The sequence below is a fragment of the Gopherus evgoodei genome, chromosome 5 (genome assembly GCF_007399415.2).
Source record: "Gopherus evgoodei ecotype Sinaloan lineage chromosome 5, rGopEvg1_v1.p, whole genome shotgun sequence".
NCBI classification, from domain to species: domain Eukaryota; kingdom Metazoa; phylum Chordata; order Testudines; family Testudinidae; genus Gopherus; species Gopherus evgoodei.
Window position 1 is genome coordinate 75,299,986 of NC_044326.1, and position 247,079 is coordinate 75,547,064.

The 247,079-nt window shown below is 40.0% G+C and overlaps 1 protein-coding gene across 2 annotated transcripts; it reads right to left on the reverse strand.

The window, feature by feature from the left end:
• Positions 1–134,901: 134,901 nt before the first annotated feature.
• Positions 134,902–241,458, reverse strand: TLL1 (tolloid like 1). 2 transcript variants are annotated; one of them, XM_030564889.1, is made up of 19 exons: positions 241,382–241,458; positions 236,958–237,110; positions 234,751–234,868; positions 217,410–217,588; positions 211,657–211,762; positions 207,264–207,388; positions 196,938–197,053; positions 189,750–189,852; positions 187,948–188,064; positions 186,517–186,662; positions 180,020–180,215; positions 175,953–176,078; positions 171,612–171,772; positions 168,307–168,487; positions 158,676–158,801; positions 157,603–157,730; positions 148,194–148,407; positions 140,766–141,016; positions 134,902–136,882 (listed from the first exon to the last, which is right to left on the reverse strand). In XM_030564889.1, the coding sequence occupies exons 3-19, from the start codon at positions 234,852–234,854 to the stop codon at positions 136,748–136,750; spliced, it is 2,514 nt and encodes an 837-aa protein (XP_030420749.1). In that variant the 5' UTR covers positions 234,855–234,868; positions 236,958–237,110; positions 241,382–241,458; the 3' UTR covers positions 134,902–136,747. The 2 variants fall into 2 exon arrangements, with proteins under 2 accessions (XP_030420749.1, XP_030420748.1); XM_030564888.1 differs by lacking the exons at positions 217,410–217,588; positions 234,751–234,868; positions 236,958–237,110; positions 241,382–241,458 and having other exon boundaries at positions 211,644–211,729.
• Positions 241,459–247,079: the final 5,621 nt, after the last annotated feature.

The window sequence follows — 247,079 nt, forward strand, 5'->3', positions numbered from 1 at the left end:
TAAAAAAGCCCATATTATGTACAGTATTGCTTTAAGCCTATTACTGTATATTTCACAAAAGCTCATTGTTATAAATGTTTTCCTATATGTTGTCTCTTGTGTTAAGAATATAAGAACATAAGAATGGCCATACTGGGTCAGACCAAAGGTCCATCCAGCCTAGTATCCTATCTGCCAACAGTGCCAATGCCAGGTGCACCAGAGGGAGTGAACCTCAAGGTAATGATCAAGTGATCATTATTTATTTATTTTATTTTATTTTATTTTATTTTTATTTATCTCTCTCCTGCCATCCATCTCCACTCTCTGACAACATTCTTTACCCATCCTGGCTAATAGCCATTAATGGACTTAACCTCCATGAATTTATCTAGTTCTCTTTTAAACCCTGTTATATTCCTAGTCTTCACAACCTCCTCAGGCAAGGAGTTCCACAGGTTGACTGTGCACTGTGTGAAGAAGAACTTCCTTTTATTTGTTTTAAGCCTGCTTCCCAGTATTTCATTTGGTGATCCCTAGTTCTTATATTATGTGAACAAGTAAATAATTTTGTCTTATTCACTTTCTCCACACCACTCATGATTTTATATACCTCTATCATAACCCCCCTTAGTCTCCTCTTTTCCAAGCTGAAAAGTCCTAGCCTCTGTTGCAGTTGAAAATCATCTAACATCAGTCATCTTGGAATAGTTCCCAGATCTGTTATCTGAGATACATGGTAATAGTTTTAAATGTTTTAGCCCTGTTATACCACTGGATGTGAAATAAATTCTGTACTTGAGTCCTACTTCTTGGAGGTCAGAACCTTTGCTCTCCTCTTTATATGCTTGGAGACCTCCATTCTTCATGACATAATGAAAGTTTCTCTTCCTACTGACTAGATTATCCGCCCCCCCCCCCGAGTAATTATATCTTTCTGGTGAAACTGACTCTCCGGAGTAATCAGGAATACAGAATTTTGCTGAGATTGGTGTGGGTGTGCAGAATCCAACTAACACAGAGACTTTTTTGCACTGTCTGTGCAGAAATTCTAGTTAACTGAATCTGCTTAAGTATGGATCCAGCAATATTGCTGAATGGAGGTTGACAATTGTGTTTCATGGCAATGTAAGAGGTTTTGAAATTTGGTTTAATAGAATCATAGAAATGTAAAACTGAAAGGGATCTTGAGAGGTCATCTTAATCCAGCCCTTTGTGCTGAAGCAGTACCAAGTATACTTAGACCATACCTGACACGTGTTTCTCCAACCTGTTCTTAAAAATCTCCAGTGAAAGAGATTCCACTACCTCCCTGGGTAGCCTATTCCATTGCTTAATAATCCTTATAGTTAGAAAGGTTTTTATAACATCTAATCTAAATTTCTCTTGATGCAGATTAAGTCTATTACTTTTGGTCCTATCTTCAGTGGACATGGAAAACAATTGATCACATTGTCTTTACAGTTGCTCTTAACATGTTTGAAGACTTATCAGGTTGCCCCAACACTTAGTTTCTCAAGATTAAATATACCCAGTTTTTTTAACCTTCACTCATAGGTCAGGTTTTCTAAACCTTTGATCATTTTTGTTGCTCTCCTCTGGACTCTTTCCAATTTGTCCACATCTTTTTTAACGACTGGCTCCCAAAACAGGCCACAGTACTCCAGTGGAAGCCTCACCAGTGGTGAGTACAGCAGGACAATTATATCCAATGTCTTACATGTGGCACTTTTGTTAATATACCCACCAATGATAGCCTTTTTTGCAACAGCATCATATTTTTGTCTCATGTTCAATTTATGATCCACTATAACCCACAGATCCTTTCAGCAGTACTACCACCTAGGCAGTTATTCTCCATTTTGTAGCTGTGCATTTGATTTTTAATTTTCTATGTGAAGTACTTTGCACTTGTCTTTATTGAATTTCATCTTGCTGAATTCAGATCAATTCTCCAATTTACCATTTGATTTTGATTTCTAATCCTAAATGCTTGCAACCCCTCCCAGCTTGGTGTCATATACATATTTTGTACTCACACTCTCCAATCCATTATCCAAGTCATTCGTGAGAATATTGAATAGTACCTGACTTGGGAAAGACAAAAGATAGTATATAGGAAACTAAGAGGACCCCCTACAGGACTTTAAACTCCATGTTCCAATTAAGTGATGCAGAAGGTCTTGCACGTATACTCTCTATCAGAGTGAATTTCACTCTGACAGCCAAATTAACTTTCAATGGCTGCTTATGTTATCATTGCCTTTTGTAAGATCCTTTGTTAAAATTTTGTAGAATCTGGAGCAGAGTAACACAATGACCTATGACATGTGCTAAATGTTATTATGTGTCAGACCACAGAAATGAGACAGGTATGCTCTGCCATGACCTTCTTTTATCAATTTTCTAATCCTTTCATTTCAGGATCACTTCAGCTTTCTGACAGTGTGAATGAATGGATTTTGTGGGATGTCTAAATGAGTCTGTCTGACATGGTCCTGCTATTTGATTTCATATCAAGCTGTCTCATTTTAGCTTTTTTTTTTTTTTTAATCTGCAGTATGCAAACGTAACTGAAAATGTTGCTTTCTAATGGGTACAGGCTTTCAGTCACTAAGGTTTAAAATCTTTTACCGCTGAGTGGATGAGTCAGGCAACTTGATGCCAACTCTGCCCACATATCTACACCAGCAACGCCATCACAGGACCTACCCAGATCAGCCACACCATCACCGGTTCATTCACCTGCATGTCCATCAATGTAATTTACGCCATCATATGCCACTAATGCCCCTCTGCTATGTACATCGGCCAAACTGGACAGTCTCTACGGAAAAGGATAAATGGACACAAATCAGATATTAGAAATGGCAATATACAAAAACCTGTAGGAGAACACTTCAACCTCCCTGGCTACACTATAGCAGATCTTAAGGTGGCCATCCTGCAGCCAAAAACCTTCAGGACCAGACTTCAAAGAGAAACTGCTGAGCTTCAGTTCATCTGCAAATTTGACACCATCAGCTGAGGATTAAACAAAGACTGTGAATGGCTTGCCAACTACAAAACCAGTTTCTCCTCCCTTGGTTTTCACATCTCAACTGCTAGAACAGGGCCTCATCCTCCCTGATTGAACTAACCTCATTATCTCTTGCTTGCTTGCATATATATACACCTGCCCCCCCGGAAATTTCCACTACATGCATCTGATGAAGTGGGTATTCACCCACGAAAGCTCATGCTCCAAAACATCTGTTAGGTGCCACAGGATTCTTTGCTGCTTTTACAGATCCAGACTACCCCTCTGATATTTGTTTATAGAGAAATACCACAAATTATAGCCGAGGAAATGAACATAGTTAACAGTAAAATATTATTGCTTAAGACCTTCCATCATTTCCTCTTTCTTATCACTTTGTGCTGAAATTGATTGATCTTTCTCCCTGTGTTAAAAATCAGCTTCTCGGTTAGCACTTTCTTTTATCACCATTGAATACTGCCAGCATCTGACTAATGTCATTACACCTGATGCAGAGGGTGATTAAAATACAGTGTTTTATGAGGATCCCTGGAAAAATAACCCACACTACATTCCAACTTGTACTAGTTAGATTCTGATAGAATTGTAACTCACATAAAACAGATTCAATAGATTCTTCCATCCTGAGAATATTAAACTCCAGCATCCTGTTAATATTGAACTGATTTTAAAATTACTTTAATGATGTTTAAAGAAGTCAAGTTGGGAACAGTGTCTGAGCTGTTTTATGGAATCACAGAGTCAGATGTATTACATAGCTCATCTAGTTCAGGGTTGTTCCCTGCAATACAGTTTCTATTGTGTGCGTATCCTAATAATTGATTAGGAACGTCCAAGGCCAGTCTAAACTATAAACTAAAGGTCAGATTATAAACTGAAGCACCATGTGTCAACTCAGGTGGAGAACCAATAGGCCCAAGCAGCCAGTTTTGGCGCCTGGCTCAGAGGTGGCTGTACCATGCCTCCTTCCCACAACTTTTGGGGGTGGCAGTTGCCTCTCAGATTGCTAACAGGAAGCCATCCTTATGCTCATGACATTGCAGGACCAGCATCTGTGCCTGGCTCCCATTCACAGATTGCTCCTTGCAACCTTCTGCTCACTATTTTATGTATCCCCTTGATGACTGGGTATAATTTGGCCCTAAAAAAAGCCAGGTATTTATTTTAAGTGTTGATCAAAACTTTTACTAACTTTTATTTGAAATAAACCTCTCACCACAACTTCAGTTTAAGGTACTTTGGATTTATACTGTTATAAGTGATGTCAGAATTTACATGCAGTGACAGGCCTTCCTTTGGTTAATGGGTGGCTTCACATTGTGGCAGTAGCTCTTCTCTCCATGACACAGATAATTTGGTGGACCTCGATCTTGGTCTTTTTCAGGGACAGTCACACAGTAGTCAGCTTCCCCTGAAATACTGCTTCAATTTTCCTCTCTCCTTAGGGGTGAACAAAATGTCCACACCAGTGTGATCTTCTCTATGATCCCTTTGTTTTAAAATGGAAAAGGCAATCTGAGGCATTGTATACCAAGGGCACCAAAATCACAGAGAACTCAAGGCCCTTCCCACGAGGCGAGTCAGCAGTGTGTATTTTTCTTGGCGATTTCCCATCCAAATATGAAACTGGCTTGACCCTAGACTGATCAAATACTGACCACACTCCAACCTGCCTCTGTTAGCACATCTGATCACATCACAGCCCAATAGGGAATGGGTGCAATTTTTGATGATAGTAGCTCTGATTAAAAAACAATTTGGTTTTCAGATATACCATTTCAGGTTTAGCTTTCTTCATTTTCTCTGTAATAATCTGTGAAACAGCTCAATAAACATGCTTCACTTAGGCACAGAACAGAGAATGTGGAAAGATCAAGCAGAAGAGAGAATGTTGCTGAAGATTCTCTGTGCAACAGGAGTGATAGTTTTTGACTCTTAATGGCTGGAAGCTCACACACATTAGAAGTAATGTATCATCAGTTTGATTTGCATATTGTAAATTAAAAATCACAAGCTAAAATGAACCAGCCAGATATAAAAACAACTAGCAGGAGTACACAGTCATATGTATGTGGATAATTTCACAAAGACATATTAGTAATAGAAATCAGCCTTCCTGCTGCATATTTCCTTAGTGCAGCCTCATAGCAAATACCTTCAGTAAATGTACCCCTGCTGTGTAATGTTTCCCAGAGGTTTAAGGAATAAGAGGCAATCTTAATTGTGCTCTTTACTGTGACAAATCATCTTTAATCTATCAATAATTCAGGCTGGATAAAATAAGAGAGAGAGGCAGAGTGTGAGCTGGATTCAGGCTGACACATCCACCAGGACTGAAATTTTCAAACCATGAAACAGCAAGAAAAGAGCTCTTGGAGTGAGGAACAACTGCTGTGAGGTTATACCATATATATATATATATATATATATATATATATATATATATATATATATATATATATATATATATATGAAAAGGGAACAGGAAAATCACAAAAGCAATATCTAGAACAGGAAAATAGGTTATATTTAAAAACAGTAGCTAGCACATTTTAACAAACATGCTTCTAAAAACTAGTATAGACAGGGTTTAGCATCTTAAAACTTGTGAATTGGTTATGATTACTGGTTAGACTCCTGCTTAAAGACTCACATTATAAATGTGCTAGCCCTGGTCTAAGCTAGTGTTTCAAGATATGGTGATTAACGTGTTATTTTACACATCTTTACACACAATTTATTTTTCTAGTCTAAACATGTTCAAATTGTTTTTACAAAAGAGTGATTATAACCTCTAATGGATTTGGGAAAATATTCAATAGATGCTTCATAAGCAGCTATTAGAGAGAACACTTGTCTTAATAGCTTTGTGGGGTATGCCTGGGATTGTAATGAACAAATTAACACCTTTGCTATCTAAAGGTTTACAGACAATAACAGGGACAAACACAAGTGATTGGAAGAGGGAGGAAGAGAGAAAATGTCTCTTCAGATCATATAAATCAATCACCTTTTACTAAAGATTTCTGTGGAGAGGAACATTTATGAGTTTCTACCCAATTTTGTCTTTCTGACAGGCAGAATGGCCACAGGAACAGAGGATACAGGAACAAAATAGGAAAAAAGGTTGTTTTCTGGAAAAGATACAGACCAGACCTATCTGAATTAGTTTATGCAGCATTTAAAACTAGATACCTTATGCACACATTTTATTTTGTTTAATCTGAGTTTTTCTCTTTGTGGTCTGAATAAATCTTGTTTTATTATAACTGCTGTGATATTAGACTGTTCCTAAGGCATTCAACAAACACTGTCACAGGAAGTAGTAAAACTTTAATCTTTTTGGAAGGGATAGAACTGCCTAGCATCTACTCTACCCTACTCAGGAACCCCAGTCTAAAATGAATCTTCTGCCACAATGCGTCCAGATCAATGAGAATGCCTAATAACCAAGGGGAAAAAACAGGGTCTTAAGATGGCACCCTTAGAGGTGGAAGGAATTTTTTGCATGAAACTTTCTTTGTGTTGTAATTAATGCAGATTTATTGATACAAACATTTCACAAATTTGGATTTTGTTGCGAAATTCTGTTTGTGTCAATGCGTCCTCCCTCCCAAAAAAAACAAACAAAAATCAAGTCAAAACAGTTCATTTAGACATTTTCTGAACAAAATGTTTCTTTTTTCATTTTTAAACTTTTGTTTAAAAATTCCTTTGATTTTGTTTATAGAAAACAATTCTACATCAGTTTAAAAAAAAAAACACTTGAAAGTTTACAAAACATGTCACATAACTCAATCCAAAATGAACATTTTTCCACCTTTTCAGTTTGTAAAATAATTTGAAACATTTCCATTTTAGTTTGACCCAAAATAATTTTTTCCCTTTTTTTAATTCGCCAGTGAACTTGGAGCTTGGCTACACTGGAGAGATGCAGCGCTGCTGGTGGGTTTACAGAGCTGCAACTTACTCACCGTCCACACTTGCAGGGCACATACAGCGCTGCATCTCCCTGGCTGCAGCGCTGGCTGTACTCCTGCTCTGCCTGGGGTATAAGGATTGCAGCGCTGGTGATGCAGCACTACTCCGCCAGTGTGGCCACCAAAAGCACTGTAATTGGCCCCCGAGGTATTCGGAGGTATCCCAGAATGCCTGTTCAGTCACTCTGCTGTTTTGTTGTGAACTCCAGGCTCCCGGAGCTACTTATCTAAAGAACAAACAAAGCTCGTTTGTTCGAGCAGAGGCAGGCAGGGGGATATCTTTGGAAAGTTCATAGTTTGCTTGAGGAGAGAAGCAACATGGTGGGGGGGAGGGGGGAGTCCATTTTGGAGCAGCTGCTTACCTGGTCTGAAGGCTATTTGCATTTAGTGAATAAGAGAGGGGTGGGGAAAGGGGTCGAAACTTTTAAAATGATTGACGGCTGGTGCTGTATATCTTCCAGTCCTTAGAACTTGCAAGGCAGGGAGCTGACACAGTGTCAGCTCCAAAAATCCACTCTCTCTGTCTCCCCCACACTCCCTGTCACACTCCACCCCACCTCCCTCTTTTGAAAAGCATGTTGCAGCCACTTGAATGCTGAGATAGCTGTCCATAAGGCACTACTCCCAACACCGCTGCAAATGCTGCAAATGCGGCCACACTGCAGCGCTGGTAGCTGTCAGTGTGGCCACACTGCAGTGCTTTCCCTACACAGCTGCGCGAAGACAACTGTAACTCCCAGCGCTGTACAGCTGTAAGTGTAGCCATACCCTGAAAAATCTGTAGTCACACAGCTCTAGGCACTCTCCCTTCTTTAATGTGAAACCATCCAAGTTCACTGGCACTTTACAGCGCTGCAACTTTCTCACTCAGGGTATGGCTACATTTGGAATTTCAAAGCGCTGCCGCAGCAGCGCTTTGAAGTGTGAGTGTAGTCAGAGCGGCAGCGCTGGGAGAGAGCTCTCCCAGCGCTGCATGTAAACCACATCCTTTACGGGTGTAGCGTGCAGCGCTGGGAGCCGCGCTCCCAGCGCTGCTGCACTGATTACACTGACGCTTTACAGCGCTGTATCTTGCAGCACTCAGGGGGGTGTTTTTTCACACTCCAGTTGCAGCGCTGTAAAGTGTGAGTGTAGCCAAGGCCTCAGGGGTGTGAAAAAACACCCCCCTGAGCGCAGCAAGTTACAGCGCTGCAAAGGGCCAGTGTAAACAGTGCCGCGGCGCTCTCAGCACTGCAAGCTAATCCCCATGGGGAGGTGGAGTACATGAAGCGCTGGGAGAGCTCTCTTCCAGCGCTGGCGCTGCAAGCACACTCGCACGTCAAAGCGCTGCTGCGAGAGCGTCTTGCGGCAGCGCTTTGGAGTTTTGAGTGTAGCCAAGCCCAAAAAGCTGGAGATCAGGCTAGGCAAAGATTGTTCCGAGGCTTTCAGTTATGGGAATGCAAATACAGAGAAACTTGGGGTTATGTTTAGACAGCTTCCTTGCTTCCAGGAGTGACCTTTCTGTAAAGAAATAACTTCTACAAAATATAACATTGTGTACCTCCCAGCACCTGATGTGGGCAAATCCTTTGGGGTAGGGAACATTCAAAGTAAATTCTCCAAGAGGATATTTCCTGGGAAATGGAGTACTTCATTATTAAATAGTTGTCATGGCAGGACTGGAAAGTGAATTGTGTTGTTTAGTATTAGATCACTGTAATTTGCTTTAGAATTTCTAACTCTACCCAGGACAAGGTTCTGGAAAGCACATGAAGGCGCGTCTATCTAGCTAATGTGACACTCCCACTTTCTCATACAAGGTGAGAAGAGAGGCAATCTGAAGAACATTAGCAGCCTGAGGGCAGACAGAGTATGAAATAGTACAGCAATTGTTTTGAAATGTAGGGTGGAAAGGGTTATGACATTACAAAAAGCTGTTAATTCTAAAATATCTGTGACTACTTTAACGTGAATGTGGGTGCGTTCAAGCTTGCACATCTGCATCATAAACTTCTGAAAATGGTTCATAACAGCAATAATCTCAGAGAGATTTACCATTACTGCAGTTCCTGCCTGCTTTATAAGAATGTTCTCTACTCTCATTCTTGCCTCAGGCCATTAGATAATAAACCAATAATTACCAGCACATTCCTCAGGAACTGTTGCTTTATTATTGAAGTGGGATCGGGTAAAGCAAGGGATTTTCAAGAATGTCCTCACATACAGACAAGCAGAAGTGGACTGCTTTCCAACACAAATTTTGTGTTTGCAACTCCATTCATGCACAGCAAAGATCAAATTACCTAAGCTTTAATAGGTAATTTTAAAGCAGTTTTGGATGCTAATAGAAAACTGGCAAGGAATCAGCTTTTTAAATAAGTTAGCAGATACAAAATGGATATAGAGTACAGTGTGTACCTGACAGCTGGAGTGGTCCTATTATCAAACAAAAAGTTTTAGCTAATACATTTTAGCACAGTTTCTCTTCAATTGTTCCTTCAGCTCCTCTTTTACTTGCTGTTGCCTCCAGTGGTCTCAAGATGCTTTTCATGAAAAGAGAAGGAGATTGTACCTGCACTCCTTACTGAGGCAAAAGGCTCAAAAAGCAGAGGAGCTTTGATTTTTTTCAAGAGCAACTCAGCTTTGGACTAGTTATATTCTCATTGACGCCACAGTAAAACTCAAACCGACTTCAACAGGAACAGTTAGGCCAATACTGATTGCTCTTGGAAACCCTATCCATTATCTTTTTTTTTCTCCTTGAAGAGCATTTTCCAGTCATAGTTCTGACCAGTCCACCTTATTTACCTTTACCAGCTTTCAGTTTCTCAGAATGAATACACACTTTGTATCTTCATCTCCATTAACTTTACTAATCTGCAATGATCTCGTGCACTTGCAACTATTGTCTCCAACAGGCTTCCCTTCAAATTCAAAGGCACTGAAGAGGGGTGAGATAGGGCTAATCCAAAGATGCTGATACTCAACAGGTAACTTGCAGTGCACAACTTGATCCACTAACTTGCCTGTTCTATTTTCAGTTTGCATCATCCTAACACATGGTGTTAGTTTACTGCAAAATGAGGACAAAGTGTTCTCCATGGGACCTTTGCTTCACTGCTGAGCAGCATGCATTCTGGAATTGTGTCACTGTGAATTTTGGGAAGCTAGGTGGGTTCAAAAAAAATTTTTTAAAAATCCCATAGTTCAGCTGTGTCTATCCTGTACTTCCTTTCTGGGCAGGCACATGCCATTTTCAGCTTGTCTGCCAGCATGGACCAACAATGTCTGTACTGCTATGATGGCAAGTGCAAATACACAGAGGCTTCTTGGGCTGTATGACAGCAGTTAAACCTGGATGAATTCAGCACTGGACTTCTCTCATCACACTGCCAAGCGGCAGCAGCTCCTCTGGCAGCAGGAAGATACTTTGCAGCAGTGGGAGCAAGATGAGGAAACCATCGTGGGTTGGTAGGAAAGGATTGTTCTGCAAACCTGGGATGACCAGCAATGGCAAGAGAACTTCAAGAGAGGGAGAGCTACCTTTTTTTAAGATTGTGCAGAACTGAGCTGCAGCAACAACATACTAAAATGTGGTGCCCTATACCTGTGGATAAATGAGTCACCATGTGGAAACTGGCAACCCCAGAATGTTAGCCAACCAATTTAGTGTGAGGAGATCAACAGCTGGGGCAATTCTCCTGCAGGTGTGCTGTACCATTGATAAGGTGCTGTCTAGCTGAATCATAAAGCTGTAATGGGGCAACCGATGGAACCCCTGTGCTGCTCTTTTGACACCCCTGCTCCCTGCCACCAGAGCACTGATTTTATACACAGAATGGGGTATTTCTCCATGATGTTGCAAGTGCTGGTTGGTCACCATGGCAGATTTAGAGACATAAATGCAGGGTGGTCTGGTAGGATTCACAAAACTAGGATCTTTTGAAATTTGGTACTATTTAGATGAATGGAGACAGGACTGTTTGCCTTACAGGAGCACCCTGGACACTAGTGGGGTGGAGGTTGGTATGGTTATTCTCGGAGACTTGCATATTCCCTGATGCCCTGACTAATGAAGCTATACACAAGCCACTTAGTTAAAATGTTCCTTCCTTTTGTCCATTGCCCAAATAGCTGCAGAATGGCCGTCAAGTGTGCGTTTGGCCATTTGAAAGGCAAATTATTAGATAGATAAATAGATTCTGTCTATAACTTTTCTTTCTTGAGACTCTTCCCTTCTTGGGAGACGCTGAGATTATAAGTGGTCTGCGTGTTAGGAGTGTGCTGATGCACTGAGATTTCTATATGCTGTATATTGGTTCAGGTGGGGTGGGGTGGTTGATATGATGTTCTTGTTTTGATTTTGAAGTTCTGTTTTTGCACTGACTGGAGCTGCTTCTGTGGTGCCAAGAGAGGTTATGGGGGGCATTGGGGATGAGCTGTATAGCAATCATCTCCGTATCCCTTTTAGGCTGTCCTGACTCTCAGTGATGTTATGCTGAAGTATGTGATTAGGAGATAGAAAATGATTTTATTCAGAAAGGCAAAGGACAGATCAGTAAAATACTCTGTGATGTTATTCACCAAGATGGTTCCCTCAGAAATACTGCAGGGTTGGAAGGGGTTTGCAAGCTGTTGTGGGGAAAAGGACATGCAGCTATTCCCTATAATGTGCAAAACTGAGCAATTTCTCAGTCTTAAGTTCTGTGATAGCTCCCCTGCAAAGATAGAGACAGTGTAGAGAAAAAATAGATATGGCCCTGCAGTGAATACCAGCTAGAATGCATGTTACAGGTAATTTGTACCTCAGCTCAGAGCAGTATTGTCCATGCCTTCATTGGGCAGGCAGTGCCAATTTATACCTCATATCAACTATGAACACACAATTTTTTTTCCTATAACCAGTGGCTCAATAAACTGTTGCATTTTGCACAACTGAATGCTTTAATTATTCAAATATGCCATGTGGAGGGGCACAGGCTGTGGCTATGCCATGATTGCAATCACAATGTTCAGGCAGCAAAAAGGGGGGTGGAGGGGTGATGACATTAGCAAACTAGCTAACTGGTGTATGACCCATCACAACTTAGCAAGAGGCACTGCAGTTGTAATCAAGAAAATCCATCAAAGAAATGTTAATTAGGCTAGCAGTCCCCAACTCATTTCCTTTGTATTGTTAAGAATCAAAGAATAGTTGCTAAGTGTATTTGTCTGTGTTTATCTATATCAGGGGTAAGCAAACCATGGCTCAGGAGTCACATGTGGCTTTTTTACCGTTAAAGTGTAGTTTGTGGAGCCCCCCACATCCTGCCCCCATTTGTCAGACTGGAGGCAGGGAGTTTGGGGGCTTTTGCGCTGTGGCAGGGTGGTTGGGCTAGGGGCTTCAGCCCCATGGGGCATGTCTGCCTGGACTCGGAGCTTCAACAGAAGCAGGGCTGAAGCCCAGAGACCGGGCAAGCACACCCCATCTCTCGAACTTCTGAAGATTATCATATGCGGCTTGGAGGGTCAGTAAGTTTGGCCACCTGACCTGTACCATGCATCTGATGAAGTGGGTATTCACCCATGAAAGCTTATGCTCCAATACATCTGTACTCTCTGTTGCTTTTTACGACCTATATCTTGTTAGATGTTTACCAATGTAACTCAATTAGCTTTTAGTTGGTAAATCATTTTCTTGTCTTAATCGCCTCACATTATGTATATGACTATGTTCAGTTAACCTTAAGATCAAAGATGAGATATACAGCAGAAAACTAATAATATTGGCTACATTGTCTTCAGCTTAACTATCTCTGTTATAATGGAGGACTGGCTAATTGCCTTATGTAAATTAGAGTAACTAGTTTATTTGTGTATGCATAGGACATAGAAGATTAACTTCAAAGCAAAGGTCCACAAACTATCTGCATTGCCTATTCTTTCTCAGAAAGCCTTGCTCTTGTGATTTCTGTGAGGAGGCTAGAGAGCTAAAAATACTGGACCTTGGTCATGATCCTTTCATCTTTAGTCTGCTGAACATTGAACAGGGAAAATTTAAATTGCGGGACTGAGATCTTCCAAAAAGTTATTTGGCATACCCTGAAAAATGCAAGGAAAGACTCTAACAGACTTTACATTTAAGCTGCCTTTGGAGTCTGACCTTTTGGGATATTTCCAGCGAGACCTTTACAAGCCAGCAGATGTACCATCACTGCTATTATCCTGATCTATGAACATTGAAAAATCACGTGAATGTACATGAGTCCTTGACCATTCAATACCTCTCTTCTTTTCTTTTATTAATAAATCTTTAGTTAGTTTTCGAAGGATTGGCTGACAGCTTGATATTTGGGTAAGATCTGAAATATATATTGACCTGAGGGTAAGTGTTTGATCCTTTGGGAGTGGTAGAACTTTAACTATGCTGAATAGGGTTTTCAATAACCTATCACTATATAAGACCTATTTGCCTAGATGGGAGTCAAGGACTGGGATGCCTACAGAGGTCTATGTTTGGATTCTTGATAACCAGCATGGTGCTACAGCAGCTCTTTTGTTACTGATTTGGTGAATCTATTTATTGAATAAATCACCAGTTTGGGGGGTTTCCTACCCTATTTCTTCCAGTCTACCCCGAGTGTGGCATTCTCAGTGTGGCCCATCCAGGCACTTGACCACATAGAGTGTGGGGGAAGTTTTGCTGGTCAGATCAGATGTGAAAAAGGGAAAGGAACCAAGGTAGATGGGCAAATGCCCTCAATGCTGTGGTGCTATAAATGGTCAGTAGGCATGGCTTTGGCTGGGAAAAGCTGCATTTTGGAAACATGTATGGTGGGAGGGCAGAATGGACAAATGGGCCAATGGAGGGAGGCGAGGATTGAATCCTCAGAAGGGTGTTTTGCTTACTTCTGTGTACAGTGCTATGGCCATGAGACACCCAGAACCAAAGCCAGAATGGCAGCGTAGCAAAATAATAAATGGGAAAGATAGGTACTTGCATGCCGAAGTTCCCTTCAGGGGTCTGTCATTTTGGTCTCAGCCTGGGTTTCTGGGCCTTAGACTTAGCTGATGCAGGGTAGGTATCAGGGCCTGTGAATCAGGACTAGGGCTGGCTTTCCAGCTGGCTCTCATCAGGGTCTTGAGTCCCCAAAAGATCCTGGCTCTCAGGGGACAGCTTCTCTCTGCATCCTCATACTCATCCTCCAATGGGTTTGCCAGTGAGCCTTGCTTGTAGGCAAGTGTGTGTAGCGACATCTGATTGGTGTCTGGGTTGTCTGATGGGTTGTGCTTTAAATGTGTAGAATCTTGTCCAGTTTATTAAAAGAAAGGGACAAGTCACATGTCCCCTGATGGATTGTCTCCTTTTGTCTCCCATTTCAATGTACATTTTCCTGAGCAGCTTGCTCTTTATCTTTATGCACTGATCAGCATCCCAGTCATGATCCTGCACAGACTTCTGCTTTGCAATGTCCACAGAAATCCTTATTTCCGTGGCTGGTCTCAAGAGCTTCCTGACCTGATGCTTCTTTCCAGATGGCAATAAGAGCTAGGGTCTCGGTATGGCTCTAAGACAGGGGTTCTCAAACTGAGGGTCGTGAGGTTATTACATGGAGGGTCATGAGCTGTCAGCCTTCACCCCAAACTCCGCTTTGCCTCCTGCATTTATAATGGTGTTAAATATATTTAAAAGTGTTTTTAATTTATAAACGGGGAGGTCACACTCAGAGGCTTGCTGTGTGAAAGGGATCACCAGTACAAAAGTTTGAGAACCACTTCTCTAAGAGGCTATGTGAGGCATGCTCCGTTCTGGAGTGCTATTGGGTTGTATTGCAAAACACACTGGAATCCTGGAATGAATGGGCAAAATCTGGCTCCACACCAGCTTTTAAAGAAGGGAATGGTTGTCCTGGGAACTTGACACCAGACCAGGGAGGACACACAGGTAAATGGACAGGTGGTTGACCTGCAAAGCACTGTTAGAAAGCCATTGGAAGCACGCAAAAAGTGATATGCAGCAATTGCATCCACATGAATAATAGTTTGAACTAATTCAATTAGAAACAAACCTAGTCCACAAGAGTTCAATACGAATGCAGAGTTATTGCACAAGGATGCATAATCCTGGCGTGGCTGGAAGTGTAAGAGGCCAGCTGTGTGGCACAGTGTGGGAGAGCCTGCAATGGAGGACAATGCTTGGCCTGTTCTCTATTGGCCCTGAGAGGAGCCGGCGCCGAGCTGTTCCCAATCCCCAGGTATGGACGACGACTGGCCCGGAGTACCCGCTGCAGTTTACCCTGAAGAGCCGTAAGAGGCCTGGAGGACTCTGGGCTGGGACCCAGTGGAGTAGGGTGCGGATGCATCCCTCTGCCACCCCACCCCATGTGGCTGACTCCCTACACAGTGCAAGGAAGCTCTAGCCCAGGACAGGAGCTGCCTCACCACTCACCTTTAGTGTGTTTGCTGGCTGCCAAAGCCAGCCCCAAAAGACTGTCTGTTTGCTGGCTGCCTGAGCTCCGCCCAGGCCTTAGCCAGCCCGGAGAGACTGTAGTTAAGGGCTGAGTGCTTGAGCTACCCCAGGCCAGGCTAAAACCTCGTATTGACTGTTAACTGCGCAACCCTAGCAGGGCTTTTGCCTGTCTTACAAACTCTAGTCCTGACCCCACAGGACTAGCCTGAATGGCCTCCCTCTGACTGGGAGAGCTAGGGAGCATTAGAGACCCACATATATATATAAGCCTCAACTGCCTACGTGCTGTATTTAAAATTAATCTAGAAGGTCCTTGTGGGTTTCCTACTGATAAGTATATTTGATTTAAAGGGATGACTAAGGAAAGCAGAGACATATCCATACTATTGCTGTGCGTGGAATCTTCAAATATGAACTTTATTAGCACTCTCGAACTACATGCACAATACTTGCAGACCCCTGGAATTAGAATCATCATCCTCTATTAAATGGGATCTGAACAACATAATTAACTATATAGCATAGGCCTTATATTACTAAGAGACAGTCTTTGTAAAGGTAGTTATGAATTTTATCCCCATTGCTATCACGAAGTTCTTAGTGGCCAGAATGCAAACCATGTTGACATGATGAAGTTCTACAGGGTCACAGATTTATTATAATATTAATTTAACATGCTACAATTTACTAACCATTTACAAGGGTGCTATACCCAGAATACTGTCTATTCATGCCTAGATGTCAACCACAAGTACGAGAAAATTCCTCATTTATACATATACATTTCTTTTGACATCACAGAGGGCATACAGTGCAGTAGCTACAGAAGCATGGGAGGAACAAACTCTTTCTAGACAGATTGTTCTATAAAACCACCACCACTGCAGGGGGAAAAAAGGAGTTACCTGGGTCTGTGTAAAAGTAATTTTTTTTAAATACTCTCATTTTTATAAATGTTACTTTTTTTTTTGCTTTTGTACACTATATGCCAGAAAAATTGAGAAGGAATATACTAAAGATTGCCTAGAAATTACTTATAAAACAATATATCTTATCATTTATTTGTTCATCAATCCTAAAATATTATAGATTGTTCAAACAGACTTTTCTTTGTAATGTAGCTTACGAATGAACTGTAAATAGCTTTGCATTACATAACTAAAGTTACTCATTGCAAAATGCAGGAAAATGCATATGATATAGCATTGTATTCAGGTGTAACTACATACTTTCATAACTCAGGCAAATTGTAGATTTTGGTAAATATGTGAAACTTTTCAATCTGTTCAAGTAGAACCAAAGTGGAAAATGCATTATTGTTGAGGCTTTGTATATGAAATTACTGAATGGAGAAATGCATTTTGTTAATACTCTGATTTATTTTTACTGAGAAAACAGCATTGAGTACTATCAAAGAGAAACCAGAATTACATCAATATGTTTGTTTTCCCATGACGGAGGGAACTTGAAATGAAAGATCAGAAGATTTCAACTAGTTAAGCTAATCAACAGTAGACTGAATAACTTACAAACCACTTAACTGAAAAAGTTGATAATACTGTACAATTATTTACATTTTTATTACTTTTGAAAGTTGCCTTTTTGATATTCCTATATTTGGGATACACTGTGTTGAGAATTGAATATTCAACACAAAATACAAGCCTGAACTTTTAAATTGCTTTTGTAATATTTACTGTATCTTTCCAATTTAAAGGCAGGTTGTCTAGGAATATGTAAAAGATATATCTTCATTCAAAAAACAAAGACATATTTAATAAGTTGGTAATATCTTGGTCATTCTAGTATTGTGGTGTAAGACTGTGCATATTATTATAGGGATTGGTGGTAGAAACCCCTATAATTTAGGATGAGTAACACTATTATTAGAAAAGATACTTGTAAATTTTTTATTAAAAACTATAAAGCCTCCATCGTTTACAGTAAGATTTTGAAAATCAACACTGGGAAAACCTTCAGGCTAAAAAAATATCTTTTTTTTTTCCTGTTATTGTTCCATGAAATTCTGTTCAGGTCTTCCTGGACCTATAAAGTGTTGAAAATCACTCTTTTCTTCACTCAGTTGCATTTCTCAGGAAAATGTTGGTAGTCTGGCAAAATAGAAACTGAACATGAACATTCTACAGAGCTGGCTCTACCCATCCTGCTGCTACAGCATTGCACTGTGCACTGGGAATGTCTGAGATCTTCCTGAGTAGCTGCAGTAGGGGCATAGGATTTGTGGGGAGAAAGCCAGACTGAGCCTGACCACCTCCCAAAACTAGCACCTGGCTCTAGCATCCCATCCACCCCTCCAGTGTCACTACATTGAACAGGACAGGAAGTTTTTGACCTGTTACATTTTTGCATATTCACAGAAATACAAACTCGATTCAGTTGCCTAAATTTGGTACCTTTTTTTGAACTAAAAGTCTCTGTCTCAAGTGATGCTGGCAAATGTATGCAAAATTTTCCAAATTTAGCTCTCAATTTAGACATCTAAATCTATATTTGACTTCAGCAGGAGCTGTGGATGCTCATCACTTTTGAATATCCGGCAATGTCTTTAGCTGACTAAATATGGCTTTAGGATCCGTACTTGAGATGCCTCTGCCAGAAAATTTGAGCCTATAATCTCTCTTAGGAGGAATCTAATAAAATAGGAAGACTGAATGCTGAGAAGTTCCTAGTAGTGCCTAAACATTTTTGTTAGGGGTACTGAGCACCTATTTTATTTATATTATTATTACTATTTTATATGACTAGCATTCTCATTAGTGGAGTTGTCCACGTTCTGCAACAAGCTGCTGTCTGCCATAGGCTATGTCTACATTTACACTGCTACTGCATCTGAACTCCTGTAGTGCTTCAGTGTAGACACTATGCCAACAGTAGGGTTCTCCCATCAGAGTAGGTAAGTCACCTTCCCAAGAGATGGTAGCTAGGTTGACAGAAGAATTCTTCCATCAATCTAATGCTGTCTACACCAGGGTTTATGTCTGTATAGTTAAGTCTCTCAGGGGGTGTGGATTTTCACATCCGTGAGAGATGTTGCTATGCCAATGTAAATTCCCAGCATAGACCAGACCTCAGCCTATACTCACATATGAAAACACAACATGGGGATCACTGGTTGGATACAGGGAGTATGCGTTCAAAAAAGGTTGCCCTTCCGTAATCATAGCGTAATTAACTCTTTGTGCTATGTGACTGGAGAAAGATTAGGGAGTTACATAGGCAAATACAACCAAGTATGGAGGGTTCAGATTAGCATAACATACTTTATGGTCCTAAAAATAAAAGCTGCATACAGAATATGAGTGTTTGCAAATGAGCAAGCAGTATAATGCTCCTAAATGCATGTTACAGTATATCATAGTGAAAAATGATAGATACAAAATATCAAGCCAGACTTTAGAGTTGAACACATGGGTTTCCCAAAATATTAGGCTTTATTTATTTAATTGATGTGCTCAGTGTAGTAATCCATTGCTGAACCACACAATAAATGTGAATTACAGATCATATTAATTGTGATAGTATTACACTGTTAACCATATAGAGAACAGTACCGTGTTTGTACTTGTGGATGTTTCTTAAGCATGTATATTGTAGACCAGTGGTTCTCAAACTTTAGTATGATGACCCCTTTCACATAGCAAGCCTCAGAGTGCAACTTCCCCTCCCCACACACACACATTAAAACACATTTTTATATATTTAACACCATTATAAATGCTGGAGGCAAAGCGGGGTTTAGGGTGGAGGCTGACAGTTTGCGACCACCCATGTAATAACCTCATGACCCCCTGAGGGGTCCTGACCCCCAGTTTGAGAACCCCTGTTGCTGCTAGTGCAAAGTTTTCTAATAGATGTGAATCCTGTGGCTTCAACATATTAGTCAAAGAGATTCTTTGCCTTAGGATGAATCCTGACTGATATCAGTGGAGTACAGCAACTTTCACCAGAGGCTCAGGTTTGCTCTTATGAAGAGATTTTGGTTACAGCTGTAATCTCAGCAGCACTCTCCCAGGGACAGAAGTCATAGATCCCCTTATGGGTTTTTTCAAAATACTTAACATAATAGAATTGGAATACAAAAAATTAACAACAGGACAAGAAGAGATTTAATTTTCTGCATAAAATTCTATTTAACAACCATGAAGTCCCAATGTCTTAATCTCTCTCCAGACCCTTCAATTATCTTTGTTTCTGCTACTGTCATCTTTAATTGTTGTGGCAAAAAGTGCTAATGTCATACATAGTACTAATGTTTCAACATTCAGGATATATGCAACTCACTACAAAAAGAGTTAAAGTTACCAAATGCGGAAGCCACACCTAATCATAAGTGCATTGAGTGGGTTAAAGCATTCTCCCTTCTCTGCATGAGGACGCAAACCTAAGGTTCTTTTGTTCTGCGGAGTAAGCTCTCCAGCAAAGTTTTTGATACCATGAAGAATAAGGCAAGCAACCGTATATCTTCCCTAGGTAGATAGCTGCTTAAGTGGGAAAAGGGAATAGTGTGTTAATCAAGAAAGTCCAGAAAAGAAACTAAAAAAGAGAGATGCTTCTTCCTGAGAGAGCAGTGATACTTCAGCAGAGGTTTCGGCAAAACACGGTGGCCTGAATGCAGTTCATTACCACCTCTGTTCACCACTTGTGCAGATTCTGTACAGCACCAAATTATACTAGCAAATACCTTGACATTTCTCTTCCCCTGGGAAATTGAAATGCTGCTAAAGACCCAAACCCTGCTTCTGCCTCAGAAAAGGGCAACAACAGAATCTGATTACTTCAGATTTCATAATTAGGTAATTCTGTTTATTTCAAGGAAATGATGGCACTTTTTTCACAAATGGCTGTTCACCTGTCCTTCTAAGTAAGGACATCAAGTGAAGACTTAACATTTCCACACATAAGCAATTGTGGGCTGTCTGCTTACAAATAGAGCTTCCCAGCTTTTGAAACATACTTAAACATAAAATAAGACTAAGACACCAATAAAACATAAGACTTTCATACCCCCTACAAGGGAGTAAATTTTTAAAGAAACATGGTAAAAGGCAGTAAACAGAATTTGCAATAATAGAACCAGAAATTGTGAAGGAAGAAAACAAGTCTTCTGCAGTACTAAAGTATAAACCAATAAAATTACATATTTCCCAGGAACTTGGGAAATTAGGTAATATAGAATAAATGTGCATGTTCCAAGAAAGTATCATGTTAAACAAATCCACAGAAGAGACATTTGGTTGGTTCACTAGAAGTACAAAGGACATTTCCCTTATCTTTCAGTTTCTGATCTGGGACCTGGGTTCTTGCTAGAAGAGAAAAGGAAAGGTTTCTACTTACCTTCACCTGGACAAATGTATTATTGTCTTTTACAGATGGGAATGACAGTTTTCTATGTATTGGGACCTGCAGCTGTTATGTTGCACACATCCACATCTTAAGGTTTGCCACCATGTTTGTCAAAAGTTCTATCAGCAGTCAAGTGAGCTATAGGTAGCATCATGCAGCTCTCACATCCCTTACAGACTGTTGTGGCTATGGCTGTCCTTCATAGTAAGTGGGCCCCATCTGGGATACATCCAAAACTGCAGTGTTTACGTGTGACATTATTATTAAGCACTGACTCTGTGCTCCTTGCTGTACAAGACAACACATGAAAACTGTCCTGGATATAAAAACATTATAATCTAAATATCTGAATGCAATCCAAATACAGAATCAAACTGCATTGGATGTGACAGACATCCAGAGACCTGCAGCCATTATAGGGAGTTTAAAGTGTGTTCTGAAGAATGCATTTATAGGTGATGTGGCTAGAAAGGTCATTATAGACCCTGACCTTTCTGTAAGAATATATTCTTCTAGACAGAAGGGGATAACAGACTCTTAGATCTTGTTCACGTGTGACAAGATAGAGCAGAATATGGTAGGACAGGGTGATTGTGGCCTTAGCATTTAGGGCAGAGTAGAATAGGGAGGGATGAGTTGCTGGAAAGTCAGTGAGGGAAGTTATAGTAAAGGTGAGATGACAAAAGCACAGACCAGGATTTTAACTATAGGAACAGAGGAAAATTGTTGGCAATATTGTGTAGGAAGAAGCAACAGCCTTAATTGAAAAGAAGGGATGAAAGAGAAATTCCTAGGGCTCACTTATTTTCAGACTCATTTTAATGTTGGCTGGGTATGTGCTGTGTCAAATCTGGAATCTAAGACAATCTATAAATGTATTATTAATGTCCCACTTTTGTGGCTATGGTTAATACTCATTTCACATCAGTTTTATTTTTAACATTTCCTTAATACTTACAGTGTGTCATAAAAACAAAACAAAAACAAAAAACAAACAAAAAAAACCTCTGCACTCTGGTGCTTAATGGGGTTGCAATGTGTATACGTCTAATGAATAAACTGAATATAACCCACAGAGAGATGAACATCTGAAGCTAATGTACTTGAAAGTGATAAACAGCATGGAAAACAGAACTGTGTCACCTTCCAGGACATCAAATAGTAACCTCCCAAATGAAATGCAAATAAACTATTATTATAAATGCATTTTATACAAATGAAGCAAAGATTCAAGTTAATTGCTAAAAGCCTGGAAACAGCTATCAGGACAAAGTTTGTCATATAAATGACAAGTCCTGCAATTTCTCTTTATCAAGACATAATGAGTTTATATTTGGAAGTTCCTCTGGGAATAGAAAAATCATTCTGTTTGTGAATTAAGTCTGGTATTTTAAATCTGATGAATCCCCAGTCACATCCCCCAAAAGTGAACTTTTGACTGTACACCAATACTTGATTCCTTTTCTTTTCCTTGCATAACTGGAAAGCAAAGTTCAAAGCTGCAACATGGGTATTCATAAAAAATGAGTATTTTCACTGGACATGTTCACACATTCATCAAATTGTAGAATGAAATAATATCAGACAAATCACAGCTATCCAGCACAGCTCAAATACTGACTACTCAGAGAAACCTCTTCATGTTTAATCCACAGTGTTTAAAAAGTTTGTCATATACTTTAGAATAGCAAATCATGATGAAATCTTACAGAATATTCACAGGCAGAAAAAGAAAAGATGGTATAACTTCGCAAATGTGTTGACCTGAATTTGATGGGTTAGTTGTTATGGCTCGCCACTGAGCGCATCCGACCAGAAGATTTATAGGTTCTTGTCCAATTCAGTCTACAGATTTCAAGAACTCAGAGAGTTCTATATCAGGAGAGGACTCTCAGGATGCTTGGCAAGAACATATACCCTGAGGACAATACCAAATGGATAAAACCTTTATTGAAATTAACATAAAAATAAGAAATGCAATGAAACTTATAACTGCAAAGCAGTAAAAGAATGCCAAAACTCTTGGTGGTAACATTTCTATGATAAGTACCTTAACCTGACATACCCACACGCTTCCTTGAGGATCCAGTAATAGGAAGTGAAGGACCAGCCTCAATCTTACCATGCCCAATTACATGATGGTGCTGGCTTCTCCAATGGTTAGGAATGTTGAGTAGTTATACTATACTGCACAAACTAAGCTAATAGTGTGATAGATGAAAGGATAGACTCTAGAGTATAAAAGCACTCCAAGAAACTGAAGCTTCAGGAGTTAGAAGAGCCTAGAACCCAGAAGAGCTCTCTTACAAGGTATTTTATAGGATCCTGACCTATGTAATTCTCACTCAACCTACCATACACAAATTATATTTCAGAAATGTACCCTTCTTCTATAGGTTAGTGGATTATGACACTTACTTTCTAAATATATTAATAAGTAATTAATAAGAAATGCTAAGGGAAATTAGAAAGGCTATCAAAATTAAGAACCCAATAATAGTGGGGGATTGACTGAGAACATTTCACTTCAGGATGAAATGCAGAGATAAAATTTCTCGATACTTTAAATGACTGCTTCATGGAGCAGCTCGTACAGGAACCCACAATGTGAGAGGCAACTCTAGATTTAATCCTGAGTGGAGCGCAGGAGCTGGTCCAAGAGGTAACTATTGCAGGACCGCTTGCAAATAGTGACCATAATATAATAACATTTAACATCCCTGTGGTGGGAAGAACATCTCAACAGCCCAACACTGTGGCATTTAATTTCAAAAGGGGGAACTATACAAAAATGAGGAGGCTAGTTAAACAAAAGTTAAAAGGTACAGTGACTAAAGTGAAATCCCTGCAAGCTGCATCGGCCCTTTTTAAAGACACCATAATAGAGGCCCAACTTCAATGTATACCCCAAATTAAGAAACACAGTAAAAAATCTAAAAAAGAGCCACTGTGGCTTAACAACCATGTAAAAGAAGCAGTGAGAGATAAAAAGACTTCCTTTAAAAAGTAGAAGTCAAATCCTAGTGAGGCAAAAAGAAAGGCGCATAAACAGTGCCAAAATAAGTGCAAAAGTGTAATAAGAAAAGCCAAAGAGGAGTTTGAAGAATGGCTAACCAAAATCTCCAAAGGTAATAATAAAATGTTTTTTAAGTACATCAGAAGCAGGAAGCCTGCTAAACAACCAGTGGGACCCCTTGACGATCGAAATACAAAAGGAACGCTAAAAGACGATAAAGTCATTGAGGAGAAACCAAGTGGATTCTTTGCTTCAGTCTTCATGGCTGAGGATGTTAGGGAGATTCCCAAACCTGAGCTGGCTTTTGTAGGTGACAAATCTGAAGAATTGTCACAGATTGAAGTGTCACTAGAAGAGGTTTGGAATTAATAGATAAACTCAACATTAACGAGTCACCGGGTCCCGATGGCATTCACCCAAGAGTTCTGAAAGAACTCAAATGTGAAGTTGCAGAGCTATTAACTAAGGTTTGTAACCTGTCCTTTAAATCAGCTTCGGTACCCAGTGGCTGGAAGTTAGCTAATGTAACGCCAATATTTAAAAAAGGCTCTAGAGGTGATCCCAGAAATTACAGACCGGTAAGTCTAACATCGGTACCGGGCAAATTAGTTGAAACAATAGTTAAGAATAAAATTGTCAGACACATAGAAAAACATAAACTGTTGAGCAATAATCAACATGGTTTCTGTAAAGGGAAATCATGTCTTACTAATCTATTAGAGTTCTTTGAAGGGGTCAACAAACATGTGGACAAGGGGGATCCAGTGGACATAGTGTACTTAGATTTCCAGAAAGCCTTTGACAAGGTCCCTCACAAAAGACTCTTACATAAATTAAGCTGTCATGGTATAAAAGGGAAGGTCCTTTCATGGACTGAGAACTGGTTAAAAGACAGGGAACAAAGGGTAGGAATTAATGGTAAATTCTCAGAATGGAGAGGGGTAACTAGTGGTGTTCCCCAAGGGTCAGTCCTAGGACCAATTCTATTCAATTTATTCATAAATGATCTGGAGAAAGGGGTAAACAGTGAGGTGGCAAAGTTTGCAGATGATACTAAACTACACATGATAGTTAAGACCAAAGCAGATTGTGAAGAACTTCAAAAAGATCTCACAAAACTAAGTGATTGGGCAATAAAATGGCAAATGAAATTTAATGTGGATAAATGTAAAGTAATGCACATTGGAAAAAATAACCCCAACTATACATACAATATGATGGGGGCTAATTTAGCTACAATGAGTCAGGAAAAAGATCTTGGAGTCATCGTGGATAGTTCTCTGAAGATGTCCACACAGTGTACAGAGGCAGTCAAAAAAGCAAACAGGATGTTAGGAATCATTAAACGGGATAGAGAATAAGACTGAGAATATATTATTGCCCTTATATAAATCCATGGTACGCCCACATCTTGAATACTGTGTAGAGATGTTGTCTCCTCACCTCAAAAAAGATATTCTAGCACTAGAAAAGGTTCAGAAAAGGGCAACTAAAATGAGTAGGGGTTTGGAGAGGGTCCCATATGAGGAAAGATTAAATAGGCTAGGTATCTTCAGCTTGGAAAAGAGGAGACTAAGAGGGGATATAAAATCATGAATGATGTTGAGAAAGTGGATAAGGAAAAGTTATTTACTTATTCCCATAATACAAGAACTAGGGGTCAGCAAATGAAATTAATAGGCAGTCAGTTTAAAACAAATAAAAGGAAGTTCTTCTTCACACAGCACACAGTCAACTTGTGGAACTCCTTATTTAAGGAGGTTGTGAAGGCTAGGACTATAACAGTGTTTAAAAGAGAACTGGATAAATTCATGATGGTGAAGTCCATAATTGGCTATTAGCCAGGATGGGTAAGAATGGCGTCCCTAGCCTCTGTTCGTCAAAGGATGAAGACAGATGGCAGGAGAGAGATCACTTGATCATTACCTGTTAGGTTCACTCCCTCTGGGGCACCTGGCATTGGCCACTGTTGGTAGACAGATACTGGACTAGATGGACCTTTGGTCTGACCTGGTACAGTTGTTCTTATGTTCTTAAGTATTATCTCACTCCAAACTGCCAACCTAGGCTCTCTTGATGACCTCCAAGTTGTGGTGTACCCTGCGGTTAACAAGCGGTTGTAGATGCTGGATAAACCTGTAATGTCATGTGGATAATTCCTCTCTTTGGTTCCTCAAAGTTCAGGGACCCTTCTTATCTGTGCCAAAGGTTGCCAGCTTTTATGCTGACATATTCATAACTGATTATACTTTTTGCTATATAGCAGATTTTACCAGATCTTACAGGCCAGTAAGCTTCCTGCATTTCAGAAGAACTTAATAGGAAACATGCCTCAAAACATCCTAAATTCCAAGGAATTTTAAAACTTATTAAATATAAGAATAAAATGGATTAATTTCAGGAAAAGAAACATATTAATTGATACTGCTGGCTGGATTAGTAGGATATAATAGCTAGCAAAAATAATCCTATGGTCTACAAATGCAGGGGTCTAAATTTAGGCACCTAAGCCCATATTTGACTTCTAGAAGAGAAGAGGATGAACCTTTGAAATACAGTCTGCCTATCTGCACTAAGATTTTGGCATACATTCATTGAAATCCCTAGGAATCACTCACATGTCACCACTAATAAACCTGAGATTATTAAAGTAAGAGTGTGTGTGTGTGTGTGTGTGTGTGTGTGTGTGTGTGTGTGTGTACACTTGTATGCATGTATATTTTTCTTATATGACAAAAGCTAAGATGACCAAAAATTACATGCACTATTAAGGTAAAAATTCGATACATACAAAATCACATTATGGCTCCCAGTAGCAACTGTAACATAGCCTCTTGATTACATGTGGTATTTTGTATACAGCGCTAATTGTAATGTTTATAGATATAGTATGTGCAATCTGACTGTTATGGTTGTTCTGAGAACCCTGGACTAAATTCTCTCTAAAACACACTATCTACTTGAATGTCAATTATACATGCATATCAGCAAGCAGAATTTGACCATTCACGAAAATGAAGGATATGACCAAATATTGTGATCTGCAGTTTTTCTGTATTTCTCACTATTATTTGCATTCTGGTAGTGCCCGTGATGTGCTAGGTGGTGCTCACATACACAATGTGAAAACAGCATCCTGCCCCCAAAAGTTCACAATCAACATAGGAAGGGCCAGACAGAAAGCTAAAACACATAACCAAAGTATATGCATTTATTGCGTGCATCTGTGCTATGGCAACAGAAGAATGCAACTAAATGATGGTTATAATAATTTACTGATGAAGACCCAGAGCACATTTCAAATATTGACCACTTGCCATCTATGTGCAAAGTGTGAAAGGATATCTATGTGGGGGGTAACAGGACACAACTCAGGCTTTTCATGTCTCTGAAATATTCTGTTAAACAGATAATTCACCCAGGGAAACAAAGAAGGACTTTCCATTGGCTTTGGATCAGGCCTTTTTTTTCCTCAAAGGGGTTTTTGCTTAAATGGCAGTAGAGAATGGGGTAGGAGATGGCAAAAACTAGGGAAATGTTCCCTTCAAAACGACCCATTCATTAACTCCCAAAGTCTTGTTCCTCACCTACCTCACTGTTTTTCAGTGTTTTGCCTTATAATTTGCTAGCTGAACATATTCCAACCCCCTATTTTTACCAGGGCACAACTTTGAAACCTTTACTTATTTATTGTAAATGATGAGATTTTAAAAAGGCACTCATCTGCTATGCTGGAAACCTTTAAAATTATTTAAAATGACAATTCAACCAAAACAAAAACATAAAGCAATCACCACCACAACCCCAGAAAAGCTGCAGCTAAAGTCCACCTGAGTACAATCAAATCGGTGGGATTTTCCTAATCAAATCATCATCACCATTGAATTTCATCAAAAAGTCACAATGTAGCTATAATTATTTTCTCAAATATTGTAAAGTAAATTTTATTGAAGAGAAGTAGAATATCAACCACACTCTAAACTTGTTTATTGGACAATTTTGTGGCCCAAACCCTGGATCTGAACATCTCCAGATCTTGAGGTATGACAGCAATAGAACTTAGCACTGGAACCCAGAGCCAGGTCCAGCACCATCTCTATAATGGACCAACTAAAATCCTAGATACAAAGACCTTCCCCTCAAATTATGGAAGATATTTTTTCTCCCCCCAAAATTCTAGTTCAACATTTTGAGGCATTGGCCCATCTACAGTCATAACATTTTCTGTGTTTCATCACTTCTCCTATTGGTCTGCCTCTTCTCTTTTTCCTTCTTCAGAGATGTCTGTTTTCCAAAACATGAGTGCATACGCAGCTGCTGCTGACAAGCTAGCAAATTCACTGCCAGATTTTCAAATGTAAAAGTCTGCCAGTGACAACTGACATGCCACTTGTTCAGTAGCAAATGTCACTTGGAAGTCTTTCCTCTGGGAACTCACCCTGTTCAATCATGTCCATTTTATGAGCTGTGGCGATATAGAAAATCACTGTCTCTTCATTTATAATTTTTAGTGCAACTGTTGGTGTTGAAATTGAGCACGGCTTCTGGAAGGCAGCAGACTCCTTTCACTCTCACACCAACAAGCTGTGCCACCAGAGAGGAAGTTATTGGAATACATTTTCTAGAGCAGTTGTTGTGGAAGCATGGCTATGTTGAAAACCAAAGTATCCTTTGGCATAAGGCCATAAAAATCAAAAGTGTTCTCACTCACAGTGGCAAACCAATCTGATATGCAGCTTCAGGCTTTGCACTGTGTTGTGGCCTAATATAATGGGAACTGTGCAAATTGGAACTAAGGCCAAATTCATTTCTGGTGCAATTCCTTTTGGCAACAGGAATGAATTTGGCCCCTTGTTTTCAGAGCTGATACTGAGTAAGCATTTTATAACATATGGAACAAAGTAGGCAACCACCATCAGTTATTCCTTTTCTTGATGAAAATGAGGATCTTTATTTTCATATTTTCAAGCAATCTTTACATTGTGTTCCAAAACTTCTACCACATAAACACTTGTGTTTCCCATACTATGTTATACATTTCAACCCATTACAAAAATTGACTTATTTCACTTATCGACATTGCTAAGCTTCATCCCATGCCAGTGACATCGTTTCCATAGTAACTAATGTACTTCAGATGGAAAATAGCAAAGAGAAACTAAAGAAAGGACAACAGTTGAAAAAATAAGTGGCATATACTAAATATGGCCATTATGGTATGCTTCTGCTAACTTTATTCTGCCCCTGGTTCAGGAAAATCTGCATAACTCATCTGAGGTTCTCTCAGTCAAGAGCAAAGAAAACATCCAAAGTTGTTTGAAGTAAAGTCTTCTGAGCATACCACTCTATCATGTGGAGAGAAAACATGTTATATAGAGGGAAAAACTACAGGAGTAGGGATGTCAGTGGAGCTGGGTTATTTTTCTGGCTGTGCTCCTGAATGATTGCATGGATTTGGATTCCCCATCTGTAAAATTAGGATAACACTCTCCTACCTCTCGGGGGTTTGTGATCCTTAACTCATTAATGCTTATAAAGTGTTTTGAGTCTCTTAGATGGAAAATACTAATGAAATGCATGATATTATATTCTTTATGTATATGGGATAGAAAAGCTGGAAAGAAAATTTTGTTTGGATAAACATTCACAAACTCAGATGCTTATCTAAAACTTATGAAAAACTTTTAAATCCTTCATACTTTTCTACTTTAAATCTTCCAATAACTTTTTGGCTCCACTTCTCTTTCCTCAATTCAAAACATTTCAGTAGGCTTCTCTGTTGATCCTGGAACTCTCATTCCATGCTGTAAAATGGCTGCCCTTCTCCTTGCAACCTTACCACTGAAAATACTGTTGCCATTAACTTCAGATTTCACATGTCATGATTCTGTGCCCACTGAGCAATACTTTAATATCGTAGCAACTGGAGACCAGCAAAGAGGCCAGTGGAGTTTTTGGTCCTTGTAATAATAACTTCAAATGTAAGGGATTTGAGGGAATAGGAATATATTGGAAAGGAAAAGGCTGAGGAAAGGAACAAGGGCTTATTGGAGGGTTATTGGTTGGAGTGAAATAACTAGAGGGTAAAGTTTTCAAAAGCAATGAAAGTCATTTATAGCTGGTCTTAATGTCCATAATAAACTACATTGGTATAACGCCTTTATACTGGCATAACTGCCTCCACATAATATGGCTGTACTGCTTTAATTATATCAGTTTCTAAACCATGTAGTTAGCATTACAAAAACGATGTGTATCCAGCCTGTAGGCACTTTAATAAAATTATTCAGGATCTTTTAAAGATTTGTGGGGAAGCCAGGACAATTAAAAGGCTATTGGAGGGTTGCAGTGAGAAGGAAAAGAGAAATATAAAGCCACACTGGGAGAAAGGGGAAGAGACTTACCCAAACTGGAAAAAATATTTAGGTTTGGCTTGATTCAGAGGTTGGGAAAAACTCTGAGCTGCTTACTTTCTGGAACAGATTCATCCATCCTTAATCACTTAGTATAGAAAACTCCGATTATATTTAATAGGTTTTGAAATGAGACCTGCTAAGAAGAGTTGACAAGTGTAGGTGTTACAGAAGAACTGTACAGACCTTATTCCCTACTAAATAATTCCCCATAAACTGTGTCAACTTTCATTAGCTAAAATAAACACCACAACTGCTGTAGAGCTTAGATTTCCAGCACAACAAACCAGAGGATCAATTGCTTCTGCTCTTATATTCCAGAAAGCTCAAACTGTAAATAGCAGCCGATTTACATTTTCATTAGTGTCTTTCAGCAATAACCCTTCAAAAAGAAAAAAAAAGTGTTGTGTTCACTGAGCTAAAAATAAACGTAAATGAAGTAAATGATTCTAGGATTCTATTATTCTAGATTAAAGAGAAAAAGCAAACAATTAGAAAGTGCTGGGCATTGATATGCAACATTAACCCCTCTTGTGGATCCTGACAAGATTCCAACTATGATTTAACAGTAGCACTGCCCTTTGAGTGACATTCTACTCACTATCGAGCTACAGTTTCAGTGAATATAACTTCTTGCCTGGAAAGCGAGGTCTGCTGAAAACTGTAATTCTGGAAATGGCATCAGAAAACATGACAGTGCTGATGCTCACATACAAATAATACTAATAATAAGAGGATGTGGTATTTTGGTCTGTTTGCAGTCAGCAGAAACACATATTTGGAGGTACATAACATTCTGCAAAGCTACCTGGGTCTAGTCCTGTGTAATTCATCTTCTTCCAGTTAATTCAATAATTTGATCAAAACCTCTAGAACCAAGTCATTTTAGTTTTTTTTAAAAACACACACAAACATACACACATGCACACACTCATTCTTTATTTTGATCATTTGGGGATGAAATACTCCCCAGGGCAGAAAACCTGCACAAGGCAATCTACAATTTTTAAGCCCTCTGTCTCCAATTCTTTGCTGGATTTTTGCCAAGAAATTTTCCATAAACATGTTTACCTGATAGGTAATTACAAAAGGAACATTAATTTCAGGTTTATTTTCTGCCATCTCAGAGATTATCTATTTACATGTGGGCAGCTGTACATTGTACTAGGGCGCGTTCAATCATAGGCTCATGATAGATTGTTAATTGCATAACATCTGTATAAACAGAATGACCTCCCCCCAGACACTGATATATCCCAGACACTGATATTTCCTCTGTTAAAAATAATAAGGCTAAATAATATCTATAAATATAACTTATTTAAAAAAGTTAGAGCTTGCCAAAAATGAGCACAGGCACTGCAGGCACAAATTGATTGCCTTGTCCACCTAACTGGCAACCTGCTAGCAAGTAATAAGGTTTGCAAAGCTATTTATGTATTTCATTCTAGCTAGCTAGAGTGAATTGATGTAATCAGACAGACTATTTGACAATATTCACCTAAACTGGAATAAGCAGCAAGTCATTCTTCTATTAGGAACTAATTATCAGGAGAAACATAGATACATGATACAACTAGTTTTCAAGTTGAATGAGTATGATGCTGTATGATTGACTATGGCCATTTATATCATTGCTATTACCACTGCTATGCAATTGCAACAAATCTTGTACAAAGTATGTCATGTGAGGTGTTAATGGGAAAGTTATGATTTGCTCGGTATGATTATCCTGTGTATACGCATGTATCATCTTTGTACCTAAGATTATGAATATTGGCCATGGATTTGCATTTTATATATATGTTGTATTCCTGGGTAACTCCTACCAGATAAGATTTACATCAAAGCCAGATGGCTACCCATGTCCTTGATGGCCCATTAGGGACACTTCACTCTCACAATGAACCATAGAAGAAACTCCTCCTGCCCAGATAGCTGTTCCTGTGGACCCCTCAGAATTCCAGGGGCCAATGGCCACCCCCTGTGAGTCATCAAAGCATGTAAAGACATTTGATATGCTCAGGTGACCCTGGAATTCATCTTGGGCCAGTAACTTTCCACAAACAGAAGCTGTGAGCTTTGTTTCAAACAGTAATATTTCATGCACATGGTAGTGGATATAAAAGACACCTGAAACATCTCCATCTGCTCTTCATTTTCTGCTTCTTTTCTCTGGACTGTATTTCTAACAAAGAAGCTTTGAACAAGGAGTCATGACCCCAATATGCTAGGGTAATTTTCAGAGTGACTTTTGCAAGTGAGCAGTTTATTCCATCACTGATATGATCTTGATCTGTGAACACTGAAAAATCATTTCTACGTATATGAGCTATTAACCATTAATATCGCTCTTCTTCTTTTCTTTTATTATTAAACCTTTAGTTTTTAGTTACTAAAGGATTGGCATCTGCGTATTTATTGGGTAAGAGCCAGGTCAATGTATGACCCAGATAAGTGGCTGATCCCTTGGGATTGGAAGGACCCTGTATCTGGTGAAATTGGTTTTCAGTAATCACTCATTATCAAGTCCGGTGGCTGGGTGGTGAGCCAAGGGCTGGAATGCCTGAGGAGACTGCAGTTTTCACTTTTTGTTGACCAGTGTGGTGAGACAGAAGCTCACTTTTGTTACTGGCTAGGTACAATCTAATGATCGAATAACCATCAGTTTGGGGGTGAGTCTGTCCCATTTTTCATCAGTTTGTCCTGAATTTGGCATTCTCTGCTGTGACCCACTGATGCAAGGTGACAGTGAGCCCCACCAGAAGGAGGTTTTATGGATCTCAGTGACAAGAGTGTATTTATGTAAATAAAATTACTGTGGATTTACACCAGTGTAGCTGAATCAGGATCTGGCCCCCTATATCTGTCTGGCTGGCTGAGGTATTTCTGAGGTGCCTATCATCATGTGTTTAAGTGCCACTGGATCATAAAATGGAAAACTTCCCAATTAGTTGTGCTGCTGAAGATGATCTTCTCTATTAATGTTCTGTCTGTTAGTTCACTAAACAACACTTGCCATGTACACTTGCCTTATACAATTTCTGAAGCTGTCTGTCTTAATGCACACAAATTTGAATTAAATTAGCCCTAAAGATTATGATCTAACATGATTTAATGGCAGTGATAGATGCCTCCTTCATAAAATCAGATTGGAAATGAAAGGATGGGTGTTATAATTTTTATGCTTCAACTGTTATAACTAGTTTCAGTGCTTCAACAACTTCACAACTTACGTATGCCCTGCAAAAAAATAATTTTGGCAGATGATATTGGCTATTAGCTTTATATTCTGTCCATTATATATTTTGAATGTGAGCAGTTACTTAAATCATGGCCATTATCAGGAAACTAGAAAAAAATATATATGCTTTGCCTGCTTGTGCTCTAAAAGCTCAATAAATGAAGACAAAGCACATAAGTAAGGTAATCAAAATAAAAACATGCAAATCTCTCAGAAGGTCTGTTCTTCATCAAATGCATGTGCAAATTGACACTAAAGTACTTTTTAGTTTTGATTATTTTCTATTCTCCACTCTAATGCTCTCTTGGAAGCTTTGAAACATAAAGGTCATGATAATGAAAAGTCTTGTTCAGTTTTGTGGGTGCTATTTTGTGCCTGAAGCTACTTGTTGGAGTAAATGTCACCATTTTTTATGTGAGCATCTGATTTCAAAACAGAAGTCTTAGGGACAGATTATAAAAGATAATTCCCATTTTGCAATTGTTATTTCTTCTGGGCTTAAACTCAATGAAGTTGGAAAGGGTTCACGTCACTGATATATATATAATAATACTTACATAATTACAATAATAATACATATTACATAAATACATAATTTACTCTCCATTCTTAGAAACCAATCATTTCTTGTTATGCTAATTTTGTCCTTTCTATGAAATAGACAGCAGTTACTTTACTTATTATCTGAATTGCAAGTCATTGTGCTGGTCTCTTGTTTGCTTCCTTCTTTCTGCAGCAAAGCACAGATCTAGGCTTTATTTTCTACTTCCTCTCACAGTCCTAGCCCTGTTCCAGCAAGCATAAAGCAATGGATTGGATGAACTAGTGATACAAAATACTGCTAATTACACCTTCTTGCCCCAGGATGACCCTTTGCACTCTAGGGAGGATTCATCCCAAAGAAAAGTAGCTTTAATTTTCTTCCAGAAACCAATAGAAACCTCACTAGGAACCTGATCTAAGACAATGGGATTTTTTCCATTAATTTCATTAGTAGCTGTAAAAACAACGAGGAGTCCTTGTGGCACCTTAGAGACTAACAAATTTATAAGGGCATAAGCTTTCTTGGGCTAAAACCCACTTCATTAGATGCATGGAGTTAAAAATACAGTAAGCAGTGTATATATTACAGCACATGAAAAGATGGGAGTTTCCTTACCAAGTGTAGGGAGGGTCAGTGCTAATGAGGTCAATTCAATCAAAGTGGAAGTGTCCTGTTCTCAACAATTGACAAGAAGGGGTGAATATCAACAGAGGGAAAATTACTTTTTGTAGTGCTAATGAGGCCAATTCAAGTAGCTGTGTCTGCCATAACAGAGGCTGGTGAAAGAAAGCACTCAGGCCTTGGCTACGCTTGCAGCTGTACAGCGCTGGGAGTTACAGCTGTCTTAGTACAGCTGTGTAGGGAAAGTGCTGCAGTGTGGCCACACTGATAGCTACCAGCACTGCAGTGTGGCCACATTTGCAGCATTTACAGCGCTGTTGGGAGTGGTGCATTGTGGGCAGCTATCCCACAGAGCACCTCGTCCCATTTTGGCGCCGTGGGTTGTGGGAAGGGGACGGAAGGGTGCGGGTCATTCTGCTTCCTGTCCCAATGCCCCGTGGTGCACTTCACATCCCAGCAGTCACTGTTTTTCCTTCCACGTTTGGCACCATTGTGAGTCTCCCAACGGTTTCTGTGCAGGGAGATTTCTGTGGGAAATGGAGCCCGAGCTGCTGAGGACTTTGCTGATGAGTGCCGCCAGCACATCACGTTTGGCAGTTGAGCTATTCCTTCAGCTCCAAAGTGACAGTGAGAAGTCCAACGATGATATCGGGTTGCCTGCCGTGTATGACACTGTCATAAACAGATAGCTAAGGGTTAATGTCTCTTTCACCTGAAACACCTGACCAGAGAACCAATCAGGAAACCGGATTTTTTCAACTTTGGGTGGAGGGAATTGTGTGTCTGAGTCTTTTGTTTCTGTCTGCCTGCTGTCTCTGAGCTTTGGAGAAGTAGTTCTATTTTCTAGTCTTCTGTTTCTAAGTGTAAGGACAAAGAGATCAGATAGTAAGTTCTATGGTTTCTTTTCTTTGGTATTTGCATGAATATAAGTGCTGGAGTGCTTTGATTTGTATTCTTTTTGAATAAGGCTGTTTATTCAATATTCTTTTAAGCAATTGACCCTGTGTTGTATCATCTTAATACAGAGAGAACATTTGTATTTTTTCTTTCTTTTTTATATAAAGCTTTCTTTTAAGACCTGTTGGAGTTTTTCTTTACTTCAGGGAAATTGAGTCTGTACTCACCAGGGAATTGGTGGGAGGAAGAAATCAAGGGGAGAGCTGTGTGTTGGATTGCTAGCCTGATTTTGCATTTCCTCTGGGTGAAGAGGAAAGTGTTTTTGTTCCCGGATTGGGAACGGAGAGGGGGAATCTCTCTGTGTAGTTTCACAGAGCTTGTGTCTGTGTATCTCTCCAGGAGCACCTGGAGGGGGGAAGGGAATCAGGATTATTTCCCTTTGTTGTGAGACTCAAGGGATTTGGGTCTTGGGGTCCCCAGGGAAGGTTTTTCAGGGAGACCAGAGTGCCCCAAAACACTCTAATTTTTTGGGTGGTGGCAGCAAGTACCAGGTCCAAGCTGGTAACTAAGCTTGGAGGCTTTCATGCTAACCCCCATATTTTGGACGCTAAGGTCCAAATCTGGGACTAAGGTTATAACAGACACTACATTGCTTGTGGCATTCACGGAAATGCTCAGCACCGTGGAATGCCGCTTTTGGGCTCAGCAAACGAGCACTGAGTGGTGGGATCACATCATCATGGAAGTCTGGGATGACCATCAGTGGCTGCAGAACTTTCGGATGAGAAAAGCCACTTTCATGGGACTGTGTGAGGAACTTGCCCCCACCCTGCGGCTCAAGGACATGAAATTGAGAGCTGCCCTGACGGTGGAGAAGCGGGTGGCTATTGCAATCTGGAAGCTGGCAACTCCAGACAGCTACCAATCAGTCAGGAATCAGTTTGGAGTGGCAAAGTCGACCGTTGGAATCGTGTTGATGCAAGTTTGCAGGGCCATTAATCGCATCCTGCTAAGAAGAAACGTGACTCTGGGGAACGTGCAGGACATTCTGGATGGCTTTGCACAAATGAGTTTCCATAACTGTGGAGGCGCGATAGATGGGATGCATATTCCTATTCTGGCACCACCCCCACCTAGCATCTGAGTACATTAATGAGAAGGGGTATTTCTTTATGGTTCTCCAGGCGCTTGTGGAGCACCATGGGCGTTTCATTGACATTAACACAGGCTGGCCTGGAAAGGTGCATGATGCACGCATCTTTCGGAACAGTGGCCTGTTCAGGAAGCTACAGGCAGGGACTTATTTCCCAGACCGCAAGATCACAGTAAAGGACTTTGAAATGCCCATTGTGATCTTTGGAGATCCCGCTTACCCGTTAATGCCTTGGCTCATGAAACCGTATACAGGGAAGCTTGACAGGAGCAAGGACTGGTTCAACTACAGGCTGAGCCAGTGCAGAATGACTGTGGAGTGTGCTTTTGGTCATTTAAAAGGGCGCTGGAGATCTCTGTATGGGAAGCTAGACTTGGGGGAAAGCAGCATCCCTGCGGTTATATCTGCGTGCTGTACCCTCCATAATATTTGTGAAGGGAAGGGTGAAACATTCAGTCAGGAATGGACCTCCGAGGTTCAACGCCTGGAGTCTGAATTTGCACAGCCAGAGAGCAGGGCTACTAGAGAGGCCCAGCACAGGGCTACAAGGATTAGGGATACCTTGAGGGAGGAATTTGAGGCTGAAAACCAACAGTAATGTTTGGTGCCTTGCATGGGAGTGAAGTGCAGTGGTTACAATGTTAGTAGGAATCTGTTTTTCCTAAAATGATTTGCAGTGCCTGTTTCTTTCCTGGGCTATGTTATCTTTCACTTTCTGCAATAATAAAGACTGTTTTCAAAGCCAAGAATTCATTTATTGAAAAGAAAATAACTTTCTTGACAGACACACAATCTTTTAGGAACCTAAAAGGGCAGGGGGAGTGGGATGGGGTGAACTGTACAGTCACAGCTTTGAATATGTCCTGTCTGGAGTGCTGTGCTTCAGGATGAAAATACTGCATGGTGATGGAAGTTGAGTGCAGAGGGTAAGGGTCTTAGTTCTCAGGGCTGGTTGGTGAAAGTACAGGTGTTTGGGGCAGCTGGTGGTGGTAAGAACCTGGATGCTGTGGAAGGGGGTTTGGATCTGACATTGGGGCACAAGGGAAAGAGCTTTGGGATGGGGCGGGGATGGCACGGTAATGCTCTGCCTGCATGGCTACGAGTGACTGGATACAGTCTGTTTGGCGAGCCAGGATGCTTATCAGCTGCTTTGTGCTTTTCTTCTTAGCTCCTGCATTTCTCTGGCGGAGCCTGCTTTCACTTTCTCTCCAGTCCTGCAGTTTTTTACTCTCTCTGGCAAACTGATCCATAACTGCTTTCAGCATGTCTTCTTTGCTTTTTCGCGGCTTTTTCCTGAGGTTTTGTAGCCTCTGGCCAATGGATGATAGAAGCAGTCCAGTAGTCAAGGACACTGTTCGAAAGATAAAAATGGCAATAGTTAACACAAGCTGCCATTGTTTATACTCTCACCCAGACAGTTATTCCCATACAGTGAAGGAGTTTACAGTCTTCACTTTAGCATACTTTTCCCATACCAAACAGAGCGCACCTAACCCACAGGAGGCAGGAAATGGTGAGTAAGGGGGAATGATTGCTTCAGGGATGTGCAGGGTTTCTGTGCATTGGGGGAAAGCAAACTGCTGCAGAGGGCATGTACACTGAACAGTCTCCCAACATTTTCCACAGGAGTTAATCCTGGAAGCTATCTCGCTGCTGCGGGTCACCTGGGAAGGGGGATCTGCAGGGGTTTCTGTGCGTTAGGGAAAGCAAACTGCTGCAGGGGGGCATCTACACTGAACACTCTCCCAACATTTTCCACAGGAGTTAATCCTGGAAGATATCTTGCTGCTGCGGGTCAGCTGGGAAGAGCGGGAGGGTCTTCTACAGCAATGCGGATTCCGCCCTGGCCTCTATGCAGCTAGCCTGTGTGCAGCAATGGTCCCCCCACCCCTCGCGGTACAGTGGCGCGGACGCATTTACCTGACTGGGACAAGGACCACAGTGGCTCTCCCTATAAACTTGCGCAAGCGCATTGCCCACGCTCTGGCTGAAACCTTTGAAGAGATTACCGAGGCCAATTACCGCGACGTGATAGACCACACCAATGGGCTATTCCACATTTAGGCATGCATGCACGCAGCCCTAACGCCCCCCCTAGCCCCTCCCGAAACATTCCATCCTGAAAATAAAAGCTGCTTACCAGGAACCCGCTCCTCTGCCTGTCCTTCACCAAGTTCCAGCTGCTGCGACTGGCTACCTTCCTCCTGGCTTGAGAAGAGCTCCTGGCTGCATGCCTCCTGGAACTCCGAGGTGTCTCTCCCCACCTCAGTACCCTCACTCTCTGTTTCCTCCCCCCTTCCCCCCCCCCCCGCTCTGAAGTGTCCATTATGGTCGTCAGATTGGCAGTGGGGTTACCCCCAAGTATCGCGTCCAGCTCCTTGTAAAAATGGCAGGTTGTGGGGGCAGCACCAGAGCGGCGGTTTCCCTAGAGGGCTTTGAAATAGGTACTCCACAGCTCCTTTACTTTAACCCTGCACTGCACTGCGTCCCGGTCATGGCCCCTTTCCAGCATAGCCCTTGAGATCTGCCCATAGGTATCATAATTTCTACGGCTGGAGCGCAGCTGTGACTGCACAGCTTCCTCACCCCAAACACTGATGAGGCCCAGCAACTCGCCATTGCTCCATGCTGGGTCTCGTTTGGCCCGTGGAGGCATGGTCACCTGGAAAGATTCACTGATTGATTGCACTCCACATCTGGTTGAGCAAACAGGAAGGGGATTTTTAAAATTCCCGGGGCATTTAAAGGGCTGGTCACCTGAGACCAGGGCAGTAGAGTGCGAACTGATGAGCAGAGTGGCTGAACAGGCATTCTGGGATGCCTCCGAATACCTCGGAGGCCATTTATAGCTCTTTTGGTGGCCACACTTGCGGAGCAGCGCTGCATCACCAGCGCTGCAATCCTTATGCCCCAGGCAGAGCGGGAGTACAGCCAGTGCTGCAGCCAGGGAGATGCAGCGCTGTATGTGCCTTGCAAGTGTGGACGGTGAGTAAGTTGCAGTGCTGTAAACCTACCACCGGTGCTGCAACTCTCCAGTGTAGCCAAGGCCTGAGTCAGTACATCCCCATAGCTGCTCTGCCTATAAATCCTTACTGGCCAGTGTAGATTAGCTTCCCATGGCTCACCTGAAGAGAAGATTGCAGTTGCTTTTGAATCCTGTAATTTCCTTCCATGGACTTTTCCCTGCTAGGATCCTGCACTAATGTTATTCACCAAGAAAAATAAACCCACTGTAAACCCTGCACTAGTGTCAACTCAGGCTGAGTGTGATTCAATATTAAGTGCCACAGAAAACAACAGCTGCAAGATGTAATTTGTCTGTAGTTTCCATGAAAATGTTCAATAGATTCTTTTCTCATAAAAGATATACTGGAGCTTCAAATAATTTCAAAGTATGTCAGATTGTGGCTCAGACCTGTTTTTATTATTTTTATTCATAATTTGTATTGCAGTAGCAACTAGAGGCCAGATAAATATAACCTTTAAAAACAGTTAGACATATCTATAGGGAAGACAGGATTGGCCAATGAGTTGGAGGTGGATATGCATTGGGTTTAGGCTAAGGTTTGAGTTTGATGCCAAACCAGGACTAAGGATTGCATTCATATTTGATGAAGACAAAATCTGAAAATTGCAGTTATATGAAATCAGCTGTTTTAAGTGAGATTTCTGACTTATTGTTCTCACCTCTTGTAATAATGAGCATTCTCAAGAAATGGTGGTTACCTGTACACCAGAACTTGGAAATAGCCCTCCTACTGTTTGGGATCTGTTTTGAAACAAAAACCATTGGGGTCCATTTAGATCCAGACACTCTCATAAATTCTGAGGAACTCAGATTCACGAGCCCAATCTTGTTTCAGCTCTAGAAGAGCTTTACAGCATGTGACAGCTAACAATCTTGGATGGCTTCATTCAGTTGCCCTTAAAGGAGAGTAAAAGGTGCTTCATTCAAGCTTTCTAAAGCTTGTAATTTATATATGTTGTACACGTTATTCAAAATCTCAATACATGATGTAGTGCAGAGAGGATAAATATTGCACTTTAGCATTTCCCTGGTAAGATCTTGACCATAGAAACAGAACACAAAAAGAAGAACATTTCCTTTTTCCTGCAGATAACTGAACATAAGAACATAAAACCATAAGAATGACAGTACTGGGTCAGACCAATGGTCCATCTAGCCCAGTATCCTGTCTACCAACAGTGGCCAATGCCAGGTGCCCCAGAGTGAGTGAACCTAACAGGCAATGATCAAGTGTTCTCTCTCCTGCCATCCATCTCCACCCTCTGACAAACAGAGGCTAGGGACACCATTCCTTACCCATCCTGACTAATAGCCATTAATGGACTTAACCTCCATGAATTTATCCAGTTCTCTTTTAAATGCTGTTATAGTCCTAGCCTTCACAACCTCCTCAGGCAAGGAGTTCCACAAGTTGACTGTGCTTTGTGTGAAGAAGAACTTCCTCTTATTTGTTTTAAACCTGCTGCCCATGAATTTCATTTGTTAGCTCCAGTTCTTGTATTAAGGGAATAAGTAAATAACATTTCCTTATCTACTTTCTCCGCATCACTCATGATTTTATACACCTCTATCATATCCCCCCTTAGTCTTCTCTTTTCCAAGCTGAAAAGTCCTAGCCTCTTTAATTTCTCCTCATATGAGACCTGTTTCAAACCCCTAATCATTTTAGTTGCCCTTCTCTGAATCTTTTCTAGTGCCAGTATATCTTTTTTGAGATGAAGAGACCACATCTGTACGCAGTATTCGAGATGTGAGCGTAACATCGATTTATATAAGGGCAATAATATATTCTCTGTCTTATTCTCTATCCCCTTTTTAATGATTCCTAACATCCCTCTTGTCTTTTTGACCGACTGGATGCATTTTTTTTGTAAAGGCCAGGAAACATATTTGCAATTTGTTGTGTAAAATGTCCAACATGGATCACAGATTATGGAATCCTACTAAACACCTCAAGTATTCTAATAATTTGTCATGGATATCTGTATTTCCATCCGGTTAATATAGAGTTCTTCTTATAGGATGATTTTGTGGCAACAGTCAGTGATTCTTGGCTACACAGATCTTTTTTTTAAGGATGAAACAATAGGTACTGTACTGAGCTATGGTTCTGCATAACAGATTCTAAAGCTTTGTATTAGTGTTATAATCTACTAGTTCTTTAGGCTATTTTCTGTGAATTTAGCGGCTCATATACTATGTTAAAATGTCTCTAACTACCCTTGTTATTTGAATCATTTGTGTGAGCACTACACAGAATTCAGAATTCACTGCATTCTGCACAATTACTACCTAGATTGTCTTCATTGCTGAACTATTCAACTGAACAAGGGCATTTAAGTATGTTCAATTTTTTCAGCTCTAATTACATGATCCACTAGCTTTTATAGTTTGTCTGTTTTACAGTAAGGTGCAATGGTCTGGCACAAACACTGAAATAAAGGGTCATCATTTATTTTCCTATATTAGGAATTGTATTTTCATTGTTCATATAGTTAACTATGCAAGTGTCAGAATTCAATGGCTTTGTGATATTATAGACAGAAGCCGCTGAAGAAACTGGATGTGTACTGTTTTCTAGCTTGTCCATCTGAACAGGTGAATGACAAAATGTACTCGGTAAGTCACCACTAATAAGGGCATGGATGCAAACAAATAAATATGTGGATGTAAAATTGTGTTTGTGTAACTTCTGCTTATTGTTGTAAAGCTGAGGTTTAATGTTAGTTACTGTCACTTCAGATAGTAATGACTTAATCTGACAATTTATGCCCTGCATTAGGTCAATTGTACCATGAATAATCATGATTAATTTGTGTTCAAGGTGACAGTGAAAAGATCACAGATGATCAATCATGTGTTCTTATTGTTTGGCTGACTTATTCATTATTTGGCTTCAGACGTGATATGGCACATAGCTGACTCACTGACAATCTAAATTATGGGCATGTGAGTAGGTCATGCTGCCAGTGGGTCACACACTATAGTTCTGGCTGCCTTGTCTAATTATCATTTGAAAAATCCCTGTTAAAATGGAATAAATATCCCTAGTGATTTTACAAAGAGGGCCATTTCAATAGATACCTCCTACAGTAGAACTCTCACCACATAATATAACAACAAAAACAAGCCTTTTGCTATATGAATTTAGTGCATTCTATCCTTGATGAAATAGGGACAACACAATTGCAAGGAGGCCGCATGTCACCCCAGTCTTTCTAACATGGACAGTAATTTATGGTGCTTATCTAAAGCATTACTCTCAAATTTCCATAAACTAGTTTTTACCATGCACTTGACTGCGCCTTGAATACCTGTGGCTGATCCTGTGTGCCTTGATTTCAACTGATATAGTATCAGGACCCTGATGTCTTGCCTCAGAAAAGTAAAGAAACCTCCTGTATGGAGAAGAAACCTTTTTAATGTTGTGAATATTAGCTTTGTAAGAAACCTAGAGCCTGGAATAGGCAACTCAGTATTAAAATGAACAATAAATAATCATGAATCCCTCGGCACCGTGTTCAGATAGGCTGCCCAGGGAATCCCAGCAAAAACAACAGTCATTTACCATTAGCAGTGTTTCAGTTCTGATATGTGTCATATGACAATGGTAGAGAATTACAGTCACTTTCTTCTAACACTGAACAGTGAAGTTTATTGGAATAAGAAAAGCAACCTGAGAACATCTGTCTCTCTCTCACACACTCTCTCTCTCACTCGGTGAGGCTTCAGCCTAGGAATTTACCCAATAACTACTTCCTGGTTTACTGCTACAGATTGAAAGAAATAATACACATATTTTTACACAGTTGCACAGATGAGATGTGAGTAAATGCTTGGCAAAAGCTTGGAAAAATAATAAAAAGACTTACAAGTCTGAAATATTTGTTAGAAAGATATACTTGTGTCACATCTATACTTCTTTCAGTACTTAATCTTCCAGTATTAAAGCTGAGAAATTATGCAGAAATGATCTGTCTGTATTAATTATATGGAACTGCTACATTATGTCCAGAACAATTATGGTAATGGTGTCCCTCTAAATTATTTCCAGAGTCAGTTAGTCCTTGGTCATGGTCATCATTTGTGAAATAATCATGGACTGGAAAAACTGCTCACTCTGTGACTTTGTCATGTTTTACTACTGGAACCAGGAATCAAACCCTGTGAAAATCTCACTTCTGTTATTTAAACAATAAATCATTTCTACTCATTAGCTGGTGCTTTCAATAAGAGAAACATTTTCAGTCAGTCTCCTTAATTGTATCTGCAATGTTTGGGTTCATTGTGTATGCAAAACTTCACTTTTGTGTAAGCAAGCTACCACTTCCATGTGAACCCTGAGTGAGCACCTTTAGCCCAAGGTACCTGATATATACACATGTATATGTGGTACATTTCATGCACAAACACACATACATTCAATATTGTGGACAGAGTTAAGTATGTATTGTGACAAAGTTCCTCCTGTACCTTGGTGGGTCCTGCGCTTATTGACAGATTTGCTCGCCTCACAGATTCACCCTGTGGGTCGGGATACAGCCCAGAGACCTTCCCCTCTGACTGAAGCCACAGTCCAGGTCAATTCCTCCTGTGTTTGATCAGGAGTTGGGAGATTTGAGGGGAACCTGGGCCCACCCTCTACTCCGGGTTCCAGCCCAGGGCCCTGTGGACTGCAGCTGTCTAGAATGTCTCCTGGTACAGTTGCGTGACAGCTACAACTCCCTGGGCTACTTCCCCATGGCCTCTTCCCAACATCTTCTTTGTCCTCACCACCGGACCTTCCTCTTGATGTCTATCTGATAATGCTTGTACTTCTCAGTCCTCCAGCAGTATGGCTACTCACTCTCAGCTTCTTGCATGCCTCTTGCTCCCAGTTCCTCTCTTGCACGCACACATTTCCTCTCCTCTGGCTCCCTCACTTCCTTTGGCCTGACTGGAGTGAACCTTTTTATAGCATCAGAGGGGCCTTAATTAGAGTCAGGTGCTTAACAGCCTCACCTGACTCATAGCAGGTTAATTGGAGTCAGGTGTTCTCATTAGCCTGGAGCAGCTCCTGCTCTGGTCGCTCAGGGAACAGAAAACTGCTTATCCAGTGACCAGTATATCTCTGTCATAAACAGATGGTTAAGGGTTAATGTCTCTTTTACCTGTAAAGGGTTAAGAAGCTCAGTGAACCTGGCTGACACCTGACCAGAGGACCAATGGGGGGACAAGATACTTTCAAATCTTGGTGGAAGGAAGTCTTTGTTTGTGTTGTTTGTTTTGTTCATTGTTCGCTCTTGGGACAAAGAGGGACCAGACGTACAACCAAACTCTCCAAATCTTCCTGAATCAGTCTTTCATGTTTCAAAATTGTAAGTATAGCCAGGCAAGGCGGATTAGTCTAATGTTTGTTTTCTGTCAACTTGTGAATGCTTTTCCTTTTGCTGGAAGGATTTTTACCTCTGTTTGCTGTAACTTTGAATCTAAGGCTGTGGGGGGAGGTCCCTCTAGTCTATATTTTTGGCTGGTGGCAGAACAGAAGTGTGCCAAACACTATATTTTTGGCTGATGGCAGCGTTACAGATCTAAGCTAGGAATTAAGCTTAGAAGGGTCCATGCAGGTCCCCACTTTTTGGACGCTAAAGTTCAAAGTGGAGGAAAAAACCTTAACAAAAACTGCTTATCCAGTGGCCAGTATATCTCCCTTCGACTACTCTGCTGTTCCCAACAGGGCCAGCACCAGGCACCAGCCGACAAAGCACGTGCTTGGGGCGGCACCTTCGGGCGGGACGGTACTCGGTTTTGAGGGTTTTTTTTGGTTCGTCAGGGCGGCACTGGAGGTTTTTTTTATTTCAGCGGTGTGGTGCTTGGGGGGGTAGGGGGCTTCTGGCAGCGCCATGCTCGGGGAGTGGGGGCTTCGGGCAGTGCGGCTCTCAGAGGGGCAGGGGCTTGCATGGCACAGTGCTCAGAGGGAGGCAAGTGCTTTGGGCAGTGTGGCACTTGGAAGGGCGGGGCTTCAGGCAGCACTGCGCTGGTGGGGGGACTTGCATGGTACGGCACTCGGGGGGGCGGTGGCTTGCATGGCATGGCTCTCGGAGGGGAGCGGGGGCTTGCGCGGCGCTTGGGGGGTGGGGTTTCGGGTGGCGTGGTTCTGGGGGGCAGGAGTTTTGGCGGCACGGCACTCTTCTTTTTTGCTTGAGGTGGCAAAAAAGTTAGAGCCAGCCCTGGTTCCCAACTGGCCTAGGTCTATCACAGAGTATAAATTAGGTTGTAAAAGTGGAGCTGAAGAAAGTATCAAGCTGAAAGTATCAAGTATCTATTTACTGAAATAGAACAGAAGGTATTGGTATGGTGAAAAGGCTAGTTTGTGATGTGATTAGAGCTGGTCAAATTATTATTTGCAAATAATATTAATCATGAATGCTATTTGTTGTAATCTCAGTTATTTTCCATTCACAAACACATCCCAATTTCTGTGAATATTACATTTTGTTTGTTATCCCCAAGGAGTCATCAACTAGTTTATGTTAACAAGTTTCAGATTCTCCTTTGTTCACCAAGGATTTGATCCTGCACTCTCTGAATTGATAGGAATACTACCATGGAAGTCAATGAGAATGCAAGAACAGACCCCAACAATACACTTCAGCTATTTGCGGTGTTTAATTTGTAATGAAAGAGGAGCCAGGGCTCAAGCAATTAGATGCCAGGGCTCAAGCTATTTTTTTACATTCATTAACTGATGCAGCAAGTGTAGAGGTGCTGGGGCTATGAATTGCCAAGCCTAGCCTGGCAAGACATGCCATAAATTAAGCACTGGCTATTTGGTATTTGTAATTAATTATATGTGTATGATCGACTAAATTTCACAATATTTGTTTCTGGTCTCTACCAAATAGCAAACAATGCATTTCTGGTATGAATTTCTCTACATATATGTAGCAGCAGCTAAATACGAAAATATGATCCCACAAATAGGAGTGAAGCAAAATTTTGCTTCTATTTATGAAAATATTTTAAATCACTTTTTTATTATTCTGCCAGAGCTATACAATTTGTCATGTGTTCCTGTAGTTTTCTTCCCCACATCATCATTCTGAGAAGGAAAAAACTGTACTATGTAAACGTCCATTTTGTGTAGATTGTATTACATCATATACACTCTGTGTTCTTTAATCCACTTACTAAACCATGGATGATGGTCCTTACTGAATATTTCCTAGTGCTATTTCTAGCCTTCAGATGTAAAAATACTTAGCTACTAATCCCTTCCCCACTCCCCAACCCACACACGCTTCAGCAATACATTCTTTTCAGGAAAACACGTGTCTGAAGATAAGCACCTGCATAAGTGTTTTGCATCATAGGGATGGAATTCAGCATGTGCTTAAATTGCTTTATTACAGCATAGATTAAAGATACAGGAGAAAGACAGAAAGAAATACCTTGTGAAACTATTCACCGACTCTTTCCCTGGTCATAACCTAGATGTGAAAGACATTTTCACAGCTATTTGAAAAGAATAGATAATTCAAGGAAACAACTTTTCTAAAAGTTCCTAATAAAGAATTCCTCTGGCCAAAATAGTTCTAGGTCATATAATGAAACAAATATGCACAATATAGCAAAGAGAAAATAAGGGATTGATTTTTTTTAAATAGTGATAGATGCCAAAAAGTCTTTGTATCTTATGTTTCCTTTCATTTCTGCATGATTTGACAGCAGACATTTGTTTCTCATCTGGCAGAAGAATGTCCAATGAATGCCAAGTCACTTAACAATTGGAAACTATCCCCTACCATCCACCTCCCAATAAAGCTACCCTGCAGAATTTTAAACTGGAGACTTCACATCATGAAGAGCCATTGTTCAGATTAGATTACCACATCAAAGCATGCCCCTCTAATTTATTTGTCATGCTACTTTAGCCTACACAAGTTCCATCCTGGATGATATTAAGCACCCTGGCTCCATTATGTCTGCATTTTTTAAAAAACATTTTCAAGAAAAATGGAGTCATTTAATGTAAAGGTTTGCTCATGTAGCACAGGGCAATCCATTAATGTAAATGATTTGTTACTGCACTCCCAGTGTGCCATCATTAACATTGATGATTTGTTACCACAGTACAGTATTCCAACACCTCTGGCAAAGTGATGGTAACCTTGGGCATACAGTGCTGTATGGGAGGAGACCATATCATGAAACAGGCACTGTGAAGACTTTTTAAAATGCAAAACAGATTCAGGAAGGCAGAGTGTTTCATCATCCTAAAATTAATCATTGTATGGCCTACATCCTGCTGCATGCTATTGGCACAATTAGACATAAATGGGGAATATCATACCACCTCACCACATATGCAGGAAGTGTTATTGTGAAATGTAAAGGGGACATTAATCTAAGACATATTATGTTGTACTTTCAAGATACAGATCCCTATTTCAAGTATAATTATTATGCTAACCAAATTCCTGCACAAACGTTAACTGAAAAAAGAAAGACCTTGATATCCTCTGGCCCACTTCATCCTTCCACAGCAAAAGGAGATGAGAGGAAAGGGATGTGGCAGCTAGTGGAATGTCCATTAGGAACTGCTGTCTGCTGGTACAATAGACTTGGAGCTTCTCGATCCTTCTCCAGGACAGAGCTTAGGTAGAGAATAAACAATGTAAACAGTTCCCTAATATTTCTCCCCCGCACCCCCGTCTGTGCTCAATTAAGTGCAGCAGAAAATCTAGCCTTAAATCCAGAGTGAGGGTAACTAACGAAAGATTCTAGCATGCAAAAGCTCTTACAATTCTAAATGTTACAAAAAAAATCCATTGTTACACTAATCTCTTTTGTTCATAGTACAACAGCAGCTAGTACTGAGTGACACAGACCCCATAGTACCAGATGTCAGTGCAAATATGAACATTCCTGTCTCACCCACAAAAGAACATCTCTCTATACGATGAACACACTAAGTTTCAGATGAGGACACTTTAACTTCCTGATCTGATTGCTCAAAAAACACTGTTGGAATGTTGCCTTTCGCCCTTACTACACTCCCACCATAACCTGCTTAGTGAAAATGGCTAATTATACAGGTGGATAAAATGTGCCCCTATTGTTTTCACCTCTGTTTCCCAGCTACTTCCCTCCATTGAATTCAACAGCTATCTGTAGCATTTTTTCTCTAGCTAGGTAGTGATCCAACTCCCACTGATACAAATGAATCTTCGCACTGACAACCAAGATAACTGGATTAGGCCCTTAGATTGTACGCTCCTGTGGGTTGGAGGTGTCTTTGATATTGAATAGAGACTTTGGTTGCTACCGTAATAGTGATATAAACAAAGAACTTAATTCAAATCCTGTTTCTGATATCACACAAATGTAAATCAGGAGTAATTTGCACAAAGTCTGTAGATTGACACTGATGTCCAACTGGTCTGAGGTCAGAATTCATTTCTCATCCTTTGTATTTTCTATTAGAGGGTCCTGCAGATGTTTTCCCAAAAGACTCTTAGAGATTTTTCTACACTTTGTAAAGTGTCTTTGTTCTGGGTCCCCTAGCTGCATCAAGTCATGATGAGACACATTTCCTTATGGAGAAGCACAGCTACCTGGTCATCTAGCCATAGAAATTCACTACTTGAGTCAAAAGCAGCAAAGAATTCTGTGGCACCTTATAGACTAACAGACGTTTTGGAGCATGAGCTTTCGTGGGTGAATACCCACTTCATCAGATGCATGTAGTAGAAATTTCCAGGGGCAGGTATATATATGCAAGCAAGCTAGAGATAATGAGGTTAGTTCAATCAGGGAGGATGAAGCCCTGTTCTAGCAGCTGAGGTGTGAAAATCAAGGGAGGAGAAACTGGTTCTGTAGTTGGCAAGCCATTCACAGTCTTTGTTTAATCCTCAGCTGATGGTGTCAAATTTGCAGATGAACTGAAGCTCAGCAGTTTCTCTTTGAAGTCTGGTCCTGAAGTTTTTTTGCTGCAGGATGGCCATCTTAAGGTCTGCTATAGTGTGGCCAGGGAGGCTGAAGTGTTCTCCTATAGGTTTCTGTATATTGCCATTCCTAATATCTGATTTGTGTCCATTTATCCTTTTCCGTGGAGACTGTCCAGTTTGGCCAATGTACATAGCAGAGGGGCATTGTTGGCATATGATGGCGTATATTACATTGGTGGACATGCAGGTGAATGAACCGGTGATGATGTGGCTGATCTGGTTAGGTCCTGTGATGGTGTCGCTGGTGTAGATATGTGGGCAGAGTTGGCATCGAGGTTTGTTGCATGGATTGGTTCCTGAGCTAGAGTTCCTATGGTGCGGTGTGCAGTTACTCGTGAAAATATGTTTCAGGTTGCCAGGTTGTCTGTGGGCGAGGACTGGCCTGCCACCCAAGGCCTGTGAAAGTGTGGGATCATTGTCCAGGATGGGTTGTAGATCCCTGATGATGCGTTGGAGGGGTTTTAGCTGGGGACTGTATGTGATGGCCCGTGGAGTCCTGTTGGTTTCTTTCTTGAGTTTGTCTTGCGGTAGGAGGCTTCGGGGTACACGTCGGGCTCTGTTGATCTGTTTCCTTATTTCCTCGTGCGGGCATTGCAGTTTTGAGAATGCTTGGTGGAGTTTTTGTAGGTGTTGGTCTCTGTCTGAGGGGTTAGAGCAGATGCGGTTGTACCTCAGTGCTTGGTTGTAGACAATGGATCATGTGATGTGCCCAGGATGGAAGCTGGAGGCATGAAGGTAGGCATAGCGGTCGGTAGGTTTTCGGTATAGGGTGGTGTTAATGTGACCATCACTTATTTGCACCCTGGTGTCTAGGAAGTGGACATGCTGTGTAGATTGGTCCAGGCTGAGGTTGATGGTGGGATGGAAGCTGTTGAAATCGTGGTGGAATATTTCCAGAGTCTCCTTCCCATGGGTCCAGATGATGAAGATGTCATCAATGAGTGTAGGTAGAGAAGGGGCGTGAGTGGACGAGAGCTGAGGAAGCGTTGTGCCAGGTCGGCCATAAAAATATTGGCATCTCCAAAACGTCTGTTAGTCTATAAGGTGCCACAGGATTCTTCGCTGCTTTTACAGATCCAGACTAACAAGGCTACCCATCTGATACTTGCCACCATGCAAGGCACTGAATTTAGCCGTATGGAGTGGAAATCCATCAACCTCATGAAGAAACTTGCACAAATACAGACAGATATCATCTTCCTTTCCAAATGCAAACAGATGGACATCATATCAAATGGACTAAAGGTAAAAATTCCAATGCTATCTACATACTACACAGACCACAGTGAGAGATTATGCCATACTCTATCAAAGAAACTGAGGAACCACCTGATCAGCATCATATACAGAAAACAGGAAAACATCAAAAAAGAGCTCTCCAACTTGGAGACTCTCATTAATAACCAAACTTCCATACAAACAGACTTCACTAAAATAAGACAGGAGATGTACATTGCTCACTTCACCTCTCTACAAAGGAAAAAGGACTGTAAGCTGTCTAAACTCCTACGTGCCACATGGGGCCACAACTGTGGTACCCCCAACCCACCCAGCAATATCGTCAATCTATCCAACTACACACTCAGCCCAGAAGAAAAGTCTGTCCTATCTCGGGGACTCTCTTTCTGCCCTGCCACTCCCACTGCCACCCCCACCAACATGATACAGTTCTGCGGCGATCTGGAAGCCTACTTTCACCGTCTCCGACTCACAGAATACTTTCAGAACAACACTGAACAACTCACTGATACACAGGTACCCTCCCACCAACAGCACAAGAAGAAGAACTCCACATGGACTCCTCCTGAGGGTCGAAATGACAGTCTGGACCTATACATTGAAAGCTGCTGCTGACGTGCACAGGCAGAAATTGTGGAAAAACAACATCGCTTGCCTCATAACCCAAGTCGTGCAGAACGCAATGCCATCCACAGCCTCAGAAACCACCCAGACATTATCATCAAAGAGGCTGATAAAGGAGGTGCTGTTGCCATCATGAACAGGTCTGACTACCAAAAGGAGGCTGTCAGACAACTCTCCAATACCAAATTCTACAGGCCACTTCCCTCAGATCCCACTGAGGAATACACTAAGAAACTGCACCAACTACTCAGGACACTCCCTACACTAACACTGGAACAAATCAACATACCCTTAGAGCCCTGACCAGGGTTATTCTATCTACTACCCAAGATTCACAAACCCAGAAATCCTGGAGGCCCCTTCATCTCGGGCATTGGCATTCTTACTGAAGGACTGTCTAGATATGTGGACTCTCTACTCAGACCCTATGCCACCAGCACTCCCAGCTATCTCTGTGACACCACTCATTTCCTGAGGAAACTACAATGCACTGGTGACCTTCCAGAAAACACCATCCTAGCCACCATAGATGTAGAGGCTCTCTACACAAACGTCCCACACACAGATGGAATACAAGCTGTCAGGAACAGTATCCCTGATGATGCCACAGCACAACTGGCTGCTGAGCTCTGTGCCTTTATCCTCACACACAACTATTTCAAATTTGATGACAACATATATCTCCAGATCTGTGGCACCGCTATGGGCACCCACGTGGCCCCACAATATGCCAATATTTTTATGGCCGACTTGGCACAACGCTTCCTCAGCTCTCGTCCACTCACGCCCCTTCTCTACCTACGCTACATTGTTGACATCTTCATCATCTGGACCCATGGGAAGGAGACTCTGGAAATATTTCACCACGATTTCAACAGCTTCCATCCCACCATCAACCTCAGCCTGGACCAATCTACACAGCACGTCCACTTCCTAGACACCAGGGTGCAACTAAATGATGATCACATTAACACCACCCTATACCGAAAACCTACCGACCGCTATGCCTACCTTCATGCCTCCAGCTTCCATCCCGGGCACATCACATGATCCATTGTCTACAACCAAGCACTGAGGTACAACCACATCTGCTCTAACCCCTCAGACAGAGACCAACACCTACAAAAACTCCACCAAGCATTCTCAAAACTGCAATGCCCGCACGAGGAAATAAGGAAACAGATCAACAGAGCCCGACGTGTACCCCGAAGCCTCCTACCGCAAGACAAACTCAAGAAAGAAACCAACAGGACTCCACTGGCCATCACATACAGTCCCCAGCTAAAACCCCTCCAACGCATCATCAGGGATCTACAACCCATCCTGGACAATGATCCCACACTTTCACAGGCCTTGGGTGGCAGGCCAGTCCTCGCCCACAGACAACCTGGCAACCTGAAACATATTATCACGAGTAACTGCACACCGCACCATAGGAACTCTAGCTCAGGAACCAATCCATGCAATAAATCTCGATGCCAACTCTGCCCACATATCTACACCAGCGACACCATCACAGGACCTAACCAGATCAGCCACATCATCACCGGTTCATTCACCTGCACGTCCCACCAATGTAATATACGCCATCATATGCCAACAATGCCCCTCTGCTATGTACATTGGCCAAACTGGACAGTCTCCACGGAAAAGGATAAATGGACACAAATCAGATATTAGGAATGGCAATATACAGAAACCTATAGGAGAACACTTCAGCCTCCCTGGCCACACTATAGCAGACCTTAAGATGGCCATCCTGCAGCAAAAAAACTTCAGGACCAGACTTCAAAGAGAAACTGCTGAGCTTCAGTTCATCTGCAAATTTGACACCATCAGCTGAGGATTAAACAAAGACTGTGAATGGCTTGCCAACTACAGAACCAGTTTCTCCTCCCTTGGTTTTCACACCTCAGCTGCTAGAACAGGGCCTCATCCTCCCTGATTGAACTAACCTCATTATCTCTAGCTTGCTTACATATATATACCTGCCTCTGGAAATTTCCACTACATGCATCTGATGAAGTGGGTATTCACCCACGAAAGCTCATGCTCCAAAACGTCTGTTAGTCTATAAGGTACCACAGGATTCTTCGATGCTTTTACGGATCCAGACTAACACAGGTACCCCTCTGATACTTGAGTTAAACTATTTCTATTTTTCTCTCACCTTTTACCCAATCTTTGGGAAAGTTATTCTTGGGGAGAAAACTACCTTTGCAGAAATGAACAGATATGAATATTTTTATTGCAGTCATCAGGGCTGTTTATCACTAAGTTGTCCCTAAAAGCAAACAGTAATTGTAAACTACATAAACTCACCCCCTAACATCCTGACCTATAAAGCTGAATTAAACATCACTTCTAAGCCCATATTACAAAACAGTCATGAAAGAGAATGCATTGTTCATCATTCCACAGCTGTTTTAGTCTATTATCCTAGGAATTTATCAATTTTAATAAATTTTAATTAAGTAGTTTTATCCTAGGTCTAGGGAGTATCCATTAAGAAATGCCCCTTTTATTTTATTTCTTTTTTTAATGACCTGATTAAATTACTATCTTCAAATGCATGTCAGATGGGTGAGATAGAGATTTACCATAATTGCAGAGAAAATACTATTATTAATTTCAAAATAAGAATAAAGGAAACTCTCCATCTCAGATCATAATATGACGTGACATTTGACCGCCTTAAATAATCATGTGTATTTAACAGTGTGTGGGAAAATATTCTAGGGTTAAAAAATATTCTAGGGGAAAAAATAGCTAAATTATAAAGTGAACACTGGTAAGTGAGAGTAATAGTGACACTAGTCATGTTGAAAAATAATGTTAAACATAATGTTTAATTCATAACAAAACTGCTTTCAGGAACCCAGCATGGCCAAGATATCATAATGGAATATGCCTTATATACTGTAACTCCTTTCATAGCAAAGTATCTCAAAGTACTCTGCTGTATTAAGTAATGAGGAAGGTAAAGACTGTACAGTGGCATATGTAGGCAAATGCAACCCCTGTTAGGTACTATCACATAGCCTTGGACATTAATAATTTTAATGAGAGAGGGAATGTTGACTGTGATTCAAGAGTTATCTGTTTCTGATCGGCCACAGGAATTCCTGACCTCTCCTCCCAGAGACAGCCACAAATGAGGGACAGAAGGAACCAAAGTTTAACATCTTGTTCATAGGACATTCTTTTTAACAGTGATAAGTATTTCTAGCAGGACCTCTTGCACACAGTGTAGCTGGAAGGGTGTATAAAGTTAACAGACAATACCAAGCTAGAAGGGCTACAAAAGTGCTTTGAAAGATAGGATTAAAATTCAGTGGTCTGAAGTAAACAGGATGAAATTCAATAAGGACAAAGTACTCCACTTAGGAAGGAACAATCAGTTGCACACAGACAAAATGGGGAATGACTATCTAGAAGGAGTATTGCAGAAAGGGATCATTGTGGATCACAAGATAAATATGAGTCAACAGTGTATCACTGTTGCAAAAAAAGCAAACATCATTCTGGGATGTATTAGCAGGAATGTTGTAAGCAAGACCTGAGAAGTAATTCTTCCATTCTACTCTGCACTGATTAGGCCTCAACTGGAGTACTGTGTCAAGTTTTGGGTGCCGCTTTTCAAGAAAGGTGTGGACAAATTGAGGAAAGTCCAGCGAAGAGCAACGAAAATGATTAAAGATCTAGCAAACATGACCTTTGAGGGAAGATTGAAAAACTGGGTTTGTTTAGTGTGCAGAAGAGAAGACTGAGAGGGGATATGATAACAGCTTTCACATACATATAATGTTACAAGGAGGAGGGAGAAAAAATGCTTTTTGTTAACCTCTGCAGATAGGTAAAGAAGCAATAGGCTTAAATTGCAGAAAAGGCAGTTTACGTTGACATTAGGAAAAACTTCCTGTCAGGGTGATTAAGCACTGGAATAAATTGACTAGGGAGGTTGTGGAATCTCCATCGATGGAGATTTTTAAGATTTTAAACAAACACCTGTCAGGAACGGCCTAGATAATACTTAGTCCTGCCATTAGTGTAGATGACCTCTCAAGGTTCCTTCCAGTTCTATGATTCTATGAATATTGCTTAAACACTTTACCCCAGTGTTTAAGATAACGAGCGCAACCACTATACGGTAACAGAAACCATGAGTCACAGGCAAGTCTTCACCACCTGTATTCCTCTGTGAACCAAATGTTGTGCACTAGTCAGTATGTTTATGTACTGTTGCTCTCTAGTGGGTGGAATATCAGGCTTCTTCAGATTTGCATTACAGGTAGATTTGGGCAAAATATTCACAACAACCTAATACCCAGTCAAAATTACTATTATTATTATTATTATTATTATTATTATTATTGCTATTTATTATTTATATGACAGTTGCACATACCTAGGGCCAATCAAGGATCCATGCATTACAGGCCATATTCATGGAAGTTTGATGAACATAAAATGTATTTTTTTCTGACTGATGGGCAGCTTCCTCCCTTCCCCTACTATGTCCATCAAGCCGCAGGATACTCTCTTTAATGACATCCAATGTAAGAGATAGGCCCCTTTGAAAACCTTCAGCGGTTTAAGTTTGCATTTGAACTTGCACAGGTTAGTTTATTTGCAGCCCCAGCTAACCCAATTGCAGGGCTTACATAGCCATAGTCTTAAACCCTAATTGTGCTGCAGCTAGAAGAGACTTCTCGTGAGCTTTTCCAAGAAAAATCACCCACGTTCTCTTACGGAGGTCTCAGATGATCAGTGAATAATTTCACCCCCTCTAAGGGCTGGACTATATAGAAGGCTTACACTAAAATAACTAATTCAGTTTTAATTCCCATCTTTTGTTATTTTTGTTCAAGTCAATGTGTGGATTTTCTTATATCAGAAGTAAAGTGTCCTACTTTGATTTTTATTAAATCGGTATCAAGTCTATTATAAAAATTCTAACATAAAGAGCCATTTCACTACTTGATATAAGCACATTCAAACATTCATTCTTTCACAACCAATAGGATTGTACTTCCTCAAATCTCAGGGGAAACATGCTGGCAAATATCCACACAAATAAGGGTTTGTTCCCCCGCTAATTTCTCCTGACCTGAGTAAAAATTGAAATAGCTGAAGTCTATTCTGCAAACTACTAAAGCTGATACAGGCCAAACGAAGTTTGTTACACATTTGATTCAGGCAGTGCTGCAGCCTCCTGGGAAACCTGCTGCAAAATTGAACTCTTAGAAGAAGGCAATGTCCTCCTTCCTCTCTATCTGTATAAAAGTTCACTTTGAGCTTTGTATTAACTTTGACAGAGAGAGCATTCATGAATAATCAAGTAGTTACTTAATTACTCTTTCATTAACCTTTACTGTCAGTTTCCTTCTTCTGGTGTATCTAGAATAATGGATTTTGTGGTCAATTCTGTATAATAATGAAGGCATCCTTTACTGTATTCATACCAGGATTCTACAATGACTGCAGAATATGGATGGGTAATACTAAATGTCTGATGTTCATGACATTCTAGTTCAGATGACTGCACAAAATGTCACATGAGGAAACGAATATTCAAGTTTGCTGCTATTAATCTACAGAAAACCCCAGGGTGAAGAGCTGTTCATGACTCCTATTTCTCTGAATATCCAACAGGTCTACAGGCATAGCTAAAACAGCCTCATACCATCAACTAAGCTGGTGACATATGTGTCCTCTCATCCAAATTAAAGAACACAAGTAATAAATAAATTTTGGAATTATTTAATCAAGATAACATCCTAATAATCCAACTGCCCCATCCCCCAAGGAAATTTTTGGAAATGTTTTGAATAGACATGTTCAGTAGTCAGAAACAGCCTATATAAATTATCTGCCACACAGAACTGTTGGGAGGATTAATTAGTTATTGTTTCTAAATCACTTTGAAGGAAGAGGACTAAATTCTGTTCTTAGTTACACCAGTCAATTCCACCAAATTTAGTGGATTTAAACTGACATAACAGGGCAAAATTGCATCCTGTAAGCACTAGGTGTTTTGGCACACAATATGAGTGCATGTCCAAACATTATTTGATCTGCATATGTCTTTTTAGTATTACTAGGAATGTGTTTGTGGTCCAAATAACAAATTAATTATACAAATATCGATTTATCTTACTGTCATATATACATAAATATAAAACTGAGAAGTATAGCAGTTTCCTTTAGCAATCATCATAGTCAGTGTTGTGGTGTGTGACAGAATACACTGCTATACTCACTCCCTACACACTAATATAATAATAATTGTACAAGATACGCATTGTAAGGTATCATTTGAAAACTAATAACTCACTGGTCAGTAATATCAGGGTGAAATGTATGTAGCCATATTATAAGTAAACTTATAAACATAAGCTGAAATAATGACTGAAGTGTGTTTACCAGACAACTCTGGGAATTGGGTAAGCCTGTTTCTCCAAGACAAAGGCCATGTTGATGCCGAGCCAATGCCATCAAAGCTGAGTGGAAATTCTTTGGCAAGGAAGGGGGACAGGAACAAACAGATTTGATCTTAGCAAATAACAGTATGAAACCCCATCTGTCTCCCTGCTCTCAGCTGGAAAGAACTTCATCTAGGGCTCACTCTCAGGAAAATGCATTTTAAAGGGGGACTGAACTTTAAAAGTGAGGGGCAAAAGCACTCTAAGTGGGATCTCCCTAACAATCTCTCTTTTCCATTTCAGGCCTTGTCTACACTACCAAGTTTTGTTGATAAAACTTATGTCGACACCCAAAAGTTGACAAAACAAAAATCGCCAAAGGGTGTTCACACTTGCCCTCTGTCAATATATCATGGCCACAATGGGGACACCACATCAACAGGGTGAGCCATGCACTGTGGGTATATATCCTATGGTGCAGTGTTGTGGGAAGGAAGAGCTGATTGCTGCTTGATTGTGGAAGATTCTCTCTGAGTTCTTCCACAGCCCCCTCAGCTGCCGAGAGTAGCTTCATGAGTAGCTCTGTGAGCTCTCCATCTTGAGGAATGGCAAAGCAGCACAGCAGTCTGTCCCCCTCCCTCTACAGCAGCAATCTGCCTGCTGCTGTGTTCCTAGCACAGGGCAGAACAGGAGCATTTCAATTATTTGCTTTCTGTTTGTTCTCCAAATGGAGCAGCACACAGATACCTCCAGGAGCTTTGAAAGGAGACGGGTGCATGCCTGCAGGGCAGCAGAGATCAAAACACTGAGCATAGCAGTCAGGACAGGCATTGTGGGATACTGGTGGAAGCCAGTTCTGTTGACAAAATAATCAGCAGTGTCTACACTGGCTCTTTGTGGACAATAAAGGGAGGGGAAAAGACAAAAGTTTCTCATAGGGGTGGAAGTTTTTTGTCACCAAAACTGAGCATTTGGTGTGACAAAAGTCCCATTGTAGCATGTACGCTCTTGCTGTTTTGTCACCAAAGGCAGTTTTTGGCCAAAGCCCTCAGACAACAAAAGAAACAATCTATGGATTTTGGGGGCAGATCCTGACCTGAAACTTGGTGAGAAATTCTACTAGGAACCTATGGTAAGAACTTCACCTTAAACCAAGTCTAGTCTGTTACGTTTAATACTAGAAATTGTTTTATCTTTATTTTTCTTATAACTATTTCTGAATTTAAAGTCTTAATATTTGTACAGTGCTCACTTAAAATATCTCTCTTTGTAGTTAATTTTATTTTTGTTCTTTAATGAAAATTAAGCTAGTGTTATGAACTTTGTGGGTAACTGTCTAGGAAAGAGTATGGCAGAAAGAGATCTAGGGGTCATGGTGGAACACAAGCTAAATATGAGTCAACAGTGTGATACTGTTGCAAAAAAAGCAAACGTGATTCTGGGATGCATTAATGGGTCTGTTGTAAACAAAACACGAGAAGTCATTCTTCTGCTCTACTCTGCTCTGGTTAGGCCTCAACTGGAGTATAATGTCCAGTTCGGGGCACCACATTTCAAGAAAGACATGGAGAAATTGGAGAGGGTCCAGAGATGAGCAACAAGAATGATTAAAGGTCTTGAGAACATGACCTATGAAAGAACTGGGGTTGTTTAGTTTGGAAAAGAGAAGACTGAGAGGGGACATGATAGCAGTTTTCAGGTATCTAAAAGAGTGTCATCAGGAGGAGGGAGAAAACTTGTTCATCTTAGCCTTTAAGGATAGAACAAGCAGCAATGGGCTTAAACTGCAGCAAGGGAGGTTTAGGTTGGACATTAGGAAAAAGTTCATAACTGTCAAGGTGGTTAAACACTGGAATAAATTGCCTAGGGAGGTTGTGGAATCTCCATCTCTGGAGATATTTAAGGATAGGTCAGATAAATGTCTATCAGGGATGGTCTAGACAGTATTTGGTCCTGCCATGAGGGCAGGGACTGGACTCGATGACCTCTCGAGGTCCCTTCCAGTCCTAGAGTCTATGAGTCCATTTAAGGTGGCAAGTTGTTCTATATTGTTCTCTTACAAGGACAATGAAGCTTTGTTATCTGAACTGTCCAAGAGAGGGTTGGACAGTGCAGTACAGAATATGCATTTGGTGCAGGAAATCCAGAACTGGGAGTGTATTTGGGTCATGCTGAATGTGGTAACCAAGGCTGCTGCGCATCAGAGTATGGCTGACTGGCTGCTGGGGTCAAAATTACTGGTTCAGGACTGTGGCTATCTACAGACACTCAGGGTTTGACCTGCATGCCGTTTGGTTATTTGTGAGGAACCCAGGTTGGGATCCACAACAGCGAAGCACTGGGAGGCACTCACGACTGCAGAGCAGGGGTAACAGGGCCCCTCAGTGGTCTGGGTTGCACCCTGAAATGTCATTGTGGCACAGTCATCAGGATTTATACACAGCTTGCTGTTTTAAATGAGATTTACCCTTTAGATACTGAGGCAAGTTTTAAGTGAGTCTCAGGTGTGGTGGATGGGAATATTCAAAGTAGGGTTGGGGGGAAAGGGATAGCTCAGTGGTTTGCACATTGGCCTGCTAAACCCAGCATTGTGAGTTCAGTCCTTGAGGGGACCACTTAAGGATTTGGGGGAAAAATCAGTACTTGGTTGTTAGTGAAGGCAAGGGGCTGGACTCAATGACCCTTCAGGGTCCCTTCCAGTTCTATGAGATAGATAAGGGTTACAGTTTTTTGTTAGCTTATTTCAGGTAAAGGAAATAAAAACAGTAAAGCACAAATATGAGGACTAGTGAAGCATCTATAAAGCCAGAGCTGGCCAGGCTGCAGAAAGAACAGAGAGACAAAGAGAATGAACACCAAAAGTGGCAAAGCAGACATGAAAGCCCAGGAGAGGGGAGCAGAAAGGCAGCAACAGGAAGATGCACAGTGGCAAGGCCTGGAGCTGAAAGACAAGGAAACCCTAGAAAAGGAGAAGGAGGGACAGTATAATCTGGACATGATGGCAAAGCATGGGCAGATCCAACAGTCTCTGGTCACTCCCTTCATCCAAGCACCCAAAATGTCATAGTGTGCAATTCTAGCATACAATTCATTCTAAAGAAACTTTTGGCTTGTCTACTCATGGAATTATCTAGGAACAGCCGTTCCTGATTAACTTCATGTGGATACACTCTTATTCTGGAATAAGAGTGACTTGTTCTTGTTTAGCTTAATCCACTTGGGATATATAGTTATTCCTGAATAACTCCATATGAAGACAAGGCCTCAGAGTTATATAAGAGCACTTATTATTTTGAAAGTGCTGCACAAACAATTAATTATTTCTCGCAATGCCTCTATGAGTTAGTTTTCTTATTTCCATTTTACAGATGGATAATTCAAGGCAAAGTGACTTTTGAAAGCCACATAACAAATCAGCGGGAGAGCCAGGATCACAACTCAGGAGTTCTTGGCTCCTAGTGCTCACTAGACCTTGCTTCCCCACTCTAATGCATTTGCCTATAAAATGGTGATTATAATGGAGGAAGAAATAGCATGCATCAACTTTCAGGAATCCTGAATGTTACAGATGATAAAGTTGTGCTTGAATTGCTAATACAAGCCTAAATACTCGGATTCAATCAAACAATGTGCTTATTCTATGTATTCTGTGAATGAATGTTGTATTGTAACAACAGAGACAAGTCGGTAGACAATAAACATGGACTCTGAAGGATTCAGACTTGCTTTTAAAACTTCAGAGATCATTAAGAAACCCATTATTTTTTTAAATACAGAATGACAGAAGTGCAGAGATGACAGATTCAGAGATTCCCAATGGTTTCCTGGTGTTTGAGCAGATAAAACCATCATTCATTTTTGTGTTTGATAATGAACGAATCATTTTACCAATAGTGAAAGAAACCGATGATCACGTAGACAAACCCTATGCAACAATCATCATTTTGTGGGCCAACTGTTCTTAGTTATCCTTACACCTGTTCTTATAAAAATAGTATCTTAAATACACAGATTAGCTGGATCACCAACATCAACTTATTCTTACTGGTCCTAACCAAGTTACCATGATTCTGCTGTGGCTACCTTGATGGCTATCTGTCATTAAGGGCCCTATCCAACTCAAATTGAAATCAGTGGGAAGATTTCTGCAGGCCTCAGTGGGAATGTTATTGGGCCCCTCAAGCTCATATTGGTGATGATTGGTTAAAGTGTAGAAATGGCGCTAGAGAAATTTATTACTACAGAATACAGAGAAAAGAAGACAAGAAAGGAGTAAGGAAGAAAATAGAAATAAGACTTTGCATAACTTCTGTTATTTCTCATTTTCTATATTTCTAAGCAACATTATAATAACTAAAATATACAATACCAAACCAAAATTGATAGTACATATTAAGCTACCCATACAATATCACAATAACACCCACCATAATAATAATGTTATCATCATCACATCTGACCACTCAACAGGCCTCAACCTACTCCAATGCCTGAGAAAAAAAGATAAGATTTGAAGTATTCCAGGAAGATCTAGGTTGTAGCAAATTCCAAAACTGAGGACACTAATTATAACTATGGCAATGTTCCACAGGCACAAAGAAGGAGAGAGGAGGAGGAGATTCAGGTAATGATTTCAAAATAGGGCTCACTTAAAACTCTACCCAGGAATGTATACAGTGTTCAAGCTCAAGTTCCACATGCAGTGTATTACAGCAGTCTAGTACTGGGATGACAAAGGCAGAGATGACTGCAGCAAGGTTTACATCTGAAAAAAGAGTTGCACTATTCTATGAATCTCTCTTACAATAGCAGGTGCACTCTCTCAGTTAGGTAAGCCAACATAATCTTTGTGAGCTTTTTGGATTGTTCCTCCAACCCCACCAACATTATTCACATCTCAAGCAGTTAAATCTCATCCAAGTTCCAGCCTCATTCAGCAGGGCCAGCTCCAGGCACCAGCCTATCAAGCAGGTGCTTGGGGCGGCAACTCCGGAGTGGGGCAGCACTTTCAGGTATTCAACGGCAATTCGGCGGAGGGTCCCTCACTCCCGCTTGGAGCGAAGGACCTCCCGCTGAATTGCCGCAGATCGCAATCGCAATCAAGGCTTTTTTTTTTTTTTCGGCTGCTTGGGGCGGCAAAACCCCTGGAGCCGGCCCTGTCATACAGACACTTGACCATTCATTTGCCAAACTCACCCAATGCCAGTTAGTAATTTCAACCTCATTGAATAGAAGGGGAAGCAAACAGTTGCTTAAAACCACCCTCCTAGACATCTCTAAAAGACAAGAGTGGAACAATTCAATAGTGACTCCATCTACACCTGGTAGCACTACACATATGTCAACAACATTGCATGATCAACAGCACCAAAGGCTGTTGACAAATCCAAAAGAGTATATTCAGTTTGAACAAACACATGGAAATATATTTCTCTTGGCCCATCAACATCCATTAAGTTACAAAAACAATCCCAGCTTTATTATTAATTATTGTTGTTGTTGGTATTGTTTGTTTTAAGTAGAATCTTAAGGTCCTAAATGGGATCAGCGCCCCATTTTGCTAGGCACTGTACAGACAGAGTGAGAAACCATCTCTGCCTTGAAGAACTTATAATGTGATGGTTGGCAAATGTGATGGTTGGCAAATGTTTAGTTAGTTCTATGATTTTTTTTGGTGGGGGAAGTTTAATTCATTTCTGTCATTGATGGGGATTTGTCAGGCCAGGGGAATCAGCTGAATGGAAAGACAAAAGGAAGGGAGCAGGACAACAAAGGAATGGACATAAGAGGGATAGTGAGGGGAGAAGAGAGAAAGAAGAGAAAAGCAGAGGACTAAGGGCATAAGAAGTTAGGTTGAGCTGAAGAGAATGCAAAGGGTAGATGTTTGAAACAAACCACCAATCAGCATATGGGAAAGAATATTTGGTGCAAACTTTATCCATCCATGCTGGAGATAATGAGGCCCTAAACAACAGTTGTAGTTATTAAAACATTAAAGGACACTTGGATTTTCGATGTTTTGTGGAGAAAGAATCAGCAGGTTGGTGACATCCTAATAATGGAGAAGAGTAGTTCTGTCATCACTAACAGGAGAAAGAGAAGAGAGCTTAGGGGAGGAAATGATGAAGTCAATTTTTGTCATGTTAGGCTTGAGTGAATGATGGGCCTTTGAGGCTGGAGCAGTGATATATGCAGGACTTGTAGGAGGGCAGGTTAGATGTGCAGAAGCAGATTTGTGAGACATAAGCACAGCACAGAGATGATAGTTGAATCCTTGTGAGCAGTTGAAGCCATACAGAGATAAAGTGTAAAGTGAAGAAAGGGAGACTGACAGTCCAAGGATAGCGAAGGAGGAAGCACACATACTATAGTTTTGTTGTCATGTGACCAGGCAATTAATAAAGTGCACGGTGTATGCCTGTTGTGCTGAAAAAGGTAAGATTACATCTGGTTGGAAAATGGGGATAGTTTAACAAAAACTAAACAAAATAATTCATTTTCAGGAGAATTCCAGCTTTTTGTTATTAAACCCCCAAACTGAAATTTTGAGGGGTTTTCTTGTTCAATGTAAAGTCATATTTCTTTACATAATGCAGACACTCCAGCCAAAAAATTTGTTTGGCCAAAACAAAATTTTCTAACAAAACTCAATTTTTACATAAAATTTTTGACCAATGCTATGTAAGATAAACAGCTGACCAGAAGAAATGTTGTCTAATGGACAGAGCAGGAGACTGAGTTATTACTCCTGCTTTCTGTTCCTGGATCTTCCACCAAGCAGCTGCATAACCTTGGACAAGTCAGATAACACTGGTCTACAATTTTTGAGAAGTCGTCTGCTTCAGAGATAAAATGTGATATTTATTATGTATTTTGATGTGCTGAATTCAAATATGACAATTAAAACAACTGATTGGCTACTGTTTCTAAGATACTTAAGATTTTACATTTTATGTCTATGTATATTGTGTAGATAGTAGAGTATTAATCATAAATTTTAAACCTAGGTCTTTTCATGTGTTTATGGTTGCTTTACATGATAATATTTCACCTCTCCTGTTTATGTAACACTTTAAAAATCAGCAAAAGGGTTATATAAACAAAATTTATTATGAAACAAAAGGCAAAAAACTTTTATGTACATTGTTTAGTCCTATTCAGTGTCTACTCGGCGCTTCTTGGCTTGTCTCTTGTATTCATTAAATGGAGCATCTCTTGTCACTGTCCAGCAATAGTCTGCAAGCATTGATGGGATCCATTTGCCCTGATAGCCTGCCAGGAGATTCCACTGCTGTAGTCTGGAGCCCAACAGCTCTGCCTTACTCTTGGGTAGTTCCAAATCCCTGACAAGGTCATTCAGTTCACCTTGTGTTATGAGGTGTGGTTCAGAGGAGGAGGATGGGAGAAAATGTGGGTCCTGTGACATTGATGGTTCAGGACCAGAAGTTTCATCCTCTTCCTCTTCCTCATCTGACTCAAGTGAGAATTATTCTGGTGCATCAGGAACCGGCAGTCCTTCTCCGTGGGGTACTGGGCATATAGCTGATGGAATGTTTGCCTAATGCACAGTCCACTTTTTCTTCTTTGACATACCTTTCCCAACTGGAGGCACCATGCAGAAGTAACAATTGCTGGTATGATCTGTTGGCTCTCTCCAAATCATTGGCACTGCAAAAGGTATAGATTTCCTTTTCCTGTTCAACCACTGGCGAAGATTTGTTGCACAAGTGTTGCAGCATATGTGTGGGGCCCACATCTTGTCCTGATCTCCAATTTTGCAGCCAAAAGAAAGGTGATAGGCTTTCTTAACCATAGTGGTTATACTGCGCTTTTGTGATGCAAAAGTCATTTCACCACAAACATAGAAGTTATCTGCACTGTTCACACAAGTACGAGGCATCTCTGCTCACTTTGGCTAAACAGAAATGTGTCCCTTTGAAAATCAAACACTGACAAATAAGAGAGCACGACACTGTAGGATTTCTAGAGCTGATATAGGGCAATTTGTTCAGCAGAGTGATGTAAGCTTTGTTATGATTGCTTCATCCATGACTTCTAGGAATAACATGATGCAATTCATATCATGTATGACGCAATACCAGCTTCAGATTGCATTATTCATTGTTTTGCCTAAAAAGCAAGTACTGTCCAAACCCAGTCATAGATTTATTCATAGATCCAGTCAAAGATGTATTTTAGTCATTTCTGGTTTAAATTGAGATCCCTTCCCTTTATAACTCACTTATCCTCCGCCATTCCCAAGTCAAGGGTCGTATATACTGACCCAATAGCATATCTTGAAAACTAGAGCCAATCAACAATTTTAAGCATCATTTTCATTCTCAGTGACCCAGAATTAGCAAAGCTGGATTACATTTATTTCAGAAGCATTTTGGCTGTAGAGCAGTGTAACCTCTGTGTATCTCAGGTGACCTATCTATCATATATTATTAGGTTATTTGTAAAGCACTCAGATCCTCATATAAAAGCATGATGGGCAAATCTTTAAATTCCTACTTTGACAAAAGTATCAAAGAGAGCTTTTCCTTAAAGGTTCTCAGTGAAAACTGAATAAGAACTTCATAATTTGGCCTTATAATTCTAAATTACCACCTTTTTTGGATTCAGGCTGCCATTAGAATTTTTCTGGTGAAATAAATTACATAAATAAAGGCCAAAGAGGAATATCATGTATGGTTAGATTTATACATTGCTGTTCAAAAAGGATGATCTTCCAGCAATCAATTTTGAAACATCACAGAAACATGGTTTTCATTTTACCTTTTAAATAAGGATCAAATGGCAGCACAAAGAAATTTGACATTTCAGGTATTGGAGCATCTAGATGTAACCACAGAAGCAACGGTGCTTCTTCTGCTATTATTTCTGCAGCAAGATTTCTCATTTGCTTTCAGTTCCACATTAGTTTCAACCCTCTCCCCACTTCTTCTCTCTGCCTGACAAGAAGTAAAGATATCTGATAAGTGATAATACCTGGTTAAAAGATGTGTCACTCATTTCAGAGTGACTAGCTGAAGGTGATAATGATTCATAGATTCATAGATTCTAGGACTGGAAGGGACCTCGAGAGGTCATCGACTCCAGTCCCCTGCCCTCATGGCAGGACCAAATATTGTCTAGACCATCCCTGATAGACATTTATCTGACCTATCCTTAAATATCTCCAGAGATGGAGATTCCACAGCCTCCCTAGGCAATTTATTCCAGTGTTTAACCACCCTGACAATTAGGAACTTTTTCCTAATGTCCAACCTAAACCTCCCTTGCTGCAGTTTAAGCCCATTGCTGCTTGTTCTATCCTTAGAGGCTAAGATGAACAAGTTTTCTCCCTGCTCCTGATGACACCCTTTTAGATACCTGAAAACTGCTATCTTGTCCCCTCTCAGTCTTCTCTTTCCCAAACTAAACAACCCCAATTCTTTCAGCCTTCCTTCATAGGTCGTGCTCTCTAGACCTTTAATCATTCTTGTTGCTCTTCTCTGGACCCTCTCCAATTTCTCCACATCTTTCTTAAAATGTGGTGCCCAGAACTGGACACAATACTCCAGCTGAGGCCTAACCAGCGCAGAGTAGAGTGGAAGAAATGACTTCTCGTGTCTTGCTCGCAACACACCTGTTAATGCATCTCAGAGTCATGTTTGCTTTTTTGGCAACAGCATCCCACTGTTGACTCATATTTAGCTTGTGGTCCACTATAACCCCTAGATCCCTTGTGAACAAACTGACTATCAGATTTCCCATAAGTGAAGGTCAGGCCAGCATCCTTCTGTACCTAGTTTGTTGTGCAAACTTAGTGACAGTTTGAACTGGGATGCTGTTTAAAAATAAACCAGCCTAATAGATTAACTAATGTAAATATTTTGAATAAACTGGTCTGAGCCAAGAGAAGCAACTTTGATCAAAAGGATGTTTTAGTGTGGAGGGGAAATATTCATTCTCCCCAATTAAACATTTTATATATATTTTTCTAGTATCCGTCCATTTTTGCCAAAGTCCTTCTATCTTTTCTTAAAATATAGTGAAAGACTACACAACAAGGAAGATTGCTTTCCTGTTCTGAGCCAAAACCATATTTATTTTACTCTGAGGCAGTAATGCAAGACAGAAACCTTGTAGCATGCTCAAATCCATACTGCTGTTAGGGCTTCATGTGCAGCTGCTTCTTTCAGTTTTAATTTAATTTAATTTTGGTTAGAACAGACACCCCACAGATATAACCCCAAAATGCCATCTTTATTTATTCTCGATTTAACCTTTTTCATCTGTGGATGTTCAGTTTAAAATCAGCACCTTTCGCATATTTGGAAGAGTCATGAATTTTCCTCCCCTTTTTCCTCTCTCTGTTCTTCCTCCATTCCCAGAATCCCTGGTAAGAGCTGACACACTGAAAATTAATTATCTTTCAGACATAGTCTGCATGAGGAATTAAGACGTCAGTTGTGGGCTGGAAATTCAACACTTACCAAACCATCAATTTGTGCCCAAGCTCTTGAACTAGCTGTAGTGCATTGTGATGGGGCAAGGCCAGATGGCTACAGTAAAGTACTGAGAAACAGGTATGTTAGCCCCAGGCTAAACAAATCCGTAGGACCCTGGTAACCAAATGGCAGTTGCTCCAGGTTAATCAAGGCACCTGGGGCCAATTAAGATCTTTCTAGAAGGCAGTAGAGATAGCTACTTTAATTAGAACACCTGCAGCCAATCAAGGCAGGCTAATCAGGGCACTTGGGTTTAAAAAGGAGCTCACTCCAGTCAGGCAGGGAGGAGCCAGAGGAGAAGGAGTATGTGTGAGAAGCTGGGAGCAAGAAGCTGAGAGTGAACTGCTGGAGGATGGAGGAGGACAAGTGTTATCAGACACCAGGAGGAAGGTCCTGTGGTGAGGATAAAGAAGGTGTTTGGAGGAGGTCATGGGGAAGTAGCCCAGGGAGCTGTAGCTGTCATGCAGCTGGTACAGGAGGCACTAAAGACAGCTGTGATCCCCAGGGCCCTGGGCTGGAACCTGGAGTAGAGGGTGGGCCTGGGTTCCCCCCAAACTTCCCAACTCCTGATCAGACACAGGAGGAGCTGACCCAGACTGTGGGTTCCACAAGAGGGGAAGATCACTGAGGTGAACAAATCTGCCAATAAGCGCAGGACCCCACTAAAGTAGAGGAGGAACTTTGTCCCAGCGTAAAGATTAGACATGATATTTGTTAGAGTTTTAGTCACACTGATTGACAGCTATGACTTTTGCACATGAATTGGTATTTGGATACTTGTACATACAGAACAATTACTTTCACATTCTCATTAACTGGTTTAATTTTAAAATGTTGCTTTGCTTAAAAAAAAACACAACCTCTTGTGTATTGTAATTTCTCTTTTCTGTCACTCAGAGTGTCAAATGTATTTTTTTCCTCCCTAAGCACTGTATTCTCTCCAACTGCATGCTTAAGCTTCTTTCAGGGAATTAAGACTTTTGCTTTACTGCACTTAACTCTACTGGCTCATGGTGGCTGCTGACAACAGTCATTCCTGAGACTATAAAGAGACATAGCCCCAAGACATCTTATAACAAGACAAAACAAATGGGACACCACAGATAGCAGAAAGTACACTTTCCACTCATAAAACTGAACACGATGGACAGGAGTCATGCTTAGCTGTTGCAGCAGAGGAAGGATTATATATATATATATGAGATATTGAAGAGGTGTGATGTACTTAGTTTTAACAGCCTCCCACTTGACACACGCTAAAATTGTTCCAGTGCTAACATGACCTGATGATTACTCCTGGCCCGATTAATCCCTGGGCAACACTATAATCTGAAATCCAAATTCAATTTTATCCCATAGTTCAAGTATCCCATTTCCTCTCACTCAACAAAAGAAGGCACAAGCAAGATTTTTTTAAGCTAAGTATTGAATGACATAGATTCCCAAGAGCGGAACACCATGGTACAATGAGAATCATTAAAAAAAAAAAATGGAGGGCAACCCCCTTTAGATGAAATTCTGGCTCCAATTAAATCAGTGGAAGTTTTATCATTGATTTCAATGGTGCCACAATTTCAGCCTGGATATCTCACCATCGGGGAATAGTGCAAGAAGTTACAAAACAACTTTACAAATATAGGTTGATCCTAGTAGCTGGTAAGTGGGCAGAAACACACATTGCTTGAAACACAGAAAAAAGGACGACATAACAATGTTCCATCATGTCTGTGTGCTGAACACCCCCATAGGTACAAATAGCTGGTTTGGTTGTGACAAATGTGGTTGACATACACTCTGTGTGAAATTTACTCCTGTATAGAAAGCCAACACAAAGCCTATTAAATGAGATTTTAATTGTCTCATAAGCCTCTTTCAATCTCTCTATATGGGGTGAATTTCACCCTTTCAGTCTAATGATGATGGGCACATTCTAGAATACAGCATGGCTGCATATCGACTTTGCAATGTTCTTTGGCAGATACATGGGACTCAGAACCTTATATCTATGTACACACCATTTGCTACAACTCTGCTGTCAGCCATAGCTGCTTATATGTCTCTGTACAGTGTAGCTTCTGGTGATTATGATGAGATAGTGTACACTTCTGTGCACAAAGCTTGTTATCCTGCTGCTGGTTTCTTCACATATAATGCTGCAGATATTTAGCTTGCTTGCTATTCCTCATGTATTAGCATCATAAAACCCTGACTTAGTATTAAAAGGATGTTTTCTTAGGATTGTTCTTATTCAGCCTGATTTTGAAATAAAAGTAGTTGATGCAGAAGCTTATTTTTTTCACTATCCAGAGATATTTGGCTTTTTAGCTATTATATTACAAGTGTCATTATAAAAAAAATCATATCATCTACTCAGCTGTCACACAGCTATGGGGAAGCATTAACACAGTGACCAGTGCCTCCTATACCTAGCAAAACCACAAAATACAGTAGGGCTACCATGAAGCATTTGCTAACAAGCTTGTTCTCAGGCTTTTGAGGTTTATGATACAGAGTGAATCCAGTAATGAAAATGAAAAAGCTCATATTACAGCAGTCGTGGAAGAAAATGAAATCCTGAAGAAACTCAATGCATCATTAGCTGTTTCTTTAAAAGTAATATGTAGAGGATACTTATGTATAGAAAAGATTCAATACATATTTCTCACAAAGTCAGTGTTCAGCAAAAGCTGATTCCCAATAAGACCTGTTTCTGTAGGGTCTGTAAAAGTTATGTGACTGCCTGTTAGGGAAATCCTTAATCAAATTTATGACATATAATAAATAATTCAGAGCTCTTTCTGTAAGATTTTCGAAAAAGGGATGCTACAGTAAATTTATGGTTGCGGTTCTGCAGTGTAGTCAATTCTCCCTTCTGTAACTGCTGAGTCCAGGCCAGGACTTCTGCTGAAGGATTTGCGGTGGGACACTAGGCAGCATAGGTTGTGTTTTATTAGTCAGGAAGATAGTAAAAGCCAGAAAGAACTATGGGTCTGGCCATACTCTGAGTAAACAAGACCCTCTATTCCTCTAATAAACTGAAATCTTCAAAAGTGATTTTGTGTTATCCTGGTAATATTTGCTAAGGAAATCCTACAGGTCCTGGGCACTCTTATGTGTGTGGGTGCGGGTGAGGGGTACCCGTATACTACAGTAATGAAGATCATATAAGTACCTGCATAGATAGAGAAACTTATTACATTTCCTACATGTCTTGCTGCTCAGGATCTTTGTACGTTAGCTCTCAGACTAACCCAATCAAAGAAATTTTAATTAAATGTTTTAACACTTTGTACCCTAGCTAACAATAAGATCAATACTACCGAGCAACTGGTTAATGCCTAGAGGCTGGACGATAACATTGAGGGGGATGTTGTGGCAGGGAGGAAACCTAACTTCAGGCCTCTAGGGCAAGGTGGGATTTCTGAGAGAGCTTCCCCTCTCATGGATATCTCCCCAATTCTACAACCTGTGTGCTCTCATCATAACTTGCCTTTCCCTTCTATTGCTTCCTGTTGCCTCCCTCAGGCTGGGAACCAGAATGGGGAAAGTGGTGCACAACAGAAACCGAAACTGGGATTTACGAGCTACTGGTATGGATCTCAGAGCAGTCCAGTGGACAAAGGTCAGCTAGCAGATCAGGTTAAAATTTCCTGCCTGTAGGAGAAGGGCCTTTTCCATTGCTCATGTCATGAAGGCGTGTGAGTGGCTAGCAAGAGGACTGCATTTCATGATAATGCAATATGGAGCCTTTCATTTTAGGTCACTGATTCATATCCAGCCCTGTTTGACAGTGGGCTATAGTCATTACCAGCTAGTAGCTAAATGAATTGGTCCTCTGTCTAATTCCTAGTGAAAACTAGTGCTTTTTACAGATAAATTCAGCATCCCACATTGTATGAGGTGACACCCTCAGCAGACTGGCCAAGGACTAAGTGGACATTGATGATAATTTACCATCTCTCCTGTAGAGGTGGTCCCTGCAGTAGGAATTTGAAGCATGATAGTGGGGAAGCTTGCCCTGCTGCTTTTCACATTATATCTGTTGTGCAGGTAAATAGAGACTTCCAGTCTCCAAAGAGCTGCCAGTTTGGCACCTTTTATAGATTTTAAGTCCAGAAGGGACCATTATGATTATCTAGTCTGATCTCCTGCATAACACAGGTCAATAGATCATCCAATAAATTCTGCATCAGTGTGACAGCTGCTGTTTGAACTCTAGAATCTTTTATAAAGACAGACCATCTAAAAGACTGAAAGCGATGGAGAATCCACCACATCCCTGGTAAACTGTCCCAATTCTTAATTATGCTCGTTGTTAACAATCTGCACCACACTTCTAGTCTGAATTTGACTAGTTTCAGCCCTAACCACTGGATATCATTATGCCTTTTTCTGCTAGATTAAAGAGCCATTTACTATCAGAAATCTCTTCCTCACATAGCTATGTGTAGACTGTGATCAAGCCTCTACTTAGTCTTAAACTAAATAGATTGAGTTCCTAATGTCTCATATTATAAGGCAAGTTTTCTAGATCTCATCATTCTTACTGCTCTTTTCCAACCCTTTCCAATTTTTCAACATCCATTTTGAAGTGTGGACACTGGAACAAGACCCAGTATTCCAGCAGTGGTGTCACTAATGCCATATACAGAGGTGATACAAACTTCCTTACTACTACTTGATATTTCTTGTGTATGCATCCAAGGATTGCATGTCCTCTTCAGCTGCAGCGTTGCACAGAGAGCTCATATACAGATGGTTAGCTACCATGATCCTAAACTCCTTTTTAGTATCCTTGCATTCCAGGATACTGTATCCCATCTTGTATGACCTACACTTTGTTCCTAAATGTATTACCTGGCATTTAGATTAATTAAAACACATATTGCTAAACGAGCACCCCCCTACAAACAATCCAGATTGTTCTATGTAAATTACCTTATTATTACTGATCATTATTTGCCAATCCACAAATTTGTCATCTGCAAAATTTACCAGTAATTATTTTATATTTTCTTCCAGATCATTGATAAAGATATTAAATAGCGTTGAGACAAGAATAGAACCCTGTGAGACCCCACTAGAAACACTCCAGTATGGTGATGATTCTCCATTTACAATTATTTTTGAGATATATTGATCAACCAGTTTTTAATCCTTTTAACATGGGTTACATTGATTTTTATATGGTGTTAACTTTTAAAAAAAAAAAAATCAATGTAATAGAAGATCAGGTTTGGAAGAGACCTCAGGAGGTCATCTAGTCGAAACCCTCTGCTGAAAGCAAGACCAACACCAACTATGGTAAATCATCCCAGTCAAGGTTTTGTCAAGCCGGGCCTGTCATAAACAGATAGCTAAGGGTTAATGTCTTTCACCTGAAAAAAAGTAACCTGAAGCATCTGACCAGAGGACCAATCAGGAAACCAGACCTTTTCAGGTCTGGGTGGAGGAAAGTTTGTGTCTGAGTTCTTTGTCTTGAAGTTCTCGGCTATGGGAAGGATTTTTCTATTTCCTGCTTTCTAATCTTCTGTTTCCCAGTTGTAAGTACAAAAGATCAGATAGTGATTTATATGTTTTTTTTGTATTTTACATGTGTGTAGTTGCTGGAGTGTTTTGAATTGTATTCTTTTTGAATAAGGCTGTTTGTTCATATTTCTTTTAAGCAATTGACCCTGTATTTGTCACCTTAATACAGAGAGACCATTTTTATGTATTTTTCTTTCTTTTTACATAAAGCTTTTTACATAAAGCTTTCTTTTTAAGACCTATTGGAGTTTTTCTTTAGTGGGGAACTCCAGGGAATTGAGTCTGTGCTCATCAGGGAATTGGTGGGAGGAAGAAGTCAGGGGGAAATCTGTGTGTGTTAGATTTACTAGCCTGACTTTGCATTCCCTCTGGGTGAGGGGGGAAGAGAGATTAGCTCTCGGTACTTCTGTTTTCCAAGGCTGGAAACGGGGGAGGGTGGAATCCCTCTGTTTAGATTCAGGGAGTTTGCTTCTGTTTATCTCTCCAGGAACCCAGGGAGGAATACCTGGAAGGGAGAAGGGAAGGGAAATGGTTTATTCCCCTTTGTTGTGAGACTCAAGGAATTTGGGTCTTGGGGTCCCCAGGGAAGGTTTTTTGGGGGGACCAGAGTGCCCCAAAACACTCTAATTTTTTGGGTGGTGGCAGCTTTACCAGGTCCAAGCTGGTAACTAAGCTTGAAGGTTTTCATGCTAACCCCCATATTTTGATGCTAAGGTCCAAATCTGGGACTAGGTTATGATAGGGCCATAAAAACCTCTAAGGATGGAAATTCCATCACCTCCCTAAGTAACCCATTCCAGTGCTTCACCACCCTCCTAGTGAAATAGTGTTTCCTAATATCCAATCTAGACCTTCCCCACTGCAACTTGAGACCATTGTTCCTTGTTCTGTCATCTGCCACCACTGAGAACAGCCTAGCTCCACCCTCTTTTGAACCCACCAGAAGGTAGTTGAAGGCTGCTATCAAATCCCCCCTCACTCTTCTCTTCCACAGACTAAATAAGCCCATTTCCCTGAGCCTCTCCTCGTAAGTCATGTGCCCCAGACCCCTAATCATTTTCGTTGCCCTCTGCTGGACTTTCTCCAATTTGTCTACATCCTTTCTGCAGTGTGGCCCCAAACTGGACACAATGCTCCAGATGTGTCCTCACCAGTGCCAAATAGAGAGAAATAATCACTTCCCTCAATCTGCTGGAAATGCTTCTCCTAGTGCAGCCCAACATGCCGTCAAACTTCTTGGCAAGAAGGAGATACTATTGACTCATATCCAGCTTCTCATCCACTGTAATCCTCAGGTCCGTTTCTGCAGAACTGCCGCTTAGCCAGTTGGTCCTCAGCCTGTAGCAGTGCATGAGATTCTTCCGTCCTAAGTGCAGGATTCTGTACTTGTCCTTGTTAAACCCCATAAGATTTCTTTTCACCCAATCCTCCAATTTGTCTAGGTCACTCTGGACCCTATCCCTCTCCTCCCGCAAACTTGCTGAGGGTGCAATCCATGCCATCATCCAGATCATTAATGAAGACATTGAACAAAACCAGCCCCAGGACCGACCCCAAAGCACTCCGCTTGATACTGGCTGCCAACTAGACTTTGAGCCATTGATCGTTACCCGTTGAGCCCCCACGATCTAGCCAGCTTTCTATCTACCTTATAATCCTTTCACCCAATCCATACTACTTTAACTTGCTAGCAAGAATACTGTGGGAGACCATATCAAAAGCTTTGCTAAAGTCAAGGTATATCATCACATCCACTGCTTTCTCCATATCCACAGAGTTAGTGATCTCATCATAGAAGGCAGTCAGGTTTGTCAGGCATGACTTGCCCTTAGTGGATCCATGTTAACTTTTCCTGATCACCTTCCTCTCCTCCAAGTGCTTCAAAATGGATTCCTTGAGGACCTGCTCCATGATTTTTCTGGGGACTGAGGTGAGGCTGACCGGTCTGTAGTTCCCCAGATCTTCCTCCTTCCCTTTTTAAAAGATTGGCACTATATTTGCTTTTTCCAGTCATCCAGGATTTCCTCTGATCACCATGTTTTTTTCAAAGATATTAGCCAATGGCTCTGCAATCACATCAGCCAACTCCCTCATCATCCTCAGATCCATTGCTTCCAGTCCCATGCAGGACTAAGTCAAATACCTTACAGAAGCCTAAGTATATTATAGCAACACAGTTATCTTCATCAAACTGGAATCTCACTGAAAAACAATATAAAGTTTGTTTGAAAGGACCCATTTCTCCATAAATCTGTGTTGACTAGTATTAATTATGCTACCATCCTTCAATCTTTTACACATTCTGTCCCATATCAGCCTATGATTTTCTTTTAATACTCTTGTGTGTACATTATCTGGTTCTCATGATTTTAAAATGTTTAATAGTTGCTGTTTAGCATTCTCCCATTGTTACTGATGGAAAAGAAAGTATTTCATAATCACTGGATGATCTGAATACACCATCCTGATTCTTTCCAAATACAGAATAGAAATATTTATTGATTTCTTGTCCATTTTCTGCATTGTAATTGACAACTTTACCATCCTTATCTAGTATCAAATCTACAAGATTTTTATAGTAGATTGGTATCTCTTTAGTTCCCAGTATATTAAAATAATTCATTCTCATTGTCTGTAATCTTACTGGCCAGCTACTTCCATTGATGCCTTTAGTTTATCAGTTATCTGCATTTCCGAATTGGCAATTTGTACTCATCACTATCAACAATGCCATTTTTACATTTGTTATATATGTGTTTTTTTTTTTAAATAATGGCTATATTCACTTCCCCTCTTAGCCAAAATATTCTATTTATTTTAAATAGACAACTTATTATATGATTGCTGAATTGTGTTTTTAATTTCCCTTGGAATCTAATAAAACACTCTTCATCAATTTCTAATTATCTCTCACATTTTTGTTTAAATATTTCCTCCTATTTAGTTTTATTAATTGTTTTCAGATTTGGGAAATTGGACCTCTAAACATATCTAGTATCACTATTATGGGCTGGAGTATGTTCTGTTTGCTCGTAAGAAATGAAACTAGGTCATGACTAAGGCTATGATTTAGTCAAGGGTATTTTTAGTAAAAGTCATGGACAGGTCACATGCAAAAATAAAAAATCACGGTCCATGACCTGTCCATGACTTTTACTAAAAATGCCCGTGTTTAAATGGGAGGGAGCAGTGTGTGTGTGGGGGGGTGGGGGGCTTCTGCTGGAGGATGTCAGGGGGGCAATGCTGCGGGGGATGGTGCCTGAGGCCAGCAGCTCCAGCTGATGGGGCCCACAAACTGCAGCTGCTCTAGCTGTCTGGCTGGGGACCACTGCCCGGAGCCATGGATGCTCTGACCAGGCAGCTGGGAACTGCTGCCCCGCCTCCCCTCCCTTTATTTTCAGAATATTTTGTCCACTCTTCTGAATGTCACAAGCTCTAAATTCACACACAAAAAATAAGAAAACATGAATTCAGTTGCAGAGAGTTGTTAGTATGCTTTCTTTCATATTAGCCTGGACATAACATTACTTTGGGGGATTTTAAGGAGTCTGGGATTTTAGCTTGACCAATTATTGAGATTTGGCATCAGCATGCTAATCAGGACCAGCTCCGCATTCTGAAAACTGCCAAAATTTGGAGTGTTTGGATGTGTAGGGTTTGTTGGAGCCAACATTTGATGAAGACTTGGTATTTTCTACAGAAACATTCCCAACTGGAGGTAATCAGATACCAGCATGAATACTCCACAGTATATACTAAGTCAGAGTGATTTACAGGATACAAGGCCTGAAATTAGGCTTTCAGTTTTTGCACTGAACTAAAGGAGAAGCTCCTGTAGTTGACATCAAGAAACACTTGTCTCTTTTGCACTCAGCTCCTCATAAAATGATAAGGTATAAAAACAAGGATGAATCTTTCAGGAAGATTTTTTAGTGCATCTGACGAAGACATGCATCTGGCAAAGTGGGTATTCACCCACGAAAGCTCATGCTCCAAAATGTCTGTTAGTCTATAAGGATTCTTTGTTGCTGTAACTAAACAGTTCAGGATTCCAGTGTGACCCTGATAAAATGTCACGAAAATAATTAATGGTGCAATATGTGTCTTAAAATTAAACTATCATGTTTAATTCCTGTGTAATCCTGGTATTTAGACATTAATGAGTGAAATTCTCTTTAGAAACACAAATACAGATTTTCATTACAAATTATCTTACTACATATAGTTCATAGGCAATCTAAATCCATGCACTATGTGTTTCTTTATTTACATGAAAATTGATCACACTTAGACTATTTAAGTATCACTGAATCCCTGCTCTATTAGCTGGAATTCTTCTTGACAACCTTTCTTCTAATAAAACTTCTATCTATGACATATATTCTGAGGGCATGTATACATTTGCCATTTAAAGCAGAAAAGTCCCTTTTTTGTGCAAAAACCTACACTTGCCAATGACTTTTTGTGGTGAAACTCAGAAGTTCCACTGGAAAAAGAAAACCACCTCCATGAGAGATGTACAGCTCTTACCGGTGAAGCTTTTGTGGTGATGTGCAAGTGTAGACACGTTCTTCCTATTTACACAGCTTTTAGCCCCCTGAAGATATCCCACAGTGCTTAGGTGACCACTCTGGCCCACAGCTCTGCTGCTGCGTAAACAGACATCCACCTCTCCCCTTGTAAAGCTCCGGGAACTTTGAAACTCCCTTTCCTGTTTTCTTGGCAAGTGCTCACTTATCTGGCCAGGTGACAATACCTGCTCTGTGGAGCAAACAATCACCTGCTTGGAGCAATGCTGAGCTAGGGGAGCTGATCAGTGTTTGGGGAGAGGAGGCTTTGCAGGGACCCATGATGCCCTGCAATCACCCCCCATTCCCACAAGACCCATCATCAAACTGGAGAGAGCTGCATTGTGGGATAGCTGTCCTAGAGCGCTGCTCTCATCAGTGATGGAAGTGTTGCCAATGTAAACACTCTCTGACGCCCATGGATGTAGGTGAGATCACAAACCAGTGCTTTTCTTTCACTGGTTCACGATCACTGTTGAAACTGACAGCAGAAAAACTCTCCAAGTGTAGACATAGCCCAAGTCTTTGGTTGCCAAAGTGTTTAATTAAACTTTCTGAGTTCAGCAAGAAACATGTAACTTAACATCTGACATCAGCTCAGATTTCTAGGTGTCAAAGTTCTCACCATCAAGCACATATTCAGTACTTTAACTTGAAGGTTAAGATTCAGACTCTTCAACATCAAAGGCAATACTTCAGAGAGCTTTTATTTTGTCACATATGCTCTGGCTGACACAGCTAGAACAAAGACTTTTCTTGCTTTTCTAGCTCACCTGAATTTGTTTGTTATTACTGAATTGCAGTATTCAATCTTCCTCTCTATGCTACCCCAACTCTCTCTCCTATTTTCTTTGGCTTTTGCCATTTCTTATGTTCACATAGAGAAGTTAGATAACATACTATACTCTGGCTGAAAGGTTGCAACATAACATTATTTTATTTCTTACAATTCAGAGTGATAACACACAAGACCCCCCAAAACATAGACACACACAAATCAGACTGCTCCCTAAATCAGAGAGGAATAATTTACTCATCTTTTTGTAGGCTGTCAGTCTGCAAAATGACTGCTGCCTATAAAGACCCCCTGACTGCAAGCAGGACCAGAAAAAAAACCTGAGAATTTAAAGTTATAGATCATAAATTATAATTTTTCAACACAATTAACTATTCCTTGCCCATTTCCATTTATGATCTGTCATTAAATAACTTGTCTGACTCTCCCATTGTTCCGCCAATAATTTCCCGCAATTATAAAAATTTAAATTTTTAATTAAAAAAATATACAAAAATGCTTAAATATTATCAGTCAAAAATCATTAAAAACAAAAAATCTGCCAAACTTAACTAAAGTTTTAATGAAACTGTAGGCCTGTTAAATCATTGTGCTTGTTGAAGCAATTGTCTCAATTCTTCACTCCCATAAGTATGTTTCCTCCCTCTGACATACATTGCTGTTTTTACACCAAATAACATCTTAGCATATGAACAGAGCAGAATTTTAACAAAGAGATGTTCAGAGCCACATTCTGGCTTTAGATACATGTGCATCACATTCACTGACTTCAGTGAGAGCTGTGTATGTATCCAAAACCAGAAGATAATCTTTTTTTAGGACTGAATATATTATTCAGACTAGCCATCACTTATTGAGGGAGCTCTGTACTGAATCTCCAATTGGATATTTTAAGCCCTAAAAATTGATAGGGAAATATCCTAAACACTAGTCTAACCCAGCATGATTTTACAAGGGCAGTAGGAAGATTCTATAGGGTCTTCCCCCTACACATTTTCTTAGCCTGCCATAATCTCAGTGAAAAGTGAAGGCCACATTAGGATAATGCCAAAACTGGTTGCCTCTGCCAGAGGAGTGTGTGTCATACAATGGCCATTGGTTTCTCCATCCTCTCTTCCCTCCAATCCCCACATGAAAAACAGGGCTGAAGCTAAGCTCCTAAATTCTGGAGGAATGTAGTTCTGGTCTATGTTGAATACTAGATGAGAGGACTCAACTAATGGAGCTGGTTCAGCTAGTTCTAGGGGCAGCACTGTTGTACTCTACTTATTCCTATTCCCTCTCCTCTTTGCCAGGACCCATTTGGTTCTCCCCCTCCTCACACCTTGCTCTGTCCTGGATTCTGAAACTCTACTTCGTGTCAGGATATCAGTTGTGCAGGACACCTAAGTTTTACAGGAGTAAAGTTCTCATGTAGCTGAACCTCTGTTTACTGAAAAGTTTTGGATGACCCCAGACACGATCAGATAAACAGGGTTCACCTGTACCAGCCTTGAAACAGAGCAATTGTGCAAGCTTCTCTGTGATATAGTAGTTGCACTAACTGCCACTATCTCACTGCATGTCCAAGCTTCTTAATCACCTTATGCATTGGTTACACTAACTTGGGTAAAGCATTTGAAGTTCTTTAGATGAAACACTATCAAAACTGAAAATATTATAATAAGAATGTCTTAAGTAGATTAGAATATATAGCAGGAGAAGCTGGAGCAGGAAGCTACATTACAAGGAAACATCTTAGACTGCTCCTTGATTAAATAACTTGCCTGTCATTAGTAAAAGAGATACCTCTTTGTGTTTTGTACTGAATGCTTCTGGTATAGGTCAAATGTGATTTTCTTTAGGACATTATTTTTTGTCACTGAACAGAACGTTGCTGCTTGAGAAAATCCATTTCCCTGCTGTGTATCATTTCTATTTCCACAAATAAAAAGAACATTTCTTATCCTGGTTAAATGTTCTTATTACAAGATTACATGTTCTTAACAGCATGTACTGCATGTTATTGATTGATCAAAACTATGCTTACCTTCTACTGTGGGAGTCATTTTTAAAAAAGCAGAATTTCTCTCTGGTTAAAAGCATACAGTGCAGGTTTTTGACTGTATTTTCCACCTCCTTGTTTCCTTTTTTCTGCTATATAACAAGAAAAAGGTTGAGATGCTGTTTCTCATTTATCTTGTTATTAGGCTGCCCCCCCATGTGCAAGCTCCACAAACAGCATTTTTCTCCAGAGAATGGAATTTACTAGGCAAAAAGTACACAGTGCCGCTGCTGAGTCCCCCACACACAGAATGGCTTGTGTTTAGACAATTTCACTCTATCAATTAGCACTTTGATAATTAGCCAAGAGCAGGGTGCAGGCCCCCTGCAGTAGCTAATGCAGAACTTTCAGTTAAATCTTTCTATTTCCCACAGCCCAGCGATGAATTAGGGCTGGTCCACACTATGGGGGGGAAATCGATCTTAGATACGCAACTTCAGCTACGTGAATAATGTAGCTGAAGTCGAATATCTAAGATTGGATTACTCACCCATCCACACCGCACAGGATCGATGTTCGCGGCTCTCCCTTTCGATTCCGGAACTCCATTGGGGTTGATGGAGTTCCGGAATCGGTATAAGCGTGCTCGGGGATAGATATATCGCATCTAGATTAGACGCGATATATCGATCCCCGAGCAATCGATTTTAACCCGCCAATATGGCGGGTATTCTGGACGTAGCCTTAGTTATTTGCTCCAAGAATGCCAGTGGCAGCAGTTATAGAAACAAAGATATGGATTAGATTTTAGTAATGAAAAGCTTAGTCTGAAAGGGAAAACTATCGGGGAACAACAAACGAGGACAGCCCACAAACTTCTGGGATGCAGGGCTGGCTCCAAGGTATAGGCTGCCCTGGGCAAATTAGAAAACACTGAATTTGATTTATAAACCACCTTACATGTACTGATGGCTAGTTGCAGGCCTTTAGAGCACTGTGCTCTTGCAAGTCCAAATTTCTGTATACGTATATGGTGGTGTGTATACAACGTAGGTGCATATTTTCTGGCTGAAAAGAGGCCTTATGAGCCAATCACACATTCAACATTTTTTGTTAGAGCTAATTTTGGTCCCTTAGACCAAGGGTTCTCAAACTAGGGGTAGGGACCCCCCAAGGGGTCTTGAGGTTATTACATGGGGGGTGGTGAGCTGTCAGCCTCCAACCCAAACCCCGTTTTGCCTCCAGCATTTATAATAGTGTTAAATATATAAAAAAGTGTTTTTAATTTATATGGGGGGATCGCACACAGAGGCTTGCTGTGTGAAAGGGGTCGCCACTAAAACAGTTTGAGAACCACTGCCTTAGACAGAACCAGGCTGATGTTTGTTGTCAAGGCCTGTGCCCATTTTAATCCTAAATACAGAAATGGTTAGTAAGGACAAGAGCACCTTTGACTATGTTTGAAGACCACCTAGCACAATGGGCTCGTGGTCCATAGCTTGGGCTCCTAGGTGCTTTGGTAATACAAATAATGGCATAATAAATGTTTAATTTCGAGAAGGTCAGGTACATGTATTATGGGGGGAATTACCACATAATCTCTTTTTCCTCACAAATGCAAGAATGATGGAGCCCTTAGGTAAAATTCAGTAGGAATGGCCAATCCAATCAGGGTCCATCTGAGTTCACTCCCTTTGTCATAGGATTTCACTCAGTACTTCTGGCAGCTATTTCACTATGGCTGTGCTTATGAGAGGCAGCATCACATGTTAGTCCTGGATGGAAAAGGGAAAAAAAAACTCTTGAAAAAATCCTCAGAACTTGCAAAGAATGTCACAAAATGCATATGAAAGTGTCATTTAAAGGTGATTTTTGAAAGTCTGGGAGAAGTTTGAAGTGGGAGAGGCTGTGTGTAGTGAAAGGCACTCCTGCCAAAAGGCACTCAAGGTGAATAGCATTTAAAGGGGGAAAAGGAGAAAATAAAGATAAATAATTTAGCATTCTGAGAGAGGGAGCTATTTTTGTTTCTTAGTTTTCTGTGTAGCTTGAGACTTCTGGGTTGGCTGGGTACTGACCGATTCTTTTCTGCTACCCAGAATGCAGAGGTTCACAAACAAACTCTTGATCTGAAGAAGTATGTCGTTTATTTGTTGCTGCAGTGAGTTGTCAGTCCACTGAAGCAGGGCACAGCACAGGGTTAAACACAAGCGCACACCCAGATTCAGGTGTGTGCCTTAAATATAGTGTTACAAAGTTATCCACTATATATTGTATAAACACTTTTCTGCCTAACACCAAGATTAGTTTGTTAACTCACTTGTTTACCTGAGCAGGTTGCAGACCTAGTTGTTTACTTGATCAGATTGCTGACCCAGTTCACCTAGGTGTTCTCTTGCCAGAGAAACAGACATCTTTTCACATGCGCCAAACACAAAATATACATTCTACATATCACATCCTGCACCAGGCTGTTCTGATTGCCACAAACCTGAATATTACAACAAGGAGCCCATTTGCAAACAGTTTATATTCAACCTTCCACATTTTCCCTGTATGGTGGTTGGAATTTTTAATTTCAGATGACATTTTACAACAATTAGATGACTCCGTCAATTCAGCTGGTCTAGAATGAACACAGAGAATGAGTAGAGGAGGGGAGAGCATAAGTCTAGATAGTCCCATGAATACATTTTTGATCATTCGCATCACATGTATGTCTCTCATAAAGGGAAATTATTGAGAAGCATTCAAATAAGGTTACAAAGATCAGAGTATATGCGAGGAAGGCAGGTCTTACTGTTAAGGCACTGGAGTAGAGCTTGATCCTTCTGTGCACCTGGGCACGTCACTCACCTTCCTCTGGCGCTCAGTCCTATATCTGTAAAATGAGCATAAAATTTTCTTGCAACCACTCTTCGTCTGTCGTGTCTACTTAGCCTCTAGGGACCATTTTTTACAATGCATTTGTACGGTACTTAGCATAATGGAACCCCAATATTTGTAAGAGTCTCTAAGCATCATCACTGGAATCCAATTAAATAATAATAAATGCATCCTCTTTTCTCTTATGAACCTCTTATCTTTTAATAAAGATTGATTTTACTCATCATTTTCATTCAGGCAACCACACATTAGTGGACTTATTCATTTTATCCCCCCGAGTTTACCATCCCAACTTTCATGCCTTTCTGTCTCCTGGACCTATACTGAGAAAACTTGCCTTCAGATTGAAAAGAACAATTTTCAGAGTCATCAGTGCCATTGTTAAGTCAGACAGAGTGACAGAAGGTTCTTCTCATCCCCTAGCACCGGAGGGTCATTTACTGAATTACACAAATCAAAGGTGAAAAATGTGAGGCATGCCAAAAGCACACTTGCTCTCTTAGCTGGAAATGCAGAACAGCTGCTTTCCTCTTAAAAGTGCTCAGGGAAGTGACTCTGTCCATGAAGAATCCAAGAACTATATTTGGAAAAAAATCTCACATTGTAATTTATATAACTAAAAAAAAAAACTTGTGCACTTCATTACTTAAAACATTTGTTTTTGATTAAGAATACAATAATAAAAATGTAATTAATCTTCATCTCGCTTTCTTGAAATGCTTCAACCTCAACATTAGCAAAAGAATTGCAAAATAAAATGGGAAACAGCAGGTGGCATTTTAGAGCATAATTTTAATACAATCTTGCATATGTACAGTCATGCTATAGTGAAATGGTAATCATGGGCCACTTAGCAGGACAAAGCAATAACTTATTCCCTGTTTTCTATGCTAGCTCAGCTAGCTCAACAAGCCACTTACCTCAGCTACCAGAAAGAACCATGCTATCAGTATAGCTTTGTAATTTCAATTTTTCATACAGTGTGTGTGTTCTGTATCTAAGTACAGTCAAATCTCCTCAGTTCCCTGCCATATACATTAGTTTGTAGCAAATCCCTGTATATCAAAAATGTCAAACATAATGAAAAAGGGAAAAAAAACACTAAAGAGAAAATTGGCCACAGACTCTCAACGGTTTCCATTCTTCCAGGCTTTGTAGGCTCTTTTGGTTCACCAACCAAACCCAAGTAAAAGCTAGTGGTAAGAATTCTCCTCTGTCAGTTATTGTTGTTCTGTCCTACTTTAAGCTGTTCTATCTTGCTGGGATAAAAAGACCAGGGGTTGTCATTCAGATAAAAAGAAATCAAGTAAAAATCAGGAAGTGCCAAATAGACTAGTAAAATAATAAGAAGCAGCAATAATTGTTGCTGCATTTGTTCCATTTCAAAATGCTTTATAGCATATTGGTAGCTTGGGGAATTTCTCTTGCCACCAGAAGACAGCAGGACAGCCTAGGCAAAAATCAATCTCTCTCTGAATTGGTGAAGAAATAAATAAATACTATGAAAGATTTATGTATTCAAGAAGAGATCTCTATCTACCTAGGTGTGGTTATACTGTTGAGAGAAAACTGGATTTGACATAATCTGCAGCCATCTTCTGCATTTAACCCCCCACTTAAACTGGAAGCAAAGACACCACAAAGTCAGGAGAAAAATCTGGCCTTGCTTAGGCAGACAAAAACAGCTGCAAGCTGCAGTTTTACTGACTGGAATAGTCAAAGTGAAAGGACAGATTCATGAGGAGGAGGGGAAACGTAGAAAACTGACCTTGATTCTGGTTTTCTGTGTTTATGTGTTGTTGTTTTTTTGCTGAAGCTGCTTTCCTGATAAGGATGATAATGAATTTTTATTGGCTGTTGCTAGGGAAATTGTTAGCCTATTAGGGGCTATTATGAGTTACGTGCTTTGTTCAGAGAAATTCTATAATGAGTTTAATTAGAAAGTGTGCTTTGGAGCAGTTCGAGAGAACTTTTCTTTGGGCAAGGAACTGACATCTATACTCCTCAGCAGCTCGATGGAAGGAGGGCCTCTAGGAAGCCTGGCTGTTGATCACTCTAACCATCTCAGACTTTGGGTCATTATAAATATTTGGGGTTTTCTGAATCTACTGCTACAGAATATATGTATTTATGTGTGTGCTGGTGATCTAATAAAAGAGGTGTTTTTATGTAAAATCCCTTGTGTTTGTACCCATCATTTATCAGACAGAGGAGCTGTGTCCCCATTGATTTATTCCTGACACCGCATGGAAAGAAACAGTTTAGTTCCCATTGTTTTGGATCCAGAAAATACCAGGTAACAATACAATGTCCAGCACCACAGAATGTGAGCATCTAAAAATGGCTTTGTTTCACTAAAACTCTGAAGAATATCTTCAACATTTAGCATGAGCTTTTGTCCATCCCTATTCAGGAAAGCATTTAAGCATATGCATTACTTTAAGCACATGCCTAAGTCCCATTATAGTTCTAAAGGTCCACCTCTACTTAAGATGTGTCACTGAAGTTAAAATTGTAAACACATTCATTAATTTAAAGCAACATTGTTAGATCATTGATTGTAGTTAACCAAGAAATTCCCTAAAAACCCTAATGCGAACCTGAATTCCCCTTCTCTGTCTCTATGTAGGGGTATTGCTATTTTATAAGTATTGTAACAGTTTTAGAACCTGGTCATACCATTAACATTAAATGAAAAGGTAACATTCTATACACATTCCTCAGTAAATTTAAGTGATTGCTGTACTCTGCCATCTGGCAATTCAGATTTGAAATCTCCCTTCCGATCTCTATTGAAATTTGGATTAGAGGTTTGGATTAAAGCTTTCAATTTTGACCTCTGACTAGTTCTAACATGAAGGTAAAAAAATGTGTAGTTTCGCCAAAGTCATCAGTTTGTAACAAAATATCAAATTATATCAGGCTTTCCTGAGAACTTCTTTAAATGCAGTGTAAAAATGAGCCTAAATAATTATAAAAGTACAATACATATATTGATTATATGAAATTACCATCAAATGATTGGATCTGGCACACACTACATGTGATTCTCCCTACCTGTTCTCTTTAGATGGGTTTCAAGTAATTCTAATGATAAGAGATTTATTAGGCACTTATTATTTTCTGGAGTTTTTTTACTCTGTGTGTGTGTGTGTGTGTGTGTGTGTGTGTGTGTGTGTGTGTGTGTGTGAGAGAGAGAGAGAGAGAGATGTACTGTAAATTGTTCTATTAAAACTTGTGGCATATTTACTTCATCAGCTACATACTATTTATTCTTCCAATCCTAGTCTGTTTTAAATATGACTATGACTACTGAATTGATTCATTGCCTGATACATGTGCCATCTGGTCTCTGCGCATGAAGAAAGGACATACACGTTTAGGGACACACATTGCCCTACATCCACGTGTACAATTCCCACTGACCTCCATGACAGTTGTTGCAGTGGATCCAGGGCAGCTATAAGTCTTGGGAGTCATTACCCCATACAGATGTGTGGAGTGAAAATACATTCACAAAACAGAGTAATTTTAAGCCTTATAGAAGTTGGATTTTGACCTCTATAAAAAACAATAATAAAAAGTACAATATTAGATCAAGTTTGTACAACTACCAACTGAAGAGGGTGTACCTCTTTTGGACCACAGTTGATGTTTTGTGTATTTGAAATGGCTGCAAGGGACTCATGGATTTTAACTGGGCTGAAATAGTTTGGATAGAAAGCTCTTTTGTGCCACCTTGTCTAGGAAATCTACAAATAATTTTTGAAACTCTTCTCCTTCTACAGAAATGAAAACTACATAAGATGAGCAAGAAATAGATGACCTAACCAACTAAAAAGCATGCTCTCTGGCTCTTGCCTCTGCACTTGGCTGGCTAAGTAATAGAGAAACTGCCTACTTGCAGTGATTTGTGTTTTGTTTTCAGCTCAGAGTCTATATGAGAAGAAAGTTGAGTTTAATCCACTGCAGTTAGTTATTGTTCAGGATAATTGCTACAGTGGAATAGTACCTTTGGGATGTGTATGTGGAGATAGCTGTCTGACCCTCTCTAGGGCCGCAACTTCCTGTCGTATACATCTTATATATTACAGTCAGAGGAGTAAAAATCTCTTAAAAGATACATGCAATCTTAACTGTAAAATAATCATTCTGAATGAAAGCAACAACCAAACATTGTTGTGCAAGATCTCCACTATAGTTTTGGTCAATACTCATTGCGTTTTCTGTTTTTATTTGAAAAGATCAAGGGACAATTTTCCCTAATGACTACATCCATGAACCCTGCAAACTCAGTATTCCATTTGGCAGTGGAGCTTTCAGCACTGATCATTATCCTGGCACTGTCCCTATTTGGCCAAAGGAACCTACACTTTAGTACCCATTGTTTAGCTGGAAGCAAATGGTTCCCCAAGACAAGCCTCCCTGTTTTTGTTTGTTTGTTTATTTTTCAAATAAAAGTATGGCCTCGACTTCCCTTTAACCCCACTTAGCAGCTTCTCTTAAGATACTGTCAACAGCTTTCTGTGCTTCAAATGTAATGTAGATGCATTAGTAACAACTGGGTGTGGAAGGACTCAGTGGGTAATCTAATGTCCCCTTTTTATAGCAGTCTAGGCATACACTTTATGTGACTGTGTGAGAGCAGAACATCCCAGTTTGGAGGCTACGGAGCTGCCTGAAGAAAACAAATCAGCCTGTGAAAGAGAGAGGAATTTTGAGAGAAATACTATCCATGGCCACTAATGCCCTGGTATAGCTGGAGGAAGAACTAAGTTAGAGACCCGTGAAGCAGCAGATGCAAAGGCTATAGGTAGATTTGGAAAGGTACTAAAGGAGGGCAGGAGGCATATCAGAGATGGTCATGTAAAAGACTCTACAGATTTGGCAAGTGTATATGCAAAATGGACTCATCTTTTCAAGTCAGGAACCTCAACTCTCGGCAGAATTCAAGAAACATTTTGGGACTACCTCTTCTCGTTCCAAGTTCCCCTTTCTGCATTAACATACTAGAGGTGCTACAAATCTATCTATCCAGGATTTATACACTGTTTATCCTGCCACTACACTCAGACAAACAGGATTTCTATCAAGCACACAATATAAACAGAATAGACAAGATGGTCTAAGACTTCACCACCTTCAGAGCTTAGTGCAAAACTAATTCCGTTGACTAATACTTTATTGCCCCCCTCAATAAGTTCTTTCCCCTTTCACATAGACACACAGAAACAGATTAATTCCAAACAACCTGATAAACTACTCAAGCCACTTCTCTTACAGGCTGGAAAGAAAGAAAGACAGAGAGAGATTGTTACTTTTATTTCTGCTTTTAATACCTGGGAGGTGCTTATATACTAGAGTGACGGAGACCACATAAGTAGATAGAGAGCTGGATGCCTGGGGAGAATTTGCGTGGAAATCAAAGAAACCCAGAGAGGAGTGGGGAAAAACAGGTTATCTGAAAATCCAGGAGGGAAATCAAAGCAGATGATTTTTTTCAAAGGCGATAAGCCCATTAGTTTGAACTTGTCATCAGGATAAACAGTTTGCCACAACGGCAGCGTGTGCACGGAATAAACAGGGAGTTGGAATGAAACAGCAACTGTATCTTAATTCCTTGCCTCAGGGAGAAGAGAACACGTTTGGAACACACTTTTTCCTACAAAGAAAGCAGACTCTGGAATTTCCACTGAAACTCTTCAGTCTTATAGTAATAATGCATATCTCATAAAAGTGACGTTATTTCTCAAATAAATGGAAGCATTTTTCATTCCAGTTCTGTCATCCTCCATTCATTCGCACACACTTTCAGAATGAGAAAAGAGTCCTGTGGCACCTTATAGACTAACAGACGTATTGGCGCATGAGCTTTCATGGTTGAATACCCACTTCGTCAGATCCATGTCATGTTTAGAATGGTTAGTCTAAGACAGAGCAAGGTATAGGTGTTCATCTGCTTGCCTAATAGGAGCTTCACTGATACTATGATTTTTATTTCTTTTGACATACATATTCTTTCACAGCATGTAGAGACATGAAACAGAGCTCCTACCTTCCATCAGCTAGATTCCCCATCACTGCACTATTTCTATACAGCTCTGTACACTACAAATCTTCTAATGTGAGATTAGCTTTGAAAATATTCATGACCACAAAGATAAGGATATCCTTGTGCCTTTCCATTTTCTATAGAGATGCAATGGTTTAAATGCAAAAAATGTTTTAAGGAAAAATGCCTCATTCTATGATATACTCACACAGCAGTGTCTTTTCATACAAAACAGTTTCTCAGCATGGATAGAGCATGACTTAGCAGTCATCATGAGATAGCTATTCTTTTTAGGAAGAAAGAGCAACAGTGACACCCAGTGCAGTAGAGCTACATAGCAGGGTTTGGGATTTTCTTCCAGGTTTTTATTTATTCTATTGCAAAGATAAAAGTTAGGCCAGGAAACTTTTCAAGATCTAAACTGCACCAGCAGTGCAGATTAAAGGATCTGATCTAGAATTAAACTGCTAAGCGGTACATTGAAAAATGATCCCAGATTTTAAAATCTCTCCTCTTCCATTAGAAGAATGAACTGTCTATTTTTTAAAAATGTTATTTTATGCCTGAATATGTCATGATTTCCTAACAATGATGCAAAGACTGAAAAGATTCATAGATTCCGAGGCCAGAAGGGACCGTTGTAATCATCTAGTCCTACTTCCTGTATAACACAGGTCAGAGAACATCCCCAAAAGATGCTGAAATCTCTCACTGGATAGCCTTCAATTCCACAAGGGATAACTGCAAAGCATCCAAATAACTGTTAAGCCTAGTAGGATGGTCTTATTGAAGAGGGCCCTTTCTCAAGGTTATCTTTGTAATAAAAGGGAGCTGGTTTAAACCAAAACCACATTAAGAGTGGGAACAAAAGTATCAAAGCTCTCCAAGTTTTCTAAGAGCAAGGAAAGGTGCAAAGGGCAGAGAGAGATAAGACTATAGCAACTAAAGGTATGTCCGCACTATCCTTGTTATAGCGTGACCACGGCTGCACTGTGACATGGGCAGTTTAGTCATGTTTTATCATCAGAGGAGAGCTCTCCTGGCAATTAAAAAAAAACCCACGCCAAATGAGAGGTAGTAGCTTTATCAGATAAAGTGCTGTCTATACTGGCACTTTTCAGTACTAAAACTTTTGTTGCTCAGGGGTGTGTTTTTTCAGCCTAATCCACGCACATCATTCATTGGAGTGCTGTCTGTCACCGACCAGCTCTGAAGTAACCACAGCTTACAGCCACCCAATTCTTTTGGTGTGTGGTTTGTTATTTAGGGCTAGTTTACACTGGCAACATTAAAGCGCTGCCGTGGCAGTGCTGTCACGGCAGCGCTTTAACACAGTTTGTGTAGTTGCGGCAGAGGGGCACAGGTCCCAGCACTGGTGCACTGTTTACAATGGCACTTTACAGCGCTGAAACTTGCTGTGCTGGGGGGGGGGGGTCACACCCCTGAGCCAGAAAGTTGCAGTGCTGTAAAGTGCCAGTGTAGACAAGCCCTAAAATGAAAACAAATTCCAAACAATCCAGCTCACAGTGAATAATAGGGACTAGTGGCTAACTAGTAGAGGGAAGGAGTTAATACATGGGGACATACAGTCTTACAATCTACCATATACTAGACCTATGAGAAACAGCTGTGTGATGTGAAAAGCCACCACTAGTGGTGGGAGGGAGTGGTACCATGGAAAATGAGGAAAGAATGGAAAGATTCTGAAGCTATGATTGTAAATTCATAAGAAAGGGTTGCTAATAAAAGAAGTCTCAAGCCCAACAAGGGATAAGAGGTTAATAAAACTCATGTTCACTGTTACAACATTAAACAGTTAAGTGTGCTCTGGGGCGCCATGTCAAGTTATCACCGGTTTACTCCCACTGTAACAAGCCCCATCAAAAATCTTCCTCCTCCTTTTTCAGGGTCTTTAACAAGAGCTTAAAAAGAAATAATACTTTTTCCAGCTAAAGGAAAGAGAGCAGGGCATATTGGTAAAATGAAAGGCTTATTCAGAGCATTTAGAATTTAAGAGCCCTATCTTAAGCCCGTTTGATAGGTGTTTTTAAAATGCTTTTAATGATGGTATTCGCTGTGGTTTTGGACGGAAACAGGATAAGTTAGTTTAGATCGGGAGTGGGAAAACTACAGCCTGCAGGCCAGATAGATCCCACAAGCTGTTTTAAACCAACCTCTGAGCTCCCGCTTGGGAGCAGGGTCTGGAGTTTGCCCCACGGTGGCACTCCAGCCAGCCTCCTGGGTCGGGGGCTGCATCACACGGCTCAGCCCCGCTCCGGTGCTCCAGCTGGGGTGCAGGGTCGAGGGGGCCCACCACACGGCTCCTGGAAGCCGCGGCATGTCCATGCTCTAGCTCCTACATGTTCCAATGGCCCCCTCTGGTGCTCAAATGTTCAGAACATGAGAAGCTAGCATGAAACCTCCAAACTTAATTACCAGCTTGGATCTGATATCGCTGCCACCAGCCAGAAAATTCCAGTGTCTGGCTCACTCTGGTCTCCCCAAAACCTTCCCTGGGGGACCCCAAGACTCAGATGCCCTGAGTCTCACCACAAAGGGAAATAACCCACTTCTCTTCCCCCTCTTTACCTCCTCCCAGATTTCCCCGCCCTGGGTACTCTAGGATATTCCCTGCTTCAAGTCCTTGAAACACAAGTACCGAGAGATCAATCTCTCTCTCCCCTCACCCAGAGAGTATGCAAAGTCAGGCTTAGTAAATCTAACACAAAGAGATTTTCCCCCTCCCTTCGTTCCTTAGCCTTAACCAGTGAAAAAACTCAAACAGGTCTTAAAAAGAAAGCTTTATATAAAAAGAAAGAAAAAGACATAAAATTGGTCTCTGTATCAAGGTGACAATATACAGGGTCAATTGCTTAAAAGAAAAAATGAATGAACAGCCTTATCCAAAAAAAATACAATTTAAAACATTCCAGCAACTACACACATGTAAATACAAAAAAACAATATAAACCTATTGTCTTACTATCCTTGTACTTACAACTTGGAAACAGAAGATTAGAAAGCCTGGAGATAGAGAGATCACTCTCAGAGCCGAGAGGGCCACCGAAACAAGACAAAGAACACCCACCCAAAAACTTCCCTCCCTTGACATTTGAAAAATCTTGTTTTCTGATTGGTCCTCTGGTCAGGTGTTTGGTTCCCTTTGTTAACCCTTTACAGGTAAAAGAACATTAACCCTTAGCTATCTGTTTATGACAAGCCTGGTCTGCTCAGGGTGCATTTTAGGATCTGAATGATGACGGTCCACCAGTGTCCTGGTAAATCCTGGCATTCTGTGTGAAGCATAAAGAGAAAGAGAGCCAAGACATATAACATTCAGATTTTATTCCTTCCTTCACCTATATTATTCTCTCTCATGAAGCACTACCTGAAATTAAGGTTCCCTAAGTTCCTAGATATAATCATACTGTAAGGCTATTTATCATAACATTGGACTCCCAGTAAATGCCAGCTTTTTCCAGTCCATCCCTCCCATTGTTCCCAGATAAGCTGCAACCCCACCTCATTCAAATTAATCAAAAACAAATCACCAAAATGTGATCAGTAACTCTTAACATTTTCTTCCATTTCTATAGTCTTTGAACTCATTATCATGCCAAACAGTGACTTCAGTAGAAGCTCTGAAGATGCTATTTCAGAATTTTTTTTTAAAACTGAATCCAGTTTGTAATAGTTTTCGTATCTGTTTCTGACTTTCATAAACAATTCTATGCAACTGTTTGAGATGGACTGTTGTTACCCTGGCTAACTTAGTGTACAGGCCTCTGCACAATGGGGAGTAACTGGTTTCCCACTATAAACCCAAATTTTGTCCCCCATCCTCATTGCTTCAAAAAACAAATATAAAAACAAAAAGACATGATTTCCACTTGAAATTACTAATGCATATAGTCTAGTCAGAGGGAAAGGAAGCTTGTGGTTAATCAGAAAAAGACTTTTTTTCTTTGACAAAAATGAGAAGAATTTCTATTGCAATCAGCTAACTTGTTTGGAAAGTAGTTTATTTTATGTTCCCCCAAAATAGGCTTCTTCTAGAACTTCCGTTGCTTTTCTCCTTAATAAGAATTAGTGCCTCTTTAAACTTTAAACTTTCATACGCTCTGCCATTTCCTGTTGAAGCTTATAACTTTATCGGCAAACCCTCTAGATGTGAGTGCTTATCTAAGATTTCCTTTAAAAAGTAAATTTCTTGCTCTTTTCTTTGCAGAGGCCACATTAAAAATATAAACAGATCTCCAGCTCTAGACTGAAAGTTTATCAGAGTAGTGTATTCTCTTTGCAGCTGCATCCTTAATTACTAGTCATGGTAACCCACTTCCTACAACAACAGCTGATAGCTTAGCTGGAGTTGCCACTCCTACCTACCAGCATACATTCCATCTCTATCCCAACAGGAAGGATTGGCAGTGGTGGAGTCTTCAGGACACTATCCCTTCTCCCAGACCCTACCGGAAGAAGCAGCAGCACTACTGCATGTAGAGCTGGAAGTTGTTGTAGCAGCCACTGGTAGCAGTGCTTCCCTGGAGGGTATTGGGATGCAGTCTAAGGAGTGTCTCTTTAGCCAGCTGGGGTTCTGGAGACAGTAAGGGAAAGGCAGGGTTCAGCTCTCCTCCTCCCCATTCCCAGTAGGTGCCATCTTTTCATTAGCAGAGCAACACTTCTGGTCTCCACTATATTTAAACCTTTCAGTGCCAAAACTCATGCACCTTCTTCCTAGTCACTCCGCAGTATACATAATCCTGGCAATGCTAAGAGCACAAGCATAACCTTCCCTCCTCCATTCACTCCCCAGAAGAGCAACACACTGGCCCTGGGTCACTGACCATTTGAAAAGATACTCTTGTTAAACACCACTAGGAAGCTAGGATTCTCAGGTGTCTCATGATGTAAGGGAGTGTTTTCTAGCCCATATGGTTTCTGAGAGTGTTAGATATTAAGGTCATACAATTTCTACTAACTTTAACTGGGAGCTTTAGTAGTCACCCTACAACTGACAGAGCTAGAACCAATGCTGTGAACTAGCTGAACTTTTGTAGTCCCAGTATGCTATTAAGTATTTATCTAAAACTCTATAAGGAGGAGGGTTTTGGTTTGGTTTGGTTATTTTATTTCAAAGCTAGAAAAGAAAACTATCTGCTTTCAAAGTGAGGGTGCTAGCTAATTCATTACCTACTTTTTTCACCTGGTATTTTTGTAAATTGAGATTGACAGTGTAAAACTTTTTGAAGTGTCACAGACCTTTTTTTGTTCGCCCTTAGCTGTGAGGTGACTCCCTCTCCCAGCAAAGTCTGAGAGGTTGTCCAAATCCCAGGCTGTTGCTGTTGTCATTGCAAACAAGTCCTGTCTCCATGTTCAACATGCATACAACCGCCACCATGACAAGTGTCACATAGCATTCAGGAACAAAAATACTGAAAATAATAATAATAATAATAATAAATTATCTGTCACTGATGCTTTATGGGAGCATAAAGCATCAATGTTTTGTGACATGCCAGGACAGAGAAGCACTTTGGCAAACCACATATCCTTGTAGGGGCAACACAGTTGTTTAAGCACTACTCATTTGCTGCCACCCAACAGACTTTGAAAGGGGAAATGATGAATTGAAAGCTTTGTAGGTGTGTGGGAAGTGGGAATGGAAAAGAGTAAGACAGAACGGAGCAGACTGAAAGAGTGAGGGAGTGATAAGACAAAGATAAAGAGAATATAAGGATAGTGAGACAATCAGGGAAGGGAGGAACATATACAAACATAGTAAAGAAAGACAGGAAATGAAGGGGAAAGAGGAAATGATCATTTAATATTACAGGGAAATATACTGGAGAAAGAAGGAAGAAAAAAAAAGACACCCAAATATACAGTAGAAAATAAGAAAATAGAATAAAATAATAGAAATGGAGGAGAGATACAAGGAGTGAAAAAGGAAGGGAGATGTGGTAAATCTCATTGTTTAATGCCAAAAAAATATTACATTGAAATGTTCAGAAATGTTATATAGCTATGGTGAGATGTTCAGCCTGGCTCCAGTCCCTGTACACTGCTATGAATGGCCAGAGAAGGGTAAGGAGGGCCCAAAAGCCCTGGTTGTGATCAACAGAGGATTCCCTGGCAAAGCAGAGACAGCTGAAAGGCGGCTTCCAAGAAACCCTGACAAGCATGCCTGGGTCAAAGGGGAAATGTTGAGCTGAAAATAAAAGTGTAAAATGATTCTGAAAAGGAGGAGAAAATCCCCTTTGAAAAGCAATAAATAAAAACACATTAAAAGGGGACATATTTTGTAGGTCGTGGAGGAAGAGGAAGGAAGGGAACCAGACTTTGACCTTGATAAATACTGATAGGTATATTAATGACAAGAATAATGCAGTGTAAAAGCATTTATGGCCAATGCCATATTTCTCTTTCATGCTGCTTCTGCAATCTGTATGCTGCCAGAATAGGAGTGGCTGTGAAAATTTCTAAAGATTCACCTTTGGGGCTGAAACTTTCCAGCCCAAATACGAGATTTTTTAAATTAAACTTTGAACAAAAACATCCAGTCATTTTTAAAAGCAAAGTGTGGAAAGAACATGCTTGCCCCATATTATAACAGAAATATTTGTGATGTTTTTTGAAGTGCTTTAATGACAACATGGTAGAAAACTGAAATTTTGAAGACTGACTGGAAAGACTGGAAGTGTTTAATTTAGGAAGAAGATGAATTAATAAAAGACGGAAAGAAGTATACAAATAAACGGGAAGGGAAATCAGGAGTTTCTGCATTCTGTTTCATAATTCAAGAACAAGGAGATATTCAGGAGAATTAGCCTTAAAAACTGCCATGTAAATAGGACTGAGGAGCTAAATAAAGGGGTCATGTGATCATCTGACTTTTCAATATTCTGACAAGTTTGTCACCCTAGTTATAGAAATCTGTGCCCCAAGCAAAATTAAAATCAGGCTCTGTTTGTTAACAGCACAACAAGTAGTAAATCATAGGACAGCTTTAACAAACCCAGGGTATGTGTTTCCCTAAATTGTATGCAAGGTCCCATGCACACATGCTTAGCAGCTGGTCAATAACCTCTCTCCTCAACCAGAACCTCACCGCTTAATGGAATTCTAAATTAAATCCTCAGTGTCCTCTTCTGATTTCACCATAGCAGCCGCCTTTCGCTGCTCGTGACTCATTAAATCTGCTCTCAGCAGGAAGCCAGGCAGGCAGACATAGAAACCTTTGCACAGGCCCCTCGATGTTTAACGAGTGGGAAGCTTTCACTTTTTTTTCTTTTTATAATTGATTGTTTAAAGCTTTCATTTTTAAATCTTGCTGTGCCTGAGATTGTGACAGTTTTTAACATGTAGGTTTCTCTTGTCGACTGTGGCATGCGCTAATGGTTCAAGTTATCTACATGACTGCCTCACAGAATACACAACCTCCTCCCCCCTTGATACTTTTTTCAGTTTCCTTTGATGTCACTGCGAACCTCCTTGCCAACCATGCTCACAATCCAGGCTCGTATTTGACTAGACACTTTCTTCCTCCCACTTCCAGGCTTTTGTCATATGCTGTTCTATTCTTCTGCTACATCTGTCAGGTTGATGCCTTCATCTTCATCCCTGCTACCAACCCTTTACCCAGGTCTTGGACATCTCTTGCCACAACTACAGCTTCCTTAATCTTTCTGGCTTCCTCACATCTCATTTTAACCTCTCCAGTGTACAAGACACAAACACATACGTAGCTAAATTATTGATCCTACAACTCTTTCCAATAACTTCCCTTTCACTTTCTGCGTCAAATTCAAAGGTCTCATTTTCTCCTTAAAGGCCCTGTGAATATCTGTCCCACCTCACAGCAAAAGTGCAATGAAAACCCCACCTTCCCTCAGTTTTGAATGAGGGTTGCTTCACTTCCAGTACTATCCAGGAATGTGGGGGCATTGTGGGACTTTGTGCCCAATAATCACCTCTTTTTAAGTCTGTAACACTTTCATCACTCAGGTATTATACAGCAATTAACAGTGTTTCATGACATTCTGTACCAACAGTTCTACTATTTGTGGACTCTTAGCTGATAAACAGCTGAAAGGTGCCTTCCTGCTTAACGGCGTGATGTAGTATCAAGCCCCACTGTATGCCAACATGATTTTATTTTCCTGAGTACCAAACATTACTCCAGAATAAGCCCATTTTGCCAGGACAACTCTCTTAGATGACACTGGGCAAACTGCTCAAGGCTATTTCATGCTAAAGTAGGCTATATCTGTGTTGACAAAGGCAATCTGGAGGTACTTTGAATGCAGTGCACTTCAGCAACTAAGAATGTGCTCTCATTGCTTCCTTTGTGAGACACATTTCTTGGGAACATAATACATCATATGGGTAGTGTACCAGGATGGAACTTGGCATGAAAAATTATGGGCTAGGGTCTAAATTATTGTGCCAAATTTCAGAGAGACTAGTTTGGCCCTTTTGAGTTAAACAGTAAAGACAATATATATCTAATACCTTCAGATGTCTGGTTATTACATGCTCACTTTTTTTTATTTAATAGCTATTTTTCAGGACATTTGCTTAGAATGAGGTGCTGCATCTCTGAATTAATGTAAGTTGTGTCATTTAAAAATGTACTTTACTTTGCATGTGTACCAATTTGATTTCTAATCAAATCTTATAAAGCCTTTTTTGCATAGAAAATTCTTCTATCTCTTTGTTTCTCAGACACACAGGATCTTGGACTGGACAGCATATCACACTCTGCCTGCTACTCTGACCTGCTCATATATAGAATGTGGGGGAACAGAGAATGTGTGATTGCATAGGGTAAAAAATGCATAAGTGGGCTGGGAGGCCAAGCCTTACTGCAAGTATAGAGGATTTAGGCTCTTGAATCATGTAAGCATTTTTGAATTTTTTTACTCACAACACTTTGCAGGCAGGATTTGATGTGCCTGTGTATTTCAACAATTTACAGCTAGGAGTTTTTGGAAATTCCAAAATATTTACCTCTTCTCTTGTAACAAATGCATATCCCCGTAGAGTGTTGCTGAGGTCACAGTGCTGCATGCTATGGCCATTTGGAACTTTGCTATTGTTGTGGAGATAAAACCTCAGACACTCTTGCTGCAGAAGCTTACCACTTACACTAAAGGAAAAGCTCTGTTATATGTATGAGGTTTATGAAACCTAGTCAAGCAGTTCTTATTCTAACAGTAGAGGGAGTTGTATGTATGTACACCAATTCAAATTCATGACCAGGTTACTGCATAACTAATACAATTGTGCAGGTCGGGGATGATTTTAAAAGATCCTAGATTCACAGGCATGATGCATATATTTATAATGATCCAGCCATAAGCTAATAGTTAGTGCAAGTCCCTATTTTACAAGTGTGCTTAAGTTTTCATTGAAGTCTAGCATTAGGAACAGAGACAGCTGAATTAGTTATCAGTTGACCAACCCCCCCAAATTCAAAGCTGAAAAAATAAACCCTGAATTTATTTAATCTTTGATTAGACAAATACCTTAGTCAAACTAGTCCTAATCATGACACTGGGGGTGGGGGGAAGGAAATACTATACTTTCAGATAGCTTTGCACCAATGGAATAATCAAGCCCTTGGTTTTAAGAGATACTTAATTATCTGTAGAGCCATTCACAGTCATGATATATAAGGAAATTGTCTTGGCTGCTTTGGATATAAGCAAGGGTAAACTTCTCTATTTATGGCATTGTATTACATTTATTTATTTTAAGAACGATTTGCTTTTAGTTCTCATTTAAAAATCAATCTAAAGATCTGATCTGAGCATCGGCATGAATTTGAGTAAGCCTGAGGATAAGCAGTTGTTTTTGCCTAAAGAAGGAAGAGAAATTTCTATTCAAAGTAAATGAAGAGAGTTTGTTAAAGTAATGTAAAATTATGTACATATAACGGTATGCACTCGTTCAACCTTTGGGCTCCCCCACCCTGCCATTCCCTATCCTGCTTTTACTTACAGACAGAGAAACCCTGCTCATTTATTATAATCCCATTCTCCAACATTAAAGAAAATTCATTTAATTAACACTGAAGAGAAAAAGGTGGTGGCAATGCACAAACAGGATGAGAAAGAGAGAGACAACTTTTCAAAAGCAGTTTTTGAATTTTGGCTTACAATTTTACACATCTTGTACTCTGTTGTTGCTTTACACATGTAAAGCACAAAACATGGGACAAAAATTTTCACATGCAAAAACTTGGACATGAAAAATTGTGAGTACAATTTAAAGGCTGGTTTAAAGTTCTTTGCAAGATTGGGTGAGAAATGCATACAGGGTTTACACGGACCACGCACGTAACAAGCTGCAGACACCTAGGACATCACGGCTGCCACACATCCATTTGGAATTTCAAAGCAATAGCAGGAATATAAATCTGCACCTTCTGCTCCAACAGCATGTGCTCCCACTACCATAACTAAATGAGAATCTTTATGTTGTAAGTAATACGATACGCAACTCTGTGTTGTTACACTGTCCCAAGAGAAGCTCAGGGAGGAGATTGTGATGTGCGACATCCCAATTAGAGCTGGGTGAAATTTTTCATGCAAAACTTTTTTTCAGTGAAAAATGGAGATCTGAATAGTTGAATAGTTTATTGAATTTAGAGAAAAAATGAAAAAATCTGAAAAAAAAATACTTGAAATGAAATGTTTCAATCTCAAATAACTTTTTGATTGTAATTTCACTAGAGCTTTATCAAAAAAAAACCCCTTAAAATCTCCCAAATGAAACATAATATTTTGTTCTGGGTCAAACACATTATTTTCAACTTTTTCTATTTGTGGAAAAACTCAAAATCTTTGGTTCAGGTCAATCCGAAACTAATTACAAAGAATCAGTTTGGCCATCGAACTGAAAAATAAGTTATTTGCACAGGTACATACCCAATGCATCATATAGTCTCTGAGGAGCTCTCACAGCTCCATCTCTGGACATGTAGGGTGAATGGCACCAAGATGCTGTTCACTCTACCCATCTGTGAAAAAAGGAGGGAAATATGAGGTCTGCTGAGACTCTCCTGCAATGCTATCTGTGATGTGAGTAACCAGTATAGAGGGTGTCTTATGCCCCATTTTCACGATGCTTGTGGGTCACCATTTGGCTCTAAATATTAAAATAATAAAAATCCTTCCTTACATTAATACTGCTAAAGCTGTATTAAAGTAACATGGAAACTAGTTGACAGTCTCTGATATTAGGCTTCCATATACTGTACCCTCAGAAAAGATGTCACTTTTTCAGCAAGATGGCTAGCAGCATGTGGAAATTCAGATTTGACACTTCAGCCACTGCTTATTTTTTTAAATCTAATTATCAGGTGTCAAAGTTAGACTCAGGACTCACAGTTTGTCAGACCACTCTGTTTTATTAGCACAGCACTCTGCTAATAACACCCAGATAATGTGAGCACCATGCAAGGCACAAACTATCTTATTTATACAGATAAAAGGGCGGGAACTAAACAAAGGGACAAAAAGAGCAAAACTGTAAAATTTACCTGGGGCCCAGCATGCGTATCCTACTTCCTTACTAACTCTTACCGATCTTCGTTAATGTTTCACCATTAGCACTGTTGTTTATGCCTAATGTTTCTTTTCCTGGCACCTGTATTTCAACATTTTTTATTTCTGCTTAAAGGTACATACAACATTTCTTTAATCCATTCTTATTTTTACAATATAATTCATTCTACTTTCAAAATCCTTCCTTTTGGTCAAGCTTACGCCATGACCAACAATTACTGGGTTCCAGAAATCAATTGTTCTTTATTTCTTCATCAGTGATATTTAAAGTCATTATATTAGCACTCTGGTTTGGGGCAGCTATCTGTGTGGCATGTCTTACACCATTTTGGATGCAACAGGAGATTAACTGAAGACATATAAAAATCATTAGGATTCCAAACAGGATGGTCAGGGCTCCCTGAAACAACCAGTTTTCTATGCCAGAGAAATTGAACAGGTTACTTAGCCATTTCCATAAAGAACTTGGCTCTACATGGGGAAGATATGCGATTTCTTCTAAGAGGCTAGTGCAATCTACTACCTTATTGGTATCGTCAGGTATAAACACACAACATTGTTTTCCAATGAGAGCACGGGTCCCTCCTTTGGCCGCCAGCGCTATGTCCAATGCCTAATGGTTTTGGAGGGCCACATGTCAGATCGCCCCTCTTTCTTTGGCCAGGGCTCTTAAACTTTCTCCAGCTTTATTTGCCATTATTTTAACTGCTGCTTGTAACCTCAGGAGCCTTTTTGCATGGTGTATTTCTCCCCCAAGTGTTCTTCCTGTTCCATATTGTGTTAAATGGATGAGGTCCTCCAGTGAGATCTGGGGAATTGAGTGGGATAGCCAGGACAGGAACACCAGTTTGAGAGGGGGCTGGGATGTGGCTACAGACCCAGCATTTAGAAATATTAAGGCTCTGAGCTATCCACACTTGCTGCTGGATAAAAGAATTGTCATTGTGGACTCCCCAAACTTTAAGACACCAACAGCCGAGGAACAGGCGACACCAGAGGCCTATGTTGGAGGCAGGGCCCTTCTGGTTCTGACAACCTCAACTGAGGAAACCGCAGTCATGGTTTTACGTCCACCAGGCAGCAGGCGCTAGTCTCGCTACTGCTTCTTCTTGGGCCTTGCTTTAGGTCGTCGTCTGCTTCTGGCAACCCTTTTGAGAGCTTAGATTGTAAGGTATTGCAGGCTGTTCCTCTGCGTCTTCTTCTGGAGTCAAAATTGACTCTGTGTGGTCCTGAGATGGTGACTGGTTCGCTGGGGGTGGTGCATTCTTACACAGTGAAGCATGTATCCACTCTGTGATGCCAGACAGTTTAACAGCCATCTGGGTAATAAGCAGTGCCTGATGATTCTTTGATGTTCTTTAAGTCTTTTTGCTTCTTTCCTTGACTCTAGCTATAACAATGGCCTTCACACCTTATCTTTTCCTGATGCATACATTTCTCATTCACACAAACGGATTGAAAATACAAACAGCAGTATTTTATATCGAGCAAAAGGCATTGCAAATTAAACCTTGCTAAGTTTTACAATCAATAACCAAGATAATTTACATTGATACCCAGGTCTTCAATGTTTCTCTAATTTACTTAATATAGACAATAGACAATCCTGTCTCTTACTAACTAAATCTTAAAAGAAAGAGTTAGAGAGGGCACAATTTGTAATGCATATGGGAAAACGAAAACTTATAGTCCCAGAGGGTCATTTCTTTCTGCTATTCAAAAAGAGTGGCTAGCAGGATGAAATCAAATCATACATTAATTCTTATGGGACATTATAAAATCCTATAAAATCCTGCTCCTACATATCCCCCTTTTGACACTAAGATTATTAATCGCTAGTGTCACTTCTTATTTAGTCCACGTAATAGAAAATACTGGGAGGTGATTTGGGCCTATGGCTTTAGCTTTGCATACATTCATTTTATCCAACAGCACATTGTAAACATTTCAATTAAACACATACAATTTTAAAACAAAAACAATTAGGGGTAGTAACATTAGTATGCCAGTAGTTGTGGGAGATCATCCAGAAAATATGTTATACCAAAGGCAAGCTGTTATGTCTTTCTGCAGTGGCAATTTTTAACATGTCCCTATTTGCATGTATAATATGAATGGTCCCATTTCCCACATTGTTTTTTTTCTAGGAACCATGTTACCTTTTTTACCTTTTAACAGATGATTGGTAACTGTTTGCCATTCGATGCCAAGACTGATAGAGAACTCAGCTAAATCAATGCTTACAGTAAGCTGAGACTCTTTTTTTGTTATTGTGGCAAATAGTATATGTGATTATTGGTAAACACAGTACTTACATTACATTTACATTTGTCTTCTGGTGGGTTGCTAATACTTTTTAAACACTTTTCCCCAAGAATTAACACACACAGCCCATTATACAGTACTTTGATTTTCTGAAAGATAAAAATAACATTTTTCTACCCCTTTTGGGGTGGCATTGATTATTGCTTAAAGATTCCATTCTTTTACAAATACCCTTGCTGATTGCAGGCAAAACAGAGGAATTACCTCCATATTTTCCTGTGTTTTTTTTGTTTTGTTTTGTTTTATAGGCAGACCAGGTTTTAATGGCTTCTACTTTTTAAGGGTTATCGGGAAATTATTCCACTGTTTAGTTATTAAATTCATGAGGTGGTGTACCTCAAGTTTTTCCTCTTATATAGCAGACCAAGTTTGTAATGTTCTTCCTCTGTGTTAAGCTTTAAGTTTATTCACAGGTAATAGCTGAGAAGCATCATTACCATATTACCTTAAAGGATTTTTCCAAAAATCATACACACTATACGTTCTTACAGGGGTACTTACTAACATTAAATTTATGTCAATGTTTAATATTAACAATAACATTAGCATCAAATCTATTAAAGGTATCGCGTTATACCATGCCTTTTATTTAGGCAATTTGTTTGCTGACCAGGTATGTTTTTTATTTGCAGCTTCTTTTGTGCTGGCAGTTCTCACCTTTCTTTATCAGTTAGGTAATTTGCATCAACACAGGCTTGGCTTTTGGATTCAAAGCCATCAGCAGAGCTCAGAGACTCTGTCTTAACACACAGGGGTCTGAAAAAGAAAACACAGCCTATTGCAGCTCTTTTTGGAGCCCTAATAGGATTTTAATTCAACAGTATGTTTCATTTGCATTTCTTTCACCTCTTTCTACAATAGACACTGCACATGTCCTAGGGAAAATGCACATTCGTTCTATAACTTTTTTAAAACATTAGCCTTATCAAATTTTACATAAGGTGCAACTGTTTCTTTTGTTCTTACAGAGTTTTCATGTACCCTTATCAAAGTGACAGTCTGATTACACAGAGCCATTTTAAGGCTCAGTGTTTTTAACCTTGCTTCTTTTTGTTTTGTGCACCTCACCTCTGCTGTTGCTTCAGAGGGTCACTGTTAATTTCTTATTCTTTCACTACAGCTCTTATCTTCTATTGTTACAAAAAAAACTAACCAAACAAACAAACAAAAAGACTCCAGAATCTCTACCTATTCTCCTGATTTTGACTGCCCTATTGCAGCCATGACTTGGTCTTTATTTAAAAACATTTTAATTTTTGTAAAGAATCAAGTTACTCCTTAAGAGTTAAATGCTAAATCCCAAAGCCAAACAACACTAATTACCTGTGTCTTGCAAAAAGGTTTGTCAGTTTTGCAACTTTGAATTAAAGAGTCAAAAGAATTTTTAGTGGCATTAAAAACAAAAACAAAACCAATTTATCTTACACCTATAAAAAAAGAGTTTTACAAACCAGATGTGCTGGTTTAGATTCTTAGAACTTTACATATTTTCACAAATAGATACATACGCATTTTATTTTCCTTAACACTGCTTTGTTTTTACATAGCTGTATATATATTTGGATTATTTACAGGCATTCTTTTGAAAAAGGGTCCATTTTTTTTTCAGAATGGCTGCAAAGAAACCAAGAATTCTCTCTCTTTAACATGGTCCTTTTTAACATTTTCACTGCTTAATTCTCTCCAGCCTTTGTAGAATTAACTTTTCACTCTCTTCCCTTAAATCACTTGTTTATCTCCTAATATGACACCTTCATCAACTCAAATTTAACTATTTTCAGTATTGTTTCAGGGCTTCACGCCTGCACTTCTTTTCTTACTCCTGACACTATGCCCTTAGGGCTTCCAACCTGTTTTTCAGTTTCTTTATCTGTTGCTTGCCTGCTTGTCTGGGCCCGATCCTGCTTTTTCCAATGAACCATTTTTGTGAGTGATATTGTGGTCATTTCACAATTTTGAAAGAAATGTTTAAGGGAAAGGACCAGGGGCTAGTTGAGGAGCCCACCTTCCTGCTGAATTGGTAGTGGAATACTAAAGAATCAGTTTTTGAGGCAAACAACAAAGGGGAACAGATCAAGGGGCTTTTTGTCCTTTTTACAATGAGATGTGAGTATGAAGGGAGTCGGATCGATCCGGGGTTTGGAGAACGGGGTAAAGGGGAGCGTTCGGTCTGGTGGTGGGAGAGGAGGCTTTTAATAAAGTTTTAACTTATTATTTGAATATTTGAGAGAGGCAAGTTTTGATTTTGTCCACCTACAATTTGCCTCTTCCCAACATTGCATGAAACAATGAACCTCTCCTTTAGCCAATTAAGTTTTAGGTTGGCCGAGTTTCTCCTTTAATACGTCCACTTGGTCTTTGTTCCAAGAATTTAACAGTGGCCACTGAGTTTTGGGATCCCCCTGAGTTAGCCTGGACCATTTTCCCAGAAATTTACAGGAGTCCGGACCCATGCTAAAATACATAAATGAGCCGGCGTTTGTTTAGGGAACTGTCCCGACTTAGACGTTACCCATACAGGAGGACTTTACACACCAATTGCACAAGAAGGAAATTCAGGTTCGTCAGAGCGATGCCTGGTGCAACACACAAAAGGAGCCTATAGGCTACTGCCTCAATCACCCTTGCTTTCACACCAAGAGTTTTACCCAAAGTGCGGTGCGACTGCGATTGTGCAGATTCCACTCACTCAGACCATGGGGACAGGAACCCCTTGGTCGGCCGATCCCCGGATGGAGACAGCACACAGACTCAAACACTCAACAGGGAGGACGGATAGACACAGAGACAGGACAGTCCTCAGTCTGGACAAAACACAGAAATAATTACCTGACCAGATTCCTGATGTCAGATTCCGGAATCTCTACCAGAACAGAATGGGAACCAATAGGTTTGATGGCGTAGACTTCATTGTGGTCGTGCGCCTTTCCGTTCTGGTGGAGGACAGCTCGGGCCAAATGCCCAGGTGCCGGCTGCCACAGTAGTCCTACAAAAACAGTCAGGAATCACGCAGCCCCAGTGAAGACGGTTGCCATCTCAGTGGGACCTCCAAATTGTCAAAGTTAGACTCAGGACTCACAGTTTGTCAGACCACTCTGTTTTATTAGCACAGCACTCTGCTAATAACACCCAGATAATGTGAGCACCATGCAAGGCACAAACTATCTTATTTATACAGATGGGGAACTAAACAAAGGGACAAAGAGAGCAAAACTGTAAAATTTACCTGGGGCCCAGCATGTGTATCCTACTTCCTTACTAACTCTTACCGATCTTCTGTTAATGTTTCGCCATTAGACCATTGTTTGTGCCTAATGTTTCTTTTCCTGGCACCTGTATTTCAACATTTTTTATTTCTGCTTAAAGGTACATACAACATTTCTTTAATCCATTCTTAATTTTACAATATAATTCAGTCTACTTTCACACAGGGAGCCACATTCCATTTTCAGTTATACTCAAGTACCTTTTGACTTCAGTGGGTTTGCACAGACCTAGCAAAGCCAACCTGGTTTCAGTATGTTCAAAGGAGAGGAAGTTCCTTTCATTGTGTGAACATTCAGAAACTGGTGCTGGAGGGAAAAGGGGCCAGATTTCGCTTTCTGTATTGCAAATAAGTGATACCTAAAAATTTGGGGGCAAATTCTGCCCTCCATTACTACAATGCAACTAAGTTGAAAGGAATTGAGTTGAAAGGCCAGTGGTACTAATTTTTAAATAAATACCAAGCACCTTAGCTAAATTTCATAATCTCTAGACATAAGAACCTCCAACAATTTTAATATTTCCCCAGTTACAATATGCAGTGTTGAAAATATTGCTACAAAACTCTTCAACTGAAATGGGACCCAGATAATTTTAGAATGAGGTTTAAACCATTTCAGATAATAAATCAATGACAGTTCCTTTTTTAGTTCTACCCATCTGCTGTATGTTATGGCACCAGGTATAGTACTCAGCTAACACAGTGCACACCACCATGGCAAAAACTGCCAGGAGAACTATAAAGAAATCTGTACAACCACTTTCAGTCTCTTCTTACTGCCTCATATTTGGGTTGAGGGGAATTTGGGTGACCTCAAATCCCTAGTAATCTCAGCTAGAAACATTTGAAAGTGTTAATGAAATTTATGAGACTCAATTTTAATTAACAATTCAAATGGACTGCTTGATTCCTTTTTCCCAATGCCCCTCTCTCTCCACTACATCTGTGGGAGATGATCACTGTATTAGCAATTCTTAATCCGACTGGCTTTACCAACTGATCCCCAATGTGCCTAGTGTAAAGCTGGCTGAGCCACTGCCCTAGCAACTTGCTCTGCTTTCCTGAAATACCCTTGATTAACTCCCCTTCCCCCACAACCCATAGAAAACAATTAGGCATGAACAGCAGGGCATTCAGGCCACTTGGACATCATCCAGCACAGCTTCATATCTAGAAGAGGAAAGAAATCACCATATTAATTTGAAGACTAGCTATCTCAAAGATTATAACAAGATGCTTGTTTAGCTGGAGACTTCAAGAAAAATTGGAGGTTACAGAAATTGGAGGTGTGTGTGGATATTTGGATTGGGTAAACTGTACTCTTTCATCACTGGGGAAGAAATGCATTCCAGTTATTTAAACACATCAGTTTAAGCCTGAAGTGATTGTTTATGTATTTGTAATAGCATTACGCACCGGATCATCAGTTAAGTGGTTAACAGATGAGAGGACTGCAATTTCCAAGTTCTTTTGTTAAAAACATTTTGGCTATTCCTTCACCACTCATCATAGTGGCATTTATATGTTAAAAGACCTCAGACCTGATCCTGCAGTCCTCACTCAGTTAAAAATCCTTGTTTATAAACCCACATCATGGCATGCCTACCTGTTTCACTGATGCATAAATATAACTATCAAGCAGAAACAGCTCAAACCTGTCTTCAAGTCTGATCACAAAGATACTCATTCCACACATGAGCCCAAACCACCTCCTTGAAAAGCCTGGCAAAGCTCTCATTGGCTCCCTTTGGGATCAAGAGGGTTCCCCAGCTCACTAACAAGGAAAAGTGCAAATTTCAATTAACATTTTTATGCTATTTGCAGACTACGGCGAGCCTTTACTGAAGGATTTTTTTTCTTAAATTTGAGTAATGATTTAGGAGAGTGATCTATGAGATCAAACCCACATGCAGAGGTAATCGCCATGTTTTATGTTGTATTGTTTTAAACTCTTAACACAATTGAAACTGGTGCTTCATGGAAGCAAATCTCAGTAAAGATGTTCTCTTTCGAACCCATTCCACTTAATAAAATGGGAAATGACAAGCACTAAAAGAACAACTAGAAGCATGTGTTTGGGAGATGTAAGAAATAGTTCTTGGAATTAGTTTACAAGTCAGTAGTGGGTTTGTTTGGGCTTATTTGGCTTTTACAACTTATTCTAATGTGTTGCTGGAGTACGATCAGCTAATCATGAAACCCCTACAGAAGTACATATCTGTGGTTTGTGTTTTAATCCAAGCTTTCTGTACACACAGAACAGCACTCTAAAAACTATTTCAAACTAAAACCCAGCACAGGCAAACAAGGTGAGTCCATCATGATTTAAAAAGTTGAGTGAGTCAGGTGATGAAAAAATGTCCAAACATTTCAGTTCCTGCAGCGCTTCAGTGACAATCTATACTGTGTTCAAGCATCTGAAAGCAAAACATTAGCAGTGTCGGCTAGTGGTTACATGAGGTCAGGAAACTTGTGTGTTTATACTGCTCTCTGCCACTGACTTTCTGCTTCACCTTGAAATAGTCCCAACCTTTCTGTGCCTCTGGGGATATGACAGATCTTCTCGGGGGGTTCATTAGGCTTAATGAACTAATAGTAAAACACAGAGCCTCAGACAAAAATCTTATAGAAACAAACTGTCATTACAATTGTGCCCTTGGCTGAGCTGGAGAGACTAAGTTACAGAATCATAGAAATGTAGCCTTGGAATGGACCTTGAGCTGAGGGAAGACTAAACCGATTTGAATGCTTAACTACCTCATAGTTAGAAAGCTTTTCCTAATATCTAAATCTCCCTCGCTGCAGTTTAAGACCATTGCTTCTTGTCCTCCTTCAGCAGCTATAGAGAACTATTGCTCCCTGTCCTCTTTATAACAGCCTTTAGCATATTTGAAGTCTGTTAACAGGTCTTCCACTCACTCTTCTTTTCATAAGACTAAATATGCCCAGTGTTTTCAGCCTTCTCTTATAGATCATGTTTTCTAAACCTTTTATCATTTTTGATGCTCTCCTTTGAACTCTCAGTTTGGCCACATCTCTCTTAAAGTGTGGTGCCCACAGTATTCCAGCAGAGGCCTCACCGGTGCCCAGTACAGCAGGGCAATTACTGCTCACATGTTAAGTAACTACTCCTGTTAATACATCCCAGAATATTAGCCTTTTTTGCAACTGTATCACATTGTTGACTCTCATTCAATCTATGATCCAGCAGGACTACTGCCTAGCCAGTTACCATCTTCTAGATGGGCATTTAATTTTTTCTTCTTAAGTATAGTATTTTGTATTTCTCTTTAGTGAATTTCATTTTGTTGATTTCAGACCAATTCTCCAATTCATCCTGAATTCTTAACTTGTCCTCCAATGAGCTCGTGACCCTTCCTAGCTTGGTGTTATCCACAGATTGTATAGGTATACTCTGCACTCCTTTATCCACATCATCAATGAAAACGTTGAATAGTACTGGAACCAGGACAGACCACTGCAGGACTCCACTAGTATCCCCACTAGTTACTTGCCCTCAGTTTAATAGTGAACTATCGATAACTAATCTTTTAATATGGTCTTTCAAGCTGACCAGTTATGCACCCATTGTCTAGTAATTTAAACTAGACCACATTTCCCTAGTTTGCTTACGAGAATGTCCTATGGGACTGTATCAAAAACTTAACTAAAATCAAGATAAAGCATGTCTTCAGTTTTCCACCCTTCCACTAATATACTAATTCTGTCAAAGAATGCAGGGCTGGAAGGGCATCTCAAGAGGTCATCAATCATCTCTCCTTGCTAAGGCAGGATCAGGCCTGCATCTGAAACCTTATGGGTGTCAGAACTTCAGAGAAGAAATGTCTTTTACTTTTTGGCCAAAATGTTAAAGCCTTGCTTTCCTTCTTGTGTATTTGCCTATATATATTTGGTCATGAGCATTTTCAAAAGTTTTCTTTGTTGCTTATTTTTTAATGAAAATTAGATCAGATACATGCACATGCAGGTCAAGTGCTGTGTCTTCTGGTGACTGTGAGGGTGCACCTACCTTTGATTTTCAAGACGATTGTTAGGAATCATGTATTTTTTTCCGAAATTCATTCTCAGTATTGCTCCATCTTTCTATTTTTATGCAGCTGGTTCATGAAGTCCTGTTTGATACAACTAAAGTAACATTAACTTAACATGCATCTTTTCTGCTACAAGTATAGGAACATGTTCACAGATAATTTATCTGAATTCTTATTTGCTGTGTAAGATCAATTCTTCTAATCAGAAGTTCCCAATAAAGTTTTAATGGAAACTGTGCACAAAGGACTCTGGATTGTGATCAAGCATTGCTATGGGAAAATATTTTTCTGGTTTGTGTGCTACTTGCTAAAGGAAATCACTGGCTAATGGGAAAGGAATCTGAGTTCACTGGAAGGCTGTTTGCTATGCAGGTTCTAAATCCAGAAACACTGTATGCTTCTTTACAGACCAACCAGGCCAGCAAAAACAGAAACACACTAGTTGCCTCCGCTAGCAGTGGAGTTATCATGCCAAACAAGAGATCTTATACAGTACGATGAATGGTTGTCTAGTATAATATGCTCTGGAGCTCTTTGAAAGGATAAATGGCAATATTAAAGTCAGATGGTGTGGGTGCACAAAAGCTCACTGGTGATCAGGGACTTTGACAAAGGGCATTCTTGTAGCAGATGGCAGCGTAGGATGTTTAAGAGGCCACAGGAGGGTCTAGAAGATATTAAGAAGATGTGGAGAGCACTCCCACCAGGATGTAAAGAAGAGTGTGACTGCGGCTAGGAAGGCAGTTTTGACCACTAATTAACGCCCGAGGCTCTTTTAGAAGAGAAGACAATGGAGGTCTGGACTGTCCATGGAGAAAATATCCATGGAAAGGAGTACTGGACACCACTCATGCTGCCAGTGAGGTGGCAAGAGTTCAGAAATTGTTGCGCTGTGATGTAATTTGTCTACTGGATTGTGTGCTTTGCATTTTAAAACTGTTTTATTCCAATAGCTTCTCCTCATCCTGCTCCAGGCTGTCCTACTGTACTGAGAACTTAGCCAATATTCTGATATTTATTAAGAGTCATCACCTTATGCAGAGGCAGCAAATTCTCAGCTGTCTTCCCCACTTCCATTTGAGCATCAGCCAAGATTGCTTCTTTGTGGGTTGCTGTAGCCAGATGTTTAACCCAGTAACTAATATCCTTGAGGCTTGTAATTGCTTTGCCTTGCCTTCTCCTGTGTGGATCGAATTTGTGGTAGTCTGTTTTTCATATTCATCCAAGAACACTGGAGCAGAATCAGCCCCCAAATCCAGCTCTGGTCAGCAGATTTAAGGCCCACCAGAAGCATTCACCAGCTAGCCATGAAGGAGTGACAGCACTTGGGAAGATGAGGAGATAACATCAGAGTAAAGGATGAGCCATCACAATACCCTCACTTCCTTCATCAGGAAAAGCAGTTCCCCGCCCCATGGACCTGAGTACAGATGAAGGGATATCTACCCCAGTATTAAACACCTGCCCCACAGCATACACCCAAATGGAGAACAATGTCACTTCATGCAGGCCCAACAACTGGAGCATAGAAAAAGGTGGTGGAGAGTGAGTTCATTTACACAAAAGAAAAAAGTTGTGAGAAATGCAAACTTATCTCTATTAAGATTACAATTTACTCAGACTTGTAAATGACTTGGCTTCTATTTCCTTTGACAGTTAAAGATTACACTGAATGTCAGAGATGTTTTATTAGTCGATCTATGGTGTTGAAAAACAAGTCGATGAGAAGTAATGAACCCTTTTAATTCAGGAAGGATATTGGGTGATAAACTGTAAGGATCAAATTCTGGCCTATATAACTTCTTTGGACATCTGTGTAGCACCTCATCTAAACAGCTGTACAAGAAAACTGATTTCATGATCCCCAGGCAAATAGAATGGTTGACAGGTAGATAAATAAAGAACTAGAGTTCTGAGAAATATGGACTAGACTATCTGAAATACAGGCATTGAGAAGCACCGAAGAAGACCCATTCCTAGCATGGCTGAAATGCAAACTAAAATATACAAAGAACAATAGTAATTTATCCTTAGATTAAACAACCATCAGAAGGAAGGGAGAAGAGTAAATTTTTTTAAATCATAATATTCACCAAACTCTGATTAGGAACCAGTAGTCTTCAGACAAGAGAATAGATCTCTGAAAATTGGGCTTCAGTAAAATTAGAGTAGAGACGGGTAGGCTGCCAATGAGAACATTATTTGTTTCTTGGTTCTGAAGATAATCAGGTGATCTAACAAATAAATTGCCCCTGGAAAAAAAAAGGCTGATGTGCTCAGAGTACTGAGACACATTCCTGAAATGAAGCCTCTTGGGCATAAAATATCCTCAGTCCCTAGATGAATATTTATTATAATTCATTTAGATTTCTCTGAATATGTACAAAATACTTTTCTGTTCATAGTAGCTTTGAAGACTAAGAAGTGTAGTAGGGAAAGGTATAAAAGGACTTCTTTTTGAGGTATCGTCAAAGAAAAATTAACTATAATACATTCTATTATTGAATTTTCATAGAATGGAGATCACAATGACCATAGACCATCGGTGGAAGGTACTGCTGCATTTTTTACTGGCATATACTTCAGCCATGACATAATGATTGCATGTGGAAAAATCCACAATGTCCAAGATATGATATTTCCAAAGGCAGTTTTATATTTTAAATAAAGATTTCTAAGAGAGACTAACTATCCTAGTGTCTACAGTATGTTTCACAACTGATTTTGTTTACTTGCTTTTGTTTGTTTTGGTCTCATTTAGCCATGTCTTTTTTTCCCTCAATAAATTTGAGGAATAGTAAGTATACTGTTGTATGAAAGCATCCCAGATAGTTTTTTTTTTTTTTTTGCATTTTTAAGCATTTCTATTGTTAGTACTAACACCCTGCTATACATCTAGTAAATATAAATTTAATTTTTGTAGATTATATTTTCTTTTTTAGGAACTCCCAGCAAGAGGACCAAAAATCAAAGTTAAGTACGATCCCTGGGTTAAGTCTACCACATTTTCTGCAATCATTTTTTCATGTATATTTGTTTACAATGTATGAAATGTAAGATAGTTAAAATGGTTCTTTCCACTGACAGTGCAAATAGCTGAAGCTGCACCTCTACTCCATATTTGTAACCACTGAGCTTTCATTATCACCTATCATGACCTCAGATGTGCTGCATGTATATGGGATAGGGTTGTCCTGGATCCAGATGAGAAAGAGATCGGGGGAAAAACTCCAGGCCTATTGTGCTTGCACTTAATCACACACCTCTCGAATGGATGACATATGGAATGGTGCCCTGGCATGGACCATGAGAGTCTGTGATATATTGATGTCTCTATATAATCATCTAGGGAAATCTGAATTCACTGGATTTAGAAGAAAAGCAAATAAGTATATGATGTTAATGCCTGACTTTTGAATTCTGGCAGGCTTTGCCATCCATCCACCAAAGACTAAAAGATTTAGAAAAAGGTAATGGATAATGAATGTCTCATGAGTAGAAAAGGGGAGACTAATGTACCCATTTCCCACAAAACTTCTGCAAAATTGTTCTCTCACTGTCTGAATGTCTATGGAAATGTAGGAAGGGAGCCCATTAGTGTGCTAGAGGGAGCATAGTTCAGTGGATTGACAAGAGGACTTTTTTTGCCTTGTTTAAGATCAGTTCTGTCAAATTGTTTCAAGGTGTGCGGAGACTTTATAATGCAGACAAAAGCTGTGTGATGGTTTAAAATGCCCACCACATTCGATTTCTTACTTGAGCCATATCATAAACCAGGATGCCAGGAGTAAAAGATTGGCATATCATGAACACATTGTACCAGTTAGCCCCAGAAAAGAATTATTTAGTTTTTACATATATATATGTATATATGATGCATCTATCTATAATCTCCAGGTGGATTTAAAACAACGGTTAAAAACAGTCTAGGCATCAGTGAACCAGTGCTACAGCAGCTACTGCAAAAATAGGTCTCCTCAACCCCTTACTGCTTCAGACACCCGCCTCAGGAAAAAGTCCAGGTAAACAGATCGGTATGATCTGCAGTTCAAGAAAACTGAGTTTTCTTAGGAGCAAAATAAAGAACTGTGACCCCACTCTATAGACACTCACTCTTCAAGACAAACATATTTGGGGTGTGGATTATCAGATCAGATATCTCAGAAAATCTCAACTGTCTAGGCAGGGAATGAAGAGAGAGAGGCAGATAGTCTTTAAAGTGCACTTGAACCAGATCATAAAAGGAATTTATAGATCAACATCTTGAATTATTGATTTACTCCCTGATTCTGCAAACACATCCTTAACTGTAAGCATGTGCGTAGCTCCAGGGGGTACTCTTTCTTAAAGTGAAATATGTGCAATCCGTTTGCAAGGGCAGGGCCTTAATGCAGATTGAAATGCTGCTGCAGTTGTTTTTTTAAAAAAGCGACCTAAAAGCCTTTATACAGGACGTTCCCAGGCATGTAAAAGCAGAACAGAGGGAATTCTCAACATTTCAATGGGATCTTAATGAAATAAGATGAGGCAGCTAATTGCGTTAAAACTAACTCATGTTGGTGAACCTGTCCCAGAATACCCTCCTCAAAACACAGATACTTTGTTTCAGACGTTAAGGAAATACACAGAATCAGCAAAGCCAAAAAAATACCCCATGCCACCTACCATAATTTTGTTCAAGAGTTAATTACTTAATTGGTATGAACAAGATCTCATTTCACCAAGCCCACTTTAGCAGAATTAAATACAGTTGTATGGAGAAGATCATTTCACTCAAAGATATTTCTAATAGGAAAATAAAACTAAGTTAAAAGTGATAAATGCTTTTCTGCGTAGATTTGTAGTTCAGCAAAGATATATGACAAAATACAAACCAAGCAAGGGTGGCGATGTAGTTTGGAGAATACTCTAGTTCCTTGACAAAGCTTTATTATTTGTGCCAAAGGTTCATTTCATTAAGCACCTCTGATGATGTCATGAGTTTTACTGCAAACTCATGATTTCCACAACTTTCTTTTCTTTTCTTTTTTTTTTAAAACGTAGAGAAAGAAAACAGGAAACTAAACAGCAAATATTAAGTATTCCTAAGTCACGAGTATTTAAACCACAAGGATTTAACATGGGTTTATAACAGTTATATACCTTGCTCCCTTCTGTGTGCACATCAGACAGTAAGAGTATTTGAACACTATTTCTAGAGACTATTTCACTTGAAACAATCCTTCTCACTTAGGAAGCACACAGCTGTTCTTCATTCAACAGCTTCATCCACCACAAGGGATTTTCAAACAACCATTGGGATATTTTCCATGATCTTACAGCAATGAAAAGCATGAACAAAAAGAAAAAAAGGCTTTCTCTTGTCTTTCAGAATTGATGACACCACCACATTTAATCACCACTCTTTCATTCTTCAGTTGTCTCTCTCTCTCTCTCTCTCTCTCTCAACAGCACTTCTTGTTTTCAAATTCTACTTTGACACTTTCAGCCTCGAGTGGTTTATTAAAAGATAGATCAAGACAAAACCAAATTTACAGCAGCAAAATATGAGAAACTCAAAAGCTGTTTTTCTTGCCACTTGCTCTTTTTCGAGGTCATTTGTTTTCAAAAGTCAGATAAAAGTACTGAATTTGTATCTTCCCTAGTCAGCCTCTTTCCATAAATGGAATATAGATTTCATATTCAAGAAAGGAATATGGCAATTTTTTTCACTGTATATAGAATTTTAAATAAATGAGGCTCCTTATAGCAAACACTCTGAGGTCTGTCTTAAATGACCACTCAAAAGAGGGACAGATAAAACACTGCTCACCTAATACAGCAGGTCACTCAGTAGGCAAGATACTGGGATCTGGTCAAGCACTAAATACAAGTCGGGGTGGAGGAGAGGGATGCAAAGGTTGCTTATTGCACTCCCAGCTCATAGTGCCACTCTGTGCCAGCCATTCCCAACTGTTTTAACTTGAGCTCGCTTCCAGTGGGCTCAAAAGAGCCATTACAACAGCCCTAGGAGAGGGACACCCAGTGCAACCATTTAGGCAAACTAGGCAGCCACCTAGGGCGCCTAGTGGTTGGGGGCACCTAAAAGCCCCCTCAGGCGAGGAGGTGGAGGTGAGCTGGGGGGCACGCGGAGAGGGTTGCTCACAATAACGAAGTGGGGGCGCACAGAGGAACCGCCCCCTGCCCCAGCTTACCTCCGCTCTGCCTCCTCCACTGAGCACACAGCCCAGCTCTAAGTGTCCTCCAATCAGCGCCGCAAGCCTGCGCAGGGAGGAGAATTAGAGCAGCACCGACATGCTCAGTGGAGGAGGCAGAGCCGAAGTGAGCTGGGGCGGGCTACTCAGGCAGGCTTAGTTTCCGCAGGAGGTCTCCCCAGGTAGGGTTAGCTGCCGGGGGAGGGGAAGTCTCCCTAGGCAGGATTAGTTGCCATGGGGGGACGGGGGAGAGAGGGGCTAGCTGTCGTGGTGGGGGAGGGTAACTGCTGCGGGGGGGGGGCTCCCCGGGTGGGGGGCTGAGTTAGCTGCCATGTGGGGGGCGGGGTTAGCTGGGGGGGTGCAAGGTGGAAGTTTCGCGCCCTTGCACCGGCCCTGGGGACACCCTGCCCACACTCTTTTCTCCTCATCCACAAACCCTGCAGCAGCTACGGGGAATGGGGTGGGGATATATTACAGGAAGTTCCACTAGGGGATCTTCTGACATCTGGTTATGGTGGCTGTTGGTCTACCGAGAATAAGCAGAGTGGCACAAAGCTATCTTAACAATATACATTAGAGTATCTGGCCTAATATGTGTTAGGGGAAACTTTGATGTTGTCTCTTAAGACAGGATGATACCTAATAAAGATTTCACTGTATTTTAAATGATATCAAACATTAATCTTACTGTATCTTGTAATTATGTAAAGAAAACAGATTCTTATATGACTAATAAAGCAAGTCATTATTTATTATCTGGGTATGCATTTTCCTGCTTTAAGTATAAATCTGAATGCTATCTTAACTACAGATCCACTATTCCTTGATAGCCAAAACAAGATTTACTAACTGCTGATTAGCCATATGAAAAGGTGGTAACTGCTTAACATTTGAAATTTGATAAATAAGTAAGACTGCCTTTTATTCAAAATTATACAAACAAAAAGCATCAAGTCTTTATTGGTGATAACATATGGTTCAGGAATATCTGAAAAAATAATGCTTTTGAAAAAGTGTGCATCTGAAGAGTGTCTACATTCACTTTGCTAGTCACTATTATAGTGTTACTTCTGGAATTAAAGTGTATGATTCTGTCTCTTTCGTGGTATACATCAACATATCTAAGAATTATGTACTTTATGAAGTCACTTTAATTTATAACTTTGCTCTACAAATGAAGCTTCTAGGATCGAAAAAATAAATTTAAAAAAAACCCTTAAGAAACATAGAATACCTACTTTGTTATTAATGGTATACTTAGATTATATATTCACAATATTTCCTGAAATTTATTTCTAGACTCTATAGCACAACACTATTTCCCTTAATATGCCTCATGTTAGTCCAAAGAGTTCTGACATATGTTAAGGTAGAAGTCTCTTTCACAACATCTAGCATTTCTTCTATTCTTCTTGCATATATTTAAAAAAAAATCAAAGATACTCTTAGTTTGTCTAACACATCTTGAAGTATTTTCTTAGTTTTTACTCAATGTAAATTCTCAGTCAGGGTTTGCAGTTTAACCTCATTGTCCTTGGTGTGGTACGACATCCCTTGCTCAAAATTCAGAGTTTCATGCTTCTGGCAATTCTGTGATATCCCAGACCTGGTCTACACTACGAGTTTAGGTCAAATTTAGCAGCATTAAATCGAATTAACCCTGCACCTGTCCACACAACATAGCCATTTTTGTCGACATAAAGGTTCTTAAAGTCGATTTCTGTACTCCTCCCCGATGAGAGGAGTAGTGCTGAAATTGACACGGCTGGTTCGAATTAGGGTTAGTGTAGACACAATTCGTTGGTATTGGCCTACGGGAGCTATCCCACAGTGCACCATTGTGACCGCTCTGGACAGCAATCTGAACTCAGATGCACTGGCCAGGTAGACAAGAAAAGCCCCGCAAACTTTTGAATTTCATTTCCTGTTTGCCTAGTGTGGAGAGCTGATCAGCACTGGTAACCATGCAGAGCTCATGAGCACAGGTGACCATGCAGTCCCAGAATCGAAAAAGAGCTCCAGCATGGACCGTATGGGAGGTACTAGATCTGATCACTGCATAGGGAGAGAAATCCGTGCTGTCAGAATTCTGTTCCAAAAGACGGAATGCCAAAACATTTGAAAAAAAATCTCCAAGGCCATGATGGACAGAGGCCACAACAGCGACTCAACACAGTGCTGCGTGAAACTTAAGGAGCTGAGATAAGCGTATCAGAAAGCCAAATAATCAAATGGATGCTCCGGGACAGAGCCGCAGATATGCTGCTTCTATGCTGAGCTGCAGGCAATTCTAGGGAGGGCTGCCACCACTACCCCACCCCTGTCCATGGACTCCGATGATGGGATACTCTCAGCATTATGTCTGAGGATTTTGTGGATGGGAAAGATGAGGAGGAGGAGGAGGACGATGACGAAGTTGAGGAGACCACACAGCACACCATTCTTGCTAACAGCCAGATCTTTTTCTCAACCTGACTGAAATACCCTCCCAACCCTCTCAAGGCAGCATCCTGGACCATGAAGCTGGAGAAGGGACCTCTGGTGAGTGTACCTTTGTAAATATTAAACATGGTTTAAAAGCAAGTGTTTTTTAATGATTAATTTGCCCTGAGGTCTTGGGATCCATTTGTGGCCAGTACAGCTACTGAAAAAGTCTGTTAACATGTCTGGGGATGGAGTGGAAATCCTCCATGAAGCTCTCCTGGAGGTACTCTAAAAGCCTTTGCAGAAGGTTTCTGGGGTGAGCAGCTTTATTCCATCCTCCATGGTAGGACTCTTTACCACGCCATGCCAGTAGCAAGTACTCTGGTATCATTGCATGACAGAGCCTGGCAGCATATGGTCCCGGCGTTTGCTGGCATTTAAGCAACATCCGTTCTTTATCTCTCTGTGTTATCCTCAGGAGAGTAATATTGTTCATGGTAACCTGGTTGAAATACATGAATTTAATTATGGGGACATTTATAGGTGGCCATTCCTACTGGGCTGTTTGCCTGTGGCTGAAAATAAATCCTCCTCACAGTTAACCAAACAGTGTGAGGGAGGGGCTTTGGCGCTGAGCTGTTTGCGTTTGGCTATCAGGGATCTTCTCTAATACCAGCACAGTTAGGGAATCACATTGCAGCAAAGCCATCTACTATGACCTGCACATTTCTTAGAGTCACTACCCCTGATAGCAGCAGCTCAGTGATTGCATTGGCTACTTGCATGACAGCAATCCCCATAGTAGATTTGCCCACTCCAAATTGATTCCCGACTGACCGATAGCTGTCTGACATTGCAAGCTTCCAGAGGGCTATTGCCACTTGCTTGTGAACTGTGAGGGCTGCTCTCATCTTGGTATTCTTGAGCTTCAGAGCAGGGGAAAGCAAGTCACAAAGTTCCATGAAAGTACTCTTATGCATGCAAAAGTTTTGCAGCCACTGGGAATCATCCCAGACCTGCAACACTACGAGGTCCTACCAGTCTGTGCTTGTTTCCCGGGCCCAGAATCGGCGTTCCATGGCATGAACCTGCCCAATTAACACGATGATGTCCACATTGCTGGGGCCCGCGCTTTGGAAGAAGTCTCTGTTCATGTCCTCATCACTCTCATCATCACACTGCTGTTGCCTCCTCACCTGTTTTTCCAGCTTCTGGTTCTGCATAAACTGCACGATACTGTATGAGGTGTTTACAATGTTCATAACTGCTGTGGTGAGCTGAACGGGCTCCAGGCTTGTGGTGCTATGGTGTCTGCGTGGAAAAAAGGCGCAAAACAATTGTCTGCAGTTGCTCTCATGGAGGGAGGGGTGACTGACGACTGTAGCTATCCCTCAGTTCCCGCAGTCTCTACCAACCATTTGAATTCTGGGTTGAGTTCCCAATGCCTGATGCGGCAAAAACATTGTTGCGGGTGGTTCTGGGTACATGTCGTCAGCCCCCCACCCCCACGTGAGAGGAGCAGGAAAAAATCATTTCTCACCTTTTTTCACTGTCACCATAGGTCTACTGGATACTGCTGGCAGATACAGTGCTGCAGTGCTACACAGCAGCATCCCCTTGTCTTGCCTTGCGGACAGCAGATGGTGCGGTATGACTGGTATCTGTCATCTTTGTTGTGTGGGTGCTCCTGGCCGGCCCCGGTAAGGTCGGTCGGGGGCACCTGGAAAAAAAAGGAAATGACTTCTGGTCATTCTCTCTCTACGGTCTGTGTAATGGAGATTCAGTCCTGCCTGGAATATCAGGTGAGCTGGAGGCTTCTGCCTCAGGCTGCTCTCCCAGTTGGCAGCACTGTGCGGTCACGCTTACTCCTTACTCCCATGGCTCATGAAGCCTGGACAGTAGTAAGGAGCAGTCCAACTATAGGCTGAGCAAATGCAGAATGGCGGTTCACTCTACTGCCCTGTAAGCCAACCACCCTCCTTTCCCCCCTTTGATCTGTGCTTGCAGAGGCAATAAAGTCAGTGTTGTTTCAAATTCATGCATTCTTTATTACTTCATCACACAAATGGGGGGATAACTGCCAAAGTAGCCCAGGAGAGGTGGGGTGGGGGGAGGGAAGCAACAGGTGAGGTTGTTGTACGGGCACCCCCTAGAATGGCATGCAGCTCATCATTTCTGCAAGATGTCTGGGGCTCTGACCTGGAGCGGCTGCTTGCAAACCAGAAGATGGTACAGTATGACTGGTAACCATCTTCACTAACTTGCAAAGGCAAGGAGCTGCTGCTATGTAGCACTATAGTACCGCGTCTGTCAGCAGCATCCAGTAGACATATGGTGACAGTGAAAAAAGGCTGAACGGGCTCCATGCTTGCTGTGCTATGGCATCTGCTTGGGCAATCCAGGGAAAAGGGCGTGAAATCATTTTCTGCTATTGCTTTCACTGAGCGGGCGGTTGACTGACGACATTTACCCATAACCACCCGTGACAAATTTTTGGCCCCATCAGGCATTGGGAGCTCAACTCAGAATTCCAATGGGCAGTGGGGACTGCAGGAACTGTGGGACAGCTACCACAGTGCACTGCTTCAAAAGTCGGATGCTTGCCATGGTTCTGTGGACGCACACCACCGAATTAATGTGCTTAGTGTGGATGCATGCACTCAACTTTATACAATCTGTTCACCAAAATCGGACTAATTCCGTAGTGTAGACATACCCCAAGCATTGGATAAGACGGTTACTCACCTTTGTAACTGTTGTTCTTCGAGATGTGTTGCTCATATCCATTCCAGTTAGGTGTACGCGCCGCGCGTGCACATTCGTCGGAAAACTTTTACCCTAGCAACTCAGTGGGCCGGCAGGTCGCCCCCTAGAGTGGCGCCACCATGGCGCTCCATATATACTCCTGCCGGCCCACCCGCTCCTCAGTTCCTTCTTGCCGGCTACTCCGACAGTGGGGAAGGAGGGCGGGTGCGGAATGGATATGAGCAACACATCTCGAAGAACAACAGTTACAAAGGTGAGTAACCGTCTTTTCTTCTTCGAGTGATTGCTCATATCCATTCCAGTTAGGTGAATCCCAAGCCTTACAAAGGCGGTGGGGTCGGAGTGAAATGTGGCAGAATAAAACTGCCGAGCCAGAGGCTACAGCCTCTCTTGACTGCTGAACCAGGGCATACTGCGAAGCAAAGGTAAGGACCGAGGACCAATGGAGCTTCGCGACAGGTCTCGTGGGTAGAAACACGAGCCAGCAAGGCGGCAGATGAAGCCTGAGCCCTGGTAGAATGCACGGTGATGTGGCTTGGGGAAATATGAGCCAAATCAGAACAAGTGGGGATGTCCGCCATCACCCAAGATGAGATCCTCTGAGAGGAAAACAAGCAAGCCCTCCCTTTGGCCCGCTACCGGGGCAGAGCTGGGGCACCTTAGGAAATGATTCTGTCAGCACAACATAATGCGAGCACTCCACAGATGTCCAAGGAGTGCAACGGTTATGCCCATTGCGTTGAGCTGTGGGTAACATGAAAGGCCAAAACACCTTAGGGAGGAAAGCCGGGTGCGGTCACAACTGCACCTTGTCTTTGTGGAACCTTCGTAAGAGCTCTGATCTCAGAGACCCGTCTGGCCAAGACTAGGTTGAGGCCCCAGGGCGGGGCTGGGCGGCGCACCCGAGGGTGCAAGCGCTCCAAGCCCTTGAGGGACCTCGAACCCATAGAGCGTGGGACACTGAACGTCCATCTTAGCCTGCTGGAAGGTAGGGACGGCTGCTGAGAGTATCCTCAGCGATGATACCGCCAGATCCTGCCGCTGAAGGCCAGAGGCAGGCCAAATAGAGGGGATCGAGACCTCAGCAGGAGCAAGATCGAGCGTACTGCAGCTGTAAAGGAAACGCTTCCACCTGGCTCGGTACGTTGACCAGGTGGAAGGCTGCCTGTCACCCCAACTCAGGTACGCAGGAGCCACCGTGAGGCGAAGAGGCTGCAGGTCCGAGTGACGAAGCCTGTCATTGCCCTGAGTGATGAGGTCTGGGCTGACAGGCCGAGCAACGTGGTATGTCAGTGCTGCCTGGACCACTCTGGAGTGATCATGATGACGCACGCTCCGCCCCTGCGGAATTTGAGCAGGACGTAACGAACCAGTGGGAACAGCGGGAAGGCATAATGCAGTTGGCCGTTCCACGGTATCAGGAATGCGTCCAAGATCGATTCCGAGGAGAGACCTTGGAAGGAGCAGAACACCTGGCATTTCCTGCACTCGCGGTGAGCGAACAGGTCTGTGTGAGGAACCATTTCCACTTCCGGAAAGCGGGACGCCTCACATGGGGCAGAGTGATGACTCGTAAGACAGGAAAGACCTGCTGAGTCAAAGAGATAAGACGTTCCGAACGCCTGGGAGAAAGGACGTCGCCAGCTCCATCGAGCGGGCCATGCAAAAGACCCGGAAATGGATGGCCTCCTGACAAAAAGGGGGGAGGACTATGTCCCCCCTGAATGCTTATGAAGCACCTGGCCATTGTGTTGGCTGTAAACACCGAGATACAACGGCCTCGCAGCTGCCGCTGGAACCCCTGGCATGCCAGGCGGACTACTCTGATTTTTGGGGCATTAATGAGGAATGCCAGCTCCCTAGAAGACCGAAGGCCTTAAGCTCGGAGGTGACCATGAGCACTCGAGCAGAGAGATGATGCGTCCGCCGTCAGGGGCAGTGAGGGCTGGGGCGGATGAAACCGCATCCTGTCCACACCAAGGAGGGGGTTAGCCACCACTCTAGGGAGCCTAAGGCGTTCGAGGGAACGGTGACTACCATGACCATTGGCTCCCTGTCCAAGCGGTACGCCGAGTGGGCCAGACTTGGAGAGGACGGAGGCGGAGCTTGGCGTGTTTGGTTACAAACTTGCGGGCAACCATGGACCCAGGAGACTGAGACAAGAACGAGCTGAGGTCGTTGGGAAAGCCTTCAGACCTCAGATGATTGATGCCATCGCCTAAAACCGCAGTTGCGATAAGCAGGCTCCGGCTAGGTAGGAGACCAAGATAGCCCCTAGGAAGCCCAACCTCTGCGTGGGAACCAGAGTGGATTGCTCTATAGTAATCATCAGGCCTTGATCTGTGAATAAGACCGTGACGATGCCCACGGCTGAGTGGGTTGTGTGTCAGAGTCTCCTCGGATAAGCGAATCGTCCCAATACGGAAAAACGCATATCCGACATAGCTACGGTAGGCGGCGACTATGGCCGTAAACCGGGAGTATTCACCGCTGGCTATAAAGCGGAGGCATCTCCCGTGCGGAGGGAAGATGGCATTGCTAAAGTACGCGTCCTTCCTATCCAGGGCGGCATAGTAGCCCCCAGGAGGCAAGGATGGAATAATTGTTCCCAGGGATACCATGCAGAACTTCAACCTTATCGCCAACCGGTTGAGTCCATGCAGGACCAGGGAGGTCTGAGACCTGTGTTCGAGTGGGGAACTAGGGCATAACGGGAGTAAAACCCCTAGCCCCTTTCGTCCGCTGAAGGGGGACAGGGCTGGAGCAATTTAAAGGTGGTACCTATGCTCCATCGTGCGCAGGACCCAGCGATCTAAAAGTAACTGGGGCCATGCCAGGAGAAAGCGGGATCAGGATCCCGTCCTGCGACTGGTACACCGCCCTCCGACGAACCTTGGAAGGTCCGTCTTTGGTCCCAGTGGTAATTGCGAGGGACCTCGACTCTGGCTTTTTAGGGGGCCTGACGTTTGTCTGCGACCACCTTGGCCTTGCCGTTTTCCAGAGTTCTGCCTCTGGCTAGGCACAGAGTATGGCGGCTGGGGCCATAAAGGCCTGCGTTTGGTCGCAAGCGTATACACGCTGAGACGCATTAGGACCCTATTGTCCAGCAGGCTTCGCAGTCTGGGGCTGTCTCTGCCGCGAAGATGCCTTTACCAACAAAGGGTAAATTCTTTCCCCCGTCCTCCAAGACGGCAGCGAACTCTAGGTGGGAGGTTCGAGGGAGAAACTCCTCCACCCAGGTGCTATAATTATCGCAGCTAAGCAAGGCTTGTTGCTTTGCTACCCAGAGGCGCAGGGCCCCTGCAGAGTACACCTTGCATTTGCCAAGGCTCTTTCTGCTTCGGGGCTGGCGCCCGCTGGCCATGATATCAGGATCATGGTCCTGAGCATAAAATCTGCGCATATGGGATGACACGGATGCGTGTCCGGATGGCCATGGAGGTACTAAAAGAAGGCACGGGCCGAGTCTCTGACTCACTCGGACCTTGCCCAACTCGGCACCGGGGACCGGCATCGGGAGGCGTATCGGTACCTGGAACGAGATCCAGACCCGCAACCAGAACGGTGTCGGGAGGTCGACCGAGATCTCGAGGCTCGGAGAAGAGCTACAGGAGTCAAGGTACCTGCCCCGGTGCCAGATGTCGGAACGGTGCCGATAGCGGGTCGGCGAACAGGATACCGACCGGTGCAGCGAGTGTGACCAGTACCGAGGAAAACAGTACCGGGACTGCCAGTGGTGTCCGGCGTGCCGACAGGACTTGGAGTGTCTGCGGGACCGTGATCATGGACGGTGCCGCTCTGCTGTACTGACAGGGGACAGTCCCTTGAAGAGACTGTATTACCCGTACCGGCGGTGCCCGGGTCAGGCAGCACTGACTCTGTCATGGCACTGAGAGCCCTCGCCGTTGGTAACATCTCCGGCGTGCAGGGAACAGCAGGCTCAACCACAGTGCGTACTGGGGAGCTGTCAGGCACCGGATTCGACGGCCCTCGTGGGGCCGGGATCCACGGTACCGAGGTCATCAGAGCTTCGGTAGGTGCCGGTGCCGGGCGAACCGAGTTAGATAAGCTGTCTGGCTGCGGTGCCGTCAGCACTGAAGCAGCGGGAGTAATACGCTCAACCACGGCGCGTGCCGGGGAGCCGTCGGGCACCGGATTCGATAGCCCTTGTGGGACTGGAATCGACGGTGCCGATAGAAGCAGCCGGAACAGGAGCTCAACCACGGCGCGTGCCTGAGAGCCGTCAGGCACCGGATTCTACGGCCCTTGCGGGACCGGGATCGACGGTGCCGACGTCATCGGTGCCGCAGCAGGTGTCGGTGCCGGGCGATCCGACTTAGACTAGCTCTCTGACCGCGGTGCCGTTGGCACGGAAGCAGCCGGAGCATTAGCTCGACCACGGCGCGTGCCGGGGAGCCGTCAGGCACCGGATACTACGGCCCTTGCGGGACCGGGATCGACGGTGCCGACGTCATCGGTGCCGCAGCAGGTGTCGGTGCCGGGCGATCCGACGTAGACGAGCTCTCTGGCTGCGGTGCCGTTGGCACGGAAGCAGCAGGAGCAATACGCTCAACCACGGCGCGTGCCGGGGAGCCGTCAGGCACCGGATTCTACGGCCCGTGTGGGACCGGGATCGACGGTGCCGACGCCATCGGTGCCGCAGCAGGTGTCGGTGCCGGGCGATCCGACGTAGACGAGCCCTCTGGCTGCGGTGCCGCTGGCACGGAAGCAGCAGGAGCAATACGCTCAACCACGGCGCGTGCCGGGGAGCCGTCAGGCACCGGATTCTACGGCCCGTGTGGGACCGGGATCGACGGTGCCGACGCCATCGGTGCCGCAGCAGGTGTCGGTGCCGGGCGATCCGACGTAGACGAGCCCTCTGGCTGCGGTGCCGCTGGCACGGAAGCAGCAGGAGCAATACGCTCAACCACGGCGCGTGCCGGGGAGCCGTCAGGCACCGGATTCTACGGCCCTTGTGGGACCGGGATCGACGGTGACGACGTCATCGGTGCCGTAGCAGGTGTCGGCGCCGGGCGATCCGACTAGACGAGCTCTCTGGCTGCGGTGCCGCTGGCACGGAAGCAGCAGGAGCAATACGCTCAACCACGGCGCGTGCCGGGGAGCCGTCAGGCACCGGATTCTACGGCCCTTATGGGACCGGAATCGACGGTGACGACGTCATCGGTGTCGTAGCAGGTGTCGGCGCCGGGCGATCCGAGTAGACGAGCTCTCTGGCTGCGGTGCCGCTGGCACGGAAGCAGCAGGAGCAATACGCTCAACCACGGCGCGTGCCGGGGAGCCGTCAGGCACCGGATTCTACGGCCCTCGTGGGACCGGGATCGACGGTGCCGACGTCGTCGGTGCCGGGCGAGCCATCTTAGACGAGCTGTCTAGCTGTGGTGCAGCTGGCCCAGAAGCAGCAGGAGCAGTAAGCTCTACCACGGCGCGAGCCGGGGAGCTGCCAGGCAGCGGATTCCCTGGTCCTGGGGGACTGGAATCGACGGAGCCGAAGTCATCGGTGCCTCTGCAGGTGACGGTGCCGGATAACGCAACTGAGGCGAGCTCTCTGGCTGCGATGGAGGTGGCACGGAAGTAGCGGGAGCAGGGGGCTCAACCACGGCGCGTGCCGGGGAGCCGCCAGGCACCAGCAGGAATCGTAGACTCTCTCGACCTCGGAAGAAGGGAGCGGTGCCGAGTCGACATCGGTGCCGGCGACGGTCGGTGCCGAAAGGCCTTGGTGGTACCGGCGGGGTCCGGTGCCGAGGAGGCGCTTCTGCCCGCCGCTTGAACATCGCTCCGCGCCCAAGGTGGAGGGGCAAGTGAAAGTCCCGCACCTTTTTGTTCTCGGCTTAAAAGCCTTGCAAATGGGGCACTTATCTGTCAAGTGTGATTCCCTGAGGCACTTCAAACAGGAGTCATGTAGATCTCTCTTCGGCCGCGGCTTCTGGCAAGCCGGGCCCCTTTTTAAAACCCGGTGAGCCATGCATGGCTCCGGCACTGGGCTCATGGAAGGGGCTACTTCCTGAACCCCGCTAACTAAACTAACCATGTTAGCAAAGAAAACACATATAACCATACAAATATATATATAAAAGTGTTATAACTGCATAATTAAATACGAGAAAACGAGTAGCTAGGGAAGTGGAGGTCAGCTAAGCCGCGCTCCACTGTTCCAACGACCGACACGGGCGGTAAGAAGGAACTGAGGAGCGGGTGGGCCGGCAGGAGTATATATGGAGCGCCATGGTGGCGCCACTCTAGGGGGCGACCTGCCGGCCCACTGAGTTGCTAGGGTAAAAGTTTTCCGACGAATGTGCACGCGCGGCGCGTACACCTAAACTGGAATGGATATGAGCAATCACTCGAAGAAGAACTACCTATAACTCCACAGCAAACTCAAGAAACAGTGAGTGGGAGGGGGAAGGGGGGGAATAGTTAACTAAACTCAGAATTAAAAATAAGTTAAAAGACTGGGTTGCAGATCCTGCAGTTTTCAGAAAAATGCACTGATAATTAAAACATGTTAATTGAAAGTGTGATAAACTTTGAATAGAAAAGAATAAAAATAACCTTATACTGAGTAATTTGGTCTATACCATATTATTAGTGGGCAGCATTTGATGCTGCACCTTGCATATTGTTGTCTAGTAACAGAACTTTGGCAATATCTGTACCATTGGGGATAAGGGTTCCATTAACTGATGAACTGGAACAGAAGAATAGACCAATGTGGGAGCTGTGAATGGATATAAAGTATTTAAATACCTTATAGTGTTTCATGTGTACACAGCAATCCAAAGATTTCACTAACCTTGGACTATATTACTCACAGGCAATTTCAGGCTCTTTTCGTTGAGAATAAACATAGGGTTAAAATTTCTCACAAGGCTTTCTATGCTTTTACAGATAAACATCATACAAATGTATACTTAAAATGTGGAGACTTTAAAGGGTAAATTTTCGGTGACTAATAGTGAGAGGCAACAACCTCCAATTATTAATAGGTATTGTGCAGTTATATTACCACACACTAAGCTAAATATGTACTTATAAAATCTCCCCAAAATAAAGGTTCTCCTCACATCATCAGAAAGGTCTTTTAGCTGTACAGCTGAAGCCCATTTTTGAAGGTTTTCTGAGCTCAGATTAACACTGAGTCATGTTAATTACCATTTTATGTGCCGTAGAGTCAATCTGACCGATCAAATGCATGATTTGGACATCCTTTTTAAGTCCCCACATTTGAAAGTTGAGCCCATGGTGTTGCAGTCCAAAGGAAGTCTCAGGGTGAAATAGTGCTCTGATAGTACAGCAGCACTCTTATAGCACCATGTTCCCCTGAAAGTCCCATCATGTAAGCTAGCGAACAGCCATCTATGTACTCTGAAGCAGACTACTGGCAGTAGTTGAGAGTAGGGAGAAGGGCTGCCTCAGCAACCCATTCCTCTCAGCAGCACCCAGCACCTCTCCTAGCAGAGTTCCTACACAGTTAGAGCACAGATAATGAAGGTGATTTAAAGCAGTAACTTAGCATGGCTGTCACAAACATTTAGGTTAGCAACAATTTTAAATCAAGTTTAGCAGGTTAACCATTTTTTTTCTTTTAGCTGGAGAATGTCATTTTTTCAAGGTAGGCATAGTACACTGTAATGTTTCTGGCCTGAAGTGGCTACTGAAAATCAAATCGTTTTTCAAGTTTGGCTCCTAACTTAACCCTATGATTCTGAGGTGACTTGCAACCACTTGCTGTACTATAGGATTTGGGGTTTTTTTTATTCTCAGTATTAAGATAGTTAAAATCTCAGAAGCTGTGTTGTGTTCTCTTTAAAATGTCCTATGCAAAAGTGCCCTTTTTTTAAAAGGAAGTCAGAATTTTCCTAGAGAGCTCAACATGGCTTTATGATTAAGGTGGAGACTAGGGAAGGGAATTCTATTCATGGCTCTACCTTAAATGTACTATATGGCCTTGAGCAAGTCACTAAGAGCCAAATTCATACAAAAACTTGTCCTTTAATTTAGAATGCCCAAACTGAGATACTGGGGCCCTGATTTCCAGAGGTGCTGATCACCTAGATATCCCTTTGACTTCACCTCCTTATACCTGTTTTCTCATTTATAAAATGGTGCAACTAATACTTATCTCCCTTATGGGGATCTTTTGAAGCTAAATTCATTGATTTATAAAGCACATGAAGAGTCAAAAATGAAAAGTGCTATATGAATTTAATCCTGCACCACTCAGGTAAATGGAAGCTTTGACATTAAATGGATCAGGTGCAGGATTGAGCCTTAGAAGTCCAAGCTATTAATATTGTCATTATTTAGTATACTAATAGCTTGATAACCAGAGCTGGGCACAGAAAGACAATTCTGATACACAGAAGATTTTGTTATTTCAAAATCTGGTTTCATGATGATTAGGAACAAAACTTGCTTAGTGGGTCAGGAGAGCTAAAGAGTAAGGTATTTAATGCCACTTTTGCTTCAGTCTTCATTAAAAGGTTACTTGTGACTAGATGCTGAATATAAGAACATAAGAATGGCCATACTGGGTCAGAACAAAAGTCCATCTAGCCCAGTATCCTGTCTTCTGACAGTGGCCAACGCCAGTTGCCCCAGAGGGAATGGACAGAAACAGGTAATCATCAAGTGATTCATCCCATATTACCCATTCCCAACTTCTGGCAAACACAGGCTAGGAACACTATCCCTGTCCATCCTGACTAATAGCCATTGATGGACCTATCTTCCATGAACATATTTAATATTAACAACGAAGGGAAAGGAACATAAGCCAGAATAGAGAAAGAACAGGTTAAAGAATATTTAGCTAAATTGGATGTATTCGGGTCAGCAGGGCTGGATGACATTCATACTACAGTTCATAAGAACCAAACTGAAACAATCTTGGATTATCTTTGAGAATCCATGGAGGAGAATTATGTCCCAGGGAACTTGAAAAGGGCAAACATAGTTTAAGCATCTTTAAAAGGGGGGACTAAAAGGACACAGGGAATTATAGATCAGTCAGCCTAACCTGCATACCTGGAAAGATACTGGAACACAATTACACAATCAATTTCTAAGCACCTAGAGCTTAAGCGGATGATAAGTAATAGCCAAAATGAATTTGTCAAAGACAAATCACACCAAACTAATGTAATTTCCTTCTTTGACAGAGTTACTGACTTTGATTATCTTAATTACAACATGCATAAGAACATTTGTGTTACTTCAACTCTCTCTCGATTTGCCCCACGAGCTAAAACTGAGATCTGTAAGGGGAAAAACTGAAAAATTGCACTATTGCATTAATTATGCTAGTAAGGAAAAGATTACTCAGGATAAGCCTTTTTTCTTTTCTTTTTCTTCTGCACATGGGTTGGGTTGCAAGAACTTAGCTCACCATATAATTCATTGACTTGAAAACAGATCATTTTTATGTTGTCCAGAGTTCAATAGTAGTTTCAGGGATGACAAAGAGTAGTTACTACCCTACAGATCTAGCTAATTACATAATCCTTCTTTAGCATACATGGAAGCAATATAGTACAAAACATTCTAATGCATGTGAAAGATTAATTGGAGGATTAGCACATCCGTTACACAAAAGTATTGGTTTTAAACTGTACACGACTTCACTCAGCCTCTGTGAAATAAAATACTTATAATGTAATACAGCCAAATTCTATTCATCATTGCATCACTGCAACCCCATGGGCTTTGAAAAAAGCCAATGGTGTTGCCAGGGTAAACAGAGGGCAGAACTTAGCCCACTGAGATCTCTTTCTTTTTTATAAATTGATTACGTATCTTTTCATTCTAGTGTAATTATATTTTTAATCTTCTGTTCAGTTTTTTTGCTCCTGTCATTGCTATCACTTTTCTTATGTTCAGATTTCATTCTTCACATTTATATCTAATTTTGCAAGCATTTAAATGAAAAACATATTAGTGACACTTTAATTTAGCCAACTACTAACTTATGCAATCACATATGTCTCCATTACCTTACTCTCCCACTCTTGCTCATGGGGCTTCATCCAATATCACTGAAGTCAATGGAACAGTTACCACTGAGTGCAGTGGACATTTGATCAGTATTGTCTATATCCAGCTATCTGGAGCAGGGTATATTTTATTTGTTTGTACAGTGGGATCCTAACCCCAGTATGGGTTCCATAAATTCAGCACAACAGAAATATTAATAAATAATGACAACAACAACAGAAAGGCTGGGTGACCACTCTCAAACTGTGGCCACACTCAAATTATAATGAGAAGGTGTGGCACAGGGACTACAGGACCAATATATAATGCTTCATCTTGAGCTGGACAAAAATTGCTCAGTTCAAGAGTTAGCACAGCTTTTATTTTATGAGGTCAACAGCAATTTCCTCCATTTTATAAAAATTAGGCCTGGCCCTTGATCTCCTGGCTGCCAACGTAGCCCTCCAGTTCAACAAAGTTTGCACTTAATTATTTTAATTATTTAAGCTTATAAAAGTTAAGCTTTTCTAAATACAAAACCAAAGTTTTAGATATGTTAAAGATCTGATCTGGTTATCACCCCACACATAGGTCACTGTATAGTACTTTGCCATTTCATGGTTCTCAGAACAATGTGGAATTATTCACCAAATGTGTAATACATACAAGGACAAGTTAAACAACTACCTTACCCCAGACTAACCTCATTTAGGTTAGTTTCTATGAGCTCTTTAGGACTGATGTAACAAAATAGGACAAATTACAATTCTTCTACATGAGGACAGGGCCAAGGCACAAAGCCTAAGTTTTGGGGATCTATCAGGAAGAGCAAGGAGGGGTTAGGGAAGTGAAATGTACTCCCCTAACTCAATGTCAAGAAGCAGAGCAGCCCTCTTTCTCCTCCTACACATACAGTTGCTGTTCCAGTATGTGTGTCAGGCCCTCCATGCCAAGTGTGCACAGTGATGGGAGTTTCTGGATATGTGGAAACATAGCTCCTGTGCAGGGCTGACTCTAGGCACCAGCATTGCAAGCATGTGCTTGTGGCAACACTTTACCAGGGGTGGCATTTTGACCCTTTGGGGGCTGCACTTTTCAAGGGGCAGCACTCTGGCTTTTCTTTTTTTGCTTGGGGCAGCAAAATACCTGGAAACGGCCCTGCTCCAAGACTGCACCCCAGCTCTTGCATATTGCAGCTTTCTGGATGGACCCATCTCAGTTTGCTCAATTCTCTCCTCAACTTGCACAGTCTAAGCTGTCTTCCTCAGAATGGAGGTGACTGACCACCCCAACTTCCTACTGGAGATTCATGCATGAAAGAGCCCCTCCCTACATAAACCTGGGATGATCCTACCAAATAACTGTCATCCTCTTGGGCTAGATTCTGTTGCCAGAAGAAACTTCACCAAGCAGGAAAATATGTAGCATGTTGGTGGAGGAGAACGGAGTGAAATTCTCCGGTGTGGTTAGGGCAAATGTTATTCAGTTTGCACTACACAGAACTTAATAAGAAAATATTGAGATGGGAGCAGAGGGGAAAAGTTAATGAGGGAAAAAAGATGACATGGAATGATGTGGAGTGAAAAGAGCCCAGCAACCTGCCCTTTACCCCCTCCTCAAACTCTTCTTCTACTCCTTTAATAACATTATTTTAATAAAATGTTTTCTTAAGCCATTCCAGAACAGAACAAACTATGCCAGTATATTGGGCACTGAAGTTTAAGCATAGTTTTCTGCTACATTAAGTTTTATGACAGGAGTTTGTACGGAAAGGTTTTGGGGAGCAACTCTGCTCCATTCTGCCAGTTTTTGTTGTTCATTTCTTCTTGTGCAAGCACCCTGAAAAACGATCCATAGAAAAGTAAAGCCATACAATATTTAAAAAGCACAATTATATCCAAAGGAGGAATAAAAATGATTCATTCTTTGAACTTCACTTGTGAGAGTTTTCTGGAAGGGAAAAGTGAGATATAGCAACATAAATCAGTGGTTAATACAGCCAAAGATGTCTACACATCTGTTTAGTTTTTATTTTTGTAAAAAAACACAAAAAAACACTGGATTTATTAGTGCCAGTGAATGTTCATTGTAAGGTAACAGGAACTAAGCTAATCTGGGTAGCAACTTACATCAAATGATATCAAAATAATATTTCTTGTAAGTGAAACATAACATTTCATTTTAATTCTGTTCTTGCCGACTAGAAGTCCCACTTACCTGCTTATGAAACCTTTAAGTTGCTACAGTCAAACAGGGTTCTGGTAGAACTTGGCACAATTTAACTGTTCATCCATACAACACCTCTCACCTTTCTGGAGCACTCATTCATACATACTTACATAATGCATATACATCATGACTAAAGCCATGTATGGCCTAAAGCACATAGAATAGTTCATTCTAAAATAACATATTTCTACAACAAAAGCAGGTCACTGTATTTACAGCAGATGATCTAAGCTTTGCAGATGGGCTTTTGCTTGAAGATCTTTTCATTGACATACATTAAAACGTTCAAGGTGTCAAATTATTTATCAAATTAAAGATGTATCTACAGGAAGATCTGTTTGATCATGTGCAAGAATTCTAAGGCAATAGTAGTAGTTGTTCCACAGGATTAGTGCTGCCATTGCAATGATCTCGTCATACGTGTAATAAGTCTTTATTCTTCAGATGCAGCCAGGCATAGTGAGACATTCATGATCTGCAGATTGTTGGCTCAAAGGTCTAAAATTCTTCATTGAGTGTTTAATGTTCATGGAATAGCACCATAGAAATTCTCTTTCAACAAAAATCCTGTTTGTTTTTTGCCATTACAGAAATTCTTATTTCCAGAAAACAAGTTATACTGTCCTTTCAATGGGTTGGGAAACGTTTCTTTTGGATACTACTTTCAGCTTTGTTTCTGGTTAGCTAAAATGGATAATTAGCTCATTCATAAAATGTTCCAGGAAATACAAGTTAGCAGCAGTTATCATTTTACTACTGAAAATGAAATCAGTAATTGGAGTTTCAGATGATTCTATTCATGATTATTTCTGTTTCCTAGAGGATAAAGATTTTGATTTACAACAGGTCTGTTAAACATTAACTCAGTTTCTTATCGGGCTCAGTGCAAAATAAGAGCACATCATCAGTTATAGCTTACTTAACCAATACACTTGACATTTTCAATTACTTACTATCCAAGTTCTGAGTGTACTAATAATGGCGATGAATAAAATGCTTCAGACTTTTCAATGTGCTGGTAAAATGAAATCAATTACACTACAGGAGATGTGATTTTCCAGTTTCAAAATATTGGTAAACTAACAGGAGAGATGAATCCCTACAAAAGTACAGACCAACCTCAGAAGACTTTCCCATTTCATATCTCCTTTTATGGCCTTTGCATGCATTGTATCTTTGATACAAAGCCGAAGCAATTTCAATAAGATATAAGGACAGTTTTCTGTATGTGTGACCTGAAGGAGCATTTTGACTCCTGGATCAGATAATTTTCAGAAGGAAGAACAGTTTGCACTTTCACTGAATGTAAGTGATTGAATCTGCAAGCATCTATACAAACATCAAGCTGGAAACAAAAGCTTTTACAGTTTCCCTGGAAGCATGCAATGCCCTTTCACCAGCTTTGCAGAGACGGTCAAGCATGGAGCCCACATGCCATTACCATGTCCATTCCATTGGGATAGATGAAAGTTTCACTGTGAACTAAAATGTTTCTGGTCATATACATTTTGCTTCCAACTGAACCCATTATATAAAACATTTGTGCTGATAATGTCAGTAAAAAAATACGGCTTCCTTCCTCTCCATCACACTAACTCTCTCTTTCTTTCTTATTTTCTGGCATAGAGGTTCTTGCGTTATTTTTTGGTGTGAATGCTATCTTGATATTTTATACTTTTGTATCGTATATGAAATCCTTTCTTGTTGATTGTATCGTCAGTATGAAAATGAAGTAAAACAGCATCTCCAGCTGAATAAATTTCTTCTGGTGGCTAGAATAAATAGATACATAAGTTAAAGTTGTTTTTTTCACCTTTTACTCTATTAGTTCTTTTTTAGTTAAGATCTTTTCTTATGGATTTTTTCATTCCTCTTTAAACAGTATAATTTAATAGCATCATTCACAGTGGATAGAACCAATACCACCATTCAAAGTGGATACAACACCTTTATACAGACAGCAATACGTCTTAGTCTAACATTATAAAACAATGCAGGAACAAATTTCAGAGACTCATACAGCATTTTTCCAGAACAACATAGTGAAAAATGTAATAGAACTATACATACTGGAACAGACTCATGGTCTATCTTGTTCAGTAGCCTGTCTCTAACAGTGGTCAGAACCAGATGCTTTAGAGGAAGATGGAGGAAACCCCACAGTAGGCAGAGGTGAGATAATCTCCACACCAAGAAAGCCTTGTCCTCGCCCCTAAGAGGATAACCCTGAAGTATGAGGTTTTAACCTTTTTTAGTACTAATTATTATAACTGGATATTCTTGTTATCCATCCAGTCCCTCTTTGAATCTTAAATTCCTGGCATAAATGACATCATGTGGCAATGAGTTCCACAGCCTAGCTATGTGTTGTGTAAAAAAATATTTCCTTTATCAGTTTTGAATTTGCTACCTTTCCATTCTATTGAATGTTCCCTTGATTTAGTATTATGAGGCTGGCAGAACTGAAGCTCCCAATCTATCTTTTCTATACCACTGATTATTTTAGGTAGTTTTATCACATCTCATTTTATTCATCCCCTTTTAAAGGGAAACTATCCCAATCTTTTCCATTACTCTTCATGTGAAAGTTTTTCCATGCTCCAAATCATTCTCATCACCCTGTCCTGGACTCCCTCTATTCTGCTGTATTTCCTATGGGGTGACCAGTAACGTACACAGTATTCCACATGAAGATTTATCACTGATTTATATAATGGCATTATCTAATTTTCTGTATTATTCTCTACCCCATTCTTATTCTTATACCCTAACATTTTGTTTGCTTTTTTCACTGCAGTTGCACCATGATCAGAGGCCTTCGTTGAGCTGTCTACAATGATGTCCAGGTCCTTTTTCCTAAGCTACACTCTAAGGGTATTAGTAGTTTGTGCTTTCTGCTCCAATGTTATTACTTTGCATTTATCAATATTGAATTTCATCTGCTATCATGTTTCCCATTCACCTAACTTGAGTAGGTCTCTCTGAAGTCTCCTCTGGATAGACTAATCTATATAATGAAATTATAACAATTCAATACACCAAACACAGTTGGCTAAATTCTGCTTTCCACTGTACTGGTACAAATCCAGAATAATCTGACTGTAATCAAAGATGATAGTCTGGAAATACACGGCCATAATGGAGAGCAGAATATTGTTTAATTTGGATGCTCTGCTAAAAATCCATCCTAGTATAGTAAAGTCTGGAAAAGCGGCAACTAAACTGTGTAATATAGACATGACAAACAAGTATAGCTGTCCTCAAAAAAACTAATCTAATGGGTAAATTTTAAAGGTTAACACATTCAGTGCAGTTAGAATGCTTGTTTGGAGTGGATCCAAACTTTTAGATTCCTACTCTTTCTATCTCCACAATGGCTCCTACTTACCACAATTAATCTCTCTCCCACTCATGACCACCCCTATCTTCTGATGATCCCATTGCTTAGCACCGCAGCTCTATTGGGATCTGGTTTACACTGAATTCAAATTTTGCCCCACGTGAGGCTGTGTTCCCAGAGTACCTATTGTGCCCTTGACTGCATAATATTTGTAATTATTGGTGGTTACACTAGCACTGCAATGAGATTGACAACATGTGTATAATTGTAAATGCAGACAATAGAAATGAAGCGAGCAGAACGCTGAGACCCACTAGAGAGTCACAGCTTAGGAAGGATTCCATTATCTATAAGAATATTGCAGGGTAGGGAAGTGAGCTTCATGTGTGTTGGGAGTCCAAAAGAATAGTTAGAGTCTTCTGAAACTTGCATAAAAGGTTTGAAAATAGGTCAGCAGGTCTTTTTTTTTTTTTTCTGAACTACCTCTCCCCTTATTGAAGAACTGTCAGTTTAACAAACTGAATATAAAATCTGGAACATGCCACTTGAAAAATACTTAAGATTTTTATTAATGTAGCCTGTGCTGTTCCTTGTACTGACAGGTCAGTTATACAAATGATGGACAATAGCACATCTGGAGCTTTTATACTACACTATGATGTGATCAGACAGTTTCATTTTTATAGCAGGTAATAGCAAGGAGGATGAGATGAGTGAATAGCTTTAGAGAAAGCTAAAATAGTCAGAACATAGTGGGGGAGGGATAGCTCAGTGGTTTGAGCATTGGCCTACTAAACCCAAGGTTATGAGTTCAACCCTTGAGGGGGCCAATTAGGGATCTTGGGCAAAATCAGTACTTGGTCCTGCTAGTGAAGTCAGGGAGCTGGACTCAATGGCCCTTGAGGGTCCCTTCCAGTTCTAGGAGATAGGTATATCTCCATTATTATATTATTCACCCCATCATAAAACTATGAATTATGTCATCTAGAGGGTGGACAGGGCTCTGTTCTGCCACCTTTACTCATATTTTGGGACTACTGATAAAGGTACCGAGGTACTGCTCAGTGTAGAATGTCAGAATTGGGCACCTAGTAGTATTTTTGTTGTTTTGAGGGTTAGTTAAGTTTCTATCTTTTCCTCCTTTCCTTTCCCTCAAGCTTAATATACTTAAAAGGGGTTGATTTGGCTCTGTTCAGAGCAAGTCAGCCTGAGGTGAGACATCTGGATCCTCAAGTATCAGAGGTGTAGCTGTGTTAGTCTGGATCTGTAAAAGCATCAAAGAATCCTGTGGCACCTTATAGACTAACAGATGTCTGGGACCCACTAGAGAGTCACAGCTTAGGAAGGATTCCATTATCTATAAGAATATTGCAGGGTAGGGAAGTGAGCTTCATGTGTGTTGGGAGTCCAAAAGAATAGTTAGAGTCTTCTGAAACTTGCATAAAAGGTTTGAAAATAGGTCAGCAGGTCTAGGCCAGATGTCTGTTAGTCTATAAGGTGCCACAGGACTCATCTGGATCCTCATACTTCATAGGGCCAGACTGTTCTTGGTCCCAGCATTGCTGTGCAGGGGAGTAAATGCTACCACCTCATGTCAGATCTTGTCAAATCTTGGGTCTGCATGCAATGAGAGAAACAAGAAGAAGCAAGAGCTGTACACCAGATACTTACCTTCTTCCCTTGTTAGCAAGTGGGTGAAGCCCTGACTCCCCTTTCCTCAACTCACTGGGTCTGCAGAGTGAGGCCAATGCAAAGGGAGATGTAAGTTGGGCAGTAAGCTATCTTCTCCCAGGAGCCACAATTCCTTTCCAGAGATCCTACTTGGATGGCACAGTGGCACAGCTATGCAAAGCCATCTACTTAAGCTAAAATTATTCTCTCATTCTAGACCTATATTTCCTTAGAATCAGGTTAGAAATCAGAATGGAACAAGAGAACAAACCATGTGACAGATGTTAGTCACATTGCTTAATGCAGTACTACAAAGTGCCCAGATATTAAAGTGACGAGTGCGGTATAAAAACCTATACAGAACAGACTAAAGAATTTTACTTTCAACTTCATATGCACTAGCATAATGATGCAATACTCTGGCTACAAAGACCACAAAATACTTATTGACTGAAAATATTTCAATAGAATATTTTTTGAAATCATAGGAACATATCTATTGTTCCCAGATTTTGGTAAAATATTTTATTTATTTTTGACAAAACCTACAGTTTGGAGAAAACTACCTGACAGTGACCCTGTAAGAATTTTTATTCTGTAGGTTTTCTGTGCATAAATATAAGCTTCAGTTACTGATTACTTACCCCCGATCCACAAAATCGGCCAAGTCTCACACCTGTTCTATCATGGCCATCAAAGAGTTCAACGTAGTCATAACCACAATCTGCCTCTTCTTCCACCTCAAATATCTGAAATGTTAACTCTACTCGGTAGCCATGCTCTGATACTAACAACCACTCACAGTCCATTTGAACTGGATAGTTGTTGTCACCAAACTGAGCATGAGAGTACAGATCTCTGGGCTTCGATTCAGCTTTCAGTCGACCACCACACTCTGTATGAAGGAAACAAATAAAGACTAAGGAAAAGCTTTCTTCAGTACAGCTCATCATTCTCTTTTCCTGTAAGGCTAGCCTTGCTCAGGATGGGTAATGTTGGGGCATTACATATTGTATGTCAATATTTTCTTAATACATCTATTTATATGAGTTAGTAAATTTCTAATTATATGGGTTAAGATACATATTGCTTTACAGATTCACTCAGGTGTAGCTTGTCAAAAAAAATTCCGTGTTTAAAAACATGTATATTACAATATTTTATAGAAAAAACTGTTTTGAAAAATGTTACATTTCACTTCATGAAAAAAAAAATTAAGACCCATAAACTGGGCTACAAATAGTTTACTTGACAGAAGCAGCTATTATTGTATATTTGAAGATCAAAATATAACTATGTTTACTTCTTCTATCTAAACATTTTATCTAGTTTCAATTAATAAATATTTGTTCTTCATTATATACATTTTCATTGTGTTTAGCTTTCTATACTACATCAGTGAGTTAAAGTTACAGGCACTATTTAAAAGCAGCTAGAAACACGTGTAAAGCTATATTTTGAAAAAACTTTGCATAGTTGATTAGATTTCTAAGGAAGGTTTGGCTGGGTTCTTTTAATTTTAACAGCTGCTCATCTGCTCCCTATTTATTTCTTCCCAGGCCTCAGTCATCTGCTTATGACATTCATTTCTACAGTAACTATACCAAAATCTGTTTATGTTAGGATCCTGCCTAGTAGCATTATATTTTATGATGAGCTAAAACAAATCCCAGAATCCAAACTGAGCTCTGGAGAAGAGAGGAGCTGGTCATGAACTCTGTGGATCAGGCCCAACTTTAACAACAAATTTTGATGTCATATGTTGAAGATTCTGAATTCAGATAGAAAATAATAGGAATAAGGATGCTTAAAACTGCAATTGTATAGTATTCATGAAAATATGTCTATTAAGAATCAAGTGAAGCAAAATAGAAAATATTATATAATATGTAAGTGTAATGATTCTATTAAACTTGATTTATAGCTCAACGTAGGATTTTAAATTCTTCTAGACAAGCATGTACCATTTTCAGACAAAATCAGAAATCCCACCATAGCTGATTCACAGGATATCTTCATGAGGTTTCATACATGCGTACTTGTGTGCATTTTTTCGCACTTCACAACTGTGCATTATCAAAGCTACAGATGAGATGCCTCAACTGGGCTCAGTTTACTGTTTATTCTAATTTACTGGCTACTTCACTTTTTTGTGAATTCAGTTACATTTTTGCTTTTGACTGGAATAAGAGGGTTGTTAAGAGGGTTTACACAGTTAAGACATAGAACAGCTGTAAAAAAGGAATACTTTTAATCAACTGTATATACTCTTTCCTCCATATATGCTATTGTTTCTATGAGCTTAAAAGAAAGCTCCATCCATATTACCAGCTGCAAAAATGTTAAAGCAAGAAGAATTTCTCACATATATAAAAGGAGAACCAATTTAAGAAATAAAGAGGAATTTTTCACAAGATCTTAAGTCCCCTTTTCCAAAGTGACTGAAGCACTTAGGAACCTAAATCTCATTAGAAATAAATGGGATTTAGGGTCTGAAGTGCCTATATCATTTTTGAAAATGCACACCATACCCCAGTTAGCCTCTGAGATGGGGAGACTTTGTCAGGGCCATTAGGGGCAAGAAAACACTTGGCACCTGTAAGGATTGACCCTTTCTCGTTTCCTCCCCTCTCCATGGGCACTCAGCCTCCTTGTGAGCTTGAGAAGGGTAGGAAGGGGGTTCCTTGACTAACTGGATGCAAGGGTGCAGCATAAGCCTATTGGCTCCCATGCACACAAGCAAAGGGCTTATAAACCTTTCTCCCTGCCTAGGGCACAATTCTGCACCCTGATCAAAATTCCCCCCCACTCACTGTGGGCATCACCCTAATCACCTTTTTAGCCAGATTGGCCTGGGCAGTGTGGGGTTTTTTGCCTTCCTCTCAACAGCCCAGGAACCAGTCGATAGGTTGCACTGAAAAATTCATGTTGTTGCAACTCAGCAGGTACCCATTGCAGTTACTTGTTCAATGGAGGATCTGGTTCCCTGATAAACTGGAATTGGAAGTGGACTGCTAGAAGGCTTGTCCAAAAATGGTGGGGAATTGAACTAGGACTCCTAACATCTGGAACAGCAAGGAGACAAACCCACTTATACGAGAGAAGATGGTAAGGTCCCAGCAATGGTGCTGAGACTATGCTCACAGTGTGGAGGGCTGATGGCAGCCCTCTCCCAGGTGGTACAGGTTAAAGAAGGAAGGATGACCTGCACCAAAGGAGTTATTGCTGGATAGTTCCCAGGTGTGTTACTCAGTAAAGCTGAGCCTAATGTCATTCCTGGTGTCTTGTCTTGTTTTCCTGTGCTGTCGAGGACAATGGGAGTTATACTGTTTGGACACTTAAGTGCTTTTGAAAACTTTATTCTAGGACTCATTTATATTATGTTAAAACTGTGGTAGAGAAACTGATTTTAAAAGTTGTTTAAAATGTGTTCAGGCTAATGCAGTTTAAACAGTTTGCTCTACAGTATGGAATTATCACAACCATTTAAAACAATGTTTAATCTCCTGGGAGATTCATGCTTTTTAAAACATGCTTCTAAATAGGTTATACCCTTTATTATTGGCAGGAATAAATTAATTTTACATTATGACTATATTAATTTTAGTTAAATACTAATTCTTTAATTTGTGCTGCAGACTTGGATTTATAGTCTCAGGAAATTAATATTTTAAATTGGAATTGTTTAAGAAATTGAACATATTCACCTCCCAAAATACTCATCACTTCCCAAGCCTGACAAATGCAAAAAAAACCCCAAAACCCAACCAAAAAAATGCAACTATGATTGGAAACTTTGCAACAATTCACAGAATCTGGGGAACTGCATATTGAATATGAGTCAGCAATGTGATGCAGTTTCAAAAAAGACTAATATCATTCAGAGACATATTAATAGAGTGCTATATATAAGAAATGGGAGGTAGTTGTCCTGCTCTACCTGGTAAGGCCTCACTCAGAGAATTGTATCCAATTCTGTGTGCCATGCTTTAGCAAAGATATGGATAAACTGGAGAGCATCCAGATGAGACTGACAAAAATGATAAGAGGTTTAGAAGACTTGACCTATGAGAAAAGGGCATGTTTAGTTTTTCAGAAATGAAAACTGAGAGGAAGGCCTGATAACAATCTTCAAGTATGCTAAGGGCTAGTATAAAGAGTACAATGGTTAGTTGTTCTCTATTTCTACGAAAAGTAGGACTAGACACTCATCCGTTAGATATTAGGAAAACCTTTCTAACTATAAGGGTAGTTGAACTCCTGAATAGGTTTCCAAGATAGGCTGTAGAATTCCCATCTGTGGAGATTTTTAAGAACAGGTTGGACAAACACCTTTCAGGGATGGTCTGGGTTTACTCGCTCCTGCATAGGGGTTTGGACTAGATGCACTCCCGAGGGCTCTTCCACACCTACATGTCTATAATTGTCCAAAAAATCTGGAAGGGAATACAAAGTTTAGTGGCATGAGTTTTGGATTCCGTGTCAGACTGCTCCTTCTGAGATTACTATATGACACCTGGCCTTGGGCCAGGGAGTATAAAGCCAGAAGATTGTGCCAGTACACGGAGAGAGGGGAATGGCTCCTTGGGCTCTTTCTGCCTGTCCTAGCACAGTCATGCAGGGTTAGGAGTAATGCCGACAGACCCTGCTTGTCGGCATGTGAGACTGAATCTGGGGAGCTTAGTGCATGAGCCTCTACCACATGAGCTAAAAGCCAACTGGCTGTTAGCTATGGCTGTAGAGCAAACTCATTTAAATCCCTCTCTAAATGGTCTCAGTGCCACTTGATGGGACAGAACACCACACCCAGGAGGCGTGTGGGTTACATACTTCCCCTAGCTGAGGAAGCACATCCTGAGCATCAGAGACTTCCCAGTTGAAATACCGGACGAGCCCCCACTTGTAACGCCAACAGACCCCAGTCGTCGGTGTGTGGGATCAAAACAGGGGCCTTCAGAGCCTAGTGCCTGAGTCTCTACTGCACAAGCTAAAAGCCAACTGGCTGTTAGCTAAGGCTGTAGAGTAGAATTATTTAACACTCTTAGTGGTCTCAGTGCCACTAGATGGGACAGAACATCACACCCAGCAGGTGGGGGGGTTACATAGGTACAATCTTTTTATTACCACCCCTGATCTCACTCACATAATCTAGCCTTTTTAAATTAAATATTATTTATTATTATGTTATGGAAGCAATAAAATGAAGAAAAATAATATATGCTTTGAAAACTCCTTGATTATATATTCATAAATGCAATATCCATAAGGATACTTATTCAGACAAAATTTCCACTAAAATTAACATTTATGCTTTCATTAAGACTGCAGAATAAAGTCCGTATTCTGTACAAACAGTACATACAAACTGTATTCCTAAACACTACATTGCTATGCTATCAGTTAACTTAATGGACTTTTTGTGAAAAATTTTCCTTCAAAAATTAACTTTGAACAATATAAGAGCAAAAAATGCACCTTTTTTTATTCTACATTCTTAAAAAGAATCAAGCAGATTTAGTTTTTCAACATTCTGAAGGAAAACACTCTACCTGTGCTGAGATATCATACACAAAGTTTCCGCATCAAGTGGAAGTTATAAACCTCTTCAAACAGACATTTATAAGGGAAATACCAGCAAGCCATTAACTGTACAAAAAAGATTAGGGGGCTGGCTCAGGGAACTGGGCTTATTTGTCTGCAGAAGAGGAGAGTGAGAGGGGATTTGTTAGCAGTCTTCAACTACCTGAAGGGGGGGTTCCAAAGAGGATGGAGCTAGACTGTTCTCAGAGGTAGCAGATGACAGAACAAGGAGCAATGGGGTCTGAAGTTGCAGTGGGAGAGATCTAAGTTGGATATTAGAAAAATCTATTTCACTAGGAGGGTGGTGAAGCACTTGAATGGGTAATCTAGGGAGGTGGTGGAATCTCCATCCTTAGAGGTTTTTAAGGTCAGGCTTGACAAAGCCCTGGTTGAGAGGATTTAATTGGGGTTGGTCCTGCTTTGAGCAGCGGGTTGGACTAGATGAACTTCTGAGGTCTTTTCCAACCCTAATCTTCTATGATTCTATGATTTTACGTAGCAAGGTAACTGGTAACACTTTGAAATACTGTGGGCATAGATTTTAATTTCCTTTATGTAATGATTACTGCAATTGTGTAAATGGAAAGAAACCACATAAATCAGTAGTATTACAACACCCATCTTTACCAATAGTTTTGTTTTTTTAATTATTTACTTTAAAATTATAGTAAGGACCAATCAAACCTTTTATATATAATTTTGTGAAAATCATAGTGGTCATTGTGTGGTAGAGAAGACTGGAGGGGGTCATACAAATGATCTGGTAGGATTTGGAAAGGATGAAGTAAAGCACATGATAATTTTTTCAGTCCCTCTTAAGAGTTAAAATGTACATGTGTAACACATGTGGTTGTAGATGTACAATTGCAGCAGATACAAAGGGAGATAAGGAAGGGCCTGATCCAGCAAACACATCATGAGCGTACTAAGTGTTTGCAAATCAGGCCCTATAACAAGAAAGAGAAGTACACTGAATGTCAGCGTAAACAAAGCTTTCATTTTTCCAGCATCAGAGCAAAAATGGTGAGAAAGAGCCCAGGTTCTGATGTCTGGTGGCTCTGCCAAAAGGAGAAATTAATCACATAAAGTATCAAAGATTATTTCTCTACAAAAATGCAAGATAAAAAAAATCTAATTTGAATTTTATATTTTATATTTATATTTGAATTAATTTACAATGACTTGATAGTTGCACACACACTTCTTTGTTGCATGTGATGTTTTAGATAATGTTAAACTACATGGATAAAATATAGACTACTCATCCTTATACCCAAGATTAGGGATTTTTGTGAGTCAGCAAAGCCTTAGTATGCTAGAAGTCGTATTTATATAATATCCATATTAGTATGCAGTTTACAAAATAATCTCTGAGTAAGAATTGATTGTGGTAAGTGAAGAAATATTATTTCTACTGCAGAGATTGGGGAAATATTCTATTCTACTCTAACGTAGGTGCTGGAACTAGGGCTACTGCTGCAACCCTTGGCTTGAAGTGGTTTCCATTATATACAGGGTTTACAGCTTGGTTCAGTGGCTCTCAGAACCCCCACTATTGTTACAGCACCCCTGCTCTCAAATATTTTTGAATGGTTCCTCTTCTCTTTACAAACATGTCTTGGAGGTTAAAAATTTTAGAGTCACCACTAGGGGTCATTGTAAGCCAAGCAACTTCAGAAAATTAATGTTTGTAACATAGAAAATGTCCTAAGCAACCAATTAATGGAATTTCAAAACATATTTTGAATTACAATAATTCCTATCAAGCACCAAAAGTAACTGCTAAGTCTGAAGGAGACTAAACTTTTTAAAACCTTGTTTATTTTAGCAAGACTGTCAATTTTGTTTTGCTTATTTTTACCTTTGCTTACCATTCCTTTTTTAACTGTAGAAGAAAGTGTTACCTGTTAACATAAAATCCTATGTTTTATTTAAAATCATAGAAGACAAAAATCAGAGACTATTTTGGTACACAGCACACTACATTAAAATAGCTCCACTAGAAATGAAATTAAAGGCTGTTGAATCTTTTATAAGTATAGTAAGTTATAGCATTAATTATAAAGAATACAAATTTCTTAAAAACCTGTTTCTCAAATCTGCTGAATTTCAAAAGAAATCATGCCTCTCCTTAGGAAAGAATTCACCATTGTCTTGCTTTTGGCTTTTACTAGATCTTTTTCCAAAGTAACTGATTACTTTTTAATGACTGTCAGCATCAACATTAAGGTTAAAAAAAACCAAAAATAAACAAACAAACAAAAATTCCAAAACAAAAAAAGTAATGAGATGGCAAAAAAGAGTTAATTCCAGAATCCTGACAATATTTCCTTTCATCTCTGAGTTCAGATTTCATCTATTGCCTCCAAAGATTTGTTCAGATTTATTCGTAGCACTGATTTATCTACTAAACCATTGCTCATAGAGCAAGAAAATCCTGAATGTCTCCATCCAGGGAAAATTATCAGTAAATGACATCCTGATTTCCTAACCTGTAGAGTGTGTGGCTTGGAAGCCTTTTCTTTGTACTGATGCATCAGAAACAAACCGGAGGAACATTTTATTTCCAGTAGCAACAAGAGGATCTGGTATCTTATTGCCACATAAACGTCCTAGAATTGGTGATTTTTCTGTTTCTCCATCAAACACTTCCAAGTGGTCATAAGCACATTCCTGATGTTGTTCAATCTCAAACTCATTAAAGGTCTGAAAAGAAAGCAAAATAGTGTGTTAAGAAGGACTCCCATACATATTATATCTTATACATAATAAAAATGTACTGTATATAGGTTTCCAAAAAGCAGTCTGCTTGCAATTGAGACAGCACATGTAATTTTGTTGAGGTTATAAGCTTGGACCTTTGAATGACATACTCACTCTAAGGAAGCAGAGTAATAATAAAGGCAGTGAAGTTTAACGTTGGCAGGGCACCACTTCACATAAAAGGGATTAGGACAATTGTGTCCAATCCATGGCAGAACAGAGCAAATCTGGAATACCATAGCCATTCTGTTGAATTCACAGGTGCAGGGATTATTCCAAATTTCACAGAACATCCAAAATCAGCCAGAAAATAGAAAATCTACTGGTTCCTTTTATAACTGGGGCCCTGCAACATCTATGAGATGTTGTGCTTTTATGTATGTGCTTCTTCAAAGCAGTTTAAACCAATGAAATCGACGTTTCCACATGATCCTTTTAAGTAAAACATATACAGCATGGCCCTTTGAAAACTATGCCACATAAATCAGTTTTTATAACTACATTATTTATTATATTTAAGGCTTCACTAAGCAAATTAAAATAATCTTTCTCCAGGAAATCAGTACAAGAAAGCTGCAAAAATGGCTTTTGAGTGAATTTGTAAATAAACCCCAACATGACTCACTTGTACTTGTCATGAACTCGCAAAGAGAGAGAAAAGTTGCTGCAGTTATCTTAAAGTTCACAAGTATTACTTACTTTCAGGACTGTTGCATATTTCTTCTCCACACACCAACATTTATTTTAGTGTTTATCTGAGCTCCAAGAGACTCATAACTCTCCCCAATGCCCTGGAGAATGGAGTCCAGTTGTCCAAGATTTTAAAAAAAAAGTGATTAGTGATTTTCAGTCCCTCAATTTGAGGGTACCCATCTGAAGATACTTTGAAAGTGTCTGATTCCCTGAGTTTGACCCCTACTCTCTGAAAATCAGACCCTTTAAACTGTTTGAAGATGGGGGCACCTGAAAATTAAGGCACCCAAAAATCACAAGTTACTTTTTACAATCTTAAACCTATTTGTCCAAAGAACAGGTAGCTCAAAGGTAGTAGGAATTTCGGAACTATATCATCTGAACCTAATCTTAAGGGACCACTTCCAGGAGCAATGAATAGTTCAGCCTCCAGATCCTTCTTGTCTTCTCCACTGAGACTGGAACCCAGTGTTCCAACTAATGACAAGTGTGCTATTTATGTGATATATGGACACTTCTCTATTCAGGACTGGACTGAGATCACCAAGCTTATTACAAATGGGACATCAAAAAGCCATGAGATATAACTTCTGGTCACTACTGACCTGGACTGGATTTGAACGAGTACCCTAAGGATGAAAGGTCAGAGAACTATGTATAAGCATTGAGAGGCTGAAATACTTCTAGGCTTCTCCGAACATTTTCACAATTAACCTTTAAATTGAAAGCTCATTCAGTTCAGTGGAATTTATTTATTATTATTAATTAGCAATTTTATGGTTCTCAAGCTATGTTTTGTTAATATGATAAAATATCACAAAAACACTCTAGGAATAAATGCTCCTAACTGTACTCAGTGTATTTCCAGCAAAGCAAGCTCAAAGATTAAGAAGCAATATTTAAAAGGAATAAAAGCAAACAGTCTAACTCTGAGCACACATAATAACTGAGCATTCTGTCTGGTACACCAAAGCAAGTCTGATCTACTGAATCCCTGATGGAAGTCAGCCAGTACAAAACGTGATGGCACTTTATATTACCAGCTGTCCTAAAGGAATTGCATATAGCTGAAGCACTGATGTTTTGGCAAATGAGAAAGAATGCTCAGAAGATCAGTTTTATTTCACAAAGAACTGGAGAGTGAAAAGACAGTACTGGACGGACACAGATTCATTTTATAGGAAAAGCTGACATTTATATGAGCGGAAGGAACTCACAGATGCAATAAAAACAGGTGTGCAGCAATCCCCCTTGCCACTCTAAAATTTCAGTCAACCATCCTATCTTCATACTCATAGACTCATAGACTCATAGACTCTAGGACTGGAAGGGACCTCGAGAGGTCATCGAGTCCAGTCCCCTGCCCTCATGGCAGGACCAAATACTGTCTAAACCATCCCTAATAGACATTTATCTAACCTACTCTTAAATATCTCCAGCGATGGAGATTCCACAACTTCCCTAGGCAATCTATTCCAGTGTTTAACTACCCTGACAGTTAGGAACTTTTTCCTAATGTCCAACCTAAATCTCCCTTGCTGCAGTTTAAGCCCATTGCTTCTTGTTCTATCATTGGAGGCTAAGGTGAACAAGTTTTCTCCCTCCTCCTGATGACACCCTTTTAGATACCTGAAAACTGATATCAGGTCCCCTCTCAGTCTTCTCTTTTCCAAACTAAATAAACCCAATTCCTTCAGCCTTCCTTCATAGGTCATGTTCTCAAGACCTTTAATCATTCTTGTTGCTCTTCTCTGGACCCTCTCCAATTTCTCCACATCTTTCTTGAAATGCGGTGCCCAGAACTGGACACAATACTCCAGTTGAGGCCTAACCAGCGCAGAGTAAAGCGGAAGAATGACTTCTCGTGTCTTGTTTACAACACACCTGTTAATGCATCCCAGAATCATGTTTGCTTTTTTTGCAACAGTATCACACTGTTCACTCATATTAAGCTTGTGGTCCACTATGACCCCTAGATCTCTTTCTGCCATACTCCTTCCTAGACAGTCTCTTCCCATTCTGTATGTGTGAAACTGATTGTTCCTTCCTAAGTGGAGCACTTTGAATTTATCTTTATTGAACTTCATCCTGTTTACCTCAGACCATTTCTCCAATTTGTCCAGATCATTTTGAATTTTGACCCTGTCCTCCAGAGCAGTTGCAATCCCTCCCAGTTTGGTATCGTCCGCAAACTTAATAAGCGTACTTTCTATGCCAACATCTAAATCGTTGATGAAGATATTGAACAGAACCGGTCCCAAAACAGACCCCTGCGGAACCCCACTTGTTATACCTTTCCAGCAGGATTGGGAGCCATTAACAACTATTCTCTGAGTATGGTTATCCAGCCAGTTATGCACCCACCTTATAGTAGCCCCATCTAAATTGTACTTTCCTAGCTTATCTATAAGAATATCATGCGAAACTGTATCAAATGCCTTACTAAAGTCTAGGTATATCACATCCACCGCTTCTCCCTTATCCACAAGGCTCGTTATCCTATCAAAGAACGTTATCAGATTAGTTTGACATGATTTGTTCTTTACAAATCCATGCTGGCTATTCCCTATCACCTTACCACCTTCCAAGTGTTTGCAGATGATTTCTTTGATTACCTGCTCCATTATCTTCCCTGGCACAGAAGTTAAGCTAACTGGTCTGTAGTTTCCTGGGTTGTTTTTATTTCCCTTTTTATAGATGGGCACTATATTTGCCCCCTTCCAGTCTTCTGGAATCTCCCCCGTCTCCCATGATTTCCCAAAGATAATAGCTAGAGGCTCAGATACCTCCTCTATTAACTCCTTGAGTATTCTAGGATGCATTTCATCAGGCCCTGGTGACTTGCAGGCATCTAACTTTTCTAAGTGCTTTTTTACTTGCTCTTTCCATACGGCCAGGTATGTGTTGTCATTGGGCCCCTAATAATATTTGATTAATCAAAAATACAAACAAACAAAAACCACTGAGAGGCAGTAAGAGCTGGTTATATACAATCGAGTGAATCCAATGTGAATATCAATGGGAATTCGATATGTGCTCAAAGAGCAGTCTATAGTCTGAGTTTGATTTTTAATTTTTTTTGTTTTTAAAAGGAAAATCACACTGTATTTCATTCAGTTCTGCAATCTGAAAAGTCAGTAGTTCAGAAGCATTTCTTACAATCAATAGCCTGAGAAATCTATTATTTTAAATGTTTGAATTACAATTAGGATTTATGAGCCTAATACTCAGAAGCTATCTTCCTTAAAATATGTTATTTTGACATACAGTATAAAGTCAGTGTCCTACACAGAGAGAATGCAAAGAGTTTCAAAATTGTTTTAATAATCATTAAAGAATCATAAACAGACCTAGAGGATTTAAGAAAAAGCAAATATTGTATATTAAAATATTTCAAACATTAAAACAGTTTTAAAGAAATATTACATGGAGAAATTGGCTTAAAGTTTTATCCATTGCATCCCCACATTTCCAGGGACACACAAAATTTGCTTTTCAGCTGTCTTTATTATTAAGCTCAGAAATAAAATTTTGAAAAAAATAACTTTAAAAATACTCTTTGCATAATTTAAATCAAGATGAATAAAGATTAATGAGCATGTGGACAAGGGGAATCCAGTGGATATAGTGTACTTAGATTTTCAGAAAGCCTTTGACAATGTCCTTCATCAAAGGCTCTTAAGCAAAGTAAGCTGTCATGGGATAAGAGGGAAGGTCCTCTTATGGACTGGTAACTAGTTAAACGACAGAAAACAAAGAGTAGGAATAAATGGTCAGTTTTCAGAATGGAGAAAGGTAAATGTTGCGTCCCCCAAGGGTCTGTACTGGGGGACCAGTCCTATTCAACATATTAATATATGATCTGGAAAATGGGGTAAGCAGTGAGGTGGCAAAATTTGCAGATAATACAAAACTAATCAAGACAGTTAGGTCCCAGGCAGACTGCAAATTGCTACAGAAAGATCTCTCAAAAATGGGTACAGGGTAACAAAATGGCAGATGAAATTCAATGTTGATAAATGCAAAGTAATGTACACAGGAAAACATAATCCCAACTGCACATATAAAATGATGGGGTCTAAATTAGCTGTTACCACTCAAGAAAGAGATCTTGGAGTCATTGTGGATAATTCTCTGAAAACATCCACTCAATGTGCAGTGGCAGTCAAAAAAGTGAACAGAACGTTGGGAATCAGTAAGAAAGGGACAGATAATAAGACAGGAAATATCATATTGCCTCTATATAAATACATGGTATGACCACATTTTGAATGCTGCATGCAGATGTGGTCACCCCATCTCAAAAAAGATGTATTGGAATTGGAAAAAGTTCAGAAAAGGGCAACAAAAATGATTAGGGGTATGGAATGGCTTCCATATGAGGAGAAATTAATAAAACTGGGACTTTTCAGCTTGGAAAAGAAATGACTAAGGGGGAATATGATAGAGGTCTATAAAATCATGACTGGTGTTGAGAAAATAGATAAGGAAGTGTTATTTACTTCTCATAACACAAGAACTAGGGGTCACCAAATGAAATTAATAGGAAGCAGGTTTAAAACAAAGAAAAGGAAGTATTTCTTCACACAACACACAGTCAACCTCTGGAACTCTTTGCCACAGGATGTTGTGAAGGCCAAGACTATAACAGGGTTCAAAAAAGAACTAGATAAATTCATGGAGGATAGATCCATCAATGGTGTCCCTACGCTCTGTTTGCCAGAAGCTGGGAATGAGCGACAGGAAATGGATCACTTGATGATTACGTGTTCTGTTCATTCCCTCTGGGGCACCTGGCATTGGCCACTGTTGGAAGACAGGATACCAGACTAGACGGGCCTTTGGTCTGACCCAGAATGGCCATTCTTATGAACTTGGGGACTTTTAGGACAATAAGCTGAGCAAAATTATTGCAGTTTTCTTTAACTCATTCTTTTTTCTGTGTATCTAGATGCATTTCGAGGCATTTGTTCAAAAATCATTTTTATATATGCAGAAGGGTGTTCCTCAAATTAAGCTTCACTTAGACTAATTTTCAAAATTGAAGTGTCAAATGAGCTTTTAAAATTTCTCTCTCTCTCTCTGTGCCATATGTAGACAGTTTCAAAAGTTTAAAAATTCCACAGTGCATGTCCATTGTTTCCTGGAACCCTTGATTACACAGAATGCTTCACTTTACTGTTACCAGGAAAAGATGTTGCAATGATTTATCAAAACTAAGAGCACTCACAGGAAAAGATTAGGTACACTGAACTTCAAAAATAATGCACAGCTTCAGGACTCACTTGGTTCATTTGGTGTGCAGAAGCTTATCTTTTCTGTCCATCGAGGCATAGGAAGGGTAGCAATGAACTTGAACTTTGTTTGGAAGCAAAATAGGAAATATTTATAAAATGGAAGTGTTGCATTAGTCTTATTGGTATATGGGTCAAATACAAAATAAGTGATAAGCAGCTAACAAGATTGTGAATAAAATAATGTAATGTATTATCTTCCCATACAAACATTTAGCACAGTTGAGAATTTCTAGTTGTGAAATGTTTTGCTAATGAGTGTTATATTTGTCCACTATACTTAATGGTGAGATTTTTCAAAAAAGCTTAAGGGAGTTAGGTGCTCAGCTCTCATTAACTTTCAATGGTTGCTGAACACTTCATTAGGTAAATAAAGAAGCCTGTTTTGTTTGATTAACAGAGTTTCACTATTCGAATCAGAAAGGATGATAACTCTTTTTCTCTGTGATTTTTTTTTCAAGGATGGAAGACAACATGAGTAAACAGTGTGCCCTTGTTGCCAAGCAGGCTAACGGCATTTTGGGCTGAATAAGTAGGAGCACTGCCAACAGATCGAGGGACATGATCATTCCCCTCTATTCAGCATTGGTGAGGCCTCTTTTGGAGTAGTGTGTCCAGTTTTGGGCCCCACACTACAGGAAGGATGTGGAAAAATTGGAAAGAGTCCAACCGAGGGCAACAAAAATGATTAGGGGGCTGGAGAACATGACGGATGAGGAGAAGCTGAGGAAACTGGGATTGTTTAGTTTGCAGAAGAGGAGAATGAGGGGGGATTTGATAGCTGCTTTCAACTACATGAAAGGGGGTTCCAAAGAAGATGGATCTAGACTGTTCTCAGTGGTGCCAGATGATAGAACAAGGAATAACGGTCTCAGGTTGCAGTGGGGGAGGTTTAGGTTGGATAGTGGGAAAAACTTTTGCACTCAGAGGGTGATGAAGCACTAAAATGGGTTACCTACGGAGGTGGTGGAATCTCCTTCCTTAGAGGTTTTTAAGGTCAGGCTTGACAAAGCCCCAGATGGGATGGTTTAGTTGGTGATTGGTCTTGCTTTGAGCAGGGGGTTGGATTAGATGACCTCCTGAGGTCTCTTCCAACCCTGATATTCTATGATTCTATGATTTTTTAAAACACTTAAATAACTTAGGGGCCTAAACTCCATTTTCAAAATTGATTTAGATGCTTAGGATCAGATTTTCAATAGTATTTAGGCACTGAAAAATGCAGGTAGTGCAGCCTAATGGGATTCTCAAAAGCTCCTAGGCACATAACTCTCATTGTCATTCAATTCTCACTTCCACTGACTTTCACTTTTGAAACTGGGTGTCTGGGGTGCTTTTGAAAATGTTTGCCCAGATTCTATTTCAAATGAAAAAGGAACAGTTGATAAAGATTTAAGAATGATTTCTTCTGGAAAAGAGAAAACTAAAATTCAGCAAGGAAATCCAAATGCATGAGCTTTCCTGCTGAGTTTACAGGCACTCAAAGTGCTTTTATAAAAATCTGTCCATGCCTCTGGCTAGATAAGATATACACAAAATAAAAGTTGTTCATATGGGAGAAGTTCACTTGTTGGGAATGAGCCAGCACAGGCCCACACTCCCTCTCCACTCAACTTGAACACTCACTGAAACCAGTGAATGGGCAGAGCATTCGTCCTCTCTTTGCTTGTAGGGTTTAAGCATTTAGAGCCAGATCCACAAAGGGCCAGAGGCATTGCTATGCTTAGTAAGGCACATACCCAAAGGCTGAAATTTAGGCTTTTAGCATAGATTGATTATGTAAGTGTTGCCTTAGTATGTTTTGCAAGTTCTATTTTCACACCACCCTGTCTCTGAAAAAGCTGTTTCCTACTGTTACGGTACATTTTCCTCCCCTGTTTAACCAAGACTCTTTTAAGAGAAAACTACTGCATTCCATTTTAGGTGAGATCCTTACCCTTGCTCGGGCTTCTTTATGCCAGGGAAAAGGGTTGGAGCAGCATAAAGAGGACCTAAGAGTTCAGTAACTGACTAGGAGACAATTCTCCTGGCACTAACACTGCAGAAGATGGCTGTAAGGCTGCATCCTGAGTTCTGTTCCACAAGCCTTAAATATAGGGGACATGCTGAGGGTTGGAAGGGCATGTTGAGTATGCGGCCACAGCATGCAGAGCTGATGAGATGCTTGGCAGTGAGATTCCCAGAGGGCAGTCCAGGGAATCTGCCATAACTTAAACAGGCCTCAGGGCTGTTTCACCAGGGTCCTCTCCAGCGTCTGGAACAGCTCAGGGTCAAGGGGGCACAAAGTTGGCTGAGGCTATGTCTACACTGGAATCTGAGGTATGACTGAAACACAGGTAGACATACCCACACTAGCTCAACCTGCACTAGCACAGCTAAAAACAGCAGTGTAGACACAAGGGACATGGGCTTCAGCACAGGCTAGCAGCACAAGTATATGCCCAAGGGATATGTACCTATGTGATTATATAGCCCACACTGAAGCAAGTGAAGACATGGCAGCACAATTATTTTTAGCCATTCTAGAAAGGGGTAATGCTAGTGTGACTATGTCTATCTGAGCTGCAATCAGACCTCAAATTGCAGTGTAGACACACCCTTAAGGGCATCCCATCTCTCAAGCTCAATGCTGTACCACAATAACGTGGTGAAATCTACAAAAAGTGGACAAAGTGCAGAAATCTTATACAGTGAATCTGGAATGTCCATATGAATTATATACATGAAAGTGTCCCAAGTCCCTGAATCAAATATATATATAATCAGACAAAAATAATATACCAAATCAATATCTGAGATTTAAAAAAAAAAATCAGACATTTTGAATTTTCATCTAAGTATTATGGAACACTCACTTAACACTTGTAAAATAATTCTTCACTGAAGGTTAAACTTCATATTAATCTTTGTTTTAAAATGTTGATATCTTCATAATACATTTTAGTAAATATTCATTGTTTTAAAAATAATAGATTTTATTTTAAAAGTCAGTGGATTCTTACTAACTAGTGTAATATAAAGGGTATACTTTTTGGCTGCCAATTGATCAGTGAACATACGTCAATATTATTTTCATATAGTGGCCTGTGAAAATAGCTGGTCAGCTCAGGAGGAAATTTGTTTAAAAAACAACAACACTTAAATAACTTACTAATTTGACTCTGTGACCAGGAGTGGCACTGATTTCCCATGTGCATTCCTTCCTACTTGGGTATTTGTCTGGCCAATTAGGACTTGTGATGACTCCAGTCGGACTATGGATCTTCTGTTCACACTCAGCTGTGCCAATAATGATAGCATCAGTTAGTTTGGAAATCTGTGTTAAGATGTAGTCAGAAAAGCAGACTTTTTATCAACTGATTCATTGAAAGGAAAGGATTTTCAGGAAGCTAGCTAATCACCTCTTCAGTATCCGGTATCATGTTCATCACCTTTGGCAAATACATCATGGAGATTAATCTAGCACTGCTTGTTTACTGACTGACCATTACATTTACAGTGTTTTTTACAATGGATCACACAAACCTTCTATGAACAAACTATATATATGAATGATAAGCCTAAACCATTTATCTAAATGAAGTCAATATTTTTCCATTCCCACTATTAAGCCTTCTTCACAAATAAAATTAAATAGAAAAACCCAAAATGGAATTCCTGCCTGAAAATTTCATATTTTGTTTTTCTGCCTTCCCACTAAAGCAGGCATTAAAGGTACTGAACCTTGATTTTGGAAACCATGATTAATAGAAAGAGAGAGATACTGTTGTTGGCAAAAGACTGAGAATGAATAGTGAATATCTACTGAGAAATGTCTAACTATACAAGGTCTTCTTTGTCCTAACCAAATTAGTAGAAGTGCCTCTCATTAAATAAATACTAATATTTAAATTTAAATAAAGCAAGGATAAAATGATAGAACGACTCCACCTTCTTGAATACTTTCTCTTCAAGAATCTCAAAAGACTTTATAAACATCAGAGAATTAAGCCTCACAACACTCTCTGAAGGAAGGTCAGGGCTTGTCTAAACGGCACCATTGTCCAGACTAGAGAGATGTGATTTGTAGAGTGCTCTAACTGCCCCATGTAGACCCTGCTGGATTGCAATAAAAGGTACCTCCCTTTTCTACATGATGATAACTTTCTACAGAGATGAAGATAACTTTCTAAAAGATAGCCAGGTCGTCTCTACTATCTGCTGTTCAAATGCCCTAACCCTTACCTTCCTTGCAGTCATGTTTATTTTCATGTAGCACAAATCCATTGCGGCATTGACAGACATAGCTTCCTACAGTGTTGATGCATTCATGCTGGCAGCCACCATTGTCCTTAGAACACTCGTCCTTGTCTAAGGGATACACAACATGGTTCTGTGAGCATCACATCTATAGCTTGTAGAATGTAGACAACATTTTTATATTAATGTTTAAGTCCAGAAAAGGGTAAACTAAGGCACAGACAGAGGCGTAGCAAGCGCCCTCCGACCAGAGGGGGCCCCGCAGGGAAGGGGGCCCCTAAAAGTGGGGAAAAAAATGTAAGGTATAACTAGGTAAGTGACATTTATTGACGCTATTGCACAATCCATGTCGGTTTTACTGACAAAACCGTGAAGTCATTATGATATATCATAATGCTATTGGCTACATCAGTTGTCTGTCGGTCAGTTTCGAATTTTAGTTGGACCCATTCAAAGAATGTGTATTTGGTTCATAATGGCGGTCGGCAGATAAATGTTATTAATTTAGTTGTTTAGTTTTTTTTCGTTTATGCATTGTAAGGGGCCCCAGACATATGTTCGGAGGGAGCCACGTTCTTTGTTGCTACGGCCCTGGGCACAGACCTTATTCTTCTCAGTATGGCAATTTAATTGTACCTTAGTTCTACCCATTCATTGTTCAGCCTGCAACCTTGCACCATGGCACTATTATTTTAGTAAATTCCCATGGGAAGTGAGGCCTATTTCTCAAGAGACAGAACAAAGTAATTTCAAGAAAATAAAGGATATAGAACAAATGGCTAATATTACTATTCCAGCTAGTTTTATTGATATAGATTTCATAAAGTATCTCTTCAGTGGCTACAGTTCCATGAACAACAAGGAGTTTTACTATCTGGACAAACACATAAGGTATTCCCACCTCACACCAGTTCTACAATGCAGGCAGATTGGATGTTCAGGCCAAACAAGGTTTCAAGCTCTGCACATGTTGATATTAAAAATAAGTTACTCAGCATAAACATTATCAATTAGTTGTTTTGTTCAAGCAGAGTGAAAAATGTGCTTTGATTTTAATGAATCTGGACATTACAAAACATCTCAAAGGGGAAAATATATTGTTAAAAAACACAGAAAAGAAATTGATGTTAATTATTTCAGGGAGATCTGCCATATAGCATGCAGTCCTGTTTATTAACAAGTAATCCTCTCTAAAAAAGCTTTTAGTGTGTTAGAAATCAACCAGACGGTAGGGGAGAAAATATGAGCTACATTATACAACCACCAAATTTACTGCAGGGAAAAAAGCCAAACTAGATTAACAGGCAGTCATTACAACAGAAGGCATCAGCTGCCACCATTCTGTGTCATTTGGTTGTTGTTATTTTAAGTGGGGCTGGTACATTAAATCAAAACTGGCAGACTGTTCCTGACATACATATATAATACCATATCACACTGACCTCTGTCATTTCAACATGCAAAAAAAAAAAAAATTGAACAACTTATGGTCATATCAGAAGTCAGACTGTTTCAGAACTGGGATGCAGAGCATGCATCTCATTTGCCCTCAGATTTCTTAAGATATACGAAAGGGAGTGTTATTTCTTAACAAAATTCATATGCAATATTTCAGACCGTGTTTGGCTCAGTAGGAATTTCTACAGAAACACAAGCTGTCTTATATAATTTAAGCTTCTTGTTACTGTTTTACTCATATTGTATTACCTCCCCCTACCTTTGGTGAAGCATATATATAGTAATACAGCAAAAGGAATCTTTATTGTCTAAGTACTTACACAATACCTGAGCTTTACGTGCCAAAATGTACTTGAAGCTTGACTTATTGACTTGCAAGCTCTTCAGTAAATGTATTTGTATTTACAATACATTGCTGTACAGCAACATGATGATGATATATATTCATAGAAAAGTCCTGCAAGTCAAAACCAAGTTTCCACTGCATTTTCATTTGTACTATAAATCTCAAATCTGTTTGCATTGAGAGTGCTTGGGAGCGTCCTGCAGATGTGAACAGATTTGAATGTGGAGGAACAGTTTAAAAGTAAACACACTTCACAGAAGCGGTTTATATTTGTGATCATTTAGGAAAACATAAAAACTCAGAAGGATACTTCTTGCAGGTTTTCTAATAGGAACACAAAGTCAACATCATGAATTATTTGATTTCAAGCAAAAGTTTTAATCTCTCATCTTTTCAAAAGCAAGCACTTGCACATACTCCCTGTTGCAAGCTTAGAAGGGTGACAAGCAAATAAGAAATTAGAATGCAACGGACAATAACAAACTCATCAGCATTTCCTCTCATATATTAGTAGCTAAAAGAATGGAAGGTAAGCTCAAATGCTTTCATCAAAGGTAACACACACGGACATTCCAGTAAAGTTTTGTAATAAATAAAATAAAGGCCCTTTCCAGTTCCCCATCTGCCAAATTGTCTGAAACAGAAAAGTCTACTCTCACATCAAATAAATATGTATTATTCTGAAGAATAATCTCAAAAAGGACATGTGGATAAAGAAATGGGTCTATGATGGATCCCTTCAAAGATCAGCTCTGTGCAAAACAATAATCAAAAGGTAGAAGAGATAAGCTTAGCGAAACTAGGATGGAAATAATTTATTGCACACTTAATGAAGGATGCAATTGTTGAACAAACCTTATAGATGTTGAATAAATCAGTATGGATTTTTCCATCATGTCTGTAGCTTAGTTTCAGAATTAGTTTGTATTAGTTATAGAAACAAATGTTTTGCTTAGTAAAAACAAAATCATTTGTTGCACTGACAGATGGAAATCAGTCTCCCAATTTTGAATGGATGCTTTCTTCCTTTTTGTTTGTTTCAAGACTCAGTATAGGGAAAGATCCATTCTCAACAAAATGTTAGATTTTAACAATTTAGAGGACATGTGGTCATACCTCTGAGACCCCCAGAGGCCACCAGTCTATGAATAATACGTACTCGACCTGAGGGGGCAACCTGTATCAAGTCCTTGCATGATTCAAAAACAAAAATTTTCTCTTTGCAGGAAGTTTTCTTGTCTGTGGAAATAAATGTACCAGGATAGTGCCAGAGGTGAGTGTGTGCTCCAACATGAATCTGCTCAAGGGTAGAAACATTTAAGCTTTTCTTTTTAACTGCTCACTGAATCATAACCCACCAAAAAAAAAAAAGACCCCAGTAAAATTCATTCTTATGCATCAGACACAGTGACTGTTTTAAATGAGCATGCAAAACATCATATTTATTTAAAACCACAAAAATAACTCTAGAGCACATGATAAATGAAAGCAGTTTAACAACAGGTTGCTACCAGTGATTAATCATACTATTGTTTAAGAACTTTATTCAAAGAAATGATTATAGCTGCTCCCATGACCATCACCTTTCCTACACAGAAAATCAAACATTGTTTTTTTTTTCTGAAGCAAGGTCATGTTGAATGATTCAGCAGCCTACTTTTCCTTGTGTGCCCACAGCAAAAACCTTGCAATAGGTTCCCCAATTATCCACATGAAGGGCACGAAACTTGTAATAGGAAGTTCTATGCTTCAAAACTTAATATTTAATGTAAAAAAAAATTGACAAAACTATTTCAAAAAAATATCAGTTATCTGTAGCCCCAAAATGGTTTTAAATTATCCCTTCCCCCTCCTCAAGACACTAGATTACATCTATACAACACCTGTTCTGTTACTTATAGAAAATCACCTTGAAACATCCCTCAAGTCACAGCACATGAATACACTCACACATAAGCATTCTTGGCTAAATATGTGCGTTCTGGAACACTAGAAAAATTTGTGTTCTGATGGCTAGTGAAGAGATAAGAATTTATTATTAGAAAAAATGGGTGTGTGAATGGAATTCAGTTGTTGACTCAATCTCTCTTATCCTCTAAAATATATACTTTTCTATGACCATGTTAAACTTGGTGCATAAATCTTTGTTTTCAGAACTCTCCGCTCACATTTTGTTATGCATCTATAAACACCTACTAACCATGGCAACCATGCAAGCTTATCCTTATATTTTTTATCTGAGATTCCCAGATTCCAAAGCCAGAAGGGACCATTGTGACCATATAGTCTGACCCCCTGCATGACACAGGACAAAGAACTTCCCCAAATAATTCTTAGAGAATATCTTTTAGAAAAACATCTAATCTTAATTTAAAAATTGTCAGTGATGGAGATTCCACTAAGATCCCTGATAAATTGTTTCAATGGTTAATTGTTCTCGCTGCTAAAAATTTAGACTTTATTTCCAGTCTGAATCTGGGTAGCTTCAACTTCCAGCCATTGGATCATTCTATACCCTTCTGTGCTAGACTGAAGAGCCAATTATTACATATTTGTTCCCCATTTAGATACTTATAGACTGTAATCAAGTCACCTTTTAACATTCTCTTTTTTGTTAAGCTAAATAGACTGATCTCTTTGATTCTGTCACTATAAGGTATGTTTTCTAATTCTTTAATCATTTATGTAGCTCTTCTCTGAACCCTCTCCAATTTATCAGCATCCTTCTTGCATTGTGGGCACCAGAAATGGAAACACTATTTCAGCAGCAGTCACAACAGTGCCAAATATAGGGGTAAAATAAACTCTCTACCACTACTAGAGTTCCTGTTTATGCATCCTAGGATTGCATTACCTCTTTTGGCCACAGCGTGACACTGGGAGCTCATGTTCAGCTGATTATCCACCATGACCTCCAAATCTTTTTCAGAGTCACTGCTTCCCAGGACAGAGTCGCCTATCCTACATTCTTTGTTCCTAGATGTCTATACTTACATTTAGCCATAATCAAAGACTTTTTGCTTGAGCCCAATTTACCAAGCAATCTGTATTGCTCTGAATCAGTGACCTGTCCTTTTATTTATTTAGCACTTCCCCAATTTCTATGTCTCCTGCAAACTTTACCAGATATGGTTTTATATTTTCTTCCAAATCACTGATACAAATGTTAAATAGCATATGGCCAAGAACCAATACCTGCGGAATCCACTGAAAATATACCGACTCAGTGATAACTGCCCATTTACAATTATATTTTGTGACCTATCAGCCAGTTTTTAATCCATTTAATCTGTGCCATATTAATTTTATATTGTTTTAGTTTTTAAAATCAAAATGTCATGTGGCACAAAGTCAAACACCTTAGAAAAATCAAAATATATTATGTCAACATTATTACCTTCATCAGCCAAACTGATAATCTCATTTAAAAAAAAAATATCGTCAGGTTGACAGGACTGATTTTCCATAAACCTATGTTGATTTGCATTAATTACATTACTTTCCCTTAATTCTTCATGAATTGAGTCCCAAATTAGCCACTCCATTATCTTACCCACGACTGATGTAAGGCTGGCATGCCTATAATTACCCATCATCCCATTTACCATTTTTTAAAATTGGCAGTTGAGACCTGACTGTAAGATGCTGAAAGGCCTGTACCGGCACAATTGATTACGCCTGGGTTTTTGGGTCAATATCATCTTAGTAAGAATTGTTTGTGGGATAGGATTGTCATAATTTTGTTCACCAAATTTGACTACATGAGATGTCTTATACAGAAACAGCCAATTTGTTTCTTGGCAATTCATAGGAACATCCTATTGGATCAGACTAATAGGCCATGTAGTCCAGTATTCTGTCCAGCACTGACCAGGATCAGCTGCTAAAGAGGAAGGTACAACAAAACCCCATAGTAGTCAGTTGTGGGACAAGCTGCCCCCTAGGAAATTTCCCTACTAAGGTCCAATAGTTAGAAATGGGTTTATGGTTTAAATAGTGAGTGTTTATATCCCTTCCAAAACTTTTTCAAAAATATATTTACTAGTCTAACTCTGGATAACTCCACAAAAATGTCTAATTTTTTTGAATCCTATGAGTTCCATCATCTAATTACGCATTCTGCAAACAAGTATTTTTTTTAATTTGGTTTGAATTTTCCATCTTTCAAATTCATTGACTGTCCCCTTGTTCTTGCATTTTAAAAATGTGTGGGGGGGGGGTCACACTTGAATATATCTCATGGAGCTCGGTGTTTCCAGCTTGTATGGAAAGTTTCCTCAGACATGAACCTACCCTAGTCAACTTTGACTTTGTCAACTCTTATATAGACTACTTTAATGTTCTTCTAATTGGACTTCCTTCAAATTTGTTCCATTGACTGGAAATGTTACAGAATATAGTTGCTTATTTGTTTCTTCAGGTACCACCTGGGAGTCTGTTACACTCAACTTCCAGCCAAAGGACATATTAAAGTTGTAATATTAGAATATAAAATCCTTCATAATTTAGGTTGTCTCTTGCCCTATACTCAACAGTTAACATCCCTTGAATTTAGGCTCAGCCAGTAATGAGCTAGAAGGCAGGCAAAGTTTTCATTGCTGACGACTCGTGGTTGAGGAATTCCCTTGCAAAGGAGTCCCAAAATAATCCCTTGGATGTCTGCAAGAATGTTATACAGGATGGTGCCCTTTTCTTTTTTTAAATGTCTTGGCTCTCTCCCTCATTTTATTAATTTACTATCCTCTTGCTTAGCATTGCATGTACCTTTTGCTGGTGGGTGGATTGACAGATATTGGGTTTCCCCTTTTGCTAGATTTTTTTGATGATGGCTGACTGTATAATTAGAATGGTGAAGTTTTAAAGAGGTTGTATTGATTCTATTATGATTTTAGTGCAATGCTTAAAGGCCTTCCAATACAACTTTTAAACTGAAAAATAATAATAAATACATGCCTAAATTCTCTAATCTATACATTTGCTAAAGATAGTCTTGTATTTTTCATAAGGCATAATTAAATGAGGAATTAAAGAAGAACATAGGGTCAGACCAAAATGATGATCTAATCTCAACTATCAGAAGTCAAAATATATATGCTGAAGATTTCAATATATATAGTGCCCTCAATGCCTGGATCAAGAGCACATGTTGTCTATAATGATGAATTTCTAAAACTAACTCCTTTTTTTAGCAGTAATTAGAAATCAGAGTGACAAACTGCCAGTGTGCTGATAACAAAGAAAAAACAAGCTTCTTTTATCTACTTTCAAACTCATTTGAACATCTTGAATTCAAAAGTTTGACTTAGACTAAAATATTATGAGGTGGGTGTTCTGTGATAAAAGGAACAAAAGCAAGTTATATAGAAGAAAACAACTAAATGAAAAAGCATGGTGAGAATGGAACAGAGTGGGAAACAGGGTGAAAAGTAAATTCACACAGACTGTGAAAAATGAGCAGAGAGTAGAATGGAATTGGAAAAGAATTCCAATGAAAAATAAATGCATAATATTCAGTGAATATGGAAAACCCATATAGTATCCCATCCAGTTCTTTTGAAGGGTCAGAGAGAGAGAGCGTTTTCTATCCTCACTACGTAAAACAGGTTTCCCTTTAACCAGAAAAACATTTCGGTTCAGGTTCATCGCTAGTATAAGTTCCCTGACTTTAGTGAATTTAACCCAGAAATAAACTTAACTCTTTAAAAAAATTGTGAGTTTAAATTACCAGGAAAAAATGGTTTGTGAACTAAGTTAGTTTTCAAAACAGAGACCAAAGGAAAATAAATAAATAAACAAATTGTCAAAGAATTTGACACGCTCATGCTTTGAACCCCATGAACAACAACTCTGGTCCCTCCCCAACACACACAGTTGTTCTGAGTTCTTTTTAGTACAAACCTTGGCTACTAATAGGGTTAACATTCTTTAAACAATTCATCTACACTTAAAAATGCAGAAAAAGAGATTGCTTGTTAAACAGAATCTATATTCAATAGGTTCATCATCCACAACTTTTGGCCTACAGCTAATAAACAGATTATAGTGAATACCAGGGCTACTTTTGCTATACTGCACCACTATAAAGGTATCAAAATAATAGGATTTAACTCAGAAATATGTATACTGAATACTAACAGTGATCTGAAAATCTAGGACTAGATCATGCTAGTCACTAGCCCTTATTTATAGGATAACACACACTGTCTTTAATGGGTAACCTGTAAGCATGTAAATAAGGACTGTTCACTCAGGGGTTTGCAGGATGGGCCCCATACGTTTCATGTGCATAGATATTTAGGTACAAATACACAGCTAACCTTTAAAGCTTTATGACAATAATCTGAAATGGCATTTTACAAGGAAAAGTAACCTTCTATGACCTTAAAAATGTCATTTACATAAACCAGAAACTGATCTCAGTGTCTCTGCCTGCAGAAATGTGATTATTAGCAAATACAATATGTTTAAAACTTTCAGGAGGTAAAACACTTGTTAATATCTTTGCCTGATGTATGGGAAATATCATTTACTTTGCTCTTTCCTCACTGCTAGAATAAACCATATGAGAAGGCATAAAAGAAAACATCAGACTTCCTTTCAGGGCTGCTAAACTTTAAACTTCTTGTCTACGTACATTACAGCTTCTGACAGATATTTTTCCCACTTTGTAAAAGATCTAAGCAATATCACTTACATAATATGCTGAACCATACTGTTTAACTTTCCTACAAAATGTATCATGCATTCCTCAGTTACTGAAACTATCCAGACAGAAACTGCGTTTACTTAGGCGTTTACAATATAACATTTAACCAAAGGCAAAAGAATAAAGTAAACTACTAAAACATTTTCTACTTACTAAACTTAAGTATATTTCTAGCTCTAGAGAACTTGAATTTCTTATCAGAAAATGAGAGGGTAAAATTCAGCTCCTAGATGCAGTTACTGATCTTCTTAATTACACAAGAAGAATTCTACTACTATTAACAGAATGTATCCTGTCACATGGAAACATGGTTATAACAGAGTCCTATGTGGGTGATTACTAGGACTGCGATCCTCAAACATTTTTGTACAGGCTTTACTCATATGAATAGTCCCATTAAAGTCAATGATGCACATCCTCAGCTGGTGTAAAATGTCATAGCTCCATAGAAGTCAATGGAACTATGACAATTCATACCAGTTCTGATTTGCCACATGGAAGCTACCCATGTACTTAAAGATACGCATGTTCCTAGAGGTTTTCGGAATCAGAACTGGTTCTTCCATAAACCTTTACAATGTTCAAAATCAGGCGAGAAAGATTTTACAGTATTTAACAAATACCTAGCAAGAGACAAGTCATAAACAATGCAATTTAATAAGAAAAAGAGCTAGCGAAAGCAAAATACAAATGTACTTATATTTTGTAAGAAATAATTTACGTCACATTATGATTAGGATAGAAAGAAAGAAACTGGGGTAACAGAAGTCTGTTGTGGTAAATTCTGGGCACACACTTTGAGTGTTCCCTTCTCTTTTACCTCCCAGTCTGTGTATATCTGTAGAATATGGGTCTGGAATGTTAGGGAAAAAAACCCTCCTATTTCACATATTTCCCACAATATACATATATTTCAATTCAAGATAACTATGTTATATTTTATTAATTTATTAAATTGAATCAAAAATTAAAACTGTAATCAAAAGGAGAGAGGTCTTTCACATTCGTCACCTGTACAATAAAGAACACAACCTATGAAAAAGATTCACTTCTTCTAGACACTCTGTACTCAGAAGTATCCATAGGATATGAGTGATTTTTAATACCTGAAAAGAAGTGGGCCTTGAAGCCTTTCTTTGAGACTGTGTTGTCAGATCTGAACTCAATTCTCATATTGTTGTATTGTGATGTGATAACTTCAGGCACTTCTGTACCACAAAATTTACCATGCAGTTTGGAATCAGAAGAAAGACCACTACGAATCTCCACATAATCATATTTGCAAACCTAGGAAAGAGAAAGATTTTTGTATTAGCCAAAAATAGATAAAATTCCATATAAGTGCCTCCACACTTAAAATGTAAGATCTTCTGTTGATTTATGTTACAAAGTTAATATTTTATTGACTTTTCAATATTTAATATTTTTGCATCTTTTCTGATACTCCTTTATAAATGTTTGTTGATTTTGTTTTAATATAATTTTAAACACTACAACATATTTAATTTCTTTTGTTAAGACAAAGTTCATGCATTAATATGTAGTACCTACATCGTCTACATTTTCAAGTGTTTAATAGCTCAGCCATTTTAATTAAAAGGGAAAAACTCTGAAGACGTTAGACTAAGGCCTTCAAATGTTCACTTTGAAGAATAAAGCCATCTCTGAGTCATAAACATTTATGGGTTCTGGATGCTTGTGGGTTTGTTTTTTTTAACACCCTATAACCTAAAATATATTACCTTTAATATGGAAATTCTGCAAGCCAAGTCTTTCCCATTGTAAATTTAAGACCCCATTATTTTCTTATGAAAGTATAAATCTGCATTGTTAATAGAGTCACTTCTTTCTCAACAGTGGCACTGATATAATTTAGAGGACTAATTTGTGTCCTTTTCATTAGGAGGTTTAAAAAAATCACTCCTTATGCAAGGCCTACTACCCAGGATAATACTTTCAGTGCATAATCCCATGTCTATGTAAAACCTTCCACCCAAAAACTTCTAAGCTTCTTAGGCTCAACTATCAATCATTTAATCAAAAATGTTCCAGTTGTATGCAATTAATAGCTTAAGAGAAAACAATGGCCAGGGGATTCAGACAAGGCTTAGATTGTGCATGAAATGAAAGCACGAATTTTATAAATCACAATCTTTATTTTTTTTAAACTACACAAAAAGATTATTTTGGCTTTTGTTACTATCTCCTTATGGAGTATAAAAATGATTTCCAATGTTTTGCCATAATGGAGGGAAAGGTTTAAAGTGCTTATAACTACTGGAATCACTTTCACATGTTACCGCTGTGGAATGCAACTAATTCAGTCATAATAACTCCACTTAAGTAATATTAAGAGTCTTGCTTAATGCAACAGGCACAAGGAAATACTGAGTTACAACTGGAAGTCTACTTTAACTCACCTGAGTTAAATTCTCATCTTGATACCTGGGACTGTCATATGCAACTCCCAATAACGTGAACACTTAAGATAAATGCCAATATCCACAGATAAGCCTATCAGTATGACTTAAGGTGAATTTTAATGCTTTTGTGGGTTTAAATTAGACATGTAATATTATTTGAATGTAGGTTTAGTGATATAATTTCCATTACATGGCAGTATATAAAACATTAATAGAAGTACAAGTATATTAAAATGGTATTTATTAGCAAAGATGTCTATAAATATATCCAGCTAATTTAAAATTATTTATTAAGCAAAAACAATTTCATAGTTAATTAAGTCTTATAATAAATAATATTTAAATCATTTCTAACACGTGGACTGTTAGTACCCATTGTATGTCTGTATTTTTAGACATTATATAAAAAGTATTAGTGGCCTGACATACTATAACAGTTTATTCTGGATAACAAAGTACTGACATTCACAACTTCTGTTAGTACTATCCATCTAACATCTATTTTTAGCAACACAAGAGAGGAGAATGGTCTTATGATCAAAACACAGGGCTGAGAGATGGGAGATCTACAGTTTTTTTCCCACAATCTGCCAGTCATAAATTCTGTGTGACCTTGGACAACTGACTCAGTTTCCTCACCTGAAAAATGGAGACACAAACTTAGAGCTGGCTAGAAAACAAAGGCATTTTTTGGGAAACAAAAGTTTGCTTCATTTATTTTTCTTCTAATAATGACATTTCTTTATTTCATAGGGATTTGTGAGGTTTTAATTATTAACGTGGGGGGGGACATGATAAAAGTCTTCAAGTAAGTAAAAGGTTGTTATAAAATGGAGGAAAATATTTTTTTCTCCTTATTCACTGAGGACCAGATGAGAAATAATGGGCTCAAATTTCAGCAAGGGAGGTTTAGAATTGGCATTAGGAAAAATTTCCCATCAGGGTAGTTAAGCACTTGAACAAATTACATAGAGAGGGTTTTAAGAATGGGTTAGACAAATGCCATGTTCTATGGGTATTATCAAGACCATTTAGGGATGATCTAGAAATAACTAGTCCTACCTCAGTGCAGACTAGATTACCTACTGAGGTCCCTTCCAGTCTTACATTTCTATGATTCAATGTCTGTAAAAGCCTGAGATGCTGTATAATTACTTATCTGAAGCCAAGGAGCTTAAATAATAATAATAAAATCTTAATAATAAAAAAAATCAGAGAGTTCATTCCACAATCCAAGTGGCAAGTTTATTTTGATATTGTCTACATGCTTTTTTCACTTATTTCATTTCATTATTCCTTATTATACTTCCTGTTCCACTCTAAAAATTACTTCCTTTCTTAGGTTTCAGAGTAGCAGCCGTGTTAGTCTGTATCACAAAAAGAACAGGAGTACTTGTGGCACCTTAGAGAGTAACAAATTTATTTGAGCATAAGCTTCCAGTGAAGTGGGCTGTAGAACCATGAAAGCTTATGCTCAAATAAATTTGTTAGTCTCTAACAAAGGTGCCACAAGTACTCCTGTTCTTTTTTCCTTTCTTAGAATTCTCATGTTGAAATGGTTATAGATGGCTATAATGCTCCATTACTCCTCATTTAACCAAGTTATATATACTCAATACTTTTATTCTCTACACATAATTCAGTTCCTCCATATTTTGTCTTGCCTTGTCTTGAATTCTCTCCAAATAGTGGATCATCCATTTGTTTTGTTTTAGTTTGGTTACAAAAAAGCCAGCTGAAGCTCAGCAAAGGCATTTCTTTTAATACATATACATTATGATGCTCATATCTTCAAAAGAGAGTAAGCCATGCTATGTATGTTTTGAAAGACTCCAGAAACAGTCCCAAACTCAAAGTCAATGAAAACAAGAATTTCCATGGAAATTGTCAGTATTTGAAGCAATGGTGTTGTATGAGACAATTTCTATTTTTGAACAATTCTGCAACCGTTGACTAGTTTGTATAATTCTCAGTTCATGGTTACTTACTTCATTCCCTTCTAATTCAAAAAACTCAAACTTCATTGAAATTCTGTATTGAGTGGGAGCAACCACCTGCCACACACAGTTTTTGTTTGGAGGATATTCTTTGGGCCATCCTGGAGTGGTTATAGTCCCATTTAGCTTTGTCAGAAGTCCCCCACAAGCAGCTGTAATGTAAAATGAAAAGGAAGCGCCTTACTTATTTGCAGACTCCCCTGAAACCACATTTTGTTATTAACAGAAACATATTAAGTAAGAGATTCAGCCCTCTCACATGTTATTTGTATTACAGTAGTACCCAGAGAGACCAATTACTATCAGGGCTCCATAGTACTATGATACGAACACAAGGAAAGAATAGTCCCTGACTCAACAGCTTACAATCTTATTTAAGACATTTGAGTGAATTGAAACACTACACACTTTATATCACGTTCACCCTTTTCTCTCTCACCCAGTTCCAAATACTCCCACAATCCTCCCAGATCCTGTCTCTTCATCTGTATTTCCCAGGCTCCATGGGACACATCACTCTCTGGTTCCCTCACCCCTTCTCCTGTACACACTTTATCCCTGATGCAGAATCTGTAAGGGTGAAAGATTTCAGCTGTCCTTTCAGCATAGGTTGTATAAATGTGCTTTCTCCTTGCCAAAGGGAATCTTCCCCCAGTGATGGTTTATTAATGATCTGGATGATGGGATGGATTGCACCCTCAGTAAGTTCGCGGATGACGCTAATGTGGAGGGAGAGGTAAATACACTGGAGGGTAGGGATAGGGTACAGAGTGACCTAGACAAACTGGAGGATTGGGCCCAAAGAAATCTGATGAGGTTCAACAAGGACAAGTGCAGAATACTGCACTTAGGACATAAGAATACCATGCATTGCACAGGCTGGGGACCAACTGGCTAAGCCTTTTCTGCAGAAAAGGACCTGGGAAATACAGTGGACAAGAAGCTAGATATGAGTCAACAGTGTGCCCTTGTTGCCAAGAAGGCTAACTGCATGTTGGGCTGCATTAGTAGTATTGCCAGCAGATCAAGGGAAGTGATTATTTTCCTCTATTCGGCAATGGAGTGGCCACATCTGGATATTGCATCAAGTTTTGGGCCCCTCACTATAGAAAGAATGTGGACAAATTGGAGAGAGTCCAGCAAAGGGCAAGAGCAATGATTATGGGGCTGGGGCAGATGATTTATGAGGAGAGGCTGAGGAAACTGGACCAGGACCACCCAGAGGTGGGGCAAGTGGGACAATTTTCCCCAGGCCCCGGGCCCCACAGGGGCCCCCACGAGAGTTTTTTGGGCCCCAGAAAACTCTTGTGGGGCCCGGGCCCCCGGAACTTCTTCCGCTCCGGGTCTTCGGCGGCAATTCGGTGGCGGAGGGTCTTCCACTCCAGGACCTGCCACCGAAGTGCCCCAAAGACCTGCAGCAGGGGGTCCTTCTGCCCCAGGACCCACCGCCAAAGTGCTGGGTCTTCAGCAGAAATTCGGCAGTGGGGACCCCAAGCCCCCTGAATCCTCTGGGCAGCCCTGATTTAGTCTGCAGAAAAGAAGAGTGAGGAGTGAATTGATAGCAGCTTTCAACTACCTGAAGTGGGGTTTCAAAGAGGATGGAACTAGACCGTTCTCAGTGGTGGCAGATGACAGAACAAGGAGCAATGGTCTCAAGTGGCAGAGCGGGGAAGTCTAAGTTGGATATTAGGAAACGCTATTTCACTAGGAGGGCGGTGAAGCACTGGAATGGGTTACCTAGGGAGGTGGTGGAATCTCCATCCTTAGAGGTTTTTAAGGTCAGGCTTGACAAAGCCCTGGCTGGGATGATTTAGTTGGGGTTGGTCCTGCTTTCAGCAGGGGGTTGTACTAGATGACCTCCTGAGGTCTCTTCCAACCCTAATCTTCTATGATTCTACGGTGCCCAGGAATTACTCATGTACAAAGGTTACTTTTGTTTAAAATACAGCTGTTCAAATAATATGATGAAAAAATCAGAATATATTTGGGAATAAATTATCCAAATTTATTCTATGCTCTCTTATTTATGGGGTTCATACTATTTTATTCACAAATATTTACACAGTCATCAGGTGTTTCTAAAATATAGTGAATACAGAAAGTTTCATTGCTTCACCTTTTTTCAGAAGAATTCTGCTAACTGTATTAGTCATTCATTATTCTCCTGTTCAAAAAATTCGGTCATCCAATCAGGCTCCAGAAGTGTACCATATGACCAAACATACAGCACAAATAGGAAGGAGCGACTAACTTTTCAGCCTGAGGGTCAAACTCCTATTTCAAAAAAGTCAAGTAAAGGGCACAAGCAATATTTTGGAGGCAGATTCTTTACCCTGCTTCACTCCATTTGTGAAACTCAGGCATTGCTATGGGACCTGAAACCACCTATACCTACTCCCCCACCCAGCATGGGGGTATAGAACCAGCAATTCAGCTCCTAGTGGTGCAGAAGGTGCGTTGAAAGCTGGCTGTTGGCTGGAACATACTGCACTCTGGTTATTTTTATCTGGTTTAGAGAGCCTTGGGGAGCATGGTCAGTTGGCACAAGTTAGACAAATCCCTAAACTGCTCTAACCTGGGGTGGGACAAGAATGAGGGGAGCTGCAAGTGTCACACTCCAGGGAATCCCTCCCTTGGGGTCCCATGTGGAGGCAAATCTCCACTGGTAATGAAAATCTGTCACACAAGTGGCTGTTCATCCTCAAGTTCTCCTTTCTTTTCCCTCTCCTGGATTACCCTGAGTGACTGTATCAGGAAGGAGGCAATGGAGTAGCCAGAGTTAGTCTCCTACCTTCTCTGAAATATAGCCAGAGGGGAAGCTGTTCAGCAGGTACACCAGGGAAGGGACAGCAGCTCTTAAGAATGCTTCCAGCTCTCATCAGAGCTGCTCCCGGTTCTGTATGGGAGCAATGGAAGGTAGTTTCTCCTGAACTGTCTGTTTTAGGGAGTTTTCTGCAAGACCCTCTACACTTCCCTAGTCTTTACTGATTGAGATAGGCACCCAGACGAAAACCCCCACTTTTTTACAATTGGATTAGGATACAGCTGTTCTGGCTTCCAGTATGAATCAGCAGACAAGCCCTGCATCTCCATGCAGGATCCTGGAACCAGATATCCCATGTCATAATGAGTATTTGGAATATAGGGTATTTTTCATGTGTATGTTGAGGAATTTGAAACAAAAAACCATGATGGCGTCTTATGAGCTATAGTACTCATCATGTCAATGAGCTATGCATATTGAGAATGTCTCATACTTTTCTAATACTATCTTTAAAATAAAGCTCAAGGAAGCTAAATACAAAATAAATAATGAATGTTACTGTCATAAATCTAGTTTAATTCCACAATATCATAGAATTCAGAGATAATACCTATTAACTCCATCTAAAGAGAACCACATCACTAGGCAATGATCTCAGACCACTTACAATACTTAGGCAAAATAGATTAAATAAGGATGGTCTAAAATGTCTCATGTCTAAATTTACTAGTATTTGTGAATTAGCATATGATTATCACTATTTTAATGACCAAAGCACTAGGCTTCATTTAGTGTGCATATATTCAATGTTATGGGCAAAGAGATATCTTAACCCAATCCTAGTTTTGCAATATCTTCCATTTAAGGGCCTTTTTGATTTCTTCAGATTATTATTAAATCTAGTTTCCTTGCTTTTCACAAAAAGCGTTGATAGATTATATTTCAAACATGACTTTTTAAAATGAAATGATAAATAAAAGGACACTTTAAAATAACAGTAGAAACCCATTGCAAATCATTAAATTTTGGCAAATGAGGGACCAAGTGAACAAATGTAGTTATAGAAGCAAGGATAACATATCACAAACCAGTATTTCATTCATTTGACAAGTGAAGCTTAGTTTTAATTACAATACGTTGTAGCAATGTATATTTATGTATGTAGTAAACTTATGTCAGATAATTTTATAAGAATAATGAAGTCTTTGAAATATGAGATTTCAGTGTGTAGCTATGCTGTTAAATCCTTCCTAATACACACAGAGAAAATGCTCTTTTCTGAAGGCAAGTTATGTAGTGTATGGATCAGTGAAGAGTCAATTAACAAGGTTCTACTGTACATAATTTTCTATTTGACTAACAATAGGACTCAAACAGGATAAATTAGTAATTAATACTAAATGAATAAGACTATTACAGACAGACATTGTACAGTGGAGGATATTTTTCAAGCTGCATGACAGTACCTATATTCACTAATGCATATGCTTTAGTATGCAAAAAATGGCTTTATAAAATGGCACACCTTATACGTTTTAGAAGTTCTTTAAATTACCAGCTTACTATACCTTCACAACTCTTTTTGTCAGGTCCAAGTTCATAGCCAGGATCACAAGCACACTGATAACTGCCCAAGGTATTCACACACCGCTGTTCACAGCCCCCCTTGTCAGGTTTGGCACATTCATCTTCCTCTATGAAGACATAAAAGAATAGAAAAGGCATTAATTAAAAGTTTTTACCTTCCTCATTTCTAATTGTTGAACAGATTGATATTATCTGCAGCAAGTGGTGTGCATGCCATTGAACTTGTCTATATAGCACATCAACTCTACTGACTGGAGCATTTTTAAAATCTTAAAGACCTGAAACTGGGTAAATAAAATGTATGTTCTTCTTTTCCACTACAATAGCAACTGACAGATACAGACCTAATTTATAAGCACTTTGTGGCCAGCATATAATTTAGGCAGCAGCAGTCTAAAGGTTGAGTAAAGTACTGAGAGAATGACTGGAAATCTTCAGAAGGGTCACCTGAAGGGCACTTTTATCTCCAACAGAATGAATTCGTACGTTATCCTGAATTCATACTCAAAACCAGATTAACAGAATCCTCAAATCCCAGTTTTCATTCTACTGATATTAAAGGAAACAAGATGCATCCGAAAAAATGAAATACAGAATTATCTCTGCTAGCCATGAAACATGCTCATAATATTCATGCTCAAATATGCCTGAGATGTAGTATATATCATTTCCTTGCACAGTGGCAAATATGAAGAATATTCTCATTTGTCATAATAATAATCTGACAATTATTTTCTCCTCTCCCACACCTGTACGGAGTGAAAACTGATGGTAAGGGCTAGATCATCGCTAGCCCTTTGTGGCTGGGCAGGAGAATAAGGGAGAGTAGGTTACCTGGGTTCCAGAGGGAATCCGGGTCCACACAGCTTCTACATCCATACCCTGTGCGCACAGGCATCAGCATCATCATTACTATTATTAATAATAATAAATACAGGGAGGACTGGATGGAGCCTTAGCTTCGTGCTCCATCACATTAATGTAGTGACTGTGAAAGCACTGGCATGACAAGAGATAATACTACACCAAGCACTAGCCCTGCTGCAGTTCATTTCCTCCCTGGAGCAATGAGGAGACTGAAAGGCAAATTGTGACTCTCAGGCCATGTCTACATCTAAAATTTTGCAGCGCTGGTTGTTACAGCTGTATTAGTACAGCTGTATAGGGCCAGCGCTGCAGAGTGGCCACACTTACAGCAACCAGCGCTGCAAGTGGTGTTAGATGTGGCCACACTGCAGCGCTGTTGGGCGGCTTCAAGGGGGGTTCCGGGAACGCGAGAGCAAACCGGGAAAGGAGACCAGCTTCGCCGCGGTTTGCTCTCGCGTTCCCCGAACCACCCAGCAAACCGCAGGGAAGGAGACCTGTTTGCTCGGGGTTCCGGGACCGAGAGAGCAAACCGGGAAAGGAGACCAGCTTTGCCGCGGTTTGCTCTCGCGTTCCCGGAGCCACCCAGCAAACCGCAGGGAAGGAGACCTGCTTGCTCGGGGTTCCGGGAACGAGAGAACAAACCGGGAAAGGAGACCAGCTTCGCCGCGGTTTGCTCTCGCGTTCCCCGAACCACCCTGCAAACCGCAGGGAAGGAGACCTGCTTGCTCGGGGTTCGGGGAACGCGAGAGTAAACCGGGAAAGGAGACCAGCTTCGCCGCGGTTTGCTCTCGCGTTCCCGGAGCCACCCAGCAAACCGCAGGGAAGGAGACCTGCTTGCTCGGGGTTCCGGGAACGAGAGAGCAAACCGGGAAAGGAGACCAGCTTCGCCGCGGTTTGCTCTCGCGTTCCCGGAGCCACCCAGCAAACCGCAGGGAAGGAGACCTGCTTGCTCGGGGTTCCGGGAACGAGAGAGCAAACCGGGAAAGGAGACCAGCTTCGCCGCGGTTTGCTCTCGCGTTCCCGGAGCCACCCTGCAAACCGCAGGGAAGGAGACCTGCTTGCTCGGGGTTCCGGGAACGAGAGAACAAACCGGGAAAGGAGACCAGCTTCGCCGCGGTTTGCTCTCGCGTTCCCGAACCACCCTGCAAACCGCAGGGAAGGAGACCTGCTTGCTCGGGGTTCGGGGAACGTGAGAGCAAACCGGGAAAGGAGACCAGCTTCGCCGCGGTTTGCTCTCGCGTTCCCGGAGCCACCCAGCAAACCGCAGGGAAGGAGACCTGCTTGCTCGGGGTTCCGGGAACGAGAGAGCAAACCGGGAAAGGAGACCAGCTTCGCCGCGGTTTGCTCTCGCGTTCCCGGAGCCACCCAGCAAACCGCAGGGAAGGAGACCTGCTTGCTCGGGGTTCCGGGAACGAGAGAGCAAACCGGGAAAGGAGACCAGCTTCGCCGCGGTTTGCTCTCGCATTCCCCGAACCACCCTGCAAACCGCAGGGAAGGAGACCTGCTTGCTCGGGGTTCCGGGAACGCGAGAGCAAACCGGGAAAGGAGACCAGCTTTGCCGCGGTTTGCTCTCGCGTTCCCCGAACCACCCTGCAAACCGCAGGGAAGGAGACCTGCTTGCTCGGGGTTCGGGGAACGCGAGAGCAAACCGGGAAAGGAGACCAGCTTCGCCGCGGTTTGCTCTCGCGTTCCCAGAGCCACCCAGCAAACCGCAGGGAAGGAGACCTGCTTGCTCGGGGTTCCGGGAACGAGAGAGCAAACCGGGAAAGGAGACCAGCTTCGCCGCGGTTTGCTCTCACGTTCCCGGAGCCACCCTGCAAACCGCAGGGAAGGAGACCTGCTTGCTCGGGGTTCCAGGAACGCGAGAGCAAACCGGGAAAGGAGACCAGCTTCGCCGCGGTTTGCTCTCGCGTTCCCCGAACCACCCTGCAAACCGCAGGGAAGGAGACCTGCTTGCTCGGGGTTCCGGGAACGCGAGAGCAAACCGGGAAAGGAGACCAGCTTTGCCGCGGTTTGCTCTCGCGTTCCCGGAGCCACCCAGCAAACCGCAGGGAAGGAGACCTGCTTGCTCGGGGTTCCGGGAACGAGAGAGCAAACCGGGAAAAGAGACCAGCTTGATTACCAGAGGCTTCCTCCTTCCACGGAGGTCAAGAAAAGCGCTGGTAAGTGTCTACATTGGATTACCAGCGCTGGATCACCAGCGCTGGATCCTCTACACCCGAGACAAAACGGGAGTACGGCCAGCGCTGCAAACAGGGAGTTGCAGCGCTGGTGGTGCCCTGCAGATGTGTACACCTTCAAAGTTGCAGCGCTGTAACTCCCTCAACAGCGCTGCACCTTTCTGATGTAGACAAGCCCTCAAAGTTTCTGAGGGGGGATGGATAGATCAGTGGTTTGAGCATTGGCCTGCTAAACCCAGGGTTGTGAGTTCAATCCTTGAGGAGGCCATTTAGGGATCTGAGGAAAAAATTTGTCTGGGGATTGGTCCTGCTTTGAACAGGGGGTTGGACTAGCTGACCTCCTGAGGTCCCTACCAACCCTGAGATTCTATGAAAGTCAAAATATGCTTCTTGAGCTCTGCCCACAGCTCACCTGTATGCCCTTGCCCCTGCTAGTGGTGGATAATTAAGTGAAAACATAGCCTTAAGCAACTAGAAAGAATGATAAATTTTCTATTTAAGAGAAAGCACAAACATTCATAATAATGAACCTCTCAGACAATACCATTCCTATTAGAATTTTATTCTTTCAATTATTTTTTATAGACGTGCCAACATAATATTCCTCTAAACATGTTTAACAGAAGTGATTACATCTTTATCAAAATTCATCCAATCATTTGAAGAAATTAGAAAGACAGACTGGGTTTGATTTTTCACCCCCTTCTGCCTTGGGCAGTCATTTACATGTGTGCAAAGTGAGTGTAAAAACACTGCCATTTTGATCGGTTAACATTTTACACCTAGTTTGCCTAGATACTGATGACTGAATAAAAAAGAGGTAGTAAAAGATAGCGGAAAATCAGGCCCCTCAACTCCAATCAGAACAGAAACTAAAATAATATTAATTTTGTATTCTACCAATATTATATTCTTAATGTTCTTTGTAACAGAGCAGACAAACATTGTAATTCTTCTATATTCCAATACTATATGAGATTCAATCCCCATATAATACATACCTTTAAAAAAGTTAGCAGCAAACCCTGCTTTGTTAACTGTTCCATCAGAAACAAACTTCATCCACAGGGTATTAGAGGTAGATCTAATATCTTCTGGCTTATCATAGCCACAGAAATGGCCAATCAAACGACTATTTTCACTGGTTCCATCTCGGACTTCTAAGTAGTCATAGGCACAGTTGTCATGTCTTTCGATCTGTAAATATACAACAGTGCTCTGTTTAACTATGGACTAACACATAACTAAATAAAGTTCCTTTATGTTAAGTGGAATAGAACATGTTCTTTCCTTTGGAAGGCCATATCTATAGTCATAGAGTATAACAACTGATGGGAGAAAAAAGAAACATTCTTTATAGGTCTCTGTGTTGCTACACTCACTTTCACGAACAGAAGCAAAATCCATTGAGATGTTGATAAGATACAATAGCTTAATTGCAAAAAATCTAAATAGCTACAAAACAAGGCCCCATGTACTCCACAATAAGCTTCATCTAAATTCTGTTGAAGACCTGGTTTCTGCATAATCTAGTGCAGAAGACTAGCGATTCAGTGGCAGTTTTTGAAAAATAAGGAAATTTAAATTTTATTGAATTGAATATAAAAATGAACTATAATCAGGAAAGTATTATTTTTGTGTTATTTAATTTGATATTAAATTCAATTTATTTTATGCTGTCCCTTCATTTTCAATGTAGTGCAAAATTCTGCATTACTGTATTCACCCTGCATAACTACATTCTAGAATTTGAGGTTGGAAGCTAGACGTGCTGGCAGTGAATAGAGTTTTAGGCACCTAGAGAGCATGAGAGGCAGACTGGAATTACCCACATTGCTGCTAAAATGGTGATTAGTGAAATAATTAATAGTAATGACACTTAAAATGTCATCATTACATCTCTGAAGCTGTTAAGTTTCCTGTTTCACTTGAGAGACTTCTGATTTCAGGTAACCTCTCTTTACTCTTCCAGGAAGCCAGGGCTGGGTCCTGGGTTTTTGCTGCCCCAAGCAGCAAAAAAAAAAAAAAAAAATAAAAATCCTCGATCGCAATTGGCGCCTCCTCCAACGTGCCACTTTCTTCTTTGGTGGCAATTCGGCAGCAGGTCCTTCCATCTGAGAGGGACCAAGGGACTTGCCACCAAATTGCCGCCGAAGAGCTCAACGTGCCGCCCCTCCCCTTGGCCGCCCCAAGGACCTGCTTGCTGAGCTGGTGCCTGGAGCCGGCCCTGCAGGCAACTGACTGAACTTTTGCCTTATAATTTCTAGTAGGACTAGAAATATGTGGGTAGAACATCTCATCCACACATCCTGCCAGAAGACCTCAGACCATAGACACAATTTTGTTTATGTCTTAGGTTAGAGTGCCTCACACTCTCTACCTAGTATTGTGTAGAGCACCTGTCAGAGTGGGAGTTGCAGCAGAGACTAAAGCAGCAGCAGGACCTGGAGATAAAGCCTTATGATCTTATATCTTAGGAACTGTAGATAGACTCCCAGAGAGAGAGAGAAACACACACACACAATCTCTCACTAATGCAGCCAGAACTCTTACGGATGCTTTACTTTAGGATTACCCTATGGGTTCAGAATTATGGAATACAGGTACATGGAAGCCTGCCTAAATTAACTAAATCCAAGAGAATAAAATTGTATCTTCTGAGAAAGCTTGTTATACAAACAAACAGCAAGATTTCTGTTTTAAAAGGAGATTTCTTAGTTAAAGAGAAAGCTCGAATCAAATCTATTAACAGAACCACCCTTTTAAAAAAAATACAAACAAACTAAATCTCATCCCCAAGTTGATTTTTTATAATATGGAATTAAACCTATTAATATATTCTATGACTGTTTTGCTGTTCATTCATTTGGTTGGTGAAACACTATATCTACTGTGTATTATGAACAGAACTAAGACGCTTTTGCTTAGCATAAAAGAATCAGAAATCCTAACATACTCAGTTTTATTTATTTCATTTTTTTAAAAAAAGAACAAATTTTGTCCCTCTTCTACAAAACTTGTCTATTTTCTAATCTAAGTCTCCAATACTGCATACACTTAAACATATATGTAACTTTCCCGGTGCAAGCAGTCCCATAGAAATGAGTGGGACTACTCACAGAAGTAATGCTATAGGGGCTTATGTGTTTCCAAGTTCAGGGCCTTAATTAATTACAGAGATCCATCAAGGCATTTTGATCATGGGTAGCATCAGAACCAGAGTTAGGATGGTGAGTAAGAAATATCATAACCTGGGGCACAATAATCACTGTACTGACTTCAATAAGAGTTTCACATGCACAGCTAATGTTGTGGTCATGCATGCGTCTATCTGAGCACCAGTTTTTCAGAGGTTTAGAGGGTAAATTTTAAATGTACTTCGCATTCCAATTTTTTTTAAGTTATTAAATTGAGAACTTTTTAATGTTAACAATTATAATATGCAATTCTGTTAGCATTATTATATTAACAGTAATAGAGTAAAAAGCTATTACATTCAGACGTAGTGCTATCGGCCTGCTCCAAAGCCCATTAAAATCAATAAAGGGTCTAACCGTATTATTTTTTGTCCACAGTTCATTTTTACAGGAGCATAAGTCATTCAGAAATTCATTTTTCTTTCTATTATAGAGGAACATTGTTCCACTCTATAGGGGAGTTTGGAAAATATTTTTATGGGCCAAATTCAGCTCTAAATTACATGTGCCCAGCTCCCACTGAAGTAAAACACTAGAGTTTCCTTTCTGAGCATCACCTTTCATTTTTGGCAGAGGAAGAAAGATAAAAATCTATTTTGGGCAGTGGTAAGTTGCTGAACATCTAAGACTATAAAAATCAACCAACTTATAAAGAGCTATTGATTTACACTAAACATTCAAGTAAGGTGATAATTTGACTAGATTAATTTATTTTTAGTTCAATATCACTGCAAGTGATTCCAATACTAATAATCTTTAGAGATTAAGTAGTTACAAACTGAAATATAAACAGAAGATAAATATAGTGTATTTGGACAAGTAATAAGTAACTTTAAAACCCTTTAGCAACAAATAAAAAGAACTGATTTGAACTGTGTTTTCCTTATCTGAGTCTCATATTTTAGGACATTATGGTGTTGCGTTATCTGGCAGCGCTGCTGTGCAAAGACCTGCTATGCTAAACTACAAAAGTCTGCTGTGTTTCCCCGTATAGAGTTTGATCCAACACCTATTTAAAGTAATGGAATGACTCCCACTGAGTTCAGATTGGGCCCATAAACCTTGTTTATTGGAGTGCTAAAATGTCATTCTTTCAAATTACATGTGGGTGAAGAATATGCAAATTGTTAGTCAATAAATAAAACATTTTAATTTTTACAGCAAAAAAATGTAGTTGTGTTGGTAGCATCAGCAGCTGAAGGCTCCTGAAGAAAGTCAGGGCACCATGACAGAATGAGGATGAAGGAAAGCCAGAGAAACCCCCTTGATGGAGGCAGCAGCAGTGGCTGGAATGGAGTCTCCAGGTGAGTCTGCTTCAAGTGGCCGTGGGGACCCAGAGAAAGTGGTTGGATATGGTCCAAAAGAGATTACGACAGGTGGGAACTTGGCAGGACACTGCCCCATCCTCCTAAACCAACCTGTTCTATATTATCTCTTCCTCTCATGCCCGAACAGTGTCTCACAAGGTGAGTTAGAAGAGGGCTCTCATCAGATCTAATGGTTTGGTGAGAAAAGCAGGCCTCATCTTTATGACCCACAGCTCAAGTCCAGTTAAGCTTTCTCACATTTAATGTTTATACAGTGTGTGGCAAGTGGAGAAGTAAAAAGTAGAGATGCACAGAACTCCAACTTTCCTTCCCCATCTGAAGGTAACATCACTGGCAGAACAGTTTGGATTCTTATTTTCAAAATTTTTACTGTCTCAGACAGTTTCTCAGAATTTAATTTTCAGCCCTAGAACAGTCAATAGCCTAGTGGTAGGGTGTGGATGTGGAAAATTCAGGTTCAAATCTGCATGATTTGGACTAGCAACTTGGGACTCCCATATTGCAAGTGAGTGCCCTACCACTGGGCAATAAAGTCACTCTCTCTTCTGACCCAATGAATAATTATTTATACAACATGGAACATCTCCTGCTGGAGAGATTCAGAGAGATTGAGAGAGACTGATTAAGTGGAGTTAATGATGCTAATATTTATGCTGCTCTGCCTAAACATCACATAGTACAATTCCTCTATCAGTGAGTTAAAGAAGAGCAGGTAATCCTACACTCTGCAGAAGCTGCAATGCCCACAGCAGGCAAAACAAGATGACTCACTGATAAAGTCTGAAGTTCTTGGCTTTTCTGGGGGTTTAATTATAGACTGGAGGTTATTTATAAAGTTATTTCATTGCATTGTGTGCAATCAGAATTTATGAAACATAAAAATACCTTTCAAAGGACAAACAATTTTCTCACAAACATACCGTAATAACTCCTGTCTGCACTTTACTATTTTTGGACACAGGGACTTCTGATTTTAAAATCACTTTTCTGTTTTGCTGGGCAATGCATCAAGTATATAGAAATAAAGTGACATACTTGACCTCATATTTGAGATCATTTTGCTACAGTACTGTTATCTATTTAAGGATACTGATATCTTTTGTCATTAGCAACTGAACATTCCATATTTTTATTTGACAGATACATACTTTGCCTACAATAAACCCTTAATACTCATGAATTAATACATTTGGGGGGAGTGGATTACAGTTCAGCCACAAGTATATCCAATATTGACTGCATTTCTTTTTTTCATTTTATCTATTTCTTTGAAATCTTTTCCAAACACTTGCTGTCTCTTGAGTTTTCAGCACAAGAGAAGGTGAAGCAAAATTTCTTGAAAGAAGGAGTGAAATCAAGCTATGAGTGGCTTCTTAAAGTTGGACATTGCTTGTTTCGTTTATATGCAGCAAAGGGATAATCTGTTTTTTTTTGTTTGTTTGTTTTGTTTTTTTGCTATTTCAGAGAAGACAAACTGATTCCTCACAGGTAGTAATAAAAATCAGAACCACTGCTCTATATTTTGTTAGTATAGCTATTGCAGGAAAGGCATTCCTCGTCCATTAAACAAAGTAATCTTGTTTAACATCAGATTTCATACAGCTATCCTAATCAATCCTGATCCATTAAAACAGACTCTCTGTATTTTGATATAGAAAGGTATTATTAAGAACTACAGAATTACTAAAAATACTGTCCATTTAAAACAATTTTCAACTCTAAGCCAGGACAGTGAAAACCTAACTAGCATTCAAAATGATCCTTGGGCAGGGGAAGAGTCTCCTGCCTTATGTGGTATGAGGCATTAATTTAACTGACAAAAAGATAAGAGACTGCAGGTAACACCTATAAAAGTTTTTTCTAATATTTATAATATATGGTCATTACTAATTGTAAATTTGGCCACAGAGGCCTGATCTTTTGATAATTCCATGCCAGAACTCCCATTGATTTTCAAGGGTGGTACATCACTTAAGGGTTGCAAGACCAGGAACAACAGAAATGAAAGAGGCAGACGCCTTTTCCCAGATGCACAAAGGGACTTGGCCACTGCGATGCTAAGAGTCACTTTTAGGCAGATAGGAAATAAAAAAAATACTACTGAGATCCACGAAACCTGAGTTAGTCATCTAAGCTCCCTATAAAATGTATGAAGAGAGACAGGGACTGAAGAATGCAGTCCACAAAAGCCAGCACAATAGGCTGGGAGCCACCTAAAATAGCCTGTGGGAAATGTGAATTGCAGTGGAACCAAAACTGTAATTAAATCACCTAAACGCAAGCCTTAGGCTGAGCCATGGTTCCTAAATTCATACGCTACTGAAATATTTGAACAAAAAAAGTAGACAGAACAAGTATTACTAAACTTAGCTGTGAACTTCAAACCAGCACTTATATTATGTATAATGAGTTGTATGAAATATCAATTGCCCGTGTTAGGGACAAGTTTGCTGGCCTGTACCAGTCAATAAAAATGTTTATGGAGATCAACTAAAGATATGTTAAATTTGAAAAAATATGGGCTTTTAAACCATTTTAAGAGTTTGGCTTTTTAAAAAATACAGTACTTGTTTCTGCATAATAAAAACAGAAAATAGTGCTTTCTTTCCAGAAAGGTATTCATTTTTTTAACAATTAGACTGAGAAAAGAAATAACAGCTCTATTATTTAATAGAATCCTAAAGCAGTCTTGCGAAACAGGATTATACATTTGTCAAAAGAAACTATTGTCAGTATTTAAAACATTCCAATTCAAATAGCACAGATAATGTAAAACCCCTTTAATCTTCTTGAAAATTTCTGCAACAGGAAAGGTCCCAAGGAAAGTAAACTTCAGCAGTAGACTTTTTTTTTTAGGAGGGGGAGGGAAGAGGAGAGAATTCTTTGTTTCTTCATTGGTTTAATGAGGATTCTCTTAAATGGCACTGTCAGTTATCCACTAGATGGTTTGCTGAATCAGTTAAATGGCTTTACCTCAAATGCCTGAAAGGTTAATCCGACATTGTAGTTCTCTGACACTGTTATTTTCCACACACATTCCTTCATTGGTCTGTAGTCATCAGGATAATTAGGAGACTGGATCTGGCCTTCGTTTTTGTGGATCTCACCTCCACAGATTGCTGATGAAAGCATAAAACTCAATCTAAATATATTTTCAGGACTGATATTTCCCCCTCTTCTTGAGTCAATGTATTTTGTGTGATGATGAAATTATACAACAAAAAATGTACACACTTTAAAAAGGTCAAATTACAGAAATCAAGCTTGGTGGTATAACCTACTGCACATTTCACAGAGTATTTAATGTTTTTAATAATGCAGTACCTTTAACACTGGAGAAGACTCCGGAATCACTGATATTTATGATCTGTGACTGCTTAAAAAGGCATTAAAATTGTCATAAAATAATATCACTTTTTTATATGCTTTTAGGGTTATGTAACATACATTTCTCATCAATAGCCATGTCCATATGTAGCTTATTAGCCTCAGTAAAACAGAATATTGAGACAAACTACATCCTCTACATCTATAAATCTTTACCTACAAACTATGGTTTGCACCTAGAAACACAAACATTTTGATTTCAGTGAAACAACTCACATGACTAAGGTTACTCAAATGCATAATTGTTTTCAGGATTGGGGCCTACCCTCATATACTAAATATCTGTGGGCTCCATTTATATCGCACTCTTTTCTACTAAACAGTATTAAACTGGGCTTCATTGTATTTCAAGATGATGTCTATTAATGTTCTCATTTACTTAAACTACAGAACATGCAAGAACAGAACCAGATTTTGTGAAGGAAGGTGAGGAAGCATAGAACTAAAAGTATAGAACAAAACACTAAATACATTTTCTCTTCAACGCTACCTCTTAAACAAGACATCCAAAAAGAAATATGCAAAACTCCCCTCTCCCAGAACCTCCCATGAGAAAGAGATAGCCACATTAAATTTCCAAGGTGTCATTAACAAAATGGATTCAACACAACTGAACTAAAGGAAAATGGAAATTTCCCTACGTTTGGTAAGCTCTGTGCAGAAATGTAGGTATGTGCTAAAGAACAGATCTCAAAATCTAAGAGAGTTTCCAATTACCATTTAATTAAGAATTTTAAAATGTGCATGATATACTTCCGATCACCATTACTGATGTTATTCGAAAGGATGATGTCTGTAATGAGATCATATTGGCAATTTCAAACTTATACATCTATGAAGTTGATGGCCCATACCAAAACAACCAAACTGTTTTCTTAAAAAGTATGAAACTAATTTCAGATGAAGTTAATTTAACTTCATAACTTATCAATGCCCACATTTGTCAAGATATAAATGTGTTTCTTGTTAATCGTTATCCATATGATTAAGTCATCTTTAATATTCATTGTAACTTGCCTTCATAAACTGCTGCAAAACCTTTTCCTAACCAATTGCTGCTGCTACGGAACTCTATCCACATTCTGCTGTCAGTAGATGTGAGTACTTCTGGTAGTTTGTCACCACAGAACCTGCCTAAAAACAATCAATGAATAAGTGTACTTTATGTAATCTTTCAGGACCAAATCCTACAAGCACTTACATGTGGGTTTATCTTTATAAACAGGCTTGGAAGGATTTGATTTTTATCAATAAATGCACAAATCAACAAAATATTTCCATTGATAATAGATATGTACAGAAAGGTAAAGTAAGAAAAAATGTTCCTAGAGAACTTATTAGAGTTTGATTTAACAATATTTACTTTGTACATTTTGACATATGATGTTGACAGGGTTTAATGGTTATAAATTTTTACTTTTTAATTCTCAACAGCTACTATCATTAAATAAATTCTTGTCTGACCCCCCGTTGCCTGACACACACACCCCATAATTTCCAACCATGAACATTTAAATTCAATAAAAATGCTTTAAAATACATTGTAGAGAGAGAGAGATTTTATTATAATTTTGTTGGTGGTATTTTTCACAATTCCCAGGCTCCTTTAGTACTATGAGACCACATGTAAAAGTCTCAGAGGCATTGGGGGGCAAGAGGATGTTCCTTTTTCTAACCACAATGGGTTAAACAATATCATACTTCAAACCTTTCACTGATCTAGAATTGAGCATTATGCATCCTAGACCTCATACTGGAATAATGTCAGCAAAAATCGAGGAAGAATTCCAATTTTGTGGTAGAAAAAATTGTAATGTTTTCAATATACATATTTTTTAAATTTAAAAATGACAGCTTTTTGAAGTAGATGGGATTAGCGAGTAGACTGCAATTATGCTGGACAAAGATGCATAATATATATAATTAATCATATGGATCTGCACTTTATCACGTGGACATGAATACCACTACTGTATTTGTGGTAGCATTCAATATATTTCTCAAATTCCATAGAACAACTTTGGCCTAAATTTTATTAGTAAAAAAGGCCAAAAATATATAATCTCTGTTTTTTTCCAGTTTAACAACTCTGAAATACAACCTGAAGCAAGTAGTACCCATGCCCATCCTTTTCTTTAAAAAGGATGTGCATGCTGTACATACTACATGTCCCAGCATGCCATCACCTCAGTATGGCATGATGGAGTTTCAAATCTTCCCAGCTACACCTCTATCTTTTTAATAAAAGGGGTGTCTCATGGGCTGCATTATTGACTTGCAAGAAGATATCGATGCGTTGAATGTCCATTATTCAAACTGAAAGTTCTCCTCTCGTAACCACAATAGAAAAACTACAGAGACAAAGCTGATGATTAGAACTTTACAGCTGGTGTTCCAGTCACAGCAAGTCAGTTACCAATTATGCACACTGGTAGGGCATGCGCCACTGACTACTTACTCAAAAAATTATTCCTAAAGTTCTATCATCAAATCTATACCAACCTAGATACTTAAAACACAGAAATAATGCATGAGCAGTTATTTTAAGTACACACATACTCATTTGTCATGCTCAGATTCAAGCATCTGCTTAATAACCTCTTGCTCCACTGAGATAAAAGTTTATTTCCTTTTTTGTTTGTATTTGTTTGTTTTCTGAAGTTTTTATTTATTTTATTTTATTTATTTATATTTATTTCCTGAGCATTTTGCAGTTTTTCAAAGGCTTGCAAAGTCATTGTGAATAGAAAACAAGGAGTTCAATTTCTGTATGCAAACTATACATTGAACAACAGCGGAGTGGGGAAATGGTTTCATACCAAGCAGAGGTGATTTTCTCCAGTATCCATCTCTTACTTCAATATAGTCATACCAGCAGAGACTGCTCTTGTACAGATCCATTGTAGTAAAGTTTAAAACAATCTGCAATGCAGAGTAGAATAGCATGCCATATAATTAACTTGGTTGTAGTTAGCACTAGAATATAGATAGCCCAACCAATATGCTGTGAAACCAAAGTCATAGTGATCACCCTTAAAGTCTCACCAATTGCCTAGATATTAAATAGCTACTCCTTTGGCAGCATCCAAGTTATTTACTATAGTGTAAGAGAATACCACAGTAAGTGTAAGAGATACTGATGTATCTTTGAGTAAGGTAAACTGGCAGGCTTAAGGTTTAACACTTCAGCTTAACAGTTTCCAGAGTGTTTTTACTAAGAAATCCAAATGTGAAAGTGATAATACAGTAAAATGTTGTTCTAACATCATCACATTACATTACTGGATATTACTTCATCCCAAGCCCTGTTCCATTCAGTGAATAGGACTTTGGGTCATTTATAACATCTCTGGGTATAAATGTCATTTACAGACATAAAATCACCACAATTCTCTTTCCCTTACTACTTTGAGAACTTGCTCTACATTCGAAAACTATGGGGTGTGCATTCAGCGTGATGACATGACCCGTGTTGAACTCAACACCATTAAAAAAAAATGGATACACTGTCACTTTTCGAACAAAATCTGAATAAACTTATAACAGAGTTTCACGTAGCAATATCAGAATTTGGTGTATACGTGAAACTTCAGAACTTGCAGTTTCTGACTCACACTGAAAAGAACTGAGCACATCCACAAATACACACACAATTTTTTTAGTTAATGACACAAGCATTGCTGGAGGAGCATTCAGAATAATGCATCAGAGCATTCCATTTTCTCCAGAATTATTATACCCTACATTATCATAACTTGTAGCTTTTCAACTGAAATAGAGTTAATTGAGGCCACACATTCACAATGGCCAAAGGTTGTTCCTAGCTCACTAGCACTGCCTTAGCAATCTGACCCACTCTATGGGTACGTCTACACTACAGGATAAATTTGAATTAGCTTAAACAGATTTTATAAAACAGATATTATAAAGTCAATTGTGCGCGTCCACACTAGGCACATTAATTCGGTGGCGTGCGTCCATGGTCCGAGGCTAGTGTCGATTTCTGGAGCGGTGCACTGTGGGTAGCTACTGTGAAAGAATGAGGCCAATAATGTCGATTTGCGTCCACACTAACCCTAAATCGATATAGTAATATTGATTTTAGCATTACTCCTCTCGTTTTGTAGGAGTACAGAAATCGATTTAAAGAGCCCTTTAAATCGATATAAAGAGCAGTGTAGTGTGGACAGGTGCAGCATTAAATTGATTTAATGCTGTTAAAATCGGTTTAACAGCGTAGTGTGGACCAGGCCTATGTGAAGCTAAGTCTCTCGTAGTAGTGGCATTGCTGTGAAATAATGGCTATAAACATGTAAAGCATTGAGAGCATTAAAAGAAATATTACTGTAATCCATTGCTAAGGTCAAAGTTAATACATTCTGGTTTCACTTAGAACTTATTTTTGTATCCTGAAATTAACATACTTTGTAAGGGGGATAAAGGCAAGAGCACCATCACATAACAATGATTCTTACAACCAGGTCAGATTTAAGAGACAGTTAGCATAAGAAGAAGATAAAGCATCACTCATTGCAAGTTTAGTCTGTAAAATAGTTTCTAGAATTCATAGGCTTTCATTAGCTTTGATTTTCCTTCTTTCCCCTTATTCCATTTTTTAATGTAGGAAGTTTGATTCTGAACATTCAAACTAACCCTGGAAACAGTTCTGCACCCACTTCATATGGTTAACTCTTCATGATTCAGCGGGAGTTACAAACATATAAATAAGGGTAAAATTGGGCCCAGTGAGCAATGGGGAAAGCAGCTCACTTTATTTTCTCGCAACTGCATTTTGTTTAAGAGATCAAAAGTCTTTTTAAAACAATTCCTCACTGTGCTTTACCAAAAATATTCAATAAGACAACCGATCCGCAACATACTTGCACTACGACAGAAAACATCATTACAGATCCTGCGTTACAGACCATTTTCGCATGTGTCATGTGACTTTAATACTGGGTACTCAAATTTTAAATATGCTGTTAGAGAGGAAACATTTGCTACTGTGCACTAATTTAAATTTCACACTACTACAATATATTCCCATGGCAGCCACATACCAGCTGCGTTTGTCATTTAAAACTGTCAGGGAATCTCTCTTACTCCAACTGTGAGGAGAAAAAAAAAATTTAATCTGAGCAATGCGCACGAATAGTCACTTAAAGGTTTATTTTCATTGCTTCAAGGCATACTATATGTCCCTTGTTGAGGAACATCTAATACAGTATTTATCCACAAATCACAATCTTTCCCAGGCAACTTGATCTTCTAATAGGAGATAAACAATTAGATATTGTAGGCAAACTAATATACAGCTTAAATATAAGTGACTGAGAGCAATTGAATACCAAGAAAAGGAAAGAAGTTTCAAGTAAAGAAAAATTGGTTTCTTTCTTATTTTGGATAGCCCAACTTAAAAGTTGGGCAGTACTGGGAAAAAGGTTAGACAGACACTCATTTAAAACACTAGGTAAACCTCCCCAAGAAAATGAAACAATGGGATTAAACAAAATCAAGGCTAAATGAACTGGTGCACAATCTAGCCATCTTTTAATGGCTAGATTGTGCCTTTAACACAGCCCTGCACATATGTGGTTGAGAGCATCATGGTAAGCATCAGAAACACTTTCCCAAAGTTCCCTGGTGTGCTAAAGGGAACATGAACTGCCATGCCCCCTTAATGAGTGCAGCAGTGCTTTGTGCAGCTGTCCAGCTTCGCTGGCTGGCAGTTTGGGGCGGAGGGGGGAAACAGAGCATGCTTCTGCCTGCTCCCCATCCACTTAGGGATTTTATAAACTCTGGGGAAAGCATCTTAAAAATAGACCTGCACCCCTTTAAGTGCAGGGACTGCAACAAATCTGACCAGTCCTTACTTGATCTTTGTGTCCCTTCCCCATTACTGTATGGGACAGCCAGAAACTAGTATTAAATTCCTCAATCCACAAGCAAAGAATTAATGTTTTCAGTATAAATTTGATAAACTGGAAAACACAAAACATTTAGGTCTTATTTCATCATCTCACAAAGGAACAGCTGTAGGAATTCTGGGTCATACAATAGAACCTCAGAGTTACAAACACTTCAGGAATGGAGGTTATTCACAACTCTGAAATGTCTAACTCTGAACAGAAAGTTAAGGTTGTTCTTTCACAAGTTTACAAATGAACATTGACTTAATACAGCTTTGAAACTTTACTATGGAAAAGAAGAATGCTGCTTCCTCTTTATTTTTTTCGTAGTTTACGTTTAACAAGAACTGTACTTTCCTTTTTTTTTTTTTTTTTTGCTGCTGCCTGATTGAGTTCCAAAGAGTTGTTTTGTTGACCTGTCAGTTCATAACTCCGAGATTCTACTGTACTTATTTCAGAAGCTAAGATCTGTAATGATGGAATATTAATCAAATTATGTACTAGGCTTAAAACCTGAGCCTGGGGATCAGAACTGAATACTTTAAAATCAGTCACAATTGTTCCTGAATCTGCTGTACATTTTTCTTTATTACACTAGCAGTTAACATCTTTTTATAAAAATGTATTAATTATTTGCATTGGAAGATATAAAGTTGTAGGTAATATTTTAGCTATATTTTCATACTTCAGCTATCTATTTTTTATAGTTGAATCGCCTTTCCATTAACTTCAAAAATAAAAGTAAACATAGTCTTAATGGAAAACTAATTCTAACAATCTCTTTCCATTAGGTAATATGTAAGTGTTGAAAAGACCCAGGATGCATTTATAAATGTCTAATTCAAAGAGATAATGAAGAACTTTAACATTTTATTCACTCAATGAATGAGATGACAAAGAGCTTTGTTATGGGAAACACACCATATCAGAGCTATAGCTTCTTATAATATTTCTACAGGATTCCTTCAATGCTACTGTATTAGGGTTTATGGCTGTTGAACTACTGAGCTAAAAATGGCATGATTCGTGGTCAGAAATCAATGTGAATATATTTAAGGTTCCATTTTGCAACTCTGCAGTAATCTGGAGAGCTGGAGACAAGGCAGAACAACAGTTCAAGGGGACAGGATGACTGAAAGTCTCCAGAGAAAGACAGTCAATGAACATTTGTCAGCACAATTAAGAAATAATGGGCTACGTAAGCAAAGTCAGTCATGCCATTGCAGCCTCAAATAGAATAATATATCACACCTCTTATTTGCTGGGAGATAAAGAACAAAATACATTGTGGAAACAGGGCTATTCTATACATTTCTGCAAGGATTTTTTAAAATTTAATATTACTTTCATAATAGCTGAGGATTAGTTGTCCTATTTAAGCATCCATATAAACACTAAAGGAAAAACAGAGAATATTGAATATTGCATATTCAAAGGGCCAGATCCAGAAAACATTGGTACAGTTTAGCCCCCTATGCTAACTAAATCCTCAGAGCCAGAAAGCAGGGATTCACCCTTCAAATGGCAGTGTTTGTTACCAATACCACTCTTGCAACCTCATCCCTCTTAATTTCCTACCACCAGTGACCTCATAGAGGATCTGTGTTAGCATAAGTCAGTATGGATTCTGGAATGAATATAGGGAAAAAGTAACATCTCACCAAAACATCCACCAAACTATGTTGAAACAATATACTGTTCAGTTCAAAGAAACCAAAGCGCAAGAAGCCAGGAAGAGTAGAGTTAAGACTTGTCAATCGATTATTAGGTCCCATCTTATTTTAGGGGCAAATGAGTATAAATGCAAAATCCCAAAACAAACAGCACTTAACATTATTGTACCATTTATTTCAGTGTTTAAAAGCAAAAGAAGTAAAATACAAACATAATTATGTTTCAATTGTTCCTTCATAGGGAATGCAATGGAAAAAGAGACTGATGTTCTACCATCATCCATATATGTTTGATTAAATAGACCTAAATATCTGCTTCTGAGGTATTGTGTTTTGTATGTCAATTAATTCTTAGACTCTGATTCTGTCAACCCTTGTTCACATTAAGTACCTTACTCTACAAGTATTCCCATTTATTTCAAGTAAGGTATAACTTAGTGTGAAATGAGGCAAAAATTAATCCTTTGATTTTAATACATGGAACACTTATACAAAATGTGCATATTCCGCTCTCAGCTGCTACAGAAATCAATGGATATTGTTTCAGAGCCTGCAGATGGAGTTGAGACTGATAAATACTATATGTCATATCAAAGTACATTTAGGGAATCATTCTTTGTTCTTCATCTGTTTTTTGTCTTCTTATACTGTAAGATCTTCAGGACAGGTGCTCTCTCGCTTGCTATGAGTTTGTACAATGTCTAGCATAATGGGCCCCAATCCTAGTTGGGGCCTTTGGGCTCTGCAACAACATTATAAATATATTATAATATACCTAAGGTCCTTGGAGCCATTCATATGAAATTGCATATGTTCTAGAAATCCTCAGAAAGAACCGCTTTCTAAGTTAAACAAAACAGCAACAATTAAACCCTAAAACTTTATATATTTATTTATTTTATTGGAGAAAAGAAAAGAATGTAGGACATTACATTTTTGCTACGGTAGCATTAACTGTGCTTCAGTGCAGGGAAGGGGGATGTAAAATTATCCCTCCAGATGTATTTGCTTCTTTTATGCAAACCTCCTATTCATCCGGTTTTATTTGCCACTCCCTACCAGCCTGCAGTGCCACCAACATCCTCCGAGCATTTGAGACTGCTTATTTTTCATCCTGTTTCAGGTGCCTGACAACAGTAGGACTAACACATTCCAAAAGGCTTTGCTTTTGTTCATAACAATGGCAATAGCTCTCTCATCTCTCTGAGATCTATCAGTGTATCAGAAAACAAACATGTTCATTAGGCTGCAGAGACACAGACCTTGAGAGAACTAAGAATATAGTAATTTTGTTTTAAGAGAAGGAATGGGAGAGTAGGGCATGGTCTGAATGCAATATCTGGTGGAGTATGGTGGACTTGGGATTTTTTTTACTCTAGTATGAAGGGTGCTTTTTAGTTCTTACAGCCCTCTCTTCAAAGCTGTATCAGTTTGCTTAATATTGCCCTCCCAAAACCCTTTCCATCTCTTTAAAATGTACTTGTGCACTTTTTTTCTGCACATTTTGTCTGTGAGAAAACTCTCTATACCTCCCTTCATCCCACTGAATCGGTTTACATGGAGGGAGATCAATATCCTAGTAAATAAATGAGAACAAAATATGGTAAAACCTGGAATGCCCTAGAAAAGAAGAGCCAGCTTGTGCCTTCAATATCACAAAAACTTTGCAAAAGGAAGCCTCATGTCCTTCCCTTACTTAGTACCAGCCCAATCATTTCTCAATCCATTTTTTCTAAAATTTACACCTAGGCTGAGAACTTGGACTCTGCTTCAGCATCATGCACATTTTCACAATGAAATTTAAACTCCTGAAATCAAGGTATACAAATTCTCCACTAGAACACCACCAGAGAACACTTACAATGATACATTTAAAACTCTTATAGCTTCTTCTTACTTTCCATTGTATTATATTCAATTTACAAATATAAACCCACTGACTGCATTAAAAGTGCTGGTATTAGGTAGGCCACACAGTCAGTCTGGGTTTCTCCATGCTGCACAAGCAGTGTGCCTCAGCCCCAAACTGGAAGGATCATCCATGCAGATGAAAAGGTATTTGAAACTCCATGCCCATTAAAGCCCTCTGCCTTTAGGCTGAGGCTGTCAATGGGGATGCAAGTTTTGTGATATGAACATCTACCTACTAAGAAGTGGACTACAGCCATGAACTTATTTCATTTAAACAACCATCAGATGGCAACAACCTTAGCATCTAATAACATGGGCCAAAATCAAATCAATTGCCTACAGTTCAAAGTCTGTAACATATTGACTCAAGAGATTGAATCGATTCCTGATATTATTCAAACTTAAAAAAAAAAAGTAAAAAGAAAAGCTAAATAATCAGGGAAGAATATCTTTTAGAAAAGGAATGCTTGCATTTATTTTGAGGGACAGAGGTGGTGAAATAATGGTTAAGTACCTTCTCCCCTGGGGTAACAGAGATTCGCCATATACAGTGTGTATAGGAAGGATAACCATTTGGAAATCCTGGAGAAGAAAAGTTGCCTGTAGATTCTTGCAGTGTTTCTCCACATGCTGAAAGAAACAAAAGATGGTAAAAACAGAGAAATTCATGTGTCTTATAAGGCACACAGGAAGAAGTGTCTCCTTTACAATATTTTTTTAGAATTGATTTGATTCAGTACACAGGCAGAATGAAAAGTGGTCTAGTGATGTTATGATTTAGTCAAAAGCAATAATTTGAACCAGTCTGCTATACATTTTGTTTTTTATACATAGTTTTTTCTTTCCATGAATCCTTTCACTTATATTCTGTGCAGCTGACATAACCAAAATTGCAAGAGTTTTTAAAAATTTCATGGCTGACAATCACATAGCAAAATTATACATATAATTTTATTTCTGTACAACTTTCTGAATTTACATGCAATACCCACACCCATACCTAAATTATCTGAGAAGAACTAAAAGAAAAACACAGTGTTTAAGTGACTGACATATGAGAAATGAACCAGCAGTTTCATTTACATTGTCAACATTAAGGCTGACTATGAACTGATGTCATTCATTCATATTAGAATAGGAAACCTAAATCCTAAATTCAACAAAATCTTTTGCACAAAAAATGATTTGTGGAGATAGTAATAAAGAGAAACAAATGTAAAGACCCATAATACCAAAAGCTTTGATATTCTATATTACTAAAGCCTTTAGCTTACCCGTCAATCATGCTGCTAGCTGCTGGGGTTACTGATTAATAATTCTTTCTTCCCACGGAGCTATATCATCACAAGCTACTGCCATTCTCTACCATTAAAGCTGATTCAAGTAGGATTCTTACACCTTAGTCAGTCATTTTTGTGACCTTCAAACAACAAGTTGTTTCACCTACTGATTTTGTAGGTGTGATCGGAGAGATGTGAACTTGAGAATATTACCCCGTGACTGACAGTGTAATCAGATCTGCAATACTTTTAAATTACAGGGCTACAGCTGCCAGCAGGTGAACCACCGTATCATCAAAATCTCAATGAATTATAAATGATCTGGAAAAACCTTTAGATAAGAGGGTACAAAGGAGGAGACTGTATTTTGAAGCCAGACAATGCAGCTATAAAGTTAGGTGCTTGCTGCCTTGTTAAAATGTGTCCAAGATTTAATCTGACAACTGCATTGTAAAATCAGGTTTAAAAACTCTATTCAAAGTACTAACCATGACTTCTGAAGATTAAATAGTGATTGTGATAAAGGAGAAAAAAAAAGGACTCTCATTCCATCAAAAATGTTCAAGGTCAAAGTGGCATAATATTGTGTCCTTTAAGAACCAAAATAAAGAAAAATTTCTTACTGCCTTTATTTTAAAAATACGTTTCTCTCTCTCTTTTAATTTACAGACAATTATGTAAAATTACATGCACAGGAAAGTCATTTTTTTAGAGAAAATTCTCTACCATAATTAACAAGAGTTTATTTTAACTCAGCATGAATGAAATTTCAAATAAATTGCAGAGTGCTGTACTGGATTTCCCTAGTGCTGACTGATATGAAACCAAAGCTTTGCCTACAGGTTTAAAAGAAGCCTCGGGACACAATAATATTGCTTCAAATGCAATGAAGCAGAACCAGAACGGAAGCGTGGTTCTGCCCATGAGATCTGTGTGGAATTCAGGAAATTCACTGGATCCAAAGGTACTGCACACTATCTTCAGAAGCCCTGCTCTTGCTCCTTCACCACCTTCACCTCCCCACCAGTGTGGTTTTGATGGGATTACAATGCCAAGGCTTCTCCTATTAGTTTCTTCATTCTGAACCTCTCTTGAAGAGAGGAGGTGGTATTCTTACATGTCATGGAGAGGATGTATGTAACGCAGATAGGGCTGCTTTTCATATCAGTCTACCTAGGTAAGTACCCATCACCATAGTAACTAAGCACCTTTTCAGCAGATTACCCATGAGGCTCGTGGGAGGATAACATATATACTGCATCTCCCACCCATTCCCCCCACAACCACACACTCCTCAAAATCCTCTCACCAGCTGCAAACCCTAATCCTGTTAAGAGTGCCTCCATGCTAGGATGGAGCTACAGGGGTCTCCTCCTCTTCCATAGGTACAAGAGATTGGTATGGAAGAATCCAGGCCTTTGCTTAAAAATAATCTTTCATGTTAAATTACCAAACCATATAACAACCACACAAACAACTATCTTCAAACAACGATGCATTTCCCAGAGACCCAGAACTGCTGTAGTCTCCCCTGCTTCTATAAGGTGGATAGAAAGTTTGTTAATCATTGAGCTCAACAGCTAGTGATCAACGGCTCCATGTCTAGTTAGCAGCCAGTATCAAGCAGAGCGCCGCAAGGGTCGGTCCTGGGGCTGGTTTTGTTCAATATCTTCATTAAAGATCTGGAGGATGGCGTGGATTGCACTCTCAGCAAGTTTGCAGATGACACTAAACTGGAAGGAGTGGTAGATATGCTGGAAGGTAGGGATAGGATACAGAGGGACCTAGACAAATTAGAGGATTGGGCCAAAAGAAATCTGATGAGGTTCAAGAAGGACAAGTGCAGAGTCCTGCACTTAGGACGGAAGAATCCCATGCACTGCTACAGACTAGGGACTGAATGGCTAGGCAGCAGTTCTGCAGAAAAGGACCTAGGGGTTACAGAAGATGAGAAGCTAGATATGAGTCGACAGTGTGCCCTGGTTGCCAAAAAGGCTAATGGCATTTTGGGCTGTATAAGTAAGGGCACTGCCAGCAGCTCGAGGGACGTGATCACTCCCCTCTATTTGGCATTGGTGAGGCCTCTTTTGGAGTACTGTGTCCAGTTTTGGGCCCCATACTACAAGAAGGATGTAGAAAAATTGGAAAGAGTCTAGCGGAGGGCAACAAAAATGATTAGAGGGCTGGGGCACATAATTTATGAGGAAAGGCTGAGGGAACTGGGATTGTTTAGTCTGCAGAAGAGAAGAATGAGGTGGGATTTGACAGCAGCCTTCAACTACCTGAAAGGGAGTTCCAAAGAGGATGGATCTAGACTGTTCTTAGTGGCACTAGATGACAGAATAAGGAGTAATGGTCTCAAGTTGCAGTGGAGGATGTTTAGATTGGATAGTACGAAACACTGTTTCCCTAGGAGGGTGGTGAAGCCCTGAATGGATTACCTAGGGAGGTGGTGGAATCTCCTTCCTTAGAGGTTTTTAAGGTCAAGCTTGAGAAAGCCCTGGCTGGGATGATTTAGTTGGTGTTGGTCTTGCTTTGAGCAGGGGGTTGGACTACATGACCTCCTGAGGTCCCTTCCAATCCTGATATTCCATGACTCTATGATTCATGCCTATACATTTAGGATGTCTGTTGTTAACCTAGAATACAGTTAAAGTAATTCCAATAATAACTACATACATTTATTACAACTAAAAATACCTAAGCAATACATTTCTGAACTAATACAGTAAGATATAAATATTTCATCATCATTACATTCCATACATTGAGGGCGAGTTATTAACAAAATAGCAACGTGTAAGAAGTGCTTTGTTTACACATAACCTTAACTCTAAACCACAAAACAATTTAAAATATCGTTCAATAATTCAATATATATCTACAGATAGCTATATACATATTACCATGTAATATATATAAGAGGGCTGAAGTGCATAAGGTATATAATGGAAGTCAGTTAGGAACTCCACAGTATATCAAAAATAAAGGAGGTCACTGAAGTAACATAGGGAATCATCAGAGTCTGCAGCCCAGTAAAGCACACACAGGGGCGGCTCCAGGCACCAGCATGCCAAGCTCGTGCTTGGGGCAGCAAGCCACGGGGCGCGCTCTGCCAGTTGCCACGAGGGTGGCAGGCAGGCTGCCTTTGGCGGCATGCCTGCAGAGGGTCCGCTGGTCCCTGGTTTCAGCAGACCTCTCGCAGGTGTGCCGCTGAATCCATGGGACCGGGGACCTCCCGCAGGCATGCCACCGAAGGCAGCCTACCTGCTGTGCTTGGGGTGGCGAAGTATCTAGAGCCACCCCTGAGCACACAGAGCTAAAATATGGAGATTTACTCTATTCAGATACTTAAATTACATTGCTATAAAATCAACCTCAGCCAGTTAAACAGCACAGCTCCTAAAATTTCATTTAAAGAATTTGAGCATCTACCTGGCTGAACTATGAAATAGGTTGTGTTTTGTTTTTTTTTAAAAAAACACCTCTCTGAAAAGAGCTAATAATAAAATTTGGCGGTTGATTCTCCAGTGTGGTAAGGTCACTTCAGCTGAATTTATGTGGATCAAAGTGATCTCCAAGTGGTTCATGGAGTCCTATAAGGGGACAAACTAAAACCTCCAAAACTTTCGATAGAGTGAGGGGGAGGGTTTAAAATCAGATCTTTTCTAATACAATTTTATATAATTGAAGTTTAAAATACTCTTCTATGTCATATATTTGACAATATTTACTGTTTAAGTTAAACATATCTTGTCAGCCAAGAAAAAGGATTGTAGATAAGCCTCTTCTACTTGTTAATCAAAGTCATGTAGTCACACGATTTGATCATTTTGCTTTACTTTATTATGAAAGCTGAATTAGTTTAATGATCTATTTGTTAATTTGCTCTAGTAACATGGACGAACCGAGCCCCAAGTAGAACAAAGTGGCCTGTGGGAACTTTCATCTCTAAAGACACTGTTCACTTAGATTAAACTAGAAAAGGATGACATACTCCATATTAAAAATAAGGGCAGATACAGTCTACTCCATATGTCACACAAATCAGGCACAGCCTTTGAGTCCTTGGCCAGTTTCCAATGCTGCCTTTGATTGGGCAATATTTGGGCAAACCCCCCGCCCTTCTTTAAAAGCACATTTCTTTTCAATGGCTCAGAGGTTCTTGAAGCAGTTAGTTAAAATTCCATCACAAGAGAATTCAGAGGGTTTCTTTCCATAATTGGACTGCCAACAATTACATTATTTGTGATTAGGCTTATGAAATGCTTCACTATAAACTATTTCACTGATCATTGTGTCCATGAGTAATGGGCTCCACTATTAAAAAGAAATGTGACCATATGATACAATTAAATGTATGGTGACTTATTTACATTTCCTAAGAACCAATTTTAGTATTTTTCATGCCAGAATAAACTAATTACTACCTCTATGTTACACACCTCTGTTTTTACAAAGATCACTTTTACTCCCTTATTAAAGGTTAACATAGCTGGTATTTCCTCTATTGCCTGGCTTCTCTAAATGTTATGCCCTATTTCAATTTTATTAGGTTAGGCATGTAGTGGAAACAAAACTGCAGTCCTTCCAGTATGGAATGGCAATCTGTTTATTTTACAGCTCAAGAAGTATGGACTTCTAACACCCCTTGTAGAAACCAAGAGAGTTCTGTGTGCGTGGGGTGAGGAGAGGGAAATTATTTCTGCCTCTTTCTTACGAAGATCAGCAATTTTTACAGACAGCAAACAGATGGAAGGATATGGAAACAGTCATGTATGTCACACCATACACACATACAAAGCAACTGCCATCAGTGACATTTGTCAACATTTCATTAATTATATAGAATGGGTTAGCAAACCCTGGCATGTCTGCAAAATTTCTCTTATCTGAGCTGCTCCCTCCCTGCTTAAGAGTCAAACTGAATATTGAAAGTTACAAGGCCCCTAATAGTTACAAATACATGGAGCATACCACAATAAAACATGCCTTTAAAATACCTGCAAGAGATATAGTATTTATTTTTAAACTAAAAAAAAAACAACAATCAGTATTTGCTACATACAAGTGTTTGAGATGCTGCAGTTCTCTCTTTTTAAAGTTATGGGGGAAATACTAAAAAGACTCTCAGGCCACTGCATGGTAAATGTGTATACATAACTGATTTAATGGTGGCTTACTTGTATAAAAACATTAAGAAGTATTTTAGTTTCCTGCACTGAAGCTGGAGTGGTGAATAATATTGCTGTTGTGTGTATGTATTTCAGGTTGCAAAGCCAAAAACTCAAAAACTAAATTAATTCAAGTGCAGCAGATGCATTATGATGCAGCCTTTAATTACATGATCACTTAATATTTTTTCCACAAGACCACAGCTGCATTCAGATCATAAGATGGATGATGTTTACTGAACGGGTAGCTATTCAATATTTCTTTTCATCCTTCTATCCTTTTATCAGTCAGCGTGTGGCCCCATGGGCTTATTTGGCACACACCATTTAAACAATGCACTGAATACAGAATGATTAGTTTCCTGGTGGGTTTTTCTATGGCATTCATCATCACAGTGAGTTTGAACTATATGACTGGTTCAAACAGTAATCAATTTATCTTTACAACACCCATGAGGTAAAGTGGCATTAAGTATCACCATTTTATGGGTGTGGATCTGAGGCACATGACATTAAAGTTAAAATTGTCAAGCATCCACTAATTTTGGGCTCCAAATCTGATATGCCTAGGGCAGGATTTTTCTGAGTACTTAATATTGTATATGTTCAAAACACAGCTCCCATTGACATCAGTTGCAGCTGTGCATGCTCAACATTTTTGCAAATCAGACTCCAGGTGTCTCAAGTTGGGCACCAAGAAAATAAAGAACATAGAATTAGTGGCCAACTATTTCTGACTTAACAGGGAGGACTGAGCCAGGCCCCAGGAGCAGCAGGGTCTTCCTCAGCAACAGCAGGAATGGGAAAAGGAGACGTTGAGGCCCACTTTTCCTCCCTCCCTCCCTCCCAAGCCTCCAGAGATGGCGAGCTTCCCTTTAGGAAAAGCCCTCTCCAGGCTTATCGAGCCTCAGAAGCTTCCCTTGACCAGCTATATAGTGTAGAAGAAGCAAAGCTGGACTTTCCAGGGATTAAATCTAGAAACAGCAGAGACCACTTCAGCAGCAGCAGGACAGGAAAAAAACTGGACCTCCCCCTTAAGTCCTTCCCAGTCCCAGTGCACCAATGATGTGATGAGACTGCTTTTCATAATTTAAACTGTAGACTGGTTGTCTGGTAAAATTTCTTTCCTCCTGCCTCTCTCCTTCCTAAATTCTCTACTGCTAGCCTTGCTCCACCTGCTCCTCTCCATTTTCTCCCCTTTCCTTCCCTCTTTTTTCCTGCTCATCTCTCTTTTGCTCTGTACCTATCAATGTCCATCTTCTCCTTCATTTATTTTTCCTACTCCTTTTATTCTTAATCACATATGTGTAATAAGCGACAGAGTCCTGTAAGATTTCAAAGACTCAAAGTCCGCACACCTGGGCCAAAATGCTGGAAGAGTATTTTCTGTTTACTTAATATTAAGAAGTAACCATGCCAAATCGGTAGCTGTGTTTTCCTTGACACAGGACACCAAAACCACAATCCAAACTAAAAAGTACAAACAGATCAAACTCCTATCTTATAAATCTTATAGTCCTGGCCCCTTCACACCTGGTGAAAACAGGACATATCATTGTATCACCCAGTCTCTCCAAAGTTGAAATATTTCTCTCATCCTATAGAAACTTTCTAGGATAATGATACCTAACTAAAAACACCAGTGAGGCTGTTTTCCCACAGGATAGAGAAGCTGGAGAAGGAGGAACATTCACACAGCAACGCTTCAGGTGCTTTATTCTAAATAACCCTCAGTACAGAGAACTGATCATGGTCAGGATTCCATACAAGTATTTGTAATCCCTCAGAAGCAATAGATGGCTTCCTGAAAAGTCTCTGTTTATAGGAATAATTGGAGATTTGCCACAAGTGGAAACATCAGGATGAATACAGTCAAGCACATAAGAATCCCTTCATAAAGCCCCCAAATTGAAAATATTCCATAAAAATCATGTCATTTAAGTGATTATCTTCTGTGTCTGTTTTATTATATTAAACTTAATGTAATTTAAACACAGAAGTAGAAAACTATGCAAATATTCATACTATTAATAACACTGATGTTCTACCACAAGCAAACATTGTGATTAGCATTTTCCAACCCATACAGGTAATATAGCATAGCTATAAAATACAACAAACATCAGAAGTTTCACAGCCTGATATATTAACATGATCCCATGCTGTTTCACATGAAACAGAAAGCTTAATATGCCTCTATTAACTTTTAATATTCCCTACCGTCTGCAGTGAAATATATTTTTAATCACAATAGTGTACCCAGTTTCTGAAGATAATCTTGTTTATCATTGGATATTAATTTTTCGAAATCTTTGCTGTATGTTTTGCAATTTAAGCATCTTTCATTTGCAATATTTTACTAATGGAGAACTTTTACCATTTTATATTAAATAATATTTTACATTTAGAGCTAATCCTATGGCTTTACTCACATGAGCATTCTTACTCATTGTAATAGGACTAACTCATGCAATTAAACCAGATCCTTATACAATACCTTTCATCCCAAAATTTGCCAAAGTGTTTCACAAAAAAGGGACATACTCCTGCATCTCTTACTCATTCAAATACTTCCATTCATTTCAATGTGTGTATTAGTTTATCAGTGTTGCAAATAGCAGCTACTATCTTCCAAAGTATATTATTGCAAAACAGAAACTTTGCATGGTGTTGTAAAGCCAGACCCCTGCAGACCCAAAGATCACTGCAGAACAAAACACTGACAAAATCTATGGCCAGTAAAGAATAATTATCATGATGAACAGAAAAACATCTTTTCCCTGAACATTTGTTTTGAGGTTAGTTTTAGGCACATGCTACCTCTTTTCCAAATAGATTGAAAAAAAAACAAATGTATATCTGGGGTGTCATTCAGATGTAATGCATATTGTCAGAATATAATGAGGTGTTTACTTCATTCATTTTGATCACACAAATACTGACTGAACGCACAGCGTTCTTGACTCTACTGACTCTCTTCGTCTTCAAGAATTTCTCTGGTGTCTGTAGGTGTATATAATTCCTAAGCGCTTGTAAGACAAAAAGACACTCTTCCCCCATGTATATTTTACTGTGTCAATCTATTGAGTAGTGCATAATGTGCAAGAAATTATTTCCCTCTTCCTTAAGTATAAATAATCTATTTATATTGTAAAAACTTACAAATAACATTTTCAAAATTGCTCCTAAAGGGCTTTTGAAGGCCGCTGAAAGGATTTTAAAAAGGAAATGGTAGAAGATGGTTTCCTTGCTCGCCCTACAACTCTGTACAAGTTCAGTGTACGTGGAAGAACTTCTTAATTCACCAAATCAATGTATAACTGTTAGCCATCTGATAACTTTCATGACACTTACTTTGCATTGTGTGCATACAAACATCTTGTGCCAGATTCTAATTCCTCTTGCACTAATGTAAATCTCAAGCAAATCCATTGGCTCAATCCTGAGTCCTTTTGTGGCTCAAGTGGTACGAAGTGGCCATATAACTGGCTTCAACAATCAGGTGCAAATTCTCTCAGTCATCATGTCCTTCTTATCCCACCATATGGGGCATAATGAGAGCATGCTGCACTCTGGCAAATTCTGGCTGGTAGATGGCCATTGTAGTACCCCTGAGGCTGCTCTAAATTACACTAAATTTGAACTAGCCAACAGCCAAACCCAGAATTGGGAAATCACAGCGTGTTATCTCATCTCTGTTATGCACCACAGTGGTAAAGGACTGAGCACCATGGTTTAAAATGAGTTGCTCTAGATTTACATCAGTGTCTGAGAGATCAGATTATAACTCTAGTTCAAAATTGTTTTAAAATAATTGGTATAACTAGGCTAATGACAAACACTGACTAGAATAGAAAGATAACAGTATCTGATCTTAATAGTGCATTTATAATTCACTTAATGTGTAGTTTTAAATTGCACATTTTCATACGCTGAACAGGCAAAATGTGTCTAGAAGATATAACTCACTGCAGGAGTATAATCTGTTTATTGATTAAAAATGTAATTTCTGCACTCCATTTGTACTTATGTGCACAAAAAAAATGTTGAGAATGATCCTTTGGAGGACACTCAGATTCCAATATAGTGGTACACTACACATCACTATCATCTATCTACATATAGCTCAGGTTTTAAATTACAAAATGTAAATAAGAACTGACAAGTAGTATGTTGTTTTTTCTAGTCACTGAACAACAAAAGAAAGCAAGAATGTCATATGAGCAAATTAAGTTTCAGGCAGTTTATCTACACGTAAATCCTTTGAATTCCACAGTCCTCACTTACACATTTTTATATCTGATTCTTGAATTGTACACATTATTTCTCTTAAACAACACAGTAAAACGTGCTTGTGTGTGTGTGTGTATTTTTATGGTGAAATACCTGGACATCTGTACAGCTTTCTTGCCTGTGCAATATCTCCTTTACTTAGACGAGTACGCTGACCAATGGCAGGTCGTATACCATTATCATCACGGGAAGGAAGAATGGTATCCAGAAACATACCCCTAAAAAAAAAATAAAACAATAATCGACTCATAAAACCTTAGAAAATTTTTTATAAAACTATTCATGTTTTTATATTATATATTTATTTTATAAACAATAAATATTTTGTCATAATTAAAAAGGTAAAATGCAAAATATGAAACAAAAAAAGAAAAGAAAAAGTGAATGGAAGAGAAAAATTCCCCAAGTTGAAAAAATGGCTTAAACAGTAGCAATGATAATAGAAAATAGTCTTGCTTTAATGCAAACTGGCAACTACTTTTTTATTTCGAATAGAAAACAATAGCCCAGAAATTTCCTATTCAAATTTAAATTAAATGGGAAAAGATTGTTGGGACCTAGTACTTGTCACATTGAAGACAGGATCTGTTGTTTGCTTAGTCTATTGTCTGCCTGGCAACAACATGAACAATTACACATTGCCTTGTGAAATTCTTCTTCCAAAGTCCCTGTTCCAAATGAAGTCTCAAGGAGGTATTAAAGGTCTTACTTGCGTCCATGAAAAGCAGGGCAATTCAGAATTAAGGTTGCCAATGCATCTTTAATTCATAAAACTGTGCTAAGCTATTTCAATGTAAGGGTATTTAGTAAGATCATTCTTCTGTTGTGTGTTAGACCCCTGAGCTATCCTTCTGCTGCTAAGACATGATTGGTGAGCCAAATTCTGCTTTCTATTACAATGATATAAATCCATGCTAACTCATTTGACTTCAGCAAAATTACTCCAAATGACTCTGATGTAACAGAGAGCAAAATTAAGTATTAATCTTATCTCAGAATGTCCTTGGTTTGATGGATTTAAGTCTGATATTTTTTAAATCTGATTTTTTGAGTTAATTATAGCAGCATTAAATTAATATTTGGAGCAATATGAAAAAAGAAATATGTTCCATTAACATGCTACAAAGTCTGAAAACCTTTGAATTCTGATGTGATGTCACTGGGCTTATTTAAAATTTTGCTAGATTTTCCTTCTTATCTTTGATACTCATTTATACTTGTAGCACATACACTGAAAGCTAAAATCTTGTATTACCATTTATCAGTATTGACAGTATAATGTTGTTTCATAATACTCAGTGTGCTAAGGCAGAAATACGAGCCTAGGAATAGAGGCTGCTTTTTGAAGTACACTAAACTGGCCATTTTGAATGTTTTTCCTATATCCTGCTGTCATTGCACACATAAAACTCTCCATGACATGACTGGGATTATTCCATAAAGACAGACTGCAGGAAATATGTTTATTTTAAATATTAGAAGAAATAGTTCAAAGTACTAACTGACCATCTGAATAACTGTTTCGAGGAACAAAGCCGGATTTTTGTAAAACAAAAGAGCAACTGTAACAAGAAACTATAATTTTATTTTTCCACTGGTATAACCTGAAAATGACCAATCCATAGAATTTAAAATTTAGGCAATAAGAAATCATTCCTCTTTTGCGTTCTCTAGCACCACCTTAAAAAGGCTTATGGAAATAACAAACCCTTGATAGTCTTAATACTTATCTATATGTTGTGACTATTACTTCATGAAGTTTTGTGGTCTTTGTTGACCTGTTCCTGGTGACTAAACGAAATCCTAGTTACTAACAGATGTTAAAGTTCCACACTGAATACAACTTCCCCTCCGAACATAATCAATGGCAAGTCTTATGAGCTTTAAGGGCCTCTGTGAGTGATACAAAACACTCTCTTCTGCCTAGGGGTAGAATACAATTCCCTATAGCACTCTCAGGCCTGGTCTACACTGGCAGGGTGCGGGGAGGAATCGATCTAAGTTACGCAACTTCAGCTACATGAATAATGTAGCTGAAGTCGACGTACTTAGATCTACTCACGGTGGTGTCTTTGCTGCTGTGAGTTGGCTGCTGCCGCTCCCCTGTCGACTCTGCCTGTGCCGCTCATGGTGGTGGAGTACAGGAGTCGACAGGAGAATGCATGGGGTTTGATTTATCATGTCTAGACTAGATGTGATAAATTGACCCCTGCTGGATTGATCGCTGCCTGCCAATCCAGCGGGTAGTATAGACATACTCTTAGTTTCTGCCAGCCTGGAGCATCTAAGACTAGGATCAGAAACTAAATCCTCATTTTGTAGTCATTACAGAACACTAAGACTATGGTTATTCTTTTCTATTCTATAAAACTTCTTATACCACCTTCCTCAACATAGCATTTGAGCACCTTCTAGTAGTGCATTAAACAACATCTACCATGTGTGTTTCATTCCCACACTTATCTTCCTGGAGGAGAACTGTGTGTGAAGTGTTCTGTTTTGGTAGATTTTTTGGTTTTTTTTTAAATGTACATGCTGCTATGTGCTTATATTAGAGAAGGCAGGTCATATAAGTGTTCCTTGCACTTATAGTGAAAAGTAGTGAGACTGATGATGGTCTTTAATGCATGTAAGAGTTCATTCTATAGTCTTGGATCAGCCCCTGAGAAAGCTCTGTCTCCTGTACCACTGAGCTTTATCCATCCATTCATGGAACATATATGGTCCCCATCACTGTAACATCCGCATGCCTCACAATCTTAATTATTTATCCTCACAGTACCCCTGTGAAGTAGGAAAATGTTATTATTCCCATTTTACAGATAAATAACTGAGGTATACAGCAGCTACACAATTTGCACAAGTTCACACAAAGTCTGAGATGGAGCAGGGACTTGAACCTGAATCCTCCTCCACAGACTTTACCCTTGTGGGGTCCATTGGCATTACAATGATAACATTTATATAGGGTGGTTAGTGGGTGAGTACAGGGTATGAAATATAATCAGCACTATGGGTGAAAGACCCTTCCCCAAACTCAAACCTCATAGGCAGGCTGTGCAAGGATAACCAGCAGTGGAGCAGCAATGTGGGAGCTCCCAATATGGGAACAATGGGATTCTTGATTGTGTGGGTCTAATGCCACTAACACCATGAACAGCACAGAATGAGCTGCAGTCTCTTGTTGTCAGATGCTACCGGTGTGGTGCTCCGCTCTGTTCAATGTTGGTATCACTCAGCTGCGTGCGTGTGTTCCCTCTTATGCGCTGCCCCAGCTCTGCAGATAGCTGACACAGCAGACTCATCGAGAACCCCCAATGATCACAGAGTCTATTAAGGTATGAAGGCACGTCGGCCAGGTTTATTGCCATATGGACACAATGGTAGTTCTCTGTAGATTTCTTAGTCTAACTCAGGGCATACTACGAGAAAGTGCCTCTTGACAATGGACTCAGCTCAGTCAGTGGCGGGACTTTCCACTGCCCCCTCAGCTGGACAAAGACACCGCCCCAGGGATGCATTCTTATACACAGATACAAACAAGTTACACATCACTCCTGACTTACTGAGGTGCAACCCTTCTACGCAGAAAGGTACAACCCCTCTACACAGTAAGGTGACGCCTCTCACCTTGTACATGTTAGTTCGAACAAAACAACTCTATCCATCATATTATCCTTTTGCCCCTGTCATTGGGATGGGTTAGCCTGTTCCTTGTTATCTGTGTGGAGTGTACAAGTATGTGAATGTTCTGATATCTAATGTTCAGTACCTTTTAGATATGTCTCTTTTTGCAGCATCAGCCCTTTCCTTGCCAGCTTCTGTGAGCAGGGCCTGCCTCTGGCTCACAGCTTAACTTTGCTTTATGTTAGCGAAGTCTTGACCATTACTTTAGTTCAGGCCTCAGGCCTCATACCTGGCCTTCGATACCAAAGTTTCTGTCTCTGGGCCTCTACTTACTACATCTCTAATCTAGTTCAGCCCTTTCCCATGGCCCTGGTTTGTGGGGTACATTTTCCAGACTTACATCTCACTCATTATACCCACAGAGGTACACAATTACTTAAACTTTATGTATTGAAGTGAATTTCACTCTTAGAGAAAGGAACACATGCCTAAATATTTCATGTGCTTGATTCTTCTAAATTTAATTTTTTGCAGCATATGAAGTTTTACAAAATAATAGACAACTGTTATGAAATGAGGCTTCCAGGTTATCTTTATATTAAATCTAAATTAAAACAAGATTAAAAGGCTGCTTTGAAATTGAATATCATGTCGAGACATTAAGCAATCAAATTATCCTACATAGTTGGATTTAAAGAAAAACAATAAGCTGTGTTTTGCCTTCTGTTGGAACACTCTCTGCTGAAGGAATATAATATTTTAAAGTTGTTCTGGAAATGCCATTGTTAAATCTATGGTTCCTAGTTTTCACACACGGGAATGGAATTAAAAGTCAAAAGGTATAACCTGAGACTCCAACCTTGAGAAGGTGTTCCTGGCATAGTGCATAATGCTGTCAAAATCATATGGTTCCCCAAGGGAGTTCACCTCTCCAGGCTCCATCTTCAGGAAGTTGTATTCCTGACCTACAAATGAGTCATAAGCAAAGTCTCAGATTAATCTTTTGATAAAGGTGGGAGAAGCGGAAAAAGAGCTACAATGCCATTCACAGAAACTCATGGATCTTAGTGAATCTAATCTTTAGAATAGTTAATTTCTCTTATTAACTGGATGAATGGGGAAGGATCCATGCACTTAGAACACCCACCACTAACTTTATTCTACTATATATATATATAAATTAGCTGTTTCATTCACCTATGCACTGTAAGTGAATAAGGCACAGAACATCAACTTATGACAAATGTGGAGGTCACAACAGTCACTAACTTAGCCATCAGTGGTAGAAGAAAAAAATCCACCTCACCACAAAGAGCCCAGCAGATAGCTCAGGGGTGGAAAACTTTTGGGGCCGAGGGCCACATCTGGGTGAGGAAATGTATGCAGGGCTGAGGCAGAGGGCTGGGGTGTGGGAGGGAATGTGGGGTGTGGTGTGCAGGAAGGAGCTCAGGGCAAGGGATTGGGGCAGAGGAGGGGTATGGGGTGCATGAAGGGGCTCAGGGAAGGGGGTTGGGGTGCAGGAGAGATGTGGAGTGCAGGAGGGGGCTCAAGGCAGGGGTGCAAGAGGGGTGCTGACTGCGGGAGGGGGCTCAGGGCAGGGGTTGGGTGCAGGAGGGAGTTCAGGGCAGGGGGTTGGGGTGCACAGAGGTGCAGGGTGCTGCAGGGAGCTCAGGGGCAGGAGGTTGGGGTACACATAGGTGCAGGGTGCAGTAGGGAGCAGGAGGGGTGGGAGTGTATGAGGGGGCTCAAGGAAGGGAGCTAGGGTGCAGGAAGGGGTGCGAGATGCAGGCAAGGGGCTTAGGGCAAGGAGTTGGGGGATGGGGTGCAGGAGGGGTTTGGGCTCCAGCCCAGCGCTGCTTATCTAAAGTGGCTCTGGGGTGGCAGCAGTGCACACTGGGGCCAGGACAGGCTCCCTGCATACCTGCCCAGCTCCTGGCCCCGCACTACTCCGGGAAGCGCTGCGGCCCCTGGGGGAGAGGAGTGGAGGGATCTGCATGCTCTGCCCTTGCCGTGCCTCCAGGTACCTCCCCTGAAACTCCCATTGGCCGCAGTTCCCCGTTCCCGGCCAATGGGAGCTGCGGGAGCCGGTGCCTGGATGGAAGGGCAATGCATGAAGCCCTCTGCTTCCCCGCCCAGGGACCGCAGGGACATGGTGCTGGATGCTTCTGAGAGCGGCACAGGGCCTGTGGTGCCATGGGGGGCAATCCCGCTGGCCAGATTTAAAGCCCCGAAGGCCAGCCCTCAGACTGTAGTTATCCCCGAGATAGCTGTTCAGTGGGAATTCCACAGGCTGGCTACCAAAGTAACTTTGCTTAAGTAGAGGCTACCCTTTCAGTCCCCTTCTACCACAACAGTTATTTGGGCCAACTTCCCACTACCCCTCCCACCCTAACCTCATGTAACTGTTAGGGGCACATGTGAGAGATGCCCTGATCAGTGTAAGAAGTAGAGGCTCACTTCCAGCCCTTCCAGCAACCTCAGGTCCCGGCCGAAAGCCACTAGTCCTTGTCAGTATACAAATATGCAAACTGGCCTTTGCTCAAACCCAAATCCACTGAACTCCTACCAAAAGTTGTTACCTACATTAATGAACAATACTGGCCAAACCTCTTGAACACAAACAGAAAATCAAAAACACCCTCGCTGCACATGCCAATTTCCTCTTGATGGAAATGTCTTTCTGATTCCAATTACTGATGACTAAGGCTCTGACAAGAAGGGGCATTAGCATCTTCAGTTAGGAACTAAGCAGGAAGGTGGAAACTTGCAAAGCAAAGGGTGGGTGGCCTGAGAATGGCAGTCCCAACCCAGGAGAAAGGTAAATACTGTACCCACTCACATGCAGGTCTAGGTGGCAACAAGTTCTCCTTGTGACATGAATCCACCAATCACAGGCAAAGCCTGAAGGAGGACAAGGAGCAGTTACTGCACCCAACCCCTTTTAGCATACATAGGAGTCCAGGATGCAGCACACAGAAGTAGGGAAGAGAATATGTGCAATGTGTGGACTCAAAGGGTAGCAGGAGAAGAGTCTGAACCTCTCTCAACCCTTCAGATTAAGAACCATGGGAAGTGTCTGTTCCCTGCCAGTCCTGCTCGAAGTCCCATTCCAAGGAGTACGCTGGGAATTTTAACAGCTTCATTGCATAACAAATTAAAATATTTAAATATTGCTTTAAGACCACGAAATCATACAATGGCTTTTTCAGGGCACAAACTAACTCTTAGCTTACATCAGTTGCATGTAGTGCAATACTTAAAACATAATAAGCCTGGCTTAGTTTAAAGAGATTTTTGAAACTGCATGTTATGTTGTGTGTTTTTAAGAGCTGTGTAATTTAGATTCTTGTTTTACCCAAGCCATCTGGTAAAATAAGGCACTAAAAGCAAAATAAAACACTGCTGCACAAACACTGAGCAATTGGTTAACAAATAAAACAAAAGCAATGTTAAGATGAAAGCAGAGAAACCCCATATACTGAAAAATAGTTCTCTTGATTTTATCCTGTTAGGCTATTTATTTTGTAGGACTCTAAAATATCCTATATCTGTTTCATCTGTACCTTCATATTTCTTTTGAAACTTGATCCGTTATTATAATTCCGTTCTGAAAGGGATTTAAGTTGATTAAGTGTGACACCCTCTCCCACAGTGAAAATCCTAAAAAGCTAGGATATGCCAAGTTATAGCATCCTTCTTAGACCACACAGGATGTTTCCACTGACAGCAACAGACTGTTTGTATCATCAAAAGGAACTTGACTAGAGTGTTTCCTTAACAATTGGAAAGACTGTACATCTCCCTCACAGTACAATTCAAAAATTTAATTACAACCCCATACTTTCCTCACAAGCACGTAACACATTGCACATGTGTCAATGCTGAATATGTGCAAAAGTTGCTGAGGATGTATTTATTATGTATGTATTATTATGCAAATGTAATTAAAAATTATGTGCATGTGTGAAAAAGTTAGGGAGTAATCATGTTATCAAGTCATCAGTGCATGAGAAATAAGGACAAAGTTAGGTAAGGTATGGACCTTCCTTGAGCAAGCCAACATTAGCACTTCTAGTACAAGCCTTTGCTTAAGAAATATAGCCCAGATCCTCAAAGATAATTACATGCCTAATTCCCATGTAAATCAATGGGAGTTAGGTGCCTAAATACCTTTCACAATATGAGCCCAGCTCTGCTTATTACTGTGAGTAGTGTCAATGATTTCAGTAGGCAGGTTTTGCTGACTGGCACAATCTGATTAGTGATTGTCAACCTATATTATAAAAGGGAATAGAAGGTGTCAGGGGGGAGGGAGAGCGAGAAAGAAACTGACAATGCAAGTTTGTTCTGCCTCAACCTGTTGTCAGGAGAGGGAAACTAACAATCTGATCTTACTATAAGGTAAATTAAAGGATGAAATATTACTAGTGCATATTAGGCATAAAAGAAGTGACAACAAAATTAGATTAGATCATAGCTGTCATCTGTTGTCTCTTGCAGAATGCTCTGCTGTTGTGACTGGAATAGCTAATAAATAAATATAACCCTTTGCTCTTGCATAGTATTTTTCATCTGTAGATCTCCACATGCTTTCCAAAGCAGCTAAGTATCATTACTTCCATTTTACAAATGATGATATTTAGGCAGACTGAGATGAAGTGACTTGGCCAAAGTCACCCAGGTCAGAGTCAGAAACAGGAATAAACCCCAAGCATCCTGACTCTAAGCCCTAGCCTCTAAATTATATTGCTTCTCATGCTCAGCATGATCACCCACATTTGATAATAAAAATGAAAGTTGCTGATAAACCAATTTTAATTGCTTGTTAACTATAATCTATATTTTACCAAAAGCCATTTTTCTCTCCCAGAAGTTTAAACATAATTTTGTATTTCAAACTTATTACTGTGCCATGAAGAACTCACCTGAATTAAATATGAATAATTTGTAAAACTAAATGTATCCGCAGCAACATAGGCTTGTAGAATCAAGTACAGTAATTGCATGCTAGCATAAGTAGCAATTTTTATCTTCTATGGGTTGCTCTTCTGTCTCTGTGGGCCAAAATCAGTTTCTGTAGCCTAACTCTGATTCCAACAAGAACAGGTCAGATAAGCATTGCAAAGAACATTTCATAAGAATAAAACTTTCAATGGTATGGGCCAGATTGTAAACCTGATTTGTTTATGCATTTAAATCTGGGTATATAAATGGCTAGCCAGATAACCACATTTCAATTTGCATACCAGTATTGGTTTTGTGTATACAATCATCATAACTGTGCATGCAAATTTGATGCAAAATTACAAAGGCGTATTTCCATGTCAACATGGGCTTTCAGAAGTTTTGAATATCAGGCCTTTAGCATCTAAAACATCAACTTTGAAATACAGAGTCTCTGGAATCATAGGTTTATATCTTGACAAGATAATCTCAACCTCCCTACTTCCCTGTTAGGCAAATGGACTATCATACAAGTCACTTTTAAGGAGCAGGGTTGTCAAGCAGATGCCTGCTACTTCTTCCACCTGAAGTAGAGGGTTTTGCAGGATGATCACAGTACATAGTCATGTGTGTGCCACTGCAGCAGAGGGCTTTGTGGACTTGTACACATGTGTGATAGGGATGAGATCACACATTTATTTAATGAGTGGGTAGGGAGAATGCTGTCCAGCATGACTTTATTGTTGAGCAAAACAGCATTAACTATTTTATTTAGGAGTATGGAGAATTCATTTATTGGAGGCAGTATGAATTAAGTTAGCCAGTGTTACTTGAGTGGGCAGCATTAATTAGAAGAACTGAGTTCACCCAACAGGCCTACACCCAGTAGTATAGAATCAGTAGGAGAACATATAGTAGGAGGTGTGGCTTGGTGTGGCTTGGTGCAGGCGAGGCTTAGGCACTAATATAGTTCAGCGTGGTGAATAGGCTTAGGCCCAGGGCAAGTAAGCATTGGATGGAGCTGGTCAGAAAGGTTCTCCTCCATGGAAAATGTTGACTTTTCATTGAAAAAACAAACATTTTCTGACTGAAAACAGAAAACTTTTGATTTTTGTTGGAAACGCAAATGTTTCCACTTAAAGCAGACACTTGTCACAAAAAATGTTACTTAGAGAAAAACTAAATTTTCTGTCAAAAAACAATTTCTGTTAGCGTTTAGTTCATTTTCCAAGCCTTGTCACAATTTTACTTATCTTTACCATAAAACCACAGTCCTGCCTCCATTGTATGAACATGAAACGTCCCACGGCTCTTTCCATAAGACTAGTGACTTTCCTTGGAGTCCCTCCAGGTTGTTTAACTGGATGTCTATTTGGCTGTTTCTCTCCACTCCAGATATGATTACACTTTAGTCGTACTGTATATATAGTATATAGTTTGAACCATGTTGGGATCCCTCCAAATAAAAAGAATGGTGTAAATGTAAAAATGTTAATTTTGGCTAGTTTATTAGAATGTTGAATTTTCTAAGAACACTCAAAATTTCAATTGTAATTATTTTAATTGAAAAGACTCATTTAAAAAGTGTAAAAATTGTTACAATCTTCAGTAGAACAAAAATAAACAGTGAAATAATATAACCTAAGAACCCTTATCAAATTGTCTCACCTGGCTGGATGTTTTCTCTAATGATGGTTACATGGTCATCTCGGTCTGGTCGCGTGTGTTCATGCCAAAAGCCTATCACATGCCCTAACTCATGAACAACAATTCCAAATTTATCACAGTTCTTGCCAATAGATATAGCCTGAGGACCATTTCCCCTTCGACCCACATAAGAACAGCATCTGTAATCAAAATATAAATAGAGATTAAAACTTTCAAGAAAACAACTTAAAAATAACATTTTGCTAGAGGGCAATTTTTAAAAATTCCATACAGTACATTACATGACAGTGCTACAACAAGCTGAAGTTAGTATTTATAGTAGTTAATACAGAGTATTATTATATATAACTATTAGAATGAATTTCTTTTTCCAAGGTGCCACTTATGATCTAATGGACTGTTATTTGTGTTCTTCGAGTCACTCTGAAAAACAAAGGAGATTTGTACACCAAAACAAACAAACAAAATACAATGGCTGTGATTAAAATCAGTCTTTTTTGCAGTGTGGTGCTGCTTCTGTGCTGTCTTTCACATAAAGTAGCACATATAACACCAGTAGGTGTGCAGGGAAAGTGATTAGCCCTCTACTGCTCTGCTTGGGAGTAGAGTATCTACTGCAGTCATCTCTGGATCATTAGGAAGTTCTGTCATCAGCTTTTTCAAATTTCTCTCCCACATTCCCTGAATAAGGATCTGTTAAGAAACATCTTTTTTCCTCCCAGTAGAGGAGACAGTAAACATAAAAAACCCTCCACATATTCATGCTTTCTGGCCTGGAAAGAGAGGTTGTCCTCTCTCAAGAAAGAATGGATGAGGAATGTTCCACTTAATGTGCAAAGAGCAAAACTTAATTTTTAAGTCTAAAAATGCTTTCTATGACAAATTAAAAAATAAAAAAAGAATAAAAGTAAAGTCTCCCATTACTGACCATACTGGACTTGAATCTTCTCTCAGGTAATCTCCGCTCAATAATAAAACACTAGTTTTCATACCATTGTAACTCCATTGATTTCACTGGGACTATTCATATGCTTAAAATTAATCATGTACATGAGTGCTTTGATAGACTGATGCCTAAATCACATCAGAAATTGAATTAGAAAACTATTGTGTCTGCATCTATTTTCCCAAACCTTTTCAGCAGGCCCCATAAACACACAAAGACTCACACTCTATAGCATTCCTGTTGTATTTCTGACTCAGTTCAGAACCATCAAATGGTCTGAGGCCAAAGTTTTGTTTCTAATAAGAACACAAAAGCTATAACTTTGGTTCCAATACCTTAATCTTTCAACCAGACTTCCATAGCTGGGAGGGTCAGGAGCAGGGGAGAGTGGAGAAGCAGCAGCAGGGAGTAGATTCCTGCTGTGTCTATCTCTGTTATACTTCTTACCAACACTCATCCAGATTTCGTAGCCACTCAACTCTGGTTAGCTAGTAGGTAAATCTTTCATATTTAATCTAAAAATTCATGCTACTTCATTAATTATGGTTGCAGAGTTTTAGAAATATTAAATGTTAATGATACCGTAACCCATTGAAGATTTACCTATCTGTCAACCCACACAAGAAAGCACAGGAGAGAGATGAATACTTTGTAGATAACCCTGAAATGAAGTGAAATGAGGTTTTAAATTCTATGATACTCCTACGATTGAGTAAACAGGAATGCCATCTCTCCCCTTCTCCCCCAAGATTTTTCTGGTATGTGACAGATAATGTGGCCCACAAAAGTAATCTTTACATATTGGGAGAATGTAGTCCAGATATAAATGGTGCACTTGTTCTCCCTCTCCCTTTTTCTTGGATAACAATCTTCCTGAAGAGTCATTTTTCTGAGGGAGTGGTAAAAAAAATAAAAGCCAGCTTCACAATTGCTCTCATTTTTCATTCCTGTCTTTCTGTGCTTTCATGATTCCAATGTAATCTAATGGAGCTGGCATGTCCTTTTCAGCATCCATACTCAGCATTCTTCGGAGATGTCTGCTCTTTTGAAAAGGCTTGAAAAATGTAGTCTGCTCACTATGACAGGAAAAGGAAAGAACAGAGACTAAAGCAAAACCTATAGGGATGGAGAGATATTTGGGATCAGAAGGTTGGCTGAGATTTCTGACACACATCTGTCTCTATCATTTTATTTACTATTTTCAATTTAGCAAGAATAGTAAAAATATGACTCCATCACAAGCTCTTTAATGACCTTAAAATAAAAAAATAAGAATCCTAAAAAAAGTGAAAACATGGATGAATTGCTAAGGAGCAGTTCAGAGGAATAGCACAAAGATGTAGAGACAAATCAGAAAGACTAAAGCACAAAATGAATTACACCTAGCAAGGAACATAAAAGGCAATTACAAGAGGTTCTTCAAATGTATTAGGAAGAAGAGAAAGATGAAAGAAAGTGTATGTCTTCTTTTTAGCGGGGAAGGAGAGCTAATAACTGATGACATGAAGAAGGTTGAGATGTTTAAGGCCTATTTTGCTTCAGTCTTCATTAAAAAGGTTAATGGTAACAAGATACCCAACACAATTAATATTAACAAGGGAGAAGGAAGGCAAGCCAATATAGGGAAAAAGCTGGTTAAAGAATATTTAGATAAGTTACATGTATTCAAGTCATCAGATCTTATTAAATTAATCCTAGGGTACTTAAGGAACTACCTGAAATAATCTCAGAACTGTTAGCAATTATGTTTGAAAACTCATGGAAAATGGGTAAGGTCCCGAAGGGCAAACAAAGTACCTATCTTTACAAAGAAGAAGAAAGAGGACCTGGGGAATTATAAGTCACTCCACTTAACTTCAATACCAGGAAAGATACTGGAACCAATTATTAAATTATCAATTTGTAATCACCTAGAGCATAATAGAGTTATAAGGAATAGCAGCATGGATTTGTCAAGAACCAATCTGCCAAACTAACCTAATTTATTCTAATCCTGCAGGCCCTCGTTGAAGAGTCTGGAAACCTATAGAAACAGCTGGAAGCAAATCAGGTGGTTATCTTCTCCTGTTTGCTGTACAAGTGTCCAGTGACACCTTAAAGACTAACAGATTTATTTGGGCGTAAGCTTTTCTGGGTAAAAAAACCCACTTCTTCAGATGCATGGAGTGAAAGTTACAGATACAGTCATAAATATCTGTCTGTATCTGTGCGAGTTTTTTCATACAGCTAAATTCAGTCAGGGCTGGCTCTGGCTTTTTTGCCGCTCCAAGCAAAAAAAAAGGGGGGGCGGCCGGAGCGGCAAAACAGGGGGGAAAAAAAAACAAAAAACAGTGCGATTAGAGCGGCAAAGGAGGGGGGACAAAAAAACCCAGCATGGCTGGAGCAGCAAAGCTGGGGAAAAAAACAAAAAGAAACCCTGCGGCATGGCCGGAGCGGCAAAGCAGGGGAAAAAAAACAAACAAAACAAAAATGGTGTGGATGGAGCGGCAAATCTGGGCTGGTTGGAGAACAGCACGGCAGTTTTTTCATACGGCTAAATTCATTGCCTTGCACGTACTGAATCAGGGCTGGCTCCAGGCACCAGCCGAGCAAGCTCGTGCTTGGGGTGGCAGATTCTATGGGGCGGCATTCTGCTCAATCCTAGGGCAGCACAGCAGGTGTTTTTATTTTTGGTTCCCCAATCAGGCTGCCCTGTAGGGCGTGGAGGAGGGGAGCACCCTTCAGCAAACTCGACAGGGCAGCCAGCATCCTCTCTCCCAGCCGACCGGAGTGGCGCAGAGCCCTCCCAGCAGGCGGCGCGGCGGTTGGGGCCGCATGGTCAGTGCCCCACTGAAGCCTTGGCTGCCACCTTCTCTCTCTCCTCCCAACTCCCTCTCTTCCCCCCTATTAGACCGGGCGCGCACTCTGCAGCACAGGGAGTCCCTCTGCACCCCGGCTCCGGCCACCTTGTAGGGTTTTTTTGTTCTGTTTGTTTCCCTGCTTTTGAGTCTTATATCCCACTGTCAATTACTTTTTCAAATCATGAGGCAATAGCACAGTCCGATAAAATTCAGTCACAGTCAATACTCTTCACTGTTTTGTTTTCTTCTTCTTCTTCATTCTGTCTCCAATAGCAACACAGAACCTTTCAAGATTCTGCTCTATTAGTTTCAAAAGCTAGGCAATGTGATTTGAAAAAACCCAAAACATCCGTCACAGCACATAAAAATCACATAAAATGTTTGATATGTAAAACAAATACTAATTATTTGCCTTTGAATAACAGTAGTGTAAAATATTGATTGTCCTAGGGAGCTTTGGGTTTTATATCATAAAATGAGGTAGCTTTTTATAGTATATTCCTTGATTTTGCAAAATTTTACTGCTATTCCCACTAAAGAGAGACAATGTGGCCAAGATTTTCAAAAGTAAATAGTAATTTTGGGTGCTCAATTTGAGACACTTTAAAGGTGTTCTGGTTTCAGAAGGTAAATGGACAGGCCTTTCTGAAAATCAGGCCCCTTTGGGTGTCTCAAGTTCAGCAGCCAAATTATGTTGAAAACAGAGTATCAGCCTATTTTTTAAAAAAATCAGCTGATTATGGCAATTTCTTAACTTTGATTACTAAATGGAGTTCAAACACTTCATACAGATTGCAGGCAAGCTCTTTGATTATCTTTTTCTACTTCAAAGGAGAACAGCAGTCAACAGTAAACACAGAGTCTTAAAATAACCATAGTAATATAGAATACAGGAGGGAAGGGGTGTCATTAGGATTCACTGCATCGAGTGCCCTGCCATGCACACATCAGATTCATCCAAAGAAGTTACAACATTCTGATCACTCAGACAACAAAATGGAGTCAAAGGGTCAAGAATATTAAAAAGTGATACATCAAATGGCACTGATTTGCAATACCTTTGTTGTGACCACATATTTAGGTGTGCTTGGCACAAGGCCTGAGCGTCTCTCTATAGTCTGAGCACTTGTCATCCTTCTCAAACTCAGCCAACAGGCAGACTATAAAGCTCCTGATTTCTTTAATCTTTATTGCACCAGACTGCAGTTGAAGACGGTAATTATTTATGAATCTCTAATTCCATGTAATCAGTGTAGCTGATCAATAATGGTGAGCAAAGAGAAACAACTGGCAGAGAGAGAGTGCAGTGCTTACTACCGCTATTCTTTGAAAAATAAGGGCCCTTTGAGCCCCACAGAGCTGCCATAAAATATGTCTTAAAATTGATGAGTGGGAAGGGGAAACCTGTGGGATCTGAGTCTCAGTTTTTTGGTGGGTTAAACAGCTGCATACTACAGAACATGATACTTTAAAGCACCCTATTGAATGATAATAGCAGTTCACCATGACATTAACTGCATGGTGCTGTGGATCAAAATGATGCAGAACTCCACAAACCCACTAGGATTACACCCTTTGCTCTGGTTACATAGAGAGGAAAACAATCTGTAATTCACAAAAGAGAACTCAATATGAAGCAATTTTGTTAATCACTTTACTGGTCAAACCACACTCCTTCCATTCACAGTCCAAAATGCCTCTAGGTAAAGTGGAAATTGGATTGACACTCATATAGAAATAAAGTTAACAATAGTGGTCTGCCTTGGACATTTTCATCAGGAATAAAATTGTAAGGAAAATTATTAGTAGTAGTTTTCTTCCAACTTCAAATATAATTCTTGGTAAAAGTCTTGTAGACAAAACCATATTATTTTCCTTATATTCATTTTGGTCTATATTTATATGTAACCTTTTGTTCCATTTGTTTGTTCCAAACTCATTTATTCCAAAACTAGGCTTTAAAATGCACATGAATAGAGAAGGCCAAATATTTGTTCTGATTTGGTGAATTTATCTCTTTTGGTCCTTTCCACAAATTGTCCACAAATAGGTAGTGATTTTTACTGATTTGTTTGATATTCAAAACTATTCTGTGAATAGTTTATTAGAAATAATGTCAGCTTGCAAACTGTGTAGAGTGGGCATTCATTTGATTACTCAATATTCAGAAATGCCATCCACAATCCTCAACTGGTGGGGTAACTTGATGCTCCTGGCAGAGGAGGACAGCCCCAGCAAGGAGGGAGGGAGTCACTCACTGAGGGATACCAGGTAATTCCTCCTCACCATCCTTGGAGCCTCTGGCACCCATTGGGTAGTTAGGCGGGGTGGGAGGGGGAAAAAGTGCTGTTTGGCCAGCATTCCCAAGCTCATAAGATTTAACCTGGAGCAGGTGCCTGCACTTCAGCTGTGTTCCAGCAGAGAAAGGGTTACTTACCATTCCAGCAGCAGCAGCTGCTGCCAATAGTATGCAGAGAAAGACAGGTAAGAATTACCTCTTCTCCCCAGCATGGAGGTTCTGACCGCTATTGGAGCAGAAGCCCTCTTAGGGAGGGATTCCATACTGGCTCCCCTTCTCAAGGGCAGGGAGGCTCAGAGCTACACGGGGAAGCTGATGGACAGCTGGGTTCCAATGTGGTGCAGCCCAGGTTGGGCCTGCAACTGTGGCAATGTGCACACACCCTTGCTTGAGGGAATATGGGGGAAAACAGTAGGTCATATGATATCTCTAAGGCAGCTGCAAAAGGCCCTGTGTCCTTGGGCAGCCTTGCCAGGGCCAGGTCTGTGGCAACTGCTCCCCCACAACCTGCTCATGGCAGGGTATGCTGTAGCTGCCGCAGGAGCATAATGCTCCGTGTCTGGTTATGCCCCCTTCCTCCCTACTATGGATGGTGGAAGGGGAAGGACTCATGGGGCTTCAGCCAAAGATATGGACAGCAGGTCTGCAGGTGCCCAGTCCAGGAGCCACTCTGAAGGAGCCAGGCATTGGAGCAACTCAGCCTGGCCTTACAGGAGGCTGTAGGGGCGGGTGAGGGTTCATTCTCCAGCAAAATTGCCTGAATTGTTGGCCTTGGATTGCCATCCCACGGGGAAGAATGTGTTCAGTCTTCACAGGATTGAAGATAACTGACACAGATAATGGCCTGCAGATAACTGAAGCAGATGAGTCATGGGATGAGAACAGGTGGGCAGAACTTTGGTGGTAGTGGATTAGAGGAGTGCATTCCTTTCAGATGGGATCCTGAATCCTTTTTACAGGAGGTCCATGGGTCCAAGTTTGGGGAAAGTGAGGGTCCAAGCCTCAGGAAGTTGGACAAGGAATAGGTGAATGTCCTGGGGCCTGCACTTTGCCCCCGTAACCCACGAGGAGTCCAGCAGGCCTCCTAGGGATACAGCAGTAGGGCTTACCAGCAGCCCGCACATAGTGAAAGAGGGGATTGCAGCCCTCAGGTGCAAAGGTATCTGCCTACATCACTCTTCCCTCTGACATCCCTTCTCATGGGATGGCGGGGGGTAAACCTGGTGAAACCATTGGCATTGGGGCCCATAAGCTGGGCAGCTTTCCTGAGAAGGATGGGCCCCTCTTAGATGAGGGTGTAACGATGTCACAGGTTTGGCGCTGAACTGATATTCCACAAAGGGATACAGAGCAGTCAGGGAGGCCCCCTCACCACACACACGCACAACTGGTCAGCAGCATTCTTAACGAGACACAGGTGGAAGAGAGGGCAGGTAAAGGCCTTGATCTTATGAGGGATCCAATTGGCCCCTGGGGACTCATCTCTCTAAAGAGGTTAAGGCAAAGATTTGGAAGGGGGAGTTTGTGGATTTATTTACCTTGCAGTTTATGGAAGAGCAGACCAAGGAATGGGGAAAAGGACAGAAAAGACTAGGACGAATCCCACAGATCTAAGGCGCCTCAAACTCTTGAGAACTGGACCATGGACTTTCACATTCATGTAGGTATAATTTGTGTGAGGAACCCAGAAAGATGTATTTCCTTGTTCAAGTCTGAGGACTTAATAGAGAGAGCATACACAACATATGGTGGGGAATTTGAACAGTGGACAGCAAAGGAACCTGAATTACCCTGGGGTAAAATAGACCAGAAATTTTGTTTAGAGTATGACTCCTTATCGCCCCATCCAGCTGACATTCACAGAGGTTGCCAGTGTCAAATTCTCAGCTTCAAACTGCAGATTTAAAAGTGAATGTATGCTTTGCATTTAACAATGGGAAATGTTTTTGCTCTCAATACTAGTGCAGACACCACTGTAGGAGGTGGGATGGGGGTCAGCAAAGCACCCTCTCTTGTTATGGGGGTAAAAGGCAGTTCCAAGAGAGTGGTAGGAAAGGGTGTCCACAAGGACCCAGTGTTTTGGGAGGTGCTACAGGGGAAGCAGTAATCATGGAAAGGTTTCTCCTCCAATTAAGGTACAAGTGTTATGGAATTTGTTACGGGCTACCCCGAGAAAAAAGAAACAGCTTATTTATAGAATGGATTTTCAGATGTTTTTCAATATAAGAGGGAGTGAGATGCCATCCTGGGCAAAGAATTTGAAGTCTGTTAAAGGCTTTGAGCATACAATGACTCTGAAGGTTGCCATTTAAGTGACAGCAGGGACAATACCTTGTGTGGGTTTCAGTTTGATAAAACCATGCCCATTGGGTGCTCTGTGTCATGTGCCACTTTCAAAAGATTCAGCTCCATGTTGGAATGCGCAATTGTGCGGGAGTATAGCATGTGTTATTTGATGCACTAGCTTGACAACTTATTTGCAAGTAGGGTAGATTAGGGAAAGGCAACTATGAGTACTTGCTTGAGGAATTCTAGAACTTGCTGAGTGCCCAAAGGTCCCCCCTCACCATGGGGGAAAAAGAAGGCCCTGCTCAACCTTTAAATATACCTGGGCATAGAACTGGACACAGTTCAGGGTGTTTCTAAGGTTACCTGTAGAGAAGATAGGATTGGTCAGGGCACTGACATGGGCTCTCAAAGAGGCAAATAAAATTGCATTGAGGGAACAAGTAGTCAAGGGGCACCTAAAGTTTCCATGGGTGGTAGCTCCTAGTCAGGCATTCTGCACCCATCTGGCATCAGGTTCTTCTCGAGTGTACAACCCCCCACCACTGTCAGAATGACAAGGGAAATGAAAGGAGATTTTAAAATGTGGGAAAGACTTCTGGAAGAGTTTAATGGAATTTCTATATGACATTTGGACTGGTTGCTCAAGACTGAACTTCAATACAATTTGACATCTTGGGAGGAATAGGTTTACTGTCAAGGAAGATGGTGTGCACATTACAAGAGACATTACCTTGATCAAAAACTATACTGCTGGCAGTCACTTTCTGGGGAGAAAGCTTTTAAAAGAGCAAGTGTGTTTCTGGTGCAAAAAACAATCTGTGGTCCATATTGTAAACATACAGTCGGCTAAGACTGCTCAGGTAATGAAGCTGGTAATGGCCTTCAGGCTGAGCCTGAATGTCTACACTGCCATTAAACAGCCCCTTAGCCCAAGCCTCGTCAGCTGTCATGGGCAAGCTATGGGTGTCTAACTGCAATGTAGACATACTCGCAGGGCTGATGAGCTAGCCTTAGAGAATTCATGGCATTTAAGGCTCAATAAGGGCTTCATCATGGGTGGCCTATACCTATACACCAGATGGTGCAATATGGGATGTCTCTGACTCATTGCTGATTGGCTCTCTCCATTATATCTGGTGGGATAGCAGGCCTGTCCTACTCATGTAGGCTGGTGGGTTTCCCAGATCCAAGAACGCATTTTTTACTACAGAAGCACTTAGAAGGGTGGCATAGGAAGGGTTGACACTAGAGGGACAACATTCACTGTCATAGGTAAGACCCAGTCTTATTAAAGACTTTAAGATGGGTCTGCAGCTGTGAGAGGGAGGCCATTTTTTTTAGGGTGGCATTGATTTTTGCCCTTTTGGGCACTTTTCGAGTGAGGGAACAGGTGCTTTTGGCAACAGCAGGAAGGTTCCAGTGAGCACTGAACTTAACAGATTTACAACAATTGACAGGAATAGTGTCCTGGCAGTTAAGGTCCTCAAAAAGACCAGAAGGGAATAAGTGGTGTTGAAGGAATGTTCAGATGAACACTTGTGCCCTGTAAAGGCAGTGAAAGCCTTACTAAAAATCCAGAGCCTGCAGCCATCCACACAGGGCAATGGCAGCTTCCTAACAAGATACCAATTTCCTGCAGTACTGAGAAAAAACCTTGCGCTACTGCGTTCTTGACTTCGGTATATATGGCATTCATTCTTTCAGGACTGGGACAGTGACATCAACAGCTGCAGGGGTTTTGGTCCATGGATAGTAAAGGTGATAGGACACAGGAAATCAAGGTGTTACAAGATGTATGTCCACACCAAGGAAAAGATGGCAGGGAACAGTAAAAAGTAACTAACCCCGGGCACTTTTTTGTTTCAGAGGATACCCAGAGCATACTTAATATTCAGATTTGAAGCACTCTGTAGAAGAAGGCAGCCAGGATGGCAGGTAGATCTCAGCTAGGCTTCAGGTCCGAAGCTGTTTGCATCCAGTGGTTCGGCAAAGGAGGCATGCAGTGGGATCAGCTCACGCCACTTCTGCTCTCATTGTTGAACAAAGCAAACCCGCTCACATGCTGGCTATTCACCTCAGGAGGAATAATCTTGTGGGCTGCACAGGAGTCAATTTAAGGGATAGAATTCAGAGGGATGTTAGCTTAATTAGGCAATTGTGGCCAGTGATTATGTTAGTATGGTCAGAAATGCTCACAAGATGGATTTGGCAGGAAGCTGCAGATCAGCCTGTGTGGACAAGACAAGGAAGAAAGTGAATAGGTAGGTCACTAGGATATTCCTGGAGACAGGAGGTTCAGTGATACAGCATATGGATATCTATTACAAAAGGCCTGAATTTTTCAGGGATTATGTGCACATATGTCAGATGGAGGAACTGACAAATGGTTGTGAAATGTGAGGGCCTGGATTGGGCAGTAGTTGGGAGAGAAGAGGTGGTGTTAAAGATGGCACTCCCTGTTCCCAGTGGGGTTAAAGGATAAAATGAACAGTTCCTAGATGTAAAAACCTGAGATTTTGGTGATGGGTCTTTGGTTTAGAGGATGTGGTCAGACCTTGTGGCCCTTGTGGGTTGAGGTCCCCACTCTTCTGCACCGTCTATCCCCCTTAGAGTGAGCTGAGTCCTGGGAAATAGACCGAGGAGAGACTACTCTCAATTAATGGACCCATAGTAGGAGTGCGGCAACACCTGCCTGGTACAGGAGAGTATGGGTGATGGGTGGGTAGAGCCCCTCGCGTGTTACAGTCTGCCAAATAAAATCCATCAATGTGTCTGTCCTCATTTCACTGCTAAGTCTACATCGATTTGCTACTTAAGCTGTATTACTAGTCACCTTTAGTAAGTCACATGCTGCTATTTCTCTTCCTGGACTGGAAAGATTTAACTTTTATAAACTGCTTCTGCTTCAGCCAGAATTTCATTTCTTGATTAGACAAATCTTTGCTACAGGTTCTGATTTCCTGTTAATATTCAGACTATACCAACAAAACTTTGTACTCTCTCACAAACTTCCAAGAAACAAACAAAAAGGGGTACAAACATGACAGAATTAGAATGTGATTCACAGTTCACAAAAACCTTCAGTAATACTTATGCCCCCCCCTCCACACACACACACACCCCTTACCCAGCTCTACTCATAATTATGACTTGAAGGGTTATGAAGGGCAAACAACCAGAGCTTCACTATGACCAGCTTCAGCAGCAGAGCCTTTTTTCTTCATGCATGACTGTGGTAGTCATTACTAACATTAGAGACCTTTAAATATGATTATTTTAATATAAATATAAAATATTTTTGAACTCCATGAAAGAACTGTATCACCTGTTTAAATAGCCAGTCATTTCTACTTGCAAGAAATAAAGCTACTAAAGCAAAACATTAAAGCATAAGTATATTTTTAAAGACAGAATATAACTTTTATCCATTTTTAAAAATCCAGTCTGTAATGTGTATCATGTAAACATGGCATTTGGTTCAAACAGCTTTTGACCATTTAGAAACTCTACAGATTAAAGCACATGGAACATGACATGAAAGATATGAGTTTTCTTTACTTCAGACAACTTGTCAAACGCTCATACTGAAGGAAATCAACAGTGATTATTCTAAATCACATGAAGTCTGTCATAAGAAAGTAGTTAAGTGTGCAGGTAAATAAAAAAAATTGCCACAAAGATCAAAGGCATATTGCAGTGTGAAAACAATGTGACTTATTGTTCCTCTTCAGACTCACTACATACAAAACAGACTTGCTCTTTTTCTCAGTAATATTTATTGTGAGCATGAGCTTAAGTGCTGCTTGGGATAGCTGAGCCCTTTCTTGGCTTCCTATAGTGACTGAATCTCCAAGCAGCTTCTACATATCACCCAAGAACCATAAGCAGCAATTCTTTAGAGAATATTACAGATTGTAATTACCAACTAGCGGTTTACACAACATCACACTCTTTCAACCTGTTTAGAGATGAAAATGTTACATACCACAACCAGATAACTACATCCATATTTATTACCAGTGGACAAGAATAACAATGTATATTGCTTTGGTAACATAATCATACTATAAATCTTTATTTTCCATTGCTCATACTGCAATTAGAGGGTGCAAATGACCACCATCCACTAACTATGGAATTTCAACTCACCGGTGCCTTTTCAACTGTAATAGACTATGAAACAATACCTGGGTCCCATCTCAAACAACGTGTTAATTAAATGAGACATGACGAGGACGAGCCACAGTTCAAAACTGAACCTAATAAAATGTAGCAAATTCCTCTACTCATGTTATTCAAGCCTTCTGACGACGAGCTACCTGATCCATAGGTAATCAAAATCAAAAAAGGTTGTGAATAGGCAAACAGAAATGGAAGCTTTGAATTACCCAGATATCAAAAAATAGAGAACATAAATGGAGATGAAGTTGAGGAGCTTCTAAGCAATAATTACAAGAGTACGATTTTTATTTTATTTTAATAAAAGTGAGCAAAAAAAGAATATGGATGATGAATATCCACAAAGTACATTTTGAAGAAAGTGAAAGAATGGTGGAAAGTGGATGATAAGTGGGATAAAGGGAAAGGACTAAAAGAAAAACTGCATGTATAAACAAATTCATATATGGCCACACACTACTAGCATTAATTACAACATAAACAAACAAAGGCCAATATGGAGAAGCAGAAGATGCCAAAGAGCAATCAAACGTGGGAAATGAAACAATGCAGTTTTCTTCCCCTTGATGCAATCTCTCACTTGGTAACTGTACTCTTTATGTTAGAGATCATATTGTTCATAATGATATGCTATCTCAAAAAATTCTGAGCTGAATTTCAGAGATTCTGAGGAACTGTAGTTCCCACAGAAATCAGTGCTCACTACTTCTGAAAACCAGGCCAGTTATGATTAAACAGAGATTAGAGAAGCAATGGATCAGTTGATGTTTATATAAATTTAAGATTAGCATAGTAGAGTGCTATATCTCAATATATACATTATCATTTTTCTGTTTGTTTCATCGTGAAATTCACTATAATGCCATTTCGGGAAAATACCACAGATTTTCTAAAGAGGAAGGATCAGACTCAGGAATATCTCAGCACTTCAGCCCAAAGACTGCCCTTTGAGAACTAGAAGGAACACATTCAGATATGCCATAAGAAATATCTGTAAAAATATATGGAAAAACAAATTCAACTACCATCTTTATGGAGATGACATACAGATCTATGTGTCTACTCAAGACCTGTCTCCTTCCATCCAAACCAAAATCTCAGCCTCTCTCTCTGACATCTCCTCATGGATGTCTAACCACTAGCTGAAGATCAACATGCTAAAACAGAGCTTTTAATTTTCCCTTCCCCTAAGCTCCTCTTGCTACCTCCCTTGTTGATTACTGTGGACAACAGTACCATCCTGCTTGTCACTAAGGCCATCACCTGGGTATTATCTTTGACTTAGACCTCTCTCTCTAGGTCCTCATATCCAGGCTATGTCTAAATCTTGCCAATTCTTTCTGCATAACATCTCTAAAATACAGCCTTTCCTATCCATCCACACAGCAAAAACTCATTCAGGCTCTCATCCTCTCTCATCTTGATTACTGCAATATCCTTCTCTCTGGCCTTCAAAAATACCATCTTGCACCACTCATTTCAGAATACTGCTGCAAAGAGTATTTTTCCTAGCCCTTTGCTTTGACCATCTTCTGTTGGCTCAGCCTCCTCTATTGCATCAAAAATTAGCTACTTGTCTTCACTTTCAAGGTCCTTCATGGCCTATCCACATCATATCTATCATCTCTCATTCACCGTAAGATGTCAACCATCACCTCTGATCAGCCCATGACAACAATGTCAATCACCCACTTGTTAAATTTCCAAACAAGCACTTTTGTGCTTTGTCTCCTCCTGCTCCCCATGTTCGGAGAACTATCCTGTAATTATCTGCAAATACTATTTCAAAAAATCTTCTTAATACTCTCCTTTGCCTAGAAAAACTTTCACAACAGGTTGCTGGCATGCTGCCACTGCGCCTAGGACACTGACCAACACTGTCTCATTGTTTCCTTGTACTCCCCTATGTATCAGTACCTATCTGTTGTCTTTTGTCTTATTCTTGGAGTTTGTCTACATAGTGATTTAGTGTGTAACAAGCCAGGGTGTGAATCTGCAGTGTATTAGCCTGTCATGCATTAAGTTGCTGTATAGACGAGCTGTCAAGTATAGTTCCCAATTCTGGACCTTAGCGTCCAAAATATGGGTACTAGCATGAATTCCCCTAAGCTTAATTACCAGCTTAGATCTGATAGGCTGCCACCAATCAGGACTTAGAGTAGAGCACCTGATAGACTCTGGTCTCCCCCAAAAACCTTCCCTGGGGATCCCAAGACCCAAATTCCTTGAGTCTCACAACAAAGGGAAATAAATCATTCCCTTCCCCCTCCCTTCTTCCTCCCAGCTCCTTCCCACCCTGGGAACACTAGGAGATCGCCTGATATCAATTCCTTGAAAAACAACACAGAGAGATCAAGTTTCTCTCTCCTCCTCACCCAGAGGCAATACAAATTTACCTTTCCCTCCTTGCTTCCCACCAATTCCCTGGTATATACAGACTCAATTTCTTTGAGCCCTTAATTAGAAGAGAAAAATCAACAAGTCTTAAAAAGCAAAACTTTTAATAAAAAAGAAAGAAAAAGTAAAAGGTTTATCTCTGCACTTTAGATGGTAAACAGTTACAGGGTCTTTCAAATTATAAACAATAGAAAGAAACTTTCTCCAGCAGAAACACAATTTAAGCTACTTCCAGCAAGTACACATATGCAAATAAGAAAACAAATTAAAAGACTATAACCGCCTTTGTTCTTACTCACAATTCTGAATAGATAAGAGACTGTAGCAGGGAGATTGGCAGAAACCTGGTTGCACCTTTAGTCCCATCCAGGACCCAGAGAGAACAATACCAAACCCAAAACCCACAAACAAAGGCTTCCCTCCATGAGATTTGAAAGTATCTCGTCTCCTGATTGGTCCTCTAGTCAGGTGTTTGCAGGTCACTGTTTGTTAACCCTTTATAGGTGAAAGAGACATTAATCCTTAGCTATCTGTTTATGACACAAGCCCTTACATTATAAGCTCTCTGGGGAAGCTCTCTATTCTGTGTTTGTACAGCACCTTACACAACGGGATTCTGGTCAATGAGTATGGCTTCTAGGTGCTTCAGTAATACAAAAAATAAATAGTGCTAAAAATTTGCTGAGAGATCAAAACAGCAGAGTGCCATGAGAAAGAACCAAGATAAGTTCCCGATGTGTCAGTCCTGGAGTGGAGAATGAATACAAATGGCTTGGTGTCTCTTTCGACTCAATCCTTTCCATAGAAAATCCTGTGCCTGATGTAGTACCAAAGTTGTTTGCACATACTAGATCTTATTTATCCAAAGAGTCTATGCTCTTATTTATCTGGTGAGGTGACAACCTTACTGAACTTATGCTTCAGGAACATAGGAATCATTGTCATTTCCTCCTAGCAGAGCTTCTTCAGCACTTTTAGATAGCTCAGAATGCAGCAGCACTTTTGCTCATTCATTTAAATAATTGTTGGCATGTAACACTCTCCCTGCATTCTTTATAATTATCTGCTGATATAATGACAGATTAGCTCTTAGCTCCATTTCCAACACAGTACTACGTTAACATAACTAGGGAACTTTCAGTGCACACCACCAGGAACTACATGATCAGTTAGTGGACAACAAGCTAATGTGCATTAAAATTTACACCCCAGATGGTGCAGACTAAGGCACCAGGTAGACAAGCCCTAAGTATAAGACAAGAGAAAACAGATGGATAAGGACAGACGGAGATTACAAGAATACAATAAGACAATATTGGTCAGCCTGATAGGCTGTGTCTCAGCACATCAGCAGTCTAACTGTTGTCTTCTTTTTCCTTTTTGTAGGCACCACATCAAAGGATCATTTTAAGGATGATGAGGAGTTAATTTGCAGGTGTTTACAGGGGTAATCAGCCCCAGGTGAAGTTAATATGGCATATGCAGTAAGGTTATTGACTGATTTGTAAAATCAAGAATTCTTGTTCAGAAAATAACTGGAATAATTATCAACAGCATTTGTGAGAAGCATTTCAGGATGAAATGAGGGAATTGATCACAACGATCAGTAATAAGACTTGTTTTGTTCAATTTATTACATCAGTGACCTCGAAGAAGGATTGTGCAAAAAAGTCATGAGGTTTGCTGGCTGTTAAAACAAAACTAACGTAAGGAGAGTCAATACAAAGGAAGAGTTAATATTTTGTATGATGGAGCTAGACTAGGAATGAGGCAAAATAAGTGTATTATGTAACTCACCATAGAGACAAGTGAAATTAATAGAGCTAAGAATAAATAAATAAAGCTTATATGCTAAAAGTATGAGAAATATCCACCAATATATCTGGATTTTTCACCATTTTATTATATACCCTATGTGTCGCTAATATACATTATATGCTCACACACACACATATATTTTACAGTGTATTCTTTATATCTCAGTATACGTCAAGTTTATCTAGTGCTGTTATGTCTGTGTTGGTCCCAGGATATTAGAGACAAGGTGGTTGAGGTAATATCTTTTATTGGACCAACTTCTGTTGATGAAAGAGACAACCTCATCAACCTTGTCTGTCTAATTTTATCTAGTGTCACATACAAGAAAAGAGGCATAAGCTTAAAATCCTTCCTGAGCACTATGTAGATTTTCTCAAGAGCCAAAAATATAGACTGATAGTTATTAGAGAGCCCATTAGAATGTGTGGAGGATTCAGACATTGAATACATAGCTTTTTCTGTAGATGTTAAATTGAGAAAAAAACTGACAAAGAACTTTAACAAATTGCTGTTTACTCTTTGATACTCAAAGATATACAGTAAAAATATCCATTAACACATGTACCTACTTACCCACAAGGTCTGTATGTAAACACAATATAACTTTCTTCATCACTTCGTTCAATGAATGTAACACATGTGTACTTTTCCCAGTGTCTCATAGCCTGCTTGAACATTGCTCGCTGGCTGCCTGGAAGAATTGTGTAACATGAAATAAACAAGGGTTTCAAAATTGCATCCTTCTTCTCAGCATTACATTTTAATCTTAGTATGACACACTGCTGCAAAAACCTGGAGATTCAGTTGTTTTAAAATGTGAGAAAATGCTTACCTCAGGTTTTGAAAGGTAAATGAAAAAGGAATTGATATTCAATTAATTTGTTCTGTAAATATGTCTGCATTTTCGAAGTCTATGCACAAAGGGCCACATTTTTAAAAATCAGAAGCAAAGTTATATGTCCAAAAACAGACAAGTGTGTAGTTAACTAGACAGGGAAACAAAGTGTGCACCTGAGAGATTTGTACCTTAAAATGTGGGTGTATGAGCCCATTTTTTAATCTTTATACAGTTGGAATTTAGACTGTTTTCTAACAATTTGTCCACAGCCTGTGATAATTTGGAATCTTGAACTATGTTCTCTTGTTTTCATTTGCGTGCACGTGCATGTGTGTGCGAGAGAGAGAGAGCATTAGTATGAAAAAGAAAATTTAGTGATAATGAAAAATACCAGACTAATATGGAGAGGGACAGTTGATGAGTGGGATTTTCAAAAGCTTTCAGCATTAGTTTAGCTCCACTCCCACTGAAATCAATGGAAGGTTTACCACTGATTTCTTTAGAAACACAGTTCAGCCAGCTTCTGAAAATCCCACCCTTTGTATCTAGGACCAGACCACAGAACAGAAGCCACTTCGAAAGCAACTGTGTTAGTTTCCTTGTACTCTGCCAATATGTCCAAATCCTGACCTGAAGGAATCACCTCAAGGGCGAGAGGAGACAATTCATTCTCTATAGTACTGTTACATACTTAGCTCTTTCAAAGTGACAACAATGTTGCAAATTACTGTTGGTTGTGGTAGTATTTTTTGTGATACAGAGACTTATCTAATGGGAAGACTTTTGAGCACAAAAACTGAAGACCCATCATATGATAATAGTAGTTGGCCACTATTAAACTCAGTTGGATTCAAGTCAATGACCTAAAGATGAAAGACCACTGCTTCCCCGTCTCTCCCTCACCCCATCTATCACCCCCTCCCCACCTTTTTTTTCTTAAACACACACAAGCATTTTGGAATTTACCTTTCAGTATAAGAAACTTGTAAAGTGTGTAACATTTCACATTACTTATTACACTTAGTTGTTCAGAGCTCTTTAATAAAATGCCATTCCTAAAACAAAGGTCATGTTCAGTGTAATGTGATGTAAATATCCAAACTGCAAGTCTGACCTTCAGCTATGAGCTTTGGGGCAATTTTTTTGAATTTTTTTTTAATCTTTCTTGACTATGTTTCTTTTCCCAAGCTCTTTCAGTTTTCTGTATTCCCTTGGGGCACAATTAGCAAGATGTTATTGCACAGCACTGCTGGCTCTACATTTACCTCTATCTTTTTCAATCCTTTTTTCCCCCACTCCTTTTTTTAAAAAAAAAATGTCCTTCTTCCTCCCCATTAGTATTTATCTGTTCGCATCTTTACAGGGTGGTATTTATTTTAGGCTTTTATAATACCGTATTTAAAAATTATTATATTATTTTAAAATTATCTCTATTAAGAAGTCACAATCTTCCCTTGTATATTTTAAAGTTCCATGGTTATTTCAAACAACATTTTATGTGCACATCTACGAAGCACATTAAAGAATTATAGAAGAGTTGAATTGGGCCCAGTTTGTTCTATGCAGTCAGTTGAACAGGATTCACCTTACTACCAGTCAAGCCACTTGTAGCCTTGTACTGAATATGCCACAATAGTTTTGAGCCAGATTTAATTGTATCCTGATACAAATAAATAGCCAGAAATTAGACAATGAAAACAAACTTTCCCACCTCCTCTGAAATATCACAGACTAATTTTATATATAAATTGCCAAATTGCCTTTGGGAACAATTTTTTAATGCACTGATAAACATTTACAGAAAAGATTTACTTAGGGCCTCATCCAAAGCCAACAGACATCAATAAGAATCTTCCCTTTGACTTCAATCGGCTTTACATTAGGCTCTTCATGAACCTGTTTTTGAAAAAAGACATTCATCTTTCTTCTCCCTTTGTCTTACCAGTGAAATTTCCACCTATAAAATATGGAATGACGCCCCCTGGCCATATTCTTTCTGTTCGTGATGTAGCAGCTCTGGGAAGTCTGTTTTTCTCATTTTTCCCTGAGAATTTTACAGTCGATCTTCCTTTAGAAGAATTGTTTTGCTCAAAACCTGTATATGAGACAAAAGAGTTCACAATTGAAAACATTTGTTTTCTGCAAGGCCAAAAGTCCATGTTTTCATTATACACTTTAATAACAGAACATAGCTTTTCACACAGCAATTCAGTTTTTCAGTGTGACGTAAAAACAATAATTTATTTGTTAGAAGTGCTTGAAATGGAAAGACTCAATCTTCATTATCATAATTTACATGCAGTGAGGCAAAGAGGCACTTTAACACCTTAAAGAGACATTTCTAACATGATTACTTCTAGACTCGCCAACTAAAAAATACATCATTTTTCTAGAACTGCTTCCTCTAAGTAATATGCCTTGACATTTTTTTTAAAACACCTTTTAAAAAGTAGGTGGGTTTTTCTTTTCCATTGATGATGTTTAGAAGAGTCTGTTGGGCAGAGGCAATACCACCAAATCTGTTTAGGCCTGTTTCACTTCTATCTCGGCAAAGGCCTGGTTTTAGTTTTAGCTACTTTCAGAGAGATCTATATTATTTCAGGGCCTGGGAAAGAGCAACCGCATGATTGTAGGGAAGCACTGTTAGTTTTCTTCTTGTCTTTTGCAGCACTTTGTGCATGATCCATTTAACTTTTTTACTGATGGCCAGTCACACTGGAAGATGAACTCTTTCAGTGTAGTGAGTTGTCTTAGGAGCTAACTGTAATAGCGATAGACATAAAATTTTCAGATGGAAATACGAGTGTCAAGTACTTGAGAACATAGAAAACATATTCTTCAGAAACTAACTGCTTGGGATACTACGGACATATGCTACATATGCCTTAAATTGTCTTGAGAAAAAGATCTCTACACCTTGAAAGGTCTGGTGATATAAAAAATTTCTATTCATTTGAGAGATATTACCAGAGCCAACAGTACTCTCAATTTAAAGTACTGATAATCTCTCTCAAATAGATAGAAAATTAGGGTGGGATTCAAAAGGAAGATTTAGACACTATAATGCTCAACATTGCAGCGCCTAACTTTTAGGTGCCCTGCCACCTGTGAAATCCACAAACCTTAGTTAGGCACCCACACTCCCTGTACATTGCGTGGAGAGAAATCGTTGCCTAAAAATAGGATTCACAGAAGCCAGCAAGATGAGTGAAGAGCTGCCTAAGCTCTGCCCCTCAAGGGGACTTTGGCATTTAGCTCCAGGACCGGATGGAGGAATCTTATCTCCACTTCAGGAGTTAGGCACTAAAGCCAGGTCAGTCCTTTGTCAAAAATGAAAAACAAACAAAAAAGTTGTAGCCTTGCATGAATAATAAAGAAAATAGAAATATGGAAACAGAGATTAAGAATGGACAAAGCATAAACTCACAAGTGGTCCTGTAAATAACAAATAATTAACAGAAGAAGAGTAATGAGTGATAAGCTTGAAGCTGCTGACCACTTATAAAACTAGTAAAGCATTCTGTAGGAGACCTGGATTCAATTTTCTGCTCTGACTGCTGTGGAGCAAGGATCTGGGTCCTCTAACTCCTAGGACTGTGCCCTAGTCACTGGGCTATGTCTTTCTCAGTCATTGCTATTGATACCGTCTACTATGTATAAATACTTATATATTCATTGGCACAAAGGGACTGGAATCTGGGTCTCGCACCTCCCAAATGGGTGCCCTAACGCCCAGATTAAAGAGCCATTCTCTCTCTGATCCAATTTAATTATTATTATAATCTTTACTATTATTATGAAGACGACTGCAAGGACTTGCATACGAATAGAGTTACTTGTTTCCCTTTTCTGGAGTAATTTATAAATTAGTATAAATATCATGGTGGCAGGTTAAAATGGACTTTTAGCAAAAGCTGATCTGTCCTTCCTATTCACTAGTGCCAATTCTGCTACCTTCACTCCTACTGAATAGTACCTTTCTCTGCGAGTAGCCACACTAAAATGTACTGAACACAAAGTGACAGTCTGTCACAAGGGATGCCAGACAAGTGAGGGATATGACAGAGAGACCAGAAAAGATGTCAGGTCAGGACAAAAGCAACTGTGGATTAAAGGTAAGAGGCCAAGGGTTGGTACAGATCCATAAATCAGCAAGGAAGCAAAGAAGCTACAAAAAGAATAAGGAAAGGTGCAAGAGCCATGAAAAACTGGAGAAAAGTTTCAGAAGCCTGGGCAGAAAAGAAAGATGACTTATATATTGGGTAAAAAAGCAACTAGAGCTTCCCCTGAGATAGTGCTTGGGGTGTGCTATAGACCGCCCGGATCTGATTTGGATATGGATAGAGACCTCTTTAATGTCTTTAATGAAGTAAACACAAAGGGGAAATGTGTGATTATGGGAGACTTCAACTTCCCGGATATAGACTGGAGGACGAGTGCTTGCAAGAATAATAGGGGTCAGATTTTTCTGGATGTGATAGCGGATGGATTTCTTCATCAAGTAATTGAAGTACCTACGAGAGGGGATGCCATTTTAGATTTGGTTTTCGTGAGCAGTGAGGACCTCGTAGAAGAAATGGTGGTAGGGGATAACCTTGGTTCGAGTGATCATGAGCTGATTCAGTTCAAACTAGATGGAAGGATAAACAAATGTAGATCTCGGATTAGGGTTTTCGATTTCTCGAGGGCTAATTTTAAAGAGTTAAGGAAATTAGTTATGGAAGTGGATTGGACGGAGGAACTTGAGGATTTAAATGCGGAGGAGGCCTGGAATTACTTTAAGTCGCAGCTGCGGAAATTGTTGGAAGCCTGCATCCCAAGAAAGGGGAAAAAAACCATGGGCAGGAGTTGTAGGCCAAGCTGGATGAGCAAGCAACTCAGAGAGGGGATTAGGAGAAAGCAGAAAGCTTACAGGGAGTGGAAGAAAGGCGGGATTAGCAAGGGAAGCTACCTTGGTGAGGTCAGAACATGAAAAAAAACAAAAAAACAAAAAAACAAAATTGGCAGGGGCCCTGGAGGTTTTTTGCCTTCCTCTGCAGCATGGGGCATGGGTCGCTTGCTGGTGGATTCTCTGCAGTTTGAGGTCTTCAAACCAGTTTTGAGGATTTCAATAACTCAGTCCTGGATTAGGGGTTGTATAAAAGTGGATGGGTAGGGTTCTGTGGCCTGCCTTGTGCAGGAGGTCAGACTAGATGATCATATTGGTCCCTTCTGACCTATGAGTCTATGAGTCTATGAGATTAACTCATTTTACAGCTTGAGCAACATCATAAACCACACAGAAAGTTGTTGGGTTTAGGAAAATGTTCTATGTCCAGAACACCTATATCTATGTTAAGCAAATATAATTTTAAATTTACATCAATCTTTTGATATTAAAATAATGAATTTGTTACTGAGAATTATTATACAATCTATGACACAGGTAATCTATTAAAATGTAAATCGAATTGGAATCCCAGACAGTTACATTATACATGACTGAATAATTTTATGATGATGTGTGGGTGGCTTACATGACGATATGGTCATTTTTACCATTGCTTATTCTTCCAGCCAGCTTTGTTCAGATTAGATTAAGGTAGACAGTTATGCAAAACTAAGGGTCTAGTTCTCAGATCAAGCATGCAGTTATGTACCACCACATATTGGTAATGTCAGATACTACGCTGTAGCTATTTTTGCAAAATATGGAATGATGCACTCCCACATGCTGAATTGTGATTAAAACTGAGATTTACATTTTCCTGCAGATGCTCGGGTTTAATGGCACCAGAGTTAAATCATGGTGCACTAAACATAGTGAATAAACTTAATTCAGTATTAATGAAGATGCCATAGATACTGCCCACTGAATTCTACTGAAATTTACAACATTTAAAAAATGTTTCTATGAGGTGAAACATGCAGTATGACTCATCACAGCATCCCATTGCCTACAAAACCAACATACACCATTAGCAGTTACTTGTGGCTATCAATTCATGCATAACACATACACAAAGAGTACTGTAATCTTAATGAAAATACATCTTAACTGCATTCATGCTGTGAATACTATTGGTATTCTAATAGTATTTGTATTCTAGTATTCTAATACTACCTAGCGATTTTTTAACAATTTAAAATAAAATTTAAAATAATGTATTTTAGGATTTTAGCTTCCAGTAATAACTTTTCTAGTGCTTACATGAAATATGAGCTCTCTGACAAAGTATAGATAGGAAAAGCGCCAATCTCTTCATTACTCGTTTTAATAGTCTACAGTAAAACTGATATAGACTGGGTTTAAGGTGTTAAAGTACTGTCATTAATGTTAACTGTACATCACATCAAGCAGTCTGCTAATTCAAACAGTGAAAATACCAGAGCCAAATCTTCTTATCCTGTCTATAAGCTGATAGAGAGCACCTCGTTTTTTTGACGTCCCATGCTCATTAAAGCCACCTTTAAAAAGAAAAAGGAAATATTATGGAAGTTAAACACAAAACATTACACATATATCAAATACCTTATGGAGAGAGATTAGGAATTACTCTGTAGAATATGCAATGTATCTTTAAGGAAGTTTAAAATTCTTTAATGACCCACATACAAATTCTTCAAGCATTTTTGACAATGAAACAAAACCACATTTGTAGCCTGAAATATTTTCTAGCATGCATTCCAGAACGCAAGCCAATGTGTCTTTGTTATTCAGACAAGTCATGACAATTACATCATCTAATTATTATTTGAAGGTTTTTTTCTTCTCAGTGACCTTGACATCCTTAGTGCCATATTGATTGACAGCTGGATGCCTTGCTTTCACAGATATTTCCTGAATGTATACCACAATGTTCTCATATCTAAGGGGGGGAGGGGGAGATGTTAAGACCCCAAGAGCAAACAAACAAACAAAACAAAACATGATTAAAAAAGGTAATATGATTGATTTTATCCCAAAAGCTTTGCGGTTCTTTGTTAACTTGCAAATGGATCTTTAGAGCACATAAGGGCTGCTAACCTATCAAATACCAAAGTATAGTAACATGACCTCTGAGGCATTCCTTTGGAGCTCCAATAATCAACGAGTGAGAGGAAAGCAGAAAACCTAACCATCCAAAGAGGCAGCTGGAGTTTCATTGTCTGAACATTTACCATCCTACTTACAGGCATGCACAAGATTAATTTAAACCACATATGCCATCTATAGCAGTCTGCGGACTACTTCAGTTTCATAGTGGTTCTGATACTTTAGTTATTATTGCATATTACCTTTAAGAAAAAGAATGCTGGCAGTATTGTGGTGTGTAATGAATAACCACAATATCTTAAGAGGTTTTAGATAACTTTATAGAATTCCTAGAAGTGATTTTTTTAAACAAAGCAATATTTGCTGTGAAATATCAGTATTTCCAGTGCAGCAGAAGGAGGTGGCTAAGGATAAAGGATTGCAGAAGTCATAGTTAGCCATACTAGTTCCAACAATAATTTCCTCAAATTCCTTTTTCCTCTTACATCTTTTTCACAACAATTTCTGCAACATTTAAGGATGTATTTACTAAATGGCAGTTCAAAAGGCAGATTACAGACTAGACAATGCCATAAAAGGCAAGTAACTTAGCATGCTTACTCAGTGAATAATAATGTGCCTAATTATTTGGATTACACTGTCATATACTTGCTGGATCCCTTGAGAAAAATTTTCCAAATTTTTAAAAACATTTTAGGAAGATGAGGTAATACTTCAATACATTCCTTCCCAAGGAATTCTTTGGTTAGCTATAGTATATGCCATGCGATATACATGCATTTCACATTGTCCATTATTAATGCAATTATCTCATGTTAGCATTTACTTTGCAAAACTACATATGGAGTAAAAAATTCCAGACAATTGTGAGGGGAAAAAAAATCTTTAGAAAACAGGCAAAAGTGAAAGAGGTAACAGTAACAGAGAAGAATCCATGACCTTGTTGATATAAGGAAGCTATTATTCCTTTACCTATAGTTATTACAACAAAAATAAGGAGTAAGGTAGACCACTATGTATTCTGTTTGGGGTACAAAAGGACTACTATCAAATAAGAAATTAAATGAGAATATCTTAAAATAACTAACCTGACTTATTTTATATGACAAATGCATACACTATAGAAAGTACACGTCAAGCCACAAGCTAACCAAAAGTGAATTAAAAAAATCTACGTTTTAAGTTGGGGGCAGGGAAATAGTATGGTTGGCAGTTATGTAAAAATTATCTACATAATATTTCTTTGTTGTTTATTAAATTATTACTACTTATACAGCACAATGTATAAATGTTGCTTCACAGGCCAACAAAATGTCAGGACCTTGCCCTGAGAAGCTCGTAATGTAATTGTCTGAACCTGCAAATCTAAGAAGATAATCCTTACTCAACTGAGTAGTCCCACTGCTTGAGTCAGAGTTTGGAAGATCAGGCCCTGCACTATTATTTACAACGCAAGAGCCAAATCCTGCGAATGCTAGTCTAGCTATTATACTCCCCCGTGGCTAGTTTTTCCCACATTATATCACATTGTCTTCAATACGAATTTATATAGGAACAAATATATACAATTATATATTTGCATAATCAGGACTGAAATTATTTTATTTTATTGTGACAAACATCTGTATATAAGGCTTTTTTAAAAGATGTTTTAAATTTCCCTGGTAAACAATAGCAAAATTCTAAAGAATAAATATAGTTTGAGCTCAGAGATTTTACTTTGAACAGGCTAGTTAATTTTTTCTATTTAATAACCGTTTGCACTTTCTTGTCTCAGCTGCTTGATCATGTCACTCTTAACAACCAGATGGCAGAGGAACAAAAAGGTATACACAAAGTTCTGATTCAACAAAGGATTTAAACATGCACTTAACCTTAAGCACATGCTTTTTGTAGGTTCATAGATCCCACAGCCAGACAAGACCACTGTGATCATCTAGCGTGACCTCTTGTATTGCACAGGCCAGGGACTCACCCCCAAAATAATTCCTAGAACAGAGCTTTTAGAAAAACATCCAATCATGATTTTAAAATGATCAGTGTTGGAGAATCCACCATGGCCCTTGAAAAATTGTTCCAATTGTTAATTACGCTCACTGTTAAAAATGTACACCTTATTTCCAGTCTGATTTGTCTGTCTTCAACTTCCAGGCATTGGATTATGTTATATTTTTCTCTGATAGACTGAAGAGCCCATTATTAAATATTTATTCCCCAAGTAATACTTATAGACTAATCAAGTCACCCCTTTACCTTCACTTTGTTATCTACCGTGAATAGATTGAACTTCTTGAGTATCACTATAAAAGCATGTTTTCTAATCCTGTAATCATTCTGGTGCCTCTTTTCTAAACCCTCTCCAATTTATCAACATCTGTTTTGAATTGTGGACACCAACACTGAACACATTATTTCAACAGCAGTCACACCAGTGCCCAATACAGAGGTAAAATAATCTCCCTACTCTTATTTGAGATTTACCTGTTATGCATCCCAGGATTGCATTATCTCTTTTGGCCACAATGTCACACTGGGAACTCCTGTTCAGCTGATTATCCATCATGACCCCAAAATCTTTTTCAGAATCAGTGATTGCCAAGATAGAGTCCCTCATCTTTTATGTATGGCCTACATTCCTTGTTCCCAGATGTATATGTTTACATTTAACTATATTAAAATGTGTATTGCTTGCTTGCATCAAGTTTACCTAGTAATCTAGATTGCTCTAACTCAGTGACCTATCCACTTCATTACTTACGATTCCCCTACCCCCCCCCCCCAATTCATTGTTATCTGTAAACTTTATCAGTGATGATTTTATATTTTCTTCATGGTCATTGAATAAAAAATGTTAAATAGTGTAGGGCCAAGAACCGATCCCTGTGGGACTGCACCGGAAACACATCGAGCTGATGACAATTCTCCAATTGCAGCTTTATTTTGAATCTGGCCAGTTAGCCAGTTTTAATCTATTTAATGTGTGCTGTGTTAATTTTATATCAGTCTAGTTTTTAATCAAAATGTAATGCAGTACCAAGTCAAATAATGTACAGAAGTCCAAGTACAATATGTCAACACTACTATATTTATCAACCTAACTTGTAATCTCATCAAAAAGATATCAAGATATTGCAGTGAGTGGCAGTTAACTACACATTTAAGTATTTTGTTAAATATGGGCCAAAGTGCCATTATTGTATATACACGTAATAATTTGAATTTAGAAAACATATGTATTTATAATGTAAAATGAAACCAACTTTTTCAAGCTTAATACTCTAAATCTGTCTGTCAATACAAAAGTACAAGTCTTAAAATGATCACTTAGGGCCCAGTCCAGTTCCCACGAACTGTACTAGAAGTTGAATCAGTGCTTTAGGGCCCGGTTCTATTTCTATTATTCTTATAATCTCCCAGTGGGGACTACTGTAGGATTATGGCTGACAGAATCTGGTCCTTAACATGGCACCACAATCTGTCCCTGAAAAGAAAACTCTCACTTGGCTGGAATAAAGCACATCCCCCAACATAGGGAGGAAAAGAAAATTAAACAGTAGAACATTAAATATGATAAGATACAGCTTCAAAAATTATCTTGCATCTGTCTGACAATCACCAGAAAGATCTTTGTCCCTTTCAAAGATATTTTCAGAGGTATTAAAACAAGTCTGCAGGTCAAATAAAAAACTCAACTACAGCTGTTTTAAAGGGAAATAACTGACCTTGCTCTCTACATTTTATCAGCAAAACCAGGACCTGAAATACTTCAAAGCTAATTAAAATGATTTGTTATAGAAAATGTAAATAAGAGTCAGTGATTTTTTTAATCCAATCTTGATCTAGAAAAGATCAAAGATGATCCTGCCTAGAACAAACAGGTGACTTAAGAAGAAAATAAAAGAAAATGCTAGGATAATATACAGATATTTGAATTATTATATGTAGTTACAACGAAGAGTAAATCCTTGGGAAAAAAATTTTTAAACACATTTATAAGAAAAATTAACAATTAGAATGGCCATCTTCATCTGAACTGGCCCTTTTCCTCAAATCATTTCTCAAGACACACTTCTGTTGCAACAACTATAAAAAAAAAATCACCAAATTAATGTTGGCAAAGTTAGAGGGTCAGATGGCGGCAATTGAAATTTACATATATGTTTTAAAAAATAAATGTATTTTAAAATGTTATGTTTGCATATATCGCTTTTCTACACTCTTCATATGTCACTTGTCTTTTAAATCCCATTTTCCACAAACTACCCCTAATTCTACTAGAGAAGACTGCAAGACTGGGGCCTACAGCTATGCAGCAGAAACTTAGTTTTCCTACGTGCATGTACTATACCTAACACAACAGAGAACTAAGCCTGATTGCAGCTTCTTGTACTTCTGCATTATAAATACATACACACATAAATACATAAATAATAGCAGATAAATGTATGTATATACACACACACACACACACACACACACTTGTCTAGTAAATATTTATTTGGCCATCTTTAAGACCAGTTTTGCAGTCCAACATTGAAACAAATAAAGAATTTAATGAATAATCAAGCCCCATGGTATTTTGACAAATTCCTGGAGTATTCTAGGGTGCAAATCATACAGGAAATCAGATTTCTCTATTGAAAATTCTATATAGGCAAGATTGTAACTATATGCTCTGCCCTGAACAAGGTACAACAACATGTTGTGGTGTATCTCCTGGACCAGCCTAAGGCCTCGTCCAGACTAGGGGAGGAAAATCGATCTTAGATACGCAACTTCAGCTACGTGAATAATGTAGCTGAAGTCGAATATCTAAGATCGAATTACTCACCCGTCCAGACGGCGCGGGATCGATGTCCGCGGCTCTCCGTGTCGATTCCGGAACTCCATTCGGGTTGATGGAGTTCCGGAATTGATGTAAGCACGCTCGGGGATCGATATATCGCGTCTAGACTAGATGCGATATATCGATCCCCGAGCAATCGATTTTAACCCGCCGATACGGCGGGGTAGTCTGGACGTGGGCTAAGAGGGAGACTGATTCACTGA

Excerpts from the sequence above, each read along its gene's own strand:
- TLL1 (XM_030564889.1), bottom strand. The coding sequence starts at position 234,854 with ATGTTCAAGCAGGCTATGAGACACTGGGAAAAGTACACATGTGTTACA. Across the intron at positions 217,589-234,750 it reads TTTACATACAGACCTTGTGG|ATGCTGTTCTTATGTGGGTC; the intron begins GTAAGTAGGTAC and ends TTTTGATTACAG. Across the intron at positions 171,773-175,952 it reads TGACAAAAAGAGTTGTGAAG|CTGCTTGTGGGGGACTTCTG; the intron begins GTATAGTAAGCT and ends TTTACATTACAG.